Source organism: Pleurodeles waltl, chromosome 8 (assembly GCF_031143425.1).
Source record: "Pleurodeles waltl isolate 20211129_DDA chromosome 8, aPleWal1.hap1.20221129, whole genome shotgun sequence".
NCBI classification, from domain to species: Eukaryota; Metazoa; Chordata; class Amphibia; order Caudata; family Salamandridae; genus Pleurodeles; species Pleurodeles waltl.
The window spans coordinates 1,182,255,197-1,182,543,554 of record NC_090447.1 but is presented as its reverse complement, the minus strand read 5'-3'; the positions used below and the strand labels follow the sequence as shown (position 1 = coordinate 1,182,543,554).

At 44.4% G+C, this 288,358-nt stretch overlaps 1 protein-coding gene across 1 annotated transcript; it reads right to left on the bottom strand.

Moving 5' to 3' along the window:
• Positions 1-103,589: 103,589 nt before the first annotated feature.
• Positions 103,590-248,591, bottom strand: EPSTI1 (epithelial stromal interaction 1). Its single transcript, XM_069205421.1, has 8 exons — positions 248,049-248,591; positions 216,326-216,384; positions 185,278-185,361; positions 174,848-174,921; positions 155,318-155,401; positions 149,962-150,035; positions 113,050-113,161; positions 103,590-105,027 (listed from the first exon to the last, which is right to left on the bottom strand). Exons 1-7 carry the CDS (start codon positions 248,210-248,212, stop codon positions 113,086-113,088), a joined length of 615 nt encoding a protein of 204 aa, XP_069061522.1. The 5' UTR covers positions 248,213-248,591; the 3' UTR covers positions 103,590-105,027; positions 113,050-113,085.
• Between the last annotated feature and the right edge of the window lie 39,767 nt (positions 248,592-288,358).

Genomic DNA, 288,358 nt, shown 5'->3' with positions numbered 1-288,358 from the left:
GCATTACACACTAACGACAACACTCCCATCCCTCTTAGACTGACATTCACACTGCAGAGAGCACTTTCACACCCTTAGAATAACAGACCAACGGTACTGACAGCAGCCACACCACTCACAGACGGTTTCACTCTACTGATAGGCACCCTCACGCGTCTCACACTACAGACACACTCCTCAGTGTCTAGCAGTTTCATGCTGTCACAAGACTGTCGGACACCCCAGAATAGTAGTCGCACACAACTGACCACACTTGCACCTCAAACAAACTAGCAGCGAGAAGCTACGGACAGCACTCTCATGTCCCTCAGAGTAATAGTCAATGTACAGACCCATTCTTACAGACTGCTGGCAGTACTCTCACACCCCTCACACTAGCTGTCTCACACTACTGATAGCATTCACACACTCCTGACAGCTAACCACTTACTCTGCTAACCGCACTCTTACATCCCTCACACTCACACAAAACTGCAAGCTCGCTCACACCTCTCACAGACTAGCACCAAAACCAATAGGTTCTGATTATTACTGAATGTGCCTCTTAACTGTTTGGTGTGTTTCTGTGTGTTTCATTGTCGATAAGTAAGTGGGTGAATATAAGAATGAGTCGATGAAGAGATGCATGAGTGCAAGAATAAATGACTGCACGGATAGTGAGTGACTGAGTGCATGGACATTGGATTATTCACTGAATATCTGGAAGCATTCCAGCACCTTCAGTTATAAGCCTAGTCTCTTGGCTTTGCCAATGGCCCAACAGTTTCCCCAACAATAAAGATGGAAAAAAAGACATAACAAAACAAGCATTGACAAGCAAAAAAGGCTGGAGGCCAAGACCTGACCTATTGACATTGCCAATGCTTGTTTAATAAAGTCATATGTTTGCATTTTTGATTTAGTGTTCTTTTGCACACAAAAATCATTTTATTAAAAGTAACACCTGACAAATATAGCGCAGACTTATTTGGATCAACTTTCAGGTAATTGTTTATCACTTAGAATGTTTTGCTTTCAGTGGGGGAAGCCCCACTTTGAATACCTATGCCATTTCCCAAATAGTCCCTACAAGCTACTGCTGCTCCTGGTGACAATGCCCCTTATACATTGCAATGGACGCAGCCTCTAGGTATGGAATAATACACTAAGGGACAGATGTAGCAAAGGTTTTTACCCATTCTGTGTCTATGGGAAAAAGTGTTCCTACATATGGCCCTAAATAGCCTATTGTATCACGTGCGAGAAAAAATCTCCTTTGTGCTTTACCAAAAAGTGAAGAATAATGTCTTAGAATAATGAATGAAGTGAACAGGTTCACAGGAACTAACAGCTGAAGAGAACTGACCTAAAGGTCACTCTCTGTGTATTAGTTCACAACAAAATGGTATTAGCTGTGCCAGTCCTACGGCTTTGTGAAGGACTGTAAAACAATTGGAGGGCATGTTTCTAGTGCATTTATTTTGCTACAGGGCAAAAGGTGTCTAGAATACAAATGTTTCAAACGAATGAGAAGGCCTGTAAGGACTTGTATTATCAAGCTTCATCCAAACTGGGTAATTGCCTGAAGTGAAGGATAGCAGAGGGTACATATTTATACGTGGTGGACTTGCCAGGGGGTGCAGGACTTCTAAGAAGAGGTGATCACCACACTAAGTGCCCTGACTCGGATTCCATTGCAGCTGACGATACAGTTGTGCCTGTTGGGATATGTATCCTGCCCTGAGCACACAAACCTAATGAGCAAAGTGGCGGAATTAGAATTGGCAGTGGCCAAACTTGTATTGCATTGAAGTGGATAGTTAGTCGACTACAGGGCGGTGGACCAGGGAATTTACCTGGTGGGTACGGGCTGAATGTGGACTGTGGCATTGGTTTACAAACACTGGGGGCGGACAGGCAGGATTCATGGAATGGAACATGATAACAATTCAACTACACCAAACAGAAGAAGAAGCATCCCAAAGAGAAAACCTGCAAAATGATATTGAGCAGCCTGAGTGAGAGGTGGATGGGGATTCCGATGTTTATTGAGCTGATGTGATGTTATTTGTGATAATGTACAGCAGTGTTGTGTCAAACCAGTGGTCTTATTTTATGAGCATAAAAAGTGATGTGAGTTCTTCCATCGGGACATTCGGGGGGGGGGCATTTCAGGGATTGGTTTAGAATCAATAAAGAAATGTAAAATAAATCAAGCTTTAGCTAGCTTGACAATGTGAGTGAACTCTGTGACAGAGAACATCACTTAAGAGATTTTTTAAAGGAACTGGAACAATACCTCCTTAGTTTCTCCTTGTATGTTTGTCATGTGCATTAATGCCTTGGTGGAAGAAATTCAGGGGCTTAACAAAGACCACACCTCAGGCCCTGCAGTGTGTGAGGGTGGAACCCCAGTCTCAGTTGGTGCATGTTTTGAATACTTGCTTCATTTTGTGTAGGAGCATAAGCTGCTCCAAATTTCAGTGGTTGACTGAAGCTACCTGGAGGAGTGAGTTGGTGGGGTAGACCCCCTGTTTAAGAGAGACTATTCCCTACTTAAAGTGTGGAAGAGATTATACAGCCTACCGGGCACATTAAGAATCATGAGGAACACTACATGTACCAAACAATACTACTTTTTTCAAGTATTGCAACAATAAAGTGTGATAGATTATTTGCAATTTTCCTTTGTGAACCATTTTCCTCTTATTCCTAATAATGTGAAATTCACACTGTATACCCTTATCCACGCTCTAAAGAGAGAAGGATCTTTTTTAAGCCGGGGCACCCACCCAGTCAGTAGAGACACCCTCTCCCACCTCTCGAGGCAGCTTCATTAACATTCTAGTTGCAAACTGAACGCTTTTAGTCTGGGTGCAAGGTGAATATGAATTTTAAGTGCACTGCTGAGATTTGTATGCAAACTGTAGACTGCAGGACATACTTCTAACAGGACCAACTAAAGCTTTCACCATTCATGTTCGACAAAAGTGGTAGCTTTGTATTGGGAACCTTTTAAAGCTATCTCAGGCTCTGAAAAGACCTGCGTTTCAGACCTTCAATTTCCCCTAGATGTCCTTTTAAATTTCTTAAGGAGTAACCACATTCAGCCACCTCAGCCTTCAACAATAAAAAGTATTCTAACAGTAGAAGGCTGAAAAAGGTATAGTTTGTGCAATAAGTTGGAACAGATTCAAATTCACAGCCAAACATTTTGTGCATAATAGATAAAATTGTATTTATTGACTGAAGAAGTTGTAGAACAATAAAGCATATGCTTAGTAAATTCTTTGCCAATATGACCAACATCACAATACAGTAAGAGGGAAATACCCCATCACTGTGGAAAATGATAGCAGAGAGAAGGGCCATTTAGAAAATAAAAAATCTACTTAGAACACAACCCAAGTACCCAACTCTCCCTCCTGGAGAACAGACATTCTCTGAGCACTTAACACCCTCAGCATTCAACAACCCCCAAGAATAAGCCAGATCATTCAATAACCTAGAAGGCACTGCTCTGCATATTGAAAATTATTGATGAACACTTTAGTGACCTCTACCTGCCTAGAGAAACATTTCTTGCCATGAACGTCCACTCTCAACCTGGCCAGGAAGGTGAAAGAGGGAAGAATGTCTGTCTCGCTTCAATCTCTTTTTGTAAAATCAAGTCTTTCTTGCCCTGAATGAAAAGTGCATTCCGGACATGAAAACACACAATCTTTTGTTTGACATGGCTCCTCTCAGCCATGTCAGCCATCAGGTCCGCCCATCTCAGGGCCACCATCACCATGCCACCCATCGCTGCACCAGAATCTCATGTATGGGCATATTTACACATATTTCATGAAACACAGGACAGCAAGCAAAGTTGCTGGGCTGCGTTAAAGGGCAGAAATGCTCCATGTTTACAAAGATATGGAGCATTTCTGTTCCTCCTTGGGCTTACACAATGTGTGCTGCCTAGCACCAAGGCAGGAACTCTTGCACTATAGAGTAAGGGTGCATGCAAACCTGACAGGATCATTTTTGTGCAGGAAAAGACACCTTCCTGCACAAAAACAATCCTAGGAAGCAATTTCCTTTTTCTGCACATGTTGAAGAATGCAGCATGCATAGAAAGAGGAAATAATGAGTAGAATTAAATATATTTCTCCTTGTTTTTACGTCTCACTTGAAAAGGCACAACATTATGACACAAACCAGGTTTTCAAGCTTTATTAAATCTTGGAATGCTTCAAAATCCAGGGGTGAATGCATGAAAATGCCCATGCTACACACATAGAATGCTTACCAAGTTGAAATGTAATATAATACAGCACAAGCAGGTATGCTGTGGTACGTTTCCTTACAAAGCCACGTAAGGCCATACAAATCAGGCCTTGTGTTGCTTTGTAAATCTCAAATAGGCCTTTGCATAGTCCTGTATTGCCTTGCACGGTGCAAGGGTGACGCAAAGTCTTAGTAAATCTAGGCCCTAGTCCATACACTTGTTTTTTCAAGAAAGAATCTGATTGTCACTCAGAGGCTGATCAGCCTGATGGAGGTCATTTCGCAGGTAGGGTGGGATCCCCAGAATCGTCTCTGTGTTCTTTTATGCTTCTCATGGAGGAAAGAACTTGGAAAAAGTTATTTTTTCTTTTGCCATTTCTCATGGGTACCAGAAACAAGAAACGGAATGGGGGAATCAGACTCCCAGGCTTGCTGCCAGATTAGGGTTCACCAAGAGGATTCAGCAGTGGGACCACAAGGAGTAGCAATGTAGCTTTCCTGGCCCCATCCAGGCAGTCAAAAGGGTGATACAGCTGTTGATGCTCCATATCCCATCTTCCATGGCTTCCTCCTCAGAACTTCCAGGTCAACTGAAAGGCTCCTGGGCGTGGTCAATAGAGATGACACCACAGTAACAGGCATGGCCTTCCTCCAGACAGCTCCACTCTTGCCAGCGCTAATACTTCTATTTGCAACAGCAAGTTAGTGAGGAGAACAATTGGATCACCACAGACACCGTTCATTAGGCCAAGGAGTAGGTTCACCACAACTCTGTTTGCGTCTCCAGGATATGTAAGTCAGTTAGCCACTTATTGTGAGTGGCTCTGGGTCTAACATGTTTAGCTGCTGGTTCCTGGAGTGCACCAGGGCGTAGGGCACCAAAGGAGGCGGAGGAAGGGAGAAAATCCAGGAGGTCCAGTAACACATGACCATCTTTGGCTCCAGCCAATTATAAAAATCGTAAAGGCCCCCGCCCAAAAAGAGACAACTGAGACGTATGAACAAGTGTTTATTGGTGAGAGAGAGAAACAAAACTTGGGGTGCAATGGTTTCTTCTTCTACGCTCAAAAAACAATAATAAAAGAAACAACAAAGAAATCTCTCTCTCTCTTTCTCCCCTCCACACCCAAACCAATGAAAGGTCTGCAGATCCCTTCACTACCATCTGCCTCAATAAAGAGAAAAAAACAGAGAGCTATTGGTATTCTATCTGATTTGTTCCTCCCCATGAAAGTACACTTCAATTTTGATAGAGTGTGTTGGTGTGAGCTACTACTGACTGAAGCTACTCATAAAAATATGCAAATCAAATAATCTCATTTTTTTCACTCAGTACAGAAAGAACAATTCAGAGGTTCTGAGGGGCACTTTTCAACCCCACCCTCTTTACATCTCCAGTACTCTAGTGGTTGCAAGTTTGGAGAGTAGAGAGAGAGAAGTTAGAAGAGAAAGGGAGAATGGGTGACAAACTTACCTAGTTATCATGTAAAGATATTTTTCCAAACATGAAGGTGCTGTTACCGTAAAGCCAACAGCGTAATGAATGCTATAGGTCAGTGTTTCTAAAACTGTTGGTCACAAGCCAAATTTGGGTGGTCCCGAAAGTTCAAGCGATGAATGAAAATTCCTTTAAATTCTATATTTATATTTCAACATTTACAGCGTTTCACAGACAGAAGTCAAATGTTGGGCTGTACCTTCTGATAAATTGCTCCTTATATTTCTAACATGGGGATCGGTGCTTACAAACTCCTCACTTTTCAATCTGAGAATGAAAACTAAAGTGGCTTAGTGACAATCCTGCTGGGGTACAGAGAGTGTGAAAGGAAAGGCTGTAGGATATCATTTTTGTAACACATAACAAAATGCAAACAGGTGTAAATGAATTGCACAAAATAAGCAGTTAGACAAGCAGAAATGGAGCACCTTTTTTCTAACTCTGCAGTATGATAAAGCAAAGATTATAATACGATCAAAACAAATCAAGACATTTTAATTGGTGATGCACAAATGTCAATATTCACTGAAATCTCATTTCCACACGTTATCGCTTGTGTGCAATATAGTTTTATCAGCAAACCTGTACGTCTGTGCAAATTTAGTGGCTATTTAATTGGAAAATATGCTACAGGAGAGTCACACTAAATTACATTACAGTTACATTAAGAAAATCGCCTGTCTCAAGCTCATTAAAGCTAGGAGGCTTGCAAAAGTTGGTTGTTCTAAAAATTGGGTCCTGGTTCTAGAAAGTTTGGGAACCACTGCTCTAGGCATTTACAGGCCTGTTTCCATAATGTGAGACAAAGTAACCACCTGCTGTACCTTACAAGGATATTGCACAACACGGAGAAGTTTTGTGACAATAGAGAAGAGCAAAGTTGAATGCCAATTCCTTTACAAGGTTGCAGAACTCCTTAGGGAATCGCAATATTGTTTGCATGTTCATTATGGCACATTTTTCCCTTATAATACATTGTTACACACACTATCACTTTAACGAAATATATTTTAAGTTTGTGTTCTTTAGAAATAAAACTTCTAATTGCTGGTATGCAGAATAAATATCTAAATTGTACTGCTAAATTAAACATACTAATAAGTAGATTAAAGCAAGGTAACTTAAGAAACAACTGTTCTGTTAGACTGTGCGGTAAACTGCTGTGCAAAAAATAATATATATATATATATCTCCTTATGGCTGATGAGAGTAGATCTACATAGGAAAGACGTTTAGATCAAATGAAGCCATAAAGCTAGTTCTCCCTTTGATTGTTTAAGAAGTCTGGTCTGTGATGTTCCCTTCACACTATCTGCAGACTCTGGTAAAAACAATAATAAACGTTACAGCTCAGCTATAATACGTTATTAGAGTAGGGTAGCAATATAATTTTCTTATTATACTTGGCACACAAAATGTGATGGAAAAATGCTTGCAAACAGCCCAAATCACTGCCTGTCAATCTGGGTAACAGTCAAACCAATCATGTTTTTACCCATAGAGCATTTCTAGACAGTGGTCTGCCTTACACAGATCACTACTGTCCCTTGCCCTCATGGGAACAGTCAATCCTGCAAGGAACACAAGGAACCCCAGAGAAGTTTCTGCCTTGTTAGCCCTCAATAGTCAGCTAAAGTATCAGGGGATCCTGCAGCACAGTGGTATTGGTATTGTCAAAACTAGGCTTAAAAATGAAAAATAGGCACAGAATTTTCTCATTATTGCAGGATTTGAAGGGTATCATTGTGCAGGAAATGGAACCATGTAGATTTCAGGCCAGTGAGTGCAGCTTTCAGTGTGGTAAATCTTTAGATTTTTTACTCACATACCTGAATATAGATACTGTTCCCATCCATACATTGTGGGGTAAAACAATGTTATCCCCAGGAAAAAGAATCATTTAGTTACTCAACCAGAGCTTGATATAGTAAATTTATGCCCCATGCATTACAGTAGCATACTTATGTGGTATGTGCAGAAAGCTTTGTGAAGTGTGAAGCAGGTTAGGTTTTTTTAACATCATTTTTAAAGCCCTTCCTTCTATAAGAAACTAGCTCTGCTGACGTCAGCGCTGCTGATGGACTTCGTCAATCTCCAGTTGTCCGCCACCCCCACTGCTCCAACCCACTACTGCAGGCAAAGACTACAGTACCCTGCCTACCCTCTGAGGCCCAGCCTCTCAAACTGTCTACGGCACTGGATCCCCTGTTTTCTGCAGTGTTTGCATCTCTGTGGATGTCATACCTGGCTAACGGGGTTTGCAGCCATGATTTCCTGCTGCAGAATATTGCCATCTGTAGTGTGATATGTTGGTTAAACTTGACTTCTGGTGAAGTTGGTAAATTCTATTAAACAAAAAGTTTCCAGAGTTTGTCGATCTTGTATGTAAAGTATAAAAGTTTGTCCTCCCCTAAAGGTAATTCAGTACTCAGGATGATAAAGCTTTGGTTATTTCCCCACTCCAGCTAAAAAAGGCCTTCTTAACTTAAGCATAGTGGTATTTACCAGAAATAGGTTTAACTGAGGAAGTAAACAAAACTGACACATGGAATGGCTTTGTGGGGAGTAAATCACAGAGGATACAGGTTTTAGTTACGCTGATATATTTTTAAGGTTATTGTTATACCTGATATCCTTGGTGTGTTCTTCCCCTAAACATTTTGACTTCACCCCTCCTGATTTGTTTTTGTTGGCCTTCATAATGTGTGCACTTTTGCTGCAAGTGCTTGGCTCTTTCCCTAAAACAAGGTACAGTTGGCTTACACCTTATTGGCACGTTTAATTTACTTACAGGTCACTACTATATGGTAATACCTGTTCCCAGGGCCTGTAATTTAAATGCTATCAATGGGCCTGAAGCACTCATTGTGGCACCCACTACAGTTGACTTTAAAACGTGTATCAAGCCTGCCATTGCCATTTTGGCCTGGAACAAAACCTTTTGCCAGGTCTACAACTTTCCATTTTAATACATATATGTCACTCATGAAGCAGGTCTTGAAAGCCCGCAGGGCAGGGTGCATTGTATTTACAAAGCAGGATATGTATTCTTAAGTTTTACATGTCCTGGTGGTGAAATGGTAGTGAAAAGCCCTAAATTATTTTTTTAGTAGTCGGTTCTATCTCTTCTATTGGATAATATTAGGTTACTTTATTACATTTAATAAGGGCTAACTTTTTATTGAGAGCAAGTAGACATGTCATGTTCAGACTCAAATGAGTTGTATTTTAAAATCCTCTTTAAAGGTAAAGTCAGATTTTAAGTCACAATTCAGAAAGTGCCAGTTTTAGAAAGTGGGCATTTTCTTGTCCTAACCATTTGTACCTCTGCCACTGTCCAGGCTCACATGACTGTGAATGGCTCTGCTGTTTGGCTTTGTGTATCCCTCCCAGTCAATGAAACAAAAGAGGACTAGGTGATGGAAGGAGCTGTTCCCTGCCCCACTTATACTTCAAAGGGTTTGCCTCCAGATCACACAAACAAACCTGACACTAGTCTTTTGTCACCCCAGACATCTTGGAGCCTTGGCAGAGGAAAGGAAAACCTTCCAGTACCAGATGTGGGGTGGTATAGGGAAGCCACTCACTTCAAAGACTGGCACAGGTATAAATATTGGACCTCAGAACACCTTCTCAGTACACTCCTGGACCTATGGAAGACTTCAGAAGTACAGCCTCGACCCGTAGAGGACTGCCCTGCTGCTACTAGAGGACTGCCCTGCAGCTTGAAGGCCTGTCTTGCTGCTTGAAAGAGAACTGGACCCTTTCCTTGAATCTGGACCACCAGAAGTGACTCCATGGGCTAGTTGACTGGCCTTCGGTGTTAGCTACAGGGACATCAAGCTCCCAAGACCTCGAACCCTGCACTTGGACTCTGTTGGAGTGAGTCCTAACACCCCAAGTGGTTCCTGGACCTGGTGCCCAGGTCCTGGACCCTTGGAAGTAGTGTTAGAGGTGCTGCTCCTGCCTAACCCCAAAACATGGGACTTAGAAACATTTTCATCAGAAAGGGCAAAAAGTACCTACCTGTCAGCCAATTTGCCCAATATGCATCACCAGTTGGCTTAACTTCGGAGTAGCTCCAGCTAAGTTCCTCCCCCCAGCAGCAAATACTGTTCAGTTGGACTTCTCAGCTACGGTATCTGGCCTTGTTTAGCCCTCTTGGACTAATGCCTGCAGCTTCATCCAGCTGGAGGTTTTCCACTTCAAACAAGTTGTCTAAGGTGAAAATCTTCATTGGGCTTGACTGCGACTGACTCCCTGTCAATGACAACAACCTCGTCGGCGTGGAAATCTGTCTTTTCCCACCATTGTCGATGGCTTTACCAAGACCTCGTCCAGTGGCTCCCTGATGACAAATCCTTGAACAGCTTTCGACCTTGCCTACCTTCTTCTGGACTTCTCTTCAAGAAATGTTCTAAGTCTGAAGGTAGGCTGAGACTGGGCCTAATCCACCTCATGTATCTGCTCGCATGTCAAGGCAGTCAACATTAACTTTTGACCTTGCCCCGGCTCCGTGCAACCAGATACCTACAGGTATTCCTTCCATTTTACTCAATATTTCTAAATTGGTTCAGGAATTCTTTTTTGTGTTATACTTTCACCATATTACTGTTTGTGTGCTGCAAAAACTAACCTCCAAGTCAGCCATGGCCCGTCCATTGGAGCGGAGGGGCCACGCCTCCCCAACCTTTTGCCCCTCAAGAAGTGTGTCTGTCAGGATGAGCAAAGGTCAGCCTGACAGACACTCTTCATCTTTAGGTCAGGCAGCCAGGAGCGAGACGTGCACGATTTGCTCAGGCTCCCGGCTGCCTGAGCTGAACTTTAATGGGTTGAAAAGGTGATAGCTCCTATGGGTGTGAGCTCCTCAGCTCAGCAAAGGTGCCTCGAGACTCTCCCCCTCAGTGAAGAGGGGAAGCTCACCGACTGACTCCGACCTGGACGCTTTAGGTTTAAGCCCTGAAGCGCACAGGCTGAGTGTCAATTAGTGACACCTCATCACAGAGTGGGGTGGGGCCAGAGGTCTCACTGACCCCATCCCACTCTGACAAAGTTGGGAATGCTGCATTCCCTCACTGGCTGACCGTAGTCAGGCAGCAGTCACAACCCACCTGGGACCTCAGAGGCAGAGCTGAAGGTAGGTGTGTGTGCTTTTTAAAATGAATGTTTGGTGCATGCGTGTGATGACGCAGAAAAGAAGGACCAACATATATTCATATATCATGTAACCAAAATCATATAATGTAGTGTGATTTTAGTAAAGAAAATAATGTACGAGAGAAATTGTGCCCTCGGAGTAGTTCGCCAATATTATAAACGGGCTTAATTAATCATGAAGAATTGACAAATGTAGTAATCCGTCATAATTGCAAATGTGTTCTATGATTTTCCTGTTGAAACTGTTTTATGCTTAGCTTAAATTTAGTAGAGGCTTTGGCCTAGTCGCTTGACCTCAAATTCAACTGCGTGTTTTTTTTTTACTTTTAAAAGAACATTATTCTGTATTTTTCCAGTAGAGATGACTAATACACTTATCTCCAAGGTTTCGTGCTATGCCGGTTTCATCCCCTTTGATACAAGGTCAGTTTTTGCAGGTGCGGACAATAAAGTACTGATACCGAAATAATTGGCAAACTTTGTTGCAACTTGTGTTCCAAGGCTCCAAGGACAATGTATGCACAAATGAGTACTAGGAGAAAGACACTATTCATTGGTCAAATTGAAGCCACCCTATGAACCCTCCAATGGAAGACCCTGCTGAATTTGGAATGTTTCTTACTTAAACCCACTGGACAAAGAGAAATCAGCCATTTTCCTTGATGCCATCTTTGAAGCCAAATGCCAGACGCCATCTTGGACGACATCTTGATGCCTTTTTCTCTATTATAGAGAAAGAGACTTTAAGAATTCTCACCCTAGAGACTTTAACTTTAATTTGCCCCGTCTTGCCCATGCAGTAACTTTGCCCCTTTCTCCTTGCTGCTGCAAGGAAACTTGCCCTTAACTTTGCCCCATTAAATCTGCCCCATGCTGATCGAACCAGTACCTGAAGGACGAAGACTTTCTTGAATGCTGATTGTAATTGGTAATTATGAAAGGATAATTGTATTATGCATTGTGTTTTTCCTTTTAGGTACCAACTGCTATTTTGATATGTCCCAAGCTAGAAGTTTTTCCAAATTTGTGTTGACTAAATTCGTTTTGCATGAAGCCCCACATGCCAATGCCAATTAGAGGCTAGTCAATGTATTCATCTGATGCACCCTGATAAATTGATATCTTGTTATGCTGACAGATGTATGAAATTAGTCAAATTCAGTTGCTTATATTAGTGATTTGTATTGCTATAACTGAGTGCATTATAATTCAGATTTTGCGTAGATTGCGTTTCTTCCGCCGCTATGGACAGCTAGTAATGTTCGTCTACATATATCATTTGGTTTTGAGACTTATATACATTGTGCTAGCTTTGTCAATATAGGGAAATAAATTCACTAACTTTTAATAAACTGGTGTGGTTATTCATGACTGAAAGGTCATGGTGCATCGAAATACCAACTGTTATTGATTACTAATGTGTTATTTTGATCTATTAATTGAGTATTGGCTATCAATTACAATAGTCATTGATTATTGATTTAAGCGATCCGACTATTCTAGGATGAGGAGAGCCCAACTCGGCTAAAAGGTTCACCGACCTCCAACGTGTCCAGGTACAGGGAAATTTATAAGGGCTGGACGCGTTATCAGTAGATGGTAGCAGAGATTGATGGTTTGGCCCTTTGGGACCCCATCCGAACAAAAGACGGAGTTAAGTTAGAATTTTCTTTGATAAAACAAGTTGGAGAGATGATGATGCCCTAAATCCCCAATGACTTTCCCGGAATCTTGGAGCTTGCGAATGGAGGAAATGGAGGTGTGAAAATGTTTCCGGCGTTTCTAGTGACGGTATGAGAGAAGTTAGGGTTTTGCGCTTGCACAGCTTATTGCCGCAGGTTAATTGAGAAGTTTGTGAGGATTTTAGGGGGTTACGAACTCCAATTAAGAGATTTTAGAGGAGTGTTACTCCAAAGTGTGAGAGTAGGGAAGTCGTCGAACTTCACATGTGTGTAGCGCTTTGTGCAGGAAAAATTGTCCACGTGGTTGTTGATGTTGAGACGGGCCCTGCGAGGTCAAGAGACTCCGGAGTATGTTGAAAAGTGTATGAGACACTTGATTGATGTTGTAATCTGTTCGGTTTAATAGGTTGATCGGGCGTGGTCAACAAGTCGGTATGAATATTGAGGAATGAAAGAAAATTTTCGACTTTGAGATTTGACGAATTCTAAGGTGCACTAGAATAGTTCATTGATCAGTTGAGAGTAAAGTTTGCAGGTCAAATTTTGCTTGCGAAAGCGGGAAACCGAGAAAGATGGAATAACTGCTGAGGCTAGTGAAAAATCCCTAAGGTTTCTGAAGCGATTGTATTACCCTTCCTGTAGTAAACTGACAGATTTGTTTTCTTCTTTTTGGTTAGTGCTGGCGATATATTGCGGAAATTAGTTTTGAGTGAAGTTGAATGAAGGAGGACAAGCCGCGAGACTTTGTCAGCCGCAGTGTGTGAGTGTGACGTCACTAGGAGCCGCGCTGGGATAGGTTGGTTGGTGAGAAGGGTCGCGCACGGATTGGACGCAGTCCGTGAAGCGCAATTGGTGGGGAAAGGCAAGCGAAGAGTATTCCGGGAATTAAAGTCACTTATTGATTACACATTTTAGAAAAATAAAAGACGGAAAGATGAAATTTTTCAACGCATTTAAGAGTGCCATGAGGGGAGATGCATACATTAAAGCAAATGTAGGAGAAGAGACACCGCCTGAGGGTACACCAGCTTATATCGTGATTGAAGAAAAGGGTGTCGCACCATGTCTTTGGTTAAAGCAATGGTGCAAATTAACAGAGAAGCATGGAAGCGTAGCGTTCCCTATCCATGGGTCGTTTAATCTAAGAGTTTTAGAGAATCTAAGATTCGCGCTATACGACATGAAAGTACCTCCAGGACCAGCACAGTTTGAGGCATTGGTAATTTGGGAGCTAATAGCTAGGAACCAACAACAAAAGAAATTTGAGACAAGAATAAGAAAAGTAGAAAAGACACTAGCGGATGCTAGATGGGATAGTACACAAAAGGTTTGGAGATCAGACGTATTGCAGGGAATTAAATTGTTTCCAGCAATCACTGATGAAGCAGAGACGGAAGGAAGGAAAGCTACCTATAAAACAAATAGGAGTCAGTCCAGAGATAGAGAGAACAACAGAAATACGAAAAGATCAGACAAGTCAGACGATGAGGAGTTCATTATACAATTGCTAAATGATCGCCCGCCACCATATGTGGAAAGCGAAAAAGGCTCAAGCATTAGTACTGCCCCTCCAGAACCAATACAAGGTAATATGACACTGAACTTGAGAATATCACAGAGGCAGAGCAGTTCCGATATGCCCTTTGCACCACAAATACCACAAATTCAGAGAATATATCCTGACATGCCTAAATTGAATCCTGTCAATAATTATCAGCCGCAGGTTCAAAGGAGCTGCTGTGATGAGCATAATCTGGGAATTACTTCTGATTTAATGGCGCAGGGAGGACAGAATTATCAGAGACCGACATTGATTCAAGCCGAATCAACACAAATGTTGATGCCTCAAAAGCAGGTACAAGAAGTGCCGAGGTACACTTGAGTAACAGAGAGCCAGTTAGGTATGCCAGCAATGATGAACCATAATGTGGGGATTAACATGCCACAGAATTCGGGGAACAGACAGAATCCAGGTGCAATATCTCTGCCCATCACTGTAGGTCCGCCAGTACCATTGTATATACAGGCAAACCCAAACGTGTGCGATCAAGGGGTAATGACACAAAATGAGACAGGGAGAAGATGCATAGAAAACACTCCAGAAATGACTCCGGTAGGAACACTGCCAAATGGATCTGGGTCTTTGTCAGAATTTAGCCCAATTCCAATTTGTGCTCCGTCAACTGTGGTAAGGTCAAATCCACCACTAATAGTACAGTTAACTTAAAAAACGGAAACGTTGCAGCAACCATCAGTAGCAGTTGATGTAAGTGCTACACTGATGGGACTGAACGCACAACAGCTAACACAATGGTTCAACAGTCTGAACTCCCCACAGAGTACATCCAGCGGGAAAGGAGAAGAATACCTGAATAAAATAAGATTGGGCATGGAAGCAGATGAACTAGTAGAGGGAACGATGGGTCTAAACAGGTTAGAATCATACACAGAAGAAGAGCTGAGATACATTTGCCCTAGGATTACAAGAGAAGTGAGCAACATACATAAGAAGTTACAAGAAATTGCCGACAGAAACAACATAGATATAGGTAAGACTAAACACTTGAGCAGAAGTCACAGGCTAGACTTTGAGACAAAAGACTTTGAACACATGAGATCTGCAGGGATGAAAACACACCTTAAGGAGATACTGCAGAGCGCGCAGGTCTGGAGATGTTTAGACAAGTGGGAAAGTAGATGGGTTAAGAAAAAGGACAAAAAGAAAGAAAGTACCCCAGATCGGAATGAAAAGGCACAACAGAATGAGACCTGATAACCATGTTGCCGATGAGAGAAACAGCAGGGGGAAACATTGTACATGTACCGTGGCACAGGTGCGATATTCAATCCTTTACGGATGATTTCCCTAAACTAAGAGAGAAACCGATCGAATGGTATCAACGAACAGATAGATTTGTGAAACTCGCAAAATGTCTTTGGGAAGACCTGAATACCTTATTCGAAATTGTGGTTCCGGCAGATTTAGGGGAAGATTGTAAAAGGGCCGTGGGTTGGCCAACAAGTGAACCAGAAAAAGATAGGGACCCAGGAGCACCATCACCTACGGTAATGAGTTTATACCATAAGGTGATCGAGCACTTGAAAACAAAGGTTGCATCGTAAAATGTGGATTGGCAGAGGATTGACAGAACAGCACAAAGGTTAAAGAGTCGATACATGCGTACTATGAGAGATTGCTGAAAGCGTTTAAAAATTACAGTGGTACGGAAACGATTGAGGCAAAGGACATGCTCCATTTCGTGTTCAGATTTGTGGAAGGGTTGAGACCCGAGATCAGTCAGATGATTAAAATGCATTTGATTTGTTGGCAGTCAAAATCGATCGACGAAGTGTTGAACTATGCAAAATACTGCAGTGATGAGACTGAGACAAAGCAGAAAAGGTTGAAAGAAAAAGTGATGATGATGCAGCTTAGAGCAGCTCAGACAGGTTTGCAAGGTTTACAAGGTTTTCAACAACAGTTGCCGCAGCTGCAACAGCATGGAAATGCTATTTTCAGCCACAAATGAGAGGCAGAGGCCGAGGAGGTTTTGTGAATAATGGTCCTAATTTAAATACTGTTATGATTCCAAATGGTATACAGGCAATGAAGAAGGTGATGCCATGTCACACGTGCGGAATCGTCGGGCATTGGAAACAGGAGTGCCCAATGATGGTGCAGGAAGGTGTAGGTCAGCAAAACAATGATGTCAATGCATTTCAGAATATGAGAGGACCGAAATTGAGAGGTCCAAATCCAAATTTTCTAAATAATGTAAATCAGATGCAGGGTTTACAACCCATACAACCGCAGCAAGTGCAAATGCCCCGTGCACAAATGGCACAGTTGCAGCCAATGCAACAGCAGTTTCTTATGGTACCTAATCAGCAAATGCAAATACCCTTAGCACCAATGAATCAGCAACAAGTAATGCTTCCTCAACAGGTCGCGGGTCAAGGAATGAACCAAAATGACACAGTACACCAATTCCCGTTACACAGTGAGAATGGAATAAACGATGTATGGGAGAGTGAAAGTTCAGATGAGGAGGGAAATTGTATGCTTGCAGCATCCTTGGAAGTTGATCAAAAGGGTCCGTATATGGAAGGAAGAGTTATGGGTCACCGTGTTTCGTTCTTGGTTGACACCGGAGCTACACGCTCTACAGTCAGAAGCATCGAAGTACCACATTTGCCACTTTCAGGGAGAACGGTCCAAGTAGTGGGAGTAGCCAATAGGTACCTGACAAACCCAATCACAGATCCAGTGCAGGTCAGAATTGGTAACTATCAAGGGTCACATAAATTTGTGGTGTGTGACTCAAGCCCGATATCACTATTAGGGAGAGATTTATTGTGTAAATTGGGATGCTCGATTATGTGTTCAAATTATGGGATTAAAATTCAGACAAACAGTGATGGGGAAGAAGAGGACAGTTTAGGAGGGGACGAAGTGGAAACTGTCGATGAAGAGTATCCCCTGATTACTCTTTATCCAATGCTCACTGAAGCAGATATTCCTGCTGAGTTACAGGAAACAGTTGGAAAAGAAGTATGGGATATGACAGGGAAAGAAGTAGGATTGGTCAAAGGAGTAGAACCGGTGAGAGTGACTGTAAAACCCAATGTAAATTTTCCCCAGACCCCACAATACCATATGGCGCAAGACACCCTCATGAAAGTCGCCCAACTCATTGATGAGTTTGTAAAACAGGGAGTATTGAAAGAAGTGCTAAGTAGTCCATGTAATTCACTAATCATGGGACTGATAAAACCGAGTGGAAAGGTCCGGATTGTTCAGGATTTGAGGAAGATAAATGACATAACAGTCAAATGTTGTCCCGTAGTACCAAATCCAGCTGTGATAATGTTTCAAGTTCCCTGTGATGCTGAGTGGTTCTCAGTCATCGACTTATCACAAGCATTCTTTTCTGTGCCTCTTCATGAGGACAGCCAAGTTCTCTTTTGTTTCAAATTCCTAGACAGAGTCTATAGTTGGTGTCGAATTCCCCAAGGGTTTTCGGAGTCACCATCAATTTTCAATCAGATTCTAAAGAAAGATTTGGAATCATTGGAATTACCATTTGAATCAACCTTGGTGCAGTACATTGACGATTTTCTGATCGCATCTAAGACAGAAAATGACTGTACAGCTGACACCATTGCCCTATTGAACCATTTGGGAAGGAACGGACACAAAGTGTCCCCTTCAAAATTACAGTTCTGCCAGAAGAAAGTGAAATATTTGGGCCACCAAATAGAGAAAGGGTCGAGAAGAATTATGAAAGAGAGAATAACAAGCGTACTTCAAATGAGTCCACCGAAGACGAGGAGAGAGGTGAGAAAGTTTCTGGGAATGGTGAGCCACTGTCGCCAATGGATTCCCAATTTCTCAACTCTAGCAAAACCATTACTGAAACTGACCCAGAAAGATGCTCTGGATGAAATAGTACTGAAAAGAGATGAGATGGATGCTTTTATTGAATTGAAGGAATGCATGTGCAGGGCTCCAGCTTTAGGTATGCCTGATTACACAAAGCCTTTTACATTGTCCTGTCATGAACATGATGCATGTTCCTTGTCTGTCTTGACTCAAGCCCATGGTGGCGTAAACAGACCAGTAGCATATTTTTCAGCTACTTTGGATCCGGTTGCAGCAGCACTGCCAGGGTGCTTGCGTGCCGTAGCAGCAGTTGGTATCAGCCTAAATCAGAGTGAAGGAATAGTGATGGGACATCCTTTAACAGTCATGGTCCTTCACTCAGTCGAGATACTTTTGACACGTTCCCGAACACAGCACATGACCGGTGCTAGGCTTACAAGGTACGAAACAATAATTTTGGGTTCACCCAATGTGCAGCTAAAAAGGTGCACTACGTTGAATCCAGCAACCTTGTTTCCCAGTGAAAATGTCGAAATTGAGAACGCTGAAGACATCGAGCACGACTGTCTTCAGGTGACTGAATTTTGTACAAAACCAAGACCTGATATCAAAGACACCTGATTGGAAGAAAACGATCAAGTTATTTTTGTTGATGGTTCATGTTTAAGAGATGCATTAGGAATATTGAAAGCAGGATATGCTGTATACAATAACAGGTGTTCTGGAAGCATCTTGGCTTCAAGGAGTTTACTCTGCACAAGTAGCGGAACTGGTAGCACTTACTAGAGCTTGCCAACTTTCCACATTAATGAAAGTCACCATTTACACTGACAGTCAGTACGAATTTGGAATAGTGCATGACTTTGGACAGTTGTGGTCACAAAGAGGCTTCATGACCTCTTCAGGATCACCTTGTGAAAAATGGTGAAAGAATAAGAGAATTTTTATATGCCATCCAGTTACCAGGAGAAGTAGCAGTGGTAAAATGCAGTGCACACTCGAAATCACAAGACTATGGGGGTTATTACAACTTTGGAGGAGGTGTTAATCCGTCCCAAAAGTGACGGTAAAGTGACAGATATACCACCAGCCATATTACGAGTCCATTATATCCTATTAAGCCCCACATGCCAATACTAATTAGAGGCTAGTCAAGGTATTCATCTGATGCACTGTGATAAATTGATATCTTGTTAGGCTGACCGATGTATGAAATTAGTCAAATTCAGTTGCTTATATTAGTGATTTGTATTGCTATAACTGAGTGCATTATAATTCAGATTTTGCGTAGATTGCGTTTCTTCCGCCGCTATGGACAGCTAGTAATGTTCGTATACATATATAATTTGGTTTTGAGACTTATATACATTGTGCTAGCTTTGTTAATATAGGGAAATAAATTCACTAACTTTTAATAAACTGGTGTGGTTATTCATGACTGAAAGGTCATGGTGCGTGGAAATACCAACTGTTATTGATTCCTAATGTGTTATTTTGATCTATTAATTGAGTATTGGCTATCAATTACAATAGTCATTGATTATTGATTTAAGCGATCCGACTATTCTAGGATGAGGAGAGTCCAACTCGTCTAAAAGGTTCACCGACCTCCAACGTGTCCAGGTACAGGAAAATTTATAAGGGCTGGACGCGTTATCACGTGTATGTTTGCAGTATTTTATAATGAGTGCTGTGAATGGATGTGTGTACGCGTGTGTGTGTGTGTGCGTGGATGCGTGCGTGAATAAATGAGTGAGCGTGCATGGGTGTCCTCCTAAATTTACCGGCCGCCACTGCTCCAAGTTAAGCCAGACGGCTTTTGTGCCAAGTTGCCAGTTGTGTCTCATTCAGGCACGTTGTATGTCCTTCCTAAACCACCTTAATGCACATGAAAGTCATCTACGGACTCTTTGTCCTGCTGGCTGGTGCAGTGCAGGCTGAAACGTTTAAAGTCTGTGCCGGCGTGCAGCTTGAAACAGGTGATAAAAGTCGGATTTATTGCATCTTAGTCACCATCACCACCAGGGACTACTTGGTAGCTGCATCTGTTTCTCTAGTTGGTGTGAAATGGCGTTCTAGCCCATCACTTCACACGCTGTGCTTCATTCTTGTCGAAAGACTGGCACACCGCTGTAGGCATGTCAGGAGTGTGGAAGGATGCAGCTTGGGTGATGGCTGCACCTTCACCTCGTGATGCATCATTTACTGTATCATGACGTAGCTAAAGCATTTGAGAGTCCTGCATTGCCGGTGTTAACTCTTGTGACAACTGAGGCCCAGTGGCATGCATTTTTGTTGACGTTTAAAGGACACAGTACTTTCAGTTCTCTTCTGCTCTGTGCTTAGGCTTTGCAAAGCACCAGCCGGTATTATTATTGTCTCTCCAAAAAGGCATGTCATCACTGAGGACAGGACCAGAGCTCCCCTTAAAGGCAGAGGGATAGGGTGGATGCGGATGGCCAAAATAGCGTAGGAGTGATATGATACACAGTACCTTATATTGGGTTAACATAGCTAGAGGTCTACCTAATCGGAGTTAATTATTAAAAGCGGCAAAAATATACAGAATGAAAATAAAATACCATTTAACTTCTGGCCTGTAGTAGCAGGATGGATATTTAGGCCGGATGTAACTGAGACAAATGGAGTCATCACAGTTATCTTGTCTCTAATCTAGAGCCCTAAACAACACTAAACCACAAGGTGAGGCGAAGTGGAAACCTGAGATAATACTCCATCTACATTGTTGACTTTCATCTTTGAAATGTCTTGAAATGTAATACTTATGACGCTTGTGGTTTCATTTACCATACTGTTAAATGCCTAACCCGGTCAAAACCACAGAACAAACTATTTTGCCAAGCTGATGAGAACCAGAAGCAAACCGTTTTTGAAGTTTCGTACTTCTGGCTCGCTTGCTACTGTTTTTGTTCCTGATGTGTGCTCCTTGCAGCTTGAATGTTCATTGTATTTACTGGATGTCCTAATTTTCCATTCTGTAACATATTGGTAAAAATGACTTTTGCCTAGCTCTCCTCATTTATAATGATGGTTCTCCGAGACTGAAATGCTGGTTTAATTTCTACTGCTTTAGCTGTATGTATGTCAGTGTGTAGAACTTGTACAGCACAAACCGAGCTAGGTGTTATATTGACTCCGAAAGTTAACCAGAGGTGCAAGCGTTCAGAGGGAGATAGAGCACTTATTATGCTGTCAGGCAGCACTTTTCAGAACTCTGCACTTAGCCCAATGCTAAGCATCCTAATGGGCTAGACTGGGTTGGCTTTATGCTGAGGCTTTTTGTGACATGATTATTTGCTAAGCTGATTATGGCTGTCTTATAAGTGATTCATCCAGTTGTAAAGATGTCGCAGGCATAGCTGGGGCAGATTTTGTTGTTTCTTTAGGGTTTGGGTTACCTGGTTGAACTTCTTTAAGTTGTTGACAGAATATGCTCAAAGATGTAGAAGGCCATGCAATGCAGTCACTGTGGACTCTGGGAATCCACAGAGCAGAGCATTGCTTCTGTCCAGTTGAGAGAGGACTAAAATAAAGAATGTTGTCCTCATTTCAAACTCTGACAGAAAGAGTTTCACTTTCTTAATCTGTTTTCATTTCCTTGGTTGATGTCAAAGGAGAATCTAAGTGTTTTTGATTTTAGTGTCAGCGAGGGGTTGAATCAATCCACTCAATTTTGGGAAACCTGGTTAGAATTTGTCATTGTATGCTGCTATTAATGAAAATGAGTCATTCTTTCTTGGTTAGGTCGAGTTTAGGTAGGTCGTGGGCATTCAATTCTGAATGAGTACAATGCTGATCTTTAGTTGATAAATATAGTGGCCAGTGGACATTTTTAGGTATAATTGCACATCATTGGTGTTTTGATGGGTCTTGATGTCATTATAGATCAGTATGGTCTCTTGGTGTTACATCTAAACATTCAAATTGATTTGGGACAGGATGGAGCCCTGGGGTACTCCGCAGGAAATTGTTAGTTTCTGGGATCTTGAGGTTTCCGTATGGTTAATTTGTTGGTGGTTAGTTGGTTGAACGTGAACAACTGCAGTTCTGGTCTGAGAAGTCCATGCTAGTCTCAAATGTGTATCTTAATGTATGCTGGTCAACTGTGTTAAAAGCTGCAGAGAGGTCAAGCACAATTTGGAGGCATTAAATTTGTGCTTGTCGGTGATTATGAGACCTCATCAAGTCCCAGACAGCACGTGGTCTCTGTACTGCATATATTCTGAAGCCTGATTGGTATTTGTAGGAAACGGCTTTCTAAGTGATTTGTTTGATGAATTAAAGATGGGACAACAGTTGACGAGATAGTTGGTTCAGGGCAGGCTTCTTTGGCAGAGGGAGGCATATTCATGTCTTTAAATCATCCAGAAATATTTCCTAATGGAAAGAGGTGCTAGTGATGTTTCAAATGGGTGTGAAGACATCTCCTTGAAGGGTTTCACAATAGAGGAGGGTATGGTAGGATGTTGTTTATGCAGGTAGTAGCCTGGACTAGATGAATAATTTGGAGGGTTGCATACTAAATGGGGAATTTAGTAATACTTCTTCTAAATGAGTATAACATGGAAATTATGCTTGTTCATATAGATTATGCTTAAAACTTACATTTTGTGCTTGGAAGATAATCTTCTACTGATTCGCTGAAAATAATTTATCCGTATAAGTTTAAGTTTTGAAAGAGTATCCTTTAATTATCAAACACACAAAAGATGATGAAGGAATGCTTGCAGTTTGTCTAACCACTGTAAATCGTTAGGGGTAGCAACCAAACCTATGAGGAGCAAGGTCAAGGCTGCTTTGTATATGGCTGGGTCCAAACAGAGGTGGCATGGTGAGCAAAAGAGCAATGGGTTGGGGTGCTATTCGGTGTGATTGCCAGAGGTTATACAAATTGCAAGCATTCCTCCCATCACCTTTTGTGTGTTTAATGTACTGCCCAGACGTGGCTACCAAGCTCACTGTATGTCTGGAACCAAGCTATTCTTGGTTGATGAGCACTTTTCAGGGTATTCTAGTAGTACTTAATTGCTTGTGTTCCAGTTTGGTGAGGACCTGGCCTGGCAGTTCAAGCTTGACTGTTTCCTTGAGGGCAGGGGCAAGGCAGATTTGCTTATGGATGGGTCCAAACTGAGGTGGCTTGGTGAGCAAAAGAACGATGGCCAACGATTACCAGTGATTAGGCAAATTGCGAGCATACCTCCCATTACCTTTTGTGTATTTGTTTTGTGTGTGATTAATTTATGACATATGCTTTAACTTGCTGAAAAAATATTTTAGGAGCCTGGTCTTCAGATTTTAAAAATAGAATCTCATAATTTATGCACCCAATCTTTTTTCCACCACTGCCACTATGATTTCTTAAGGTCAATGGTTGGCAATACATTTTATGATTATAATGTACTTGCTAAAAGTATTGCATTCTATTGTAGAATACGAGTACATTGTCTTGTGTTTAATCATTTTTAGGTCAAGCGTAAACGTTTGACCTCGTTTATACTTTTAGTATACTTCTTATGGCTTAATGTGATTTCATTTGTTGGTTGCAGTGTCCTTTAAAAATTCTTGCTTGCTTGTGGTTAGTTCTGCCTTTTTCTGTTTCAGAGCAGTGACCAACTACTGTATTATTCCACTTTTGTTTCTTTATCTGTTGCTGTGACAGACTACTTTAGTCATTTCTTGGTTGCTCACTTTTCACTGTAGGTGTTTTAGGCTGGTAGCTGCCTGCGTTTTATTGCAGCATTCCATTCCTCCCACCTCCTCCTATGTCACTGACATTTGTTTCGCTGCCTGCGTTTTATTGCACATTCCAGTGCTGTCCTCGTTTAACTCTGGCTTCTAAAATAAGCTTATTTTGCAAAAGAAACACCCTTTGCCTAAGCATTTAGCTCACTTCTCACGAAAGCCACAATATGCCCTTTTTGGTAGAATCTAACTAAACCTAGAATCAAACTTGCAGAGCTTCATCTGGAGTCTCTCTCCAGGCCCCCTTTCTGCCAGCCCTCAGAAACATCTGCACATAGGGCATTGCTTATCTCCTTTATTGGAGCCATAAATCTTCCCACACTGCTCTACTATTGTTAACTTCATTAGAGCTTTGTTGAAATGTGAGGCAAAAATGCTTACAAGACTTTTCAATCTGTTAAGAGTAATGGCCAGTGACCACCAAAACAAGGCAGAAAAAGACAAAATTATGAGGCAAGGTGGAGCAATTTACATGGCAAGAAAAGTCCAGTTCTGAATTTGCAATGCCAGTAGCTTTAACTCAAGAAAATGCAAGACCTATTGCATTGCAAATGCTTGTTAGCTTATGCAGGAACTGCGAGGTTTAAACTCCAATTTGAGCAAAAATTACCAGGAAAAACATAACTCATGCACAGATATAGACATTCAAAATTCCAGATAAGTTCTAAATCATGTCAGGGTCCATTTTAGATAATATTTTATGTTCGCTGCCCACAGTGGTGGATCAGGGGGTGGGCATGGAGGGGCTGGCCATGGCCCCGACTTCAGTTTCAGTTCCCAAGCATGCCCATTGAAGACGAGAGGGCATTGCAAGTCAGGAAATTATGATTGTTTTTCTGCAGCTCAACTATGACCACATGCTGTCTGTGCCTGGATGGACTCATGAGGGTACTATGCAGAGAAAGCACGGATATTTGATACTTTTTTATTTCTGGGCCCACTGTAGGCTACTCCGATGTAGCCAATCCTAAAGCAGCACTGCCAAAAAAAACATAGCTTACGACCCAAGCCCATCCCGCACAAAGGTGACTCATTTTACCATTGACAATAAAATAGTACCCTGCAGTCTCTGTAAACTACTCCATACACCTCCACTTTACAAAAGTGCACCCTACTCTCAGTACCCCATCAAAAGAGTGAGTTGCAAGGATAGTGAAAAAAACAACACATCTAAGTAAACCCAGGACCACAGCACGCTAGATAAGAGGTGAAACTAGTTCTCCGGTGCCTGTCATTACAACCCTTTTCCTGCCCTGAACTAACCTATCCTGTACACTCCTGCAACTGGGCTGAGCCACTGTTAGACCGGTCAGCCTTAGGGTCGTCTTCCCCAAACTTTTTGGCTTACTCCTCCATTTTCACTGACCTCGTTCTTGGTGGCCTTAGGACTCTGTGCACTTTACCACTGCTAACGAGGTCTACAGTACATGTGCTCCCTCCTCTACACATGGTAATATTGGCTTATCCCCTATTGGCATAGACACTCATTTGAAAATCATGGGCAGAGACATTTTTGGGACTCCTCTACCCCTGGATACCCTCAGAACACGAAATGTCACAGAAAAATCAGGACAGCCAACAGACAGAAAAAATGCTTTAATAGGGCGGGTAAAAAGATATTTTACTAACAAAATTTCACATCATCAATTGATAACTCTGCATTACTAATAAATCAAACATTCCTACTCTTTCACCTCCAACAAACCTAACTCCTCTTTTTAATAACAAATTATGTTACACAATAGCACTTCTTCAATGCCAGCACATGCCTCACCAGTCCACCAACCGTCCAGAACCCAGACCATCTGTTGTCTTCCATGTACCACACCTTCTCCGAAAGGGATTATTGCCTCCTCTCCCTCCTGTATGTCCTTAGTTGCACCCCCACCATTTCCTAGCTGCAAACATCCACCACGCAAGACCTCAGCCTTTGCGACTAGTGCATCATGCCTGCGATTTCCGCCCCCAAGGAAAAACCTGCATAGGTGTTTTTCCTGCCCCCCTCCCCACCTTTCACTGGAAAACAGGAGGTTGTAATTTAAACAGCCTCCATTACCCTCTTACCCAGGGAGACCTTCACACCACAACTTAACTGCCAACTTGTTGGCCAAAAGCTACCATAGGCACAATAAATAGTACTCATTCATGGAAAGTGAACTCCATCTGGCTGGTCGAAACAAACTAAAATTCTTGTGCTGATTCACACTTATCCCTTTCTCTCCCAAAAAATGCAGCATTTCTCTAGTCACATTCCTTCTCGATGTCTCTACTGCACTGTGCTTCATAATCCCCCGCCTTACTCTCGCTGCTACACCAGTTCAGTACACACCATATGTGTACAGGACCACAAATCCCATATCCTATCCAAATCAAGCTTCATTCTCCTTAACATTGCTAAACCCAACAACTGAACCAGATCATTTTCACCTAAGTGAATTCACAACAAATATGGGCATATTCTGGAAAACGCTAGCCCCATCCCATGCGACTCTTACCCAACCATTCAACCCTTACGCCACCTGTTCTTGAGCCAAGTGATTGGCCAGAGGGGTACTTTTCCACTTGTCTTGTGGCACACCAAACAAAGGAATGCCCAGTGGTCCACATGGTCACCTACCGCTGGCCATTGTCCACCACACTACCTGAAGAACAAGTTACTTACCTTCGGTAACAAATTATCTGGTAGAGACTCTATCTAGCTGCAGATTCCTTACCTTAGAATTCCCTGGCGTCAGCTTCAAATCCGGAATTTTTCTGCTGAGCAGTACTCTGCGTGCACCGTCGGGTGGCGTTGTTCAGATATGCATGCGTCATCCAGCTCCACGTGGCGTCATCAGCGTTGTTGGAGCCGTCTGTGACATCATGGTTGTCTATATAGACGCCATCTCGGCGCGTGTGCGTCAGTCCTTTTCCACAACTTTCCAAGCCAGAAGCGCAGAATCATGGAAGAACCAACAGCATTTAGTTTTTTCACTTGATTGTTTGAAGAAAAAGACATGCCCATAAAAAAGGCAAAAACACTAAAATATATATATATATATATATATATATATATATATATATATATATATATATATCTGCAGAGATGGGAAGCTTGGGTGGATGTAAGGAATCTGCAGCTAGATAGAGTCTCTACCAGATCATTTGTTACCGAAGGTAAGTGACTTGTTCATCTGATAGAGACTTCTAGCTGCAGATTCCTTACCTTAGAATAGATACCCAAGCTATAACTCCTGGTGGTGGGTCTTGAGGATGTATTTCATACCAGGAAGTCCTGCAGGACAGAGCGGGCAAAATGCCCCTCTCTCCTCACCTGGTTATCCAGGCAGTAGTGTCTTGCAAACGTGTGCAACAAAGCCCACATTGCCGCTTGGCAGATGTCAAGTACTGGCACGCCACGAGCTAATGCAGTGGTAGCAGCTTTTCCCCTGGTAGAGTGAGCCCTCAATCCCTCAGGACGCTGCTTCTTAGCCAAAGCGTAGCAAATCTTTATACAGAGAGCAACCCAGCGTGAAATGGACTGTTTCTGTACTGCCCGAGCCTTCTTTGCACCAACGTATCCCACAAGGAGTTGGTCGTCCACCCGGAACTCTTTTGTGCGGTCAAGGTAGAACGATAATGCTCTTTTTGGGTCCAGCCGATGTAGACGCTCCTCTTCCTTAATGGGATGCAGTGGCGCGAAGAAGGTGGGCAGGGTGATATCTTGACCCAGATGGAAAGGGGTCACCACCTTGGGGAGGAAAGAGGCACGAGTTCTGAGGACTACTTTATCAGGATATATTGTGAGATACAGCAGTTTTGATGATAAAGCCTGCAGCAACTCACTCTCCTGGCGATGTAATTGCCACCAAAAGGGCTGTTTTGATGGTAAGCAGCCGGAGAGGACAGTTATGTAAAGGCTCAAAAGGAGCACACATTAGGAAAGTAAGAACAAGATTAAGATCCCACTGGGGCATGACAAAAGGCACAGGTGGAAACATATGCACAAGCCTTTTCAAAAATCTTTGTACGATGGGAGACTTGAACAAAGATGGTTGGTCGGGCAAGCCTAGAAAAGCCGATAAGACAGCAAGATAGCCCTTGAGAGTCCCTAAGGAGGAACCCTGTTGGGTGAGAGATAGAATAAACAAAAGGATATTAGATAGAGAAGAAGAACGAGGATCAATAGACCTCTCTGTACAATATGAAACAAAACATTTCCACTAGCAGGAGTAAATCGTCTTAGTAGACGCCTGGCTGCCAGATTGACATCACAAACTTCGGAAGGGAGGTCATAACCCATCAACTGTCGCCGCCCAACCTCCATGTATGAAGTCGTAAAGTTGACAGGTTCGGGTGGAGAACCTTCCCCTGCTGCTGCAACAGAAGATCCTCCCGAAGAGGCAACCTGATTGGAGGACTGATGCTCATTTTGAGAAGCTCTGGATACCAAACTCTATGTGCCCAAGCCAGAGCCAATAGGATTACTTGGACCCGGTCATTCTTGATTTCCTTGAGAACTCTGGGCAGAAGTGGTATGGGCGGAAAGGCGTACAGGAGGCCTGAACTCCTCTCAAGACGAAAATCGTCACCTAGTGATAGCACCCTTGGAAACTCCAACGCGCAATACTGCTGACATGCGCGTTCTGTACAGAGGCGAACAAATCTAACCAAGGCTCTCCCCACTGCCAAAAGGGTCCTTGCGCCACCTCCGGATGGAGATACCATTTGTGATCCGTTAAGCATCGATGGCTGAGTTCGTCCGCCCTGGCGTTCAGAGAACCTGCCAGGTGTTGAACCACCAAGGTTATGCCCTGCTGTTCCCACCATGTCCAGAGATGCAGAGCCTCTTGACAAAGGGTCCATGACCCCACACTGCCCTGCTTGTTGCAGTACCACATCGCGGTGGTGTTGTCCGTGCACACCCGCACTATCTTCCCTTTCACCACAGGAAGAAATGCCTTTAATGCTAGTCAGACTGCCCGAAGCTCCAACAAGTTGATATGGAGCCTGGATTACGCCAGAGACCAGAGACCTTGGATCTCCACCTACCAGATGGCAGCCCCATCCCAGAAGTGACGCATCAGTCACTCCAGTGAGATCTGGTTGGGGAAGGGAGAGGAGTCTGCCTCTGACCCAATCGCAGTTCACTAACCACCACTGGAGATCCTTTGCAGTCCCCTCTGAGATCTGAACCACGTCTGTAACATTTCCTTGATGCTGTGCCCATTGGAACTTCAGGTCCCACTGCGGAGCCCTCATATGCCATCTGGCATGCTTGACTAACAGGATGCAGGAAGCCATGAGTCCCAACAGCCTCAGAGTCTGTCTCACCGAAATCCAGGATAGAGGCCGAAACATTGGTATCATAACCTGAATATCCTGGACTCGCTGCTCAGGAGGATAGGCCCGATACTGCACTGTGTCGGGCCTATCGGATCCCAACCGAAACAAGAAAAACAGTAACCCAGGCCATCGTCAGCAGCAGACTCGACTACGGCAACGTCCTCTACGCCGGCATCCCATCCAAACACCTACAACGCCTCCAACACATCCAAAACGCCTCCACCCGACTCATCCTCAACATCCTTCGCCACAGCCACATCACCCCCCACCTACGAGACCTTCACTGGCTCCCCGTCGACAAGAAGATCACCTTCAAGCTCCTCACCCACGCACACAAAGCCCTCCACAACACCGGACCGACCTACCTGAACAGCAGACTCAGCTTCTACACCCCCGCCCGGAATCTCCGCTCCGCCGACCTCGCCCTCACCTCGATCCCCCGCATCCGGCGCAGATCCTCTGGCAGCAGATCGTTCTCTTACCTCGCCGCCAAGACCTGTAACACCCTCCCGTCTGACCTGAGACGGACCCAGGACCTGCTTTCCTTCAGAAGACTCCTCAAGACCTGGCTCTTCGAGGAGTAGCATCACCCCCCCCAGCGCCTTGAAACCCTCATGGGTTGGTATGTAGCGCGCTTTACAAATAGAATGATTGATTGATTGATTGATTGTGTCCAGAACAGCTCCGATGAAAGTGAGCTTCTAAGAGGGAGTCAGGTGTGACTTCGTCACATTGATAGTGAACCCCAGCAAATGCAGGACGACGACACCCGCGCAAGGTGCTGCTCAGCAGAAAAATTCCAGATTAGAAACTGACGCCAGGGAATTCTAAGGTAAGGAGTCTGTCCCCCAGCCTTCCTTGGGGCCTAGAAGGGGCTATATCGGCCGCATCGTGCACTAAAGTACTGGATGCTCCCACAGCGCGTAATTCACTTTGTTTGGTCGTCCCTGCCCTCACTGACTTCCATCATTACCAGCCACAGCTGTGGTGGGACTATGTCCCCCAGCTTTCCTTGGGCCTAAGAAGGGCCACATCAGCCGCATTGTGCACTAAAGTGCCGGACGCTCCTGCAGCGCTGGATTTACTTTGTTTGGCTGTCCCTGCCCACACTGACTTCCATCATTACTGGCCACGGTTGGGGTGGGACTGTGGACCCCAGCCTTTCCTTGGGGCTTAGGAGGGGCCACATGGGCTGCATCGCGCACTAAAGTGATGGTTGCTCCCACAGTGCAGGATTCAGTTACCTTGGATGTCCCTGCCCACAGTGACTACCATCCTTACCGGCCACGGCTGGGGTGGGACTACGTCCCCCAGCCTCCCTTGGGGCATAGGAGGGTGCCACATCGGCCACATTGCAAGTGACGGACACTTCCACAGCACGGGAAGTGCCCGGGCACATGCCAGTTGAGGACCGGGTCTGCACCCGCCCACGATTGGCCGAGGCTGGGCCAACCCACTTGGCTCCTTTGTTTTGTGCTCCCGACCTCAACTAGCTCCTGATATTGGTGAAACCATCTACTTTGGAAGATAAGGCACAGGATAAAGGGTAAAGGAATTCTGTAATGTTGTCCTCTAATGACTGTTAGTGAACGGCTACTATCACAAGTTTAATCACAACTGTGATGGAAGCGCTTAATAGCAAAATTGAGTGTGGAGAGGGGAGACTGGGGGACCACTCCTGGTGAATTCCAACACATTATCCCATGCTGCCAGCAATGAAGCCATTGCAGAAAACTCAAATCCATGTGACCGTAATGAGAATCTTAGCCCTCCCCCACCAAAAAAATCTAACGTTAAGAATACATTTTCTGCTATAAGATCCAAAAAAGCTAGCAAGTACCAATAAAGCTCCTACTGTAACAGGGGCCACTGTGGTCCCACTGGATGGCTGTGGGAATGATTCCCATGGGGGTGAGCCCTCATATGCTATTTTTACTAATACCCTTGATACAGCCCTGAAAAAAGTATTTAATACGATAATGGTTATCCTTAAGAATATCGATTGATCACTGAAATCTTTGATTGATCAAGGACGTACCAATATGGCTGACAAGAACACATGCCCTATCTCGGGTTGCTGGAACTCCCAATGATGGGACTAATGTGGAGCGAGGGGGTGGCCATCAGGGCAATAAAGAACATCTGAGATTTTCCAACTTAGACCCGATGTTGGAGGATGCGACAAGTACAAATATAAAAACATCTACTAACTCCATAGTGAATTATCCGAGATTTGCTCGTTGTCCAGCTGATATAGACCAAACTAGGATAGACATAGATGGGTACTAAAAACGGACACAGATTTGAAAAAGGTTTTGCAGCTACCACCTGAAGCCACTCCGTTGGTAACAGTTTAAAAAATGTCCCAACCCTAAATTCTGAAGAGGTTGAGGATAACCACCAGTTAAAAAACAAGGTAGTACACTGGCTGGCAAAATCTAGAGATTTGTATAGCTGTGATACCTTTTTTTAAATCATATTTAATGTGCAGCGTATTTCCTGGGTTGGACTACACCTGAAAGAAGGACCGGAGGACTGTACTATTATCAACTTTAGGAATTAACTTGTTGGGTCTCTGCTGGAAAGGTTTGCCTTAGCCAGTTTTACCACCGGAGGTATGATGGCAGTACCTCTGGGCTATTTCTACAAAACAGCTGCCTCAAGGACATTTAAATTCCCTGCCTATAAGGCCCATGTCTATAAACCATATAAGATGCCAACTTGTAACTGTTTTACGCCCCTCGAAGTTGACTGAGTGCCCCATTCAGGAATATTACCAGTTTATAGCTTTACAAGCCGAGCAACCTGAGGGCATGATCTCCAGTCGCATCAGTGAAGAATGGCGATCTTATGGGCCCATAGAAAGAGATGTAACTATATTTCCTTTAAATACTTGTGCTTGTACTCACAAATAGAGTCCCTGAAAAAAGCGACGGTGAGTACAGCCTCACTTGTGGCCAAACAATTATAGATCATTAGTAACACCATTTCTATTGATACTCTTTGTACTGATTCAATGCCAGATGTTGCGGTATCACGGGGAGTTTTTAAACATGATGTAGTGCCAGATGTTGTTGTACATCCTGTTGAACCTAAATATCATTTTACATGTATGTTCTGGAATGTGGCTTACCTCCTTAATAAGGTGAAAAATGTTGATTGGATTGAATTAATCAAGGATTTTAATATCTGTCTACAGGAGCCCTGAGCTTGTGAAATATTACATATAGACAGGTCCATGTCTATCCATACCCCGGCGGCATATTCAAGAGGAGGGCATCATACAGGAGCTTTGTTAACTTTAATCTCAACCACTCTAGACAAAAAAGATTATCGAAACACACCTTGACTATCCCCATTTTCAAATCATTAACCTTATGCATAAAGCCAATGAAATTCTTGTCATTGTTAATTTTCATCACAACACTTTTATTCTTAGCAACATAGACACAGCTGTTTCCCTTGAACAGACCTTTAGTAAAGTTCTAAGTGATCTCACCATGAAGTTTATTGTGATCGGGGGTGGGGGCGGAAGCAGTAAGGAGGATTTTAACTGCAGACTGTGTCCATTTTCTGAAACATCTGTCTGTAGGAAGTGACACTGAGGATTACTCACATTTTGAACATAACACCTGTTAGGACATATTTAATTCCATTTTGAATGAGTATTCTCTTTTCCTTACTATCGATCTTACAGCCAACCCTGTACCAGAACATATTTCCTATAGGGGAGAAGGAAGGACAAGGTAGTATTATTGATTTCATTGCACTTTCCCAATACTATAAGCCTAAGGCTATTGATTTTTGTATCTTGCCGAACTGCATGAGTGACCATTAGCCCTTAAGCATCTCCTTTGACATGGGCAATGAGATACAGCCCAGCACATCTACCATCATGCCAATAATATTTGAAAAGAACAAGGGCATCTTACACAAGTGGGCTATGGTGGACTCAGGAGCTGTGTTGGAGGAACTAGAAGAGAGAAGTAGGGAGCATGTATTGGCTTGCCTGGATAGTGAATTCGGACCTAAACGCATGTTGCAGGCATATGATGAAATCTGCCATACGGTCACTGACATCTTGACAAGTGATAGAAAGGCCAGCGAGTCTATGGGATGGTTTGAAAGCAATTCTTCAAAGACTCATAGAAATCTTATTTGAGCCCTGAAACAGGTGCCATGGGATAGCGAGCTGGTGAGACTATGCATAAAGAATAAAAAACAACCTATCCTGCATAGGAAGGTGGCTGTTAGAAATGGGGTTTTTGGTTGGCAGTCAGGTTACCCCCTGTCCAAGCAAGGACCCTCAACCTAGTCAGGGCAATAGAGAAAAACACTTAGATAACCCCTGCTTACCCCCTTGGTAGCTTGGCACAAGCAGTCAGGCTTATTTCAGAAGCAATGTGCAAAGTATTTGTACCAACAAACACAGTAATTCAGTGAAAAACATTACAAAATGGACACCACACCAGTTTAGAAAAATATGCAATATTTATCTAAATCAAACAAGACAAAAACGACAAAAATCCAACATACACAAGTTAAAATATGAATTTTCAAAAGAATAAGAGTCCTACTCCATAGAAACAATGCAAACGATGATTTTGCACAAAGTACCTGGTTAGCATTAAACATAAAGCTGCACGGGCGAGCGTGCGTCAGAAAAGGCAGCAATGCGTCAATTCCTTCCTCGCAAGGGAGGCTGTGCATAATTTTTTCTCAGGTCGGGTGGGCAATGCATAATTTTTCTCCCTTGCAAGAAAGAGATGCGTAGATTTCTGGACGGGGCACCTAGGATTCGCGCAGTTGGGTTGACTTTGATGCCCAGGAACGATGCATGGAAAATCATGTTGCACCGTGTTAGAAAACCGCGCTGCGTGGGCTTTGCGTCGTTACCAGCAACCACAAGCGGGTGTTGCACATCATTTCCCCAGCCGCGATGTGTCGATCTCCCAGCCACGATGCAGATGGAGCGTCGATTTTAGGCGCAAAGCTGGCAGTGCGTTGTTTATCAGCTGTGTTGCAGATGGGCTGTCGAAAATTTCCCCGCATGCCATTCTGTGCATGGATTTTTAGCTCTTGTCTGCCGACTTCACCTTTCAAGTGCCCAGGGACTGGATAGGACACCATTTGGCAGGGCAGGAGTCTCAGCAGAGAGTCCAGATGTTAGCAAAGGAAGTCTTTGAGCCCTGAGACTTCAAAACAGGAGGCAAGCTCAGCTCAAGCCCTTGGAGATTCTTCACAAGCAGGAATACACCACAAAGTCCAGTCTTTGTCCCCTTTCACAGGCAGAAGCAGCAACTGAAGGATAGCCCAACAAAGCACAGTCACAGGCAGCACTTCTCCTCAGCTCTTCTCCTTGGCAGAAGTTCCTCATGGTTCCAGAAGTGATCTGATTTTTAGGGGTTTTGGATCCAATACTTATACTCTTTTCTGCCTTTGAAGTAGGCCTACTTCAAAGGAAAGCCTCTGTTGTTCACCAGATCCTGCCTTGCCCAGGCCAGGCCCCAGACACACACCAGGGGGTTGGAGACTGCATTGTGAGAGGGCAGGCACAGCCCATTCAGGTGTAAGTGACCACTCCTCCCTCCACTGTAGCACAGATGGCTCATCAAGATTTGAAGGCTACACCCAAGCTCCCTTTGTCTCACTGTCTAGAGGTGATTCACAAACAGCCCAACTGTCAAACTGACCCAGACAAGCAATCTACAAACAGGCAGAGTCACAGAACGGTTTAAGCAAGAAAGTGGCATTTACAAACTAACAATCTAAAAACCAACTTCACTAAAGATGTAGTTTTTAATTGTGTGTTTGGTTCAGAGACCCCAAACTCCAAATCTCTAACTGCTCTCAAAGGGAATCTGCACTTGAATAATATTTAAAGGCAGCCCCCCATCTTAACCTATGAGAGAGATAGGCCTTGCAACAGTGAAGACTGAATTTAGCAGTATTTTACTGTTAGGATATGTAAAACACATCGGTACATGTCCCACCTTTAACATACACTGCACCCTGCCCATGGGGCACCCTGTCCATGGGGCTACCAATGGCTTACCTTAGGGGTGCCTTACATGTATGAAAAGGGGAGGTTTAGCCCTGGCAAGTGAGTACACTTGCCAAGCTGAATTTCACAAACTGACACTGCAGTGGCAGGTCTGAGCCATGTTTACAGGACTACTAATGCGGGAGGCACAACCAGTTCTGCAGGCCCACAAGTAGCATTTGAGTTAAAGGCCCTGGGCACCTCTAGTTCACTTTACTAGGGACTTACTAGTGAATCAGATATGCCAATCATGGATAAACCAACCCACAATACAATTTACACAGAGAGCATATGCACTTTAGCACCCGGTTAGCAAAAGTAAAGTCCCCAGAGTCCAAAAGCCAACAAAACAGGTCATAAAAAAATAGGAGGAAGGAGGAAAATAATTTAGGGATGACCCTGCAAAAAGGGCCATTGCCAACAGCGGCCATTAGGCAGCAAGCCTGGGAAAAAACTACATAATCCTAGTGTAAGGAATGATTCCTGTCTATTCTGGTAAACATTTAATGCTCCCTACTTGGAGATCATCACACCACACCCACTGATGTCACTGTTCCACTACACAGTTGGGATGATCATTTTTCCAGAATATATGGTAGTCATCCTGAATCTGACAGTATCCCTGAGACAGCAGTAAATAAATCAAATGGGGATGGTAGGAAGTTAGCACTACCCAATTACAGGAGATCATATACGCACAGGAAGAGAGTTCCCGAAACAAGGCCCCAGGTCGGAGATCAGATATGCACAGGAACAGAGTTTCAGAAACTAGGCCCTGGGTCCCAGTGGGGTGGCAGCTGATTTCTTTTTGTACATTCTTGACCTTTGGGCACCATTACTCATGCATACCTTGGGGGGATGGGGGGGAGTACAGTTATTGATGACCCACTAAAATCTTGGTCAAACTCAATCATAGTCCTCATATTTAAAAAGGGCAATAGAGAGGATCCCTGATGCTATGACCCGATTTCCCTAATTAATACAATAAGTACATTATTGGTCAGGATTCTACTTAATCAGTTAGAGGCATGGGTGGCAAAAAAAAAATCTGATGTGCAATACGGATTCAGGCATTTCCTTGGCACTGTGGAACAGTGTCTCAATCGTCACCTGGCTATAAGCAAATATACAGTGGTAAAGAGCAGTAGACTCCATTTAGGTTTCATGGATCTAACTGCAGCTTTTAACTAGGTGGATAGAAGGAAACTGTGGTCCAAAATGCTAGAAATGGGCATAGATGATGCACTGGTTCATTTTTTGGCTCAACTGCATATAGAAGTAACAGAACACATAAGGTATGAGATATATGGAGAATGCACTGACCCAATCAATAGGAAGCGAGGAGTGAGGCAAGGGTGTGTATTGGCACCATGTTTATTCTGACTTTATATCATTGATCTCAAGAGTTGCCTCAACATGGGGGTGGCAGACACACTAGGAGTGGGCTCTAGGAAGCTCTGTGCCTTACTTAACGTGGGTGACTGTGTCTTAATGTCCTGAATTTGGTGCGGGCTTACAAACATTGTTAAAGGTTTGTCTTATTTATGAACGATTTAGGCGTAAAGATGAATACTGCCAAAATGCACATTATGGTAGTAGGGAACACCTGTGATAAACTTTTTCATGTTCAAAATTCGACTTATTTAGGTGTTACGTTAAACCAAAAAGGTACATGGTCACACTTACACAGGGTCAGGAAACTAAGATTTGATCCAAATATTGAGGCCCTTTATAGATTTGCAGGGAAGCTGGGCTCTAAATCCTTGGATGCTATGATTAACATTTATACTCCACGCTGCTGCCCTATTGTTATGTATGGAGCCAGGGTGTGGAGATACTGTGATGTCTACAGCCTACAGGTTGACAAAAAACATTTTTTTGAGAAGGCTTTTGTCTGTGCCCAACAGCCTTCCAAAGCACCTTTGCCATATGGAGTTAGGTGTAGCGACTCTAAAAGACTATTATACTAGCACCTCTTATGTTATAGTGTGCAATCTGTGCTAAACATGAAACACTCCTTAATCAATATATAGTTAATTACTGTTTGTGTCCTGATAATCTTGCAGCATCCCATGGCTCAGATATGTAAAGGAGCAACTTCTCATGCCAGGGAGAGCTGATTGTTTTTACAATCCACATGATATTGTAGCCATTTCGAAGCAGCAGTTGAAACAAGACTTCTTAGCTGCGTGCAAAAAGCAGAGAGAACATTTAAAGATGGGAAAGAAGAGGGTGAATGATTAGCTCCCTTTAGTAACTACAGATCTAATTGATCACTACCTTTTGTTCCCATTTCAGCATTCATAAAGAATTTATCTGATATGGTTCATGGGATTCTTCCCTTGATCCTTGTCCATGTGATTCATGCCCAAGTCAGGGAATGTTGCATTTTTTGATTTTTTTGTAAACAATATTCTACACCTAGGAAATAATTTTAATACCATTATTGAGGTCTTTGAATATCAGAAGATGTAGGCCAGGTGTACTATCTGCACCTTCTACAGACAGAGTTAATACAACCGGCTGCTTAAATGAACTCACCATATACCACACTTAAGATTTTAACTAAGAGATGGGCTGGTTCGTTTGAGCCTGGGATATATCTGACCAATACGCGGCATGGAATTTGAGCAAACCTGTTACATGGTAATGTGCACACATGCACAAGGCACTTCAGGATTTGAAGAATTGGGCTGGTTTGTATAAACCAGGGATATCCTTGAGTAATATTTGGCAGGGAATTTGAGCAGACCTGTTATACAAAAATGTACATGTACATGTATGCACAAGGCACTTTAGGCCCAAATTTATACTTTTTTAGTGCCGCATTTGCGCCTCTTTTTGACGCAAAAGCGGTGCAAACTTACAAAATACAATTGTATTTTGTAAATTTGCACCTCTTTTGCGTCAAAAACTGACGCAAATGCGGCACTAAAAAGTATAAATATGGGCCTTAGTATTTTAATCAAAGAAACGGTTTGCTCATTGGAGTCTACATTACATCATACCTGAGATTTTATTTAAAGAGTTGGGCTGGTATGAATGAGCCTGTGATATCTGTTGAATACCTTGATTATGTTTACATGCAGCACTTTCTGCTTAACAATATTAAGAAAGGCCAGTAGGGCTGAGGGAATTGCTGAATTATGGAAGTGAGGACTCGGTGCTAGACCTGCTGAATGTACTTATTATTTTAACAGTATATAACTGATGTGATGTCATGTCATATTGATTTTATCTGAATTTTTATGTACATCTTTTATGGTTTGATCCAAATAAAGATGAATTGATGATGATGTCTGACACAACACAGTCATGTTTTCAAATTTGACTTTACCCATATGGAAATCCTAATCCTGTTGTGGGACAATTGGGCTCTGATATGGCAATAACAAGCCTCCTACAAAAAGCCTTCCCTGCGCTTATCACCCCATGTACAAAGTTCAGATGGCTCACAAGTTTTGAGCATCCTGTCAGTCCATCTTCCCTGCTGTGACTGCCCTCTCCAATAGGCAAACAATTCCTGCTCCTTTGCCCATGGACACCTCACTTCCATTGCTACTGTATCAAACTTGATCTCTAAAACAACCAAGGTGTTGTCCAGGCCCTTATTTTTCTCAGGAACCAACAGAGCCCCGAACCCTTCCATCAGATCCTTAACTGTGCTAGTGTTTCTCCACATGCTCCTGAACCCCCTCCCTCCATGAAACAATTAATCAAAATGTGTGGTCCCCTCATAACCCAAACTGACCACAACGCAGCATTGTAAGAATATGCTATCAGTTTCAAACAATATGCAAGATACCACACAACCCATGGGAAGAACCTGGTCAACAAATATCTGGCTCTCAATCAATATGTAATCCCAGAAGGGGACGTCCACTGGGTGAACAGGCATAATGCTGGCGCTTGCTCAAGGGTAGCATATGATGCACCCCTATTCCATTCAATGGTAAAACATGAACATATATAGAAGAGTCAACAAATGTATGACAGTAGGACCTGTGAATATCTGATTGAAGTGCAATATTGAGGTTTGCAAACTAAATGGGTATTAACAAAAATAGAAAGCCAGCGTTTAGTGAAAAGATGATAAAAAAGAGCATGCTTTTTATCATGGTATTTGAGCGCATTTCTCACAAAATACAAAAGCTTCTACTTGATTACAAAATGTGCATTTTTTTCAGAAGCAGACAAGTTGATGATCTGATGTATTGGAGTATCCACAGGAACCATTGTTACTGAAGGTAAGTAACTTGTTCTTCTGATGGATACTTCTAACCTCAGATTCCTCACCTTGTGAATAAATACCAAAGAAGTATCTCTTCAGGGGATAAATCAGTGGAATAGCTTAAATCACAAAATCCTGAAGGACTGAACAGGCAAAGGACCCGTCCAGTGGCACCTGGCAATCAAGGTTGTAGTGCTTTGTGAAAGTGTGAAGTGATGTACATGTTACCACCTGACAGATCTCTAGGACAGACACTGGCAATGGTAGCCTCCTTGACTCGGTTGAACAAGCTCTCAGACCTTCTAGAATTTGCTTCTTGGCCAGAGCACAGCAAATCTTTATATAGAGGATGATCTATCTTGATATTGTCCTTTTCTGCACTGCCTTTCCCTTTGTCGCTTCCTAAAGTAAGTTTCACAAAGAGCTGAGTGTCCATCCAATGGTCTTTGGTACGAGTGATGTAAACACTCAAAGCTCTTTTGGGATCTAAGAGGTGGAGTATATCCTCTTTCAAGGGACGAGACGCAACAAAAGAATGCCAGAAGGGTGATGCGTGTCCAACATGAAAGGGTGTTACATTTGACAAAACATGCCTCTCTAGTCCACAACATTAATTTGTCTGGAAAAATGGTGGTGCATGGTGGGTGAACAGAGCCTTTAACTCACTTACACAACAAGCTGAGGTTATCCTAATGAGGAAGGCTGTTTTGAGAGTCAGGGGAAGCAAGGGGTAACTGTTCATCACCTCAAATGGAGTATAAATCAGGAAAGTGAAGACAAGAATAAAGTCCTTCTGTGGCATTAAAAAAAGTTTGGTCAGAAACTTATGGACCTGATTTTTCACAAAGAGTGATTTTAAACATGGACCGCTGGTCCAGTAAATGCAAAAAAGACAAAAAAGACAACAAGTGACCTTTACTGTACCCATGCACATCCTTGCTGAAAGCACAAAAAGGAGAACATCTGATACCTTTGTTTGTAATGGGTCTGTGTGGCGGGAATTGCACAAGGCCACAAACGTATTCCAGTGTTCAGCGTAAAGAGATTTCATAGAAGGAAGACTTCTGCCAGAATGACTTCCATTACATTGGAAGGGAGATCGAAAGCACTCAAATGTTGCCGCTGAATCTATACTCATAGAGGTGTAGATTGTGCAGGCCTGAAAACAGAAGCCTGCCCTGCTGTTGCGACAGAAGATCCCCTTGAAGTGACAATCTGATAGAAGGGCAGATGCTCACGCCCAGAAGTTCCTGGTACTAGACAATCCTGGCCCTATCCCCAGCCACTAGAATGACCTGGGCCCAGTTTTCCTGATCTTATCTGGAACTTAGGACAGGAGAGGCAGCAGCAGGAAGGAATACTAGACCTCTGACCTCCACCCTAAGTGGAATGCATTTTAGAGAAAGATCCAGATTGGGAACTCCAACATACAAAAGTGTTGACACTGTGCATTCTTGGTAGTGGCAAAAAGATCTAGCCGGGCTCTCAAAATTTTTGGAAGATAACCTGCACCGCCTTTACTTGTACTTGATATTTAGGATCTGTGAGGAACTGCCAACTGAGTGAGTCTACCTTGGTGTTTTAAGATCCCACCAGGTGGTTAAAGTCCTGGGAGATGCTCCGCCAACTCACCCTGTTGCAGAGATGCATGCCTCTTGGCACAGGATCGGGACCCCACTCCACCAAGCTTTTTGCAGTACCACATGGCGGTGGTGTTGTCCATGAGCTCCTGGATTGGACTCTCTTTGATGGAGGGTAAGAAGCCCTTTAGTGACAAGCAAATACAAACAAATGGTCCACAACTTAAACAGACTGATGTGGAGGCAGGTCTCCTTTGGAGGCTAGATTCCTCTGATCTCCACTTTTCCCAAATGACCTCCCCAACTCAGCAGCAATACATCTGTCATCACCATCAACTCTGGGTGAGGGGGTGAAGTAGAGAGAATTGTTTGTCCCAATCCAACTGCAGCTGAGCAGGTTTTTTTGCTGCTACTTCCGTACCCTAAATGGAATTGGTCAGGTTCTCTAGGTGCTGAGTATACAAGCTAGGGGGAGCAAATCTAACAAGAAATGACTAAATCATCATTACAAATTATTTCATTCACAATCCAATACTAAAAACAACTTTAAGAATAAGATCTGTTCATTCCTTTTATGACATTTTCATTTCTATTTGTTCTCTCCAAAATTATGTTCCAATAACATGAACAGATCCACCACATTAACTTCATAGTCCATACAGTTTATTACATTTCACAATTCATTTCAGGTCAGAGAATAAAAAATTCACAGACTTTAATCCATAATAAAATAGAAAAGGTGAAAGTATGAATCCAATTAAAAAGATATAATTTGAGTATGAACCAGGGAGATTATAAAGAAGATGATGTACAGTCCAAACGAGATTGTAAAGTAGATCCAATTGAAGAACAATTCTTTCTTTCCGAGACAACCAAAATCAAGCATTGGCAAAGCCAAACAATGGGTAGTGATTCAACTGTTGGTCTCAATCTATTAATGGGGCTAGTCTTTGGTTATATAGCTACATATGGTCTTTTTTGATTTTATAATATTTTATTATAAATATGGCAGGATCAAATTTCTTGTTTACTCTTTTTAATTGGATCTTTGTTGTTGTACCTTAAATTTTTATACTCTTTAATGCGTTGCCACATATCTTTTCATTGGTTTATTACCAATTTCCATGTAATGCATTCTTATATTTTAAATGTGTTTTATTAATTTTTCATGGCATTAAGTGCCATCATTTTAACAGTTAGTCATACGGGCATCGTACAATATCCTTACATAACATAGCGTGTGCAACAAGAAGTCTGCATATCCTTGCATTGGCCATCTTCCTTGTAAAACCAGTAAATAAAACAAACATGCTTAACAAACTGGGGGGGGGGTGCAGGGATGGCTTCCTGTGTACGTGAGGACAGTTATCCAGAAAGGGGCAGGTACCTTGGTGGCCAGAGTGGTTTCAGGTGCACCAGTTGATTGCCCTTGAGCTCGTCGGTGGGTAGATTGAGGTGGTGTTCCTCGGGGTATGTTGCCCCGCAGACCGCCATGTGATCTCAGTACTGTGGCAGTGTACATCTCAATGACGTGCGTGTGGTGTAGTCCATGGCAATAGAGAGATATGTTTCATGGTGGGTGTGTATAATTTTTCGCTTCGGTGGTAGGAATCCCAGCATTTCCCGCTAGTGCTCGATTTTCTTCTTGCCCATAGTAGCTTAAAAGTGTTCACTTCTGCATGTGTCCATATTAACACCACGGCTAGTCAGCACTAGAGATCTGGAGAAGGGGGCGCATTCCATGACATCGCTATCTGTCTCTGAAATAGGATGAAAGTGAGGTCTATGAACCTGTGAAGCTGTTTATCACTCCAGGCCCTGGTTCAGAGCCCCAGCAAGCAAGAATCAGGTGTGGGTGCTGCCAGATGATCTGCCAGGTCTGCAACAATAATTGCATCCTCCCACCAGACTGCTTGTAAAAGTGAGCAATTCCACACCATGGACACTCAGGATTCAAGGTCAGGAACATGGGTTGTATGCACTGCAGTGACAGGCAGCCATACTTCAGGTAGTTGAAGTGGGTAAAACAAAATTTTGAGTTGTGAGATACCACTTTCACCTGTTGGAGTGCCTTGGCCCAAGCTCTGGCTGAGTGGTTGTGGCAGGACTCCTTCCCATCTGGTGTTTGCTCCCTCAGCATAACCTGGTGACCAGGAATTGAGGGATGTGTAGAGCTTGGTGATCGCATACCGCCTGCCATCATGAGACAAAAGTTTATGTATTGTGGGGTAGAGGGATTGCTCCTTATCTGCTGAGTCCTATGTGGCACGCAGTGCATGATGTATGGTGTGGAATATCACAAAAGACTGGGACCTATGCCGTAGGGGTCCATGATGTCCCAGTTGCGGTAGGACATCATTGTGTTGAGGCAAGGTAGGTTCCAGATCACAATTGTTGGGGAGTACGGGATGTAGGGGCCTTTACCATCTACACATCTGCGCCAACATGTGCGGGCCATCTGTCATTTTGCACTGTGGACACGGGTATCTTACACTGTTAGTTACATGTAAATACTCAAGTTACCCGGTATCCTGCCAACACATGCATATTCAAGGCTTGCATGGACATGTAGCCAGGACATAGGGCATTGTAGTTGCACCGCTGTGAAATACAGCTCAAAGTTGGGCATGCCGAGACCAACTTCGATTAGGTGGCTCTAAAGAGTGGTGAGAGCCACTCGTCGAGGTTCATCACTCCAAATTAATTCAAGCAGGATGCCATGTAGCTCCCAAAAAAACCTCTTGGTAGGACTATTGGGAGTGCCGCGAAGAAATACAGCAAGCATGGGAGGATCAACATTTTGGACACCACTACGTGGTCCAATGGGGACAAGACTAGCGAGCGCCAAAAGAGCAGGAAATGCCAAATGGATCTCAGCGCTGTGTCCATGTTGCCCTCTTTCATGTTCCTTTCAGGTGATATATCTGGATATCTAGATATTTGTAGGTGTCATAGCACCACCACAACCTATGTTGCCCATGGGGCAGTTCTGTGCAGTCTGGGGATTGGCACCAGGGGGAATAGGCAAGATTTGGGTTGCAGTGAATCCTAGTTCGTTTTAATGGGATAACAGGAGTTAGCTTAGCCTCCGGCTTGCAGACTCGTGCCCCCGTCACCTAGTGACTTTTAACCTACTTAGCTTGCTCTGTCTTAGCCCATTTAATTATTTAATTCTTCTAAAATGGCTGCCTTGTTTATAGTTAGGCCACTTGTTATGAGATTACATTATCAGTGTCACCGCGCTAAGGCGTCAAGATCAAGCAACAAAGACAAACAAACAGTAGGTGTTCACACTTAGGGATTTTACCTCTCTATACTTTTGAGGGATTGTTTATATTAATTGCCGTCCCAAGCATGACTGTTATCTATTGTTTGGGAACACACCTACGTCAGGGGTCCTTGTAGATCTGTATAAATATATCACACTTTAAACATAATCAGAGGGATTCCGACCAGAGGGCATCGCCACCATCGCTGATATCGATGCTGCAGTCGCCTTGCCGCTGACCCAGTCTTCGTGTCCCTGCAGAGTCTGAGATAGAGACCTCATTCCAAGGTAACGAGGATTGGGGGCTCCTCTCATGGACATGGCCTTGGCAGATTAGGTTTAACAAACCCAGCTCTCCTTTAGGTAGGAGGTTAGGCCTTTCACATTAGGGTATTAGGGCATGTTACATCTCATATGTCTCTTCTATGCATTGGAAGATGGTGGGGGTCTTTGTAATAATGACTCTCGTCTTCACAATTCTGTTTCTTGCATTTTATATTATCCTAATCATTGCAGCCCATGCAACTTATCGCAAATTGCAGTTATGTTAAATAAAAACTATTGAAACTTTACTGCATCTTTGTCATTGCCTGTGTTTGTATGAGACATGATATATCTGTGAGAAAGGGGTTATCAGTTTAACCACGACACTCCCTGAGATGTCTTATTCTCGAGTCCATGCGTAAAGGCTGCCACAAATTACCTTTTACTATTGTGTTTCTGGTGAGGTGCTGCTAGTGAGCCGGTAAGGTTGGGACAACAGTTACGACTTGTTGTAGGAAAGGCGTAGTCGCCTACAAGCAAAAGTACTGTCATCCTTTAACCAGCAGTCTTGCCCAGAGCAAGAGTCCAAACTACAACAGGGTCAAATCCCTTGCAGCCCTGATAGATCCCCAAACTCATCTAACAGCCGCATCAAGCCCAGTAGGGAGGTCCCCATGTCCTAAAGGAAGACTAAGGTGTCATCTACCTACTAATTGAGAAATTATGTGATATGCATCAAAGTCAGGGTTCCCCTATTGCTGTGCTCATTGGGGTAGGTGGCAGGCAAGTGCTTCCATTGCGAGAGTGAAGATCAGCGGGGAGACTGGGCAGCCTTGTCTGATGCCTGTATGGTGAAGCTTTCGGATAATAGCTGCCCCGTTTTGACCAGTGCTGTTGAGTTGCTCTACAGTGCGAAGATCCATCCCAGATACCCTGGGCCGAACCCCATATGCTTAAAAAGTCAATAGTAGGAAGTTCCAGCTCAGGGTATCGAAGGCCTGTGTATGAGGGTAAAGAAGCGACAGACAGCAGTAAAAGTATTTTGCCCAGGTATGAACCCTGCTTGATCCACATGCACAAGCGTGGCTCCCCTCTGAGTGTAGCATTGTCACACACCGCTTACAATCGTGTTTGAGTAGACATGCTTCAGCTTCATTACGTTGCTGTCGTACCTGTTACAGCTGTTCAACTGGCGCTATGCAATCAGCCACCCCTCCAGAGGTCACAGCTCATGTTCAAGTGCATGTAATGCATTCTTCATATCTAAACGATAGACTATATTTGATGTGATTATTATGAATGAATATATTATCTGTGTATTACAATGTTGGTCTATGTTATATTCTGTTACAGCCTTGAAACGGAGACAGGAGTCACAAAACACATGTTGGCTGCCTTGGCATGAAAAATTGATGTTGCTACATTCAAATCGTTTTTTTCAACATCCATTGAGAACTCGTATTGTCAAATTGATGTTATGTATTATTTGACTTATGCACATTTGGGTTTTCTATTGGTTAAAACCAACTGATTTAGGAATTTATGTTTGAAAGAAACTAGGATAGTTTCTACAAACAAATGAATTTTAAATCTAAAGTGATTGCATTTTGAAATTCAGTTCAGGTGCCTCCTTCACTTATGCATCTCTGAAACGTACATTGTAGTAGCACATGGGTAGAAATACTGGCTGTTCGCAATAGCCGCCCCCAAAAGTAGATGATTTTTGGTGCGTCCCTGGTATTACTAAGCCACCAGCGTGTCTGGGACTGGACCAGGGAGGTCTGGAATGCAAACAGCTGACCGAGGAGAGCCATTTATGTTCTCTCCATCAGGATGCTGCTGTCTCCTACCAGTGTCAAATGGTAGGTACATGCGTGAGTGGGCACAACTGCAGGAGGTTTGGAGGCACGTCAGTCTAAGGAGAAAGGGCTTGACAACAGAAAAGAAAAGAAAAAATGAGAAACATGCAGTGCGCGACCATTTCCACTTCTTTAAGGTGAAAGCTGAATTATCACAACTAATGTATATTAGACAGTGCTCACTTGTGGCACAGGCAAGATCATGATTATTGTGGTACGAAAACAAAAAAACAAGCATGCAACAGGTTAAAAAAAAATCCCCCCCAAAAAATCAACTTTGCTAAAACTGTTTAAAAAAAAAGTGGTCCAGCAGCCCAGGCACAGGTGGCCTGGAATCAAAGTGAACTCCTTTTCAGACAGCCAGCTGTGCACCTGATTAGACAAATTACAGCTATTCAAAGTGCAAGGGAGCCAATGGACGAAGTAGGCTGAATCCTTGCCCTGTGCTGTATACTGTGGTGGGTAGAAGCAAAATGTGCAAGACACCTGAAGAGACCAGCCGAGGACGCTAGACTGAAAACCCTCTACGTATGTATATATCTACATATTTTTGAAAACACAAGGCTGACGAGACAGCTAAAGCAGTCCCTAGGTCGCACCTAAAAAGGAGCCACCTGGAAACAAGCTAAAAAGGAGCTATTGGAAACCGAACCAACATGTTTTGTGGCGTTCTGTCGCTACCTCAGGGCTCTTTCAAATATCTAATATGAAAAAAATGTAATTACATTCACCTTCATAAAATTCGTTCACATCTACAACAGTAAAAATAATCATGTATAGTTTCATAACCAATGAATATTCAGTCTCTCTGGGTGTCAGCAGACACCCTCACAATCAAATAATACATTTTAATTAAAAAAACAAATACACAGTTTAGCACATATCTTTTCCTACTGATACTAGAGAAATCCTCAAATTATAAAAGGCGCAGTGAATTACAAGTATATGAAAAAACCCACCATACAAATGCGGCAGCATATAAATGTTCAATACAATAGATAAATTAATTCCTTGTCCTTAGTACCTAATGTAATACATTTCTCATCAAGGGAAGTTGTTATAATATCCTCCTTCATGATTATCCAAGAATTGCTCAAACTCTGCACAGTGTTAAGTCTGGCCACCCTTACACAAGTTCTGTTACCTACATTACTAACCATTCCTCACTGAGACCCAGAACTGGGACTGAAACAACAGGATCATAGCCCAACTGTCCTGGACCCATTGATCTGGAGGGAAGGCTACAAATTGCACTGTATTCAGAATGTCTTTGATGAACAGAAACTTCTATGAAGAAATCAGGTGTCACTCAGGCACACTGATTGAAAATCCTTAGGAGGTTCTATTACTGACTGACTGGTGAGCCCGCCTTCAAAAGCCAGTCTTCAAAGTAGGGGGAAACTGATTTCCCCAACCTCTAAAGGTGTGTTACTGCAACTGCCTTCACTTTTGTGAACTCCCAAGGGGCACTGGCAAGACCAAAAGGAAGAATGGAGAACATAAAATGCTCCTGACCCACCTTTAACCTCAGATAATGCCTGTGGAGCTGCAGGAAGGGAATGTGAAAGTTCAGTGTTAGCAGCCAGTCTCCTGCATCCAGGGCAGACAGAACTTAGGCAAATCGGAGCATCTTGAATGTATCCTTTTTCGTGAAGAAAATGAGGTATAAAGATCTAAAATAGGACAAAGGCCTCCATCCCTCGGCACCAGTAAATAGTGGGAATACGATGCTGTTCCTAGTTTCGTTGCTGGGACCCTCCAAATGGCTCTTTTCTCTAAAAGAGGCTGGACTTCTTGGTGTAACATGAACCGATGGTCCTCCAACAGCCACGCTTGTGCAGGCGGAATATGTGGCAGGGTGGGAAGAAGTGGCAGGGTATATTCTTGCTAGAATATCTGAAGCACCCATCTGTCTGATGTAATGATCTGCCGCCCGTGGAAGTAATACCTTATGCTGCCTCCAACAGGATGGCACTATGCCACCAAGGCAAGTTAAAGTGGCTTGGTGGCAATGGCAGGGAGGGAGGTTGGGACTGAGCAGTATATAACCCTCAGGGCTTGGATGTTGTTGGCTCGATCACAGACCATGTCCTTGAAAGGACTGGGTTCCTCTAAGCTCTGCATGTGCTTGCAGACTACATGCAGAGATTAAAGGAACTGAGTAAGTGGATTCAGGTGGAGTCCCTTGACCAATGTGTGGCTCCAGAATCCGCCAGGCTCTAAGACTCTATGGGACACGGAAAATCATAAATACAATGTGCTGAGGGAATTCCTCAGTTTAATTTGGATGTACTGCATGTTTGGTTGAGTGTAATGCATTGTTAGGATTTACTGCACAAATAGTGTAACAATACTAAGTAGTGTATGATCTGGTACTTCTGAAGGTATATAAAGTTTGTGTTCTGTGGTAGCCAATAGACCACTGAATCACAGATATTTGGCTGAAACATGTGCATCCAACAGATGTCAGAGTCTAACTAATTACTCCTATGACATCACCAAGTGGTTTCAACCTTGCCAGACTTCTCAGGAAGAGTCTGTAACCATGCCAGATTTGCCTAAACCAGTACAAGGCACTACGTGGACTAGGGTAGACTCTGACAAGGCAGTGGCCGAGGCATTCACCACCCCCTCTCCAGGCAGAGAGAATGAGATAACTGAAGCACCAGCTATTGGAGTCTCAGTCACTGCCAAAGCCGCATGGGTTGTTAGCTACTGGAGGACCTGCCCCAAAGAAATTCTGCAAGGCACAAGTTCAGTGCCCTATACTTGTAGGATTTCAGAAGAAATCCAGGAGAGCATAATTGATGGAAAGCATTATGTTGGCTATGAGGATGGATTGCTTTACAAAGAGCTTGTGAACCATGCAGGTGCTACCAAGAGGCTAGTGGTTCCACAAACACATAGGAGGTGCCTGTTGACACTGGACCATAAAGTGCTTTGGCAGGACACTTGGGCATTAGAAAGACTCAGGATAGATTGGCTCCTCTGATCTACTGGCCATGCATAGGCAGAGACACAGAGGTTCTGTAGAAACTGTCCCAATTGTCTTTTGAGTGGCAAATGAGGAGGTAAGACCAAAGCACCATTTGTGCTTCTGCCAGTTGAAGGTGTTCTATATGAGCAGATGGGAATAGACATTCTTAGCCATATGACCACTGCCCAGCATCAGGCAACAAGTATATCTTGATTGTGGTAGATCGTACTACCGGATATCCAAAGGCAGTTACACAGAGAAGCATGACTACTAAGGTGGTAGTTATGGCTCTCTAAGGGATCACTTCTAGGGTTGGATTTCCAAAGACTGATTTTCTGACTGGGAAACCAACTTATCTCCTCATACATGAGAAACATGTGCGAGCAATTTGGTGCGATCTACTACTTCTCATCACCATACAAACCAATGAGTTGGTGAAAGGTTCAATAGAACCCCCTAAGATCATGACTATTCTGCCCAAGGATCTCAGGAGGAAATGGGATCTTCTCCTGTCATGTATCTTATTCTCCTACAGGCAAATTGCATAGAAGGGTGTGGGTTTCAGTCCCTTTGAATTTCTGTTTTTGCACCCAGTGTGTGGCCCATGCACCTTCATCAGAGACAGGTGGGAAGGAACTTCTGGGTCACCTAAGAAGAATGTGGTGAACTATGCAATTGGCCTTAGGAATCTGAAGGAGCTTTTGAGGCATTTTAGAAGAATGTGGTTGACTATGTGATAGGAAGGAGCGTATGAGGTGTTTAAGAAGACAGTGGTGGACTATGTGATTGGCATTAGAAGGTTGATGGCACAATACATGGGTCAAATGAAGAAAAAAAGTTCAGTCATGCCAAGATGTGATATAGGAGAGATATAACCAGAAAAACACTGTGCACCATGAGGGTCAATAGGTGATGGTGCTGAATACAATTTGCCCCGGAGCTTCAAAGGAAAAGCGATGTGGACAACAAAAGAGTAGAAGGTACTTGGTTGGCCCAGTTTCACAGCCAAAGTAGGGCTGACCCCAGGACAAGAGCAGCAAGTGATCTCAACCCCATGGATGGATACCGGTAGCCCATGCTTACCCTGTGGCCTCTCTCCTCCCACTCCCCTGTCAAACATGGTCTGCCAAGTTCTGACTGGAGTTATACATGCACTGTGTGAGCAAATCTGCATACCTCTGCTATCTATCCTCCAAGATTTTAAGTTTGTAACGTTTAATTTTTGTGCGCTGCCTATCCAAATGTATTATTAGTCGTAAAATATAACAATTTAGTTTTTAAGGGGTAGCTTGAAAACAACGATTCGAACTTAAGAACATGTATGATATAAAAAAAATTGTTAAACTGATACACCACCTGCATGACCAGATTTGTTTGAATGCTGTCAATACATATGGCTGTCTTGCAAATATTCAGGGTTCACTTGGCTTCCCTAATAGCCAGCTTTAGCCTTAAGAACTTATAGTTATAGAGGTAGATATTATGTGCTTCCAAGAAACATGGACAGCAGAACCTCTGACCATAGAGGGCTTTACAACATTTCAGTCGCCTGCCCACAAAAAAAACTTGTTTGGAAGACTCATTGGAGGTCTTGCTACATATGTTAAGTTAAACTTAAGTTTACGAACATCCAGGTCATGAATGTGCATTGGCAGGTGATTTTAACATTCGCCAGCTTGGTCAGGAATGGGGCTCTGTCGAGACGAAGTAAGATTAGTCATAGAAAGTTTCCTTAATGAGCATGATCTCAAAACGACAGATTGCAGCAGCTTAGTAGCAGGCACATGCATTTCCACTTTCAGAAATATATCCACAATACATTATATCTTTCTAAGCCCAGCACTTCTGTGCAGGTGCTTAAGCCACAAGGTGGTTCATAGAACTGAAAGTGAGCATAATCCGGTGGTCATAGAAGTTGATCTGGGGGCATTTAGACATGATCTGTATAAAGTTAGTGGCCGCCAATTCACTGCAGGCCCATTAACAAAACGTATTAAATGGACTGCAGCCTGCAAAACAAAATATGAGGCATGGAAGCAGGCAAACAGCCCAATAAAATTCCACCATAGGGCACGCCAAATAACTGATCAATGGGGGCATGTGCTCAAGAACCTCCAAGCTTACATTGGCAACAGAGCACAGGCTGGTCAGACTGGGGGTAAAAAACAAAGGGTGGATAAGCAGCCAGCAACCAATGAATGGACACAGCATAAAAGGAGATGCCGGCAGGGAGAAAGGTGCTACAAGAGGAACAACACTCCTGCTAAGGATGCTCTAAGGAGGCTGGCACGGAAAGAGTATAAAAGAGCATTATGGTCACTGAAGGTAAAAGAGACGGAAGAATGCTGGAAACGCCTGGTTGCTCTGCTGCCGCCTAACCAAAGCAGAGACTTTTGGGACTACATTAGCACATTACTCTATATATCTGAAACCAGTACTAACTTGATCTCTGCCAGTGTTTGGGAAAGGCTTGTGGGAGATCTTTATGTGGACCCAAAATATGCAGAGGCTCAAGAACCCGCTGCCGGTTTCTACGAAATAGATTGGCTAGATGACAAAACAGTACCTGTCACCATTGAAACTGTGCAAACGATCCTTGGCAAAATGAGGCGGGATGGGGCTCCTGGTCCTAACGGCCTTTCAGGGAGCATATTTAGAGATGATCAAGCATATTGGGATGAACCTCTGACCGCTCTATTTAATGACTGTTTACACTTTTCGGTGGTTCCAGAGGCCTGGAAGCGCTCAATACTTCAACACATTTATAAAAAAGAGGGTACCACCTCCCCTGAAAATTATAGGCTGATAGCCTTATTGGATGTAGTTGGCAAAGCCTATGCAAGGGTGTTGCTTCAAGAGCTAGAAGATTGGATCTCAGCAAATGACATCATCCCCTCATATCAAACAGGCTCTAGACCCAGCTATTCTACATTAGACAATATCCTGGCACTTTCATGTCTTGGGCAACAAGCATTGAAACCAACATCTCCCCCGCTCTTTGCATGTTTTATTGATTATAGCGCGGCTTTCGATGGGGTGGTGCGCCACATTATTTGGAAGAAACTAGGGACCTGGGGAATACCAAGGAAACTACTCGCATCAATAATGGCTTTATATTCTGACACTTGGGTGAGAATAAAAATTACAAGAACAAGTGTGACCAGGAAGATTTTTACCAACAAAGGCCTAAAACAGGACTGTGTCATCGCCTCTACCCTCTTTCACTTATGCAGAGCTGATCTGGGTGCTGAGTTGCTCAGAGGAAACACGTTCCCTCCAATGGTTGGGGCAATCGATGCTCCCCATAATTCAATATGCGGACGAGTTGGTCTTGCTTGCCCAAACTTGGACTGAGCTTAAAAGGGGTCTTGACATACTGCATGGTTACAATGAAAAAATGCCTTAAAAGCAAATGCAGCAAAAACCAAAGTCCTGGTTTTCAGCCATCAGACAAAAAATCTGCATAGAATATGGAAACTTGGACCATTAAGCATAGAGATGGAAGATAAATATCACTAGCTGGGAGTTTGGTTATCAAATATGGGGAGAATGACACACCAGGCAGCGGCACTGACTTCTAAAGCAGTGAAAATCTCTTATGCATTAGCAAAACTCCATCAACGGCTTAAGACAACAACATTAGAGCCATTAAGGAGGGTGATGAGGGTAAAATTACTACCTGCAATTACCTATGGCCATTTAGCATTCCCGGGTAGATTGACAATCCCATTAGAGAATGCCCAGATGAGGGCTTACAAAAGGATCCTCAAGATCCCCAGACTAACAAGGCATGCAGGAATATGTCTGGAATTAGACATAATAAGCATGGACATAATGTGCAAAATGGATATGATAAAGCTCTATCAGAGTGTCTGCAAGGCGGAGGCATGTAGCCTCAGTGGGGACTCGAAAGCAATCTTCAAAGATAAAACAAGTAGTTGGGCCATCTTTCTGACACCGGCTGAGGAACTGTTCAACCTTGCCCCCTTCTATACCACAGACCCCGCTATTACGAAAGTTGTACTGAAGAAAAAACAAATTAAAGAGCTTGGTGTACAAGCCTCCAGAGACAAAGATATCTCAATAGTCAGGGATATCAGTGGAGCCAATGGCTTGCTTGTATCCTATGCAACCACCAAAGGTCAGCCCTATTTAAAAGGGCCCTTAGGAGAGCAAGTGTTCCACAACATACTGCAGATGCGCCTCTTAACCCTACCTGCCTGGGATTATCGACGTAAGTGGAAGATGCCACAGGGGCACGTGCATGAATGCACGCTGTGTAATTAGCATATTGAATCTATAAAACACCTTTTATGCTGCTGCCCATGTTTGGCTTCAGAAAGACAACTTTTAAAACCTCTGTTCTTGAAACATGGGGTGAGAACATGTAATGAAGCTTTAAGACTCATATTTACTGCAGTGGTCCCCACGGAACTATCCTACATCTGGAAATTCCTTTACAAGCCGAGTGTGACCTTACCTAAGGCTGGGGGCCAAATTAATGTGGGTAAATACAGAAGTGGGGAGGTCTATAAAGAAACAGCTCTGACGAAATGGCCCCTACCATTTAAGCTATCCCACAATTCTACTTAATGGCTCTGGATGACGAGGTGTAAGAGGCAATCTATGCATAGCAGCTTTGGGCTCATGGTCGTAGGCTTCTGCACTCCTTCAGTACGATCTAAGCAGCCCAGTGGAGTCTGCTTTGTTTCCTATATTAGTTTGATATAGCTCATCGACCTGAGAATTTAGTAGCTCTTTGGCAGGCTCCATTGAGTCAGGCAAGGCTCAGTGGTATGTATGTAGGGCCCATCAAATGTATTTTTTTGTACTTCTGTCTCTAAAAGATGAGCCAACCAGAGGGCCACTGGGAACCTTTGAAATGGTATTGGGTGAATGATTGAACGATTAGTTGGTGCTCGTACAGGGAGGAACAATGGACGCTTACTTTGTGCAATAGTTTGATTTTCATGGATTCCATGAATATTCTTTTGTTGGTATTTTATTGTATTCAGTTTGGTTTTATGATTATGCACCCTTAAAGGTCCTAGGGTGTTTTTCTTTTTTTTTCTTGTTTTCTTTTTCTCTTTTATTGTAACTTGTTGCAACGATTTTAATTATTCATGCAATAAAGATTCATTAATTCAAAATGTTCAGGGTTCTTACACTGGACACCCACTGAAGGTGTCCGAACTTGCTTGGTACACAATTTTAAGTATATGACTATTTCATGAGTGCCCCTTCAGCAACTAGGACTTTAAAAGCATGCTCTAAAATAGACCATTTTAACTCATTATTACAATATTTTCTTGGGGGGGGGTGGATAATCTTGACAAGCCACACTTAGGCAACTTGTCTGCACTGAACTTCGTTTGGGACAGGTATCTGCGGTACTCCACGATCATATTTCAGCAGCCACCATTGTTAACAGCAACGCTTTCAGTTCCTCTATTTAGATAGTTCAACAGCCACTACTGACCACAGTGCCCCTTGAAGGAGCCTTTAGCCTGCCCTGCCACTGAGAGCACAGTCTCACATGTTTTATCTCTTGGTGACCCTTTTGTCCGTGGTAGATAGTCTGTTTTTTTAAATCAGCCTCTGAGTTAACTAGAGTTGTCTATTTGCTCACCAGGGCCAACAATGTTCACACTGGATACAGAGCTAATATTTTCTTCGCATTCCCTCTCTTTCTACTATACCAAAAAGTAAAGACGATTTCGCCACTTTCGTAGCTGTGCCAAATGTTAACATGTAGAGTGAAACAAAATGTTGCAGTGACATCTTCTGGACAAATATTATAATTTGGAATGTCAATAGTAAATTCAGTGAAGTGTACAATTTCTATCTCAGATCCTTTAAGGCTTAATGGTACATTATTGATTTGTACAGTACGCGTTATACCTTTAGAATGTCGCCCGTCTAGAGGATCCCATCACAGACCCAAGTTTGATTTTCATTACATTGAATTTGTACAAGTCTTCTTTCGTGTGTGTTTGTGTATATTACATGCCATTGAAAGGTGAGTATCTGCACTTACCAGCTTCAAGAATGCGTCGGTATCTTCCTTCAACTAGAGTAACTGTGGGGTGTAGTAGGTTTAGTGTTAATTATCAGAGGGTAAAACAGTGTCAACATTATATGCCTCAGTATGACCGCTATTAAAATATACCACAGGAGGGGAATGAGGGCAGGAAGAGATGCCCACAAACCTATTGGCTAACAATGGAAAACCGGGAGTAGCCACATTGCCTTCCTTCACTAGCTGTTACAGTAGCCTGCTGCACCTTCTCACCCCCAGCAGCAGCACAGGAACAGGCTGCCAGTCTGCCTGGAAGCACAAAGCCAGGGCGCTCAGGCCAATACTGATGCTGCTCTCATGCTGCCAGCAGCATGAGAGCAGCGTCAGGATTTACCGCAGTGCAGGTTGGGAGCCTGTGCCTGCCTGCAGTGCAGCAGAGAGCAGAAGAGGTACTTTTTTTTATATTGCTTTTGTTTTGTCCCGTAACTCCCCCACTCCTTCTCCCCTTCCCCACCCCTTTGCCTCGTCACCAGCCACGACTGGCTACCACACTGGCAGTGGCGTAACGAAAAGTGAAGGACCCCCGCTGCAAAGTATGTGGAGGCCCCCCCCCCCATGACTTACTCAGGAGCTCTCAGGCCTGGGTACTGTGCTGAGAAGACCCCCTGGAGCTCAGGTGCCTCCCAGCTCCGCGGGGCTGCAGGTGTCTTTGTTACACCACTACACAGTGGGCGAGGGAAGCACAGGTTCTTTAGGGTGAAGATGTTAGCTGTCTCTAGGTAAGTTTTAGCTGTCTCACCAACCTCATATAGTCAATAAAATTTATGAATAAAAATGCATATATTTACACAGGTTCATAGATGGCTTATGGTCAGTCCTTTTCTTCTATTGGTCAGATAAATTATTCTTTATATGTTGCTTACACTCACCACTGTATACAGCATGGGGCAATGGGTCAGTCTGCATCAGTATTGGCTCGTGCACTGAGTGAGGTGTACACGTGAGGAGGCATTTTCACTCATCACAAAGACACATTTTCATAAAGGTAGATACACCCTTGCTAAGGCTGGACTTATTTGGTTTTGCTCAACTTTCTCTCATTGATATTTTGATAGCTCACAATTCTTTTTTTTATTTTCTCACTTCCTCAACGGAAACTTAATGTTTGATAAGGGTGGCATTGACGGCAATACGCCATCTATTTCTCCTGTAGAAAATAATATTTTCTAAATGATTAAGCAAGGATATACTGCAGAACAATACTTAATTTTAATTTCGTATTTGTACCGTTTGCTCTGCTTGGATAACTAGTGACGCAACAAAGGTTCATGTATCCCAGCCACCGCAAACGTAGTGTGTTATCAAAGAAGAAAGGCCCTTTTCTTCGTCACAGAAATGTAAAATGCACATTGCTGTTACTCTTTTGTAAAACACAACACGTCTCACAGCCGTGTGGCACTTAATGAGAGCCGTCCAACATATTTTGCTGAAAGTGTTATGAGAACAAGTAATTTCTTTCTACTCACGCTTAATGAGGCTTATTTTTCAAATATTCCAAGGGAAATGACAAACGTCTCCAGGGCACAAAAGTGGTATACTATATTTTTTATTAGCAAGGAAATTCATTCTGTTGCAGAATACGCTCTGGTATCGATAAAATATTTTCGTTTCATTAATGCTGCTGGTTCTATCGAAGGAGCAAAATGGAAAAATTGATTGCGCATATTGCAATGCATCAAGGAAACCAAACAGAAACAATCAAAAACGTATAAAGCGGAGATTCTTAGGAATGGTCCATGATCAGGGGATTGCAGTTGAAATTAGACACCCACCAGTTCAATGGCTAACGCAAACAGAAGTGGCGACAGTGGGCACTCCTGTATGGTGCCTCTATAAATCTTGTATTGGGAGGACACCTCCAGGGCAGTTTTAACTCTGGCGACAAGGCGCTCATACAACAACCAGAACCAGTTCACCCATGCGTCACTAAGGGCCAGATGTATGAAATATTTTTGCACTCGCAAACGGTGCGAATCGGTAAATTCGGCCGTTTCCGAGTGCAAAAACGTGGTCTGCGATGCATGAAAGGCATTCGCAGACCAAAAATAGGAAATCGCAAAATATGCGAATTTTTGCGGTACGACCTGGTTTTGTGAGTCGCATTTTGCGATTCGGTATTTCCAGTAGGAAATTGCGAGGTGCAAAATGCGAATCGCAAAATCCAAATCGCAAATAGATGCATCAAAAAATCACAAATAGCGATTTTTCGCAGAATGGCATTTTGCACATGCAAAATACCACTAAGTGAAAGCAGGTGGTAACCAGGTGCAACCTATATAAAGAGGCTCAGAATTCCTCAAACTCTGTTCCACAATGGCTGCACTCTACGTCATGGCGAGGAGGATGAGGATCCTGGCAGGTTTGAGGAGAGGGAGGAGGAGACAGGAGCGCATTTTCAGAGTGCGCATTACACTTTTTGACCTGACAAAGGAGGAAATATATGAGAGGTATAGGTTGAACTCAGCCATGATACTTGATCTGATAGCTGAGCTACAACCTGTACTGCAGCGCAGAACACTAAGGACACATAGTATCCCCACCCATGTGCAGGTATTATGCTCCTTACACCTACTCGCCTCAGGGAGCTATCAAGGGGTCATAGCAGTGGCTGGGGGAGTGTCACAGAGCACCCTCTCCAGATTTTTCAATGCATTTACCAACGCCATGCTAAGCAAACTCCAACAGTACATCAGATTCCCCCACACCCCACAGGAAATACAGCAGACAAAAATTGAGTTTTATCAGATAGCACAGTTCCCCCACGTCCTAGGTGCCATAGATGACACACATGTGGCAATATGTCCACTATCAGTCACAGAGTATGTGTACCGCAACCGTAAACACCAACATTCCATGAATATACAGGTGATATGCAATGCCTCCTATATCATAACTGATCTCGTGGCCAGGTACCCAGGGAGCACACATGATTCATACATCTTTCGTCACAGCGGCATTCACACAAGACTGCTAGCTGGGGAGTTTGGAGAAGGATATCTACTAGGTACTGTCACTCTTTACACTGGTGCATAGATAACAAACCCATGTCAGATGGCTGAGTTACTCATCACACCTTCTGTCCCTTCCAGGAGACAGTGCCTACGCAGTGCGCACCTACATGATGACGCCCTACCTCAATCCCACAACACCAGCAGAACGGAGATACAATGCAGCACACAGGGCAACCCGCAACGTGGTGGAGCGCACATTTGGCCTCCTGAAGAGTCGCTTCCGTTGCCTCCACAAGAGTTGAGGGGCACTACAGTACAGTCCAGAAACCACATGTAGAATAGTGGCTACTTGTGCAATCTTGCACAATATAGCTACAACCAGGGGCATACCTATAGAAATCAGTGACACTGAATCAGATGAGGATGACGATCCCATACCACCTCTACAGCCAGCAGACAGGACCAGTGCAGCAGAGGGAAGGCAAAGGCGTGCTGACATCACACACAACCATTTCAGACGTGAGTATGAATGACAAAACTCCACGGACAACTGTACCTGTAATGATAGAAATTTATTACCTTACATCAGGTAATGAATGGTGAAAAATGAAGTAAACAGGTGATGGCAAAAACTAAAATTAACAAAAGAACTGAGTCACGCACTATTACATCATAGTGGGAACACCAGTGTCAATGCGGCAAGAGTCACTTCCTCCTCCCACGCACACCACTCGGGTGCCCAGTTGACTCACTGGCACCCTGAATGTCACCCTCAGTGGCAGTGCTGCGCCTGGCACTGCGCCGTCTGGTGTCTGATGCAGGTACTGCCACACTACTAAGGCTCGAACTGTCCTCAGTGTCCCCCAAAGCTACCTCACTGGGAGTGGCAGATCTCTGTCCCATGACTAGTTCAATCACATTAGTGATTTGTACAAGGCCCTGGACCACATCCCTGCTGGTGTGTGCAGCCTCCACTTGGGCCGCCACAGCGCGATGGGCGATGAGTGCTGTGGAGTTTGCCATCCTGTTTGAGGACCTGCAGTAGTTTGCAAACATTGTCCTGAAGCGGTGTTCATGTCTGCGTCGGCTCACCATTTCGTGGCACAGCTCCTCACAGAGGTCACGCACTGCACTAGTAAGCTCCCTAGTGTCCTCAGAGGCCTGCTCCTGTCCCTCACGCAGCTGGGTGATGTTGCTGTTCAGTGTGTCAAGTTGCTGATGCAGGCCCATCATATGTCTATTGTGGACTCTCAGGTTCCGGTCCAAACTCAATATTCTCCTGTTCTGCAGGTGCTGTTGCTGCAACATAGCAGCCTCAGGTCCCCGAACAAGGATGGACCCTCACCTGCCTCATGTGGTTGCTGCTGGGACACTGTGGCACTCCTGCATTGTGCTGCATGACCCCTGTCCTCCGGTATCTGGCTGCGCCTGTCTGATGCAGACGGTGTGCTTGGCCCCTCCTGCTGCACATCCAAGTCGCCACTGAGGTCTGGCAGTGGTAGTGGCCTGGGCCTGCGGCGCACAGTGGAGATGTTGAGGGACCCACTGGTGTTGGTGTCAGAGGGCTGCTGGGTGTCCGTCTCCCCTACACAAGGACTGTGTGTGGCTGTTGGGCCAGGCCCACCTGCAACAACAATATGCAGCATGTCAGTTCTGTATGTTACATTATCTGTCCGAAAATGTAAAGGTACAGGTACTGCTCTACATGGTGTTGTGTGTGTTGTGTTACCTTGGGTGTCACTATGCTTCCTTACATTGTCATGCTACTGTCTGTACTAGTTTGCGGACGGCAACTCCCATAATGCATTGTTGTGCTGCTTCTCAGATGTGGACTGGACTACTTCACACACTACTTCACATTACATGCTAATTCCTAAGGGGCTTTTATGCATGCACATATTGGGTTCACCCAACAACATTGCACTTACCTTGGCTGGTACTCGGTTGAGCGGAGGTGTCGATATCTGTGACCCCTGTCACTGCTTCAGGGAGGAGTGTGGATTCCACCAGGTCCTCCAGTGGTGTGGCAGGTGGTTCGGTTGGTGGTCCGCCACCTGTGCCCCTGGTGTCTGCAAGTCTCCTTGCCACCCTCTCCTTTGCCCGGGACCGCAGGTCGTACCACCTTTTCTTAATCTCATCAATGGAGCGCTGTGCCACTCCAATGGCGCAGATTTTACCCTGGATGTCAAGCCATAGCCTTCTTTTCTCGCTCTCAGGAACCTGGAGTGATGATTTACCAAACAGGCGGTCATGGCTCCTCACAACCTCTTCTGTCAGTACCTCCAGCTCCTGTTCACTGAACTTGAGTTTGCGCTTCCTCTCCTGCTTCTCCTGTGAAGTACCTTGGGGCTCCATTCTGGCTCAGGGGTTGCTGCTCCTTCAGAGTGCTGCTCTATGTGGCTGGGCTGCTCTCACTCAGGATGCTGGTTTGGGTGTGGCACCTGAAACTGCCTGGGATGACTCATTTCCTGCTGGTGATGTCATCAGGCTCCTCCAGGTGTGCATTCTCGAACTTTCTCGCATTTTGCGATTTTTTACCGAATCGCAAAAAAATCGCAAATTGCGAGAATGCAAATTGCGATTCAGTAAATGGGCCTCGCTAAGCACAAATAGCGATTTTTAAGAAATCGCTAATTCTGAATCTCAATTTTATTACATAGCCAATTGCGACTCGGAAATAGCGATTTCTTAATAATCGCATTTTGCGATACGCAGACCCCAGTTTTCATACATATGGCCCCAAATCCCATCTGTGTCATAACAGCAAATAAGAAGTCCTAGTCAATGAAATCAAATGCTTTTTCAAGATCAATCAACATCATTGCAGCACCTGGGTTGCAGGTCAGTTCCAAGTGATACATGACATGAAATAACCTACAGAGATTCATGGAAGTGTTTCTCATCTGGATAAACCTGTTCTGGTCTGGGTGCACCAACATGTGCATGTGTGGCACCAGTCGTGTGGCACCAGTCGCGTGGCAAGTACCTTACTCAGGATCTTAGAATCAATGATCAACATGGATAAGGGGCAAAACGCCGATGCTGGAGTGCCCAGCTCAGAGGACTTGGGAAGTGGTATCACCAGGGCTTCCCTCGGAGTCTGGCAATGTCCCCTGCCAAAATGAGTCTGCAGATAATGTCTGTAGTTTGTGGGCCAGTTTGGAGAAGGCAGCATAGAACTCCAGCAGCAATCCATCTGGGCCTGGTGTTTTCCTATAGTAATCTCCTTAATGGCTGCTTGAATTTTATGGACCGTCACCTTGGCTCCTAGGGCCTCCCTAGTCTTGCAGTGAATTGAGTGTAATGGAATGGGAGATAAAAAAAATTCTAGAAGCAACATTTCTGGCTGCCTTCCAAGACTGAAATAGAGTTTCTCGTAATACCTATGAAATGTGGCATTAATATCCATCGGGAAGTAGGCTACAAGCCCCTGTTCCACCTGAATTTGTATGATGGAGCACCTTCTGTTTGGTGAATAAACTAGCCATGCTAATAATTTTCCCGTTTTCCCTTCCTCTTCATGAACTCTAGTTATGTAATCACTTTAATCCAGACACCGTAGTCTTTCTAATGCCCTGTGGAATCCTCCCTGGTTTTACTATTTGTGGTATCCGTCATGTCCCCTCGCCCCAGCTTATTATTATTATTCAGGTTATATAGCCTGTCCTCCAGAGTTCTGAGTTTTTCCTCCAAAACCCTCCTGATCCCCACCTTCCGTCCTATACAGTGTCCCTGGACCATCACCTTAAATGCATCTAATTCAATCAGAGAATTGAAGGGAGTTCCCTAGTAATTCTGGAAGTAGTCCCCAATGGTTTTTTGTAGGGAGTTCAAAAAGGAGCATCCTCTAGCAGTAAAGGGCTGAGCTTCCACAGCGGTATAACTGATTTTTTCAGTATGGGGTAGTAATTTAACAGTACCAGGCTGTGGTCAGACAGTGTTCACCCCAGTTATTCTGAGTGTAACATTTGGCCACCCATTGGTGTGGAGCATAAAAACATGTGGAACCTTGTGTGCAACACATATACTGGAAAGTATATATGTTGCACACAGCAGCTGGTCATGCTGTATCCTCCAGATTTCCTTTAGGTCCCAATGTGTGAGCCATATCTTCAAGCCCTCTGACAACTTACGAGCAGGGACACCCAGAAGTGGTGGGGTAGATCTATCCATGTCAGTATTCACCTCACAATAAAAATCCCCTCCCAAGAGGATGTTACCAAGTCCCATGGAGGCCAGTGGTGTGGACAACTCATAAAGGTAAGTGAACTGATCCTGATTCAGGGCATAAACACTCCCCAGTGTTATATCCTTACCCACCAATCCAGCTTTTTACCAGTACATAGCAGCCCTTTTTATCAGTTAATGTGTGTATGTGTTCAAAGGGGGTGTTAGATCTGGCATCCTTGATGTGGTTTCCCCTGTCGTTTTGCCCCTGCTTCCTGTGTTTTGACTGTGTGCTGGACATTGTTTTTGCTGGTTTTGGTACTCTGGGCACTTTACCACTGCTGACCAGTGCTAAAGTGGAGGTACTCTCTGTGTAAACTGTATGTGCAATTGGCTTTTCCATGATTGGCATATTTGATTTACTAGCAAGTCCCTAGTAAAGTGCACTAAAGGTGTCCAGGGCCTGTAAATCAAATGCTACTAGTGGGCCTCCATCACTGATTCTGCCACCCACATGAGTAGACCTGTAAACATATCTCAGACCTGCCATTGCAGTGTCTATGTGTGCAGTTTTAAACTACCAATTTGACCTGGCCAGTGTGCCTACCTGCTAAGCCCAAACCTACCCTTTTTGTACATGTAAGGCACCCCTAAGGTAGCTCCATGGGCAGGGTGCAGCGTATGTTAAGGTTAGGACATGTACTGATGTGTTTTACATGTCCCGACAGTGAAATACTGCCAAATGCGTTTTTCACTGTTGCAAGGCCTATCTCTCTCATAGGTTAACATGGGTACTGTCTTTAAATATCTTTTAAGTTCAGTTCCCCATTGGGAGCAGATAGAGATCTGAAGTTTGGGGTCTCTGAACTCACAATCTAAAAATACATCTTTTGGTAAAGTAGGTTTTTAGATTGTCAGTTTGAAAATGCCACTTTTAGGAAGTGGGCATTTTCTTGCTCAAACCATTCTGTTCCTCTGCCTGCTTGTGTATTCCACGTCTGGGTCAGATTGACAGTTGGACTGTTTGCGAATCCCCTCTAGACAGTGAGACAAAGGGAGCTGGGATGTAGCCTGCATATCCTGATGAGCCATCTGTGCTAGAGTGGAGGGTCACTAACACCTGAATGGCCTGTGCCTGCACTCACACAACGCAGTCTCCAACCTCCTAATGTGTGTCCGGGGCCAGGCCTGGGCAAGGCAGGATCTTGTGAACAAAACAAACTACTTCAAAAGGCCGAAAGGAATATAAGTATTGGACCCAAAACCCCAGACTGTTACATTACATCTGGATCAAGAGGAACCTCTGCCAAGGAGAAGAACTGAAGAGCTGGAGGAGGAGTACTTCCCCTTTGCCTGTGTGTGTGCCTTGCTGAGTTGGCCTGCAGTTGCTGCTTCTGCCTTTGAAACAGCAAAGATTGAACTTTGCTGTGTTTTCCAGCTTGTGAAGTGTCTCCAAGGGATTGGACTGAGCTTGCTCCCTCTTCTGAAGGATGAGGGCCATCAAAGACTTCTCAGCTAGCATCTGGAATCTTGCAGAGAATCCTACCTGCCAAGTTGTGACCAATCCAGTCCCTGGGCCCTTGAAAGGAGAAGCTTGTGGAACCAAGACTGAAATCCACACACATGAGCTGTGTGGGATAAAAATCGACACAGCATCTACTTCGCGGCTACAAAATCGATGCACCACCTGCATCGTGGCTAGGAAATCGACGCAACGTCCATGTGCGGCTGTCAAAATCGGCGCATCACCCATGCAGCGTGGCTCTTCACTACCCTGCGCCAGGATTTCGCATGCATCTTTGCGGGGTGTCAAAACCACAGTAAACCTGTGTGGACCCGACGTTGCCCCTCCGGAAATCGATGCAGCGCTCTTCTGCAAGAGAGAAATGACATCACCTACCCAACCGGAGAAGAAAGGACGCACAGCCTCACTTTTGATTCAGGAATCGACGCATCGCATACTTTTTTGATGCACTCTCGCCCGTGTGGCTTCACGCAAACCAGGTACTCCGTGTAAAAACAAAGCATCCATTGATTTCTATGGATTAAGACTCTTCTTACTTTAAAAATTCATAATTTTGCATGTGTATGTTGGATTTTTGTTGTTTTGGTCTTGTTTGATTTACATAAATATAGGCTATTTTTCAAAAATGGTGTTATGTCACTTTTGTGGTGTTTTCTCTGTGTTACTGTGTGCGTTGGTACAAATACTTTACAAATTGCTTCTGAGATAAGCCTGACTGCTTGTGCCAAGTAATCAAGGGGGTGAGCAGGGGTTATCCTAGGTGTGTATCTCCCTCATCCTGACTAGAGTGAGAGTAACTGCTTGGACAGAGTGTAAACTGACTACCAACCAAAGACCCAATTTTTAACATTAGTGATCAGCGGTTGGGATAGAATTTGTATGTGTACTTGAAGTACAGTGATTGGTGTACATTATTGTTTTCAGTGCAGACCATTACGCAACTACATACTACTTGTTTTTCACTGTAGATTTTTTCTTCTTTCTTTTTGTTCTTTTTTTCCCTGGGATCTCTCTGTCTTTTTGAAACTCTTGCATCTTTATTGAACCTCACCCACAAGCATGTCTCAATCAAGGGATGCACCAGCTGTTGCTACAAAAGTTGTGTTTAAGTTAGAGAAACTGGAGGAGTATTCAGTGCACAGCTTAAACAATTTTGCAAAGAACTTTCCTGCCCAATCCACTAGGACATAGGAGCTGCAAAAGGCGCGGAGGGCCTGGTTGGTAGGTAAGGAGGTGGGGGAACACAGAGGAGGAGGAGAATGTGGATGACAAGGTGCAGAGCATCCATGATGTGTTGAGTAACCCTGACCGTCCTCGGGAGAGGACCTTCAACGCAGGCAGTAGTGTTTCTTCTAGAGGTCTGACCCCTGAGGAGTTGCAGGACAGTCAAGCAGAGAGAATGCACCAATTTGAGTTAGAAAAGCTTAAGATGGAAATGGAAGAGAAAAAAATAGCCATGGAACAGAAAAATATGCTTTTGGCTCATGAGTTAAGTTTGAGGGAGCTGGACCAAAGGAGCCAGTCCAGCAGAGATGGTGGCAGCAATACCACAGTGCAGCCTGAAAGGAGGGTACACATCACAAAATATTTAGTGAAGGATTACAAAAGAGAGGATGACATATACCTGTGGTTTAAGGAGTACGAGTCAGCGCTTCACATGAACATGGACCCTGAGATACACTGGGGGGGGGGAATCAGGGAAATATGGGTGGAAGAACTTTGACGCAGAGGAGAGTGATACCCTGACATTCTTAGGGGATCCTCAGGGACTCACTTATTCTATCATGAAGGTCGCCCTACTCACTAGATATGGTCTCATCCCTGAGCAGTACAAAGAGAAGTGTAGGTCTTATTCGAAAAATGAATCCCAAATTTGGTTGTTATGTGTAGATTCTTTCTGCAGGTCACTGGAAGGTTGGGTGAAGGGCAGTAAGGTAACAACTTATGAGCGGTTGTACAATTTGATTGCATGGAGCACTTTTATAGTCTTTGTTTTCCAGAGCTGCGCCAGTACCTAATTGACAGCAAGCTGACTGACCCCAGGAAGCTTGCCCAGGAAGCAGACCGGTGGGAGAGCACCAGGGTCCAAAAGAGGTATGGGGACAATCCGCCAGGGGCAGGGTCCCCATCAGAAGAAGTTGAGGGGGTAAGGGTAAACAGGGGGAGTTCTCTGAAGGGCCCCAACCTTGTTCCCAGGGTAAGGATTCCCAGCCCCATGTGGGAAGAAAGCAAGGGTCTCAACTGAGAAACCTGCAGAGAAGGTTCCCCGCAAGTATTTTGCATGTGATCAGGTGGGTCACAGAGGGGGAACACCAAATGTCCCAAGTGGACACTGGCACCCACTGGTGCTCAGTCACAGTATTTGGCCAGTTTAGCACTTGGGAGGAGTTGGTTCTAGGAAAAGGGTGGGAGCCAGCTGAGATGACCCTTGTCTCAGTAGAGGACAGTGAGATGGTCCAGAAGACCCTCATGCCTGAGAACACTAAGAAGTACAGGCAGTGGGTGACCATCAATGGATGGAGGGTGGACGCTCTGAGAGACACAAGAGCCAGTGTGACTACTGTGAGGTGTCACCTTGTGTCTGAAGAGCAGGCAGTTCCCCATGTACTTCACCAAGTAGTTGCAGTAGACAAATCAGAGTGCCCGTGTAAGGTAGCACATGTTCCCTTTGAGTGGGGGGAGGGTGGGGGGGGGGTCTCAGGTGCCTTGAGAGTAGCTGTGAGCCCAACCATGCCTGTTGATTGTCTGCTAGGCAATGACCTGGAGGATTCCCCTTGGAGTGAGATGGAACGCCGGTCACACTTGGAGATGTTGGGTCTGCCTGAGTGGGCGTCTGTGATCAGAAGGCCCTGGAGCCCGAAATAGTGGCCCAGGTGCCTGCCACGAAGAGGAAGGGTAAGGGGTATAGGAAACGTGTCCCAGATGCTCCTACAGTCCAGGAGGGGGCTGAACCAGAGGGAGACGCCCCAGAGCCTACAGGGGAACAAGTGGCTGAACTGGGGGAGGTGCCCAAGCTGACCCATTGGCAGCATGAAGGGAATCCCACCAGGGAGGAATTCTGTGAGCCACAGAAGTCACGTCTTACCCTTGAGGGTCTGTGGCGGCAGGCTACAGACCAGGCATCTGGATCACACTAGTTCTTTGGAAGGATGGCCTCCTGTATAGCAAGCCTAAGGTTGCTGAGCCTGGGGCAGCACATGTGCTGGTGGTACCCCAGCGCTTCAGCGCCTTCCTTCTGGGTCTGGCTCATGATGTGCCTTTAGCATTACATTTGGGACAGGTCAAGATCTTTGAAAGTCTTGTCACCCAGTTTTTCTGGCCTCAAATGTGCAGGCACTCTGACGCACATTGCAGGTTTTACCAAACTTGTCAGCCAAGTGGCAAGAGTGGGAGGAAGTGCAAGACCCCCCTCCAACCATTCCCTGCTGTCAGCACACCTTTTGAGTGGTTGGGCATGGACATTGTGGGGCCTCTGGATCCCAAGACAGCCATGGGCAACAGGTTTATCCTGGTCTTGTTGGATCATGCCACCCGTTACCAAGAAGCCATCACTCTGAGGTGGATGGCAGCCCCTGTGGTGGGTCAGGCATTGATGGGGATTATCCCCACATGGGGTTCCCCAAGAAGGTGGTACCTGACAGGAGTACCAACTTCATATCTACATACATGAAGTCTCTGTGGCAGGAGTGTGGGATAACCTACAAGTTCACCACTCCTTACCACCCCCAAGGAAAAGGGATGGTTGAAAGGTTCAACCGCACCCTGAAGGGCATGATTATGGGTCTGTCAGAGCCCCTGAGGCGTAAGTTGGACGTCCTCTTGCCATACCTACTCTTTGCCTACAGGGAGGTACCGCATAAGGGACTTGGTTGGTTTTAGCCTCTTTGAGCTGCTGATGGCCACTCTGTGAGGGGACCTCTGAGTCTGGTAAAGGAGGGCACTCATCTCATCTGTGATGTGCTGTAACCGCAGCTCGATGCGTCAACCCAGAGCCCTGCATTTCTGATGGTGGTGGTCAGAATTCTTCCCCTCCACTTCTGCGCCTTTTAAATGTGCACTTACCTCAATTCTACCTCAGGGACCCGGGCCTTAGGCACGCATTCAGTGCTTCATTTGCCGGCTGGTTCCAGGCGGAGAGATGAAGGTTGCTGCCTCAGCAGCCTAGCTGCCCCCTCTCAGTGGAACCTAAAGGAGGTCTGCCCGGTGATCCCAGCAGCCGCGGCCCATCGCTGTTTATCCTTTGCGCAGTTACTGCTTTTGTAGAATGTGGTAACTGCAGCCCGAGGCACGGCTGCAGCACCCCACACACGCCACTGGCTGCAGGTGAGGTTCCCTGTTGGCCCTCTCTCTGCTGATGCGTTTTTAGGAAAGCACACTCACCGTCTCTAAGCCACCTCAGAGGTCTAGATCTGAAATACGATTGCGGCATTCAATATATCCGATGGCTACAGTTGGGCACCCAGGCGCTGCCACCCTAAAGTCTGTGCGGCCTGCACCTGGCAGGAGACTAGCGCAATCCGCCTGGCGGTCACCCCACCACAGCCCAGGCATCAGCTGTTGCACCTTGCGCCACTGATGATTATAGTCGGGGCTCTACCTTGGCTTTTCTCTGTGCGAGCGTTTCTTCTTGTTGCTCACGCTCAGCAGTGGCCAAGGACAGTCCAACCGGTAGTCCCAACCACCGCGGTCCACCCCGCTCCACTGGCCTCACAGTGCGAGTCAGAGAGGCTCGCCTAGGCAACTGGTTGTCGCTAGGGTGTTATTTCATATCATTGGCGTAGGGGCTCCATCTCAGACCAACCCAATACTGTCTCTCCAAAAGTCGGTTTTCCTGGTGGATTAGTTAGGATTAGTGCAAGGCCAGAGCACAGCGCTGGATTCATGCATCTGACATCTTCGGCGCCTTAGCCATGCCCCCCCCAATGGGGCTTGCTTTAAATGATTAATAGCATTTGGGCATGCAGAGATTATAAACATAACCTGTGACTACCTCTATTCACATGCTTTGACACATTAAAGCCAGACCTATTGACTCTGTCAATGCTTGTTTCATGGTTTAGTGTGTTAAGCAGTATAACTGCAAATTAGCTGTCAACGCTGCCTACTGAAAGACTGTGGCCCTCATTACAACCCTGGCGGTAAATCTCACTTTCCGCCATGCAGAAGACCGCCAACATACCGTTGCGGCAGCGGAATTCTGCTACAGGTATTACGACTCACAGTTCGGAATCCACCACAATACAGACACGCACACAAGTCCACCACACCAAAGGTCAGGGATAAACTGGCGATGCCAAAACCTAATCCGTCACGCCAACAGGCATACACCCACAGTATCACGACCCATGAACCAACGCGGCGGTCTTTCAACCGCGATAATCCATTGGCGGTACACACCGCTGCGCTCAAAATACACACACACATTTACAAAACACCCCCGCATTGGACAATTCAAAATACACACACCTGACACACATCACACACCACACACACACACACCCAATCCAATATACATCACACGCCCACATCACCCACAGACCCTTACAACCAAAATTTTGAAAGGCCAGAGAGAGAGAGATTACCTAACACAACACCAGCATCCACAGACACACAACACCATCACTTATACAACATCCACGCACCTCAAACAACACACACCAACACATCCCCCCACACATTACAACAGACAGCACCTCACACATCACCCACACCACATCATGGCACCTCAAAGACACCCAAGGTTCTCTGAGGAGGAGCTCAGGGTCATGGTGGAGGAAATCATCCGGGTAGAGCCACAGCTTTTCGGATCACAGGTGCAGCATACCTCCATTGCAAGGAAGATGGAGCTATGGCAGAGAATTGTCAACAGGGTCAACGCAGTGGGACAGCATCCAAGAACATGAGATGACATCAGGAAGAGGTGGAACGACCTACGGGGGAAGGTACGTTCTGTGGTATACAGACACCAGATTGCTGTACAGAGGACTGGCGGTGGACCACCCCACCAACCTCCCCCACTACTACCAACACGGGAGGAGCAAGCCTTGGCAATAATGCATCCTGAGGGCCTTTGCAGGAGTAGCAGGAGGACTGGACTCTGGTAAGGCAAATCTTTACTACTTTATCCCCCCCACCCCACCTGCATGCCATCACATACTCCCACCCTCACCCCCATCACCCCAACAACCCACAGATACCCCACTAACACAACCCACACATCCCAAAATCAAGCCCTGCATGTAACACCAATGCATGGACACCCATCACCAAAGCATGTCCAGTAGAGAGACTCACTCATGCCCAAAATCACCAGTCACACAAGGGCCACAGCAATAATGCAAGCACAGGAGTAGAGGGTAACTCACCCATTGCACAAGATGGCACACACACAGATACTAACATTATGCATTCACACCCCACCAGGACCCCTACCTAACGTCACTGGACAGTAGGTGCCAGACATATCCGGTTCCCCCACAGAAGAGGCCCACAGTGGTGACAGCACCTCTGCACGCCTGCATCAAGATGACCAGCCCAGCCCATCAGGGACCTCGGGACAGTCGGTTCCCCTGACACAGTCACAAACCACCACTGAACCTCTCCCCTCAGGAAACAGCACCACAGCATCCACCCAGCGGGCCCATCCCTCTGTCCCCAGGACACGTCAATCAGCAGTGTGTCCACCACTACTGAGAACCAAGGCAACCCCACTAACACAGGACGATCAGGGAGCTGGGGGCAGTGGCAGTGGGCACATGGTTCAGGGGACAGAGGCACAGGATAACAGGGAAGCTGGGAGGTCTGCTGTGTGACAGGGGGAGGACAGGCCCAGGGAACCCACTCTCCAACATCATGGGAGCTTACCACCATTCCCAGGAGACCATGGGCACGGTACTAGCCAGGTTTCAGGAGACCCAGCGGCTGCAGGAGGAACACTGCCTGGGATCAGGGAGGACTTGAAGTCCATCAACACCACCCTGGTCACCATTCCAGGGGTACTGGCAGACCTTGTCAACACCAGGAGGGACACAGTGGCACACCAATGGGCCCCTGACACTAGCCTGGATGATGAACAGCCCTCCACCTCCGCCGGCGATAGTGGACAGGAGGTGACGCCACAGGAACAACAGGACACCAGCACCCCACCCCCTGCAGAAGGAGAACCACCCCGCAAACGGTCCCTAAGATACAGGAACAAGACAGAGAACATTGCCAAGACCCCCGCCAGGAAATAAGACCCCCCTGAATGTCACCCTTCTGTCCCACTTTGTCACCCTGTCCACCTTAAACTGCCATTGCTCCACTTCATATGCCCCATTGGACAATGCACCTGTGAAACAAATATACTGGATTCAGCCATGGACATTCCTCCACCATCACCCCAGCCCATTTCACACCCCCTCCACTTATTTCCACAGAAATAAACACACTTAAATCACAAAAAAATCTGGAGTCTGTCTGTGCTTTCACTAATGTGTAATTGCAAAACCTCTGGAATATAGCAATGTCAATGTACTTGTTCACATACCAATGTAACACAGCTGAAGGCTAGCAGTAAACATAGCAGAGGGCACAAAGTGGGACCCAGATCTGTGAAATGGAAACGCAAAGTAACAAGTCGGGGTCCATACACTGAGGGAAAATGACAGACTTATGCTAGCTCCAACAATAGTATGAGATGTGGGAAGCAGTTACATCTTCTTACCTGTGTCTCACTGGAAGTATTGCATGATGATGTTGTATCGGTTGTCGACATCTTCTTCTTCTGCCTCCTCTTCTTCACTGTCCACAGGCTCCACAGCTGCCACAAGACCACCATCTGGCCCATCCTCCTGCAGAAAAGGCACCTGGCGTTGCAAAGCCAGGTTGTGCAGCATACAGCAGGCCACGATTATCTGGCACACCTTCTTCTGTGAGTAGTATAGGGGGCCACCTGTAAGATGGAGGCACCGGAATAAGGCCTTCCGGAGGCCGAAGGTGCATTCTATAAACCTCCTAGTTCACCCATGTGCCTCATTGTAGCGTTCCTCTGCCCTTGTCCTGGGATTCCTCACTGGGGTCAGTAGCCCTGACAGGTTTCAGTAACCAGAGTCACCTGCAAATGTCGAGGGACAACTGTTAGACAAACACGAACCCTTAGGAACAACCCCATACCCAGACACCTATGTCAACTGTGTTGGGACCTTGGCCTTACCTATTAGCCACACACAGTGACTCAGGAGTTACCCCATAACATAAGGGATGCTGCTATTCCTCAATATGTAAGCGTCATGCACAGATCCAGGATACTTGGCATTCACATGGGAGATGTACTGGTCTGCCAAACACACCATCTGCACATTCATGGAATGGTAGCTTTTCCGGTTTATGAACACCTGTTCATTCCTGTGGGGGGGGGCATGGGGTTGGGGGACAAATGCCACATGTGTACCATCAATGGCACCAATGATGTTGGGGATATGTCCCAGGGCATAGAAGTCAGCTTTCACTGTGGGCAAATTCTCCACCTGAGGGAAAACGATGTAGCTGCGCATGTGTTTCAGCAGGGCAGCAGATAACACTCTGGACAACACGTTAGAGAACATTGGCTGGGACATCCCTGATGCCATGGCCACTGTTGTTTGAAAAGACCCACTGGCCAGGATATGGAGTACAGACAGAACCTGCACTAGAGAGGGGATTCCTGTGGGATGGCGGATAGCTGAAATCAGGTCTGGCTCCAACTGGGCGCACAGTTCCAGGATTGTTGCACGATTAAGTCTGTATGTGATAATGATGTGTCTCGCTTCCATTGTCAACAGGTCCACCAGGGGTCTGTACACTGGAGGATGCCGACCCAGCAGACGTGCTCTATGGAGGAGAACAGCGAGCAGAGGGTCATCCAACACTTAGGTATCACAATGTGTTATTTGGTAAAACATTGGAAAATCGCAATGTGCCGGAATCTGTCTGTATTCCAGGCCTAAATAGGTGTGATGCAATTTTTCCCAATCCCATGTGGCCCCCTGAAATGGCGGATGCCTGACCTGTAAGGTGAGAGAAGGGGAAATGAGGTAACTGCACTGGCGTTGTACACCATCGCGGTGGGTGGACGAAGACCTGGTGAGTGTCTGGGGCCTGGCCTGGGCAAGGCAGGATTTCACATTCACAAGAGACTTTACTTTGAATTAGGCCTTCTTCAAAGCAGAAATTGGGTATAAGAAGGGCACCCAAAACCACAGACTTTGGAACACTTCTGGAAACAAGAGGAACCTCTGCCTGGAGAAGAGCTGAAGAGCTGAGAAGAAGTGCTGCCCTGCCTGTGACTGTGCTTTGTGGAGCTATCCTGCAGTTGCTGCTTCTGCCAGAGTAAGAGGGCAAAGACTGGACTTTGTGTGCCTTCCATCTTGTGAAGAAATCTCCAAGGGCTTGATTTAGAGCTTGCCTCCTGTTGTTTGAAGTCTCAGGGACAGCAAAGACTTCTCTCTGCCAGCGCCTTGAGTCTCTGGAGAGACTCCTGCTCTGACAAGTGGTGCCCTATTCAGTCCCTGGGCCCTTGAAAGGAAAGCTGGTAGAAATCCAAGCAAATCGACTTCGGACCCACACCGCTGCTGAATCCGGTGACGCCGTCTGCAACCGACTCCGTGGTCTTCGCTGGAACGCGACGACCTTCGCAGGCCGGACACCACTGCAGCCCCGATGAAGTCTGTGACTCTTGGAAGTCGCCGCACCACGTCGTGACCGACGCGCTCGAAGTGCGCAGATTCAACGTTTCGCACAGACGCCGCGTTCCCAGACTTCGCGCATCGACTTGTTTTCACTCTTCACCAAAGGTACTGTACTTCGGGGTCTACGCGACTCCGTGTCCGGCGCCGCTGGTGTCGGCTTGTTGGGAACAACTCCATCACGACACCGTGTTAACACCTCATCGAAGCATTTTTTGTTTCTAAGCGCTACTTTTGAGTTTAATCTTTAAAAATTCATAACTTGACTTGTGTATGTCGTTTTTTTGTTGTTTTGGTCTTTCTAAACTGGTGTTGTGTCATTTGTAGTGTTTTCATTAAGTTAATTTGTGTGTTGGTACAAATACTTTACACCTAGCACTCTGAAGTTAAGCCTACTGCTCTGCCAAGCTACCAAAGGAGGTAAGCAGGGATTAGCTGAGGGTGATTCTCTTTTACCCTGACTAGAGTGAGTGTCCTTGCTTGAACAGGGGGTAATCTGACTGTCAACCAAAGACCCCATTTCTAACAGCCGTCATTTTCTTACTGTTCACTCACTTGATACCTGACCTTCAACAGGAGAGAACCTACACTGCAAGTGCTGCTGTGACCTGTGTCTGGAAGCGACGATGGCTACAGTGTCTGGGGAAAGGGTCCCTGCCTTCACTTCGGAGGAGTTGGAGAAACTGGTGGATGGGGTCCTCCCCCAGTACACGCAACTGTACGGTCCTCCAGACAAACAGGTGAGTACACTGTGAGCATGGTGGATGGCACCTGAGTGTATGGAGTGTCGTGGATGGAAGAGGGTGCGGAGAGGGACAGGCCAGCATGTCAGGATTGTGTGTGTATGTATGGCTGGGCCAGGGTGGGAGGTGTTTGGCAATGCGTGAGATGAAATGTACGGGCTAGAAACATCCATTTTTACTTCACTTTTCCTCTAGGTCAGTTCCCACCAGAAGAAGGGTATTTGGTGTGCCATCGCCAGGGACATCCAGACCCTGGGGGTCTACCATAGACGGAGCACCCACTGCCGTAAAAGATGGGAGAACCTGCGCCGCTGGAGCAAGAAGACGGCAGAGGCCCAGCTGGGGATGGCCTCCCAATGTGGAAGGGGTGCACGTCGCACCATGACCCCCCTGATGTACCGGATCCTGGCGGTGGCCTATCCGGAGTTGGATGGGTGCTTGAGGGCATCACAACAGCCACAAGGGGGTGAGTACACTCTCATTCAGCTTACTGCGTGCTTTACGAGGTGTCTGGGTGGTCGAAGTGGGCTGTGGGTTCCCCTAGGCCAGGGCGAACTTGGTAGGCTAGGTCCCTTGTTAGGCAGGCTCTGTGGCACCCCAACCCACTACTCGCAATAGCCATCTACACCTAGTCAGGCTCCTGTGACTTCCAGGCGTGCAGCAATTGGGCTTAGGCCTCGTCCTCATGGGCATGTGAATTTGCTAGGAACTGTTAGTGCATGGCTTAGTGCAGAGGGCTGCTCCCTGTGTGTTTTGTCCACCAACGGAAGTGGTGTTGCATGCACTGAACATGTGTTTCTTCTGTCTTCCCCCACCCCTTTTGTTATGTTTCCCTGTTCTTGTGTGCAATAGCATCATCTGGCGGAGGAGCAGTGGCACCAGAGCAGGAGGGAGCTGCAACCCACATGGCCCTGGAGGGTGAAGCAACAGAGTCTGAAGACACCAGTGGGATGGAGGGCGAGGGGAGCTCCACAACGGGGACAGGAGCATACACCAGCGACAGCGACTCCTCCTCTGATGGGGCTCCCTTGCAGTGGTAGGCACCTCTGTGCCCACTGCATCAACAGGTACAGCCGCCACCCCCCTACCAGCACCGCCCTCCCAGCAGCCCCTGAGCGTGTGTCCCGTGCCCGCTCGCCCAGGAGGGTGGGCATCTCCTTCGCCCCAGGCACCTCCGGCCCTGCCCCATTCAGTCCTGCTGCCCTCAGTGAGGAGGCTATTGACCTCCTGAGATCCCTCACTGTTGAGCAATCTACCATTTTCAATGCAATCCAGGATGTTGAGAGGCATTTGCAACAAACACATGCATACCTGGAGGGCATTCATTCTGGGCAGGCAGCCAACAGAGCATTTCAGGCTCTGGCCTCAGCAATGATGGCAGCCATTGTCCCCGTGTCCAGCCTCCCCCCTCCAACTTCCTCCACCCAGACCAATCCCCTGTAACTCAGACTATCCCAAGCACACCATCAGACCAGCATGCACACTCATCAACAGACAAAAGTGGACATGGCAAACATAAGCACCACACATCGCACAAGCATTCACACAAGCACCATCCCCATGCAGACACAGCAACATCCAGTGCCTCCACTGTGTCCCCCTCCACCCTCCCTGTCTCATCTCCACTCACCTGCATGCACTACATCCTCAGCCACTACCTCCATCACCAGCACGCCCATCATCACACACCGCTCATGTGCAATCACCACCCCCACTACCATGCACACATCCCCAGTGTCCTCTCCCAGTGTGTCTGTGAGCCCTCGCCATCCACCTCACAACAGCCTCCGGCTCATGCACCTTCACCCAAATTAAGCAAACGTACACCTCCTACAACCACTACCTCTTCCTCCACTCCCAAACCCCCTCCATCTTCCCGTCCCAGTGTGTCTAAGAAGCTTTTCCTGGCTAACATTGACCACCCCGTCCTTCCCAAGGGCCAGGCGGGGTCATCGAGTGCGCCACCCATCAGGGCTGCCAGTGTGCCACCTGCGAGGCTAAGGACATTCCGCCACCTGCCAAGGTGAAGATGGTGCCCACATCCCAGAGGGAGAAGCCGCCCCTACCAGCCACTAAGGGCTCCTCCAAAACAAAAGGGGACAGTAGCAAGACATCTGCGGCACCATCAAAGGTGGGGAAGGGACAAAAGCAGAAGAGCAGGACAGGGCACGGTGGAATCGACTGAGGGACTAGTGTCACCCCTTCTGTCAATGACTACACCAACCTGTACGGCGGCGAACACCGCAACCTGCACCGCCACCTGCACGTGGGCAGCCTCAGCAACAGTCCCCAGCAGCTTCCCCAATGGGCAGCCGTCCGAGGCTGCAGGAGACGTCCTGCTGTGTCCCTCAACAGGTGCTGACACATGCCCCACCGCCAGCACCGCTGCCAGCAAGCATTGCCACCAGCCCGCGACGTGCTCGGACAGTTCCACCACAGCTGACATGGCTACCATCCCCAGTGGGCAGCCGTCCGAGGCTAGAGGAGACTTTCTGGACCCTGCCCAGCTTCCATGAGGCATGACTCTCATCACTGTTTGCACCTGGTGGAAGGCGAAGCCGCAGCAGGGTGGGGTATGTCTCTGCCTCCATGGCGTATCATGCTACCTGTTTCTAGGCAATCTCGTGGCACACACACCCAAGTGAGGGAATGGGACCTGCCACACTGCATGTGGAGCACTCTGGGCACCAAGCCCCCTCCAGAAACCACTACAGAATCACATCCACTACCTCAGTCCTTGGGAGGATGAAGCACTCTGGGTACAAGGCCCCCTCCAGAACCAGTGGAGAATCACATCCACTCCCTCAGTCCTTGGCAGGATGAAGCACTCTGGGCACCAAGCCCCCTCCAGAACCAGTGGAGACTGTTATCCACTTGAGAGACTGTGGCTTTGCACTCCCCAGGATAAAGCAGTGGGCAAACCACCCACTGGAAAGACTTGAGACTGTGGCTTTGTATTCCCCAGGATAAAGTAGTGGGCAAACCACCCCCTGGAAAGACTTGAGAGACTGTGGCTTTGCACTCCCCAGGATACAGCAATGGGCATGGAGCCCCCTAGAGGAGCAATGGTGTTGTGCGTTCATCCAGCAGAGGTGCCCCCCTCCACTTCCCCCTGAGGTGCCTGTTTATTTTCGATCTCATGCCCCGGCAGTGTTCTCTCAGTTTCGAGTCAGGTATCTTGTGTGGGCTTCGCCCATGCATTTTGGGACCACTGGTCCACGGACAATGATTGGTACACTATCCGGACTTGTGTAGTTAGTGTACATATTTGTATATACTGATTTTTGAACTTTCACTATCTGATTTTTCATGATTACAATTGTTACAATCATTTAATTTTGTCCTTGCGTTCATCCAGGGGGTTAGGGGGTGTATATGTAATGTTGCTGCATGTATTTGTGTGTATGGTGTTGTGTGTGTGGTGTTGTGGGTGGGGTTATTGCGTGTTGCGTGTGTGTGTCACTCTCTTTTCCTTCCCCCCTCCCCTGTGTTGTAGGTGCAGTACTCACCATGGTCGTCAACGGCATCTGTCCTGCTCTTGATACAGCAGGAGGAAGACCAGCATGGGCAGTACGTGTAACTCAGGCTCCATGGCGTCCTGGTTCCTCGTTGGGTGTCGAGAGGTGAGTGGTTTCTCTTCTGTGTACTGTTTCTGCCATGCTTTTGATAGCATTGGTGCAGCCCCGGAAAAGGTGGCGGATAGGCGTGTTGAAATACAGTGGGCGGTACTTTGTCCTCCGCCTGTCAGTTGGCGGTTACCGCTGCGTTGTTTGTTTCTACCGCTGTGGCGGTCGGAGTGTTAAAGTTACTGCTTATGTTGGCGGTTTCCGCCATAATCGTGATTCCATTTTTTTTTCTGCCGGCATGTTGGCGGTTTTACCGCTGCTTTAACACCGTCTGCCAGGGTTGTAATGAGGGCCTCTGTGTGCGCTTTATGAAGTCATTTCTTTTGTACGAAGCACGTGGAAAATAAATTAACCAATTCTTAAACTACAAAATAAATGAAGCACACCACCAAAGCGCAAAGTGCTCACAAAATCGAGCGCAATATCGGTATTCTGAGATTCACTACTTTTGGTCTTGCTCCTTCAAAATGTCATTCTTCTATTCTCAGTGGGACCATAGAAACTCGCTGGGTGAAGGTAATTTCCTTTTCACAGATCACCATGAGGTTTTGTACGATGAGGAGTTTGTCTTTAAATGTATAAATTGTGCTAATTTGTAATTTATTTGATCTATTCAAATATGTTACTCAATCCTGATTTTGATATTCTACCGGTACATAGTGTCTCAAAATGTAGGCATTAATGTAACTCTTCGCACAGAGTACTTAAATAAGTAGGTCAAGTAAGACGAAATCGTGTAACAAAGTAAAAAGACGCAGTCATTGAATTTAGATCACAAAAGTATGATCAGCTAGATAATGAACGGTAACAGTTGCCTCAAGCAGTGTACTCCTGCGTTCTTTCCTAGATCATCCACGGCTGAAAACTATGATTTACCACTTGTCTTGGATTACGACCAGAATCAAGCAACAACACGGATAGATCAAAATTAACTGCTGGCACCTGTGGATGGACAGGCAATTTAATCACCATCACCGCCTCGAAATGGATACGATCCTTCCTCTCAGATTGACAGCAATGGATTGCAACTGCAGGTTCTTCAACCGTAAAGAGAGGGACATGGCTCGTTCAGGTCACTGTCATCGTTCAGCATTTACAAGCTTCCACTTACACAAGTACAGGATAAGTATTTCCTAATATACTAGCCAATACTCAGTGTCTCGATGTGCTGCCCAGCAATCCTTCCACACTGGGAAGAGCATCTACACCTCGAGTCCTCAATATTTCCGCAGCGCGAAGCACATCTCTACTTTGTGTCCTTGGTGACTCCCCACCTCATGTGCCTGGGAGCTCCGCTGCTGGCCACATGCTGCAAAGTCATTTCACCAGAAGCTCAAAAACTGAAAGCGATCGACCCGCCTTCAACAGTCTACCGGCAGTGCTGGATCCCGGTCCAAGAGGTTCACACCCAACGCTGCACAACAGAAAAAACTAATGGGTATCTCTCTGTCAGCCTCAACAATATCTGATCCCGTGTGTTTGGGAAGTGGTGGCAGAGGGTGTATGAGACAGCTGGCACCCAAGCCATTTTGGCCATTATAGCAAATTACCAGAGAACAGGATCCACGAGGCCACAAATAGACACGCTGGTCCGGGGGGCCACCATGTGAGGCCGATACATCAAGGAGGAGAAGAGTGGAGCAACATCTTAAACAAGCATTTACAATGCAACGGGTCTCGCGTTTGCTCATGTTAGAGCTGATCGCGTTGTAAACTCCTAACCCGACTTTTCACCTATCGGGCAAAAGTGCATTTATGTACGTAACCTGAAAAAGTGAAATTAACTATGTAAAGCGCTCGACTTCTGCCAAGCGAGATCGCGCTCGTAAATTAGAGAAAAAGAAGTCCACAAGCCTGATGGAAAACAGCGAGCCTCGCATGTTTTCTGTACTTGGTCGCTGCGCTCGAGGAGGGCTAGCCACCGGAAAAGGCATGACGTATGCGTGCCTTTGACTAATGAAAGCAAGCAGATTTTATTAGGCAAGCCCACGAACCAATAAAAAACACTGACGTGAAGTTGACTGGGCTACGAGCCCTTTTCTATATACTAAAGCGTCTCGCTGCGATACGCATGCGCGAGCACATGCAACGCAGGCTCGACCCTAAAAAGGAGGCACTAGAGGCTGTCCTACACAGGAAGCCACCAATAAACACGGAAATCAATTCCAACTGGCTACATACTATTTTACAATTGACTAATAGGAATCCTTAGACAGGATGGCTTATACACTGCTATCCATCTTTATCCTGAGACAGTGGGAAGATCCAGGATCATAAAAACGATGTGGGACTTCAGAACTATAAATTATTTAGGTAGGACAGTATTTAGTGATTATGTAACCTGTGTTCATAATCTTAAAATCTAAAACTTGTCCACACCATTAAACATGGTGGATGGGCTTGACCAAAAGTGTGACATGCAGATTAATAAAGCATAGATAACAACTGGTTATTTATTACCAAATGCCTTAACCACAAAGAACAATTAGCTGAAAGAAAATGTCCTTTGGTTGTACAGGCCCAAAGCTAAGAATTATTAGCATCATCACTCACTTCTGAAAAAGTCAATAAAATGGGGATAATCATGAGGTGAATGGAGGCACTGGGGGTGGTAACAGGAGTTACGATCCAACACAGCGAGGAGCACAGGATAGCAGTGCTCAACTGGGAGTGACAATGGTGGTCCAACACACCAGTAGTTCCTTCAAGCCCCAAGTGATAGCATGCACCAAAGCCGTGCAGGAGATCGCCACTAGGACTTTGCTGCGCAACATATCCCTGGAGTGCATATGGGGTGGCAGGAGGGCCGGGTAGAAGGAAGCTGCTGGGACGACCCAGCACAGGAGCGCCTGGATGAGGTTCATCACAGCTCACCGGCAGCTGGCCCTGCTCTGCTGCTAACAGAACAGGCCCTTCCCTGTGGCTGCCTTTGACCCTGCTCGGCTTGGTACCCTCATGGACACTGCACCCACTCCACTGCTGAGCTGCCGAGGCCCAGCCCTAGCAGCCGCTCCTATGTTTAGCTTCCCTCTTTGTTTCTGTAACCAGGCAGTGGCCATATCACCTGTTCCTGGATCATTGCAACTTGGGGGGCACCCACCCGTATAGCAACCATCCAGATTGTGACTGTGGGGATTCCACCAGACAACACAGACTGCATCGATCCTAGCCAGGTTAACACCACTCCATTCCAGTCAGGGAACTGTAGAGATATTGGGCTGCCTTGAGGACCAGGATCCCTGCCCTCTCCTGTCCTTCCCACACTGCCATCTGCCAGGCAGGAGAGATAGAGAGCCCTCAAACTCCACACAGAGGAAAACTGACAAATAGCCACAGTGGTCCGGGTGGTGTATCTCATCGGGGTCCCATGCTACTCTCACCTACAAGTGACCAAACCTCTACCTCAAAAATCTCACAGGCCATCACTGACTTGAAAACGTCCTCAAGGCCAGGATTGGGAGGTCCAAGTTGATGACTCTTGGCTCCGGCAAGAGTTGGATCTTTGTGGCGCTGTTGAAAGAGTAACAGAGGTGGAGGGGAAAGTATCTGAACTAGAGGATACAGCCAGGGTGCCAAAGGATACAGTGGCCTGGCTATTGACTGAATCCCGTACCCTCTACTTGCAGATGGCGGACACAGAAGGTTGCTCCTACCGGAAGAACCTGAGATTTGTGGGCTTCCTAGAGGGGGCTGAGGGATCGGATCCTGCCTGCTTCCTGATGACCTGGATAGAGACCTTCACACCTGCACAAGACCCATCTCAATGGTTTGTACAAGAGCATGTACATCAGGCCCTGGGGCCAAAGCCTACCCTGGGAGTCCCTAACATGCTTATTATCACAAGATTCCTGAGTTTTTGAAACAGAGTCCTGGACCTTTGTCCTGTAAGGACAAAGGGTAATGTCCAACATGATGTCCACACTATAATGGTCTTCCTAGACTCAACAAGAGATTTACAAAGGCAAAGGAAAACCTTCAACTCTGAAAAACAAGAGAGAAACATAAGAGTGCTATATGTTGCTCTTCCCTGCAAAGCTTGAGGTGATTTATCAATCCTGCTCCTTTTTTAACCCACCAGAGCTGGGTTGGCAAAGGGTGGAGATATGCCCTTTTAATGAGGGATCGAGTTGCTACTTCGGAAACAGACTCCTCAGTTGTGATGCACAACTCTAATGTCTGCTGGCGGAGAATGCCCAGACTTTGTGGGAGACGGTTGAGGGGGATCCCTGAGTCTCTCACTTACACCAAGGCCTACAATGGGAGAGGGAAGCAAAATTAATTGACTGGTTCCCCCAGCGGGATAGAAATCTCCTCTGCAAGAGCTTGCTCAACTGCCACCACACCTGGATTCAGATCTGGATACTGACCACACTTAACCTCAACAAGATCACTGCCACCACTACTGGACTGACTTCCCCAGTGGGCACACAGATGGCACAAGAGAATTCTGCTTCCGCTACATGCTCAGGCTTGCCCAGGAGAAGGCATGCATGGCTTCCTCTTTAATCATCGATTGTGAATTACATTCAAACAATCTATCATTGTGCCGTACCCGAGATCATATGGGTGCTGGCAATGTAGCCCTACAGCCCACTCATCATGTTCAATCAGTTTTTTTTTTTTTTTGTAAATGTATTATGTTGTTTCTTTATTGTTTGATTGTGGCATTTCCAGCAGTGTAAGGGGAGCACCTGACTTAGTTATATACAACAGTCAGTTCACTGTTCGAAGGATGAGGAGGAGTGAGATAGTTATCTATATTGTTGTATTCACTTGTGTACACAATGGGACAATCTGACCATACTCAGACCTAATCCAATTTGGTGACACCTGACCTCTCCACCAGACATGACCCCTCAAAAATGCTGATCTCCGGCTACATTGCCTTGTGTAGAATGTCAACAGCCTCCTCAGTAAGATTAAATAAGGAGCTATCCTTAGATGGGACAGACATCTGGGGGAAGATATATTCCTCCTCCAGGAGATGCACCATGCAGGCAACCATTAGCGCTGCCTACAGCCACAGCTTTAATGCGGTATACCACGCTGGTTTCCATTGAGGCTTCAGGGGTGTAGCTGTTCTCATGCACGCCCTCCTTACCTTCCTGGTAGACTGTGTGTACCTCAATGACTTTGGGCGATTTCTACGGGTTGCGGGCTCACTGTGGTGGTTTTTCTATCATTTTGTGTTCTGATATGCCCTTCTCACTTTCACGCAATCACTTCTTGCATACCTTAGCAAGGCTGTCCTCTGAGGCCCCAGGGACTTAAAACCATTGGTGGCGACTTTAACAGCTTAATGGATCCGGCCCTTGATCAGCCCGGCTGCTGCTGCGCAGTCATCCCTCATCTCATTTACCAGGATCGTTTGCTGAGGCGCTCAGTCTTGTGTCGTGCCTCTACAACTGCAGCACAGAAGGCTACACTTTTCTATCTAGAGTATATGGTAATCTTGCCCACTTGTAATATTCTGTGGTGCCCGCTGCCTACTTGCTCTCGATATCCAACATTCTTTTACACATTCAAGCTCTTTATGACCACGCTCCCTTAGAGCTGCTCGTACATTGAGGCCACCCACTCCCTATGTCTCCTTGGGGCCTGGTGACTGACTCAGACCTTCTGAGAAGCCCCAACGCAGGGATTGACCCAAATCTTCCAAGAAAATGCAGGGTCGGTAGACTCTGCTGAAATTCTAGGGGGGGAGGGGCATATGGTGCCGTGACACGGAGAGAGGTAATGTAGAAAAGGACCCATAAGAAAACACACAGCATGACCATGCAGAGCGAGCTTCAGAGGAAGCCCTTCACAACCTTACATGACCTACTCAAGCAAATTCAAATTGATGAACCAGAAAACTCTGCCAGGCCTCCTAATGATGCATCATTGAGCACGGTTGCAAAATAGGGAAGCTACTACATTGGCTGAGCCAAAACTCAGACAGACACAGGCACACAACACAAATCGAGGATGAATCGGGCACAATACGCACAACCCAGGAGGAGACTGAGAGCATATTTGCTATGTACTACGCCTCACTCTATGCACAGACTCTTACCTGCCCAGCAGCAGAGACTGACATGTGTCTTGGCCATCCAAGTGCCAAGGATGACATGACCAGAGACACATCTTTGAAGAACCAGTCACTGTTGGCAAGATCACACAGCCATCTCTCATCTATCCAGAGGGAAAAGCCCAGGCCCCAATGGCCTTCCTATCGAATTATTTTGTTGCCAATCCAACGTCCTCATACAACCTCTCTTTAACCTATACATAGAGACACAATGGACAGTCCATCTTCCCAGAGACCAAGAGGAATCACACATCATCATGATCTTGCCAACATCTCTGCTCGTTAAAAAGGGTGATATCTCTGATTAACAGCAAAACTAAAATACTTCCCAAAACACTTGCGACACAGCTCACTATGGGTATAGCTGGCATGGTCCATAGAGATCAGAGTAGCTTAATGCCATGCAGATCACCATGTCGCGACATCCGCTGTTTGCATAACTCACTTGCAGCTGCTGACCTATGCGGGCCCTGGAGGTGATGCTCAGACTTTGAGAAGGCTTTTGACTGTTGTGGGCCTTTTTATTTACTACTGCGAGGCCTCAGCTACGGCCTACATTATTTGTCTTCTTAAATGACTATATGACAAACCACATGCCAGAGTGAGAGCTGGGGGTGCTGTGTCTGCACCTTTCACTCTTAAACGAGGTACATGACAGGATGCACTTTACCGCCCTCATTGCTTGCTCTGGCAGTAAAGCCTCTCTCCCACTCTCTCCAACGCTCTCCATACAGACCCATGCTTACAGACCTTTAAATGGTCTGACACATGAGGACTGTATCCCTTTCTACACTGATGACCTGCTAATCTATCTTGGAGATCCCCATATGTCGTGCTCGATCATTATAGTCAGCCTTTATACCTTTGGGCACTACCCCGGACTCTGGGTCAACTGGGGCAAAAGAAGGCTATTTCTCAGATGACCACCAGAGTGTACTGGGCAAATCAGATGGCTATGACAGTGAGAACTGTCTGTTTCCGCTACTTGAGTGTTCACGTTCGAGTCACTGCGATGCAGACAAACACTGACAATCTTATCTCTCTGCTCGCAGCCACGCGATCTGCCCTAAAAAGGTAGTCCTGGTTGCCATTATCCCTTCTGATGCACAGAAGTCAAAGGACTCACCATTGGAGACACAGGGAACAACCACGCCGCCATAGAGCCTGAACGTCAGATCTTCCCAATGATTTTCCACGTCCTGCTCCACCACGAACACCAATGATGGCGAAGACGACCACAGTGAGTACAGCCACCTAGCACACAGGGGAGGGAGGGAGGAAAACGAGAGTGACACACACACGCAACACCCCCTCCAACACCATACACACAATCAGATACAATAAGAAAACATATTTACCCCGTACCCCTCAGGAATAATGCAAGGACCACAGGAATAGATGAAAGTGAGTGTAATAATATAAATACAGTAGAAATACGTACATCCAATTTAAAAGTATATACATATGTACAAATCAAGGGACACTGCCCAGTCCTCAATGTGCGTGGGCCATAGGGCCACATTACAAAGTCCAAGCCCCCACTTGTCTCCTGCAACAATATGGAGAAAACACTGCAGGGGCATCATTTCGAAAATAGGCAGGCACCTCGGGGGGATGGGGAAGGGGGGGGGGCACTCAGCCTGCAGATGGAACACCACCACTGGTCCTGAAGGGGCAACATGCCAACTGCTTTGTCCTGGGGAGTGCAAGGCCACAGTCTCTCAAGTGGGTGATTTGCTCACTGCTTTGTCCTGGGGAGTGCAAGGCCACAGTCTCTCAGTGGGTGATTTGCCCAAGGCTTTGTCCTGGGGAGTGCAAGGCCACAGTCTCTCAAGTGGGTGCCATACACACCGATTCTGGAGGGGGCATCGTGCCCTGTGATCTCCATCCTGGGGAGGATGGGGTGAGTGGGTGTCTTCCCCACCGGTTCTGGAGGGGGCATTGAGCCCTGTGATGCAGATCTTGGGGAGTGCAAGTTCACAGTCTCTCAGGTGGGTGTCATACCCACAGGATTTGCAGGGGGCAGGCCGCACAATAGCCCATAGTCACAGGGTTACAGACTGTCCACCGGCGGTGATAGGTGCTCAGTGGTGGTGCTGCTGATGCTGCCGCTGGTGGTGGGGGGAGGCTCCAGCCCATCCCCTGCAGCCTCGGACAGCTGCCCACTGGTGCTGCTGCTGGTGGTGGAGGTGGTGCTGCTACTGCCTATCCCCTGCAGCCTCGGACAGCTTCCCACTGGTGCTGCTGCAGCTGGTGGAGGTGAGGGTGGAAGCTCCTGCCCATCCCCTGTAGCCTCAGATGGCTGCCCACTGGTGCTGCTGCTGCTGCTGGTGGTGGGAGGCTCCAGACCATCCCCTGCAGCCTCGGACGGCTGCCCACTGGTGCTGCTGGTGGCGGTGGAGGTGGTGCTGCTACTGCCTATCCCCTGCAGCCTCGGACGGCTTCCCACTGGTGCTGCTGCAGCTGGTGGTGGTGAGGGTGGACGCTCCTGCCCATCCCCTGTAGCCTCAGATGGCTGCCCACTGGTGCTACTGCTGGTGGTGGTGGGAGGCTCCAGCCCATCCCCTGCAGCCTCGGACAGCTGCCCACTGGTGCTGCTGCTGGTGGTGGAGGTGGTGCTGCTACTGCCTATCCCGTGCATCCTCGGACGGCTTCCCACTGGTGCTGCTGCAGCTGGTGGTGGTGGTGGTGGTGAGGGTGGAAGCTCCTGCCCATCCCCTGTAGCCTCAGATGGCTGCCCACTGGTGCTGCTGCTGCTGCTGGTGGGAGGCTCCAGACCATCCCCTGCAGCCTCGGACGGCTGCCCACTGGTGCTGCTGGTGGCGGTGGTGGTGCTGGTGCTGCTGGTTGGCGGTGGTGGTGGTGGGGGGGAAGCTCCTACCCATCCCCTGCAGCCTCAGACGGCGGCACCACCATGGTTGGTGGTGGGGGCTCTGACTGAGTCCCAGCACCAGGCCCCTTGTCCTTTCTGCCTGCTGGTGCAGGCCCGTTGCCCTTCCTGGCAGCAGCTGGTGTAGGCTCCTTGCCCTTCCAGGCAGCAGCTGGGGATGGCTCCTTGCTCTTCCTGGCTGCAGCTGGTGTAGGCTCCTTGCCCTACCTGGCAGCAGCTGGGGGTGGCACCTTGCCCTTCAGGGCAGGAGCTAGGGATGGCTCTTTGCCCTTCCGGGCAGCACTTGGGGCAGGCACCCTTTCCGTGAAGCTGCCTGGTGCCAGAGATCCTTTTCCACCACAAGTTGCTGTGGACACTACTGGGCCCGTGGACTGGGTGGCTGAGGTGCTTGCCTGAGTTTTAGCCACCCTGGCCAGAAGTGAAGGCCGATGGGGGTGTGGGGGGGAGGAGGGGGAGGGGGAGGGAAGAGGTCAATGGTGGAGAGGAAAAGCTGCTTAGGGACATTGGGGCAGGAAGCGGGAGAAGGTTTAGGAGTGGAGGAAGAGGGAGTGGTTGTAGGAGGTGTCTGTCTGCTGTGTTTGGGTGCAGGTGCATGGGCTGGATGCTGTTGCGAGGTGGACGGCTGTTGGGTGTCTGAGTGCTTGCATTTGTGTACCTTGGGTGGGGGGGCACAGGCACAGTGGGAGAGGACACAGGGGACGTGTGCATGGCTGTTGGGGTGGTGTCTGCCAGTAAGGAGTGTATTCTGATGGGTGTGCTGGTGATGGCGGTAGTGGATGAGGATGTAGTGCATGCAGGTGTGAGTGTAGACGCAACTGGGAGGGAGGTGGAGGAGGAGGAGGAGGAGGAGGAGGGGGACACAGTGGAGGCAGTGGATGTTGGTATGTTTGCATCTGGATGGTGTTTGTGTGAGTGCCTGTGGGATGAAGTGTGGTGCTTGTGTTTGCCTGTGCTACTCTTGTGTGTTGTTGTGTGTGCATGCTGGTCTGCCTGTGTGCTTGAGATAGGTTGGGGTTGAAGGGAATGGGTTTGGGTAGAGGAAGTTGGAGGGGGAGGGTGGAAACAGGGACAATGGCTGCCATCAGAGAGGAGGCCAGAGCCTGGATTGATCTCTGTTGGGCCGCCAAGTCGGTGTGAATGACCTCCAGAAATGCATTGGTCTGTTGCATTTGGGTTGCCAGACCCTGGATGGCATTCGCAATAGTTCACTGCCCAACAGAGATGGATCTCAGGAGGTCCATAGCCTCCTCACTCAGGACAGCAGGGCTCACTGGGGCAGGGCCTGAGGTGCCTGGGGCGAAGGAGATGCCCACCCTCCTGGGTGAGCAGACACGGGCAACTCGCTGAGGGGCTGCTGGAATAACAGTCCTGGTACAGGGGGAGGCGTCTGTAGCTGGGGTGGGCACAGAGGTGTCCGCCACCACCAGGGAGCTTCCATCGGAGGAGGTATCTGTGTCCGAAATGTCCCCTCCAGTCTGCGCTGTGGTGCTCCCCTCACCCTCTGTCCCACTGGTGCCCTTCAGCATCGGTGGATCCTGTGGGATGCAGCTCCCTCCATTGCCCGTGCCTCTGCTCCTCCACCAGATGATGCTAATGCACATAAGGACAGGATGACAAAACAAAAAAGGAGGGGGGTGAGGAGAGACAAAGGATACACTTGGTCAATGAGTGCACCAACACAACCGTTGGTGTACACAGCACACTCACACACAGGGAACAGCCCTACGCACTATGCAATGCACTACCAGTAACAATGCTAGTCACCAGGGCATGGGGAGGGACACATACCGCCAACTGCAGCATACCTGGGACCCACACAGCCCTGCCCAGTAGTGGATGCCTACCAGCTACGTTAGAGGAATATCACATCAGAACCCTGCCCAACATGGGACCTACTCAGCAATGTCAGGCCTGGCCTAGGGGCACCCACAGACAGACATCCCCCGCCCGGATACCACCCCACCAGGCGTAAGTAGTAATGATGGGCACTGCACTCACCCCCTTGTGGCTGCTGTGAGGCTCTCAAGCACCCATCCAGCACCAGATAGGCCACCGCCAGTATGCGGCCCATCAGGAGGGTCAGGGTTCTACAGGCACCCATCCCTCGTTGGGAGGCAATCCCCAGCTGGGCCTCTGCCGTCTTCCATCCCAGTGTCTCAGGTCCTCCCACCGTTTCCAACAGTGGGTGCTCTGCCTTCCGTAGACCCCCAGGGTTCGCACGTCCCTGGCGATGGTACACCATATACCCTTCTTTTGATGGGCGCTGATCTGCAAATGGAAATTCACACAGGGAAAGATATTAGTCAGACCGTCATGCCTGTTACACCCATGACCCACCATACCCCTTCCCATCCCCATTTGCACAGACATGGCCCAGCACACAAGCTGCATGCCGCCGAGGGCACATCCACCAACCCCCCCTACAAGAGGCCTTCACACACACCACTCCATGCATTCATGCCCCATGCGTCATGCTCACAGTGTACTCACCTGTTGGTCTGGAGGCCCATACAGCAGTTGGTACAGGGGTAGACCCCATCCACTAGTCTCTCCAACTCCGCCGAGGTGAAGGTAGGGGCCCTTTCCTCAGTCAGACGGGCCATGGTAGGTTCCAGACACAGGTCACAGCAGCACATGCAGTGTAGGTCCTCTCCTGTTTAAGGTCAGGTAGCAAGTGAGTGAACAGATAGAAAATGGCTGTGAGGTCCGCAGTGGTGCATACCGTCACCGCCGGCGTACTTCACCATTGGCCACTGTACCCCATAGGGGCCAATGTTAACCAATGAGGAGTTGCACGGCGGTTCCCGACCACCTCCGGCAACGGCGCACAACGTCAGCAAAATTACCTCACTTCCACCTGTCCCTCCATACAGGACAGGCGGACGCCATTTCAAGGGGGGGAGGGGCAGGCCCCGGATTATAACTGCATCACAGTTCACAATTCTACATACAGGACAAATGCAACTTATACATTTCAAATTAACATCATGCATTGTACTGTAGTGGCTACAATGTGCAGTTTATGACCAGCTCCTTCCTCTTTAGCCCCATAGATTGCAACCGCTGTGGATGAATAGGAGATGGAGACATACCCCCGTATACAGACCACTGGTAGACTTGGCAACAATGGAGGACAGGCACATTATCCTCACCTACAGACTTGACAGGGCCACAATCACGAAGCTGTGTGCCCAATTGGAGCCTGACCTGATATCTGCTACCCGTCACCCCACTGGGATCCCCCTCTTGAGCAAGTCCTATCTGTGCTCCATTTCCTGGCAACTGGTTCTTTCCAAGTGACAGTGGGCTTGGCAGCAGGAATGTCACAGCCAATGTTCTCAATTGTGCTGACAAGAATGTTGTCTGCCCTGATTAAACACGTGCAGTGTTTTCCCCCAGGTGGAGGATTTGGCCACAGTGAAGGCTGACTTCTATGCAATGGGACATATCCCCAACATCACTGGGGCGATTGATGGAACACATATTACATCTCCCCCCCCCCCCCCCCCCCCCTTGGAGAAATGAACAGGTCTTCAGAAATCGAAAAGGTTTTCACTCAATAAATGTCCAGATGGTGTGCCTGGCAGACCAGTACATTTCCCATGTCAATGCTAAGTATCCTGGGTCTGTGCACGATGCCTTTATCCTGAGGAATAGCAGCATCCCAAATGTGATGGCTCAACTACAGAGGCACAGGGTGTGCCTAATAGGTCAGCCCTGGTTCCCACCCAGTGGTTGTTGGTGTATGGGTATGGTGTGGGCCATATAGGATAGTGTGTGTCTAAATGTTGTCCCTCAATATTTGCAGGTGACTCTGGTTACCCCAACCTATCACATCTGCTGACCCCTGTGAGGAATGCCAGGACAAGGGCAGAGGAACATTACAATGAGGCACACGGGCGAACAAGAAGGATCATTGAACGTACCTTTGGCCTCCTGAAGGCCAGGTTTCGGTGCCTCCATCAAACAGGTGGATCACTGTGCTACTTACCCAAGAAGGTCTGCCAGATCATCATGGCATGCTGCATGTTGCATAACCTTGCCTTAAGACGCCATGTGCCTTTTCTGCAGGAGGAGGAGGCTGGATATGGCTGTGTGGCAGCAGTGGACCCTGTGGACAGTGAAGATGAGGAGGCAGAGGATGAGGATGAAGACAACAGAACTGCAGTGATTAGACAATGCTTCCAATGACACACAGGTAAGGCAGTGTAACTGCACATTTCTTTGTCATTTTTTTGTTTAACATTGTAACTGGCAGGCTATTTCCCACTTCAATGCCCACTCACTGTACCCTTTGGCAACTCTTTTTGCAGATGTCGGTGCCCCACTATCGCTCCTGGTGTGTTCACTGCAGCCAACTACAGGTCTATCCTATGTGCACATTATTGTACAGTTGATTTGCAATGTTTGAACCTTGTTAAAAAAATACATAAAGTCACTTGACATACTCCATACTTGTATTTTTTCAAAGTGTGTTTATTGCAGCGCTAAGAAGAAAAGGGAGATGTGCAAGGGGATGGGGTGATGATGGAGGAAAGTCCAGGGTACTGTTCCAGTCTATTTGTAGCACAGGTTCATTGTCCAAGGGGACATAGGAAGGGGAGCAATGGCAGTTCAAGGTGGACAGGGTGACAGAGTGGGACACAAGGGTGACAATCAGGAGAGTCTAATTTCCTGGCGGGGGTCTTGGCAATAGTCTCTGGCTTCTGCCTGGATCGCAGGGAACGTTTGCGGGGTGGTTCTCCTTCTGCGGGGGAGGGGGCTGGTGGCCTGTTGGTCCTGTGGCGGGGCCTCCTGTCCACTAGCGGCAGCGGAGGTGGAGGACAGTTCAGTAGTCTGGCTAGTGGCAGGGGCCCGCTGTTGTACGACAGCCTCCCTCATAATGTTGGCCATGTCTGCCCCTGCAATAGAGACCAGGGTGTTGTTAATGGCCTTCAAGTCCTCCCTGATCCCCTGGTATTGTCCCTCCTGCAGCCGCCTGTTCTCCTGCATGTTGTCCAGGATCTGGCCCAGCGTATCCTGGGGATGTTGGTATGCCCAGGATCTCAGTGAGTGCCTCCTGGAGAGTTGGTTCCCTGGGCATGTTCTCCCCCTGGCACACAGCAGTCCTCCCAGCTTCCCGGCTGTCCTGTGCCTCTGTCCCCTGAACGGTGTACCCACTGCCACTGACCCCAGGTCCCTGATTGTCTTGGGTATGAGGTGTGCCCTGGGATCCCTGTAGAGGTGGACACACTGCTGATTGACATGTCCTGGGGGCAGAGGTATGGGTACGCTGGGTGGGTGCTGTGGTGGTGTTTCCTGATGGGGGAGGCTCTGTGGTAGTGTGTGACTGTGCCTGGATAACCGACTGTCCGGAGGTCCCTGATGGGCCAGGTTGGTCATCCAGATCCAGGCGAGCAGAGTCAGTCATCCCTGTGGGCCTCTTCTGTGGGGGGGGGGGGGTGGAATGGATAGTGCTGGCACCTCTTCTCCGGTGACATTGGCTTGGATACCTGTGGGAATGTAATTGCAGTGTCATTGTTTGTGTGTATGACATATTGTACATGGATGTGTTGCCCCCTATGGTTGTAATTGCCCTGGCAGCTTTCCCTTGTGTGAGTTTGTATATGGTGGCCTAGCTGATTCTCTTTAGTGTGCATGCTTTAGTGATAGGTGTCCATGCAGGTCTGTGAGTGGTGTCCATGCATTGGTATGGCATGCAGGGCTTGACATTGGGATGGGTGAGATGTGATGGTGGGGTGTGAGGGAGGTGGTGGAGTGATGGTAAGGGTATGTGATGGCATGCAGGTAGTGGGGTGATAATAGTATAGAGTTGACTTACCAGAGTCCAGTCCTCCTGCTAGGCCCTCAGGATGCATGATTGCCAAGACTTGCTCCTCCCATGTTGTAAGTTGTGGGGGAGGAGGTGGTGGTCCACCGCTAGTCCTCTGCACTGCGAGCTGGTGTCTTGCTGCAATGGAACATACCTTCCCCCGGAGGTCGTTCCACCTCTTCCTGATGTCACCCCTGGTTCTTGGGTGTTGTCCCACAGCGTTGACCCTGTCCACGATCCTCTGCCATATCTCCATCTTCCTAGCAATGGATATCTGCTGCACCTGTGCTCCAAATAGCTGTGGCTCTACCAGGATGATTTCCTCCACCATGATGCTTAGCTCCCCCTCAGAGAATCTGGGGTGTCATTTTGGTGCCATGGGTGTTGTGTGAGTAGTGTGGGTGAGGGTGTGTAGGGTGATGTGTTGGGGTGTGTGTTGTGAGGTGCGTGGGTGGTGTACAGGTGAAGGTGGTGTGTGTCTCTGGTCTTGTCTGTGGTCGTGGTGTCAATCTCATGGCTATTGTTTGTAATGGTAAAGGGTTGTGAGTACTGTGGGTGTGTGGGTGTGGTGTCTGTATTTGTGTCAGGTGTGTGTAATTTGAATTGTCCAATGTGGTGGTGTTTTGTATGTGTGTGTGTATTTTGAGCACGGTGGTGTGTACCGCCAATGGTTTACCACCATTGAATGTCTGCCGTGGTGATTTGTGGGTCATAATGTTGTGGACATTGTTCTGTTGGCGTAACAGTGTGGGTTTTGATATCACTAGTTTATCACTGACCTTTGGTGTGGCGGATTCGTGTCTGTGGCTGAACAGTGAGGGATTGGTGTGTGTGTCATAATATGGTGAACAGATATCCGCGGTGGCGGTATGAATGCGGCAGTCAGCACGGCGGTAAGTGGGATTTACCGCCTATGTCATGAGGGCCATAGTGATTCCTTAAGTTTGATTTTGGAACTGCTAACATTTTCACATGCATAGGGATGAACGTATGAGGAGAATAAAACCAGATTTCCCTACCCCGTATACAGAATGTGAAATAAGATCTTGCACACCTCAATCTGGCTATCACTGACACATTTGCTAACAGGGAAACTTGCAAAAATAAATAAATGTTTGTGGACATGCTACTTGCAGAAACCAAAATACGCACCTAAAAAAAAAGGACGTTTTCAGGGACCGATATGTGTTCCTCATCAACATTGTGCACAAAAACAGGATTCTCAACCTAAAACTATGGCTTCCATTGTATGGTTTGCTCAAAGCCAACAGGGTCATCTCAGGAAGCACTAAAACATGGGCATTATACTTGCATACCCAAGGGACTGTGCAAAGCGCTCCTTAAATTCTTGGGGAGTAAGAAAAGGCACATGCACCATGTATGTACAGCAAGCTAAATCATCCCAGTGAGAAATTGGGTTGTTGGTTTAAGAGGGTGGGGTGACCCCTATTTAAACAACAGCTACAAATCCCAGTCAGGTTGAACCACGAGATACACTAAATTATCCTGTGTTTAACCCTTTGGTTGGTTAGAACAAAAGCAGCCAGGCTTAACTTAGAGGCAATGTGTAAAGTATTAAACAGTAATAAAAGTGACAACAGAAGAAAAATCCCACAGCAATTTTTAAAACATAGGGTACATTTTCATAAATAATTTGACACCAGAACAACAAAAATCCAATCAGTAGAACCGGAGAAATGAATTTTTAAGGTTGGCAGTAAAAGATCAAAGTGCCAACCGTTGACATCTAGTCAGGTGAGACTGAGTCAAAGTAAAAAAATATAGCCAACCATGATGGAGTGCAAGCCGAACACAAAGCAGATTGGGCCCAGTCAGTGCTTGCCTTCAAACATAGAAGAACATTTAAATAAAAAGTTCTGAGAAGGTAAGGTTCAGCAGGGAAGACAGAGGGATTGTCAGTGTCCGGGAACCACTGGACGAAGCAGTGAAGATTTCTACGTTCGAACTTGGGGCCTCTTTACGACTTTGGGGTTCGTAAAGACCCGAACGCCAAAGCTGCGGGGAGGAGGCGGCTATCATATCCCCGCTCCTCTCCAGTCGTATTATGATGTTTCCACCAGGCTGACCTGCGGAACCATCGAATTACAACATTTCGGCTGGTCAGGCCACACAGACAGTGCACATTCTGAAAGTTCTGGAGAGGGTGTGGGGGTGCCTGCACTGCTCATGCCCCCTTCTGGCTCCCAGTACTGACTTTCCGCCAGCCTTTTCATGGAGCACGAAACGGCTGGTGGAAACTGCACTTCTGATCAGCACGGCGGTGCTGAACTCAGCAACGCCATGGCTGACCAAAACTTTGACCACTGCCATCCTGTCAGTCAGACTGCCATGGTCGTAAAGTGGAAGTTGGACCGCTTGACGTGCGGCAGTCCAACTGCCACCACAAGTCTTGTGGTATAAAGGCCACCAGCCTCGAAATGAGGCCGTTACACTCTTTTTTTGAAGTTGAAAATCTACAGCAGGGTGAGGAAGGAGGCTGCAGCCAACGAGAGTTCCAGGAAACAGAATATCCCTTTGGTGAAGGACCGCTGAACAGGATTTGCTGCTGCGCAGAAGTAGGAGGAGCTACCATGAAGCCAGGCCAACTGATGATCCATCAGTCCCAGACTTCCCTCGATTCCCAGAGCAGTTTTTAGCTAAAAAAATATCCCATGTTTTGGAGTTTGGCTATCTGGGTGCCTCTAACGCCACAACCAAGGGTCCAGGACTGGAGAGGCACCACTTAAGGGGTTAGGACTCACTCAGGCTGGGTCCAGATGCTGGTTCACGGTGGTGGGAGCCTGTTATGTCCCAGTGGCTCTGAGCAGGCAGCCAGCAAACTAGCCCTTGGAGACACTCTGGTGTTCCTGGGTTCAGGTGACAAAGCAGGGCTCAAGCACCAGGGCAGGCCACTGAGGGTTCAAGGCTGCAAAGCAGTCCTTCCAGGTGCAGCAGAGCAGTCTTGGGGTGGACACAGCATGCCATACAAGTGGACAGCCCTCTGAGAGTCCTTCTGCTGGTCCAGAAAGTGAACTGAAGACTGGGTCTGAGGGTCCTATTTTTATATCTGGTGCCTTCTGTTTAAGTTTCTAAAGGTTTCTCTTTAAAGTGCTTGGAATTTCCCAATTCCCCAGCCCTGGTAGCATGAACAATGCAGTAGTGACAAGCCCTTTGCATGTATGCAAAGCCTTTTGAGTTGCAAGTTGGATTGGGCCCAGCTCCGCCCCCCACCATCCTACTAGCAGATGCCTCATTGAGGCATACCAAATGCCTCTATTGTGCTACTACCCGGGAGGAATTAACAAAGTCTTACTTCAACTACACCCAGTCATGTGACCTAGGACAGGCTCCAGGCACCAAATGGCAATGGCTGGAAAACGCCAATTTTCTAAATGTGGTATTTTTAAAATAGTATTTTAAAATACGACTTTACCATTAAAGAGGGTTTTTTAATTACAATTTCATGGATTCCAAAAATTAAATGCTCACATGATCATAATCAAATGTTATCACTTACTAAATGTAATAATGTAACCCTAAGGAACAGGTAGGCTTCACAGTAGTAAAAAACGAATTTGGGAGTTTTTCACTACTAGGACATGAAAAACTTAAACGTACATGCCCAACCTTTTATGTACAATGCACCCTGCCCTTTGGGCTACCGGGGCCTACATTAGGGGTGACTCTTAGGCAGTAAAAGGTGAGTTTAACGCTTGGCAAAAGGGTTATATTGGCAAGCTGAATTGATAGTTTCAAACTTCATTCAAGTTACAATGGCAGACCTGGATATGCTTTGGAGGGGCGGGTGCTTAAGCAGGCAGTAGAACGAGTGCTTCAGGCCAAGTGCAGCATTTTTTTACAATTCCCTTGTTGATAGTGGGTGTGAACTGAAATAAAAACCAATAGGTCTGATTTTATTGTACTATCGCAAGCGAGCATGCATGCTTGCCTATGTATGGATTACATCATTAGCCATACTGGCTTTGCTAATGCTGGTTTCTTTGTTTTTATTTTAGGAAACGTAACTGGTGAGGAAGTGAAGCTCTGTCCTTAAAGTGCAAATTTCAAAATGAAACTATATTAAGCACACATTTCACTAAAATAGTTCACCACCAACTGACCAGGAGTGGCTGCACTCTATAAAGCATATTCCTTTTCACATTCCAAAGCAAAGCTCTAAACCTACTTCACAACATATCTCCTCCCCTCTACATGACACTGAGCAATCTAACTTTGAACACTGACATATAACATGGGAAAGGGTTAGGAACAATGCAAAGATAACCAAACATATAAAACAATAAAACAACATACATCACCCACACACCACACAAAATAATCATATCATCCAATCCTCGTCATCCATTGTTAAACATGCCAATTTGCACACACAAGTTATGAATTCCAAGATAAAGCTTTAATAACCAAACCTCACACTAGAGCAATCCATCTACAACCATATTCTAATTTTATGTCAGGACTGGAGGCGAGGATTATGCCTTTCTCTCTTCGCTTTATTAAATAGCAGCCAAGCAGAGATGTATAAACTACATTTCCCCTAGGTACCTGGGAAAAGAAACAGTAAAAACAGTCAACATTCCAACATCTTCAGCCAATGAGCAGTCCATCCACCCCACAAAGTCCATCTTCACTGTCTACATCTCCTCTTTCGTCGATGCTCCGCAGGCAAGCTAAGTGCCTGGGGGTCTCTGTGACTCCTTTTTCTTTCTTATTTACTTCTTTGTCTTTGGTTTTACTTTTTTTTTATTCTAGGTAGCTTCCACGGCAATGACAGATGCGCTCCTCCGCGGCCGGTCCTAATATTGTTTTCACGCCTCAGCGCGATCAGGGCAGATGTGGTGAGGTGCTCCGACCTCCAGAGGGCACTGCGTTGATTGCACAACTCGCGTTGCTCTTAGAGCTTTGGCTGATTGTGGCGTGGTTGGAATCACGTTTTCAAACCTGCGCACCGATCCGGCAGCAGATTCCTGGCTCGCTCCCCCACGTGCCTGGAGCACGACGCCCTGCTCGTGGGGTATGTATTCCGCCAGTAGTGCGGTGCTCTCCATGCACACCGTGCCTGGGTAGTGAAGTGCCGTAACAGATCACAAAGGGCGACCGGTATTGCAGGCTCACACCCGGTCATCGGCCATTAATGGCCCCATAACAGGCTGGGAAACCCCCACCCGAGAAATTCCCTCTGTAGTGTCCTGGTAACCCCAGGCTAACACTACCGAGAATTCCCTCTGTAGCGTCCTAGTAACCCCAGGCTAACACTACCCAGTGAGAACCTAGTGAGTGAGACAACCTACCTTGTCCTAATCCTCTCCGGGCATCCAGGGTACCCCAGTGCCCCAGATACATTTAATATTAATATGAGCGAGGGGGAGACCTTCACGGAGAACGAACAGGTGACATACCTCCCCGTGGATGAAAACTTCTGCAGAATCAGACGCCTCCATTTGGTTGGCAGTCCAACAGGCGGAGGCCCCCCTGGAGCCGAAACTTAAGCAATATGCGCAGTCCCCCCTCCCCTGGGGTAGGAAGAACTTCTAGGGCTAACGACCCTATTACCTCCAGGTTCCGCCATCCCTGCCAACCCCCCCCTAAAAGCAAGAGGGAGGATACAGGTGCAGACACGGATGCATTTGCGCACCTAAAGAGGGACTTCAGGGCTTGTTCCCTTCCCGCAGATGAGACAACCCCCAGGTCCCTCTAGGTCCCACCCCTCTTGACCATTCCAGGCCCAGATTCCCCTGGGACGGAAAGCCGGTAATCAGGGTCACACCCGCGGCACCCTTCCCCACAATCCCACTCCGTTGAACCTTCGGAGGGTCGTACCCAGGGCCCATCCGACATGCTGGACCCAGACCTCCTCCTGCACCCATGCTCGGCCGAATGGACCCCAGAAGACAAGGTGGCAACCTATGTCGCTGGCTGGCTCCATAAGCCTCTCAACAAGTAGGTCCGCAATCGCTTACGTGCAGAATGCCTCCGTCCTTCCCTAAGCAATAAGGTAGCTCAGACCCCCCAGGTCGACGAACGCATGGCCACCGTCCTGGGAAAGTTCATGCGGTGGGCATACCAGGACAAGCTCCTGATGTGGCCGGACCGCTTACCCACATTCTAGATATGGCAGAGGATGCCAAGGCCTCAGGTACTATGGTATCCCTGGAAGTTCTGCCAGGCTGGGCCCAGAGGGCTCTCATCTTTCTGGGGAATGCAAACTGCACCATCTCAATGGAGAGGCGCCGTTTGCTCCTCATCAAGATAAACCCAAAACTGGAGGACCTCGCCACCTCGGAGGCTGGCTCCTTTGCCCAGGGAGGCCTCTTTGGGGACCCATTTGTCTAAGAACTGGGCAAATTCATCCAGATGTTTATTTCTTTGGACAAAGCCCAGATGTCTGTCAAACGTTTAACCCCTCGGGTTTTCACAGGGGGTGGCCGTGGCAGGGGGCCTTTGGCTGGCCGATCACAGTCACAAGCCCCTGGCGGCAGCAACGCTTCCAAGAGAGGGCAATACCAGGATGCCTCCAAATTCGGAACCTTTTATGCAACCAGGCCTTATCCCAGACACAGAGGATCGTGTGGAGGTCACAGAGGCAGTGGCACAATGCTTCCCAAGGTGAGTGTCCAGTTATCCTTCCACCACAGGGTTGGGGGCAGGGTTTGAATATTTCTTTCCAATTGGGTATTCCTCACCTCCAATGCATGGGTCCTCAAAACGGTGCAGTGCTTCCACATAGAGTTTTTTGGTTCTCCAGTCCAGCAAAAGGCACCCCCGCCTTTGTTTTTTTTCTCCTGCAGGTATGGAAATGGTGGACTTCGAGGTCTCAGATCTGTTGCACAAAAGTGCGATTGTGGAAACCTGGCCTCATCCATCAGGGTTCCGCAGCAATATCTTCCTAGTGGACAAACGAGATGGTGGTCAAAGGCCCGTAATCAACTTGAAAGAGTTCAACGATTGGTTGGTCTGCTGCCACTTCAAGATGGAAGGGATCCATCTTCTCCGGAACATCCTTCAACCCGACTGGATGGTGCATCTGGATCTGAAGGATGCCTACCTTACAGTCCTGGTATTCAGCCCCTATCGTTGCTTCTTGCAATTCCAATGGAGGGGGCAGACATTCGATTTCATAACACTCCATTTCGGTCCCTCATCTGCACCTGGTGGTAATGAGACCAGTAGTGGAATTCCTCAGAACGCAAGGGGTGCACCTCACCATCTATCTAGATGACCTCCTTCTCATGGGTCAATGTCCCACCCTCCTACGGTCCCACCTCCAAATGGTGGTTGCCCTCTTGGAGTCTCTAGGCTTCATCATCAACGCTCAGAATACAGTCCTCGTGCCAACTTAATCCTTGGTGTTCCTCAGTTTTGTGGTGGACTCTGTTTGAGCCACCCTCAGCCTGCCTTTGCCAAAGGTCACCAAGATCTGGCATGAACTGCGCAGGATGGCAGCTAGATCTTCCACCTCCCTCCAGCAGGTAGCCAGGCTTGTGTGCCTACTCTCATCCTCTATTCAAGCCATATTTTCAGGCCCTGTTCACTACCAGGCCCTCCAACGCTTCAAAACCATGCGCTTCCGCAAAGGACTCACTTATTTGCAAATGGTTCCACTTTTGTAGGAAGTACGGGAGGAAATTCACTGGTGGCTAACTCACATGGAGGCCTGGAAGGGACGGGCAATCTTCGGTCCCACCCTGGGCTTAATTATAGAGTCCGATGCCAGCGGCATATGCGGGGCCGCCACCTGTGGTCCATTTTCCACCCGAGGAAGGTGATCATCTCAAGAAAAGGCCGTGCATATCAACTGCCTCGAGCTCCTGGCATTCGAGGTCATGTGCTGGACTAAGCCTCAGGCAAAGTGTTGTGACCTCCTGAAAATGGACAACATAGCAGCAGTACGTTACATAAACCATTTGGGGGGGCACTCGTTCCAGGGCACTGGCAGACCTAGCAAGGTCATTCTGGGAATATGTCTGGTGAATCAGATCTCAGTAACGACGGAGCATCGTCCGGGTCAGTCCAATTAGGTGGTCGACTGGCACTCCTGACACCTGAAGGATACCAGTCTTTGGCAACTACTTCCACGTCTCTTCAATGAGATTCAGAGCCAATGGGGTCCCTTCCCGGTGGATCTCTTTGCTTCCAGGTTCGTCCATCATATTCCCAGGTATTTCAGCTGGAGGCCGGACCATGGGGTGGCCACCGCAGATGTGTTTCTACAGGACAGGCAGGCGGTACAGGCCTACGCTTTTCCCATATTTGCCAAAATAACCAGGCTCTCAGCGCAAGTGAGGAGACAGCAAGCGGATCTGGTACTGATAACGCCAGTTTGGTGGTCGCAAGTATGGTTACCAGTTCTTCTGGAACTTTCCTGGGATTTTCCAAACCCTCTACCCCAGTGTCAGGATCTCCCCAGGGATCCCAATGGGAATCCACACCCTCTGGTGGTACAAGGCCCTCTGAGGCTTATGGCATGGAGGATTTCCGAGAACGATGGAAAGTCCCTGGCATTTCATCACAAGCTGCTTCTCTCTTGTCCAAAGCATGTGCAGATAACACCATCAAATGTTACCGTTCAACATGGTCTCGATGGTTGGGCTGGTGTCCTAGCAGACACGTGGTTCCAGTGGAGGCCGACATTGTCCACGTCCTGAATTTACTCGCTCACCTGGCCTCGTAGGGCCCGGCCTATAGGACAATAAATGCCTTTAGGTCCTCTATTTCAGTCAGGCACGTGCCCGTGGGGGACCACCCAGTAGGGGAGCACCCCTTGGTGAGGAAATGCGGGGAATCTGCTTATAGCTTCCACCAGAACCCAGATACTCGGCACTCTGGGATGTTAGCAAGGATCTGAACCTCTTCCTATCCTGGCAGGCCAATAAGTACCTTTCTCAGAAGAAGCTGTCCGCCAAACTGGCCACTCTCCTGTGCTTGGTGTCATGTAGACGAGTCTCTGACATACGAGCCTTGTATTACAGGTAGAGTATTCAACCCTGACGGGGTGACTTTTTACATATCTAGATGAACCAAATGCAATTCTCATGTGGTTTTTTTTACCCTTCCTTTCGAGATTCCCTGAAACTATGTGTAGTGTGTTGTATTAAGAGCTATGAGGCTATGACAGCAGACATTCATCCCCACAGGGAGAATCATTTACTGATCGCACTCAGAAAAGCCTTTCGGGCAGTGTCCTCCCCCACCATGGCAAGATGGGTGATGCACAAAGCAGGCATCGACACAAACATTTTTGGGGCCCATTCGGTTAGAGGGGCCATGGCCTCGTAAGCATTTTCATTAGGGGTGCTTAGAGGACATTCTTAATGCAGCTGATTGGTCCTCGGACTCGACATTTAAGAGGTTTTACTTCAAACTTATTCCCCATCTGGCATCATTGGTGGTGGGGAAGCTTTAAACTAGTGTAATCCTCTCCTCCGGTCCTGACATAGAATGAAAAATGTCCTAGCTTTCGTAACGGAAAGTTTCAATTCTTTTAAGGACATGGAGGCGAAGATTAACCTTCCCAGGAATGACATTCAGATCCCCCCCGATTATTCATCGTAAAGGTGAGCATTCTTTGTTTTGGTAATAGTAATGCTCTGATTGTTTATTTGTTGAGATGTTTTCTATTAACACCTTGTTGAATTTATGGTCTGAAATTGGTCAGTAAGTTAAGGATTATAGATCCAGGATTCCTGTTGTCTGATTTCTCACAGGATTGGAGGGGTTCAAACAAGACTGAAGAAGAATTCCGCTGTGTTAAGTCGCAGGAAGAAAGAGGAGATGCAGACAGTGAAGACGGACTTTGTGGGGTGGGTGGACTGCTGTTTGGCTGAAGCGGTTATTGGAATGTTGACTGTTTTTACAGTTTCTTTTCCCAAGTGCCTATGGGATATGTAGTTTATACATCTCTGCTTGGCTGCTGTTTAATAAAGCGAAGAGAGAAAAGCGTAATCCTCGCCTCTGTGTCCTTAACAGAATTTAAACTTTCTGTTGCAAAAGCTAGGAAATTTTTCATTCCACATTCCTAGACTAATCTCTATATTAATATTATAACACAAACTTAATTAAGGTTATTAAATGTGGGGTGAAAACAACCAAATGCATTGACTTGTGCACCATGAAACAATGTAGAAGTCAAAATAACAATAATGGTGCTTTATCTGCCTCCTTCTATATTTCATATGATGTTTCTAAAAGAAATATAAAACCACTGCATGAATTTTGTCATAGTTAACTTACATACAGGATGTTCTTCACATTACTCCGATGTTCTATCCATAGTCTTTAAAATTTCTAAGTACTGTTTGTTTCAGCAGAAGAATAGTTTTCACTTCTGTGTCATCTGATTCTAACAACTCAAAAGTGTAAGTACTAAATAATGCAACACTTTGTCATTCATGAATCAGTGTGACACTTTAAATCACTAAGTAGGAGTTATTTTACCATGTTCATATCAGCAATGGGACAATCACCTAATTGTATTATAGTTTTTGAATCACACACAGCATAACATTTTCTCTGCTTTGTCATTAAGATGCAGAATCACAGTTTAATAATATCAGTCTTTTGGCTTTCGACTTCAAAGAATGAATTATCATGCAACAGGTTGAAAAACCTGGTAGAGAGTCATGACAGAATGGCCCGCAACAGTTAACGTTTCATGCATCATTGATTACATAACAAATTGCCAACAGTGCAAATGAAGGACGCAGTCAAGCAGATAATTTATTGACAGTAAAGCATATTTACATGTTCAGGATTTATCTTTTTTTAAAAGAATATAATTTTGTACGATTTGCCTATAGGTAAAGCAATAACGTATATATATCTATTTAAAAGTAAAATTCATCTTCAAAATATACACTTTATAGCATTTTACAGAGACGTAATTACACATACTGATATACAGACATTTAAAAAGACACAATATAAATTGTACAGTTAATTCAAAACAAACATTTAACAGAACTCTGTATAGAGTGGCTACATTGTATCTTTATCTATTCAGATATTCTATACATAGCTCTAGAAAGCCAGATATATATATATATATATATATATATATATATATGTATTTTTAAGATAGGTGTATTCAAGATTTTAATTAGGATTGGTTTTCCTTTACTGACAGTCATTATTTAGAATGATTTGCAAAATACTGTACACGCACTAAATTAACTCCAAGGAGGAGACCACTACTCAAGAGTTGTAGGAAATAATGCTTGAAAAGACAATATGTAGTTATGGTCCTCACGGCACGAGAACGAAGGTCCATCTGCCATAGCAAATGTATTCCCTCTGTGTGTAGTAAGACTGAAATGTCTGAGAGTGCACAAGCATGACCCACACAAATGCACAATTAGAGAAACTGGACATTGTAGGAGGCTGACATTAAGCTTGTAATGTGCACAACACCCACAATGGTTTAGGTGTTGGGATGGTAAAATGGATTGCCACATTTTGTTAAAAACTTTAAAAGGTTTGTAATGTGACATTAAAAGTGCCACGTGAAAAATACAATTTGATAGGCCCAAAATGAAAAATTTGCACAGAACCATCTTTAAAAAGATACCACAGTGTTAAGTGTCAAAAGCTGAGCTTTTAGTCTCATAATGGTAATGCTGTTAATTCCGTATACAAACAGTACTTTTTTTCTCTTTAACAAATGAATTAATAAATGTATTTAAGTTTTATTATGAAGGTACCACTGTGAACAATAGCAACTATCAGATAGAACATAGGTTTTAATGGTATTTATATTACTATTTAAACATTTTTTCCATTATTGTACTCATACTAGTTGGCTAATGCGATTCTGACTGATAAAAAAAACGTTAATCGCTTTTTACAAATCACTTAAGGAAGATACAGATTTCAATTGTTGCCTTGGGACTGAAAAAAACGGTTTTACAAAAAAGGACATGTCTATCACTATAAAGACAGCATTTTGAGAGAAGTGAAACGATGGAATAAATCACGGAGCGTTACCAGCGACGGAGATTAAACTTAGTTAAGAAAATGTACGGCCGCACAAAGACGTGAAGTTCTATGTAATCATTCCTGGAACTGTCCAGAGTGAGCTGACAAAAGTTGACACAACGCAATCATCTTTTACTCCGGAATAAATAAGCCATAAAATTCGATGTGGAAAGGCAGGTTACACATTTCTGAAAAACAAAATCACAAACGTTTGAGGAAGCAGCAGTTAAGAAAAATGCCTCTTTGCTTAAACTTGGGGGCTCGCGTTGCAAAATATATATATACATTTCTTTCCACCAACTGAGTATAAAAAGGTACAAGAACAAGTGAGATGGATAACAAACATCTGTTAATCAGCGGCAAAATACCCCATGTCATGTTATGTTGCTTGTCTGGCCATGGGGGTGGTAAAAAGGTTCTCTCCATTACCCAGCCCAATACTGCCAATGCTCCATATTGTCAGGCCGAAAATACACCACTCAAAAAAAAAAAAGCATTGTGGTGCGTCATCATCCCATGCATTCCTCTGCGGTAGTTTGTCTCCATGACCCATTGCTCGGGGAACATAGTGGTATACAGCTGCCTAAATACTGATCAAACTTTTGGGCAGTAGAAAAAGTTGCTTACCTTTGGTAACCACCTTTTTGTTAGATACTTCACCTGCAAATTCCTCACTGATTTGAATATCCCCAGGCACAAACGTTGCAATAGATCTTCCTCACCGGTATGTGGTGCTGGCTCCACCCAGAGGCCAGAAACCGCACAGATGTGATGTTCCTGGCGCAATAAAGTGCCACCCAGGGTCCTCATCCATTTTTCTGAACCCTTGGCGGCAGAGACATCATATCAAACAACAATAGGTCGAAATGGATGAGTAGTGCAACAGAACAAAGTAAGTTGTAAACTTACTTATTTTCAGGAACCTAGGACAATCCTTCAGAACGGGGAAGGTAGCACGATCAAGGAGTAAGCTGCAGGTAGATAGAGTATCCAAAAAACAAAAACAAAATTTAAAAAAAAACTTTCCAAAAGTAAGTACCCTTTTTCTTCTACCTGCAGATTCCTGACCTTCAGAATAGATATCACATCAGTACTTTTTCCCAGGTGGTGGGTCTGAAGGAGTGGTCAGACAAGGAAATCCTAAAGCACTAATGAGTGAAATGGCAATCCATCATCAATTCTCAGTCCAAGCAATTGTGCTTTGCAAAAGTGTGATGTGAAGCCCATCTTGATGCCCAACAAATCTCTACCACAGGAGCATCCCTGGCAAATACCAATGTTGAATCCTCCACAGGTGGAATGAGCATGGATTCCCTCTGGTTCCTTCTTAGCAAAGGCACCATGACTATGTCCTCTTCTGGACCGCCTTGCCATTGTCAGAACTAATCTCTTTTGTCCAGTCGATTTAATAACTGACAACTCTGAGGAAGGTCAAGCAGATGTCAACTTTTATTGCTCTTTGGTGTTATGACTATTTGTAAGTGTACATCTCACCTGGGAGGGGATGCAGGCACTAGAAAGAAAGGACTCATTTTTTAGGTCCTTGGTTGGTGACTTCGATGACACTCTTCAAGATCATGCGTACAGCAAATAATTTGATGAATTGACTTGCCATTCCCGATTCAAAATTTTGCATTTAAATTAACATTGCTTTGGCACGCTGTGCTTGTCATGGTTGACATTAACATCTCTGTATGTGTTTTAGCAGATTTTTTTTTAATATCTTTTTTAACACATATTAAAGATTTTTCAGCTGATTTTATGCTTTTAGCTTTTTAGTTCCGAGCAATTTTAGCATTTGGGTTCCTGTACCTTCATCATACCTGTTACGGCAATGGGGAGGGTGTAGTGAATCCTAGTTCATTTTTAATGGGATGACAGGAGTTAGCTTAGCCTCTGGCTTGCAGACTCGTGCCCCGTCACCTAGTGACTTTTAACCTACTTAGCTTGCTCTGTCTTAGCTCTTTTAATTATTTAATTCTTCTAAAATGGCTGCCTTGTTTATAGTTAGGCCACTTGTTACAATGAGTTACATTATCAGTGTCACTGCGCTAAGGCGTCAAGATCAAGCACAAAGACAAACAAACAGTGGGTGTTCACACTTAGGGATTTTCCCTCTCTATACTTTCAAGCGATTGTTTATATTAATTGCCCTCTCAAGCATGTCTGTTATCTAGTGTTTGGGAATACACCTACATTATGGGTCCTTGTAGATCTGTACAAATACATCGCACTTTAAACAAATAATCAGAGGGATTCCGACCAGAGGGCATCGCCACCATCGCAGATATCAATGCTGCACGTTGTCTTGACACTGACCCAGTCTTCATGTCCCTGCGGAGTCTGAGATAGAGACCTCATTCCAAGGAAACGAGGGTTGGGGGCTCCTCTCATGGACATGGCATTGGCAGATTAGGTTTAGCAAACCCAGCTCTCCTTCACGTAGGAGGTTAGCCTTTCACATTAGGGTATTAGGGCATATTACATCTCGTATGTCTTTTCTATGCATTGCAAGATGGTAGGGGTCTTTGTAATAATGACTCTCGTCTTCACAGTTCTGTTTCTTGCATTATTAATTATCGTAATCATTGCAGCCCATGCAACTTATCGCAAATTGCAGTTATGTTAAATAAAAACTATTGAAACTTTACTGCATTTTTGTCATTGCCTGTGTTTGTATGAGACATGATATATCTGTGCGAAAGGGGTAATCTCCGTTTAACCATGACATTTCCTGAGATATCTTATTCTCGAGTCCATGCGTAAAGGCTGGCACAAATCACCTTTCACTATTGAGTTCCTGGTGAGGTGCTGCTAGTGAGCCGGTAAGGTTGGGATAACAGTTGCGACTTGTTGTCGGAAAGGCGCAGTCGCCTACAAACAAAAGTACTGTCCTCCTTTAACCAGCAGTCTTGCCCAGAGCAAGAGTCCAAACTACGACAATCTCTGGTAGGGGCCTAATAGAAGAGCCGTTTTTTTTGTGAAATTCAAGGACTGACCCGGCTGTTCTGATGAGCACGGGAGGTTATTCCAGGCTTTCGGTGCCAGGTACAAGGAATGCACCCACAGGCTCTGAATCTTCGGATGCAGGGGACATGGGTGAGCAGTCAATTGGCGAGCAGAGGTTTCTGGTTTGGGTGTGGACACTGAAATTGATGTCGAAATATGTGGGGCACTGATTATGTATCCCTTTGTACGTGTGTGTGTGAGGAGCTTGAAGAGCACACATTTGTGGACTGGGAGCCACTGGAGGTCTTTGAGATGTATGGAGATATGCATCTGTGGGGGGAGTTAGATTATGAGTCCCATGTTGGGATGAGAACAAGGACAAAATTTGGCAGTGGACTGTCCATTATGGAATGAGGTGATCACCTTTGGCCCAAAAGATGTTTTAGTCCTCAGAATTAGCTTGCCTGGGTAGAAAAGGGTGGTTGAAAACACAACGCTTGCAGCTAACTGATGCATCTCGCTGAAGTGATGCCATCAAAAGCTCAAAATTAAGGGTCAACAGTCTTTCGTACACCAACTTTGTAGTGGGTTGACAATCTTAAGGATTATATTGATCACCTTTGCCAGCAGGCACCATGAGCTCAGATGTCCCTGTTTAAACTCCATGAATGAAGGTGGATGCCCAGATGTTTGGGGTGCACATCCTACCTCCTTCCTCAACTGGGAGAGGAGGTCCTCCCAGAGGCAGCTGGAGCAGAGGCCACAAGGAGAGTCCCCGAGAGGCAGATGAAGCAGAGGACACAGGGAGAGTCACAGAAGGTTCACGTACCACAACTTTCCTGGCCAGTCTTGGGCAATAATAATGACTTGGGCCTGGGCTTTGCGCAATTTCCTCTACACCAGGTGGGAAAGAGACAGAAAATTTCACATTAACAAAAACGTATCCACCAAGGCTCTCTACAATGGAAAATGGAGGGCACTTAACTGCGGGCAGTGCACATTCTCACAAGTGACAAAGTGGTCCACCTGAGGAGCCCTCCCACAGGGAGAAGACTGGTCTGGACCACTTCTACATGAAGGCACTACTCCTGTTCAGCAACATGACACTGACTCAAGGTGTTGGCTCTGGTGTCCAGGGAGCCTACCATTTTGATAGTGACAAGCCAGATCCCATGTGCTTGTGCCCAGAGCCTTACAGCAGACAGGCCTCCCTGCGCTTGCTGACATACCACATCACAGTCATAATGTATGTTCAGATATGGACAGATGGACACAAAGAGAAGGCAGGAAAGCTCCCAGAGCCAAGCAAATCACCTACAGCTCAAGCAGGTTGATGTGTAATGCTGGTACCTCCAGAAACCTGAGTTCCCTGATCTCTAACTAATATACCTGTGCACAGTATTACCATTTCTTCGAACGCTGGAATAATGGGAGGTGTCGAAATGGCTGCACCATTTTGTAAAATAACAGAAGATGTATAATTGGAGATATTAAGGGCACAAGAGAAACAGGATATGACAAACCACTCTGAAATTGATTGACTAGCCCTGAAGAAGTCCTATGTTGGAGGACAAAACGCATTGGCTGTTGCTGTTATAAATATTCATATTGTTGGAAAAGAAAAAGAGAATAAAGAGATCTTTATAACCTCACATTAAAGGATTGGACTTAAAAATAAAAATGTATTGGGGGTGGTGCACTACCATCATTCTTAACTATGTTTTTCCCTTTTTCTAAAAGGATTACACCTTGGCAGCAGGTGTTGGTTTGAGTGCCCACAAAGGATAATACATCCTCCTTTGATTTTCTCATACTTGTAGAAACATTGGGGTAGGTGCGCTGATTATGAGCCTGCTGCTGTTCAGTTCTTAGAAGATTAATTATTCTTTTAGCCAATGTTTTTTGGAACATGGGGTTACCCAATTTTAGGGGGCCAAGCAGTAGGAATACATTTGTTAATGTTATTGTTTAAAATAATTTCAGTTTTGTTTGCATTAAGCTTTAAAACATTGCAACCCATCTACTCCCAAATACACCTCACAACAGAATGAAAGTTTCTGTGGGGTTCAAGGGAGTCATCTAATCTAAACAAAAGCTGGGAATCATCCACATAGTTATAAATGTTACAGTCCATCCTATTTAGAGCTCGAATAAGGGGCAGTCCAAAATGGATCCAGTTGGTCTAAAAAAAATTGTACACTCACATCCACATGAAGTCCTGCTACAATGTAAACTTGAAACAAAATGCATCACATGCACACAGTATGTCACTGCAATGGTCTTTGTGTCTCATATAAGCAAAACATTACTAAAGTGGGGCCACTGGATTCCAAACGTCTCCTGAGTCTGTGGAAAAATGTCTGTGCCGTGCTAGAATTATAAACAGTACGCTGCCACCACCACTTAAAGTCGACAACTACGGACATAGACTGAAGTCGATTGGTGCGCCCTCAAGGTCTGAACCAGGATTTGTACCTCTGAGTCAAAGGATAGGCCTCAGCTTCAGCACACGTGCTATTATCATGTGAGCTGAGTCAGAAATAGTCAGAATACCGAATATCACATGCAGTTAGGTCATTAAGGTAAGAGGCACACACCTATTTACCATGCTGGGGACATTCCCATACCCAATACTGTTCTCATGAGATAACTGCTTCTAACAAAGGGTTGGAAAGAGATGAACTAGTTAACTTTTTAATCTATGCTCTCAAGGAAAGAAAAGTTTAGGGGGCACATAAGTTCAAAAGGTTCGTATTGACTGTTTCACCTTCTCCACAAGATCAGAAATCTGGAGGGTTAAGAAGATACACATTGGAAAGTAAAAGTAAAGCAATCGATCAAATGAAATGCCCCGAATTTAAGAAAATAATTTGAAGGAACAAGTAGCACATCAGAACTGTTAAGGAAATACAGTTCTCACGCCCTGGAACGCGGATAAATAAGTAACTGAGAATGTCTAAAATTAGCTGATTAAAAGCATGCAAAGGATATATTTTCTTGGAACCACAACCGCTGCATATATGATCAGGTTTTACAGCCACCTTAATGACACCAAACCTAGATGAGGGTGTTCCCGCATAGGCAAGAGTGTGGAGTTATGGACCTCAACAAGGGGCTCATGTAGGCAACAGCCATTTCTTACTGTTGCTGAAAAAGGTAAAGAAACACAGTTCTGCAAATATTTTTAATATCAACTCTGAATTACATTGAGCTAAAACAATCATCTCAATTGTTCCATAGGAGCATTAGGATCATAGGATTATTAACCAAATAAACACTTCTGGAACAATCGCAGTTAAATGATATTGTCAATAAATGAGATTGAGTGGTATGAAATTAAAAACTGATCGCACATTGGAAAAACTGCAAAGGCATGTGTTCCTGTGCAACAAATGCAGGATATGAAAAGAGAAGGACCCATCCATAAAAAAACAGCTTAACAAGCATCAGGCTGTTGGGAGTGAGCAAGCATCTGGAAAGAAAACCGCGGTCATGCCTGCACAAATATACAGAGCAAACTCGAAATAAACGTGTCTCAATCCTGTTTACAGGGATACATACCCTTTGGGCACAATATTAACTATATAACATGAGCAGGGTAAGACATATGTAAGAACGAACTAGACAAAACAAGACATAAGTGATGGTAATAATGATGACAAAACTTGTAGAGCACAACAGAGCCTCAGGACGGTTGTCGGACTGAGCATGCTACAGGCAATGCATTAGCAGCACTTGCGAAAGCTTGGGGAGGCAGGACCTTTTAAACTACATAGTCTTCGGCATCCTTCTGCAAGAGAAGAAGTTCTGTTGGTGTGGAGAGTGTTCAGACATCTTATCCATGCTTTGAGGGCAAGGTACAAGAAGGTCTTGTCAATGGTGTGTGCTTGGCAGATTGCCAGAGTAGACAGGACAATGGGCAGATGCTGAACTAAGACAACAGGCTGGACAATGCTACTGAAAGCAGGCTTGCAGAAACGGCAGGCTGGATTTGTGGATGGCACTATGACAAACAGAGGCGTTTCTACATCCTTTTCTCTACTGAAAGCCAACACAAACCAGCCACATAATAAGAAACTTGGTAATCAAGAGCTAAACCCACAGTGGGCCTGATGGACGTGTTTTGTATCAGCTGTGGATTAACTACTGATGTGGCAACCCAAATAACAGCAAACTTCGTTAGTCCCGGTGGGAAAAGAGTACCTCCTGAATTAATGCTTAATAGCAATAATATGTGCGAATGGAAGAATTTTGCAGAGGGTTTTAAGGCGTAGCAAGTAGACGGGGAGGGGACTATTGATCAGTCTCTTCAGAAAAAGTTACAATAAAGATAACAGCCAACTGTTAGCCGTCAACCTCCATATCTGTTCAGGTACAAACATACAGCGGCACTTAAAAGAAAATGAGCACGTGTCCAGAATGCGTGCTTGGTAGACACTAACCAATGGTGATATCACTAGTTTTACACACTTAGAAGGACACAAGTGAATACACTGAAATATTATTCACCCTAGCTTTGGTGGAAGACAAAAACCTGGGGTGACCCAAACACACTGAGCAGAGCCCAGCAGTAGTAGGGATAGAACACTGCATTAAATTTGCAAAAACTAGTGTAAAAGGAGCAGTGTGGCAATGTGGAATATTACAGGGGACGATATTATGAAATTATGACCTACCTGACCCCTGAGGGATTAAACTGGTATAAAAACCCAGAAGGGTTCAGAAATGTAAAGATGAGCAAACTCAGAGTAGTGCGTAGCAATGCTGGGAACAAAGAACTACCTGGAATGGCACAGTATAAAATAACAGTGCTGTGCTCGTGTTTTAAATGGTGGAAATGTAATGTAAAACATGAAATGTTCAATATGGTTATACCATGAAAGGTTGAAACAAAAGCAAGAGCACTGAGACCAATACACATGGATAAGGGGGTTGGAGCTGGATCTAATCAAAACGAAAAGATCTAGTTAACCCACTTCCTCCAAGCTGTGTCTCTCACTCCAGCACGAATTCCAAAGTCAAATCTGAATAACAATTATTCCAGTCAACTGGTCATCTCTCCAATAAGTACTGAAAACAATGGAAACCCACTGAAGAATGCCAATGTGGTTTTTGTTTACTGTATTCAGAATAATTATGAACGGTCTTTTATGTGGCAGATATCTTTATTCTAACCATCTATCAAAACTGGCATACACACCAGTGCGCTGGAACTCGTGCACAAAGAATCTTCACAGGCAGCAGAAGCTAGGCGGACTCACCTGGTTTTATCAGCACTAAAATCTGGTCTCTCCATTTTAGAAACGACCAGCCTGGTGTGTGAAATTTGGTTGATGTGCACTTTCCAGTCTGGTCAGAAAAGCATTGTTCACCCTTGAAATGAAAGAAAACAGAATTAATATTTGTTGTTGATGTGTCGTTTATCATGCAGTGCTATATACTAAAGTAACTGTAAATCTTGAAGAAAACAGACATCCAAAACGTTCAATTGTAATGGTTGGGCAGCAGATCTGTTGCTGAACCATGTCACTGGACTTATGAAGCATACACGATTGCTAAAATGCAGCGCTAGTTGACTGGAGAAACCCATACTATAATTTTTTCACATGAACTACCAGCACAAAGAGAGACTGGGTTTTGGGTCAGTCCCTTGCAGCCATTGGCTTTTATATTTTCTTTATGCTTTGCTATTGATTGGATGAGTTGTCTATCAAGGCCATAGAATTGCAGGGATGGTTACGTTGTCCCATTTGTGCTCCTGTTAGGATTTGGTGATGGGATCATTAGTCCTTTTCTATTAGACTGCAGATGTAACATGCCATTAGCTTCTAATTGAGAGCTAGTGTGTTGCTCTGGGTTGACTTAATGACACTATTTTATCGCTTTTTTTTTTTTTTTAACTAAGGACCCGACGTGGATGGCCCAGCAAGTTATAAAGTCACAATGTATTAACTAATTTCTCTGGTACATTGATTAATTTACACTTTACGGTCATAACATGTCGTTCGATTTACAGAATTCTTTCACAAAGTAAAGGCATGCTAACACGTGGCCTTTCTTAAAAATGCATCGAAATTGGTGTTTCATGAAATCACCTACTGTGCAATAGTTTGCTGTGAATTCCCGCAGCATACCTTGCAAACCTCTGACTTCTTTTCATAACACTCCATCAAGGGGGTACAACTTAATTCTGCTCATGCAGCCTGTTCGGCAAAGGGACCCTACTCCCAGCGTCCGCACTGTTGTTGCTTTATACCTTACTTCTTTATGGCATTTTTTCAGGACAGCTGGGGGCAACACAAGGTCAGCCAACTATTACCAAGCCATGCCTCGAGAAATTCCCTGTCCCGTTCACTACAGACGGCAGATTTTTGGCAGGGCGAGAACTCGGAGGTTGCTAGGCCTCTGGGACCAGTATCCCACTGCACTAATGCCAGCGAGCAACAACAGCCATCATGAGCATTAAAGCGCAAGGCTCGGGCGTCTGTAGACAGCCTGTCACTCAAAACTGCACTCCGAATGAAAGCACGCATTCCAGCTAAATAACAATGTGGGATGTGCGCCTGCACGAGCTGTTGCACGGGAGCTGGAGTGTGCCAGTCTATACAGTTTGCGTCCCTTCTATCTGGCTCTGCATGGGCGCTCAACTGCAATTTCCGGCACCTTGCCCCTGCAACCATTTGCCATCATTGCTTCTGTGCGCATCTGGTGACCCCCATGTGTTCCAAAGCATGAAGGCTAGGACTCTGTGTGAACAGCCTTTATTTACTGCACCCTTTCCCACTCCGCCGTTGTTATTTTAAATGCAACGTTGGAGTTTGTAACATGACTTGGGATTCCAGGGCCAGGACTGAGACTGGCAGTCTCGGCTGGGCATCACTAATGCACATGGGAAGGGTTGTGCATGAGTGAACTTTGGGAAATAATAGGTGGTGGATGTGAAGTTTTCAATAGGTACATATTATGAATAGCGGGAGCTGTGTATGACATCAGCTGCACAGCTTCAACTTAGCACTCCTGGCATGACTGGGCTGTGCAGGGTAAGAGGCATGAGTTGTACGGGATGCGACTGTTCAGGAGAGGAGCTGTGCACGAAGCTTAAGCTGGGAGCTATGTACACCTGTGTGCAGCTAAATCTAGACAGGAGGTGGGCAGCATACAGGCATTCTATTATGTAGCTCATGGGCATTTCTACCCGCTGACTAAATGGCTCATGATAGGTCCTGTGAGCGCACTATCAGCATCTGCCAGAATACATTCTCTTGAAGAACAATTTAAGAGGGGACATGGTATGAATTTATTTTTTGTTCATTGCAACTGTCCAGGAGTGTCTCCATTACCATGCCACAATGTAGAACGCTCTGGTAAAATTCCTATCAATAATTGGCCAATTTATGGATCAAGTTAATTACAGTTATTTCAAGAAGATAATTCAACTTACTAGACCTGAAGATCTGGCAACAGATTTAGGTTCTTTGAGGCCTGTATATTTATATTAAATGTTATACTCTTCTATCATATGTGTTAAACATATTCTTATTAGATGTAATAATCAACCCTGTAACCCTGAACACCTATATTTTGGGAAACATTCTGGTACTATATTTTCTTTACGCTGGTTTTATGCACCAATCACTCTTAGGACATACAACCTGGAAACTGTCTATTTAAGCACTTTGTCACTCAAATGGGCAGGAGCGGCTCATCTGCTATGGTGGAGGAGCGTTGCCCCCCAACCCTCTGCCAGGGTCAACTATGTTTATTATGTTTTTAATGTAAAAGGTACGGGGCCACGGGGGTAACAGGCGTGACAGGATCAGAGAGGGAAGTGCACAACACTCCCCCCCTCAGTAAGCATGTATGTTTGGCCAGACCGTCTCGGGCCAGCAAAACATACTTGCGGACTAGACTCTCTCCAACACAGCAACGCAGTGCCGGGTTGAAGAGAGCAGGCATAGGCTCCCTCTCTGCCTTGGCTGAGCGCCACGTCCAATCCTAATGCCAGCAGCATGAAAGCAGCATTAGGATTGGACGCAGGACGGGCTGGGAGCCTTCTGTGCCTGGGCAGTGAAAAAGGTAGGTTTCTTTTATTAATATATATATATTTTTTGTCACCACCTCCCCCACTAAACCTTTTCCCTCCCACGAGCTGCAACTGCAAATGGGTCTGGCCCCCTGTATATAAAACTGGTAATTAATAATCTTAAAACATGAACTGATAGGGTCGGCACAACTACCAATAGGCTATTGTTTTAGTGTAGTTTTTCGATGTGACTTATGCCAAATGTTATCTGCGAGGTCCATGACCACAAACAAAGAAAATTATATAGAATCTATATAAATTAATAAAAATTCTGGTCCTTCTTGAACTGAATGTGGTTAAGTAAATTACAGAGCCTTTATACCCCTGGATGAATACTGTGGTTTAAAAAAAATCCCACGTAACATTTAGCACAGGCGGATATACTTTTACCCATGTCCTGTGGGCATATTGGGTTGACCTTGTTATAGATATAAAGGAATCAGGAAGACACTTCGGTCTCCCTTTTCTTTTTTGTGTGTATTGTAGTCTTCCTCTTACTATGCTTCCCTTACAATCTCCATTTATCTCCCTTCAGTGATTACACCAAACTTTTCCAAGCCCTGTCTCCTTCTCACATCCTTACTGATACCATCTTCACTTATTTACCACTCTGTATGTGCTTTCCTCTCTTCACTCCCACTTTCTCTCCCTGAATATACTTCTCTTTCTTCCTCCACGTATCCATTCTCACCCTCACACTCTGTATCTCAGTCACCTGGTGTCATGGTAGCATTATTGATGGGAGGTTCTTTAGGTCTGGCTTCACAGCGCAGCTGTCCATAAAACGTACTGTTAAAAACTAACATACATTGAGTAGGCTTTGGCTCCTCTCGCGAGTACTATTACCACTCATGCTAATGGGATCTGGTGCATCACTCTGCTTCCAATGGACACCCAAACGCCATTTGCATTGCAATACAGATGAGACTATTTTACAACACAAAAGTACACTCAATAATCACACACTGACTTCTTTATCTAATACATACACTATATAGAGTAAGTTTTTGCAGCAGCAGCAGCTTTTCTTATGCTTTAGTCATAACTCCTGTGTAAGCCTGCTTTTGTCAAGAAATAATGGTTAACAAATTACTTAATGTTTAGTGAACACTCTTTCTGGTGTAGACTCTATATCGCTGTATAGTCCTTAATTTTTAAATTTCATCCATGCACCAGACTTCATCCAGTAATATTTACAGTGATTACTTCCACACTGTGGTAGGTGGCACCAGCGGACTCCGTGTCGGCCTTGTCTTGACGGTAAAATTGATGGCCCAGAGCCCCCCCAGCACACTGGCGTCAATTTAAATTTGAACTCTTCCATGAGACATCAGAAAATAATCTAATTGGTGTCTGTGTGCAGAACCTAAAATGCAACCTTCTTAACTCCGAGACACAAAACAGGGAGAAGGGAAGTGAGTGTAAGGAGCATAGATAAAATATCCACCAGAAAGAGAGTTACTAAAGATTACGTAACTTGTTCTTCTAATGGATACTTCTAACCGCAGATTCCTTAACTTTTGACTAGATGCCAAAGCAATTACTCCCAAAAGGTGGAGCAGACTTCAGTCAACAAACTCCTGCAGAGCTGAGCAGGAAATGGTTAACTCCACAATAGGTTAATCATCCACTAGGTGTTCTTTAATCTGATCAATTTAAAACCTAAGCACTCTCTTGAGTCCAATGGATGAATCATCTACTCCTCCTTAGATTGATGTGACATGGAGAAGAAAGCAGGGAGATTTATTGTCTGCCCACATGTAAAGATAACAGTTTCAGTAAAAAGGAAGCCAGTGTCCAAAGCACCAGCTTATCTGGAAAGGACAAGGTAGACGGATGGCTATACTAAAAGTGCCTGCAGTTCACAGACATGACACCCAGAAGTAATCACAATGAGGAAGACAGGCTTAGGGTCAGCAGCTTTAAAGGACAGCTTTGCATGGGTTCAAAAGGTGTGCACATCAAGAAAGTAAGAACCAAATTAAGTGTCTACTGTAGCATACTAAACAGTGCAGGAAGTAACACATATGTAAGCCCTCGAAAACAAATATCATCTCAAATGTTGACTTAAACAAAGAGGGCTAATCAAGCAAACAATGCCTTCTGCAACCAAACACAGAACAGAAGTGCATCAGAAAGCTTTGCCTGCAGAGAAAGGATCGGACAGTCCTCACACCAGGTCACAAAACGTATTCAACATCCATAATAGATCGACTTTGCGGATAGACGGTGAGGAGCCAAGATGACATCCACCACATTCACAGGCAGGTCAAAACTACTTAACTGGTTGCACTCAACCTCTATTCATAGAGTTGTAGGTTTGAGGATGAAGAACCCTGCCTTACTGCTGGGACAGTAAATCTTCCCAAATGGGAGGACGGTGTGGTGAGCTTTTAGACAGACTAAACAGTAAAAGTACCAGAGTCTCGCTGCCTAATTCAAGGCTATTTATCAGCTTGATCCAAGCCGTGTCCTTCCAGACCTTCAGAATCCAGGAAGGCAGACGCAGAAGTGACAAAAGCAGACTGGAGTCTCACAGAAGGTGAAACACGGAGTATAAAATTCCAGGGTGCTGAATTGTGACAATGAGAATTCTCAGCGGTAGCAAAAAGATTTACCCAAGGCATGCCCCACATGGAAAAGATGCAATGAACTAACTCCAATTGCAGATGACAATTGTGAATGGCTAGGTAATGCCTGCTGGGCTTCTCCGTCCTGGCTTTTAGGAAGCCCAGCAGGAGGTTGACTGTCACGGAACTCCCTTGGAGATTCCCCAATTACCTGAGCTGTAGCACTTGACACAGCCTACAGGACCCCACAATACCCTGCTTTTTGCAGTATCACATGCCAGTAGTGCTGTCCGTAAGCACATAGACAGGCTTGGCTTTGATGGACCACAAAGATGCCTTGAGTGCTAGCCAGTTGGTGTTCAAGTCCAGTAGACTCATTTCCACAGGAGCTTTGAAGCTTCTGATCTTTGGCTCATCTAAGTGCCTCTCATGCCCCACAAATGACATCTGTCAAGTCCGATAAATGGATACTGTCTGAGAGGCATCCCTAGAGCGGAGTCCACTGAAGGTGGAGGAACCACAGCAGAAACAGCATGTGCTAACATGCATGAGGCACCCACCAGCAGAAAGCAAGAAACCAGGAGACCAAAAGGACTCCGGACCATCCAGTTGGAACATATGACTGTGCCCAAAATATCTGGGTCATGTCCTGAATGTCCCAGACTGAATGCAAGAGCAGAAAGGCCTTGAACTCCACTCTATCCAGAACCACCACTTTATAAAGTGAATCTTTGATACTGGGTGAGATTTTAGCTCACTGACAGACTCCCAAGGAGAGAAGCAGACTAAGGATAACTTTGTAACTTCCTGTATTGTTGGTAATATTAGTAGGTTGACTATAACAAGGCTACCGAGGTGCAGGACATTGCATAGTTATCTTTAAACCTAAATCATAGTGGTCCACAAAGAGCTTTCTGCCATTAAATGGCCTATCGACCAGAGATGCCTGAACATCCACAAAATATCCCATAGTGAGGATCCAAGCACGAACACCACAATAGTGCACATAGAGCTGCCAACACAATCTGTGGTGTACAGCCCAGCCTATAAAAAGTATTAGGCAAAATCTTGTCCATCGTGGAACATCTCAGCAAAGGGAAGGCAAAAGTCCTCATGATAGGTAGACAAGATCTCACTCACCATATCACAAAGGTTGTGAATAGTGCGTCCTAGCAAGAAAACGCAATGAGAAAACTTAAAGCTAAGCTGGAGAAGAAAACCCTGCTGCCAAAAGCATCAATGAATTTCAACTCCTTTTTAGGTAGAACAAATTCACTTTCACCTGTCAAAGCCTGAACCACAAGGCTCTCAGGTGTCAGAAAGTCTGTTTCCCAAAGCGCAGGCCTCTGGCACCTTGCACTAGGGCAACCTACTGGAGCATCAAACATTATTTTGCCCATAATCCAGCTAAGTCCTCAGACAAGGCTTTGATTAAGTGCAGAAAAGCCTCTGATATGGAAGGGCCGGCTGCAAAATTTCTGTAAGCAGGTTTGTTTCATTCTCCAGAGTAAGCAACATCAGTACCAACACCCCACCATTGCATAGAGGCACTTTCTTTTGTTTGGCCCCCAATAGGAAGTCCAATTCCATTTGGAAATGTTTTTTAGGTCACTAACATCAGGGATGCATGTTCAAACCTGCATCTCTACAGTATGGAAACAGCAAACTGTCCGCCACCCCACCTTGTCTCCCAGAACAGCAGTCTGTAGGCTAGAAAGACATACAAATCTGAACCAAAAATGTCAAAGCAGACATTAGTGCCAGCATTAACTAAGAAGCAGAATCCTCCTACATCAAGGGTGGAACCTAAATTACCACACAGCAAGATATGAGCCAAGACATAGCTTAGGAAGAGAAACTGGCATTGCGCGTTGGGTCTGAAAGTGGCTGGAACTGACATGGTCTTTGAAAAAGGTATGGGGGTGTGGCCTAGCACAGGCAAAGGGCAGAACCAAGGGCCAACAGGGTCAGTTGGCACCATGACAGGCCCTGCTTGCGAAAGTACGAATGGGGCCCCAACAGAGTCATAGGGCTGGAGGGTGATCCACATGGACCCAGGATCATCTGAAAAAGCTGCAGCAAAGCCCCCTTGATGGCCATGACTTCCCACAGAGTCAGTTATGGCCTGGGAAGTTCAGGGCACATGGCTCCAGATGGGGGAGTAGGGTTGGATGACTGACCTGAAGTTGGGAACATGGTTTGCAGACTGACCGATCCCTCCTTGGAGCAGATGTAGCTGGGGTGGACTACCCCGTGGTTTCCTCGAGCTTGTATTGATTAAAGGGGTAAACACCAGGAGCTAGGTCTCCCTATTATATGGCTGGATTTTCTGAGTACTGTCCCAACTTCCAGTGGGCCAAACCCTAATCCCACATAAAGCAATGTTAAAATTGAGGCAGACAGTTTCCAACAATATAAAGGAGTATTGTACAATCAATTCAAATCTTCAATCAAGCTCATGTAAAAAGATATTACTCAAAATTCAAAAGATCCTAGAAGGCTTCTGATAAGTTCAGAATATGCCTTGGTAAAGTCTGAAAATGCCAACAAGTTTTTCGCCTTCCGATGGCACAAAGACCCAGGGGTTTTTCAAGCTTGAGACATTTGGAAGAACCACAATATTGTAAATTTACCATCCGCAAAAATAAAAGCATTAATTTTTTTGATTCCAACAAGAAAGGGGAATTGAACGTCATTCCCAATTGCTAGAAAGAGACCTGGAGCAGAACCATGAGCAGTGGCAAAAAATTTGATTGGAGAATGTTAGTTTCTGGTTGCCTAGGGTTTGCACGTAAGCCAGGCAGAACACACCACTCTAGTCAGGACAAGTAAGCTACAGACCAAAGATAACCTGTGCTCACCCCCTGGAAGCTTGGAATTGAGCAGTCAGGCTTATCTCCAGAGGCCATGTGTAAAGCATTTGTGCAACACACTCACACCAGTGACACAATAAGTATACCACAAGAGAGACTCCAAACAGATTCTATAAGAAAGATGTTTCTATACTGGAATATATATCATAGACCAAACTGGCATAAATCATAAATATTGTTCATTTGACACAATCACTGTAGTAGAACTCAGTATCATGAAAAATCAAGAATCAACATGAACTGTATCCTACAATAACTGCTTAGGTCATGGAATGCATCAGGCTATGAGTACACAAGGTACATAAATCATCACAGTATTATCATAGACACGCAGGTCACAGCGCACCGGTGCTCCTACTAACCTTTTGATGGTGAGGAGGTCACCTGGAGGGCTTCTGTCCGGGATAAATGCAAACAGAACTGTAAGCTGCCAGAGCACCTGTGCCCCTACTACACGAGGTACAGTAACTTATGTACCCTCATAATTCTGAATGTAGCAAGCGGGGGCCTCCTGCAAGGACTCACCCTGCAAGACTACAGTGGTCCTGGTGCCCCCAAGCATGTGCTAAAAACATAGGAGGGGGCACATGCAGAAGGCAGCCGCTACTAACCTAGAGAAACTCAGCCTCATGTGAGGCGGGCCATCAATGAAGGTGTGCGGCAAAGCCAACTCTTCTGGTCCCCACAGTACCTTTCTGGCTGACCAAAGCAACGGGCTAACGGGCAGACTGTGCTGGGCTACCATTGCATAGCCAAAGCAGTCACAGCCGCCGGGGTCTGGTGATAAACTCCTATGGCAGCGATAGCTCTCCTGGTGCTGCTTAAGGCGTCCTCTGCTTACAAAAGGAGGGGCGAACATTATTGAGGCGTTCCACGTTGTTCAGGCAATGCGCCTCATAGGAATGTTGCTTGGAGCGCTCTACCAGAGGAGTGTGCAGCAGCATTGAGTCCCATGCTCCTTTTGGCAGGCATTCACACGTGCTGCTGCAGAGTATGCAGTACTCCACATGTGCTGAAGCGCTAAGGAGGCGCACCCTATGTGGGAGTGTATAGGGGGCAGTTCCCCACGGCAGCCAAAGGAAACACAAACAGCGCTCCCCATGTGCTTGAAAGAGATAAAGCACTCACAAGGCACTATGACTGCACGGACCAGGAGTGGCCACCAACTCTCACCATGCACTGGGCCCCTGGTAGAACACTTGGGGGCGGTAGGCAGACAACAGTAGGCGGGCAGACCAGTACAGCAACATCAACAATTCCAGTGGTGATCCATCTTGGCAGCACCACAGTGTCTTGGCAGAACAAAGTCAAAGAGCATCTGGCAGCAGGGCAACAAGCAGAAAAGCAATCTAGTGAGCCCTTTTTGCCACCCAGGGGATAGCAGGCAGCAGGGCAACAGCAGAAGAGCAGTCTAGATGAGTCCTTTGTGCAGCATAGCAGTCCTTCTGACAGAAGTTCAGCCCCAGTTCCAAAAGTGCTCCAAAAACATGGGGTCAGAGCCCCTGTACTTATATTAAAAATGTCTTTGATATAAGGGGTGACTTCAAAGGAACCCTTTCACGTGTAACACAAACCCCTTTCTCCGCAGCTCTGGTTCCAGACATCAGCAGGTGCTAAAGAACAAGTTACTTACCTTCGGTAACGCTTTTTCTGGTGGATACACTACATATTGACATGTAAGATGTTAACACCTCTCCCTCTCCCAGCCAAGGAAGAGTATAGGTTATCAGATGGATGCAGATGCCTCTGTCACACCCAGCCCTTCCTGTGTTGTGGCTGCCTGGAAAGTACGTACAAAGTGTAACTGTCACTCTGCCCTAGACGTGGATTAGAGTCAGGCTGCAAATCACACCTTTCTAAAAGTGACATTTCTAAGCTAGTAATGTAAATTAAACTACACCAGTAATCAGGATTTATCACTATCATACCAAACATGCCAACGCTACCCCTTTCAGATAAGAAATTACCACTTAAAAATAAATAAAGGGAATTCCCAATGCTAACCTATAGGAGTAGCAGCCCTCACAGTAGTGAAAAACGAAATAGGTTGTTTGTCAATACTAGAACATGCACAACATAAGGGTACATGTCCTACCTTTTATATACACAATATGAGGTCTATAGGGCTATCTTAGAGGTGACTCAGTTGTAATAAAAGTGGAGTTTAGGCCTTAGCAAGTAGTTTGAAATGCGCAGCCAGGCACTGCAGTGGAAGGCCTGAGACAGGTTTGAAAGGCTACACTTGTGGATGGCGTAATCAGCGCTGCAGGCCCCTCGTAGCATTTGATTTACAGGCTCTGGCTTTATGGTATACCACTTGACAAGGGACTTAAAGGTAAATTAAATGTGCTAAATAGGTGTAAGCCAATCATACCATGTTTTAGTGGAGAGCTCACATGCATTTTAGCACTGATTAGCAGCGGTACAGTGGCCAAAATCCTAAAGTCACGAAAAAGAAGGGCAGAAAAAAGGGAGGAACAAGGGCCATTTCCAAAAGAGAACATAACATTAAAATACAAGTATCCAACAGGATTGATGTAAATGAAAAGAAAATGGAAACAAATTAAAAATGCAAAGGAAAAGAGAAGAGAGAAAAATTAATGAAGAATACAAAGAACAGAAAGGAAAACACTAAACCGACCACAGAGACATTACACGTTCTGGACCATGATTGCTGGATTTATATACTACGCTATGCTAACGGTTTTAAAAACAATTTCTGGTTTGCTTCTTTTTTAAAGTCTAGTAACTTCCAGTTCTCACAGGGTAAGACCTCTAGAGTTATGCCCCATTGTTTTAGACTGCGCAGGCTTTCATCACTTGACTTCCTAATCTAGTTTTATCTCCCACAGATCTCCATTAATATAGACCACTTTGGGTATATTCTACTTTTCACTCTTGGCACATGACTACATGCTTCATATAAGGCAATTACATGATTATTCTAATGCCAAGATGTACTTCCCCCATCCCACCCACACCTCAGTTTGAGGATTCTCATGCTGAATGCTGGCAACAGAGTTTTCAGAATATCTCACAAGCTAGCCATTAAATGTAAAGAATAATTTATCGTCAAGACTTAATGGGGTTGTTGCATGACTATTTGTATGTTACAAGGTGTGTTTCCTCTTCAGGCAGCATAGGGAGTTATGAATCTCATATTGCATGTTATGGTTACAATATCTAAAATAAAGTCATAAGTTAATCAAAAAACTAATCAGCGAATAATTTGATTATGTTAAATTTGGATTACGTACTATGAATACAGTTTTGCTTTTGCGTTTTCATTTGTTCTTTGTATTCTTGTTTATTGTTTTGCTTCTCTTTTCTCTTTCCCTTTTAAATTTGATTCCAAAAAATCTGTTTTCCATTTACATCAATTCCGTTTGATGATTGTATTTTAATGTCACATGTTCTCCAATATCTGTTGATTAATGTTTCACCACTGCTTATGGTTCTGCTCCATGTCTGTCCTTCCCCTTTTTTTTTGGAATCAAACACATGAATGCTTTTAATTTTGCGGAAGGCAGATCTATAATGTTGTGATTCTTCCAAATGTCTCAAGCCTTCAAAAGCCCTAGGCCTGCACGGCATCAGAGGGCATTACACCTATTGGCATACTGGCATTTTCAGGCTTAACCAAGGCGTATTCTGAACTTATCAGAAGCCTTCCAGGACCTTTTGAGCTTGAATGCAATCGCCTTACATGAGACTGGTTGAAGATTTGAATTGATTGAACAATACTCCTTTATATTGTTGGAAACTGCCCACCTCAAATTTCAGCTTCTTGTGCTTGTGCCAAGACTTGTCTTTCTACCTCAGTTTGGCTTACTAGATGGGGCCATCTCACCAAAAGGACCAAGACTTGGAACACAACTGGTCTTGTTTATTGTGCTTGGTGACCTACAGCTTTGCCACACATTTCCTGATGGCACTGGGTGCATGAAGGCACAGTTATCACATGAATTCAAATCATGCCTGGATTCAAGACACCAGTGGTAAATGCTATGTGGGTCAAACTGGCATTTGCTTCCTGAAAGGGTGTCACACAGTCTCAAAGAAAAACTGTTAGGGGGTTAGTAAGTCTTGACAAAGGTTTTGGGAGTGAAGATCCAGATTACAGCCAAAGAGCACAGAACAAAAGAAACCGACATCAACAGATAGAGGTGGCACCTATATAAGTTTCTGGGCAGTCTCTTCTAAAAGCGAGATGAGGCTGCTGCAGCGCCCAATGTCACCACCTACAGGCATGCAAGAGCAATTGATGTTAAAAAAATATATATATTCCGGATCCATTCTAGAGCCTGGAGGAATTCAAAAAGATGAGGAATCTACAGTTAGAAATATTCAGCAGAAAAAGTGGCTTTCACCAGATGTACTTTAACGGAGGACTTGTGATCCTGGCAGAGAAACAAACTAGTCTGTTGAAAGGCCTGCTCCCTGACCCTGCTTCAGGCAGTATGAACAATATCTCTGGTGATGTGGACTCTCTAACAGGTTGAGCCCTTTGTAAATATCTGTTTCTTGCCTGACCTTTCCAGCATGACAATGATCGCCACCTCACACAGTCTGTGAGGATACTCAACTTACCTGCCTTTTCAGATGAACCAGGTGCCAGTAAAATGAGAACAAGGCTAACCAGTGAAGGGAGGGGGGGGGCTCTTGCCCCTCCTTAGCCACCTGTCCACCGGTTCAACTGTCCCCCCCCTCGTCTCTAATTGGTGGTTCAGCAGCACAACAGGATAGCTGTAAACTCCACAGAATGGTCTGAGATGTTCAGTAATTTAAAATATCACACCACACACCAAATCAGTCTTCGTTCACAAGCATTGTCTTCAGCAGTTTTACCTTTCTTGCCTCCGCCCATACATATATCCAGCAATTGTACTTGTCCCAATCTACCTTCTGGCATTGAATGTGCTACTTCAATAGCAGTTAGCAATGGCGTAAACAGGCCAAATCTCATACTAGCAGTGCTTCAAACCCAGTGAGATGCGGCAGACCTCTACGTTTGATCCGAAATATTACACTGTAGGATCATCCCTCGCGGCAAAACAAAATGTTTTCAGTGGTGCAAGTATAATTGCTCATTATAAGTCAAAAATGGAAAATCGCATTCTCTGCTAAAACATTTTTTCTCTTTTTCGGATACCTTTTGTTTCCATAGGCTTTTTATTCCGCCATTAAAAACAAAGCTGAATCAAAATACTCATAACCACTCAAAGTTGTAGTAAAAACTTAAAGGCCTGAATTAGAGTTAAAAGGATGGGATAATCCAGCAAAATGTGGCTTCTGCCACATTTGTGAAGGAGTATCCTGCCCGCCAAACTCTAAATAAGTCAATCTTTTCTTCAGCGGACAGACATCTATTTGAAGCATTGGAGCAATGGGAAAATTCGCAAGTCCACGTTTTGAATATCCATGTCTGCCAAAGGTAGGGGCGACCTCTTCTGGTAGCCCGATGCCGCCGACAATTTAGGTTGAGGTTGTAAAGAAGTCCTGTGGCCCAGCCAGGGGAGTTCAAGCAGTTCCTGGTACTGACAGGAAGAGTTGCTGAAAAGTCCTTGAAGCTGGTGCAGGACCACTGCGGGGGACCACTTAGAAAAGCAATGCACAGGCAGACTTCAAGGTGAGTCCGTGGATCCACTTGGAGTGAAGAGGTTGCAAGAGGTGGGGGACCCTTAGAACATAGCTGTTATTTGGTGTAGGGCCCAGGGAGGCCAGGTGCAGAGCAGATAAGGGAGCCAAAAGCTGTGCGCAGAGGTGCCCTCGGAAGCAGGAGACAGGTCACTTTGAGGGTGGATTGCAGGTCAGCAGGGCCACTCTGGGGGGTGATTTTCATGTGACCTGTGGCCAGTCAACTGGGGCTTGCTCCTGGTCTTTTTAGAGTTCAGAGTGGACTTTTCTTCTGGGTGTCCGACTTTAAGGGTCCAGTACCCTAGGCTATAGCACGGTTCAGCCACTGGACGACGCAGTGCCACCACACTTGGCACACTTGCAGGATTTGTCCTCTGGGGCTACTGGGTACAATTTGGTCCAGCTGCTTTGTCCGCTTTCTTGGTCAGGAGTCGATCAGTGAACTGGACTTCACTGGTCTTTTGCTTCTTTGTTGCAGGGAGTGATGCCTTCACTCGGGTGGAAGATCTTTGGTGATTTTCATAAGGGTGGAGGTCCTCTTGAGTTTTGTAGAGCCCGTTGGATGTCCGTGCAACACCTCAGCAGTGATTGTCGAGTCCTAGGTGCAGGAGGAAGGGTTTGGTGCCTTTTTCTTCGTGTGGCAGGAAAGCAGTTCTCGAGCCTTGGGTCTTTCTTGTTGCAGGCCTTCTTGTGTCCTTGGAATCTGATCAGCAGGTCTAGAGGTGCCCACTAAATACTGCATTTAGTGGGTGTTTAAGGGATTACGTAGTAGTGACAAATGGGTCATGTACCTCAGGGTGGCTACACCCACTGTATGACCATAGTGACCAATGGGTCATGTACCTCAGGGTGGCTACACCCACTATATGACCACTTCCTGTGTGCAGAGATCACTTCCTGATCCCGGATAGGGTATTTTCCTACCATGCAATATGGAGGAAAATGAAATGGAGAGGTCACATCGCATGCAACACCTTCTGGGTGGTGCAGGCTGGGGGGGCCACTCCTCCTGTCCTTGGTGCATTTTCCCACCAAAAGTGGGGTTTTGCAACGGGGGCAGCCTCTACTGCTAGCAGCAGGGCTGGGGGTCAAGTTTCAATGGTGGTAAGCCCTTTTAAGCTCTTAGGCAGGGCTGCGCACATTTCGGGGGAGGAGGTGTAACACCTCTGCCCAGGAAGGGCTTTGTTCTCTGGACCCAGAGAGCACGGGCTCTCACCAGAGGGTTCCAGAATGTCACCTGGTGGTGGTAGGCTGGTTGTGACCAGCCAGCAACCATGCCAGGGTAGTCCCCTTTTGCAGGGGTACCTCTAACGTGGTCCCTGGGTACATTTTGCAATAAATCCAATACTAGTACCAGTTTGGATTTATCATTCTGTGTTGTTTAAATGTCAAACAACCCAGGGTGACCATCATGAAGCTGTGAGACTCGTACTGACAAGTGTCCAGCACATGCATGTTTGGCAGGGACACAGTAGGGGCATATTGCTCATGCATCTATGCCTACACATACAGTATAGTGCACCCTACCTTAGGGCTTGAAGGCCAGCCAGAGAGGTGGCTTACCTGTATTGCATGCAGTGTATAGTGGATAAGTCACACAAGATGTGTGACTTGTCAGTTTTGCAATTTATGATTGCAACAGGACACTCAGCCTGCAATGGCAGTGCTGGGTGCACATGAATGCATGGTCCCTGAGGGTGGCACAAGCGGTGATGCTGCCCTCAGGGGGCTACCCTTGATACCTTATGCCATAGGTCCCTTAGTACCATTTACTAGGGACTTGTAGTGGCACCTAAAAGTGTTTTCTTTTGTGCCAATGCATTACAACAGTTTTGGGAAGGAGATCTGGCCCAGAGAACTTGATTAGCAGGGTCCCCGGGCACTAACAATTTTGAAACCACATCAAATACCAAGCAAAAATTAGGGGCTAACATGTCAAAAGAGGCCCATTCTCACAACTATGTGTGCCCAAGGCCTCTAAATTAAAAGCTACCGGTGGGCCTGCAGCACTGATTGTACCACCCACATGAGTAGCCATGTGAACATGTCTCAGGCCTGCCACTGCAGTGCCTGTGTTTGCAGCTTTAAAATGCCCTGTTGACCTGGAAAGTGCACCCACTTGCCAGACCCAAACCTTCCATTTTACTACATGTATGTCACCCTTAAGGAAGGCCCAAGGCTGCCCGTGGGCAGGGTGCAGTGTATTTAAAAGGTAGGACAAGTACTGGTGTGTTTTACATATGCCGATATGGAAATACTGCCAAATTTGTTTTTCACTATTGCAAGGACTATCTCTCCAATATAGTAACATGGGGATTGCATTGACATATCTTTTAAGTGGAGTCTGGGGTCTCTGAGCTCAATTTAAAAATACATATTTTGATGAAGTTGTCTTTTAAATTGTAGGTTTGAAAATGCCACTTTTAGAAAGTGGCCATTTTCTTGCTTACCCATTTTATGCCTCGGTCTTTGGAATACAAGTCTTGGTCAGGATGACAGTTGGTCTGTTTGTGTATTCACTCTAGACAGTCACACGAAGGGAGCTGAGGTGTGCCCTGCATATCCAGATGGGTTGGCCTGAGCTAGAGTGGTGGGAGGAGCTGGCACTTGCACCTGAAAAGGGCTAGGTCTGTCCTCATACAAAGCAGTCGCCAGCCCAATGGAGTGTGTCTGGGGCCAGGGCAGAGAAAGGACTTCTCTTTGAAGTTTGCCTACTTCAAAGACAGAAATGGGTATAAGTACTGGACCTTTGACACCACATAGCTAGAACACTTCTGGACTGAGGGACAGTCTACAAGGAAGAAGAGCTGGATGCTGTAGGAGGAACTGCCACTCTGCCTGTTGCTTTGCTGTGCTGGCCTGCTGCTTGCTGCTTCTGTCCTGCAAGTGAAAGGACTGGGCTTGGATTTCTACACCCTACTTTCCAAGGTTCTTCAAGGGCTTGAACTGAGCTTGCTTCCTCTTAAGAAGTCTCCGGACCATCAACGACTTCACCTGCCAGAGCCTGGGCTCTCTTGCTGAGAGTCCTGACTTGCCAAGTGGTCACAAATCTGGTTGCTGGGCCCTTGGACATGAGCTCTGGTGCACCCAAGAAGAAACTAAGCACATTGACTCCAGAGTGAGCAAGGAACTGGTGCTGCTCTCTGACTTCGCGACACTTCCTGCATTGGAGCCGTGGTCCCCGCTGAGTGTAACCACCGCGACCTGAAACCCAGGCCAGACGGTGCCACATCACCTTTGAAATCCTGCCACAGCGTGAGTCCCGAGCACCGTGTCACCAATGTCTGTGACACCCGACTCCACCGCAGCACCCGTGGCACCGTGGTGTAACTGTGATACCGCCAAGTCGACACCTCGCATCTTGACCTGCTGGATTCATCGGCCGCCATGTCATAAAGAAAAGACGCCTCGCCACTGATGTAGCATCACCTCCCCTGCAACCGTAAGGAACCACTGCTTACCTTCCTTGCCTAGCAATAAGGAACCAACGCCTCATCTTCCCAGTAGCAGTAAGTAACCGATGTTGCACCGGCTCCAGCGACGCCAGACTTCCGACTCTGTGGAACGTCTGCTACCTTATCTTCCAAGGTACTGTAACCGGGGTCCGTGCTACTTCGTGACCGGCCCGCACTCCCCTGTGAGTGGTGTCAGACTGTTGGAAGCACCAAGACGCTGTGACAGCCCCAGTTGGATCTAATGTGTTTCTCAGCACTATACTAGGTTTTAATCTTTGAAAATGTATATCTTTACTTGCCTATGCTGGATTTTTGTCGTTTTGGTCTTGTTTTACTCAGTTAAATATTAGCTATTTCTCTAAAATGGTGAGGAGTGATTTTGTGGTGTTTTCACTGTGTTACTGTGTGGGTGTTCAAATACCTTACACATTGCCTCTAAGAGAGGCCTGACTGCTCGTGCCCAGCTACCAAGGGGATGAGGAGGGGTTATCCTAGCTGTGTGACTCCCTTACCCTGACTAGAGTGAGGATCCCTACTTGGACAGGTGCAAACCATTGCCAACTAGATTCCCCATTTCTAACACAGTTCTGGTGCTGCTGCTTGTTAGACGCAGAATGACAGAATTAATGACCGAAATAATGTCAAATAATAAAAATAAAAAAACATTGCTGTGTGGGCTTAAGCTTAAGTGCTCAGGGTGCCAGAGAGGACTCCTCGCTCTAACTCCTTCACGACAGTCTAAAGCAGCGCCTCCATGTTCACACCTCGCGTCGTTTACTTCATTCTTAGACGGGGAGCTAAAGCACTCCGGGGATCGCTGACAAACCATCTGCAAGACAAGCAACAAGCAGTGGCAAGACTAATAGATGTGGCGTTATTATTCCAAGGTTTTCAAACACAGGCTTCTTGGAATAGACAGCACTGCAGACTTGGGAAATGTTCATAAAACACAGGTCGCAGTCGTACAAGGCAGCACAACAGTTTATATAAATTTGTCCATGCCTGCGTTCGCACGCTAAAGCCAGACCAAACTGGCTTTGCCAGTGCTTGTTTTATATCTGAAACAGCAGCCGGAACGATAAACACATGATCCATCCAATGTCGCATATACCACAAACTGAGTTTATAATGGCAACAGTAATTTAAGCACAATCACGGCCACAAAGAGCAGCTCTGTAGAAGGTTAACGTTTGTGTCATAAACAAATGCAAATGTGATTCAAAGTACACTACACTCGAACGAGCACGGCAGCCACACAGGCGGCGTGCCATTGCGGTTCGACATAACTCAAGGCATGCGCAATTAAAATTCTGCACATTTCATTAAAACGCCATCTTCATAAAGGCCACCTGGTGTTATCCATCTGTAGGTGCGAGCCTGTTTGTTCTCTGCTAGTTTACCCGGACAGATTAATGTGTCTCATTTCACAACCTCGTAGGTTTTCATTACGAGCCTCTGGATGGCCCCGCTGGGTGTTCTCCGATGCCTCGTTTTATGTCTGTTACCTAAAGCACAGGAGGGGCTCCAAATTATCCCATAGATATTTGCTTAGACAAGATGGATGAAATTACTAACAACATGATACCACAAGAACAGAGACAGACTCATTTGAAAGAAGAAAAAAAAACACTAAAAGCTCGAACCCTTCTGATAAAACGTATCAGGGCTCAAAAGAAAAATAATGTATGGTGTAATTTAATACTTGTTTCTCCTTTGCAAGCTTTCAGGGTGTACATACTCATCTGCTGCTGGTGCAGAACATCACCCATACCCTTTGTTGCGGAACATGCCTTCCCCCCCCATATTGTCAGGAGGGACCACTGATCTAGGTAGCCAATCTGCATTCACTGGGGAATATATAATGCAAGTAAACAGTAGCACTTTTTGATAATGTTTTCCCCTATCCTTAGCTACAGTTCACAAAAGACAGAGTCCTTCCTAGTGTTTTACCATCATGGAAAAAACAACAACTAGTGCTATGGTATCATGTGAAGCGCAGAGATGAAAATTCTAGGAATAGTCGGTGTAAGAAATCAGGTTATTGGTTGAGATGGGGGTAAAAACCCAAGCTACAACCACAATCTTTGTCAGGGTGAATGTAGCAAACTGGGCTTTTTTGCAGATGCCCCCACTTTTTTGCCCCCATTTGAACTCCTAGATGCTGGTTTTTGGACTGTTCGTGCACTGAGGACTGCTAACCAGGCCCCAGTACCAATGCTCTTTACCTTATATTGTAGGTCGAATTGCATAGGCCAATTGGCAGGCACCTTACCCCCCTCGTAAGTTCAAAGTAAATGGTATCCAGGGCAAGGGTGGTAAAGAGGGTACCATGGCTGCACCACTGTTTGTGCCACCCTGAGTACCCCAAATAAAAGAGAGACTGCAGAGCTGCCATGTCAGCCTGCACAAGTAGCCTGCTACTCAAGTGAAACCCTGCCCACACCAGGGGGCAGGGTATACTGTTCCATGAGGGAGGGCATATGTGCAGGAGCCCATATGCCCCAGTGCTGGCATCTAAACTGCAATACCCGTCAGAGTAACAAGCAGTCCACTGGATAACATGTGGCATCTGAACACTGCTCAGATGTCTAGCTCTGCAATGGCTCAGCCGAATCCCATCGTGTTTTGTATCAAACACTGTGCTTTTTAATCCTGAACATGATGCCCATGTTTAGGATTATGAATCAGCTGCCCAGGTGGCACCCTTAGAGGGTGCCCACCAAGTTACTGAGTCCTGTACAGTTTTGTCAGGCTCTCCTGAGTTGCTGCTGCCGCCACAGACAAGAGTCTGACCTCCTGCTGATTATACTAGCACCTTGGCAGGATGTGAGACAAAGGGCCTGAGCAGGAAGGAGGTCACATCCCCTTCCACCCAGGCTGGCTACTGGGAAAAGCATCAGGGCGTTGAGCCTCAAAGGATTCACCCGCCTTTGATGTGTAAGTAGCTATCCCCCCAGTGGAGGATAAAGCCCTTCCCACCCTGCCCGACAAGGCTATGCAGGAGTTGTGCACCCCCATAGGACTTGCACACCTTGAGGGAGGGCTAGGAGGTCTGCACAGCCGAGGGAGGGTCCTGCCATCTTGGCAGATCCCAAGAATAGTGGGTTTCTGGGTAGAGGGTTACGTACTCCTACACAACACAGGAAGTTGTCACTCCAGGGCGGACTAACCACAGGGACTAGTAGCCCATTGGCCACTGTCCCTCACACACTTAAGCACACCCTAAGCCAGGATTTAAGGGGCTCCCCTGGCAAAGAACTTAGATCTTACCTGGAAAAGAAGAGAGAAGCACAAAGACGCCAGCACCAACAACATGACCTGGACTCCAGTGCAAAGAAGAGGACATAGAGTGACCTACGGACACCAGTACTGGAACAGTATGCCCAACATGTGCTCAAGGTGAAGACCCCAGAGGACACCGAAACTCCAAGGAAGACTCCCCTGATGGTGATACCAGTCCCCTCTAAACTACAGGAGTAAGGGTGGGCTGAGGTCAAAGAACTGTGAACCGACATGCTCTGTGTGTCTGAGCCTAAAGAAACTCAGTTTCCAGCAAATTAAGAGTGGGAGTGAGGCCCGTGCGAAGTTTCAAGCCTCTACTCCCTGCCAAACGACCTCCAGCCACCAGAAAGCCATTGGACCATTATTGCAACTACCAAGGCTTGCCTGTTGCCTGCCTGGAAACCGATGGCCACACGACGTTTACCAACTCAAGGGCACCCCCTAGCATAGAGACTGAAGTCCCCAGCGACCCCTTTCCTGTGGGACTGCATCCTGAAGGACGTGACTTTGACTGGAGCAGCAAAGCATGTTTGACACAACCAGCCCAGTGATTGACAGCTAGGAGCTACCCCTGCATTAGGAGCCAATGGATGAGGGGGTGAAGATCCAAGTGTTGATTCCTGGTCTTGGCCCCCCAAAGGCATCTACATCAGAAGGGTAGAGTATGAGGCCACAGCCAAATCCAGTTTTGCAACGGAATGCAAAACACACCAGCCTTGCGGGCCGTTCAGCACCAAGGACAGCCAAGCCACCTCTGCAACCAGACTCCCTGGGCAAGGCAACAAAAGTCTGACTGTTGAATCTTGGTCTAGGTCCCTGCAGAACCTTAAGTTCCTGTGGGTTCATCGGAACACACCCTACAAGTGCCTAAGTGCACACTGCTACATTGACTTCAATGGGAGCCCTTTAAATTGACAAAATACTGTATTTTTCTAAAGATTTAAAAATTCACAATTCCAGTTGAATAAAAGCTACAAAGTTTGTTTTGGTGTCTACATTAAGATTAAAATCTAATCTATTTTTCTAAATTGGTGTCATTTACTTATAGTCCATGTTGGTAATGCGAAATGCTTTACAAATGTTCCTCCAAGTAGCCTGACTGCTCTTTGCCACATTGCCAGGACTGAGCTGAGGTTTGCTGAGAGAGTGAATCCAAGGTCCACTAATGGATATTGTGTTGGTATTCCAAGGTAAGACTACCTGGTCATACCATATAATACTTCACCTTGCTATAGTGAACCACAAAAGTCACTAAATTAAGCTGTGCTTAACCCTCTGGTAGCTTGGCACAAAAGCAGTCATGTTTAACTTAAAGGCACTGCGAAAAATGCCCAAAGAGTAAAGAAAAGCAAAAACGCAACCCAAGAAAAATCTCAAACTAATTTAGAAAAACAACTTACATTTTAATAAATAAATTTGTGCCACCACAATAAAAGTCAAATGAGCAGAACCAAATATATGCAGTTTAAAATGTTTAGATACATATAGTGCCTAAAAGCAAAAAGCACCACTTGCAATCATCTGGCACAAGTTCAGGCCGACTGCGAAGGAGTGCAGGCCAGACATAGGGACCAGATTAGTTCTGCTGAAAAGGTAGCTTCTCAAAGTCCTGCGGGAAAAATCCATACTTCAGGATTTCTCCTTTTCCTTCAAGGAGTGCACTCTGAAACCAGCCAAAGGTCAAGGACCTGGGAAGCACATCTTGAGGATCAGGGAATCACTCTAACAGAGGCCAACACTGCTGGAGTAGGTCCAGTTTCAGGTCCGGTTGCAGAGGTTCAGCTGGGCAGTTACGGGGAGGCGTCTGGAGCTTGTTGTGTCCCTGTAGCTCAGAACAGGACGCCAGCCAAATAACATGTGAAGTCACTCAGCTGGCTGGCCTGGGATGAAGCAATTAGTCATCAAGCAGAAGGGTAGTCATCTGGGGAACAAGTTAGGCCTAGATCAGAAGGACAGCCCTTTGGGAAACAAGGCATGCCTCAAGCAGAAGGGCAGTTCTCTGGGAAACAATGAAGTCCTTCATCAATAATGTCCTCAGGTCTAGGAGTGTACTGAAAACTTATTCTGAAGGTCCAATATTTATACATGGCACAACTCTTTGACTTATGAGAAATGTCTAGCCTATTCCTTCACCTGTTTTTGGTAATTTCCTTCCTTCCCCTGCCAGGGTCCAAGAGGTCTAGGTTGACAAAAGGCTGGTGTCAAGTTCCTTTGTGAGTGTACCGGATGCAGCTCTTTTAAATGCAAGTGGGACAGGGAACAGTTTTACCCCTCCCATCCTACCAGGATGGCCCATCCTGCAAATACTTAGCCCCCCTTTGTCTCCTTGTCTAGGAGAAATACACAAAGGGCAACTGCCAACTATTCACAGTCATATGACCAAGGAGACAGATTGCAGGCACTATCTGGTTAGGACAGGAAAATGTCAACATACTAAGTGTAGAATTCAGAATATGAACTTAACATCCAAATTTACCATTAAAGAGGGTTTTAAATTATAAATCTTTTTGGACCACACATGACATTCGTGCCTGCTCCCGATTGAAAGTTATCACTCATTAAATGCAATAAGACAACACAATGTTATGCTATGGAAGAGGCATGCCTTGCAGTAGTAAAACAAATGTAAGAGTTTTTCACTACCGGGACATGTAAAGGTTAAAAGTACATGGCTTACTTTGTTAAATACAATACACTTTACCCTGTGGTCCGTTTAGGGCCAACCTTAGAGGGTGACATTTTTATTAAAATGGAGAGTTAGGAATTGGCAGTTTAAAAGTGCACTTTAGGCTGCAATGGCAGGCCTGATACATGCTATAAAGTGCTACTTGAGTGGGTGGCACAATGAGTGCTGCAGGTCCACTAACAACATTCAATTTAAAGCCCCTGGGTATGTGTAGTACCCTATAGCAGGGGCTTACAAGTAATTCCAGTGTGCTAATCAGGTCTAGGTGAATTTTACCAAGTTTTAGTTTTAGTGAGACAACATAAGCACTTTAGCACTGGTTAGTAGTGCTAAAGTGCACGACTCCTAATGCCAACAAAGTTGAAAACAGGAAGAGTAAAGGCAAAAAGTTTGAGGGTGACTCTGCAGAGGAGGCCAAGTCCAACACAACCCTTTCACCCCCCATCAGCCAAAAGCTAGGGTAGACTAATCAATGCCTTGATGGGCTTCCCTGCTTAGGTGATAAAACATGAACAATGGGTCTCTTCCTCAGGGGCACTGGTCACTTCTGTGCCCCTCTGAACCGAGTTGGATCCCTCTGACACTACTGTATTCAGCCACTGAGCTGACACATGGGTAACCCTTCTCCTCACTTGCGGATCCCATTTCTGTAGCTCCTAACCTTAATTTGCTCACAGATGCCTCCCAGTAGGCAGACACTCCCACTATGGCCAACAAATGAGACCAAAAAAAAAACCCCTATTAATAGAACTGGAGATTTTAGGTAGGTGTAGTGCCTAAAATCTCCAAGTGCCACTCAAAGTCATCTGGTCATTGTACACCAGGGGAACACCACAAGTTCAGGTTGGGCGCAATGGAGTGCTGGCAGGACACAGTAACTAGGTTACTCTTGCTGAAAAAGATACAGTCTCAAAGTCTGGCATGAAGAAGAGTCCAGAACTTCAGGATTTCTCCTTTTTTGTAGTGGAGTACATTTTGATCCCAGTCAAAGGACTTCCAGAGGCACCTTTTGGGGATTCCCGCTGGCCTCTATCAGAGGCAAGCAGGTGTCAGGCAGGTCCAATTGCAGGTCAGCTGTATTCAGGCCTCTGGAGCCTGTGGTGTCCCTATAGTTCTTAAAGGAACTATACACGGCGACACACACTCTAGTGGTGACTTAATTTCAAACAGATAACTAATAAAGTGAGTTGAAGGGGCATCAGGGGGTGGATTGATCTCTTTAGCACTGCTTTTGAGAACAAAACGAATATCATTTTACTGTGGTGGAAGAGGCAGCTACACTCAATCCTAGCACTGAGAACGGTAGGACAAGGAGGTTAACTCTTACCCTGGGGAGTCAAAAGACACACCAAAGGGGTGGAAGGAAAGGCCTTACTCACATCTGAGGAACAAGTCTTGAATGTGGAGAGATCAAGAAGTTCGACCTGAATATAAATTGCTACATCCTAAGAAGATAGGATGGTGTGCTTTTTAAAGCTAATCCTTCAAATTCATTTAAATAATGTTTTTCAATTGTTCGCAGTTTTGAAAATCAGATCATCCATGCTAATTTCTGTAACACGCAAATTTAATGAGATGAATTCCCATCTAGTTGGGTTTCTGGTCACGTCACTCATCAGCAACTGCCATACCAAACGTCGTCACCACTGCCTACCTAAATAACCCTTTATTCCATCATAATGCTTTATGATCAGTTTGTTGTATGTGGAACTAGCAACTATTGTGTCCAATCATCTTCCATTAACTACATAAGCATCAAACACTTAGCTAACAAATGGCTATACTCCTATCTGTGACCTATCTATTTCAGTTGTTTTGGATGTCCCTCGACCACCTGTTCTAGTTGCAATCCATTAAGGCTCATTAGTTGGTCCTCTCCTTTTCTCTTTCTACTCCAAGTGTATTGGGTCATATTCTCCTAATTTATGTTCTAGAAATAATTCTTATGAAGACACTCAAATCTTTTTCAGATCTTCTACATCCTCACCCTTCATCCAATCATGCTATCTAACGGTTTCACTGCCATCTGACCTTTGGTGGCTCTACAGTCTCTCAAATTCATCTTCCCAAAACGTAAGGTTCTAAATTTCTTTTCCGCACTATGAGTTTAATCCATTGTTTTTTGCCCACCACACCAATCTAGTCATATGCAAATCAGTCTTCACCCTGTTCCTCATGGGAAAAGTCCAGCCTGAGCTGCCAAGCCAGGATCTCCCTGGACTGGAAACAAGTATCATGGGACTGGTTTTGGGGCATCACCCCTCAGGAGCCAGGCTAGCTTGAGTCCAGTGGGGCAGTGAGCACGGGACCCACATCTGGGCATACCCTTCCCACTTAGTGCGACAAAAGGAAAAAGAACAGAAGATGGCCAGAATGCTGAACAATGCAAACATTCACCCCCAGTCACAAAGATCTGTGTTTAATCCATCGTTCTTTTGCCCACCATGCCACTGGACTCTTCTCATGGGGAACAGGGTCAAGACTGATTGTCATTTGGCTGGGTCCAAACTGGGGTGACATGGTGAGCAAAAGAACGATGAATTAAACCCAGATCCGTGACTGGGGGTGAGTGTTTGAAAAGTTTCAGCACTCCATCCATTATCCTTTTGTGTTGCTAAAGTTGCCTCTAATGATAGTGGCATGTACTGTTGCTGAGCAATTCCTCCACTTCATTTGAGACATTTTTACTTCCACTAACATTTATGTTTGCTTCAAACGATTTGCAATATGAACTGTTCCTATCACCGTTCAAATATTACTGTTGCCCATTGATTCATTTGTAACACTAATAATGTCAAAGCACTAATTTTTAATCATGATAAACAATATTTTAGGTATAAATTGGAATACCTATTTTAATAACATGGAACATTTTTCAGTTTTTCTTTTTTTACTTGAACTGTTCAAACGTGTGATATTCAGATTTTCTAATTTCAATAATAAGTATTGTATTTTTATAATATTATGCAGCTACGCAAATTGCTCATTGTATAAAACCAAAAGATCTTTGTATTCATTAAGGTCAGTACATGATGCCAGCCTAATACTCCAATTATGTTCTTTCTGATATATATAATTATATTTCTATCTCCTCCTCTGATTAACTGTGGAATGCAAGCCATAATTTGAAATCTAATTTGCATCACAGAATGTGGATCTTCATTGAAATGCCATGAAGCAGTCTACGTCATATTTTTCATTCTGATGGTTGTTTTATACTTATTTTATATGGCCTTTGCAGGCAAGGGCTGTTCTTAGTTTAAATCTTGGAAAAAAAAGCATCATAAGCTGTGGGAAAGCAATGACATCATTTCAGATTGTTCAGGGATCTTCCTGACAAATTAACAGCCAGAAACATTTATAAGTATATTGTCCTCATCACCTTTGATCTTGTAGTAGTACCTTCCTTTGTCTCCTTAGTTGTTCATTCTTCCTAAAAACAAGAGACTGATTGATTTGAAGTCATGTACCTGATGCTTAAGTCAGTTAGTCCTCTTGGCCTAAACACTGTTTGGCAAGTACAAAAGCAATTCTTTTTATAATTATAAGTCATCTATATTCACAAAGCTTATGTTGCTACATTTGTTGATTTGTTGTAATGTTTCTATTTTCTCAGTAGCTAGGTATATTTGTAATTAATCTTTCAACAAATTAATAACCCTTAACTAGTCCAAAAATTTGTTGAGGTTAACGGCTAGACTAATCAGATACTGAGAGGATTTATAAGTGTACTATACTCTACATATTTGTTTTAAAATTCATCACATGGTGATTCACTTGCTCTCTGGATTCTTTCAGATTTAGAGTACTAAATGCCAAAGTAAATGCAAGAAGTTTGTCGAATTTCTATTTTATATTAATAGTTACATTTTCTCATAACTTTGTCCATTGTTGGTTTGATGTTATTTTGTGATGTCTCAAAATCCTTTTCACTTCATCCCTTCAAAACGCTACACTATCCACACTTAACTGTAATTTTAAATAGTTCTGCTAAGGTTTCTCTTAGGTCATTTGGTGTGCACTGCTGTGAAAATGAAATTTAACTATGAATTATCTGCCCTTTATGGCACTCAATTTTAGTTAATCTTCAAAACATTTTTTTGGTTTGGTGTTTGAGTAAATACTTCATTCACATTTGACAAAGCTGCTATTTCTTCTTCAGCCAGGGTATACAACCCAATTGAATGGAGTGATAATTTATCACTCTGGAGTGCTCAATTGTCTTAAGCCCTAAAAAGTTCATTATTTTGCTTCATCTAAGTTAAAGATGCCTTATAAGAAGTACTTTATTGACCTTTAATTATTGTTTCTTCAAAGGTCTTTAGGTTTCTAAACATCAGTTTTCAGCTTAAGGAAAAAAAAACATTTCAACAATGTGATCAATGCATTTCAGAGATTATTATTCTCATTGTTCGCAATCCTTCTACTCTTCTAGGGTAAAGTTCTCTCACAAACGCTGGTGAACCTTAGGGAGAACCGATAAGGATACTAGTGTGAGAAACTTGTGGGATACCTTTAAAACATCAATTCATTCTACAATTATCTCAACTGGTACATAAGAGAACAAAGAACATAAAACATAGAGCAATAATTGTGAATCTCTAATAAAAGATGCTCAACTAAAGCATTAATCAGGAAACCAAATCAAGGCTTGATTAGAAGTGTGTGTGTTTTTTTCAATACAATGGTAAAATTGCAAAAACTATGATTACTGGGCTTGGAGTATAACACGTAATTTTCATTTTATTCCATGCTTATACTGATCACGTAATGTTTTCCCATGAGAGACTTGGTCGGTGTGTTAAATGACATGTGGGAATTGTGAAACTAGGTAAGTGCCTTAGTTGCATGTGCTGTCTCAAGACTAACTGTAAACAAAGGCTTACAAACCTAGTTAATTACTCTAAAAGTAAGCGGTTAAAAAGTCCAAATGACTGGCATTGAATGAAAAAATTGTCTAACTGACATCTATCTTAAAGAAAGAACAGCACAAGTCCATTAACTATACAAGAGTCTAAACAAAACATTCTGCACTCACTTTATTTCCAAAAAAATAAAGCTTTAACTGCTAGACTGCAATATTACTCAACAATCAATGATTAGTAACTGGTGGCCAGATGTACAAAGCATATTTAAGGTTGCTAGTGACCTGAATCGCAGAATCAGGGTATTTACAAATGCAAAAATGCTTCTTTTTAAACATTTTAATGTACAAACTCCAAACTGTGATCTACAGAATCCCAATTTGGGTTTGCGATTCGGTATCTGGAAGGGGCATGATTAGGGTGTCCCTTCCAAATATTGTATCACAGTGTATGTATTAATGCTTTGCAACTGATTTCAGGTCACAAACCATAAATATTTTACCACCAATTCAAAATTGGTGGTAACCCATTTGCAAATTGGGAGGGGTGCCCGAATGTTAAAAAATATTTTTGAAAAGCAGGCGGTGGTCCCACAGTGCACTGCCTAACCTTAAAAAATGAAAGCCAAACGCTACATTTTTATTTTTGTTTTTTTAAATGCATCTGGCTTTTCTTTAAGGAACAGGCTGAATTTAATAAAATAAAATAAAAAAAAGATTGTTTTCATTCCTAATGCAACCCATCTCAATAATATTCATGAGGGTGGTCGGTTTGCGACCCGCTGGGAATCAGCAATTAAAATATAAAAGTTTCGTACACAAGGAAGAGCGATTTCCTAATTGCGATTCAGAGAAAATTGCAACATTGAAATTGCTATTCCCAATCCTAATACTTCTGGCCCGTAGAACCTCCAATTACAAAGAAGACATTCTAAACAAGGTGAAATGTTATGTTGAGAGGAACTCTGGGAGAAATGTCTTCCTGACCAAAATTACCAAGACATTCACATATACAACCTCACCACAATTTTTAAAACCATTCAAAGAATTTGAAGAAAGATGTGGACTTTGGTGACATTTCTACCACAACAAGGTAAGGATCCAATGTAAGGACACAAAATTACAGAGATACGGCCCTAATGAATCACCTCTGTAAACTATTTTCAAAAACCTTAGCAACAAAGCTGCTCAAAATAAATTAACCATAGGATTAGCCTAAAGCTAGAAGGATTTTACAAGTGCCATGCTTTTATATCAGCATGAGGTTACTCTTGCAAGTTATATATGTAGCCAGGTCAGCAGAATCACATTTTTGGTTGTTGCAGCAAAAAGACATACTTCAAGAAGACCAATCTGTCCAAAATTCATAGGCATGGATAAACACCTATAATAAGCCCCTAAACCCTGTAATCGTTATTTAGAGTGCCTTGCCTAAAAAGAAGTCACCAAATCCTTAGAGGAGCATCCCCGGGTTACTATAAATCACTGCCCTACATCAACGAGGTCATCCTCTAAGTCTCAAATCCTGCCACGCCCCTTCCAAATCTAATGAGAATAATAGTGTAATATTCTCAGTTTACATCTTAACTAAAGCAAAGTGTGAATTTATGCTGCTGAAAGGCTAGACAACACAGGAAAACTGGGTACTTCTGGTATCTATTGGCAAACAGCATCAGTAAAGAACATTGTCAAACCACTGCAAATTATATTTTCAAGATAATTGGAACCACCTATCTTGGTGGGGGAAGAAAGATGTATTTAATCTTTTTTTGATCCAAAACACTGTTTTATACTTGAGCAGAAGTGACCAAGATCCATTATATCAATACAATTAGCCATGCCAAGTTTTCCAAGCCTAGGTGTTATAGCTGCCCTGGGGTTTTCTTTGCATCCTAGGACTTTTAGTCGTGTTTATCCCACTGTAAATCTCGGACTACAAGTAACAGAAAGCAAAGGAAAAAATCTGGCCTGAAGCACAAATGGACCGGGAAAAGTTGGTAACCATGCTCACTGCTTTTAATTCACAATGCCACGAGTACCTCACAAAGACTAGCAAGACTTTCTCCCTGCAACACTACCCAAGGGGCAGTTACCCTCTCTCCCAAGTTTAAAAAAACAAAACCAATCATGCCACATTGTACATAAAGCAGTATTTCAGCACTGCTAAACAGAGGCCGAAAGTTAACTTTGCACAACGCGAGCAGATAAAAAATGTGCTGTCTTAGCTATTTGCTCATGCATTCTGTGGAGAAAAATGAAATCTCTTCTTTGATGTTGTTACTGTCTTTGCATTCTTCATGCTTTCATTCTTTGGGATAACTTGGTACAGTTGCAAAGTAATTTTCAGTAAACATCTGATTAAGCATAGCCTATATTTAAAATCTGTTTTTTTATAAGGTGCAATCAGTAGGTGTATGTGAAAGTATCCTACAAACACTTATCACGTATTGGTTTGTTAATGCACCCGACTGTAAGCACTGGTTACAAATTCAAGCACAAAGAATGGGGCATTTATGAGAAGGTGAAGCTCAAGCACTTTACAGACTGTTATATCTGTAGAATATATAATAGACGTCTTCCCCACACCACCCAGCATCAGCAGGACCACTCCACCAGACCACTTACAAAATCTACGATCTTAAATTGATTGAGATGAGCTATGAAGGACCAGACCTCAGTAGGTATGGCTTTAGCCAAGCCCTTCTGATTTTACTAAAATTATACCTAAATTATAAGTTTAATAATACGCTTACTTAAAAGGGGTTTCACACAGTTCTCTTCATCCACTGGTCTGTTGTGCCATTCTCCTTCCTCCCACTACAACACTCGGCAGTGTGTCGGCCTACTTCAGCCACTGGATAACTGCACTTTGAGTGACTGCATTTTGCTCTTTCACAAGAAGCACATCTACACACAAGGTAGCTCCCTTCAGGGCCAAGCCTTTTGTTTTTACTTTATTGTTCAGTTTTGCCTTAGTCTTGCAGCCTGTGACAGCAGGACACTTTTTACTAGTTGGGAGCACTGTGCACACCCCAGCTTTATTAGTATGTGGCTCCTGCTAATGCAGTTTTAAATTCCTTCTAGTGACCTTTGTTTATCTGAACTCCAATGTTTCACAGCATACCAGATTGTGTCCATTTGAAAATGTTATTAAAAAAGTTATGTTCTTTTCACTATGCAGATATTTACAACTGCATTCCTGTAGGTCATGCTAGTATTTATTTCAATTGAGACTACTGTTATACTTGCAAATCAGTTTAATCTGTATGTCCTGCTTCTTTGATTTTATACTTTGCTGTCAGTGCTCTAATTAAAGGTGGGTCACTTAATTTCATATCTTTGCAACTCTGCCTATCTGTCTATCTTACCTGCCTTCCTATCTACCGGCTGGTCTACCTACCTGTCAGCCTGTTTACCCACCTGTCTACCTACTGCTATCTTTGCAACACTATTTATTTATATCTATTTGTGTAACCCTCTCTAACTACCTGCCTGTCTATCTTTCTATGAACCTGTGAATGAACCAGTGGAACTAGCTATCTACTTGTCTATCTACCGGTTGGCCTGTTGCAACTACCAGTATGTCTGTATAGCTATCCATCTATCTATGTAACTATCTCTGTCTGTAAATCTATGCATCCCTATGTATTTGCAACTCTATTCATCTATCTATATCTATCTTAGCAAGACTGTCTATATCTATCTTAGTAACCCTATCCACTATAGCTATCATTGCAAGCCCATTTGTCTCTTTGCAGATCTATCTGTATCTGTATATGCAAGCCTCTGTGAAGAAAGATTTACAAAAACACTACAAAATTCATTAGCAAAGGAAATAGGCTGGCAGCCAACACCAGCAGATTGGCTTAGCCAATGTCTTGGTGTTACTACATTGTACTAAAATTATGTGTATATATAGTTACAAAGTTTTTCAGTCAGTCGTCCTTCATTAATCTTTTGTTATGTCATTCACATTTTGTTTCCATCCACTCAAGTATGCATATAGAGGCAATGGGTTAGCCCATTGGCTAACCTCACTGAGTAAAGGCATGCTTCCCATTCACAGGGATCACATCCACACACAAAGTAGTTCCCCTCAGTGCCAGAGACTACTTTGGTAGTGTGTACTTTTTCGAGACCAAAATATGTTTTTACCTGTAGCCAATGTTTTCTTATTGTAGACTGAGGAGGACCCGACAGCCTCCCCAGCAATAAAGTTTTGCAAAAATCATGAGGGAACAGAATGAGAATTGTCAAACAGCTGGCAGCCAATGCCATACATTTTGGCTTTGCCACTCCTTGCTTTGAGTACCACAGTCATTTTAAATCCCACTAAATTCAATGGACTTTTTGTGATCCAGTGTATATATGGCCATCTTATTTAACTACAACATATCTACTAAAACTATTCTGTGAGAGAGTATTATTTCGTAGGCTTCAGCGCTCTTAAATGAGTAACCCTGTAGGGGTACATAAGACTTACTTCCTCAGTTTGAGGATTGGTAACTGATCAATGAGAATCACACAGTAAGGCATGCACCGTTAACATTGCTGAGGCCTGCGTGTGAGTGTATATTTATACTAGCCCTTTAGCTCAGTAGCACTTGCCCTCTCCATCAAATAAATCAACAACCACAATAGCTATAAGGTGTGGAGAAGCTGAGCCTCTGCTGCTAAGCTGTCACATCAGTACCAATAGGCCAGGAGAGCTGTCCGGGGTCAAGACATTGGGGAGGCCACATAGACACATAAGAGGTGGAGCACAGCCTCCTGGGATAATGAGCAGTCACACTCGAGGGAAGAGGAATGTATTTTATGATTAGGAAGAATTTATGATTGTTGTGATGCCATGCATCTAATCAACCACAAAACAACAACCTCTTACAGTACTGTATTTCACGAGTATGGTTTTTCACAGTGGCTTAGGGAAACAACTTTGGTAAAGCAAGGTGTCTTGCGTTTGCTGGAGCTAGAGCTATTAGCTTTCTAAATTCCTAATTGGACTTTTCTTGCCACATAAATTGAAAATGAAAAGTAAAACAGTTGACATAAGTGAGTCAATTCAAAGCGTCACAGCAGCCATGAGTGTGAGCGCGATGGAGAGACACAAAAGGAAAAAGAAGTTAGTTTGCAGTCAAACATATCAGCAATTGTGTAATTATCCATGTAACAGGTCGATGTCCAAGGTGGTAACAAAACTGCCCCAAGGAGGGACAAACGTAAAGCGTTTACCAATAAGAACAAAGGATTTTCAAAAGGCAAGCTCATGAACGAGTGATTGTGAAGGGCATGCCGTGGGTGTGGTTAAAAGCCCACATAGATATCAACACGTCAGAAAAGCAGCGCTTGAGCGCTGCTATGCTCAACCCAAAAAAACAGGTGAGGGGAGGCCAAGTGAACAGGGGCAAAGAAGCACAAGGGCAAAACAGATTATATATATATTTTTTAAAGTGTAGGGGTGGGGGAAGCAACACAGATCAAAGGAGATGCAAGGAAAAAGAAGAGGAAAGCAGCACACTGAGAATAGGCCAAGAAAATACATGCACTCCTATGGACTGCTGAAACTAAAAGAAAAAAGTAGTTATCGGAACGTAAGCAATGATAAATGTGAAAGGATACAAGTCAGCCATTCAGAACACTGAGACCGAAACCCTCCTCGGTGGGACAAAAATGAATAAGGGAAGCATCAATCAAATCAGAAGCATGGAATGAGCTAGACAAACAAACCCATGCAATCATGGGCACTGGGCTGACCCAAGGCTCAAACACACACTATCATTAGCAGACGCCTAAAAATGGCAAAAGAGATGGGAATCATGACTCAAATATCACAACACCTTTGAGGTTAGACAGGGTGCTATGAGCTTCTCTCTCCAACCCCAACAAACCCTGCTGAAGCCCATTACAATTTCAAGGATGAAAACCAAAAGGAATCTACAATCAGAACACTAACCACGAAGAACAAATCAAAGGCGACCCTGAACCCAGAACAATAGTAATCTCATAATGGCCGAATACAGTTTGACATTAGGATCAGAAAAGACGTATGTGTACATCAGATTAACACGTAGTTCTCTGATTATGTTAAGTTCTTATTATCTATCTACTGCAAACTGATCTTATTCAGGGGGGTAGTGTTTGGGGAAAATGTGATCTAATGGCCATGTTGCTGACTTTGAAGCCTGGAAACTTGCTTTCTAATCATGATGTCACCTCTTGACTGAATATCCTGCCATCCATTTAACGTACCAGTGTCTAAAAATTGTAAATATGTGAAATGTAATGTTATTATGTAACTCCAAATATGTAAATTCCTGACTCGACTGATAAAAAGACGAAAAAATGCAGCAGCTTCACAATTGTATATATGTGTTAACAATTAGGTTTCTGGTATGGTATGCAACCTGTCCAACCAGGAACCACAATCCTAGTCAGGGTAAGTGCCAAACACCTTAGATTAACCTGTGCTCACCCTCCTGTAGCTTGTCACAGAGCAGTCAGGCTTAACTTAAGAGGCAATGTGTTAAAGTATTTGTGTAACTCTTCAAACAGTAAAACAGTGAAAACACCACACAAAATGATACTACACCTGGTTAGAAAAACAGAGCTTAGTTTAAGCTTAATTTAATAAATAAAACAAGACCAAAATGACAATCCAATACGTAGAACATGAGTTATGATTTTTTTTTTTTAACTGTAGAAAAGTGCTCAGAGGCAAGTAGCGCCAATCAGGGATTTCTGGTAGCACCGGACCAGGACAAAGTCCAGAGTTCAGGCTGGCCGCGATAAAGTTCGGGTTGGATACAGGGACCCACTTAGACCCATGGAACAAAAGTACCTTGATTCTGGTTGAGTTGAGGAAGATGCGAGGTGCAACCAAGGTGATGCGCTGGTTCCGATCCTGCAATAGAAGGAGATGTGCCTGTTTTCTTCACACAAACTTAATGACACAGTGGTTCTGAGGAAGATGTCCTGGTTCCGAAAATGAAACCTGCCTCGGTTCTGCTCCTGTAGCAGAGAATGTGTCAATTCCGAGGGTGATGCGCTGCTTCCAAAGACTATGCTCCGGGGCCACTCCGCACAGCGATGAGGATTCACCAGTTCCGATGTATGCAACAGTGAAGATGTGCTGGTTCCGATGAGGTTGTGTGGGTTGACTGAGGAAGAACCTTAGGCCTCATTTCCAAGGGTCCAGAACAGGGGGGGGGGGTTGGGGAACGTGGCGGGGTAGACTCATAGCTGGCAGAGTCCAGGTGTAGATGCAGGTAAGTTGGGGTGGAGAAATATAGGTCTCACTCCTAGGCAAGAGGCAGTAGGTCAGCAAAGCAGAAATCAAGCAGAGTGGCAGTCTAACAGACTAGTAGTCCTGGTATTAGCACAGCAGACCTTGTTCCTGGCAGAGTATCGACAGGCCAAGAAATGTACTGAGTTAGTAGTGTCTGATGTCCAGTACTTACACCCAGGTGTGCCTTTGAAGTGTGGGAGACGTCAAAGAAATGCCTTTGAAGTGCATCGAGTCCTGGCCCTTCATATCCTGGCTCCAGACTGACTACAGGAAGAGTATGCAGCCCTTTGTGTAGGGGCAGGACACAGCCTATTCAGGTGTATCAGCCCCTCCCCCCATCCTGCTCAGGATGACCCATTTACATGCAGGATGGCCCATCAGTCACACCTAAGCCCCCATTGTGTGCGGCTGTCTTGGGGGAATGCACAAAGCCCAGCTGTCACCCACCCTATACGTGTATTTAGAGACAAACAGAAGGCATCAATGGCAAACGTAAGAAATCTGCAACTTTCTAAAAGTGGCATTTCCAGAAATACAACTTAAAATACAACTTCACAATGAGTTTTGATTTTAAATTGTGATTCCAGAGACAATACACTTCGGGGTCCTATCCCTTCCCAATTGAAGAATATACTTATAAAATGTAATGAGGTAATCACAATGTTATCCTATGAGAGAGATAGGCCTTGCAGTAGTGAAAAACAGACTTAAGAGTTTTTCCACTATTAGATCATGTAGAACATTACAATACATGTCACACTTTTTAAATACACTGCACCCTGCCCTTGGACTGTCCAGGGCCTACCTTAGGGATGACATATGTATTCAAAAGGAAGGTTAGGGCCTGGAGTTGACTTACCTGGTCACCATGATTTTTTAAACCTGCACACACAGGCTCTGCGATGGCAGGTCTGAGGCATGCTGAAGGGCTACTCAATTGAGCAGCACAATCAGTGCTGCAGGCCACTAGTAGCATTTTATTCACCGGCCTTGGGCACAGGTAATGCGCTTTATTAAGAACTTATACGTAAATTACATATAAAGCCAACAAAAACGAATTCACCAATAAGGAAAGGAAGAAGGCAAAAAGCTTGGGATGATCCTGCAGACGGAAGGCAGGTATATAACAATACATATAATATTTAATATATAAAACAATACATTGGAAACAAAGAAAGGAAGGGATTTTATACCCAGGAAATGATGCCCTAGTGTTAATAAGGCTGGATTGATGGAGCTTGTGCACATTATATGTGTTGAGGGTTTACATATTGATATGTCTTTTGCAATGTTCTCTGTAGCAGCATAGGAAGTGCCTACATCTTGAAACCATAAGGTCCTACCCTTGCAATCTGTATGAAATCCAACTAGCAATGACGCTTTCACTTTATCACATTATTAAATATTATTTTTCTTTAAAACAATTAAAGTCACTTACTGATATCGGTCTTCTTCAAACGTTCCCCTTCTCTGTATCTCCTGTTGCCTTCTTTTTTGCTCTAGCATATTTGCCTGCATCAAGTGGCAGAACATACATTTATTTACAAGTGATACAAATACAGAAGAACTGATTTATTAAGCTTTGTTATTGGTCACAGTTAGATCTAGCTAAAGCGGTCACTGTGCACCTAAGAGTTTTTGTGCCAGAATGATAAAGACCTTTGAAATTGTACTTCTCTTACATATCCAATATATCGGAGTTCAAAATGACAACTATTGATAAGATCTTTAAAGTAACTTTAAATTTCAAGTACTCATTTGAGGACATCTCACAGACTCAAAGTACTCTAGAATCATCTTCTATACATTTCTGTATACCACTATCCTTATAGGATGGATGATCCGGAAGGTACGTAGTATTTTGCCCAAAAAGCAGAGTACCAAATACATAGATCACTACCGTCTGGCTGAAAGCACTGGCTTTCACATATAGCACATTCAGGATACAGAAGTAAAAGTTACTTGTAATCCTATTTCTGCACTGTAGGTAACTTCAACAAAGTCATATGTAGAATATTCCCATCTGGTGTGGGGGTCCTGGACCACTTCATCACCAAACTGAATACTTGCATTTATAAGACGTGAAAAGCTAGATTGCCCAAATGCAAGAAAAGACCCCCAGCCTTAACTGGCAAGATTTTTTTCAGAATCTTTTCTTTTACTTTCAATAATACATAAGGCAACATTGCAGCATGAGCCATCAAAACTGCTGCAAACAAAGGAACAAAAACTTCAAACTCAGGTGAAGGAAAGCACATGAAGAAAAAAAAACTGCCCGGTATGCCCTAGTCACTGAGAAGTGAACATATGCAGTCCGTTTAAGGAACTAGGAGCTTCCCCATCACAATATACCTTGTACTGGCAGTTGCTTCAAGGGCTCACTTCTTTTTGATGAACCATGCAGATTTTTAAATCAACTGAATACGAGTTGCTGTTCACAAATTGCAGAATTAGGACTGCAAGTAGCATTCCCTTCTGCATCATTAGGTCTTCACTGATAGTCCTAAATGTAGAATAGAATTGGAAGCTCATGCCGAAAAAACAGCTATCTCCGTGCTCTGAATGGTAAGACAATCAAGAAAAGGTGGAACTTAAAAAAACAACCTCACTGAAAGAGATTTGTTAGCGGAACCTGACCAAGCACTGCACCTACTCTAGAATCAGCATCCAGCAAAACACATTTACAAGCAAACCTACGGCAAAGGAGGTGTGGGGGACAACAAGAGAAAAGCAGCACAGTCAGAAGAGAGGAACAAAGCACATATACTCCTATGGACTGCCGAAACGAAAAGAAAAAAGTAGTTAACTGAATGTAAACAATGTTAGATGTGGACGGATACAAGTCAACCATACAGTTCCAATGCAGATAGAGCTCGAAGCTACGTGATGATGCAACTGCTACTAAGTATGCAACATTCCAAGTGAGATGAAGCAACTACACCTTCTGTTTAGGCTCAAGGGAGAAGACATCCATTTTGACTGAGCGCCAAATAAAGGAAAAGGCTGTTGCATTTGAGAAAAAGTTATTTAATCCCTCCCAAAACTCTGACATGTTTTGTGAAAAAAACTTTTTAAGCAGGACATTTCCTGCAAGCAGTAATAGCAGGCAAATATGCTTTGACTGAGGCAAACTGCAGAACAGACTGGGCCAGATGATGCATGTATGGAATAATCACTTCCTCTTAGCAGGACACCGCGTCATAGTTATGGCACAGACACCAAAGATAGAACTTTTTCCATGTAAAGGTTTCAAGCATGCGTGGTCTTATCACCCTTTTTAGGATGTGCATACATTCTTGAGGGAGATTTAGCAGTCTATACTACACAATATCAGGAGCAATGCGGACACATTGAAGGGCCTCGCTTTGGGATGTTATACCTGTGCACGCATCCTAGTCAGCAAATTTGGTGTACATGGCAGCCTCCTGTCTAGACTTCAAGGCAGGTCAATCAAGCTCTGGAAAATAACCTAGTCTCTGCTACTCCGGGGCAATGAGAATCCCCTTAGCGTTGCATACCTCAACTTCACTAGGAACAGTGGAATTAGTGAGATATGTGGAAAACCGTTCAGAGTTTGCCTTGTGCTCTTTAGAAGGGAATATCGCGTCTCGTACTGATAGACTGTATTTTTTGAGTCTTTGTTTACAACAATCTTGGTTATACCAGGAGAGACATTTTTCCCCACCAGCTCTTCAAACTCAGGAGTAAATAGTGGAACATATCTAGTAGCAAAGAGAGATTGTAGTGCCGCCTTTATAATGGAGAACGAAGTCTGTGTGACTTCAACTGGAATATTTAATTCAACTGTCCCCCCAGCAAAGACTCCTGGAAAGTCATATCATCTAGAGAACCTGTTGGTTAAGTAGGTGTATAGGATGAATATTCTGAACTCGAAACTAAAAAATAAATAAAAGAAATTAGAGAAATTGAGGTAAACCCTTTCTCTTGTGTATCTGAGGGTGCTCTGTAGGTGGCAACTATTTGATATTGTTACAGAGGGGAGATATGGATCATCCAGTGGTGGTGATATTATCCCGATGCGTTTCTTGAATGGCTCTTTGAAGCATGCTCAGGTTTGGAGCAAAGTGCTAAAGAAACATACAGTGGCTCTTCTGCCAGTATTTTCATCATTAGAGGCACTAATGGCAATGGAGTTTCAGTTTTAGTTGATTTACTTGTTTTATTTTTCTACACAGCCCAGCAAAAACACATTCTATAATCTGACACAACTACTGTATGTCAGAGCTCTACTACAGAATCTCAACGTTGGAGCTGATTCACATAAGGTAAGTAAGGGTATGTAAAGGAGCACTCCACAGCACTGCTTACTGAACTCAATTGTGAACAGACCCCCTAAAGTGGAACAAAATAGGAATATCAATGGAGCGTTCGAAAACAACTGGGACAAATAGAAAGTCCTCTTTACACCTTTACTAATAGGAAAGGATTTGGACGTTTCAGAGCAGATTCACAATGGCACATATGACTAAGTAAAATATTACTGCAGTAGTAATACTTCCTGTACTCAAATGCTTTTTTGAATTGGAAACTGTACTAGGGTGACCAGATGTTCTGAGCAAAAAACCGGGGCAGCCATTGACATAGAAATAGGACTAAATGTTGACACTGCACTGATCAGTGCCAACATGTAGTCCTATTTCTATGTCAGTTGCTTTAAATATACATATAGCAGGACAGCCATATGGAACACACCACACACACACCTCTGTAGCATGAAAATTAAAGAGTCCCTCGACCATGCTCCAGTGTTTTGCAATGGGAGCTTTGTTATTCTGGCCTCGGGCGATGGGCTCCGCATGGGTTTATTTGCCCCTCATTAAATCCTGCTGTGCAGCGTGAATTAAGCCAGTTAGCAAATCAGGAGAGTTTTAAAAAAAATACTCTGTTAGTGGTGTCTGGAGAGGGCCTGTGTGAACACAGTGCACAGTGATAAATGTGCGTGCTTACCCGACCCTCTCCCAAAACCGGGCCACTTGTGTATTTTTTAAACAAGTGTCGGGACACTGAGACAGTCATCGGAAAACCGTGATTGTCCGGGCAAATCCGTGACGTCTGGTTACTCTAAACTGTACGTTTTCCTTTTAGTTGGTATATACAATGGCCCGTATGGCACATTTCCTGTACATAACCAGACACTTTTGTCAGTCTACTGTTCTTCCATTCAGTTCAATACCAAGAGGTTTGTGTCAAGTGCATAATTTCATCATGGACCACTGAGTACTTTCCTTGGGTTCAGCCACCTGGCCATCATTCTCAGAAGCCAGCGTCAAAGTAAATCACATTCGTTTTTATTAAAGCTTACAGGTGAAATGTAATAATATAGCAGGCAGTACTCATTCTCAGACATTAAAAAGTAATGAAGTGTTAGTTTCTGTTCAATAGTAAATTATCTTCAGATTTAGTGGCCCAAATTTTGCATAAAAACTCAATGTCAGAACCATATAACGTTCTACTTTTAATTTCCATTTCACTTTACAGTATACAGCTTTAGACTATAAGGAACATCTTTACAATGAGTCGCATGGGCTAACATTTGAGGGAAACTGGGTAAATATAAGTAGGCTTTCAACTTGTGGACAGTGGTGCAAAGGGCAGTTGCAATTACGGATCAAATGAACCTGTATCGACTCACAAGTCTTAATTGAATAAAAAAAAAGAACTTCTATGACGTAGTGTCATAAAGATGTGCGTGTTGAACATATCAAATGCGGAACTCATTGCTGGTCCTAATAAATACACTATTCGATTTAGTAAAAGAGTGAGCATACAGATGGTTAGAAGGAGAAGTTGGCTATTTCTTTGAAAATCATTTTCTCAATATTAATCCACGGTTGGGTAATGTTGTTTAATGCACTATAAAATGAACATTAAGTGTGTAAAATGCAGTTTATTTTATACAATAATGAACATAGCCCACAGTTGCATCTAAATTGAGAGACATACTTTTGGAACTCCAGAGATATTAAGACACAGTGACGCCATCTTTAGTCAAATTTCATTAAAGACTGATATTTTAAGTTACTTCAGCACTCCACTAATCCCCAACACCCGATTTATGCATTATTCTGCAATGGAAGGAAATAAAGGTAACATTGTAAGTACACTGAGTGGTGTGGGTCAGCATTACATTGCTTTCTACAGAATGTTTTCAAACGTCCGTGTGGACCTTCAGAGTTTTAGGTAAGGAATGTGGGACGATTGTTGCCTCTATCAAGAATTAATGATGTGATACCAAGTCTGCATGAGACCCCGTGTTTTTCAAGATTAGGCCAGTAGACTACACATCAGGTAGTATTATTGGAAATGATTGTCACTCCAGGAGACATTACACTTTTGCCATGTACCCTCCTGCCTACCTTCATTTGCATAAATTTTTCAGTGATGCTCCTGATGCGTTGCATTGGAGTGGGATACTTTTGTTTTTGACAATTTTGTTGAGCAGAATTTGGAAAAGATAAATTAGTTTGTCGGTATGGAGGAGAGCTGGAGAACTTCAAGCGTGCTTACCTGAGAGAGACTTAAACTTAGCCCTAGCTCAACGGAATTCTTTGTATTGGCTCATTTACCACGCAGCTGGGATAGATTCGCATCTTTTTGGGACCTACACAATTTGAATTAATTGAGTGTTTAGCACCTTTCATCAAAGAGAGTGTAGCACAGGGATGGATGCAAGAGGAAGAAAGATGTATTTTGATTACATTAAGTTCATGTGCCACTTCAGAGCAGCACGGTCTCAAATTAAGAAGGCAATCTGCGGGGGAAAAAAAACATACCTTTTCTCTCTGGATGGCTTTCATTTTTTGGATTTCAGCTTCTTCTGCCTCCTTTTGCTTTTTTTTGTAGTCCTCTCTCTTCAACTAGAAGAAGAAACAAAAAATACAGATAAAATGTTGTACTTCATATTGAATAGCAGTAGTATTGTTCTCAAGAAACGTCTAAAATTGATTCAAACACTTTACCTGCTGCCGCTGGGTCACTATGAAGGACACAGACACATCAAGTTTCAAACTTTTAATGACAAAGGCAAAACATAGATACACCAATTGTAAAAGAATGCTCGTCGTGTACTATGTGGATTCATATGGAGAATGTAAGGGGAAAGCCAAATGCACTTTGTAACTATATAGGCACTTAAATACAAAAAGGTATCCAGCCAAAGTGTATATCAAAAAAGGTAACCAAGCCAACACCTCAACCTCGCAGAGCTCCACAAACAAACATGCAGAGTTGTGAAATTCCTATTACCCGAGACCTAAGACATAATGTTTGGGACAAGGACAATAAGATTTTATATTTATTTTATCAGCTGCACAAGTAGGCCCGACTCCATGACGCACAAGCCGTTTGGCTGATAGGTTGCAGTATTACACACATAAGAGGAAAAAGAAGAATGTCTGCTACTAAGGCACGATTTGTATTCATATGTTTAAAACTGTATATAAGATTCATTAATTAAAAAACTTTAGTATTAGGGCGAGGACTAAAAGGAAATGGAGGGAGCTTGTGTTACTGACACAATTGCAATGTAAAAAGAGTACATATGTTGCAAAATGTAACAATTTGAGGCTATTTACAATGCTCACAGAATGTTTCCTGGTTATATGCAAATACACACAGTAGCATGAAAGCTTGGCAAAACCCTTTCCCCCACACACACACCCTTTTCTCACCCTGGAAAACGCTTTACTCCTGCCTCGACAGGAGTACATTTCCAACATTTTCTACTGTCGAAAGAGATCAGAGAGGAGTTGGTGAATACCCTTAAGCATCCTCGTATGGGAGTGTGTACAAACTCACAGTCATTCCAGCCTTTGAACTACCTCATCTCGTCTACGTCCAGCCCCATCCAAACTTCGATACAATACGAGCTTTGGCATAATCAGACAGGCTACTGTCAGAGCTCTGAGATAGTGAAAACACTGTCATAATATGTTGCTTCACTGAATGGCACCAAAAATGACATGTGGATTTTTTTTACAGGACTAGTATATTTCGGAAGCATCCAGTTCCATCTACAAGTAGAATACCCCTGAACATGATATTGGTACAACACTAAACAATAGGAACAGACAACATCCAAAACGGCCATTTCTGCCCAGTCCAAACACACACTACAGTAAATGGATGAACAATAATGATGATGATGATGTGGGCTCCTGACCATCTCTGGTTGAAGAAAAACAAATTAAATTATGTTCTTGTAGAAACTGCAACAATCAACAGCCAAGCCCATAAAACTTAGACAATCCTGCTAGATGGCATAAACCATGTTGGGCAATGACGAAATACTTTCATTAAAAAGGTGATCTTCTATTTAGGAAAAACAACTTAGGAGTGATGTTCACCTGCATATGCCTATAGACTTCATTTTGGGGGCTGGGGTGTGGGGGCGTGAGCCAGAAGAGAAAATACAGAGGGAAGCTTGGGATAATAAATTAAAGGCATTAGTTTGGGCTGATGATGATGTCTGGACTTAGTTAAGTGAGTAAAATTCAATCAGCAGCCATCAACATCAGTACGGTCTTAAGACTAGAGGAAGTGTAATTTGGGACATGTAGGATGCTCAGCTGTAGCTTTGCTCCAGTTGATATCCACAGTAGACTTTCAATATTAATTTCTGGGAAAAATATGAAGTTGCAAAACGTTTTGGGTAACCAAGCTCCCTACAGGATCGCCAGCAACAATAAACCAGAGATACCAGGTGGCCCCCACTGCAGTGGTTCCCAACCTGTGGTACGTGGACCCCCGGAATCCGTGACACATTACCTGGAAGCCACTTCTCCATGGGAGTCCTCTCACTAGGTGTTTTATATTATTACTTCATTTGTGCAGCAGTTTCAAAAGCATGACAAAGTTTCATGTACATCCAGCAGCTTGCGGAAAAATAAAAGTGTCAAGATAACTCTGATGATTAATGTACTTGCTGGAAAGAGATGAGAGTTTTGCCTCACCTAAGTTAGCGCAGATGGTTAATATGCCTGCTGCAAAGAACACCTATCACGAAAAAACAGTATTTTATGTGCATAGCACAGTCGGTTACTGCTTTTGTCAGAGAATCTTTGGTAGCTGTGCAGTTCATAAGTTGCAACCGTAATCTAGCAAAGTGAGCTATGGACTACCATACAACTGTAGGCAAACTGAATGGCACAAATTATAAAGTTGGGCTTTTTTCCCCAGCCTTTCAGTTTCCTTATTCTGCTAAAAAGGTTAGCATGCATAGAAATACGTTCTGTTAGAAATGGGGCCCTTTTGTGGCAGTCAGGTTACCCCCTGTCCAAGCAAGGACCCTCACTCTAGTCAGGGTAAGCCACACACAATCCAAATTATCCTGTGCCCACCCTCTGGTAGCTTGGTACTGAGCAGTCAGGCTTAACCTAGAAGGCAATGTGTAAAGTATTTGTGCAATAAATCATCTAATAACACAGTATAGCACCACACAGTGTTTTCTAAAAATATATAATATTTATCTGATAAGATACAGGTCAAAACGATAAAAAATGCAATAAGTATATGTTGAGATATCACTGTAAAAGTGATAGAAAAGTGTCTTAAAGTGTTTTAAAAGCAATAAATGTCTCTTTCAAGCACAAAGTACCTGGTTTGCGTGCAAAATCTCCGCAAAGAACCTCAGAGGAGGAGATGCGTGGAAACAAAGGGGTGTGTCAATTTTCGGGCCGCACACAGCGATGCATCGTTTAGTTTTCACGCAGGGAAGGCTGTGCATCGATTTCCGGCGCTCGGCCATGGATCCTCTTCGGGTTGCGGGGGTTTTCAGATGCCTGGGAATGGTGCGTGGATTTCCTGCGAAGTCACAGGAGCTGCGTTGATTCAGTGGCCATTGCGTCTAATTTTCTACTGCACGGCAGGCGCTGCGACGATTCCTCTCTGGAAGTTGGGCTGAGTCATTCCGGTTTGGCGAACAGTGAATTTTTCAACGCAGTGCAGGCTGCACATCGTTTCTGGCAGGCTTTCGTCGAATTTCACCGCACAAGGAGTCCTTCTTGAAGAGATGAAGTATTTTTGGTCCTGAGACTTCAGGGAACAGGAGGCAAGCTCTATCCAAGCCCTTGGAGAGCACATCCTCACCTCAGTCAGAGAGCAGCAAGGCAGCAGGACAACAGCAAGGCAGCAGCCCTTCACAGAAAGCAGACAGGCAAGTTCTGTGGGCAGCCAGGCAGTTCTTCTTGGCAGCATGCAGGTTCTGGTTCAAGTTTCTTTTCCAGGAAGTGTCTGAGTTGGAAGGGGCAGAGGCCCTGTTTAAATATTCAAATGTACCTTTGAAGTGGGGGAGACTTCAAATGGTGGCTTAGAAGTGCACAAGGTCCCCTTTCAGTTCAATCCTGTGTGCCAGGGTCCCAGTAGGGGGTGTGGCAGTCCTTTGTGTGAGGGCAGACTACTGTCCTTTGACATGCAATTGTTAGGCCCTCCCAGCCCAGGAAGACCCATTCAAAATGCAGATGTAAGGCTGAGGCAAGTGAGGCTGAGTATCCTGTGTTTGGGGTGTGTCCGAGTGAATGCACAAGGGAGCTGTCAGCTAAACCCAGCCAGGCGTGGACTGTAAGGCACAGAAGGTTTTAAGTGCAGAGAAATGCTCACTTTCTAAAAGTAGCATTTCTAAAATAGTAATATTAAATCCAACTTCACCAGTCAGCAGGATTTTGTATTACCATACTAAATTTGACCTTCCTACTCCTTTCAGATCAGCAGCTACCACCCAAACAATATATGAGGGCAGCCCCAATGTTAGCCTGTGAAGGGAGCAGGCCTCACAGCAGTGTAAAAACGAATTTAGGAGTTTTACACTACCAGCACATGTAAACTACATAGGTACATTTCCTGCCTTTTGCCTATACAGCACCCTGATTCAGTGGGGGTCCACAAGAGTCAGAAGTTTGGGAACCACTGCCCTACTGCTTCCATAGACAAATGCTATACAGTGTGATGCAAATGGTTCCACCCCAGGACACAGGGAAGTAGCTCCATCCTTCAGCTCAACTGACATGGCATAATTAAGACAGAAAACATATGTCAGAGAATGCGTATTTTCTGGTGTGGAGAGCGGATTGCTGGTGTACAAGAGGAACAGAAGCATTAGAAGGAGGTATCCCTGCCCATTTTAAATGTCCTAGCTTGTTGCCCATGTTTGCACTAAGGAATTTGCTGTGTGTGAGGTGGTTTCTCCTCCAAAGTCCTCCCCCATTTTACTGAGAATAAAGTGAACTATATTAATATAATGTACCGATATTTTCCAGTGCCATATAAAAACGGTTATTTGAGTCTAAAATGTAAACTAAAACATTTAAAAAGAAATTAAGGAACATGCGAAAGAAACATCCATTATGATCCCGATGTTTCTAGATCAAGCAGATAGAATACAAGGATATCAAGTATTTTACTTCATCAGCCCTGAAGCATGAAATCAGTTCGATTCCCCCTTCCATCAACATCACACATAATGCATACATGCAGCACTAACATTCCCGGGACTATAAAGGTGCATGAGGCAGATCATCACCCACGGAATTAATTACGCACTATTTGCGGTGGAAATGTAGGAACCTCCAAAGGATGGATGGGGTAAGCCAGCAGAGACAATGATGGTGCAGCACAAGCAGCACTGCCACCATCCCAGCACCACAGCCCCTAACACAAGAGAAGAACACTTGAAACTTAAGGGAGGGATTGCCAAGAAGAAGGAAAGTGGAAGGCAGTTTTAAAAAATGAAGTAAGACAGTCCAATGCTAGCCCACCCTTTTGCTAGGGAGACTGATGGGTTTGGCTACTGAAGGGGAGAAAGCCTGGAAAGTGAAAAAATGCCCAAATGTATGGCAAAAGAAAGAATGTTATTATTGGCATTACAGAGAGAAGAAGCAGTGTATTGTGTGTGTGTGTGTGTAGGGGAGGGGGGGAGAGGGGTATCAGAGCTGATAAGATGGCTGACCAGTAGCACAGCCCAAGAGCTCCTCGGCACCTATACCAAAATCCTGCATCCTGGTTTAGCCGTTCCCATCTGTGAACACTGCCCACGATCATGCGTCCTGGATGTCCCTGCTGCATTGAGGGGGGAGGTGGGGGGCTTGTGAGAAGGCACCATCATTGTGTCATAAAACAAGAACAGATGAATGGCACTGGTGCTTCAGCAGACGAAAGAGACGGCGGCTGCTGATGTTTGGCCTCCTTGCATTATCTGGAGTGAGTTCCCGCTCCCCACAAGGAGGATGGAGATGGTATTTTGTGGGAGGAGTGGTGGCAGCAGAAGTAACTTTCGCCAGTGGCAGCGCACCAGTACGAATGCCTGCGGGGCAAGGCAGTGAGTTAGGTGGGGGCAGAGCCGTGCTTTGAAGTTTGTGGGGCAGGACAGCTGGCTCCGTGGGGAAGGCCAACATGCTCAGAGCCCCTCTGCATCCTATGAATGGTATTGGGGCCACTAGCTAGCACAGCAGCTTTATTAGGAAGACACCAGGCCTGGTCACTGCCCACTGCGATCTAGAATCCCTGAGGCTGGCACACTGTGCCCCTGTGAATCTGTGGGATGCCATTAGGTGTTAGGAGCCTCCCAAGCATAGTGTTGGCAGAACAGTAGCATCTGGGAGTACATCACCATAAGTGGTCTCTGTGGAGGAGCACCAAAACCCAGCTCCACTTGGCAGCTGGGTCTAGAGTGCTGCCAAACTGCTGAAAGAGTGCTGAATCGATGTGAAAGAAATAACCAAAAGGAGCCCAGAACTGTTCACAGCACCAGAGACACACCACAAGCAAGGATATGGCAGAAGCGGGTCAGAGCACTAATAAGGAGCCGACCTCTGTAGCTCCATTAGTGGCCATAAGGGAATTGAGAATCACCCTCGAACAGCAAAGCTGACAAAGTGACACAAGCTAAAACTAACCCACGCTGATTTTAGGGAGGTGGTCAAATGGACCAAGGCTCCTGAACATGCTGTGAGCACTCTTTTTCTAACATGAAGGATATGTAAACAACAGTTTTTGAGCTCCAGAAGATTACTCGGAGACTGTCCAGTAAATTTGAAGATGCAGAAGGGAGGTCGAGGCAGAGTAACTTAAGTTTTGTAGTGTAAACTAAGTTCGACATTTTATAAAGCATTTGTAAGCTGCCATGAGTAGCCCACAGCCATTTTGCATGGCCACATTACACTAACGTGCTTGAGTTCTCTTGCCTTTTACGTACACTGCCGTGTCTCCAGGCATGGCAATGAAAAAATAATTTTCAATTAATCTAGCTCATCGTCTAATTTTTCCACCGCTGTATCTTCCTTGAAGGTCCTTTTTAGTTCTTCTCATGAGAAACTGAGGCACCTGTTAGTACTATTGTCCAAAGTTTCAATTCCTTTAAAGTGTGTGCTGCTTCAACTACGTGCGTGCATCAAGCGTATGAAAGCAAAGCTCTGTCTCTCTAGGCTGATATATCACTATTATTTTTGCTTAATTAATGCGTAATAAATATGTTTTAGTTTTCAGGTGCCCTGGAAGCAATTTTTGTTCTTTCACAAAACATTCTGCCTTGGGCTGAGATCTACCAACTCTTAGTCTGAGGTGGGAAGAGAGCTGGACCAGACTGCCCACCTCAACCTTGGGAAAGGAAGGTGTGCAAGACTTTTTTCCAGGGGAACTGGAGTGAAACCTGGCGAGCACCTGACTTATTGATCAGGTTGGACAGAGCTTGTGCAGCTAAATCAAATGTTGAAGCCTATACATGCTTAATTTTCTGCTGCTTTGATTGTTCATTTGGGCATTAAAAAAAGACACATGCTTGTTATCTGGGTATTAGATGGCCAGCCTAGACTGGGTGGGTAGCCAGGTGTTGGAGGAGGCCTGGAATACAAAAAGGAGTGTTTAAACATACCATGATAAAGAGTATGAGGGTTCTAAAAGTAGTTTACAAATGGGAAGGACCAGGACCCCAGCACAGACCTTATGAGAATGAATATGTGTGCGAAAGAGGCTCACTGAGTTACCCACCTCTGCTAGCCTTAAGGCATTAACCACACATCAGCCAAAAGCAAAGGGGGGAGAGACGGGGTCAATGTGCGTGAGCAAACAATACTTTTCTACATCGCTCCATGAGATCAGTTAGAAGAAAATAACTATGGTTCCCTCCTTTCTCATGTTTCAATTTCCCTCCCTCCTTCCAGGGGTTCAGCTGCAGCGTAAGATTTGCAGACTTCATTATGTCTTCCTGCATGCGAGTGTGGAACAGAATGGAGAGTAAGAAAGTCACCAGTATGGAAAAAACACATGCAGATATTTGGATGGTACCTTGAATCTAGAACCCTTAAGCACTTTGAGAAAACAAATGAAATATCCCAGACATAATATCAGTACAGAACAATAGACAGCATTTTTGAATTGGTATGAAGAAGCTAACATGGGAAGCATGCAATTCACATCCATGGAATGAAGCAGGCATACAAGAGACTCCAAGTAAGTCACTTGAAGAACATGGTTGAGACTAGTGTCCCCACTGATGCCCCTCCTCCTATTTCCCCAAATCACTGTACAACCTCAAAAAGATACAGAAAACAAAGAGGTGGTAGAGTTGTGGGTGTTCTCAATTTCTCCATTCTAACAGGAAGTGGGACACACCTGCGGCTGTACCTGGAAAGATGGCAGTGCAGACACCACAGCCGGCAGGAGAAGAACAAAGAAACAATGCAACTGTGGGTGTGACGAGACAAGCAGTAGACAGGGAAGCACGAGGATGATGTGGAATGTGTAAGAGATGCAGCTAGTTTCCAACTCCCCCACCCCCCCCCCCACACTGCTGTAGCCCTTCTGCTAGGTGCAGGAGGGACTGGGCCCGCAGCACAACCATTATCGTCTGAGAATTAGAAACGAACATGATGATCAGCGCACTTCACTTTCAAGTGATACAATGATAAGGAAGCCCCTTTGAACTCTCACTGATCCCCCCTTAAGAGACAAGGCTGCATGGGCAGAGTCCAGGTCTCTTGGTCCCCTTCTGACGTGTTTAATATGAAGAAACAGCTCCCAACCATGCATGACAATCCCACAAATGTCTGAGGAAATGCAAATGGTTTTTGAAGTGTGTAAGCCAAATTGGGCAGATGTGACTAGTTATTGAAACTGTTTGCGCCAAGTAAGTGAGAGACTGGTTGGCAGAAGAGAGAGACTGGTTGCAACAGGTCCCTGAGGTCGAGGCAGCCTTAGCAAGAGCAAGGGGTGGATTGTTGAATGATGGACGTGTACCTAGTCAAGGCTGACTGAAAGAAAATTTCAGACTGTAAATCGATCAAAGGAGACTCGCCAGCAGATTTAGATATGCTAAACAAGGAATGATACTCGGCCATAGCCGTCCTAAAGAACAAGCTCAGGAAGGTGTTGTTGCTGCCTTTGAACAGGGATCATTAACCAATATCTAGATTCAGCTGCCCACGATCTGTACTGGGTGGCAAGCTAAGAATTTAGACCAGCTGTTCTCAGTGGTCATGCACTGTGTGACCATATAGGAAAATGAAACGAAGTTAAGCAAATTTAAATTTATATATTTGCAATTGACAGCATTTTAACACACAGTGTAAGGGGAGTAGCCAGAGAGGAATGGGGAAGACAGAGAGGCGGACAGGCAGGACAAAATAATGGAAGAGAGAGAGGCAGCAAGCCTACTTGGTATGTCAGCTTAAAAGCGGTATGGAGTTTGACACCGGCGCGCTATTTTTGCCGACCGGAGTCGAATTTAGGCTCCAATACACGATATTTCGTAACTTATGTTCAACGCCAGGTGAGCCATGGATCTAGGGTGTATTGCGGTTTCGTTTTAACTGTATTGTTAGGCTATTATATGTTAGTCTCCCCCATAACTCTTGTCTTTCGTTTCTCTTTCTTTTTTCAGACAAGGAGGTGTATACATACACCCCTTAAGATTGTTTACGATCTTTACATATTTCTACTTGATTGGTAGGTTTTTGGTTGTACAGGCATTTTAATTGTATTGGAGTCGCCATTTGAATAAGGTTTTTATCTTACCAGTATCCATATCGTATTTTTTTCACAGACTGTTATTCTTCTGAGACTACACAGCAGCTTTTTCAGCTTACCGGTTTCTATACATTTTATTTAATTATCGTAAGGAGGTATGTTCCTCGTCTCTAGAGTTTGCCTTGGTATTGCACTATTTTCAGCATTTTGGTTTTCACTTTTACATCGTAATTTTGTAGTAGCATGATGGGAATGCACACTTCTTTCTCCATTTTCTTATGGTTCCCTTGTTCACGCTGGTGTCATTACTTTCGTGTCATTTCCAATTTGCAATAAATAATGGAATGCTTTATTGAAATTTGTATATAGGTAGTGAATTTGTATTGATCTATTTTGTGGCTTCTCTACTTCTTGATTCATACGAGTGGTCACGGGTCCACTTTTTGGGGGTGCTGATTGGTTTATTCTCACAAGGTTTTGATGTATTGAATCCTTTCATAAAGAACAGATTTTTTTTTTCTTAATTTTATTTCTTTACATGAAATATAGCTTATTTTGTATTCTGAGCTATAATTGTATCTCTTGCAGCCATGATGAAGTCACGGGTATCATTGTCTCCTGCGACGAAACATGTGTTGGCTGTTCTAACAATTGAATATTTCATCCTAAAGAATAAATTGGAACCATGCTAACCTCTCACGGTCTTCTTTGATCCGGAATGCTTGGAAGAGGATTTGATTTTTTTGTACACATGGGCTACTGACCCAATGATCTTTTATTCACGAGTGCCTTGACTTCTGCATTGACAGACAAGCCCAAGCAACATATTGACGGGAACTGTGAGGCTTTAAAGGCTGATGGAATGATGCCAGTGTCAATAAGGCATGAAGGAGGCTTTACCATCAGTCGTGTATATTTACTTTTTACTTAGGGATCCTTTAGATCAACGGAGATTAGGGTATTGATAGTCTTGCTAGCACCTCTTGGGCTGTCCTAGTAACCTGGATACTGATCTGTGTTACCTCTGTAAACTCCGCAGCATTGGATTGGAAAGGAATACCTTCGGTTGGGACAGTCTCTATTCTAAAGTGCTAATTGGAGGAGGCGGGAGGTCCTCTTGCCAGGAGCACCGTGCCTTAGATTATGTGTTTAGTTTATTAGTCTGGAACTATTTGTGAGCGCTTTGTCCTTTCATCTTCTTCCCACTGTTGTTTCTTTTTCTTTACATTGTCTGTCAATGCAATTGACAACTCAAATGAATGAGGTCCCCCTCCACATCACTGATCCCGTTTGTTACTCGGAGTCCCATCACCAACAGACATGCGTCCTCGCTGAGTCCTACTGGCCTGCAAATCTATTGGGTAGAGCCTTGCTGTGTAAACTGAACTATATTGTGTTTTGTAGATGCGATGTGGCGTTTTTAAACATTCCACAAGCAAAAAAATGCTAGGTAATGTGAATCAGATAATCAAAATGTTTTTTTGAAATGCCAGAAAATTCAACAGAGCTCCTTGCACAAGCTCTCTTTGCTTTGCAGTCTGCCGATGTTAATGATGTGGGATGCATTCTCTCTTTTCATCCAGTTAATGAAGTAGTCACCCCACATACAACACTGTCCTTCACGTCTCTAAGCAGGAGCTAGAATTGACCCATTACTGTCAATCTCATCAAAGAAGATGCCCTAGGGGTGTGCACAGTGAGCAAATATAATAATCCTACTCTTTCCATAAAAGAAAACGGGAAAGACCATTGTGCACCACTTCGCCCAAGATGCCGAGTTTGGTGATTCCCAGCTTCCCTATTGTGCCCAACCCTGCAACCCTCCTTTCTTGTATCCCAGTCACTGCCTGGCGGCTTACTGTAGTGGATCTGGGTTCCGCTTTCTTCTCCATACCCATACATGAACAGACTATTTCTCTTTGCCTTCTCATCCGTTTTTTTCTCAAGGAGCTGTTTCTCAAAACACTAAATTCTGGGTATTCTGTAGATGAAGTAACACTCTAGACTGGTCTCCATAGCCACAGTGCTGAAGCCTGGGACACCACTTCATGCTATTATACATTTTCTAAATTTCGGCTATAGGGACATGGTGCTACAATTTACACGTAACTGGAACACTGCACAGTATGAAGGGGTGCCTATCAAGATCAGGGAATAGTATTACTGGCATTGCTGCTGCAATGGGAAAAAGAGAGAACCAGTCTTCAAGTTACCAGAGGTCAGAGACATGCTACAAGTCACTCAGGAATTGGTCAAAATGGTGGTGAATGGCTATTCAAAGTCTCTTTATGGCCAGCAACGGGAAGCAATGTGCACTCTGATAGACTGCATATGCAATGCTCGGTTACCTAGGTTAAACACAGAGAAAAGGGATGAGCATGAAGAACAGCAGGCATGGGCCGGCCTATTAGAGGCTTTGGAGTGAATGCAAAGAGGTAAAATGCCAGGTTTGGATGGACCTCCAGCCGAGTTTTACAGGTTCACCTGTGATCTACTGTTATATAATGGAGGAGGCTAAGGAGGGAGGCACACACCCAGCTACTATGTGCAAGGTGAATATAGAACTAGTTTTGAAAAACAAGATAAAACTTACAGAACTGCAGATGTTACAGACCCCAGTCCATTATCAATGCAGATATTACAATGATCAGCAAGACAATTGAGACCTTCTTCCTTGTCTCTGTGTTTAACCTACATAACCCAGCATATCACGGGCAGTCTGAGTGCAGTTTGCTCCACGTTGCTGGCCATAAAGAGACTTTTAATAGGTTAGGGAGGGTCATGGTACAGTTGGTCTCTAGTGACAAATCTTGCTCTTACCTGGAAGGAGGACATTCATCAACCTATGCAGACTGGCAAATGTGCAATCTTCTCTCAAGATGAGCGAGTCAGACTGCGTAGTGCCCTATCTTGATACAGAAAAGTTATCCGACTACTAGATAGGACTTCCTGTTCGGTGCACCTGAAGAATATAATTTTGGCACGTACTTCATTGGCTAGAGCAACTGTTGTATGTGCAGGTCTCTGCAAGGGGGAAGCTAACAGGACCATCTTGGAAAGCTGAAATCTTGACTGGGTCTAAGAAGCAATGGTACCCCCTGCCCCCACTGTCTGCATTGCTATAGAGCCTCTGGCAAGCACATTGAGGAGGGCAAAACTGTTTGAGCAGAGCATTCAAGTAGTTTACCTGAGTAAGCAACATTACACATGTAGTTTCTATATATGCAGATGACACATTTGTGTACCTTACAGACCCTGCTACATTTGTCCTGAGATTGTTGGAAAAATTAGATTACTTTTTTGCCTCAGCATAAATTAGTTTAAATATTGATGGTTTCCACTGGGAGGCCTAGATCAAGAGGAGGAAGGAGCACTCCTGGAACTAGGTATGGTACAGTAGACACGAGCTATCAAATACTTAGGGGCCCACATTACACATAAGCAGGATGAGAAGAGCACTCTGAACAAGGACAGAGTAACCTATGGCATACACACATTCACAGTCTTCTGGGCTGTGTAGCCAATGTCACATATGGGCCAGATAGCACTGGTCAAGACAGTGCTATTGCCTCGCTGTCTGGGGAGATGTTCTTGGCCTGGGGAGATGTCTCGAGACCTAGAATTAAGCTGGCAATACTTAAACAAGCCTGTGAACAAGTCAGGCTGATGCTAATGTTGTGGTCTGGGTCAAACCTAAATCTCTGCAAGGAACATCTTGGGAGAAAAAAGTTTGGAAAAGCCAATTTAATTTTGGAAGTCACTCAATTACCATCTGGAATGTTCCATGCTGCCTTCTCTGCCCCATAGTTATCCAAAACAAGATCGACCTATACCATCTCATTTCCAATCCAAGATGAGGGCCACAATGGGTTCCTATAGCTGCTTCCCAACCAAAGATGGCTTCTGTACCTCCTATCATTTGGTTTCTGTTCAGAGGCAAGCCCCCCTTGTGTTCTACCAGCATGTAAAACAGCTTCTGATAAGGACACCCGTGCATCACAACTCTCCTAGCTTGCATCTGCTGTTAGAGTTGTTGATCTTGCCTGCTCCAAGCCCCTGCCCTACTTCAGCTCTACCTTGAACTCTGCTTGAGTCCTGGTTTTCCAACCTTAATCCAACTCTTCTCCAGGCCTGATCATATTTCAGCTCTGTTCCTGTCCAGGTCTTACTGCAGTCCTGGTCTTACCCAGATCCAAAACTTCAGCCTTGCAAGAACTGTCCTACTATTGTGACTGAGCACTTTGGAGGTCTTTTTTGTGCCTTTGGGCTTTTTCCTGCTTTTGCTGCCAGGGCACTGCCTCTCTAACTCATGTTCTACCTGGGTCAGGTTGTGCTGTTTCCAGTAGGGTCGCCCATTCCTCAGACTCTCTAAGTAAGAAAAGAACATCTGATTCCTACATCCAGCCCTTGATAGGCAACCCCTGTGTCCACTTGTTGACAGCTATGGGATATGGAATGCCATCATGTAGCAGTACAATTACACTTTCCCATGAACTGGCGGAACATATAGCACACTAACGAAAGGCACTGTTCGTGGGCTGCCCAGAATATGTACACCTGGCATACTCATGTATGTCCCTACTTGGGAGTCCCCCACAAACCCCCATAGGCCACAATTAATACAGCTGATGTCCCAAGTATGGGGAGAACAACACAGAAGGTAACAAAATGCTCTGCTTCCTACATAGACAGGAGCTTTGGGGCTACCCTGCCTTGCAGCACCGAAACCAGACAGAGTACCTGAGGAGTGGATGAGGGGCAGCTGCAGATGCATGAAAGACCTGATTGTAGAACACAGGTTTTAGATATCTGAGGAGGCAAAGGATATGTTTGAATTTGTCAAACACAATTCCTTAAATACTCTTCCCTGGCATGACCAGCAGGGTGACGTGGACTGGATTCCTGAATAGGCCACACTAAAGCAATTATATCTGATACAGGGAAAAGGACGCCTTTGAACATGCTTTACAAGGCACAGTGTTGGGATAGGCTTGATAGAGAGTTGAAGATTAAGGGAATATTGGAGAGAGGTGTGGAAGAACAATCAAGTGAAGCACCATGCTGTAGAATAATGGCACATCCAATGGGCTATCAGCAGGGACATTGCCTTGATAATTAAACACTGCTTTCTACGGTTGTACTCCTAGCTTAAGAAAAAAAAGATATAGAATATTTGCATTAGGTTTCAAGTAAGGAGACATATGGCCATACACTGGATGCAAACTACTGGCACATCATGTAAGGGATGGTGCAATGATATAGCTGAATAGATACTGCTGAAGAAATGTATACGTGATAAGGTATTGCAATTATTCAGACTGGAGGGAGATGTACGATAATTTGGGTGTGGTCAGATGTAGTGGTTGAGCCAGGGACCAAAAACCTGCACTAGCACAGGAGGCAAAGTATACAGAGATGCTTAGACTGAAGGCCGCTGTGATGGTAAAGTTATATCAAGGCTGCGCTGGGGTTTAATATGTTGGCAACCTGCTGGGGGAATTTGTGATGAGGAACAAGTGTAACATGCCTGTATCGCTTATAAAATAAATAAAAGCTTGAAGGAACAAAGGTCGTGTGTTTACCTACAGAGAGGGAGAGAGACACAGTGAATGTTCTTGTGTGAGTGTATCTGCATGTGGCAATAGGCATATTGAATAAACTCAGAATTCTAACATGTAACTGCAGGTTGTGGGAGAATGAGGCAACTATTGTCATGGTATAGCTGAAAGATGCAGGATATTTCACACTTTCTGTCTGCAAGAAACCATAATGTACTTTTGCAACAAAGGCAAAACCTAGTCCTGAAAAGTCAGTAATGTCTTGCTGAAGGAGCTTCAAAAGCCCTACAAAATACTATACCATAAGATCCCTCAAGCAAATTATATGTAATTCCCCCTGAAATGCAAATGCAGGCCTTAACTAGTGTTTAAAAAGAAAAAAAGAAAAAAAAAAATCACAAATTGCATAGAAAGGAGCAGGTGTTAATCAGCATTGTTATGAGATTAAAAGTGAGAAATAAGAGGGGAACAGGACCTTTTATAAAGGTCGTAAGAAGAATAGGTGACACCAATGGTTACTGTGTGAAATAAGGGGAGGCACAAGAATGTCAAAATTGAAAAAACAAGTCTTAACCCCTTAGCTGTTGAGATGTCATCACCCCAGCACTGACCCTTTTTTTTTGTTGACAATTTGGGGTAGTTGACACTTACCCCCACCACAATTGTTTTCCAACAAGGTATCCATGCTATATTTGCACCCACTGTCCCCCCAACATCATGGAGATTATAAAGATACCAAGGGTTTGTCGACCCCTAAGGAGAGGACTGAGAAAATATCAAAAATTACACAAAATTTAGTTTTTTGTGGAAAAATGGGAAAAGGTGCTCTGCAAAAAGTGTCTGTTTTCCTAGAAGTGGCATCAATGAAAGGTTTACTCTGCTGAAATCACCATCTTCCCAGCTTTCATGAACATGCAAAGCTGTATGGGGAGAAAGGATTTACTACAGTTTTGCCATTTTTCAATAGGTGGCTCATTTTTCAGAATGTTGGTACTTTCAAAATACTTCCAGTTTGCAGCAGAACAGGTGTGAAACCCATGGGTGATGGTGAAAAGCTATACATTTCTAAAAAGTAGACAAAATTGAAGAAGGTAGATTTTTCAGTGGTACTAACCTGGTCCCTGTATCCGGCCCTCACTCTATCACAGCCTGAACTTGTGACTTTTCCCTGGTCTAGCAAGACCAGATGACATTTGTGGTGCTTTACGCATCTAAAACTTTGAAACTGCATATCTTCGGTTCTACTGATTCGATTTTTGTTGTTTTAGTGTCAAATAATTTATGAATATGTACTCTGTTTTTTCTAAATTGGTGTAGGATTTTTTTGTGCTGTTTTCACTTTGTGTGCTGTGCAAATACTTAACAGATTGCGTCCAAGTTAAGCCTGACTGTGTTTGTGACAAGCAGGGGTTAATTTAGTGACTTTTGTGTTTCATCTTGACAGGGATTGTGGTTGTTGCTTGAGAAGGGTCTTGACCCCCTCAATCAAAAAAACAATTTGTTACACAGATACATAGCTTAAACTATATTAGTCTCAGTTTGGGGTCACTAAACCCACCTTGGTTGGCCATTTTTCTGCCTGTTGTAATCTTATAAACAGAGGTGGGGGGAGAGAGAGAGAGAGAGAGAACATATATTATATATTATATATATATATATATATATAAATATACACACACATACATATACACACACACACTGGGGGGACCCATCTGTTCTGTCCATTTTCCTATAATCGCCTGTTCTGTCTTTGCTTTTGCCATTTGATAACATAATAGAAGAAGCTTGCCAGGATCTCTGTGCTGAGAGTGTGGCCATCGCTCATTGCTATTTCCGCCCTTTCAGAGCATTGCAGGCTTGCTGAGCCGTCACCATTTAGAAAGTATCCACTCAGCAAACTTCTTGTATTGAGAAAATAAACTCTCAAATCTGGAATTTGTTTTCTCAGTACAAAGCACATATGCCCTTAAGCGCTGGAAGCTTTCTCCGTGTGTGGGGGCCATTCTATATTTTTCCCGCCTGTATCCACCATGCTTCGGACAGGGAAAATGAGTGATGGCAGCCCCACCCTTCACAGAGTTGAACGGCTAATCATTGTGACTTGGTAGCCCATGGCAGATGGGCTGTCAGGTCAGAGGTTTTGACCAGCAGAGGCGGCACAGGCAGCACAGGCTCCACCAGTGTAAACACAGACCTTCCCCCATTCTTGAATAATGAAGGAGGACGGGTGACTCTGGAGGGGTGGTAGCAATGTAAAGTTAAGGCGGTGCCCCTGCTCTGCCAAACTCTAAATGAAGCCCTTAGTTTTCACCTCCGTCTTTGCTCCTGGAACCTTAAAGCTGCCAACATGGTGTATAAAAACACAAAACATTATCAGATAAACAGCAAAGCATCATGCTTTAGAGAGTAGGACAGGCTAGAGGCAGTTCAATCAATCAATCAATCAATCACTACATTTCTAAAGCGCGCTACATACCCGTGAGTGTCTCAAGGCACTGCGGGGGGTGGGGGGTGGTGCTACTGATAGAAGAGCCAGGTCTTGAGAAGTTTTCTGAAGGCCAGCAGGTCCTGGGTCTGTCGTAGGATGGTGGGGAGAGTGTTCCAGGTCTTGGCGGCGAGGTAGGAGAAGGATCTGCCGCCAGTAGTGGTTTCCCAGATACGGGGAATTGAGGCGAGGGTGAGGTTGGCTGAGCGGAGGCTTCGGGTGGGGGTGTGGAAGCTGAGTCGGTTGTTGAGGTATGTAGGTCCGATGTTGTGTAGTGCTTTGTGTGCATGGGTGAGGAGTTTGAAGGTGATCCTCTTGTAGACGGGGAGCCAGTGCAGGCCTCTTAGGTGGAGTGTGATGTGGCTGCGTCGGGGAACGTCGAGGATTAGTCGTGCCGAGGCGTTCTGGATTCGTTGTAGTCGTCTCAGGAGCTTGGTTGTTGTTCCTGAGTAGAGGGCATTCACGTAGACGAGTCTGCTGGTGATGAGGGCCTGGGTGACGGTTTTCCTCGTGTCAGGGGGAATCCATTTGAAGATCCTGCGGAGCATCCGCAGGGTGTTGAAGCAGGACGCGGAGACGGCGTTGACTTGCCTGGTCATGGAGAGGGTGGAGTCAAGGATGACCATCAGGTTGCGAGCGTGGTCTGTGGGATCCGGGGCTGTGAACATTCCGTTTAAGTCAACAAAAGAGAAATAGGCCTGCAACCCTTCAATCTTTTTAATGTAACCCATAAAGAGTTTTACATTTAGCAAAACTCAAACTTATAAGAACCCACACATGCACATAAAGGCTTTGGAAAAAAAACACATAAATATCAACAACTTCAGCATTACAAATGGTCTCTTACTGCTACTAAAACCTCTTTTATTTCACATTATATTTCTCAAGCGATCAGGTCTTCGAGGGCTCTTTTCCAGGCAATGACCAACCTCAAGAACTTTGCCAGAGTCAAAATAAGTATTCCCCCTCCTGAGTGGTTTATGACAATTTGCCTCATTTTATTAAGAGAAGATCAAGGGCACTCAGGACTGTATTGCCTAGCTTTTGTTTTCCTCCTAATATGTGCACCACGTTTACAAGCTTTCACCCTTTTTTCCTACTCCTCTTACACCTCTCCCACTGGTTAAGGAGAGGTTTCCCCCTTTCTTACCATCCTAAAGACAAGCTCCTGAGATGATGTAAGTCCAGTTAGGACTTTAAAATCATTATCCGCACTCATTACACCTGCTTTTACTTAACCCTTAACACTTGTTTGTATTTAGCCCAGTCCCTAACGAATGGAGGAAAGGGGTCGTCAAAGCTACTGCAAAGAAGTCAAACCTAGACCCCAAGGCAGAAGCTAGCTACAGATAAATTTTTCTTTTGCCAGCAGTCACTAAAATCGGTGACACTTTCTGGCTCAACAACTTTCTAATAATCTTCAAGAGCTCCAGTTACAAGATGGAGTTACGAGATTGCCCCTGTGACGGTACTGAATCCTGTCAGACAAACTTACTATGATGGCATTTCCACCGGCCTCATCCTGCTGTTCAACGTGCGTCATCCTGTTACCTCCAAAAGGGGAACCTGAGGCAAAACTCACTTAATTTTGGGCCACATAAAATCTAATGCTTTTTTTGCTACTATCATTTCTATATTCAACTATGACTCAGGAAGGCCAATGTAGTAAGCATTTCCAGCTATTTACGAGCTTCAAAGCGTTCAGAATATGGCAGCGTGACTGATCATGAATTTCAGAAAAATTTATACGTTCTACGTGGTTCACCATACAGTGCACGTTTAGGTTGTCAAAATACTTAGTGGGTGCCCACAGACAGTAAACGCTGAGCTTGTAGCAAGTTTAGAAGAAATCAAGCAGAAATGATGGGTTTTGGCTCTTTTCCTTTGGTGATTGTTATCTGAATGATAGCTCAGTTGTATGGCGCCTTCCCAAAGGATAGACTGAGAGATAGCTCACCTAGGTGAAACTTGAAAATATGTGTGTCTAACCAGAGGCATACCTCTGCCACCGAAAGCAAACGGATATATTATCAGTCTTTCAGAGTGCATTTTAAGATAGATGCAGAATTTGCTTTAACATGTGCCTTGTGTGTTTTTCCACCAGGATCGCATCTATGCACAGGCAATAGACCAGCACTTGCCTTGTGTAGGCATTGTATGGTTGTGTCCTGCCTCGGTCATATGACAACTGCTTAATGTAGGGGGTACAACAATGCTTTATTTTGATTCAGGACAGCACAGATTTCTGGCAGAGTAATTAACAGATGGTAATACGGACGACTGCACCAAACCACACATATTCTTACCTGTTGCTGGTATTTAGACTGGCGGAGACCTATTTGCTGTTGTTGCCTTGCTTCATACTCTGAAACATTTCCACCTAAATAAAACAAAACAAATTACAAACTAATAGAGAAAAAGTTAGAGAAGGAGATAATCAAGTTAAATTAAAATCAATTGGAGCTATTAAGCAACTGTTTGGATATGTGCTGGTACATAATTAAGAGGTGGAGTTCATTATCATGTAAAGTGGGGCCTATTTTACTTCAATTTTTAAGAAACCTTGTTTTTATTGCATTGTATGAATTATATTTCAGCCAGGGTTTAATCACTACAAATCATATACATTGTCTCACTAAACCAATACATCGAAAAAGAGGTATGAAAAGGATCATCACTACCCAGTGCTGGCCATGTCACGTGTGCACGTCATACAGCATCATCCAACCCTATCGGAAGCCAATGGACAAACCTGGACGGTGCCCTTCAGATAAACAGTAGGTTTCCTGTGCAGGTCCAAGACACCCAAGGTGAAGTGAAGCAAGCACTGGCAAGAAGACTTTCCAGTGCCAATATATTCTAAATGGTCACATGGCACAGTGAAAGAGGAGGTGCCTCTGTTTTTTCACTGTGGTGCTATCATACATTGTGCCACTCCCAGACTCTGCCATATCAGGGTGCAGTCTGCCCCTCCTAAAAACATTACTTTTAGATGGTCTCAAGCCAAACAGTTCCACCCTGGGAGCCACTTGTTTATGATAGCCCGGCACTTTTCTTACCACTTCAAGAATTTCACCACAGACAGGCACGAGTACTGGAAAATATACCAAATGCACAATCTGTTGCTTTTTTAATCCACATCTCCTCCAACACTAATCCCGGTAAATGTATGATGCATCTTATCAGGGTATAGTACCGTTGTATATTAGTTGTAGTGTACCTCTCTGCACTACAAAGAGTGCACACTAATCACATAAAAGTGTTTCCCAGACCTTGTTGCAAACCTCACAATCTAAACTTTTCTCCTATCTGCACTTAAAAGAGCCCTAGCATGTGGGCTTGGACTAATAGGATCTAACGCAGGTTACAAATTAACCCCTTCGTTTTCAGAAATGTAGAGAAGAATGTCAAAAAAGGCTGTTTTTCTTTGTTGCTACTTCCCTTATTGTCGGGTGCATCACCCAATGTTGTACCTACTGGGACGGTGAAGGCACTCCGATTCGTTAATACCAAACTCAAACTAGCATGGTTTGACGGCTTCAATCGTATTGTAATTGAATCTATATAGGATTACTCTACAACCGCCTTCCCTCCATCTGTCAATGCACTGCACAAAGACCAGGAGAGAATTCTGGGGTAGAGTGTGATCATGTGAATGATCTTCAGAAGGAGGTTATATTCTATATTGTGTCATACTTTCACATTTCAGCAGTGTGGTGCGAATTAAAGTGCTGATAGATTACTACACAAGCCTTTACCACACATGGAATACCAAGCAGTGACCTCTGCAACACGTGGCTTTACACTGTGGACCTTTAGTACCCATTTGTAGGGATATGGAGATAGAATGTTTCAAAGTGGAAGTGGCCTGGGCGAGAGAGATAATGTGAATAATAGTGGCCGTCTCATGCAGATGTCACTGCATCTGGCTGGAATCAAACACAAATTGTTAGACGTCGAATGGCTGGCTTACATTGAGGAGTGTGACATTTGCATATTTCAAGAAATATGGGCTACAGAGAAAATATATTTAAATAGCTACACCTCATATAGCATAGAGGCTAAGCCATCAGAGAAATCTGGAAGAGCTAGTGGGGGTTTGCTAACCCTATTGAGGAATGATTTACCTAGTTCCCGTAAGATCATGCAAATAGGTTTGCCTGATGTATTGGGTATTGTTATAACATCCCCCTCTGGAGTCCGCATTGCTTTTATTATTAATATATATGTACGACTGGTTGCGGCAAGCAAAGATTCCCCAACTCAGTTTTCCCTGGAGAAGGCACTAGAAACAGCTCATTCTGATGTAAAAGTAATCACAGCAGCTGATTTTAACAGTTCATTTGAACCTTCCCAACTTTTGATTGAGGTCACTGATCTAGAGGACGAGCTATGGAATATTCCTTCTGTAGTGGGAAAATCTTGCCATTAAGATTGTGTCCTTGATGGTTAGTATGGGGCTTAAGAGCTTGCAATGGCTACACACTATCTGGTTCTGGGAGGGCTATCAACTTTAACAGGGGAAGTCACTCTAGTTTTATCGATTACATCTTACTAGATGTGAGACTGTGGGCTCCCCTAGGCAATATGAAAGTCGAGAACCGCGTGGATAGCCACCGCAATCCTTTCATTTTACTCTTATTTGGGGAAGTGCTAAGAAAGGAGAATAGCACCTGTGTGGCGCTGGCCCCTGAACTAATTGTGTCCAATAATCGCTGTTATCTGTCATGGCCGGCAGTGATGTCTAACCAAAACCTGTATTCTAAGATTTACAGCCTTTTTGCACTTTATTTGTCTAGGCATGCTGGTTATTCTCCCATACATATCCCCATCCTAGATGTACACAGTCATCTATTCAAAGGATTGCAGGAACTGTTCTGTAAGTAAAATCAAGGTAAGGTGGGAATGAGTAAAATAGTCAGATGGTTTGACGCAGGCTCTAAAGAAATTCCATTAAGGAGGGAAATAGAGAGGGAATAGTAGTAGTTTGGCGGAATTATAACAGAGCTCTTAGTAGTGCAAAAATAAAATGGGAGGACTCGATTTGGAGGGATATGTTTGTGACAGCTGCTAGGAGGGATACATTTTGGAAGTTGGTGGCCATAGCAGGGCCTGTTAGTGGAGGCACCTATCCTTATCATATTATCTCCCATTTTACTAGTTTGTACCCCCCTGAGGATTCATATGGGCTTGTATGCAGTGAAGACGAGGCATTTACTGAGGATTTTGTATCTGATCAAGGGGGAGGGGACATGGAAGGTCCTGTGTCTTTTAGTCTTCATGATACAGCTAGGGCAATTGAAGCACTGACAGGTGGTAAGGCACCCAGACCGGATAAAATCCCAGGAGACCTGAACAAGTCAAAGCCATTAGTCTGGACTAGCTACATAAATCTGTTATCCAATGCTACCTCAAAGGGAGGGGATATACCTGAGACATGCAGGGGGGGCTGTGAATATTTCGATCTATGAAAAAGGGGATGCCACTGATCCTTCCAACTATAGACCTATAAGCCTTATCGATAACCTCCAGAAAATCTTTGATAGGCAAGTTTTAGATAAATGGCTATTGTGGGCAGAAGAAGAAAAAATGTTGTCCCCCTTACAGGCGGGCTTCCATCCGACCAGTACTGTTGGCCAGGTTTCCAGGTTAGTTGTTCTTTATTGGAAATATGTACTGTTAGCAAAAAAAAGGCTTTATGAGGTAGCCATTGTAGATCTTAAGACTGGGTTTGATCTTATCCCACCTAATACCTTGTAGCATGTACTAGCGAACATGGGGGTTCCCTCAAACTTGCTTGGATTGATTACTAAGCTCTATTTGAAGAACTATGTGCGTTGGGGCAGTCAGTGAGAACTAACAGATAGGATTGTTATTAGACGTGGTGTGCATCAAGGATGCATGCTTGCGTCTGCATTATTCACACTCTAGATGAACGGTGTGGTGAAGAAACTTCTTGACTGCAAAAACGACTCTCACACTGTCAATAATGCAAAGGTTCCTATTTACTTTTTACAGATGATTCATTACTCATATCCAAAACACCAAAGGGGCTGCAGGCTCTTATTGACAGATTTATGAATTTGTGTAGGTCCAGAGGACTGGAGTTGAATGCAAGAAAGATTAAATATAAGGTCTTTGGCCAGAAGGGATTTAGGAGTATGCCAATTCAAGTGGGCGGTGAAATACTGGAAAGGGTTAACTGTTTTGATTGTCTAGGGGTTAAATTAACCAGCAACCTTAAATGGCTGCCTCAGCTAACTAAGTCCTCTCTAACTGTAAAGCATAAATCTAATGCCATTATTAGGGTATATAAGAACACCAACTGCTGTTCTGTTTCTCCAGCCCTAGTAGTCTATCAAGCCAAGGCACACAACGCTGCTTTATTTGGCGCAGAGAACTGGAGCCATTGTAACATGGGTTGTTTAGCTGCTGCAGAAAATACATTTGTAAGTTGGTATTACCTGCGAGCAACCCACTGACCTTACTTTATTTAGAACTTGACTTGCGTAGAATTGTTGATCTGGCTGCTTTAAAGCCTCTGGTCTATTGGGTTTGCCTGTGGTCCACAAATGAACTTAGCCATTATAGGGATTCCCTAAGAGATTTGATAATTATGGCAAATGTTAAACGTATTCCTTGGGCGAAATCAGTGCATGACTGGTTATGTGGACTGTGTCTAGGGAAGTTTAGGGATGAGACAGATTAGCTCCATAAAGCTGATCTTAACATGCTCAAGAATTGTTATTGGGAATTTATTAATGAGCAGAATGCTTTGGTTGATGACTACGGTTCCCTGACATACAAATTCCTGGAAATCAAGCTTTTCCCAAGCTTTGAATCATTTCTTCATAAGATTACTCCTGCTCTTGTCAGAAGTTTGTATATCCGTCTTAGGCTTCGCTGATTATCACGGATGTCTCTTTACCTCTACCCAGCCACCGAACCCTAGAGTTACCATTACCTACCTTTACCTCTAGCCATCCCTGAACCCTAAAATCATCCTCACTACCCTTTACTTCTACCCACACATAAAAATTAAATAAAAATGATGGTATTAAAAAAAGAAATGTAACTGCGTGGCAAGGGTATACATTTTTACCTGTGTGGTAAAGGTCATACGTTTTAAAGGATCCATGTTAAAGGCTGTGTCCCTAAGATATACATTAACAGAATGTTATGCCATTGGAATATAGGCCACATCCAAGGGGATTCTCCCTGTCAGTGATTTTACCATACAAGGCCAGATTTTATCCGTTTCAGAACTAGACTAATATCCTCAGATGTGTCACCTGATAATAGATGAAGATATCATTCACAGCTAGACCTCCCTTTAATTTAGGAAACAACAGTTTCACTGGAATTCTATGGTGGTCTCCATGCATATAAATTGCCAGACAGTGGTTTGTAGAGAAGCAAGAAAGGAGGCTCCAACCTAACCAGCAAAGCCTGGAAGAGCAGGGGCACCCTTGACAATTTTTACATTTTATTACATGAAAATGACCCATCCAGTAAACTTGGGACAAGGAGAGTCATCTTCTCAAGTTCCTATGGACTAAACAAGCATTTAGGTCTGCTACTAGAGCGGTTATTTCATTCAGTGCAGTGTACAGTCAACTGAAAATTGTATTATTTATTCACGTCCCTTGGCATCCTTCAGTCTCCACCCATTTGTGTGAGTTTCACTGGTTAACTGTTGAAAAACGAGTCAAGTTCAAAGCATTGTGCTTTATGTATAAGGCTGTGGCTCAGAAGACCCCTGATTATATGAGCAACCTAGTCATCCTGTAGGCCACACTCTTGTAGCTCGAGCCTCACGGTAATTCCCAGAGTGAAAATGGCGCGGCAGGGAGGTCGCTCCTTCAAATATTTTGGCCCTAAACTTCGGAACTCACTGCCCCTTGGAGTTAGAACTGCAACTTCCCTCGCAATCGTTCAGCAGAAGGTGAAGACTTGGCTCAGTTAGTGGGTTTTAGGTGCTCTCTCAATTCTTTCTGACCTGGAGCTGGGAAGCCCCGCGGGCAGTCATGCACTTTACAAATGTAAAATAAATGGAGGGACCTAACATGCACCGGAGGGAGCGTGAAATTTATTATTTCAGATGTTCCCATGATAATTGCGTATCCGGCAAGACACTGCAAAGTTTGTAGGTTTTCAGTCAGTGGCGGAAGGATCAGGTCTCCAAACGTTAGCAAGCACATCATTTGCAAAGAGGAACAATTCATACATGTCAGAACGAAATGATATGCTGCTAAGGGTCTGGAAAATGATGCATGTGGCATGCAAGTGGTTCATTTAGAAGTATACATAAGGAGCATTTCTGACTCACAACCAAATCCGTATTATTCTAGAAATGGAGCCATTAGATTTTATCCTGCCAGGGTGACTCTTTGCCCTATCAGAGTCGGTTTCCTTTCTCTCTAGATGCTGGAAGCAAACGGAGCCATACGACTCGGGCTCCCTAGACCTGAGAGGGCAAAACCAACTGCAGCTTTGTAACTGCAGGGGTCGCACCTCACGCTTTCTCCGAAGGGTGAATGTGGGCAGGTTCCCAAGCATGGTCTGTCAGCCTGCCCACGGGCACCCCTTAGCCTCCTATTGCCAGGCTGCTTACACCCAGCCATCCCTTCTTCAGAGGACACTTTCTCAATAAGGACCACAAGGCTCTGCTGCTGCACTTGAAAAGTTGAGGCTCAGCAAGCCCAGCAGGGAGGCTGTGACTCAGAGCAAAGGTCTTTGCTCCAGATGACTGTTCATAGCCCCTGGGGAGTCCAAAGAGTAGGGTTCAGCCCTCACTGCTGCATATTGGTTTGTCCACTTATGTGCCACTTTCTATCTTGCTGCTAAGCATCTTGTCCACTGCTCCAGAACAGAATGTATCAGCAATGACAGAGCTTCTACTGCGAATGGCCAGCTTCCTCTCAATTTTTGTTTCCAGTTGAGGCACTGCAGGATCCACATAGATGATGCAACCCAAGCCGCACACGTCACTATGAGACACTTGCAAGGCAATTCCTGATTACACAACCATGCTGTTTGTAGCGAAATGGAAGTCTACCAAATGTTGTGTCCCAGCCTCTTTCTTTATTTGCGATGGACTGACTGTAGGGATGCTGACTCTAAAAAAGGTGATGTTGGATTCACAAGCCGGCAGAGAATCTTCACATTGGCAATATAACTTTATGGGCCAGCTGTAGTTGGGGACCGCAAAAAGTAATTGCCTAGTGTTCGCTTTGTGATTCTGCTTGTAACGCACTTCTGCTCTTACCATCTCCTCCTTTCAGCATGGCCAGAAGGATACTCTGCCTTAGTTTCAGGACATTTCCCATGCTTTTCACCCATATCCTGGTGTCAGGAGATAAATGTTAATGGTAGCACAGCTCCTATAATGTGAAGATTCACCAATCTCCTGAAAAGAGCCTCAATCTTGCAAATGCTGTTCTTAAAAGTTTGATATCAGCTACCACTAGTACCAATGACAGATGCACCCGCCATATCCGCTTACAATATGCATTTTTCTTATATTCACAATGGATTTTGACATCATAAAGTTCACAAACATTACATTTACTAAAAAAAAACAACAACAACAACAAAAAAAAAACTATAAGTTCAAAGGGAAGCTTTTGGCCACAAGCTCTCTGAATGCATTTACAGAGGGAAGATAGTAAGCAATTATGCACCTCGAAAACATAAATAAGCTGCCTCAGGAAATGGCTGCCAGAACATGAGGCAAGGAGGACAACTCCCTTGAGAATGGATGTATGGGTTAAGAGGACCTACTCCATGTAATCACATCAGAACAAGGCTGTCTGTGGTGAGGGGAGTCCTGGGGGGGTGGGAGGGCGTTTAAGGATGAAGAGCCACACAAGCTCCGACAATACAGAAAAACTGGGAAACAACAGTGAACAGAAATTTTTTTGCATGGCAAAGAAGCTGTACTGGTCCCTGTGCTTCATCCATACAGCATCCATCACCCAGACAGCTCTAGCAAAGTAGTACACAGCCCTATATATAAAATAAAAACTAGATTGGTGAACAATGCGATAAAAGTGAGGTTCTGGTTTTAACATGTCAAGCCTTGGATACAAAATACTGGCAGTTAGTTCAAACATGTAGCGATTAAAACCCATTAAAGAATAATCGTGCAACATGCCAGTTCTTAAAATGCAGCCCTTGGAGGAATCCAAGTATACTGTATTGGGTAAAAAAATGCCCAACTAAAATTAGTGTAATTCCTAATGAAGCACTTTCATGTGCTACTTTGGAAACTATTGTTTCCAAACTTTGGAAGCTATTGTTTTGTGCGAGTTAGATCAAAAAGCACTTTGAGTATATTACTCTTATAAATATTGAAAAGGAATTGAAATACGCTCTTTATGAAAACTCGTATCCCCTTCTAGGCTACATGGTAATCGTTTTCTATGTGCAGTACATAATGGAAGAGGTAGAATGATCTCTTTCTGGCCATTGGCAAAGGGGTTGCACTATAGACTCCTAATGATCACTGCACCATGTGCGAAGGACATTGAATGGGCCACATTTACGCTCACCCTAGCTGCAAATACGACACTGGGTGACCCACCCAATTGTTCAACTGCATGCACACCACCCCATGACACCTTTCGGAAAAAAACAGCTTTTCACCAAATCCAATGGCATGCACCCAGTTTCTGATCTGGATAAAATTCTCCAGAACGTTGCCCCTATACTACGGACCGCAGCACAAAAAAGGTGAGAGCAACAGCGCGTACTCTCAAATGGGGAATGGGCTGAGATTTTCAACTGTACGTGCTCTGCTGCAACCTCTGTAGTGGACAAAGAGGCGATGGTTAAGATCCTTCAGTACTGCTACTACACTTCAGATCGCATACACTCTTTTTCTCTCACTATATCCCCCACATGGTGGAGGTAATGTGGTCTAAAGGACACAGTCATACATTTCCTCTGGCACGCCCCAAGCTACGATACTGGGACAGAGGTCCCCCACAGCATCAATGAGATGTTTCATACTGATATCCCCCCAGTTCTTGGCAAACACTATCTTGGGCCTACCCAATGCACTCGCATACCTGCTACACTCTCCCCGGGGGAAGGGCATCACATTAGCCTTCTGCACGGCCAAGCAGGCCATTACGGCGTTGTGGGAAACGGACACAGCCCCGGAATATGGAGCATTGCTCTATAGGTTGTGAATTATCCTAGGGATGGAGCGGTGCACCGCCACCATAGAGGTGAGAGAAACGAAATTTGAGAAGACCTGGGTTCCATGCATTACCTTCTTAGCACAGGCATTTAGGGAACTTTCATGGCCCGTAACTATGGGTACTCGTCCAATGGGGCCCACCATCCTGCTGCTAAACCCTAGCTGTGTAATACTGACATGAACGCGAGATTTGGGGTATTCCCATAGGGACTGTTCACTCTACTTACATGGAGTGCTCTTCACTACGCATGTTGGAGGAGGGGGTGGGAGGGAGGTTATTGGTGGAGTTAATGTTTACATTTATTTGTGGGGTGGGGGCGGGGGGAGGGTCTTGTTATCTGTGGTTCGATGTTTCGATGCGCTGAGATCACCAGCCTCTAGATGTAGGTGGTGCAATTGTTTGTAAATCCACAAATAGATTTCAACCTTAAAGTGCCACGTTCAGTGTCCCATGTTATCTAAAATACCATGTACCTGGCATTGCATGCGAAGTATCCTTACCAGAATTACCACAAGGAAATGCACAATTTTAATTCAGGTGCAATGGGGAGAGGCACAAAAACAGACAACAACTGTAGCTCCTTTATTCCGTATCTGGTTTCCTTTTAAATATCGAGGCACACGGTGGATCCTGCGGGCTTCATAGTTAGGTAATGGTGAAAACTTGTCTGTGCAATTATCTGATAACAGCAGAGTAAAACTCAATGTTAAAATATTTTGATGCGAGAAGCATCATCAGATGAAACTTAAAGACTTTGGAAACGTTTTGGGTTATGCGACTTTAAGGTGTGAAAGCAACTTCTATTAGTAAGTCAATGCTGTGAACACCATTTGAAGAGTTTACAATGCTAGTCATATTAAAGTGCTTGCAGTTAATATCCAGCACATAATATTGTGTCGTGCGCGGATGCCAATTCAACTTTTTATTGGATGCGCATACACATAGCAACTATGTAAAAACAAAGTGTGAAGAAAAGAAAATGCAAATGTTACACCAAATGTGGTTTCCTATTCTGGCAGTGCCACAATGTGCGCCTGCTACCTCAATTTAGTGACCAGACCACTTTCTACGGGGTAAACTCCCTTGAGATCCTGCCCTATGTTAACTCAATGTTTACATTCTGGAATGATGTGCTAGAAAATAAAGTGACATAAAAAAAAAATCATAAATGCTCCCTTTTTACACTCTGTGCAGGCAATCGACCAATACCATTCAAAAGGGATATGGATGGCATCTCAACGAAGTTGAGTTTAACGACACTGACGTGGGTGCGGTCGTTATGAAAATACTTTTCTGCCGAGGAAGAGTATACAGTACTGTGTGCAAAAGTTTAAAGTCCATTTTAAGAAATCTTATCGAGCCACGTGGACCAACATTCCATGTGACCCTGCACCACTCCAAAGAGCATTTTTTAGATGGTGCATGGAGCCACTCCAAACACAGTCAGCAATATTAAAAGCTCTTTAAAAGGATTCTCATATTTGTGCTGTCCAATGCTACAGACTTCAATATTGCATTTTAAATATTACCCAGTCTCCTCGGAGCCAGATTAATAGGTCCTGGTCTATGTGCTTCCCTGTATCTCTCCAAGGCCTCCATCTCCGTTCTTGCAACTGAAAAGAAAAAAAGACAGCAACAAGTACGTTTAGCAAGACCTAAAATAAACATAGGGAAGGACTTGAAACTGAGAGATAATACGGAGAAGAATTAATCTGAAGAACAATTCCTAAGTACTGGGTGACAAGGTAACCACACATGAGAATAACTTGTGACAAATTGGTGATGGCTTGCTAGCACATTTAAATATGTACATTTGATAAAGACGCTAATCATTGCATTGGAATCCCTCCCTACCTTCCCCGTACGGTAGACTAGATCACACCAAAAACCACAAGCCTGCGTCAGCCCGGGCTTAAGATGAACAAATGCAAACTAGATATCAGAGCCCTCTGTGGGTCCAATGTGCCCTATCAACGCTCAACATTGGGCGCATAAGTAGATTCAAAGTGAGCATATAAAGAGGGATCCAGAAAACACTGTCGACATGCTTCATATCGTCCCTCTTTACATGTCGCTTTAATCCGCGTGGACTGATTACAAGTGTTGCTAGATGCAAACAAGCACTGGAAAAGTCAATAGCTTTCTGCCATGAAACCTATCCACTTTGCCAAAGCCCTTTTGCTCCTACATTGGCGCTGCACATGCACGTGCATTCGAGATCTACACCTTTTCATGTTTTCCTCGTATCTGAAGAAACCCATTTCAATGTTGGTCACCACGGATGAACAAAAATCTGTGGCAGCCATCCATAAATGCATACGATAAAAAATAGGAAACAATTACAATGGTTGGGCCCCTTATTACGGGCGATAACACTGTACAATGATCACGTCTAATAGGTATAATTGATGTTGACTTTGATTTGTATGTCTGTGCTGTGGACTGTTTGCTGAAATGACAATAATAACATTTAAAAAAAAGATAATACATAGGAAAATAAGAGGCTCAGCTTAATGCCAGAGCAAGATGGCAGCCTGAATACACAGACTCTGCCATTTCAGCTGGGTCCAACAGAACCCATGGCCAAAGAGATGCAATCCATTGAGTACACATAAAGATAACAACAAAGGATAATCTGGTGGTCTGATAGCTGTGATGTTGTTCAGGCTGGACTCACTGCGGGGCAGATGGAAGGGAGACATGCAGCTAGTGGCAAGGCTTCTGCAAATTAATACACTTGGTGATTACTCCATCACAGTTTAGGAGGTCTTAACTAACCCCACCTGTCTGCTCAGGAAAATTTATTATCTTTGTCCCACGTGGTACGGGTCTGCACCACGCCACAGAGTAAAGGGGTATACCGGTGCACACCCTTTGCAAGATGGGTGTGTCCCATCGGTCCTACCAGTTACGTCAATGGTTGGACATTATGATATCCACTACCAATAAGGATCACAAGTATACTTAAAGCATTAATTTGTAAGGGCGTTTGTCTAGAAGATGTTTCATACTGCATCTCTACATCTCAGGACTAATGTTGCTCAGGGAGTGAGGGGAGAGTTGCCTTACCTTAAGAAATGGGTGATTTCTAAGAATGAATGTTTGTGATGATGTTTCTTCTAATATGCCCAAATTGAGCTAACCATGATCATGCCATGCTGAATCTACAGTTTACTTCACAATACATGCTTTCTAAACAATGGTACAATTGACATCACACCTGCCATGCCTGCAGAAACTGTAAGGAGAGAAAGTCTGCAGCAGGGCTCTGATTGGGAGGGGGAACAAGCAGGAGCAAGGTAAGAGAAAGCAGCCTCCATTTCTAATCAAATATTGTCTCACTCAAAAATGACGTGACTAAATTTTGTTTGGATACATTTCTGAACTATATTTCTCTGTCGTTTAAAGTGCAATGTCATCAGTGCACTTGTACGACTATATGCAACTTAAAAATTAATGATTCACACAAATAATTTGTCATGCAGATTTGTACATTTAAACACTTCTACAGCTTCACAAGCACTCTAGCTGAACCACTCAACATATTATCAGGCCACAGAGGAAGGACAAATACCTCAAAATCTATGCACAGCCATAATAATACTTACCCACATGCAACGTAAGGCTCCAGGTGAATGCTCTTTGTACAAATCAATCAACTCGCTGAATGTGGAGATTAAAACTTAGCAAAGGTCCTTGCCAAGCACTTGTATACGATCGTAGATAAGTTTATCCACTCGGATCAGTCACCGTTTATGCCATACAAAGCTACCCAACACGATGTATGGGGCCTATTTGGTTACCCGCTAAAGACAAACAAGAAACAAGAACCAGCAGCACTTCAGTAGTTAGAAGGCGAAAAGGCATTCAATTCACTGGAGTGGCTGTTCCTTCCTGCAATATTACGATGTATGGCATTTGGCACCAAGTTTTCAGGGATCTCCCTTCTTCATACAAAAACAATAACCAGAGGTTGGGCGAAGAGTATAAGATCCCATGGAGAGAGGTATGAGGCAGGGTGGACCCCTCTCACTGCTTTTATTAGCCTTGCCCAAAAACCTTTGGCAAGGCGGATAAGGAAGGACAGTATCTTTTTTGGTAGTAACTTATTTCATTTTGCCAATTCTTTTTTCTGCATGACCCTCGACTGACCTTGCTGGGCAGACTGCTGATCAGTGCTTCCTCTTCTCATCTGTGCCGGCTTATAAAAAGATGCTAGCACTGCAGCCACTGTAACATACCACTACAGATTACTGGAATAGTGTAGCTGTCACTTATCTGCCCTTTGTTCATTTCCTTGTCGCAGAGACTACCTCTGCCTAAGGGGTGCCTGACCCTTCCAAAACCTGTTTTGTTAGCTTGGTTTTATCTGGCCTTACCTTGGCTTCCCTTCTAGGTTATCTACAAGTTTGTGTGGCCTTGTTTTTGCATTTATTTTATCTTCCTTATGTTACTTCTTTCATTTTACGGTATCTTTTTTTAACACCATTACATTTCTCAGTCTGACCCCTGTTTAGCCTTGCTGGGCAGACTGCTGGTCAGTGCTTCCTGTCCTGCGCCTGTATTTAACATGGTACTAGCAGTGCAGATGCACAGTGGGTGCGCAGCCAGCATCCCAAAAGCACACCAAAGACAAGTCTGGCTGCACCTGTCTGACGCCACAGCCTCTACTCCTCCTCCCACGGCACGGAGAGTTCGAGTTTGTGAAGCCGGGAGGAAGAATAATTCAATCAGCCTATTAGCTATGGCTGCTGCTCCGCCTCCCCAGATTTTGCTAAGTGCCCTTTTTTCTGTTGAAACTGTCATTTCTCCTATCAGGTATCTCCCATTGGCTCTTCCACCCCCTGGTGCCACCCTACTACCCACCTTCCTCCTACCAACACAACCCCAGGTAGCTTCTCCAACGCCAACCCCCTCCTAGGACTCCCACAGCTCGGAGGACACCGACGACCGCACAGACATCATAGACCTCGCTTAATAAGGACTGTAACCCAGAAGTAGAGGCTGCACTCCCCTGGTTCTAAAATATTGAGTGGGCAGATGATCAAAGAAAGGAGAAGACACTACTGTTCCTGTTCACCCATACATCAAAGGCTCCATTTTGAATTCTGGAAACTTCGACTGGTTAGAGTATGTGACTTTTAGCCTCCCCCATTTATGATTCGCCTTCTAATCTATAGATCCTGAGGCACAAAATAACACCCCTACTCATCTAAGCATGAGAATTTCCTTCTCTTAGGGAATTTCAGTTTTTGCCTTGATTAAAATTAAAACACGGTTTCTAAAATTCTGCTAGATTACCTGTCTGTGGCTGACTCACCTCTGAAGCTGGACACATACTGGACCTAATTTTCATGAACATTAACAACCTAGAGATGCACTCCTCTCTCTGTAACTTGGAGGGAGCATTTCTCATTCACTTCACTATTCCCTTACATCTTTCTCCACCTTTTTGACCTCCCTTCCCATCAAACACAATCTAGGAAAAGGATTAGCAAAACTAGCTTAGAGGACTGCTTTCAACAAATTTCTCCTCACTGACACAAACGTCAAGAATTTCTATAAACAATTTAGAGTGACCCTAAACTACTGCCCCATTAAAAGTCCACACCTTGACCTGCAGATCCCCTTCGGCCAAATGGCATACTCAAGATCTGAGTGATTTTAACCGTCACTGCAAGCACCTTGAGTGTGCTTTGAGGTGCTCTTTGGACTAACTAACAAGGACCCATACAAGTCCCCCCTTAGAATCTATCACAAGAAGATATGTTTTACTGGTCAGACCTTTCTAATCGATCACACTATTCTAATGGTAACATTTCCAGAGAAATCTTCTCGATAGTAAAATAATTTTCTCAGCCTGACGTGTTCACAATCCCTGTCTACATCCCAAACCCTCTGTTTTGCTCTCTGTTTTTTCGACCAGACAAAATCATTAACCCCCATGCTAATTTTGCTACCGAGACCCAATTGGGCACTCTTACAGTTCTTTACCAGGCCAAGGTCAAATACAAGTTTATTCGGATTCACAAAATCCATAAAAACAATGATCATCATAAAACATTTCTCAAACACAGAATAAAAATCAGTCTTGCATAGTTCAAATATCATAGACAAAACAATTAACTTGAACACAAATATCAGCAGCACTTATAAATTACATGGGCAAGCCACAAATTAATCTTTATCTTGCAGCAGGTAATACAGCCATTAAAAGCTTTTATAAATAAAAACAAACCTTTTCTGTGGCTAACAGTTGCAGGTACAAAAAAGCAGGCCTTACCGGAGTAAATTGCTCAGTTAAAAATAGGGGGTTTATCAGTACTACATGCATGGTGTCATTGATGGAGACCATACTGCAAGAGCACCCTGGGACATCAGAAACTTTACACCAAGGCCTTACTGGGGCAATCAGCTGATGGAATAGGCCAGCCTAAAATAAGTAAGTAATCTGCGTAGACGACTGGGCATATAAATAGTAAGATCGGGTTCAATACCAGGGACAGTTTTTAACATAACAAATATCCAAAAAGATACCTTTTGTAGGGCAGAAGCTTCCCTCTCTGCAGCCACATACTTAAGGAAAGCTTCCCTCAGCCAGGCAGTATCCTTCTTAGTAATGCCCCGAGGATTTAAAAAAACCTCAGGCTTCCCCAAAGCTTTAAAGGGGTCCTTAACATATATCAACCATGGTATATTTGCCATGCCATCTAGATGCATGCAATCCTCAACAATAGCCTTATTAAGACTTAATTCTGCCTTCCCCCAGATGGGAACAAAAAGAGAAGACACATGCAGATATAACTCTTCGTGAAGAATCTCTGACGCAGTGCCTTCCCAATGCCCAAAAGGTCCCTTAAAAATGTATTTACTGTGACCCCCAAGGCATCTATGTTCACATATCCCCAAATATCACAACCAAAATTGTAAATGTATAGACATTTGGCATTATAGATCTCCAGCACAGCTCTCACTGGTTTGTGACCGAATTGCAGAGAGAAATCATAAACAGCAGCACATGCCCCTACCATTTTACCCACGTTTTTCTTGATCAAAGGCTGCCAGTTAAGTTTTGAGTCCAATAAGACCCCCATATAGGTAAAAGTTTCCACTTTACTTATAACTTGACATTGAACGCAGAAAGTCGTACTTTCAGTATTTTTTGGCCCCAAGACCATCACGTATGACTTTGTAAAATTATTTATGAGATGCAAGCCAGCTATAAAATTCACAAAAGTGTCCACAAGCTTTTGCAGGCCCTTGGCAGTGCAAGCAATTAAAACAGCACTGTCTGCATATAAAAGCACTGGAAGGGGTCTGCCCCCTACTTTTGGCACGTTCAGGCCCGCCTCCAAAAGTGCACTCTCCAGACAATCAACATACAAGATAAAGAGAAAGGGGGCCAGGATACATTCATGCAGAAAAAAGTGCTTAGTACATTACCCATTAGTCCCATAATGGACGGAGGCCGTCAGGCCTTGATCAAGGTCCCTCAGGAAATTTATCAGAGTCACTTCCACCCCCATGGAATCCAGCTCTGCCCAAAGATTCTCTCTGTCCACTTTATCAAAATCAGACCTGAGGTTCATGAAGGCAAGATGCAATGAACCCCTCTTTGCCCTAATGTACTTATTATCAATAAGATGAAGATTCATATTCTGTTCGGCTGTTCCCCGGCTTGGGTGAAAACCGTATTGAATAGCAGATAGAATATTATTCTCTTCCTCCCATTGGATTAATCTATTCAACACAACCGTTCCAATGATCTTTATCTCAACATCTATTAGGAAAATGGGTTAATAACTCAAGGGTCACTTCTATTGCCCTTTGAAAAATTGGTACAATAATAGAAAGACACCACGAAGGGGGAACAGCACAACTAATGGCCGCATTAAGATAAAGAGTGAGTAAGGGGCCCATAATCAAATAAGTGTCTCAAACAAGTCTCTAGGAACATACATTTCTCAACCAACTATCAACGTCTAACATTGGTTGTTCCCTTCCGGTGTTTGCCCAGGTTGATACTAATCTTACGGACCATGTACCCCATAAAAATAGTAATCCCCTGAAGACCCTGTCCTCACTTCATCTGCTCTGAACTCTTCTGCCCCACCTTAACTGAGCTCTAGAAGGAGTTTCTTAGTTCTGCGATCATACCGGATATATGGAAACACGCAAATGTTTTACACTTTTGATTAAAGAGCAAAAAAAAAGCTTTGGCCGACCCACTGCTGCTCAGCACCAGAAAATCCCATCAGCTCCCAACTCACAGAGTATCTTGAATCCATTTGTTTCCTTAATAGTTTCCAGTCTGCCTCCTGAGCAGCCATAGTATAGAGACAACACTCCTATCTGCTACCTCCGGAATCAAGGTAAATCAGCAGCGCTCATTCTTCTCGACATCAAGGCGGCTTTCAGTTCTTTACCTCATGCCATTCTTCTCAGTTGCATGCATAATCATCTTTGCCAAAGCTCTGGTTTCAATTATTCTTTCCAACAGAACCCATATTATTAGTCTAGCTGCCTTTTCCTCTGAAATCACCAGAATATTTGCAGAGTCCCTTAAGGATTCTACCCAATTCCACCCCTCTAATATTTATGTGATCCCTTTGGCTAACATCATCAAATCTTACAACTCCAATACTGTTTCCTACAACAATGATACCAAGCTCATTGCTTCCATTACCAAAAAGTTCTACAGTGGTGTGGAATTTAATAAAATATCTACCTGTCCATGTGACAAGTAGCTTCATAAATCTACTTGTCCTTTAAAAAAATCTACTTGTCCCTTTAGTACTGTGATAAATTATGGCAGCAATCTCTTTATATAAGAGCTCTAATAATAGCCTCTGTGATTATGCCAGGCTAATGCTATAGTAGGACTTGAATATTAGCAATTGTCTTATTTTGCCATCTTTCTGCAGATCTACGTACTGGGGTTGGAAGTAGCGGTAGGCAGTAGTTCAAGGTTGGAATGCCCTTTTGAGTCTCTGCCAACATACTAACTTGCAAGTTTTAAGGGCTTCACCAACTCTTCGCTAATCTTTTCCCATACTGAGAAAGGTTGGAAATTTACTTCTGACAAGGGCAGAAATAAAACTTCTTCCAAGGTTGGGAAAAAAGGTGGTTGGAGGGAAAGTGAACTTGTAAACGATCAACAGATTTTCACATGACCAAATCTACACATGCATATTTGCTCGTGCTAAAATACAGTTCACAGATATTTTCTACAACTACAATTTCCTAGTCTACTTTTGTAAGTTCTTATGAATTCATGAAAAATGTAAATCTGCACTAATGCAAAGACACTTTTGAGATTTTCTTTAGGAATTTCGCCCTCTAATTAGGTCTGGTGTTAACCAATACTTTTTTGTTTTTATTAAAATTCTACCTCCCTCTCTATCAATCTGTCGACTGCCTTCACTGTGAGCAATGGCAATCAGCTCTTTCACAAGGACCATCTTGGCACACAAGTAGTTTTGTTCAGTGGCAGGAACTACTGTGGCAATATGTGCTTTTTGAGACCAACAATTATTTTTGTTTTTTGTCAATGTTTGTTACAAAGGTGAGGACCCAGAAGCACCACAACAATAAAGTTTTATAAAGGCCATGTCAAAATAAGATATGCATTAACAAAACCAAAAGACTGACCACCAATGTCAGACCTATTGGCTTTGCCAATACTTGGTTATTTTCATGTTTCCCCATAATCATCTTGTAATGATACACTGGTTTTTCATTATGATCATACTCTCAAAATAATAGCATACATCAACACATTTTACTAAATGATGCTTCAAAGAAATGGCACCTAACATTTCACAGTAATTTAGCAAAACATTTTTCTCCTAGTTGCATTTTTGTAAACATTTCATTTTGAAAGCAATCTTGCTTTCAAGCTTCTGCAAATATCTGCATCTAATCAGAAAGCACTTTAGGAGCACTATATGTAGCCTCATAATGTTAAACCTAAAAACATATATACCCTTTTATTTATTTTACACTGGAACTGCTCTCAGTAGTCCAGTCCAAGCTTACAACATTTATTTAGACAGATCATCCTAATAATAAAGGTTTTCCATTAAGGAACCATAAATACAAGCTCGGACAGCTTTAACAAATGGATATAAATATGACATCAACTGCAAGCAATTCCCTTCCCTTCTCCATACTGTGGTAATGTAAACTGGCAGCCAAAGGGTTTGTGCTGCAGTGGGTTGGGCCTACTTGTCTCAGGACAAAATAAAAATGAAAACTTGTTTTTCTTGACCCCAATATATCCTGGGATTTGGGCTATATGAATTCCACACACCTGGTTCTGGACAGCAATCTTTCCAGGGGAGATCAAATCAAGCCTTTCTCCTCCATTTGCTTTCACACCCTCAGAATACTTCATAAGGTATTGAAGGCGATCTCTATATGTACCCCTGGAATACTGTCACCCAAGCCCTGATAACTAGCAGTCTTGACTATAGCAATGTCTAATGTGCAAGTATTCCAGAGTATCTCACGAGAAGATTGCAAGGTGTTCAGAATGCAGCTGCTCATCGGGTTCTCAACAACCTTGTAGACATCTTCATGTCCTAATCTCATGACCTTGCACTGGTTACCTATTCTCAAGTGTGCCATCTAAACATGACTGTGCCATACACACAAAGAGCTTCATGGTACCAGCCCTCTCTGTCTGCATAGCAAGATCTCTCTGAACAAGCCCAATAGAGTACTACACCTTTCATCTTGTGCATGTCCTCATTCACTGTATGAGAAATGGCAGGAGGTCATTCTTCTTTCTGGTGGACCATGATTGAAACCTCCTTCCCCTCATCCTTCGTCCGATAGAAAATGTTCTCACCTTTAGATCTAGACTAAAGAACTGGCTGTTCTAACTACTTAGTTGTATAACTTACCAACACTCTCTGTAGTGATCTAAAGTGCCTGGATCCTTGAGGTGCGAGTTGGGGGAGTCATGAGGAGTACAGCAAGAGCAGTTCTAATGCCAGAGGTCCTTGATGGAAAGTCAAAGGCAAACCCTGTATGTGAAAAATGAGTGGAGGTATGGAGGACGGGGAAAGAGATGAGGAAGAATAGGGAGCCTATGGTGCATGAAGTTATTGAGGATGTGCATGCAGGGAAGACATTAGTCCGGAAAGTAAGTTTTAACAGTATTGATGGCTGAATGTGACTGCACATAAGGCTTGTTTGTAGCTTTCAAGATATTTAGTTGTTAGGGGGTTGTGCCACTCATAAAGCAGTTTGGGCTGTATGGAGGCCACAGACTGAAAAGCAGTAGTGATTCAGGATTGTGATCCAGAATGGTGGTGGTGGGGATGGGTTGAATATACAGAGAAGGTAGAGTGAGTAAAACACTGTTCCCACAACGTCAGTGAACTGGTCAAATCAAGTGGAATTTGAAATAGGTGTAAAATCATTCTGCCCATATTCATCAACTATCTCACAGGTTTTATAACACACAATACACTACACAATTTTAAGATGTTGCTGTGCAAGTGCTGTAACCAAATAAGCTAGGACTCTCAAATCAAGGTATATACTTTGTGTTGCTTTAGCGTGCAACCCTCTGAATCAGGGAAGATCACTGAACCTATGACTTTACCAGTCTCCATGACCACCCTCCAAAACCCAAGACTCTCTCTGCACCCATGGCAAAAGTCAAAAACTACTACGGAATCAGCCAGTATGGTTGGTGGGACTCTGGGAAGCCAGTGGATGAGTATGTGTAAAACAGAGGATTAAAAGAGAAAGTGCTGCACGTTTCTTAATACTCCAAAATCAATGGGAAGATTCAATATAATCTGGTACTTAGACAGGAACAGGCAGGTAACAAACAGGAAAGGAGGATTCTCAGTGTTTCTGGACAAAGCTGAGAATCCAATCTAGAGCATGCATCCAAGCTTCTCAATGCACCTTTTACCTAAACAGAATTACAAGGATTAAATCTGGTTTTGGAATTGGGGATTTACTTGGAGAACCACATTGTACATGCATTTATGAGCACTTTAGGCAGAAACATTCCTCCTCAAGATTACTACTGGCACGATTTATAGCCGAAATACTACTAACCATTCCTGCCATATTAGGCTAGCTAGGAAAGAAGATGTTGCATTGGTATAAAAACATTCTTCACACTAGCAGGTACAACAGAGCAAGTTAATTTGTAGTTAGAGGTTACATACAAGGTTCAAGTACTTGGATAACACAAACCCCACCAATTATTGAAGTTTTCGGCTCACCCCCCAAGGTCCCCTCTAAACCTTGCAACAAACACTAGTGGAATAAAGGAAAGGAAACACTGTACAAAGAGACGAACTTCATGGATTCACTGGTGCCACCTGCATCATGCAACCCCAACCAGCATCTCAGCCCTCATTGCAGGACTCTTCCCCAGTCTACTCTTCTCTACAAACTCATAGCAGCATTGAAGGTTCTAGACACTGTTGGCAAAGTTGGATACCACTTTCTTCTGCAAGGCTGCCAGACGGTTAGACACTGGGCTTTCTTTCCTTATTTTTCTTGTCCAACTTATTTTTTCCCCTCAATTTTGGTTTCTTTAGTTCCTTGCTGCATTACTCAGCAACGAGTTAGGCTGGATTTTGGAAAGTAAAGAGCTTTTGGAGCTTCAAGTAAATCCACGAACTTAACAAGATGTACTACAGGAAGAAGACAAAAAAACAACAGAAAGGTGACAGTATCAGTCCCAAAGCAACATATGCCTGCCAGAGAAGGACACTGTTGTGGTTTGTATAACAAGAGATGTAATCTAGTGAGGCTGTCCAGCTTGCAGAGTTATTAAGAAATTAGAACAGCAGCTATGGCGAGAGGAGAACATGGCTGTTTATGAAAATGTTTTACAAGTGACACATAAGAAGAAAGAGGGTGATGCTGGTTTGGGTTTCAATATTGTGTATGTGTTGTGAATTACAGTGTAGAACGTTTTTCTACCCCAACGTTTACCCAGGGTGCCTTCTCTGGCACATCAGGTAGAGGCGAGCCTCTACGCACTAGGGGAGGTAAATGAAACGCAGACTCAACCTGCAGCAGCAACCTCTGAATGGGCAGAGTATTATTCTGCATTTGTCAGCAGCTGTCTTGTGGTGAAGTAGAAGTTTTCCCTGCAGCATGCTGATTAAGGCAGACATTGTACGGTATCTATTTGGGTATGAAACTCAAAAGGTGTGTTCTCGCAGTTTGTAATAATAATATTTTACAACTGTTTTCTGAAGAGCCTTGAAGAGTTATTCTTTTATTTTTTTTCCTCAAGGACCCTATGTGTGTTTTCTTGACCAGATGTCCTGGTCAAATGAGCTGTTAGTGAGTACTACTGCAGCGGCATAAGCACTTATTCAGACTGGTGTTTGAATTATTGTACTGAGTATGTGCTCTGGCTATGCAGGAGCTTGCTCCAGTGTGCAAGATACTCTTTACTGGAGAGTTGCCACATGGGTAATTCCAGTGTCTGCTGTAGAGTTAAAGTTAGCATGATTTCAGTTCTGCATACCGTGGCATGCATTTGAGTGAGTACATGCCATGTTGTGAGGCCTGAAGAAGGACAAAGCGAACTAGGCAGGTGAGCTTTGTAGCCTTTTTTGCTATTGCAAATGCTGTCATGTACAGAGCAAGCAGATCCCCATTCTGCCCTTGTGGGCCCCAGAGCAGTGTGTGTGTTTTCAATCCAGCTCTTCTTTTCCACAACTTCTCTCCCCTTCCTCAGTGTCCTGAGGTTGTGACCATCTCTCTCTTGCAGGGTCCTCATATCGCCCTTGCTTTGTCCCTCCATGACATGCAATATCCCCCTTTTCTAACAGATGAGAATAAGAGGAAGGCAAATGCCTGAAACGAGAGAGGCAAACAAGAAAGAAAAAAAAGAACAGATATGTAGATACAACACCTGACAAAGATACTGTAATTTTCGTTTTCTGCACTGGATCATATTTCTTCAATCAATCACTTGGGTTTTGCGAGTCCCGGGCGCTGCAGTTACCATGGTGCCTTTGACTCTAGTACCAGTTAGTGGTTCAGTCAGAAAACTAAGTTCAGACTTTTAGATTTGCCATTGTTGCACCAACACTAGGTCTCTTGCAGACGTGAAAGCTTTGCAGGCATCATTTTCGCTTTGGACTCTTGATCTTGAGGTGCTATGACTTCAGGATCAGGTGGGGCCGTGTTTGCTTGTTGTGGAACTCTAGTCCGGCTTCTTTTCTCCAGCACGAGTTCCGAGGGGCACTTCTCTGTGGAGCTGTGAGATGTGCTGAAGCAGCCTTGTAGAAGTTGGCGTAGGGCTTGGCAGACTGCCTTTGGTGTCACCCTGGCCCTTTGCACCACCTTCTTAATGGTGGCTATGAATCTTTCGGCCGTTCCATTGGCGTGGGGCCAAAGCAGTGTTATATTCAAGTGACGTATCCCCAAATACTCATTTGTGCTTTAGACTATTGATTGTAGGCTGCTATGACTTCATGATCTGGTGTGGCCTGGTTTTCTTTTGTGGAACTTATGTCCGATTCCTTTTCCCTAGTATAAGTTTCAATAGTCACGTAAAACTTGCATGGGGTTTGTTGAATTGTAATGAATCTTGCAGCCATTCCATGGGCCTAGGGCGACAGCAGTGTTATTTTCCGGTGATGTGTCCCCAAAAATGCCATGAATTTTATTTTTTAACTCTTCATCTAAGAAAGGGGGGTCAATTTTTGGAGTGCAAGAGGGACACTACAGGATACAAACATTTCATTCAGGATGAGGGAGGTGGAAGACATTGGTATTTATGGCACTTGAGGTACCACAGGAAAACGAGAATATTCATTAAATGACAACCAAGAGATATTCCCCCAGTGTCCAGAGGTCCACAGAAGTTAGCAGCCAGTGTTGTCTACTGTGCACCCAGGGGTGTGAAATTCTTATAGCCTGACACCCAGGACATACTGTTTGGGGTTAAGGACAGCACGTTTTCAGATTTACTTTGTCCTTGGGACAAGTAGGCCCAACCCAGTGAGGCAAACCCCATTTGGTTGCCAATATACAGTACCTCATTATGGGGAAGGGAACTGTCTGCATCTGAGGAGTTTTTGGGTCCATAAGTAAATGCTGTTTGAACTTGTATTTATGGTTCATTAATGCAAACGCTTTATTATGATGAGTGCTCTAAATAAGCGTTGTAAGCTAGGACTGCACTACTGACAGTGGTTCCAGTAAAAAAAAAAAAAAAGAAAGATAATAATAATAATACATAAATGTACACACACTGGCAAAGCTTAAAAATATAACACTGCATATAATTCTCCCAGAATGCTCTCTGATTAGATGCAAATATTTGCAGAAGCTTGAAATCAAGAATGATTATTTGATTTCAAAATAAAATGTTCACTCAAAAAAATGCAACTAGGAAAATAAACGTGTTGCTAAACACCTGTATTATTGTAGGTACTATTACTTTGAAGCATCATGTTGAAAAATAGGTTGATGCATGCTAGTATTGCAAACAAATATGGAAAGTCAGTGTAAGTAGTTTTAACAAGATTATGGGAAACATGATTATAAACAAGCATTGGCAAAGTCAATAGGTCCGGCATTGGTTGCAGGTCTTTTGCTTTTGTCAGTGCACTCCTTGTTTTGACATGGCTTTTGAAAAAAACTATATTTTTGTGGGAGCTGCTGGGTTGTCACCATTGTAACAAATATTAGCGAAAAGCAAAAATATTTTTGGGTCGTAAAAAGCACACATTGCCACAGTAGTTCCTGGCACTGTACAATACAGCTGTGTGCCAATATGTTCCTTGTGAAAGAGCAGATTGTAGTCATTGTAATGAAATGTAATGTGGATTTGTGTAGTGTGAAACTTGTCACCATGAAGGCATCCAGGTGAGGAGTAGGAGCGAGTTCTGCAAGTAGGATCAGTCACAGTGATGAAGCCAGTTGATAGATGGAGAAATTTAATTTTAGTAAAACTAAAAGCTCTTGGTTAACTACAGACCCAATTCTTAAGGAAAGTCACAAAAGTGCACCCATTGATTATGTGTTTGCATTAGTGCAGATTTACTTATTTCATGAATTCACAAGAATTTACAGAAATAGATCAGGAAATCATACTCCTAGAAAATATTTTGAACTGTATTTTAGCACGAGCAAATAAGCATGTAAAGATTGGCTCGTGCAAAAATCTGTTGAGCGTTTACAAGTCCACTCTCCGTTTAACCATTTTGTTTCCTTCTGACCCTTGTCAGGAGTAAAGTTCAAATCTTTCTCAGTATGGGAAACGGTTAGAGAAGATCTGGTGAAAACCCTTAAAACATGCAATTTAGTAGGTTTGCACAGACTCAAAAAGCCACTCCATCCATGGAACTATTGCTTATCGCTCCCTCTAGCCCCACTATGTAGATCTTGGGAAAGGTGGCGAAATATGGAAATTGCTAGCATTCAAGCATTACTATAGTATTTGCCTTGCCATAATAAGAGAGGCTGTAATCAGAGCTCTTCTATGATGATTGCTGCCATGATTTGATACCATACTACATGGCACTAAAGGGACAAGTAGATGTTTTTACAGGACAAGTAGATTCATGAAGATACTTGTTCGATCCACAAGTAGATATTTTATTAAATTCCACACCCCTTTGCACCCTGAAGGTCTGACATTCGAAGCTGCTCGAGTCTTGAGGGTTTCCCCTATGCTTTTACACAGATGACATACTGGATTCATTTCTTCCACCAGACGATCTGGGCCCAGGAACCACACCTTTTATTAGTTTTTTATAGTTGCTACAATGCTTTGGTGACTCATGTGCGAGGTAGACAGCATATGGGCTATAGTATAACTATCCTGGAACCATAAAGTAGGATTTTTTGTTAGGGTTGTAACAGCTCTTCCTGCACATTCTTGAATGCAAGTATCTCTACTTTGTTGATCCTGCTATTGTATTGACTGTTGTCATTGGTGTGTCCCCATCATTGTTTTCTCATGATGTTTCAAACTTCTTCCCTTGTGATGATGTTGAGCAACTCTTGTAAAAGTTCTTCTAGCATGATCTGAGCTGGGGTGCTCTGCCTCAGTACAAAGTTGAAGTAGTCCACTGCCAGCAGTGAGTGGTGTGGGGCTCGGAGGTGGGTGTCTATAGACATAGTCTGCAGGGTTGTGTTATCTACTCAGTTAGTGCACTTTCTTGAAGTCATAGCCCATTAGGTGTGCTCCCCACCTTTCTATACATGGTGGGATCTTTGCCTTTGTGTTGCTGTAGGTAGTCACTGGGTTTGATAGTCTATTAGAATTGCAAATGGCTTTTCATATAAGAACAAGTGGTGGTGTTCACATGGACACACAATGGCCAGACTTTCTGTTAGGCTCCTGCTTACATATGCAATGATTTTTTACCTGGTAGAATCCCAGCCGGGCTTTTGATGTACTGGGATGACTCCTTGTCTTATAGGATAACATGACCCCGGTCAGTTCGGTCCATGAGGATGCACCGCAATAAGTTAGATGACCCTCTGACACTACTATCTCTGATATTCTTTCTTGAAGGCTTTCTCACATTCCATGGTCCATGTGAACGGTTTGCCTTGTTGGTTAAATGGTGAAGTGGTGTGCTTACTGTGGCAAAGTACATTATGTAGCAGGTGCAGTACATTTCTAGGTCCAGGAATTATCTTACCTTTGTTACAAAAGCTGGCACCCTTTATTGTCCAGTGTTTGAACATTGACAAAGGAAGGAGTGCAACTAAATCCAGCCAGAGAAAATGTGCCTAAAGAAGATGAGCTCATCCTTATCCTCACCTTTTCCTTTGTTCAGGGTCATACATCCCTTAGCGCTTCGTCATGTTCCTCTATCATGCAGCCAAACACTACAATGTCATTGCTGTAGTTTAAACAGTGTTTTTGCCGGCCTTATGACTCTTCTCACCATTTTTAAAAATATCTTAGCAGCAGAGGCCACGCTGAAACGGACGCTGTTGTATCCGATTAACCCAGGTTTAAGGAGAATGCTGTGATATAGTGTGACTGTGGATCCACTTCTGGTTTGTAGTATTCTTTGAAGAGATCTAGCTTGGAGAATATGTAGGCCCCATTGAGTCCCTCCCTTTCTACCACTGTGTGGAAGGCACTTGTCTATACCAATGCACATGTTCTATGTATTCTGTATTGGTGCAGCTAGACTGGGAGACACCCACAGAGTTGATCTGTGGAACGGTTCACTGATGTTATGATCTATATTTCTTCCACCACTTGGGGTTATAGATGCAGTGGTACACATTGGTGGTTGTGAGCTACTGGTGTGATTGCTTTATTGATTTGTGCCCCCCTTCAGTTTTCCAAGGCCTTTGAACAGTGCTGGGTGCTCCTTCATGATGACTCAGTAGGAAAACCCACAATACATATGGCAGTGAGTCCCATAAGTTTTGCAGTCACGTTGCTGAGAATAATTAGCGTAAGCACCTCATCTCTTAAAGACATGTACTTGATCTCGTAGTGAGATTTTGTCATTGGTTAGCGTTTCAGCATGTTTCAGAGAATTTGCCTAAATTAGCCACTGGGCAATGAAACACACCCACACTGGACAGTGACACTTTGGATCTGTTTTCCATCTTGTCATATTCAGATGCACACATTATGTTGCATTAGGCTACTCTGTCCAAAACCAATATTGCTTCATGTTTTCACACTTGTAACTGCACCATTGCAGTTTTATTTTGATCGTCTTTTTCTTCAGCATCTGGATATGTTCTGGCTGTCTTTCTGTTACTGGCGATTCTGTCATGAGGTACACGTGCTCACCCATTCCTCGCTCTAGGGAGGAGTCTTGAGGAGCTTCGATTGTGTGCCTACATTTGTCTTGCGTGGCAGCTTGAATTTATCCCTGGCCTTTTGGATCAGTCTCTCTCTCCATTAAGCCATCTTGCCTTGCAGACATTTGTGAAATGACTGTCTTTTTTTGTACTTCCCACACTTTTGTTCCATGGTGGGGCAGACAGCAGCATGTGGTGTGCTAGTCTACATCACTAGCATGATTAGTCATTCTTGGTTGATGGCAAAAACTGTTTGTCTGTTTGCTGCTTCCTGGCATTCAGTGTAGTTGTTCTAAGGGACTTGTCCACCTAATTTTTATGTTTACGGCATGTGCCGTGGGTCTGGCATTAGTCCTTGCCATGGTTAGTATTTGTTTCCAGGGTGTACGTCTCATTTAGGATGCTGGTGCAAAATGTTGTTGAGAAGGACCCTTTGATGATTTGCAATCATACCGCTTCATTGTTATATTTTTCAAACTTGCAGTATGTTACCAGCTCCCGCACTCTCACTGCAAAGTCGTCTAGCAATTTATCAGCCCCTTGACATGCTGTGTTGAACGTGTAGTGTTCATAGTTAGCATTTTGCTGTGGGGCAAAGCTCTCTGTGAGGCATTTGATCAAACCTTTGCATGCGGGGATGGTTTCAGGTGAAAATGTCACAAGTTAATCTTCCTCAATTTAATCGGAGACTATGTAGAACAATCTCTATTTTGCTGCTCATCATTGCAGTTCTTGCTTTTGGCTTGCAGGTAGTGCTTGTAAAGCTTAATACATTTTTCCCCAAATGCCTCCTTTACTCTGGGAGTCTGTGAAGTCAAATGGTTCAGGATATTGGAAGGCTGAGCTGGGCATGCCCTGTTCAGCCATTTGGTGCTTCCGGTAGGATGGTATTGGCTGTGACTGTTGATTCGGGGCTAGTGATAAATAATTCTTTACATTTGATTCTGTGATCTACTTTTTAGGTGCTCAAAAGATCACTTTTCATGAGTTTCCCAACTTTAAATCGGTCACCAACTTTGATCTGTATGGGATTGATGGAGCTTTTAGCATGCCTGACCCGATGATGGTGGGCACCATTAGTTTCTATGGAGGCTTGTCTGACCCCAAGATGGTGTCATTGTCTTGCAAGATCCTGGGTTCTGTGCACCTCAATGCCTTCTGGGGTGCTCATTTGAGGAAAATGGTTGCGCTTGAGCACCAAGAGACCACAGGAGTTTCTGGCGTGCATTACTTGGCAGGTAATGCACACACTCAAATCACTGCCTCTGGAATTGTTTTTCTGCACTCTCTCGTGATGCTGAGGAGCTTTGGGCACTTCCATGTGCCAATAGCCTTCATTTCAGACTGTGGGGCTGTGTGGCACTATGCTGTGACACGCAAGGACAGCATCTGTCTCATGGCTTACTCACATCACCAGGTCATTAGGAAGGTCGCAGACCGAACTCTGCCCACCTTCTCTCACCAGATATTGTAATGCCTGAAAACAGACATGCAGAGCAAGACAGGTGAGCTTTGTAGCCTTTATGGCTATTGCAGCTGCTGTCATGTACAGAGCTGGCCGATCCACCATCTTGCCTCATGGTCCCTTGGGCAGTGTCTTTATTCCAACCTATCCTCTTCTGGTTTCCCACTACCACTTCCATCTGTGTTTCTATAGGTGCTGACCAGCCCCTTCTTCCAAGGTCCTAGTGCCCTTGCCTTGTCACTTTATGACATGTGATAGTGTAAGCAGTCATGCCCTGATAGGTGGAGTATGCATTTTTTAAATGAGGCACATATTCCAAGCGTTACTGGACAGCAAAAAAAGAGAGATTAAATAAAGGATTCATTTCAAGCTGTTTTGAGATGGCTGGTCCATGTTGCCCAAGATCTGGCAAGTTATGGGGCATCAAAATGGAAGGAGAACTATGCTTGGAGGGTCTTCTGAGTGAACAGACTGCTCTCATGGCACTGATAATTTGTACAAGACTTTGAAATTGAAGAGCAGCGAGAACAGTACAATCATCTGTCATCTCTGAGTTTGGAGTACGTAAGCTGTATTTGAGCTGTCCAGTCGTCAAATTCCAAGTAGTAAATAGAAAAATAATCTGCAGTTGATGTTTAGCTTGAGATTGAAGCTCCCATGATGCTTGGGCTGCATGGACCTGTTTAATGACTTCTGCAGTTGGAGGATTGTGTGATCAGGCAACTTAGAAGGGAGGGCGAGGTATTAATGTGACATGATAAGCTCAGTACTTAGAATGAGTGAATGAACTGGTTTGAATGAAGCGTATCATCCTTAGGTTGTGCAGAACCTCTTTTTTGTATGTACTGGTGTGAAGTGTTGCTGTGTGAATGAAGCATGCATGAATAGGCAGAGTGGGCAATCGAGTGTGTGCTGTAATGTGTTTTGTGTGTGCACGCATTCTGACAGGAGTCAATTAGGAAGCAAATTATGATGAAGGCAGAGATGCATTATGACCTAGCTCCTGGTTGAGTTTTTGTATGTATGCAAATTACTTAAAATTGTACCTAAACTTGTTCATAGTTAAATAAACTTACTGAAATGAGCCTTCCTGTGTGAGGACACAACATACAGTAATGCATGTGAACCAATGAACACGAAAAAAATGATAATTACATGATGGAAAACCAGCATGTGTTTCTGTCTCGAGATACACTTTCTTCTAACATCATTCAGAATTAGTATTTTCCCCATAATAACCTAGACGTAACAGGTCAATTCTTCATAAAACAGATATTACACACTGGTTAGTGGCAAGAGGAGCGAAATATTATCTCTTACTGCTAAGAAAGGAGGATGCTGACTGCAGAAGTGAATGGAACGTGGGAAGACATTGAAGACTAACAGGAAGCAGACCTAATGGGGGTTTAGCACATATCCAAGAAGTCGAACATTCAAACCTCATAGGACCATTTGGGAGCAAGGTGACTCGAGACATATCCTTTTCTCTTCCATAAAGGATCAAACAGCTGGCATTAAAACATTAAAAGCACAGGTTGAAGGCTTACAACTAAAATGTGTTGCTAGTGGAACTTGATTCTTTACCAATCCATGAAGCAAAATGATTGACTAGCTTCAAGGAAACAAATCCACATTCTGGGAAAGTGCATATAGTCATGTAGTCCAAATTCATGTTAGTAACCAATTTTTTATGGATTCAGCATAGTACCTGCTTTTTGCCTTCCAGCCACATCACAGTGTTGGGTATGATTTGTTTTGGACTTGTCGCAGTGTAACTTATCCAAGTGGACAGATTTGAACATCTCTCACATCGATATTCATAAGAATGTTCCACAATTTGGATAAGGTTCAATCACTCAGTCACTTGTAAGTAGGTACTGGGGAGCACTGGACTCATTGGTATTCCTGTGTGTGGTAAGGAACGTATTAAGAAGTGGGAGAGGGCTGGCTATGGTCCCAGGGCATCAGTCCACCCACTAAACGCTAACTTGTACAGGTTTGATATTGTAAACACCACCAGCCTGCGAGTTCCAAAATACTGTCAGATGAACAGCAAACAATTAGATGTTCCCAGGGTCCTGTATATACACATTTCAGAGATGGTAACAACACCGGTGTCTTTATGTCTCAAAGAGCCAAGCCTTATAGAAAACATATATTATTGGAATTAATTTTGTCCTCTTTTGACGTAATTTGCTAAACTGAGATAAGGATATAATTCAGATTTCGTAAAGCTTTATGTAGATTGGTCAGAAAGGGAGGAAGCTACATTTTAGTGGTGATGGCAGAGAAAACGTTTGTATTTTCTTTAAATTCCTCCATGATTTTTTTATATCTGTTACACCAAGAACCATGGAGCAGAGTTGCACAAAACAATGCATAAAAACCGTGGACCAACTACAATCCTTTGATTGATTTGGTGTAAATTTGTTCAGGAAAAAGAAATCAGTATAAATAATCGGATTATCTGATCATTATAGCCCCAGCAGACGCTACACAATTAATATGTCTGCTCCCAAACATCATTATTTTTTTTTAGGTTCCGGCTATGTTGGAGGAAGGTTTACTAAAAGGACTAGAGTCAATTGAAGGACTTAACCCCCTTCCAAGAAAGGGACCTTTTCCAGGGAAGTATTCAAAACTACTTTAAAATTAGGCAGAGGGTTAAATATGCAGTTCTGAAAAGGTAAAATCAAGCATTCTTTCAAAGTCCAGATATCCGCTGGAATAAGTTGAAGGAGGCACGCCAGTGCAGTCCTGAAAGAGCAAAATAGTCCCTTTGAGTCAGATTGCCCTCTACTGGCAGGAACTATGCAAGCAATGCTTTTGACAACTGCACATATATCCAAAAACAGGATGATGTATGTATACTGTATTAAAAGGGCATGATAAAAAGGAGGAAGAAGTCTAATTACATAACTCATGATTCTGCAAAAGTAAATACTGAAAAATTTGTTCAATGTGGGACTTAATAAAAGTACAGAATGGTATTGAAATTCTATAAGATCACTTGAGACCCAAGTACGAACTATGTGTTTAATAGATAGAAAAACTAGCCGTAGTGAAGAAAATCATTTCATACATGCATTAATAAAAATGCAAAAGGACACCTGTGACTCCTCAGAAGTGATGAATTATTGGCAGCTCCTAATACCAATTGTTGTTTGGTCCTTATATTTGGCACATTAAGATCACAGAGTGTTTACAAATACGGTTGGGATGTTAGCACAGAAAATGATTTAGGGCCACAATGAAATACAACATGCAGAGCTATTTGAATTAAGAGTGGGCTTGAATTCACACAGCAAAAAAGACGCCTTTGCAGTGCATTGGTCTCCGGCTAAAATACAGAAATTGTCCTTGTTGTAAGATTAAAGCTATTAGGTTTGTGGCAAGCATCAAGCGTTATGTTTTTTTTTTTTTTTTTAATGTGGAGCTACCGGAGAACACTGTACTGGTGTTTTGTATATATATGGTGTAGTTAGCAGGGGCATCTTGAGTAGAACCCTTTTGCTAACAATTGTTGATCTTCTTAACACAGAACTGTGTTTGGAAAACACTCAACAGAAATGGTGACACCATTCACATCTGGTAGAACAAAAAATAAAATATGCAAAAACATTACAAAATAAACAAACATTCATTTAAAAAAAAAAAAAAAAAAAACTGCCTTGCCGCCGCTCCTCTTTCCTGGTCACTGGAGGCACAGGCTTCCAGCCTGCCCTGCAGCCAATCCTAACGCTGCATAAATGCTGCATTAACATAAGGATTTGCTGGAACGCCCTGGCTGGGTGCTCCCAGGCAAACTGGAAGCCTGTGCCTACTTTTTCCACCCACGATGCGCATGTGTGTTTGGCCGGCCCAATACAGCAGGCCAAACATACATGTGCACTCGGGGTGCTCTCCCTCCCCCCTTGACCCTGTCATCCCCATTGCCCCACCGCTTTAACCATAAACCGATAATAAACACAGTTTATTATTGTTTTATTGCTAAAGGCTTGTAGAGGCTGCTTCTCGCGGGGAGGCGATGCTCCTCCGCTATAGTGGAGGAGCCACAGCTGAATATACCTATAGCTTTAATCAAACTGAAGACTGTGGACGGTTTCCTTCACTAAAATATTCTGGCTGAGACTTAGCAACCCAGGGGCATCCACAACCTTCCGAGATTGTTCAGGACACAGATGCAAGCATGATCAGATACTATGGGCAATACTGAAGACAGCGCAATCTATTAACTCAAAGTGGTGCGTGGTATGGTCGAAAATTGTATCACCATCTCAAAGCATCACTGGTGAGACTGAAATATTACATTTCTTTTGCTGTTAAGTTTTGCGAGTCTCACACACACTTGCTGCTCCCACCTTGACTCATAGCATGTGCTATCTGCAAGTAATGCACAAGCGTATAAGCATATGTGTAAACAAGTCACTAACCTTCACTGGAATGCAAAGACAGCACAGGAGGCTAGTACGTCTGATGAAATGCATATGAACGCATATGTTTTATTGCAGCCTAGAGACACAATGCATGCGTTCTGCATGACACATGGATGCCATCTTAGACTTGAAATATAGTAAAAAGAGCTCCAAAAGTAATGAACTGTTATCTAAGCAACACAATTCTTCAACGTAAGCGGAGGTATTCTATCTTCTCACCTTCATCGGCATGTGTGCTGTGATGAGCACACCTACTCCTGGAGGACTTGCATTTGATTTTCAAACCTGTGCATACACGATGATGTGACCACCTAGTGCTAACCAAATAACTAAAACCAAGGTTACAGACACACACATCAACCTATGAGACAATGTCTCGAAACACTGTGTTTATTGGGGGTAATTAGTTAGTTATTACCTATTATTTCAACATTTCTTTCTGCAAGCAATTGTTCCTGCATTGTTCCTTTCATAACTGGGACTACCACCCATTGAGTGGGAATGTTTGAGAACTATATTGAAGCAACAGATGGGCAAGATTTCTGTCCTTCAAGGAAAAAAGCATCACTGTTAAGCGCTCTTGGCAAAAAAGGTCAACACGTTTTCAAGTATTTGCCAGTAGTACTAGAACCTAATGGTCAACCAATTCAGGTTGACTATAATGAAGAAAAAAAGGATCGAAATTAGGTTAACAAAAGAATTACATTTGGTGATGGCTAGATATGACTTCTACACTCAAACACAGAATGAGAATAAACCTTTTCATTAGTTCATTGCCAGACTGAAAGAATTAACTATGAAAGCAATATTTATATGTGGAATATGAGGTCTATATGAAAGAAATGGCAAAAAAGGAGACATTGAGTAATGAGGTGTCACCCACAGGAATGGCAGATGCCAACAGTCCAGATGTAGGAGTTTAATAAGGTCCAGTATTAGGCCTTTCAGGAATAAACAGAACACCAGGTGTTGTTATAGATGCAGTAGAATCTACTATGGCTCAGAACCTAAGGCATTTGATGACATTAATAAAGAGTGCAGTAAATGTGGGGGCAGACGCCATTTTGCACGTGTATGCAAACAAAGTAATAGGAGCAGGTTAGAAGCTGTATGGGATGAAAGTTTGGTAGGTTTACTCACAAATAAAATATTAAGTGTAGATAATGATCTTGAGGATAAAGGAGGAAGTGCAGACCAAAAATATAATTTGGAATCAATGGCAGAGAACTCATAGTGGACTTTGGTACAGGAGGAAAGGTCCACTGCTTCAATATTATCCAAGAACATTTCCCACAGACGTTTTCAAGGTGAGATCATGGACACTGTAGGTTATGTGCATGCCACCATTTAGTTCGAGCAACGGGAGATTGAAGGGAAGGCATATATGGAGGAGGATGGTCCTCCCGTTTTTTAGATGGATGCATCAGTAGGATTTGCATATTGTTATAAATTCAAGGACACCAATCAAATAATGGCTGTGGAAGATGTGACTGTTGCAGACATCTTAAAAAGGAGTGAAAAATGTAGTGAGGTCAATTTTAGGGTATTTGAAACTGTATGTATGGTCCTCAAACCAGATGCCTTACCTATACAAGACGAGGAGGGTCCCCATCGTTGTACTGGGTGAAGCTAAGAAAATATTGGAAGAAATGATCAGTGACGTATAATTGGGCCTATGTAAACCTATAGATCGATTTCACCGGTGGTCATAACTCAAAAGACTGATGGTCATTTCCAAGTTTATGGCAACCTTGGGTCATTAAATGAAAACATGGTTATGGAGATTTACCCCTTGCCTAATATTAATGAACTGGTTTCTCGTTAATAGATAGTAAGTATTTTTCAAAGCTTGATTTGAAAATGTGTATCATCATGTCAGACTGGATAATGATTGAAAAAACCTCAAAGCTTTCAGCATGGAAGGTACATTTCAGTTTACTTGCATGCCTTTTGGCTTAACTTTAGCAGGGAGTGAGTTCCAAAGGGTGGCGGCTGAAGCTTTTTAGAGAAATGCATAACATTTAGTATCTTCAAACTGATATCAATATTTGTGGAGATCACTGAACAACACAAATTGGCCCCAAGACAAGCATTATGCAGAGTGTCAGAGGTGGGCATCAAAAATAAGACTAGACAGATTGAATAAGTAGGTTACACCATATCTGCTGAGGAAGTTAAACCAAAAGCAATTTGGTGAGTGCCATCAGGTTAGCCCCTCCACTTAGAGACTAGGACCAGTTCTGACCTTTCATGGGTCTCATAGAATAATATTAAAAATGTGTAGAGTGGTTTCTAGACAAGACGGAGTGCTTCTGAACCCTGATGTGGAAAGGTTGCGCTATTATATGGGGATTGATAACCAGAAATGTTTTGATTCACTCAACAATGAGATCTGCAACACAGGTATCTTAGTTCTGTCTTATACGAGGATTAAATAAATACTTACTGTTGATGCCAGTGCTACAAGCGTTAGTGCAGTTATGCATCAACTTCATGGGAAAAAAGAAAACACTGCTGCATTTGCCTCAAAGACTATGACTAACTCTGAACAGAACTAATCCGTCATTGATCGGGAGGCTCTGGCACCAGCATGGGGTGTGCAGTATTTTCATACTTACTTGTAAAGTCGAAAAAAGTTGGACAAAGTATTACTTCAAGTACTACTTCCGAGTGGTGCTTGCAAGGGATCAACAAGACTTAGCAGATTAACAGTCAGGCTACAAAAATATAGCTATATTTTAAAAGACATCTCAGTGTGGAAGAATTCTCAAGCTGACTGCCTTTCCTGTTTGTCTGTTGACTGACGATTGGTTAATGGACCTGCAGTGATTGCAAAGGAGAGTGAGGGTATAGTAGCCTCCATACAGGATGCTGTAACTTGGGGTGCTGGTGCTTTTATAGTTGAGGAGTGTGTGGGTGAAATGGACTCTGATGCTGCATTTAAGAAGGTTAAGTGTCTTCTCTCATTGGGTAGTAGGGAGGGAATGCTGTGTCAACATTGTTGAGACCCTACATTAAAAGTTTAGATAAAATGACAGTATGTGGAAAGAGAATATCGAGAAGGGGCAAAAGATTTGTGTCACTGGTTGGTTTACACTCAAGTTGACATATCTAGTGCACGAAGGACATCTGGGGCAGACTTTAACTAAGAAACAACTTAAATCTGAATTCTGGTGGCCTGGGTTGGATTACTTTGGTGGAATATAGCAGACTGCAAAGAGAATGAGAAAATACTGAAAGTGGGTGCACAGTCCGACTTTGTGGCAAGGTTTACTCTGATCATCAATCTGGACCCTGTGTGCATGGATTTCACTGGGTTGTTGAAAGGAATTTAAAGTGGTTTACGGTTTACATTGTTTGTGATTGATGTCCATTGTTGAAAACAGGGTTTCTAGTTGGTAGAAGTATGCACCATGTCAAAGCAGAAACTACAAACGTACCCTAACTTAACTTGTGCTCATCCTCCGGTAGCTTGGCACAGAGCAGTCAGGCCTAACTTAAGAGGTAATGTGGAAAGTATTTGTGCAACACATCAAACAGTAAAACAGTGAAAACACCACACTAAAAGATTACACACCATGTTAGAGAAATTGCTCTTAATTTAATGAATAAAACAAGACCAAAACGACAATAAGTAGAAGCTGAGATATGAATTTTTAAAGAATAAATGCAACAATAGCAATTAGAAGTAATAAGTGAATATTTGGGACATCTAGTTGTGCTGGACGGGGACAAAGTCAAACGTTCAGGCCAATGCCGATGGAGTGCAGGCCAGATACAGGAACCCAGCAAGGCCCGTTGAACAAAAGCAACTTAATTCTTGCCGCAACAGAGAAGATGCAGCGGGCACCCGAGTGATGCCTTGGTGTCGGTCCCACAGTCAAGTTGATGCGTCGATTTTCTCCATGCAACGATGCCGATGTGCAGGGTATCTGCATGCAGTCGGGACAATGCACTGGTTCAGAGGGTGATGCACCACGATTGATATGAACTGGTGAGGTGATGTGTCAACTCTGATCCAAGCAAGGGGGCCGATGCACCAGTTCCAATCCTAGCAACACTGGCAATGCCCTGGGTCTGAGATCCGCATCGATGGCGATGCATGGGTTCTGGTAGTTGCAGCACTTTATATCCACTTCCAAAGATTCCAGGACTGGATTGGCACCACCTAGCAGTGCAGGACTTGCCGCAAGCAAAGTCCAGGTGCTGTTGCAGGTTGATGAGAAGTCTTTGATGCTCTGGAGTCTTTGAACAGGGGCCAAGTCAACACGCCCTTGGAGTGAATCTGAGTTCAAGTGAGATGGGTCCAGTCCTTCCTCAGCAGGGCACAGGGTAGCAGGCAGCAGGGCAGCACGGCAGAAAAGCAGTTTTTCCAGAGCAGCAGTCCAGAGAGGTAGTCCTTGTAGAAGCACAGCAGACCTTCCTCCTGGCAGAGCTCTATACAGGCTCAGTAGTGTTCCGCATGTGTAGGGTCAGAAGTCCAGTACTCATACCCAGTTGTGCCTTTGAAGTGGGAGTGACTCAAAGAAGGCTCTCTGAAGTGCACAGGGGTCCTTCCTTCCTTCCCTGGCTCCAGACTCACTACAGAGGGGAATGCAGCCCTTTGTGTGTGGTCAGGATACAGCCCTTTCAGATGCAAGTGTGAGACTGTGTCCAGCTCCTCGCTCCCCTTCGCCCAAAAAGATGCATGAAGTCACACCTGGTTTTCCTTTGTGGGTGGCTATCTAGGGGGAATACACAAAGTGAAAGGTCATCCCACCCAGGCAGTAATCGGTGACAGACAGCAGACACCAAATGGCTAAGAGCAGAAAAATGCCTAACCTTGTGTAAGTGGCATTTTCAAAATAGTAATCACAAATCTAACTTTACCATTAAAAAGGATATCATATTACCATGTAAACATGACAGATCTACCTTCTCTCTATTAGGAATTACAGCATATTAAATGTAATAAGGAATCCCCAGTGTTAACCTACAAGAGGGGTAGGCCTCTCAGTAGTGAAAAGCACATTTTGAGTTTTTCCACTAACAGGACATGTAAAACTTAAAAGTACATTTCCTCATTTTTATTTACATGGCACTCCACCCTATGGGCTACCTAGGATCCACCCTAGGGGTGACATATGTAATAAAAGGGGAGTTTTAGGCTTGGCAAGGGGTTTTAAATGTCATATTGACCTAGCAGCATAAACTGCACACACACAGGCTCTTCAGTGGCAGGCCTGAGATGTTTAAGGGCTACTTGAGTGGGTGGCTACTTGAGGCCTTGCTCTGCCACGGTGAGCAGAGTCAAGACTGATTTGCTGTGTCCAAACTTGAACGCCGTGGTTAGCAAAAAAATGATGGATTTAGCCCCAGACCTCTGACTGGGGGTGAATGTTTCACATTGTTCATCATTCTGTCCATCATCTGTTCTTTTGCCATTTGTGGCCATAAGTGGGAAGGGTGTGCCCAGACACAGGTCTCGTACTCGCCATCCCACAGGATTCAAGCTAGCCTGGCTGAAGTGGGGTGATACGCCAACATCCATCCCAGGATGCTTGTTTCCGGGCAAGGGAGGGCCTGGTCTGGCAGCTGAGATGGGACTGTTCCCATGGGGAGCAGGGCCAAGACTGATCTGCATATGGCTGGGTACAAACTGGAACTGTGTGGTGAGCAACAAAAGATGGATTTAGGGCCAAATCTCTGACTTTAGGGTGAATGTTTTACACTGTTTAGTATTCTGTCCATCATCTGTTCTTTTTGCATTTGTTGCCCCAAGTGGGAAGGGTATGCCCAGACATGGGTCCTGTGCTCGCCACGCCACATGATTCATGGTAGCCTGGCTGATGAGGGGTCTACCCTGAAACCGGTCAGAGGATGCTTGTTTCAGGTCCAGGGTGGCCATGGGCTGGTTGTTCAGGCTGGACTGTTCCCATGGTGAGCAGGGTCAATACTGATTTGCATATGGCCATGTCCAAACTGGAATGGAGTGGTATGCACAAAAACAATGGATTTAGGCCCAGATCTCTGGCTGGGTTTGAAAGTTTGACATTGTTGAGCATTCCGTCCATCCTCTGTTCTTTTTGCACCCCCCTAAAATCATTTAATTTATAGGCCCTGGGCACAGGAAGTGCACTCTCCAATGAACTTACAGGGAAACTAAATGTGCCAATTGTGGATACATCAATTAAACCATATTTTAGGGGAAAGAGCACATGCACTTTAGCACTGGTTGGCAGTGGTAGAGTGCTGAGTCCTAAGGCCAAAAAAATTAATTAAAAAAAACAAAAAAACAATCAGCAAAAATTTGACTCAAGCAGGCAAAAAGTTTGGGGAAGGCCCCCCTAAGGTTGTCAGTTCTAGCATCCATTTTAAATGGTCAATTGAGAGGTTCATGAGTGAGATCACTATGAGGGTGACCAAGCGGAATATTAGGTCAACGTTTTCAGAAAAATTACTTTCATCTATAGCTATAACAGAGAATGGAACTTAACTTACCTCAGGAGAATTGCAGACCTTTCTATGGCCTTGTGGCATTAGGCACTAACGCACATCACTTTACAACCCATTATTCAAAGAACCAACAGAATGGCCAAAGAGTCTATACGAATAGCATATGCAGAAGGCCAAAAAGTTGTGAAGTTGATTTCAAATATGATTTGGGTGCACTGCACTAAAGTAAATGGTGATACTCAAAAGCCCCTTTTTAAGTTGATGCGTGGTAGAGCTGAGGTACAAAGCTAGTTCCTGCATGGTTGAAAGAGTGAGTGAAAGAGTGGGTGTTAAAGGGAGGCATGATATAGAAGGCATTAGATAAGTGGGACAGCAAGATGAAAGTTGGTGATTGGGAATGGTCAGGTCGTGTGAAAGGTGGTTTATATAAGTTCAGGAGTCCTTTCAAGATCAAAGAAATTCATTGTTTCTCTGTCATTCTTGAGAACAATGAAACATGGAACCGCAGAAGGGTTGCATTGTTATCAAGTGGGGAGACGATAGAGGAAGGAAGTGTTTTCATGTTGATGATGGGCGATGAGTTGTGTAAGCCAAGACGTATGGTGCAGAATTCTTCTGTGGTAGGTGATGGAGCTTCTGCCTTAAGACAACATGCAAAATTCCAATCTTGGAGAGGTGACAGCAAGGCAAGGTAGGGATCGCAAACCACCTATGTATTTACACAATCATGTGAGTGAAAAAAAATTGGGAGCTAAAAACATATTTTTGTTTGACTCTCATTCCAAGTATTTTCCTCACACTTTAAAAGTTATTATATTATCTTTTCTTTGATGTGTTAAGAGAAGATGACATGTTATAAGTGGCTTGACTATTAAATGTAGGAATGTTTACTAAAGGTCCATGTTCCATCTGAGTGGCGGCATTCTAAATTGAGTCAGTTAACTCCTGGCTGGCTTGAGATCACCACACTCTTGTTGTTGTTTCAAATAAATCTCAATCTTTAATCAAACTGAAGTCTGTGGACAACAGTACAAGGTACCAATGGAACGCTAAATGAGACAATATGAAGCCTACTGATATTTATTCAAAGGTCTTAGTTACTATGTCACTTTATTTCTAGTAGACTTGAACTTTTTTGCAATTTACAATTGTTGCCCCTGTTTAGGTATATTTTGTCTTTGTAATAATAAACTTTATTAAACCGTATTTAAAAGGAACGTTGGTTAAGGGCATTCATGGTGCAATGCATTGTGTAATCAGGTTGGATGTTTAGCAACAAAAAAAATGCAAGACATCTCAAATCAGGGTCCAAACAAAGGCACATAAACCATCTTATGTGTCAAGTAAATCTGTGTTTGCTTTAAGCATCTTTGTCAAAATAATAAAACAGGTTAGGTGAATGAAACAGAATAGTGTAGACTGTAGACAAATCAAACTCAATATTGAATTTACCTGCCTGAACCCTATTTCGTCGATCTTCATTGGGATGTATTACATGATAACCACTTGCCCTGTAAGAAAAAGAAAACAAAACCTTGAATGACTAGCATAAATCACTTAACTAGTCATTTTCTATATTAAAGTACCCATATATAGTTCTCCAACACTACAAAGACAGAAGCATAGCAACAGAAGGGTGCAGATAAAAATGTTCACTATTCACACTACTCTGCAAGGACAGGTCCTGGACAACACTGGATAAATCACAAGAGCTAGCCGAACATGAATACAAATCATGCACAGTGATCAGGGTGTTTGGTAAACAGAATCTTTGACTTTGTTCTATTGGGTTTGTTTTCACACCCACAGGTGACACAAGTAAACTTAATTAAACGCTTGAATATGAAAGACTGTTTTTTATAGCCATGCAGAACCCCACCCTCTACATAGCTTGAGTGGCGTCAATGCTTTTGGTCTACTAACAGTCCCTAAACAGAAATCCAAGGACACTGTGGTGATTAGAAACAAACTTTTTTGTTCTCTTCAATAAAACACACACCCACACACAAATGGCACCAAGAAATAGACAATTTAAATAAAAAGAGTGTTTATTTCAACAGGTGGACTCGGTTGCTCAGCATATCTAAAATAACCATGCCACACAGAAAATGACTAAAACAGTACAAATGCAGGTTGTGAACAACAAAAAGAATAAAATGAACTTTTCCACCATGGTTAAAATGTCATCCAAAAACTTAACATCCTAAAGCCTACTTCTACACGCTATGCAGGGAGAGCATGGAACAGCATAACTTGCATCTACAGTTCCTTATGGAGAACGAGCGCACTCCACACCTGTACAGAGCCAAACGCTGTAATGATCAGTAGTGAGGGAGGCCATGTTCCCTGCAAGAGGTAAATACATTTTGCATCAGCATCAGCTACTCCTGGACTCTGGCTCAATATCAGCTTTCAGTAGAAAGTGTGATACAGCAGAATCCCTGGAAGGCAGTATCTTCTGTGGCAATATCGTGTGCAATAATCTGGGGTGAATGGCTGCTCCTGACAAGTTGTCAAGTGGGAGTCCTTTTATACTATATGTTATCTAAGACGGAATTTTCAACATCACCATAGGAATGTCTGGTACAACCAATGAGCATCAAGATAATAGTCTAAGACACATTCTTTAGAACAAACAAAGTAAAAATATGACAATTCAGATTACATTGTTTTGGCTATTGTTCTTGAAATTCATATAACAAGGCACTTGTCCCAGACTGATGTTAAATCAAGTATCTTGCTAATCTCTATAGCGGAGTGATGCAACACTTTCACAGGTTCTTTGAAAAATAAAGATAGATGACTGAGTCAGTGGCAGACATGTTGACGATTCTGAAAAAATATAGAAAATTGAGCCTCTGCCAACTTAAAATGGATTCAGGCTTTATGATATTTTACGTCAAGGGGCAGTAGAAGACCCAGTAGACTGGTGATAGAGTAGCAAAACTATGGAGATCTACAACTGATAAGCAACTATCAGCGTGATAAGATTTTTTGGTGCCCTTCAATACCCCTATCTAAACAGGCCCAGTCTTAGTTGTGGTATCCAATATCTATCTGCCCAGCACAAAAACATTTTTTGCTGCAAATTATTTATTAGTGTTTTAATAGTAGAATCAAATAGACATATCTTGCATCATAACAGATCACAGAAAGTTAACAGTAGAATATTTATACAAAATAATTTCATTGCAAAAATGTTGCACCAGACAACTGTTCACTTACACGTAACTATGTGGTATCCACTTTAAGAAAGAGCCTCGCAATGACAATAGGATAATTCTCTGTATAATGAAGAATTATTCTGCGAAAATGCAAGCTTTTCCACCAGTATAGTACTGTCCAGTCATCTATTAAAATGTCTCCCTTCTTTTGTGTGTACTTCCATCAACAAATGGTACTTTTGGATCAGCCTTTAAGTACATCACTTCCTTCAGTCGAATAACATTTAGGCGAGTTAAACAGAAGTACAGAGGTCAGCACAGGAAACCCAGAAGAATGCTAAAACTAGTTCTAAACTATATGCTGATCATAACAGAAATCCAAACGTAGTGCCCATAGAAGTTTCTCAAATCTGATGAATCATCCAGTCTTCAAACTGAAAGAAGACTACATACATCCCATTGTACAACACACTTCAGCTTTCCTGAAAGACACCAAGGATATTTTGATTCTCATTGATCAGATCAATTCTCATTGGACCTAGAGATCTTCTAATAAGCTTGGATGTAGAAGCCCTTTATACTAATATATACCTCAGCATGCTACATTGGCTGTTGTTGAGGAAATGCTACAATTAGAACATTGTGATTCCTGTACTCCTAGTGTTACACAAAACTGGTGTGGAGGGACACATTGTTTCATATGGCCACTCCCAATTTGCGAGTGACCTAATGATTTACCGTAATCCTAGAAATGGTGCTGTGTCACTTGGCTAGCAGAGGTATTCATCCTTATGGAACAGGTGATCTCATACACTTAATCGTGTCATGCTTCATCACTGACCACCTCTCCTCACCCTGGCAGGACAGTGCCACCAGGGTGGACTCAACCTCTTGGTCTATTTGTACCAAAGGGAGTTCTCAGATAAAGGCTACTGGATACTACTGGGAGCCAGAACAGTTAAAAACACCTCACAGACTATCAGTAAATTTCACCTTTAATGTGGTGTCCGTGGGTATGAAGACGGATTGAGTCATTGCACTTACGTTTGCTGCCAATATGTGTTTTTAACCATACCCCCAGTCACCACCATTAAAGGTACAATTTACCGGTAGTCGGTGAGGTGTTTTAACGGTTCTGGATCCCAGTGCTATCCAGTAGCCTTTATCTAAGAACTCCCTCTGGTACAGATAGACCTGGCTGCATTGTCCCACCAGGGTGGGGAGAGGTGGTCAATGATAATGCGTGACATGATTAAGTGTGTGAAACTAGCTCTTCCAAAAGGAGAAATCCCTCTGCTAGCCCAGTGACACAGCAATATTTCTAGGATTACAGTAAATCCTTAGATCACCGTCAAATTGGGAGTGGCCATATGACATAACTTGTCCTCCACACCTATTTTGTGTAACACGGTCGGTATCGGGAGGATGTGTGGGGTGAATTCCTCTCGTCTCTCTCTTTGTGTAGCATTCCTCTACTCCTAGTCACTTTGTGGTTGAATGTGCCACTTTAACTCAAAAAGAAAATTATTTTCAGTTTGAAGACCAGATGTTCTATCAGATCCGAGGGACTTCTACGGGCAGGACATTTGCTCCATCTTTGCCCTGCCTATACATGTACATATTAAAATCTTTGTCTCTGTTACACTTTTAAATTACAAAAAATACTTCCCTAATTGCTGATATATTGTGAAATATATGTACTGTTCATTTAAAAGCGGTTCAGAAAAAAAAACCTGACATCCGACAGTCTTTCCTTTTACACTTCCTGTTCCCCAGCACAGCTGTCAGATAGTTAACTTTACAAAATCCTCTAACTTTGCAGTCAGGGAAAAGAAAACTCGAATTTCCAGGATAAAACAAGCAGCCATTTGTACAAAGACAAAAGCTGACAGTTGACCTCTGTCTTTGAACACACAGAAAATGTGACAAGATAAAAACAAGATTTAAAGGTAACTTTATTGCTCCTTCACTTTCTAAATGAACCGAACACCCTGTCTTTGCCAGCTCAACATATCTCACCAGAATAGGCAGTAGGCCCTAAAAATAAGTCATCATGATAAAACTGACTTGCCATAGCGTGTGGATATGTAGATTTATCAATGCCTGTCCACATCTGATGTGTGACTTCTGTGTGAGGCACTTGAGCTCTGCCTTTGCAGGGGCCACTGGCAGGATGCAGGCTCAGTGGCATGGATTACCACTGGCTAGGCAACGAGAGTGGGGCATTATGCTGCAAACCCAGCCTCGCAATAAATAAATTTCATGAGCGGCACTGCTTAACATAAGCTTTGCATTTGTAGAGCCTCCACTATAATGCCAGTGGAAAACGTATTACATTTTTCAGATGCTCCTGAAAACTCACAAGAGTGGGAGATGGCTTACTTTGAGTTTGCTGAATTATTATTATTTTTTTTTGATTTAGAGAATTATTATGGAATGCAAAAGAAGTGGAAGGCTAACTTTAAACTATTTTGAGTTAGATTATTAGTAAAAGACTTTAGAACTACTTCATTTCTTTCCAGTTTGAATCATTTGTGAAGTGTTGGACCTGGCCCTTTTTGCAGGGTTATAAGCACACTTTTTACCTTCCTCCTCCTGTTTTTCTATCCCTCTTTTGTGTTGGCGTTAGGACTCTGGGCACTTTATCACTGCTCATCAGTGCTAAAGTGCATGTGCTCTCTCCTTTAAACTTGTAAGATTGGCTTACACCTGTTTGGCACTTTAATGTACTTATAGGTCACTTGTACAGTGATATCTCATATACCCAGGGCCTGTAAACCTAATGCTACTAGTGGCCCTGCAGCGCAGTTTGCGCCACCCACAGAAGTATCCTTTCAAAACTGTCTCAGGTCTGCCACTGCAAGGCCTGCGTGCGCAGTTTACTTCCACAGTGACTTGGCATTTAAAGTTACTTGCCAAGCCTGAAATTTCCCTTTTTTGCATATTGGTCACCCCTAAGGTAGTTCCATAGGTAGCCCTGTGGGCAGGGTGTTGTGTAGGTAAAAGGTAGGACATGTGTCTTCATTGTGTGGCATGTCCTCGTAGTGACAAACCGCCTATTTGGTTTCTCACTGCTGAGAGGCAAACTCCTCTCATAGGCTAGCATTAGGAATTCCCTTAAAGGTACTTAAGTGGTCATTTCTGATCTGTGAGGAGTAGCGTGGGCATGTTTGGTATTTTTGGAATGATAGTGAGAAATCCTGTCTATTGCTGTAGGTGGATTTTTTATTACTATTGTGGAAATGCCACTTTTAGAAAGTGGGTATTTCACTGTGCTTATGACTCTTGTGCTTTGCAGCCTGACTCCAATCCACTTCTATGGTAGAGTGGTAGCTGGGCTTTGTGCATACTTCCCAGACAGCCATCACACAGGAAGGATACTGAAGGGTGTTCCTGGGCTGGGTGAGAGGGAGGAGGGCGCACTTACATTTGTATACTCTGCATTCTGCCCTCACACAAGGAGCCTGTTTATGCCCTACTGATGTCTAGAGCCAGGGATGGGGTTGAAATGGGGTGTTGTGCACTTCTAACAGTATTTTAAAGTGTCCCCTAGATCAAAGACATTTTGAGTAGAAGTACAGGGGTTGTAGCCCCATGCTTTTTAGAAACTATGTGGACTTGTAGTCAGGTGCTGTGTCTCTACAAACTGGACCAGAGGACTGTTGTGCTCCCCACCACTTGAACTTTGCTTTGTTGACCTGCTTGGTGCTGGTGATAATGCCACTTTGTTGAAGACACCTGAGTGTTGGCCTTCTGCCTGCCTCTCTGCTGTTGTGCTCACCAGTTGTTTCCAGGGACGGGGTGTGATGTGCCCCCGCTGTGTTCTACATTCCAGTACGTAGGGAAGCACTGCAACAGCACCGGAGAAGCGCTGGAGATTGCCTAGCATGGTGCAGACAGAACACTCCCCCTCAATAAAATGCGCTTTGTTTTTCTTCTTCTGGGCTGGAGCTTGCGGAGTGCTTTATCTGCAGCGCAGGAGGAGCACGAGTGTCCAGTGGAGCCGTAACCCTCCGGGAGGAGGGGAACTCTGACCAGGAAAGATGGGCGCAACAGAAGAGCCACTCCATACTGAGCGCATCCGGCATGTGTGGCGGACTTCTCGCACCATTGACAAAGCCCTGGCCTGGTGCCCGACTCGGCAAGGGCACCCGCAGTTGGCAACCACCGCCGTGTCAGGAGTGCCTTTGCATAAGAATCGTCCCTGCTTAGTGCGAGTGTGTGTTGGGAGTGCTGCATCCCCCCCCCCCAGCAACTCACCGGTCTCAAGAGAACTTGAGTGAGTCGGAGTACTGGGCTTCGCCCCAGGCAATGCCCCGTAGCCAGGAGGTTTACTGGGAGTATTGTACCTCCCTGAGAGGGACGGTCCGCAGTATCCCCAGCTGCCTTTGAGGATTTCATATGCGGGGTGGGGGAGGGACCTAGCAAGGTCTCCCCACCAGCATGGGTGGCATGTGTGCCCCCACCCATGCTTACACATACCTTTGGGGCATGTAGTAATTGCTAGCAGGACAGGGTGGCAATCCTTGACTGAGGTCCCGTTTCTGTTAGTTCTGCTTGAAATTACCCTATTACTTGTGGCAGGCACGCAGGGGCTCTGGTGTCCTACAGTTTCCCTGAAATGACTGTATTCACTGTAGTAGGTTTGCAGGTGTTCCTGTAATCTACGGTTGGTGCTCACATTACCGCTTAACACATAATAGAGGTGCACTTTATGGGGGGATGTTTGGTGATTTATGTGTTTTCTCTCCCTAGCCTAACTTCTGCGTGTCATGAACTGATAACATTTCCGCCTGGTCAGGATAGTGAGCATCTTTCAGGATCTGTCTTGTATGCACAGGGAGGGTCTTTTTCATAATGGGTGCAACTTATAAGTTGTATCTTATTGCACTAACTGTGATGGTTTGATAATTGCCTAGTTGGCAGAGTAATCACCGATGTGTGATGTTCTGGTCTATGGTTAATGCATAATACATTTTATATATCCTTGTGTGGAGACTCTTTGTGTGGTGTATTTATTGTTTCACTGGAGTGTGTGTTGTGCATACGCTTTACATATTGCCTCTGGGATCAGCATGACTGCTCTGGCCAAGCTACCAAGGGGGTGAGCAAGGGTTATCTTGGGTGTGTAGCTCTCTTGCCCTGACTAGAGTGGTGGGTTCTGCCTGGCTTAGGTGCATACCCTAGTTCACCTGAAACCCCATTTCTAGCATTAAGGAACAGAGGAAGTCTAATGTTGAGCATCATTGGTTAGGATATGTACATATAATGTGAATTTAAGTTAGAAAACGCATTTGGGAGGTGATGTATGTGTGCTTAGAGTAGGGAACACAGATATTCAAGGAAAGTTAGTTATTTTCCAGGTGCACCAAAGTCAAATCAAAACCAAAATCTATCAATATCAGCTACATTTCAATCTCATGAAAATCAGTTCCTATCAAGAATGCAGAAAGTTGGATACAGAAAGATAACTTCAAGACATAACTTCACTGTCACTGTGAGAACGTAATACTGAACATTAATTGCAGATTACTAAGCATCTCTTATTTGGCTTTAGATATTCATTCAAACCGGCAGATGTTGGCGCCCAGTGGAGTGGCTTATCAGGGTGGGTGATATCCGATGTCTAAATGTTCCTACTTATCTCATTTCCTTTCCCCACTTATACTATTTGTCTCACATACCGTACTGGTTGTGGTCAGTAGTAGATGTGGTGAGAGAAAGGGTGCATTGCTCCCAGTGGATCTAGAGTTCCAAATTAGTGTTTTCTGACAGGCACTAAACAAACACTGGCAAAGGCAATACAGCTCACCTTTATAATAAGTGTGCCAATGTATTGGCATTACCAATGCTCTCGTTTGTAAAGCATTGTTAAAAAAAACAGAAGAAAAACATATCAAAAGACTAGAGAAAAATCAAACTTATATACTAGTATCCAAAAAACAAATACTAAATTCAATATTTTCAAATTTGTATAGGAGGCATGGTTTATTTTTCAAATTTCACATAGGAAACAGAATTTTTAAAATTCTTCGGCACGCGATACCGCTCAAAACTAACACAGAGGACTAGTTGCACGAACTTTAAATGATGTAACAGCTGTATGAGGAAGTATCTGTGTTTAAAGGAAAATGCTGCCATTTACTTTCCAAACCACTAGGAACTGGAACAAGTGTTTGTTTGTTTGTTTGTTTTATTTGCTCTTTATTGGACTTACTCATATGCATAGAATCATGCAACAAAACAATGACATACGTTGATAATGTCCATGGAGGAGAGCCATTATATGGAGAAAGGAAAGCTAGTATAATAAACAAGGTGGCGTTTAGGGGGCTAGCGTGTCCTTTTATACATAAGTTGGTAGGGCTACCTATGTAGGAAGCATGATGCGGATTGCTAAATTGCTAGGTAAGTAGCGTGCTGCATTAGCAAGCTATGCGCCATTGGCACAACAGCCTTATCAAGATTCCCCATCCTTAACATCAGGGAAGAGGCTTTATATGTGTAGCAGTGGTTTCTCCGTCCTCGAATGCCTCATGCTCATGTTGTTTTCACGGACGTGATGACTCCATAGAGGCATTCGAGAACGGGATGCGATCGACGGTTAGCCCGTTGGCTGGCTCTGTGCATTGTCGTATTTTGGACTCTTGCTCTGAGCAAGATTGCTGGTCTCAGGATGACAGTACTTTCATTTGTAGGTGACTAAGTTTCTTCCTACAACTAGTTGTAACTGTTGTCCAAACATTACCGGCTTACTAGCAGTACCTCACCAGAAACACAATAGTAAAAGGTGATTTGTAGCAGTCGCTTACGCATGGACTCAAAGTAAGATCTCTCAGGGTTGTCGTGGTTAAACGGAAATTATCCTTTTCTCACAGATTTTTTATGTTTCATACAAACAAATGCAATAACACAGATGCAGTGAAGTTATAATAGTTTTTATTCAACATAACTGCAATTTGTGATAAGTTGCATGAACTGCAATGATTAGGATAATGAATTTACCAAGCAACAGTATTGTGAAGAAGAGAGTCATTGTTATAAAGACCCCCACCATTGGGCAATATATGAAAGAAATATATGTATATGTATAAAATGGAATAAGCCCTAATGCCCTAAGGAGAATAGGTCTAACCTCCTACCTAAAAAGAGAGCTGGGTTTGTTAAACCTAATCTGCCAAAGCCGTGTCCATGAGAGGAGCCCCCAACCCTCGTAACCTTGGAATGAGGTCTCTATCTCAGACTCCGGAGGGACACGAAGACTGGGTCAGCGTCAAGATGACTGCAGCATTGGTATCAGCGATGGTGGCGATGCCCTCTGGTCGGAATCCCTCTGATTATCTGTCTAAAAGTGTGTTGTATTTATACAGATCTACAAGGTCCCCTGACATAAGTGTTATTCATAACAATAGATAACAGGCATGCTTGGGAAGGCAATTAATATCAACAATCCCTCAAAAGTATAGAGAAGGAAAATCCCTAAGTGTGAATGCCTACTGTATGTTTGTCTTTCGTGCTTGACCTTGACGCCTTGGCGCAGTGACACTGATAATAGAACCCAAAACAAGTGGCCTAACTATAAACAAGGCCGCCATCTTAACGGAAATAAATAATTAAATGGACTAAGACAGAGCAAGCTAAGTAGGCTAAAAGTCACTGGGTGACGGGGGCACAAGTTTACAAGCCTACGGCTAAGCTAACTCCTGTTATCCCGTTAAAACAAACTAGGATTCACTACACCCTCCCCATTGCTGTAACAGGTATGATGAAGGTAAAGAAACCCAATCGCTAAAAAAGCTGCTACTGAACTAAAAGCCAAAAAACAAAAACGAAAACTCAAGCTAAAAAATTGTACTTAATGACAAACATAAATGGTGTGTGTTAAAATTAGTTTAAAAAACATTCAGAGATGTTAATATCAACCATGACAAGTATAGCAAACTTTTAGTATAATCGCTAGTTTTTAGAACCAGGAACTGGCAAGCAAATTCATCAAATTATGTGCTATATGCAGGATCTTGAAGAATGTCATCGAAGTCACAATTCAAGGATCTTAAAAACGAGTCAACATCATCTGAAGTGAAATCGAGAGCTGGACGGACAAACGGATCCACAGAGCAGAAGTGAGCCACATTCATCGGTGTATCGTCACTCGCTGCAGCGTCCTCATCCACGTTAGATCGTATAACAGAAGGCTCATAGGTGGCCTTGCGGAGCAACCTCAGTCTCGAGGGGCATGACCGTGTATGAACCCTCATCGGGGACATCAGCAGTTCGTGGTCCACAGGAGATGTTGGTGCAACAGCAAGGCAGACCATAGGCAGATGTTCAAAGAGACACCATATGCAGCGGAACACCAGTTGTACACACCAGAGTAGAGGCCAGAATGACAATGACCAGTCAAACTCCAGTTCCACCAGCAAAGGTGTACCGAAGATCCGAACCATGCGTTCACGGCACAGCGGGGTTGACGGGAGCGGCTCCATTGCTCTGTGTCGCTGGAAAAAAACAACCACTGCGAATCAGAAAATATAGCAGTAGCAGTCCGCCAATTAAATCCAAAATAATTGGAAAGCCACCAAACACACTGGAAAAGAGAGAATGGATGGCTGATGGGATGACTCCGAAGACAGTCTGGAAGATGGACACGAAACCAGACCCGACAGCCTTAAAGAAATGAACAATCCCAGTTGTGCTTGAAGCATTGAATATTCTGGATACCAACTCTCCAAAGTGTTTGGGGAAATCAGTATTTAAAAGGGATTGTATCTCGGCTGAAGATCGCGCAATCTGGAGAGCATACGTCTCTTTTGCGGATGTCAAGGCGACCTGTTTTTGAAACAATAGCGCCTTTAGTCTCCTCAAATTGTCAAAGTTCACATTAATAGTATCAATGTGGGGCCACATTTCAGATACTTGTATCTCTCGTGTGGGGGGAAACAAAACATGGCCACAACACGTAACGACCTTCGTGACTGAGATTGCGTAGGCAATTCCAGGTCGCAAGCCGCAACAGCTGTCATCGCTCAGTAGAACATAACTCCCATTAGAAAGTACATGAAACACTGAACGAATCAAGGCAACGGGAGTACCCTTCAGAAAACAGGCCAAATTCGCAACCCCCGCATTGCAAAGACCGTGAAGAGACACCTGTTTGCATATCATGGAATGACGAACAGTATTCTCACATTCACTTCCGCTAAGAAAGACCTCCTGTTCACCGTTCAGACATCGATACTCAAAGGGCAACTCCCACTCTTCCTTAATAAAGCTATCTCCTAGCCGTTCATATCGTCCCACTGCAAGATGTTTCAGGCAGCTCGAGAAACAAAACGTCGAAAACTGTAAATTAATAATGCCGTGTAAGAGCCAGATAGTTGAAGGACTCTCTGCTACCGTGAAGGGCAACTTATCTAATTTCTCTACTTGAAACAAGGTGAAACGAGCCTCCCTTTTAGCCATTGTCTCTTGTTCCCTGGAAAAATTAAAATCAGCGAATAGTTCACTCCCATTAATGTATTTCCATGGAATGTGGCCACTTCTCAGTGTCTGCAATGCCCAACCCAGCTGCATGATGGGACGTAGCTGTGTTTGTCCATGATATAACCGGGACAAATCAGTCTGAGTGATATCAATAGCAGATGACACTATATTCGACAGTGAATAAATCCTGTTGGATAGCGTGTTCATGCCATTGTCGACAACACCCAATGTTTTTTCCAAATTCTCCTTATCAAGTTGCCTTAAACGTGCAGCAGCCTCAATTTGAGAAAGCTTCCAAATTTCATTATACATTGCATATAAAAACCGTTTCGAGCGTTGTTTCCTAGGACCTAATAGGAAATCTTTTAAGTCTATACTGTCAGAAAGAGTGTTCAGGTGTTGTTTAACCGCTGTTAAAGTGTTTGTCTGCACCCATTGCTGGCACAGCTTACCCACACTGTATGTTGTAATTATACCAGTATGTTGACCTGATAGAAAGCGAGGGTCTGGCCTATGAATGGAAAAAAACCCTGAAGAGTTCAAAAAACGCCTCTGACACTCATCAGTGTCGGTGGGCCATACCAACCATCCCCCAGGACGGGAAAGTGAAGAATTATAAGCACCAGCCTTAACCATTGCATCTAGCCTGTCCTCTGAAACATTAAGAAAGTGTTGCCAATCTCTAAATTTTGTCGGTGTAGGGATATTGGGCGTGTTTAGATCATTAAATTTTTGCTAACCCCAGACATGATGTCTGCTCAACAGTGTCATTCAAAAAAATCATTTGCACAGGAATTAAGCAAGCTCGAAACGAAGCCTCCCTACCCTGTATTTGCCAATCTTGTGTTCCCCATACACTCTTCAAATCGATAGTGTTCTTCCAATATTCGTAACCCTCAATCAAGAGTCAGGAAACAAAGGGATCTGAATAAATCAGTTTTGTATCTGTTAGCAAAAGTTTTCTAAATTGTGCTGTAGGTAATTTAAAATAATATGATTCAGCTTTCTTTGTATCATGCCCAGAAAAGTATGTGAATGTGTCACTGTAATACTTTGGACTCCCACCTGTGGTGTTGAACAGTGTTCCCATTGTGTGTAGTTAAAGAGAGGCCTATATCTAGTTGCACGGTGCAGGTAGTGATGTCCCCAATTGATATAGCAGAACATTTCCCCATAATTCATTGCATAATCATATACATCATCACTTCCAAAAGCGGAGTAGTCCTTCATTTCAGTTAGCATTGAATCAACTGTTTGGACATCCCAATCATCAGAGACAACATTAGGTGTAATAACATCAGACATTGAAATTTTGAACACGTATGGTATTTGAATTATCTCTGTAGGCCCGTATATATCGAACTGAACTTTGTCCCATACAATCCCATCAGGAATCGGAATAGCTGTAATATTGACAGGGGACAAATCACGTCGGACCTTATGTGATGAATGATGTGGTGTTAAAATTACATCAACAGGCGCCACAGAGGAGCGATCAGCGATATATTGACCATTAATTAGTAAAAAGAAAACAGTCACAAAACCAATCCATAAAAACAATACAATAAATGTCAAACAGAACCAGAGATAGTTTCATGGATATATCAAATAGTTCTTCTTAAGCCATGGATAGAATTTGCTACCTCTCGAAAGTTTGTCAGTCTCAGTTGAGGATGAATCTGAAGAAAAATCGTCAATGTCTACAAAATAGCCAGAGGAAGTCTCCGCAAACACAGGACCCATCAAATTCTCATCCACTGCTCGTGGAAGTTCTTGATAGACAACGTTATTAGTCGTGGAAGTGTTCGTGTAAAATACAGTCAAATCCTGAAGCGGGGGGTTCTCCGAAGTTGTTACTGGAACCAACAAAAGTTCATTTTCCGCCCTCCCCATGGTCGAGGAAGTGTCCGGAACAGAAGTCGACATAGTTGCATAGTCAGTAGTAGTGATATTCATCCTACTATGTAGATGGATGTCCTGTTGGGTAGTGAGAGGGGATCGGGAACTACCCAAGGGACCTCCTGGTCTACTGTGAAGAATCGGCCACATGGTGTAATTTGATGTCATCAATGGAGATGAATCTGTTTGATTTGGAACCAGACAACGGTGGAAGGATGACAGTCCTGGTGCCTTTTATCCCCAAGACCGGTACAGGTGCTCTGTATGATGGACCAAACTCTTTTTTCACAGCGATCTTCTCACGAACCAGATCCCCAACGTTAGGAATCCAGCCAGTCGAAGTTTTCGCCAATTCCCTTATTCCCAAGGTGGCAGCACTTGCAGATGATTTATCATCACGGAATTTTTGAAGCTCCTGTAAAACAGCGAGACGTTCTTTTATGTCAAATGGTGTTTCTGCTGCCACCATACCAGGGGCATCAAGATCGGGGACATACATAGTTGTCCCAAAGAGAACCTCATATGGAGACTTTCCCCCCAAGGACCGTCTTGGCAGATTATTCAGTGCTCTCTGGACCCCATACAGGTGATGTAACCAACTGCGGCCTGAACCTAATACTCGAGCTGTTAAGGACTGCTTTAGATCACAATTCCGCCTCTCCACGACCGAATTTCCCTCGGGATGGTATGGTGAGGAGTAATGGAGTTCAACACCCATCGTTCTCATGGTGTCCCTGAAAGCTTTAGAGGCAAATGCAGGGCCCTTGTCTGAATGGAATGCTGCAACCACATGTGTACCGATAAAGATCAGCAAATCTTTTATAACAGTCCGGGCGTCAGCTGACCGCTGTGGCCATACCCACAGGAATCTAGAACAGGAATCTACAGCCACTAAAATGTATTTATATGCACCATCAGGCTGCAAGGGACCACAATGGTCCAGGTACACACAATGGAGTGGCTTGTCTGACACTAAGAGAGATGTCTGCGGAGGGCGTTTGATATTTGAGCCCTTAATCTGCTGACAAATGTCACAGCAAAGGACATACTGTTTAGTCCGTCTGCATAGACCAGGCCACCAGTACCGTTGTTGTAGAATGGTGATAGTGGCCTGTATAGCAGCATGTGCAGAAGCGACACCCTCATGTGCAGCTGTAATCAGCCCTAATCTTTGGTCTTCATTTGGGATCACTCGATCACCTACCTCAGGAATCGTTGCAAAAGCAACATTCTGTGCATTGATATGATAAGTATAGTTCGTAGGGTATCCTTTTGGAAGCGTTTCGCCTGCAGCCGAAGCTTTAATGGCAATCAGTATTTCATTATCCAACCTCGTCCGAGAACGAGTCACTGCAGCCACAGAAGCCGTAGCTACTGATGCTTTGGCTGCTTCATCAGCCAATGTATTGCCGGCAACGTGTATTCCTACACGTTGGTGCCCTAATGTATGAACTACATGGACACATGGTAGCTTATCCTTAAGATCAGCCACCCTTCCCCACAACATTTTGTGTTTAATGGTGTTCCCTTTAGAATCTCTAAACCCGTTCAGTTTGCAATGATTGAGATATTCATTGTATGACTGGACGCAGTAATATGAATCACAGACGATCAAAGTCTGTGTTCCTGGCTCCAAATGTTTGAGCGCTAGAAGAAGAGCCGTAAGCTCGGCCAACTGGGTTGTGCAGTCCCCTAAGGTCTGAGTGTAGGTATTGTGAGGATGGAAAACTCCGTCTTCCATTACCCCGCACACGGCTGCGCAAGCTGCAGAGTATTGATGTTTAGTACCTACAGCCGGTTGTGCCGATCCATCAGTATAAATGATGGTATCATAACTGTCTATTGGCAATATGTGTAGAGGAGCGGGGTACTCCTGTTCATACTGGAGAAATTCTTGCGTCTGAAGTCTTGGGTCAAACACATAATCAACATCAGCGGCGGTCAGAGACGTTGCCCATTGAATCCAGCGTGGATTTAATGCCTTAGCGTTTGGAACACTCGCTTTAGTGACAGCCTCTAAGGCCAGCACCGGGGAGACAACAATAAAGCGCTTCCCCTGGGCAAGTGGCCTCTCCTTTATGACGGCCATCTGAACTGCTGTCAGAATTTTTTCAGTAGGAGCAAAACGTTTCTCTGCATTGGAGTACAAATGTGATTTGTATGCTATTGGCACTGTGTGACCCTCATTAAAGGTGACATAGGTAAATCCAAGGGCACCAGCTATTATTCTGATGACCAAATTTGTTTTATTGTCACATGTGTACAAGTGTCTAGCTTCCAGCATGTCCCGTTGTATGTCCCTAAGGATGTGTGTGTGTTCAATCGTCCATCGCATGCTAGAAAAATTGGGCTGAATTAAGTCATAAAGTGGTTTGATGCGTTCAGCATAATCTGGAATGTATGTTCTTCCAAAATTAAAGAAACCCAGTAATGACTGTAATTTCTAAAGCGTGTTTGGAGGCTGTAGCTGAGCACACTTTTCTAGGAAGTGCGGGGCCAGGCTCTTTCCCTCGTTTGATAGTTCAAATCCTAGGAACAATACACTAAGAAAGGCTATCTTGCTTTTCTTAAAATTAAATTTATAGCCGAAGGCTGCAAATCCCAAAATTATCCGATCGACCCTTGCAAGATGAATGTTGAGGGTGTCGTCAGTGAGATAGATGTCATCCACATAGGATAATGCATCGGAATCAAGCTCGTGCAAGATTGATGTTACACAGGCCGAAAACAGTCCTGGGCTGTTTTCTATAGCCTTGGGGTAAACGACAAATGCGTTTCTGAGAGCCAAAGGAAAATGCACTTAGGTTCCTACTTTCATGTGCTAAATTCTGGCAGAAAAACCCATTAGATATATCCAATGTAGTTTTATATTTTTTACGCACTATATTATTGATCAGCGCTGTGCTGTGTGAATTTTGTATAGCATATGTGCGTGTATGACTATTCAAGTGTCTATAATCAACCACTATTCTATATGAATGATCAGGTTTCGCAACGGGAAATAGCGGATTATTCATTGCCGATGTACAGGGCTCAATTACTCCCTGGTATTCAAGTTGTGACAGTATCTCCATCACTGGAGCTTTCGCTTCATGTTTAACAGGGTATTGTGGCTGCGGGTGTGGTGTAGACCGAATGGGAATAACATGACAAAGAGAGTCCTTGTCCCAACCTACATGATTACGGTATAATGTAGGTGCCTGCGCTAAAGACCATTCAGCAGCATAGGTTTTTTTGTCTGCCTCTGTACTGCCATTTGATGGAGTTTGTTTGACCAATGACTTTGTGTTTCACCACTGCGCATATTAGTTGCTCAATGTTCACCAGTAGCACATGGTATGTTTTGTTCAGTTGAGCTGCCTATTGGCTTTGCATGGCATTAGCCATTACATTCTGTATTCTGCCTATTGGCTTTGACATGCTGTATCCAGTCTAGCCGCCTATTGGCTTTGACATTGCATTCCTATTGGCTTTGACATGATGTATTCAATTTAGCTGCCTATTGACTTTGACATGCTATTAGATATTCTGCCTATTGGCTTTGACATGATATTATATATTGCATTTGTATTCAGCTTAACTGCCTATTGGCTTTGACATGATATTATACATTACATTTTGTATTCAGCTCCGCTGCCTATTGGCTTTGACATGATATTATACATTGCATTTTGTATTCAGCTCAGCTGCCTATTGGCTTTGACATGATATTATACATTGCATTTTATATTCAGCTCAGCTGCCTATGGGCTTTGACATGATATTATACATTGCATTTTATATTCAGCTTAGCTGCCTATTGCCTTTAACATGACATTGCATTTGATATTTAGGTTAGCTGCCCATTGCCTTTAACGTGGAGTTAGACATTGCAGTTGAGAATCCAAGCTGTATTTTTCCAAGCTGTGTTTTTGAACCAAGATGTTTTTCTCACAGTAGACTAGACCTGATAAGAGAGGGTACATGGTGTTGTTCTCTCTGCTTGAGCTTGGGAACAGGAGTAGTCTTGGAGACCTGGCCAGTCTCCAAAAGGCTTGCTCAGTTTCCCGGGTCTGAGAGGAGGGGGCACACCTTTGTAACGAATGTAACAGGCTGCAGAGGGTCAGATTCGAATCTGCCGGACCTCGTGCTGGAGCTTGGCGCCAGCTGCCAGCAATCCCGTGTGGGTAGATGAATCTCTTTCTCGCGGCTGACAGGGGTCATCAGCTTGCAGACCTTAGAAAGATGAAGCTGTAGATAGTTCCCACACGGTGAAGTATTTGTTTTGCTTTGCATTCATTATCTTATAAATATAACCTGCTGTGTATATTGCAAACTGATATATTTTGTTTGATTAACGCGGACTTGAAAGCTACTAATTCGTCATTCATAAATATTGTGGTTGGGGAAGAATTAAAAACAATAAAAGTCTTCTTTGACCTCAGAAGTGTATTTCTGTTGTGTTATATTAGTGCTTAGAAACTAGATAAGAGGAAAGCACTACAGCCTCCGGAACAAGATCGGAGAAAGAAGGCAAAATGACATTTTCCCCATGTGGGAGCTTGCGGACATGTTCAGATGGCCAGTCTCTCTCGGCCAACAGGAAATCACTAGTAAGTTCATCCCAAAATATTACACTAATAATGCGTTCCACGTCTCCCTCTATCTGAATTGTTAAATCATAAACCCGATCAGGTGGGAGAACGCGGCCATCCGCCGTCTCAACCGCGATGTAATCGCTAGTTGCTGTCGCATCCAGATGATCTTTCAGACTCTGGCGACATATCGTGACCTCTGCCGCACTGTCCAACAGAGTCACTGCCCACCTCTTGTTCCTCAACAGTGTTCTCAATACTACTGGCATTTTTTAAACGGTCAGTGCTGCCACTTTCTTCTTTTTAAATTGTGGCTTTTGTTGAGGAGTCTTTTCTTCTTTTGTACTGGTAGAATGCGGCGAGTCTTTCTTTTCTTTCACGTATTCCGGACGTCGATCTTGACGGCACCCTCTCTCGCTACGTTTATCCGGTGCGTCCTGAAAGGAACGAGAGGGACGTGAATCAGTATATCTGTCTGGAGTTCTGTTATCCCTATTCCTGAGTTTATACCTCCTTTCGGAGTACTCCGGATGTGGAGAATCGGCTCTTTTATTTCTCCTGTCTTTGAAATCTTTTTGTTTGTCCCAGCGCTTTTTAGAGCCCTCTTGTGCTTGCTTCGTACCTTCCTTATGGGTGGTACTCGGTATGTCCAATTTTTTAGGTTTGGCTCCCAACCCATCCCGTCCTATACTAGTATAGGTATCGGAGATTATTTTCGGTAGCTGTCTCTCTTGTTCCACATTTGGAGTTTCCTGGAGACGCTGGCGTATTGCCAGTGCCACCGCTTCCCCTTTAATATTACTTAGTATTATCGAGGAGATGGCGTCAAAGTTACGCATCAATTTCATCCCCAGATCAAGGGCCGGTGCAGCCCCATGCTCATTTTGTATTTGTTTTAACACTTCCGGTAAATTGGCAGGTGTAGGGGTACCATGTGTGGTAGTATAAACGGCAGCGAAGACTGTACCCCAAGTGGCACATTCATCCACCGAGGGAACCATCCCGAATGGCAAGCACATAGTGAGCAATCTATGTTTCTCCTGTGGCCCCGTATGGGGGAACACAGTTTCCAGCTGATTTGTTTTCTGTGCAATCCAGAACGGTATTTTTTCTCGTTCCGTCTGCACTTTGCCCATAATAGTATGCACTGTTTGTGGATTAATCCCAGTAGCCAATTGATATCCACCAGCTACTGGTGGTGCTGGACGCGCTGGTGTAGTGTTCAATGTTCGCAATACGAACGGAACCAATCGTCTATATAATGCCACTAATTCATTATATAATATTCTTAAATCTACGATCAGCATAGTCTGTATGCCTGGGTGAGGTGTATATGTGGCAAACATGGGACATGTAGACCCTTCATTACTTAAAGGACCTAGCCTCACCCGTCGTAGTACATGTGGTAGGGCGCCTTCAAACCAGTTCTGATGCTCTTGATATGTGAGCGATATTTCATGATACTGGTATGCTTTGTATCTTATGGGTACGTCCGCAATGTCATAAGTGTGAAATGTGTGCGTTCGTTGGTCAGCCTAAGGAAAGGCAACCCAACAGTAAAATGTTTCTGTTTGGTAGGCTTCAGTCGCTTCTATAATCAGAGTAACATCCCCGCCCTCTTCCGTAAGGCCATGCGCTAATAAATGTTGTGTAAGTGCATGTCTAGCATTTGCAGGAATGTCTATGGTATTAGCCATAGTTGTTTAGAGAAACAGAACACCAAAATAGGGGAAGTTTTTCCTTTTGTGAGTTCGAGCTCGAACAACCTACAGCCTAATTAGGTGTTACCTGTTTGGCTGAGGAGGATTCTCCCAAAGACCACGGACGTCTCCGTATAATGGTACTGAGGGTACCTGTTGTCTGTGAGACAGTGATAGTCAGGGTATCAGTAAATTAGTGCCTAAACACCATCGTTGGTGGCGCCATGTCGTAGTTTGGACTCTTGCTCTGAGCAAGAATGCTGGTCTCAGGATGACAAAACTTTTGTTTGTAGGTGACCAAGGGCCATATGTACAAACACTTTTTCCCATAGACACAGAATGGGTAAAAACCTTTGCTACATCTGGCCCTAAGTTTCTTCCTACAACTAGTTGTAACTATTGTCCAAACCTTACCGGCTTACTAGCAGTACCTCACCAGAAACACAATAGTAAAAGGTGATTTGTAGCAGTCGCTTATGCATGGACTCAAAGTAAGATCTCTCAGGGTTGTTGTGGTTAAACGGAAATTACCCTTTTCTCACAGATTTATTATGTCTCATACAAACAAAGGCAATAACACAGATGCAGTGAAGTTATAATAGTTTTTATTCAACATAACTGCAATTTGTGATAAGTTGCAAGAACTGCAATGATTAGGATAATGAATATACAAAGCAACAGTATTGTGAAGAAGAGAGTCATTGTTATAAAGAGCCCCACCATTGTGCAATTTATGAAAGAAATATATGTATATGTATAAGATGGAATAAGCCCTAATACCCTAAGGAGAATAGGTCTAACCTCCTACCTAAAAGGAGAGCTCGGTTCATTAAACCTAATCTGCCAAAGCCGTGTCCATGAGAGGAGCCCCCAACCCTCGTTACCTTGGAATGAGGTCTCTATCTCAGACTCCGCAGGGACCACGAAGACTGGGTCAGCGTCAAGATGACTGCAGCATCGGTATCAGCGATGGTGGCGATGCCCTCTGGTCGGAATCCCTCTGATTATCTGTCTAAAAGTGTGTTGTATTTATACAGATCTACAAGGTCCCCTGACATAAGTGTTATTCATAACAATAGATAACAGGCATGCTTGAGACGGCAATTAATATCAACAATCCCTCGAAAGTATAGAGACGGAAAATCCCTAAGTGTGATTGCCTACTGTATGTTTGTCTTTCGTGCTTGATCTTGACGCCTTGGCGCAGTGACACGGATAATAGAACCCATAACAAGTGGCCTAACTATAAACAAGGCCGCCATCTTAACGGAAATAAATAATTAAATGGACTAAGACAGAGCAAGCTAAGTAGGCTAAAAGTCACTGGGTGACGGGGGCACTAGTTTACAAGCCTACGGCTAAGCTAACTCCTGTTATCTCGTTAAAACAAACTAAGATTCACTACAGCATCTCCTTATGGATATGAAGTTATTAATAAAATAAGCAGCTGAAACTTCTGTGTGTCAATGCCGCATCTTTACAGAATTGGCGACGAGCTTCGAAGTCACCGGTGGTGATAGAGGAACTGCAGTAATATACAACTTCCTCTTGAGGTCAAGCAAAACACTGCTCGAGGTTTAACGGAAGACTCAGGCTGGTGGCGAGTCCCATTCTAGTCCTTGGGTATGCCCTCGGGAATTGGCAACTGTTTTTCGGTAAATGCTGGCTGTCTGCGTTTCAAAGACAACTAGCGGAAACACGTCATTCCGACGTGCTACATAACGCCATTTTGGATCAGGTCATGAAGCACAGCAAGTTCAGGAAACATGTCATTCCGACATGTTAAAACATCATTTTGGATTGGATTTTCAGCGTTTTAAAAGACACTTCCTTTTTAAATTGGGAACTGTACTTATACAAGTACAATGTACTGTGGACTTCTGACCATTTCTCTACACTGTGGCATATGGTGGTGTTATTGTTACAAACACGTTTATGAACTAAAAAAAAAAAATCTTTATATATATTGAAGAAGTACAACATATAGTAATTAAATAAAATGATACTTTAACAATTAATCCATTTGCAATATATTTTATTAAGGAGACTGTGCAGTGACGACATGGCTTCGGGCAATCCTTGGAATTTAACACCTCCCCAAGCATTTGTATCTGTTTCTGGCACACCTGTTTTGAAATGGGAGGAGTGGTGCGAGTACTTCAAAAATGATATTTCGGCTACTGACGACGAAGAACTTTCTGCAGAGAAAAAGTATAAGATTCTTCTACATTGTTTAGGGCCGGAGGTCTGAAGGTTTTCAAAAATATTAATAAGAAACCAAGACAAGAGTGTCAAGGAGACTTGTATATTAATGCGCTTGAAGATCTGGACAATTATTACAGACCCAGGGACTGTGTGGCGGTGGATCGCTTTAAATTCTTTCACCGTAAGCAAGGGAAGGATGAACCTGTAGAGGATTATGTATCTGCCTTAAAGAATTTAGTGTTCAATTGCAGATTTGGTGATTTGCATGGCGAGCTCATACGAGATCAGATTGTTATGCAATCATTTAACTCGAATATTCAAGACAATTTATGGGCCAAAGGAGAGAGCTAGTTGCAAGAAGTTATTGATATTGTGAAAAGGACAGAACGGGAAGGTGTGCCAAGGAGGTTTTAAGCTAAAGTAAGAGTGATGAGAATATTGTTGCAAGAGTGAAGGGGAAAAAAGCCTATAAAGGGCATAAAAAGAAGTGGTTGGGAAAACCAGAAGTTGACAGAAAAATGATAGACTGGATGATAAAAGAAAATGTTACAGATGTGGCAGTTATGACCACTTGGCAAATGACAAGTTGTGCCCAGCTAAGAAGCAGAAGTGTTTGAAATGTGGTGTTATAGGGCATTTTCAAAGAGCATGTCAGAAGAAAATGGGAAGAAGCAGCAAGGTGTTGGAGCAGGAAGACACTAACTCATCTGATGATGAGGATTTAAATATGTGTGTTTTATGTGTGGACACTGCTTATGAACACACGGATGGACACACCATTTTGTACACAGGGAAAGAAGACAAGAAAAGGAAAAAGAAAACAAGTTGAGAAATAAGTTTGGGTGGGGTGACCTTATGTATTGTTGTAGATTCGGGGTCTCCTTATACCATTGTTAATCGGAATGTGTGAGAAAAGAATTTCAAACATATTGGGGGTGAGGCGTTATGTGTGCCAGGCATAACAGTTAAGACATTTACTGGTGAAGTCATTTAATTATTAGGTTTCAAGAAGTTGAAATTCCATACAAAGATAGGGAGACAATAGGAAAATTGTATGTGGCTGTGATGGGTCCCTCTGTTTTGGGCTGGACTGATCAAGGTAAATAAGGGATTGTCTTAGATCCTAACAACCCAGAACCAGTATTAACTGTGCAAACGGAATTAGATATTGGCAAGTTCGTTTTGCAAACATTTCCAAAACTATTTTTGGCCAGATTGGTAAAATGAAGGGGTTTGTGCATCTCATTCATTTAAAAGATAAGGCTGAACCACAGGAGCACAAAGTAAGAAACATTCCTATTCCCTGAAAAGAGAGTGTTAAAGTGCAGTTGGATAAACTGCAGGAGGAAAAAAATATAGAACCAATAGAATCGTCAGAGTGGGTTGCCCCATTAGTGGTAGTGAAAAAGGCTAATGGGAATTTACGACTATGTATTGACTTGAGGGATCTCAACAAGAACATACTAGTAGATCAATTTCCATTACCTCATATTAATGAAATGCTATCTCACACACGGGGCATGACATGGTTTTCTTCTATTGATTTGAAAGCAGCCTATCATCAGGTACGATAGCATCCAGATAGTAGGAATTTGACTGCTTTTGTTACACCCTTTGGGTGTTATAGGTTCAGACAGGTGCTGTTTGGTTTGGCGTCAGCTGCAGCCATGTTCCAAAAATTAATGAACTAAATTTTAGAAGGGATTGATAATGTCATTGTCTTTAAAGATGATATTCTCATAATGTGAAAATCAAAAGAAGATCATGATCAAACGCTATTACGAGTACTAAATGTTTTAAATGAGAAGGGTTTGACAGCAGAATTCAGCAAGTGCAGGTTTGCATGTGACCATGTTAACTATTTGGGGCATGTAGTGTCTGCTGATGGCATCAAACCAAAGTAGGAGTTATTGTCAGCAATAAGTAAGGCACCCAATCCTCAAAACAGGGATGAGGTTTGTGCTTTTCTGGGGTTAGTAGAGTTCTACTCAAAATGTGTTAAAAGATTTTCCGCGAAGACGTATTGTTTGAGACAGTTGCTCAAAGTAAGGAACAGATTTGAGTGGACAGAAATGTGTCAGAATGTCTTTGATGCGTTAAAAAATTATATTTGCAAGGCACCACCAGTACAAGGTTTTTGATATGAACCTTAAGTGTATTATCACTACAGATGCCAGTTGTAAATGTATTGGGGCAGTCCTGACACAGGTAAACATGGAGGGCAATGAAGATACTGTTGCTTTCGCTTCACATTCATTGACTCCGACTGAAGAGAAGTATTCAGTTATTGAGCGTGAAGCACTTGCATATGTGTGGGCGTTAGAACATTTCAGACAGTATGTGTGGGGCACTACTGTCACTTTGAGGTGTGATCATAAGCCGTTAGTGAAGGCCTTAACTACGAAAGGGTTGTATAAAGCTTCTCTTAGGTTGGCAAGGATGTCTGTTTGAATATAATTATATTGTGCAATATTGCCTGGTGTTAAAAACATTATTGCAGATTTCTTAAGTTGACTTTACCAACCAAAAATAAGAAAGAAGAGATGAAGGAAGGTGTGTGTCGAGGCATTACACGCGATGAATGGAAAATAGAACAAGATGGTGATGTGATGCTAAGAAATGTAAGCATTGTAATTGCGAAGGGATGGCCATTAAAAAAGATGGTTAAAGAAGCCTTGTTGCCTTTTTGGGAAGTGAGGAATGAGTTGTCTATTGAAGATGGTTTGGTTCTTAGGAGTGGGAAAGTGATACCTCCTGTTACATTAAGAAAGTAAATTCTCAAAATCTGTCATGAAGGCCATCTTGGCATAGGGAAAACAAAGAATAGAGTAAAGTTTTGGTACTGGTGGCCTGGCTTAGATAAAGATGTAGAGAGGATTGTTAGAAACTGCCTTGCATGTGAGAATGCGGATAAAACGCAAGTATCATGGAGACTGCCTTTACACCCCATTCCTTGTCCCAATATGGCTTGGGAAAAAGTAGGTATTGATGTCATGGGACCCATTGGTGAGGATGACAGGTTCCTACTTGTGCTGGTGGATCATTTTTCCAAATGGCCGGAGGTGGGAGATCGTACAAAAAGCTGACGCAAATAGTATCATTAAATTTATGGATAACATATTTGTGAGAGAAGGCCTACCAAAATGTATTGTGTCTGACAATGGTTCGCAATTCTTGTCATCAGCTTTCCAAGATTATGTAAGAAGGAGTGGTATTCAGCAAACAACTACCTCGAAATATCACCCTGCTGGTAATGGTGCTGTGGAAAGATTTAACTGTGTACTTAAAGGAATGATTCAATTACCTAGTTGTAATCATTTAGTGTGGGAAACAGAATTATGGAAAACTCTATGGGCGTTTAGGGTTACCAGATGTGTTAGTACTAATGCTAGCCCATTTGAACTCATGAGGGGAAGGACATCTATGTCAAAAGACAATGTAGGTTGGCTCAAGGCTGCTAAAAGAGGTGAGTGGAGTCCTGAAGAAGTGAAGAAGAATATTGAAAGGGCTCAGGATAAATACAAAAAATACTTTGATGACGTCCACAAGAGCAAAGAAATCAAATTATGTATGGGTGATGTAGTGAGAGTTAAAGACGGTAAGTACACTGGTAAATGTCAAAGTAGATTTTCCTCTCCCCTGAGAGTGGAGGCGGTGTATAAAGATTCTGTAAGATTAATTGATGGCAAAGTACGGCACATGGCTGCATTGTCGTTGTGTAAGAGGACGTGTTAACATGAGAAAGGAGAATAGTGTTCTGGAAGGTCGGAATTGTAAAGAATGGTTGGAAGATAAAGATGAGAGGAGTGAGCATGAATGTTTGAGTCAACATAGGATTGTTTCTAGTGGTTCTAGTAATGCAGACAACATGCCGGCAACAATTTCTTCTAGTAAAGCCAGTGGCCCACAGGGGGTTCTTAGTAGGAATGAGAAGTGGAGTAGTTCTGGCAGGAGAATTGTTAGACCGAAAAGGTTGGAAGACTATTGCTCTTAAGATAATTTATATTAAAAATGTCCTGTTTAACTTTTTGAAGTGATGTATTTTTATGTGCATTATAGGTGTTGTTCCTTCCCTCTTACATTATAAAGAGGGAAGATATGTAGCAATGGTTTCTCCATTCTCAAATGCCTCACACTCGTGTTGTCTTCACGGACGTGATGATTACATAGAGGCATTCGAGAACGGGATGCGATCTGCGGTTAGCCCATTGGCTGGCTCTGCGCGTCTCCTTATGGATATTAAGTTATTAATAAAATAAGCAGCTGAAACTCCTGTGTGTCAACGATGCATCTTTACAATATGCTCGGCTTCACAGGCAGGCCAGCAATGCCTTTGTCACAAAGCATTTGAGTGCAAATGTCCAGTGAGGGGAATGTACAAGATTTGTTCTTATTGACTATCAAGCCAGAAACTTTGCTGAAAGTTATGAGAGCTTTCCGTGTCTGCCCCAGGCCCGTGGTTATGTCAGCTAGATATATAAATACATCATCAGCATATAGCAAGATGACAAGCATTTCCGACCGACTGAGTCATAATCGTGGCTCTGACCCGGTTGACGGATGCTAATAGCTAACAGCTCCATTCTGGAAGATAAGATAAGTGGGAGAAGAGGGAAGCCTTTTCCTAGTGCCCCTCCGGATCTGCCAGGAATCAGAAAACTCAATTGTGGTCAGTGGGTGTATTTGACCGTTTTGCATGACAATTTAACATCCCCTGAGCGCATGCCACCTAACAGTCAGCAAGTATTCCCAGAACAGGCCGTCAAACTTTTTTTTCCATGTCAACAGATGGTGCTACCATGTGGCGCTTGTCTGCCGATATTCCGTCAAGGACATGGAACAAACTGCAAATGCTAGAGAACGAGCTTCTACCTGGAACAAATCAATTTTGGTCTTGATGAATCAAGTGCCAGGGTATGCTGAATTCAGTTTACGATCATCTCCCCCAAGATCTTACAGTCGAGGTTCAAGAGGTATATGGACGAAATGAATTGCACTCAAGCAGATCACTGACGGGCTTTAAGCAGCATGACATAAGTGCTTCCCAAGATGACAGTTGGGGCCCGCCCTCCGCTCTGGATATCTCAGACTTGAAAAGGGTGCTTCACCAATTCAGTTTGGCAGGTTTTCAAAAATTCAAGTGGGAGACCACCGCTGCCAGGGGACTTTCCCATCGTGAGCTGTCCAATCAGAGCAGCTGTTCAGGTTCTATAACAGGCCCTTCCATTTCATGCACTTGATCTCCTGTAAGGTTCTGCAACCAAGCTGACTCCAAGAAGTGGCCTCTTTACGCAGCGTCTATTGCAATTGGCTAGGAGTACAACTACTGATAGTACTAGATGAACACTGTATTCATATCTGCTTGCGTGTGCAGATGATGTCCATCTGGGGGTCGGAAAGCGGTTATGGGCATTTTGCGCATCTGAGCTTGAAGCAGGCCGGCTAATAGGAGGCCAAATGTATTCCCTTCCAGGTGTTTGAAGGCAATGCATAATAAGGTCAGTGTGCTGCTTACTATTATGTATGAGGTAGAGCCTTGCAGATTTTGACACGATTGCCTCTAACTCAAGACACCATAAAGTATTGCACTCACACCGGTGGAGGTCTTGATTGAGACGCCTCCTATATACACCTTGAAGATCTTTCATTTGATCAAAGGGTTGGCAACCGACCCAACATTAGTGTCAAAGTTATGTTTAATCTCAATTGCAAGTGTGTCCCAGAACCTTGCAACACTGATACTTGTAAGCATCATGTGGGGTTCGTGGCCCTCTTAGGGCCTTATTGTAAAGTTATTAACAGTGGGTTGTGGTCTAGGAATGCCAGTGCTAAATATACTGCTGTCTGTATACTTTCCCTAAAGTGATGTGAAGTACCATGTATAGTGCATGGGGATGGGAAGTAGTGTGAGTATTCTTTATCTTCAGAGTGGGATGCTCTCCACCTTGAACAAATGTTCCACCCATTTGGTGCTCTCCAGCTGTCTGAGGAGCGTATTTGTAATCTACTGAAAAGAGTAATTGTTCCAGTCACTTTAAGTACACCCTCTGCCTCAAAGGCAGATAGAGTGCAGCAGTCTGCCTCTTTCTGGCACCATAATTTTTTGCTTTTGTGTGCCAAGACCTGGGCTTTTGCGCAATATGAAAATGAGAAATGAAGGAGATGAAAGAAAACCAAGATGAAGTCTGCTCTTTAGTCAAACTTGGCAAAAATAGAACTGTTGCTGTGTGCTTTTATGAAAGAGCTGAGAGGCATGGGGACAAAAAGGAGCACGGGATGTGAGAGAGGAAGCAGCACATGGGGAAAGAGGAAGAAAAAAAGACATACACTTTCATGAGGTGTTCAAAGAAAAAATACTTTCTTGACGTGAGCTGTGAAAGCATGCAAGTCATCCAATCAAAAGGATGCTAGGGAAGATATGCTCAATGTGATGGACAAACAGAAAGATGAAGGAAAACCATCAAATCAGAAGCAAGCAAATAAGTGACAAGTAAACAAATAACCAATGGGCTGAACCAATGTCTACTGTTATTATTGGTATTGTACACAAAAGGGCTTCAACAACAGCCAGGTAAAAGCTGTGTCTAGGCAGATCTAGAAACATCCCATCAACTAAGGCTCAGGGGCACCAGCTGTGTCATCTGATCCCAAACAGGATCTCCCAATAGCCGTGAAACCAGTGGGCCTTCCCAAGGGACCAAAAGTACAAGAATTTATAATTTGAAAATAAACTTTCTAACCTGAGGACCAGTCCTCTCACTGGCCTGGGGAGCCCCTGGGCTTGCCTGCAGTCACACATGAGGGGAGCAGTTCCCCAGGCACTGACAAGCTGCCTCCCACCTTCCTTCCATAATTGGAATCCGGCAGCTTGAGGGCCTAAGGCAGACGGGAGGATCATGGAAGTCATTTAAGGCTCCCCAGTGGTCTCAGCTGCAACCCCTGGCTTGCCCCTTAAGACCCTTTGACACTGCATTTGCCCCCTGGCCTCAAAGGAGGGGGGCAACATCAGGGCAAAGAACACACAAGGGCTCTGCATTCCTTATTGTTTATCAGTTTTTCGTTATACTAATAGTGAATAATATTGTATTGTTCACTATTAAAGTAGCAAAAAATGGTCCACACATAGGATCTATGGTTGCAGCTGAGGTAAGTAAAAATTGTTTTAAATGCATGTTGTATACGTGCTTGCAGTTGAGATCGTCCTTACGTGAGAGAGAGTGTATGCGTGAGAAAATGTTTCTGTATGCGCACGCATGTGTTTGTAAGTGAAAGTTTGAAAGAGTCAAGTGACAGTGAGACTGTGTGAGATTGAGGCCCAGAATTGTTATTCTTTGGGGCAAGGCAATGCTGCACCAGTGTTGCTGTGTTTCTTGCATCAAAATAGAAGAGAAAACAAATATGCCAAATCTAATACGATATTGCATATTTTTTCTCTCCCAGTGAGTGGCACACTTTTAGCAGCCATGTGCCAAAGCACATTCCCTTGTGCCAAAATGCAAAGTGTGTGAGTTCTCTGAAGCATAAGTTCTGTACTGGAAGGAGTCTCTTCAGTACAAAAACTGTACTTCAAGGCTTTTCCCACTTTGTATGTGTGCTGTACAATGCAGCAGACATGCAAAGTAGGGAAAACGAGAAGCAGTAAGAAAAGTCTCCTCATTATGCCAGCTTTGAGGAGGCATAAGAGTTTGGTGCAAATTCAGGTCTATCAATGTTTGGAGACAGGGATTTGCGTCAAAAATCAATGGGTGGCTGCATGGGAGCGCCCATTCACCAACTATGGAGCACCCCTTGAAACAAAATAATACAATGAACAATACAGTGCAACTTTGTGATAACATCCCAACAATTGAGGATTTGCATTGGATAGTAAGTCATGCGACATGCCTTCCTAGAAAAAAAAAAAAATCAGGGTCAGGGGGCCATACAATGTCACTTCCTGTCATGTAATTAATGTCAAGGGGTATATGATGTCCCTCCGCTACCCCCAGCATTTCGGTGAATGACACCAATAGGGAGGGCATGGAAATGCTAGCTCCCTCATCTGCACCTACAGGAAAGTTCCAGGCAGGTGGGGAGAGGTGCCAGAACACATGGGCTCTGCAGCTCAAAGTTGTTTATTTGGAGGGCGCAGCCCTTGGGTATCAGGTTATAGAAGCTCGGGGTACCTGGGCCCCACAAATAATTTAGGACTAGGATCTATACTCCGGTCCAGAACTTCAAGGTTTATCCTGAGTGGACTTGACTGTCAGTGGAAGTAGACATGTCTTCCCGTGGTGGTGAACAGCAGAGTGAATGGGGATGTTAAACAATGCAGGAGACGGTTTTCAGAAAAAACTAGGTCTTCGAGCGATCCAAATATGCAAAGGCTGCTGGAGGTGGGGGGTCAGAGACACACACATAGCTCCTAAGTCATTGTCAGAGAGCTACCCTAAGTACCACAGAACGTTTGTTTTTTGCTTTCAAAAACATCCCTTTTAATATATTCAAAAAAGGGCCAGGTAAGTCATGTCTCTTCAGTGGACCTGTTCATATGACCAGGGCAGGGTCCCACCAACAATTGGAGAACCAAGCGCACATGGTTCTGCCCTCAACTTTATATTTCCAGCTACAACCTTCCAAAAATAGTTTTCCAGTTCATTCACTTCAACAAAGTTCTAGGTGGGCCAGCATATCAAAGTCTGAGGATTTACTTTGGAACGTTTCCAGCAGGCAGTTCATTTCAATAGACTTAGGAGATGTTACTGGTGTTTGCCAAATATTATTGTGTGCAGCAAAAAAAGGACAGGAGGGGTAAAGCGCCAGTTAATGCACAACTATTGGTATGGCCTGAAGACGGATAAAATATACACTTAAGTAAGTTAATCGTATGTGTATTTCTAAAGGGCACTACCATCACCAAGGCGGTATCCTGGCGCTCAGCAGGTGTGCTCCTTAGAGGCGATAAATAAGCATTTGCAATGCAACTGGTCTCACATTTCTCAGAGTTAGAGCTATTAGCAGTTGTATACTCCCAACCGGACTTTTTTTGCCTCATTAACTGGAAAAAAAAACAAGCGCGATCGCGCTGCTAAAAAAATGAAATGGAAACAGTCTCAGGGTCGATGTCATGCAAAGCGCTCAACTTCTGCCAAGCGAGATCGTGCTGTGAAAAAAGAGAAAAAATAGTCCACAAACCAGACGGAAAACAGCGAGCCTCGTATGTTTTCAGTACTTGGTCACTGCGCTCGAGGAGGGCTAACCACCGGAAAAGGTATGACGTATGCATGCCTTCCACTAATGAAAGCAAGCAGATTTTAAAAGGCAAGCCCAAGAACCAATGAAAGACACTGACATGATATGGGCGGGGCTCCGAGCCCATATTGTCAGCGAGCGCAAAAAGCGTCGGTCCATTCTGTAATCTCTCTTTGGGCTTCAAACCATGCCTGTGTCATGTCAGTCACTTACATAGGTTCGTGGGCTTGCCTTTTAAAATCCGCTTGCTTTCATTTGTGAAAGGCATACATACGTCATGCCTTTTCCGGGGTTTAGCTCACTAACACGGCACCGGTAAACTACTAAAAACATACGAGGCTCGATGTTTTCAACCTGGGGTCCGTGATACTTTATCAGCGTCTCGCAAGCCATACGAATGCGCTAGCGCATGCTATCGCAGGCTTGACACTTAAAAGGGTTGGCGAAGGAGGATGAGAAGTGAAAGTGATGAGTGAAGAGCCACACAGTAAACGAAACTAACCACGCACCCTTCTCAGCAAGAGAACTTGCATCTTAGAATCTGGCAAGGAAAGAGGTGCCGCATACCTCTCCTTTGAAACCAGCAGTGCACCTTTATTTTGATTTATTTTATTGCACTTTTTTTAAAGAGCGCATACGCTAGAAGCAAAGGGTGTTACATATTTTTTGAGTTTTTAAAAACAATTTTTTAGGATACAGGCAGATTACACGATTTGTGCAAAATCACAGGATGTTGCCCAGGACAATAGTTGAACCTATGCCAAGGTGTGCCGCTTCTGACCACTAAACCAAATCTCCCGAACGTCTCCTTTTTAAGAGACGAGTGTCCGTTCCCAGATTAAACAGGTGGGTTTCGCCAGACAAGCTTTAGTAACTTCACAAGGAAGATAACTGCCACAACAGAATGTGCTGAACTCACCCCACATGCTGCTCTCGTTGCTGGAGGGGCTCGGGGGATCCCTGCTGGCTGGGCAGTGCACCTTGGTGCGCGGCGGCTCCTTGTTCTGGGTAATTCCTTACCCCTGGTGCTGTCCCCTGCTGTGTTGCACGGCCGCGCGTTGTCATTGAGCGAGTGGCAGACATCTGTACAGCTCTGGTCTTGTTACCAGGAAGCAGTGCCCGAGCCAGAAAGCGCAGCGCCCGCCGTCCGTTCCGTGTGTTTGTGTTCGAAAACTCCAAAATCGCTCAATCCTGGGGTTAATTAGAGGATTTTCAGTCGAACACTGGGAACCGCCAAGTATCCGGGCCAGTCTCTCTTCTTAAATTCCTCTGCTCACCCTTCACTTCCACTAGAATTGCCGACTAGGGGATAACAGCTAGAACACTAGCCTTCTCAGTGCTGATAAGTTTCGATTTTGATTTTTTAGAATTCTTGTTCCTGGAGCTTCCCAGAACGTCAGACGCCGCTCTAAGCTACTATTCGCCTCAGGCAGCAGCAGCTGAGGGAGTTTCCACGGGCGTGGGCGTCCCTTGATACAGATGGGAGGCGGACGCGGCCGCTTTCATGAATTTACCGCGTCATGAAATTAAGGTACTTACCCCCAAATGGGGTATGAAAACACTAAATCTCCCCCAACTAAACTACCAGTGTTTAACCACATTCATCAACATAATCATTCAATGAATCAGAATATTCATAGAGTATATTTAGCTGCACAGAAGCAGCAAACACAAGAGGAAGAGGACTGTTGTCACGGGGTTATTTGTTCTGATATGATTCTTTGCTATTGTGACTTCCTTTGGTCCTATAAGTCTTTAAAGGCGCTGCACAGAATTGAATAAAAGGGTTATGCCTATTGCTAGCCTTTTCGTCTTTAATAAAATCCAGATTCTCTATGCAGTAAACCTCTGAGAATCAGAAATTAGAAAGATTTGCTTGCCAGAGTCTGTGTTTTGTCTTCTCTACACTTGCTGGTAGCTATGGTGACCAAACAAACGAAAACAAATCAGCACGATCCAGGAATGCAGGTTGACATATTGCTGATACTTTGAGAGCAACCTTGAATGGTTAGCATTACTTTAAAAACCTTACTAATAAATAAGCTTCTTATTGGTGTGAGAGAGCGTAGTTTAAATAATACATATACTAAAGTGAAATGCTTATATCAATGCTTAACAATGCTGCATAGAAAACAACAATAATTAGTGATTTGCTTAATGTGCATTTGAATTATGATTATGATATGTGGAGCTACCAATGTATACGCAAACTAATAATAATGAGTAGAATTGTTTGCGTTATGATTAATAAAGCTTATATTAGCATTTACGATATTGCATTGAAAATCCTATAGGCCTTAAGTTAGCGTGAGCTGTGGGGTTTTAGCTGCCTGGCTCTCATATTAAAAGCATTTTTCTGTTTTTCAGTGTGCTGACTCGCAAAGGGCCATGACCCTGCAAATATTCCTTTTCTTCATTTCCAATGTATCAGTACGAACTCTGGTCTCATCCGCATGCTTGCTGCTTTAGTATGAGTTTATATACAAAGTTGAAACAAAAGTAGATTAATGTAATGTACAAGGACGTTTAAACCATGGACAAAGGAACTCATGACCCGAGAAGACGTGCCAAACGGTGAAGTAACCCCTGGATGTGCCACCTCCGAAGGCGTCAATTATGAAGACCAATCAAAAGGTTATGAATTATCGTGGGGTGACAATTGGAATTACCTAATGTATAATTTGATAGGTTAAAGATAGTGGGGTATAGTGAATGTCCAATAGAATTTTGGGGGAAGGTATTACGAAAAAGGGATAAAAACCCATGTCACAGAAGGGTCGTTAGAACTAGGTAGGGAATGCTATTGATTTTATCCAGAAACTTTGTCACTCTGTTTGGTGACTCTGAGACTTATTAAACCATCCTCGCCCATAGACTGCCCCTATACAGTTCACCTCCTTATGAGGGAAGTGTCCCCTGTCCTTTAGACGAGTTTAGACTGATGGCGTTTTGACTGATGTCCTGAAGACGAAGACTGATCCTGTGTGCTGCCTAATCCTTGTAGGGTAATTATGACAATGCAATTTGTAATTTGTCTGTTTGCTTTTCCTTTCTAGGTACCAACTGCTCATTTTGATAGAGACCATAGCTAGATGTTTTCTAAATTGATGTTCTAAATTGTTTTGCATGAAGTCCAACATGCTGATGCTAATTAGCGGTTAGGATAGGAGTTCACTCTGACTGACGCAAATAGACAAATGACTGACGTTACGCTTTGCTGAACTGAGACGTATATGACATTTGCTGTATTCTGATCTATGTTCGCGCCGTGCTATGTTCTTATGTTTGTGATTCTTGCGTTAATTAAATCTTATCACAGTTTCCATATTGTGACTATGCTCTTATGCTTCTTGGTATTGAGATTAACTCTTCTGCTCGTAGATTGTAATCAATAGGGATTAAATTCATAAAATTCTATCAAAAGGCGTGGTTATTCATGGCTGAAAGGTCATGGTTGCGTCGACAATTTGAATAATGTCTTTATCCAAAGTAAAGTGCATTGTGGTGGTAAATATTGATGACATTATTGATATATTGCTTGGCATATTGATCAGTTACCTCGTCCTACGGTGTCTCTCCACTGGGTCACAAGATTCATTGGCTTAAAACGAGTCCTAATGTGTAATAAATTAACATAGAAGGACGTGTTATCAGGTGTACACAGACAATTTTTCCAGAGGGGGTGACTGTCCACGGCATCCTGGACTTTTTTTGGTAGGGGCCACAGACGTACCAGTGTGAGGGTGTCAGACCTTATTTAGTTTAATATTATTATGATAAGGTGACACGTATAAGGTAAGTCATCTATTACCCTCTGAGGTCGACTCGGACCTTTTGACTAAGACAGGAGTGTGAAATCGACTAATTAGACACTGTGAACTAATATCATCAAATACAACATCAAATAATCAATTGGAGTCAGTAATTTAAATACACCATGACCTGTGTGGCCAGGAATCACCACACCAGTTTAGTAAAGGTTAAACATTTATTGCACTACGCTAAGTTCACCTAATTAAAGCATTAAGCATAAGACATTTCAAAAGAATAATGCAGACCAACAAGCTCAAGTGAAAAATAGAAATGGCATACATTTAGTTAGGGCGAATGAATCAAATCACAATCAATTAGTGTACATTCAAAATTAGATTTAGGTCAGGCGTCCCTAACCAACACTCTAATTCGAAAAGAATGTGTGGGCTTCATGCAAAAAAGAAAAATTAGCCAAAAATTAATTTGAAAAACATCTAACTAGAGCGCTAAATAAAATAAGCGGTTGGATTTTCGAAGGGTGAAAAACCTGCAAGAAAAACATGTGTACATTGATTATACCTCTCCTAAATGGATCAGCAAGCAGCAGCCACTTCGTCAGCAGTGCACAGGAACATCAGGTCTCCAGGAAACAACATCAGGACACAAAGAGAAACAGTTCAGGAAGTTAGGTCCAATGTGACTGAACTGTTAGAATAATAGGCAAAGACTAAGCAGCATCTTGTAGCTTGGAAAATGAACTAGCAAGAACTGAAGATAAATGGATTCTGACAGAACTGGCATGATGCTTAGAAAATGGGGAACTGACTTACATCACCTAAAACATGGCTATATTAAAGTCCCAAAAGTTACTAACTAAGCTTCTATTGGACATGACTTTGGGGTGTTTTAGTTTGGAACCAATGAACTTCATATGTGCATCAGATGTATCTCTTCACTTTTTCTGCAGCAACAATTAGATTAACACTGTCACTCCTCTCTCCTCTCCAGACACTAGCTTCCATGATTAATTACATTTAAAACTACATGAAACATAAAATGTGCTTTCTGACAAAATGAAACTCAAACAAAAAATAAATGTTACATGAAAAACACGACATTGAGCACTGATGCCTAATTGTTTAGTTTGTACGTCATTATCTCATCTCAGGAAGGAATACTGTTACAACTAAATAACATAACTTTTCCACAGTGTGCAAGTCACACAGGATGCTCGAAGAAACATTAGCTGGCATTACTTTTTAAAACAATGTGCCTCTGGGAAATTACTAAAACGTGAGGCCTTTAAACTAGTGCTAAGCATGAAATATAACATTTTCAATTACATTGAAACTATTAACCTTTTAGTACAACATTAATGATAACCATGTCAATTTATTTAAACACGATTTAGATAGAATATATTTTCATTAGTCTCTATATAATTTAATTCTAAGTACATTGTGGCTGACACCAGAGTAAGCACATTTCAAAGTGCACAGTTTTCAGTTAGGCCTTTAAACACACATTAGGCCTATTATTTCATTATATGGTTTAGTGACACATTTTTATTAATACTGTTTACACTCTAACACTAGTGCAGGCAGCATAACTCTGCAGCAGCCATAGTGATACGCTGTACTGTGAGCCTGCATACCAGGCTGTACCTAAATATCTGGGGGAAGGGGCTTGCCCAACACCCACCTACTTGCCCCCCATGCGGACGCCCATGAATCCTTTTTTCTGCTTTATTCAGGAAAGATTAGCCAGAATAACTGGAAACCTAGCCCCCCTTTTCATTATTTTAACAGCAGTGGCATTTCTGTGAAGTTATCTACTTGCTGTTCACACTGTCTGCTGGCAGTGGTAGCAGGAAGTATGGCATCACAAACAATCTGTAATAATGAATACTTTTGTCATTACCAATTAATCTTGACGTTTTAACTAGACTGTCATAGTAAAGTTAGAGATTGTTTTTATATATATATTACAGACGTTCACATATTATTTGTAGGTGCAGTACAAACCAAACAAGGTGTTACACAGATTGCGAGGTCTCACTCTCCAAACACCTTAACTACTTTATATGGTCAACCCCTAAACTGCCTTTACATCATACAATGCATATAAACTCTGGCAGTGAAAGGTTCACCTATACACAATGCTATTAACAACATACACCCATTTTTTAAACATATTAACATACCTTTTCCATGATCAGTAGCGATGCAAGAAAATTTTGTGCATGAATTGTTCACTTTACATTTGGAATACAAATGCAGTCTCTTAATTAGTCCCATCTATCTCAAACAGATGAGAATTCAGTTCTACTCACGGTGGGCCACATTGGACACACTTAATAAACACAGGTGGCCTGAAAGCAACCACTGTTACATTTTAACTGTCAATAGAAACCTGAAACTGGTAAGAGATACCTGAATTCTTAGTGTCCAAAGCTGGTTAACACTTTACAGAGGCTAACCAGCAAACAAGTGGTTATCCGCTTCCATGTACTATTTGTGTGTCAATGAAAAGATGCAGCCATCCTACAGCTATTTAAAATCATACCCCTAACCCACCCATATATACCCCATAAAGACAGCAAACTTTTTACTTACATTTTTTTCTCTGCATAGCCTTTAGAGATAATTGAAGAGTTAGGACGAATACTTACGGTGTTTGTTGAAGGACAAAAGGATAAGGCTGTTTCAGTTATGTGGGCTAGGGATTTTAATATTACAAAATGCACGCACCTGGCAGCTCCAGTCTGTGGATTCATTGATATACATGGAACTCCTGTTACCCATTTTGCTCACTCAGCTTATGGCGAAGCATTAAATCAATTGATCCTATCGCATAATTTAAGTTATGCATCTGAGGCCCAAGGGCAATCTAATCATGAGCTTCCAACCTTTACCGGCAGGGGTAAGGGTTGCACAATAGATTTTGTAATCCTTTTGTTGTATAACTATTTTAGCCATATTTTAGACATGTTATTTTAGTGAACTAGGCCTGCTGTTGTGCACTTTCGCCAAGATACATTTTATTCAGCATCACTTTATTTTTCTAGCATTAGCCACATTTGCGGTGTGTTTTTATTTTCGCTGTTTGTTCTTTCGCCTAGGAAAGCATTACGTTCTTAGCAGAACATTCATTTCACTTTGTGCTTTCCTCAAGGTTGCAGTTAGATAGGGTTGACGGCAAAGGTGTCTCCAACACTCATAGAAACATACATGCTCCTATGTGGGGACTCTTTCTTAGAATGTCAACTGTTTTATAATAAAAACACTCTTTTATCCCATACACGTTAGAGAGAGAGTCCAGCCAACCTCGACTGTATGCTGATTGCCTTCGCTACAGCTGCTTGATTAGACTGCCAAACCCCTGGCCTACATGGGGACTGTGTCTCTCTAAGACTACAGGCTTCCCTGCTCAGGTATGGGGGATGATGTCTTCCCAGGGGGGAAAACCTGAAGGGCAGATTAGGCTTATCACGCTGTGCTCCAACATAGCTTAGGTAGGAAAGATATATATCACTCACAGTGACAGTATGGTGGGACCGTTTTTGCGTTTCACTCTCCTTGTCACAATTTTGCTTCTATTGTGTTTTATCATCCTAGTTATTGCAATACATGACATTTCATCTAAGATGCAGTTACTTCAATAAACCCTTATTGAACTATATTCTGCCTCTGTTTGTCTTTGCCTGTGTGCAACTATTGTAACTGAAAGAAAGGGATGAGATCTGTTCGACCACGATTCCCCTTGAGGAGTCTTTTTTTGTCATGCGCCCGGTTGCCACAATCATCCCTGCTCTTGAGTGGAGATGAGGCGCTGCTAGTTAGCCGCAAAACCCGGATTAGGCCGACAGGCGTCACATGGTGTGGAATTGTACTCAGTACCCCACAAATCAGGTGATTCCGTTTCCCAAATCCAGTAGCCTTATTAGGATAACGAGAACCTATACGACACGTCACCGCCAACGTTTGGTCAAGCACTAATTTTCGGATCCTCCTAAGTATCTCTGTCTCGCTAAAGACACTTCAATAGTATATACGGAGACGTCAGTGGTATTGAGGAATTCCTCCTCAACCAAGTAGGTACTACGTATCTAAAGCTGTAGGTTGTTCAAGCTTGAACCTTAAAGGGATCAATATCCGGTTGGTGTCCTTATCTCTGAACAAATACTTTACCATTAACATGGCGAACCCGCAACGGGTAGTAATTGCAGTAAGTATGCGACCGCCCCTCACTGCACACTTGTTGGCAAATGGCCTAACGTCCCAGGGGGTCAAGTCACATTTGTTGTTGAGTCTCACCCAGCCTACAGAACAGACACATTTTATTCTTGGGTCACCTTTCCAGCAGTAGATGGGAACACAAACACAATTCATCATTATACAACTGCAAACATACCTGCACAATACAGAGCATATGCATATTTAGAAATACCTTTACCTTATCAAGAACATAACAATTGGCTTGATGGCGCCCTACCACATACAATATTACACATTAGGTTAGTTCCTATGAGCAACGATGGCCTGACATGGCCTTTATTGGCCACAAATACACCCCACCTTGATGCAGCAAACTTAGCGGTAGCTGAGGTTCGCCACTTATATATAGAGCTCACTGGAATATACAGACTGTTATTACAGTTTGTAATGCAAACACAAGATGCTAATCCAGCACATGCTGCCCCAGCGCACCTGCATGCAGTTACGCCAGGCATTAACCCCGCAACTGTACATTCGATCATGGGTAAAGCACCTGCCAAGCAAGGTAAGTCCGTTTTGGTTAGTTCAAAAAATAAATGTACTGGAAGCAGTCTTTCCCCATACGGGTCCTCAGGACAAACATAGAATCCTCACTATGTGCTTGCCATTTGGGATAGTTCCCACAGTAGATAACTGCAACACATGGGGCACGGTATTTGCCACGCTCTATACTAATGCACACGGTACACCAACACTTGCCAATCTTCCGGAGGTGTTAAAACAAATTCAAGATGAATATGGGGCTGCCCCGGCCCTGGATTTAGGGATGCAATTAATGAGCAATTTTGCCACCATGTCTTCAATCATATTAAGTAACCTTAAAGGAGAAGCAGTCGCACTAGCAGTGCGCATGCAGCTCCGGGACATTCCCATACAGGATCAAGAACGTGAGCTGCCAAAGATTATCACTGAGACCTACTCTACTATTGGTCGAGATAGTTTGAGAGCGAGACCAATTAAACCACAATTACAAGGTGGATCTAATTAAGATTCTACTAAGCAAGTAGCTGAAGGTTCCAAAATGTGCTGGGATAAAAAACAACAAACACCTAAAAAAAAGGGGAGAGTGTCCACATTCAGAGACCCTTCAAAATAACTATAATCTTAGAAATAGACAACATAAAAACACCTGACAGATATCAATATACTGATACACGCCAATCTCGTTCCTTTCAGGGCTCACCAGAAAAACGCATTGAGAGGTGGGCGGCCAGAGCAGTGAACATAGTATGTGAAACCGAGAATGGACTCACAACGCTCGTCTGAAGTTTCTGTTAAGAAAGAAGAGAAACTTTCCCAACAAAAACCCCAGTTCAAAAAGAAAAAGGTGGCAGCAGTCGCAATATGACATGCCACTCAGGAAAAGGGCTTTACTGAAGAACAGGAAGTAGGCACTGGAACTGCTAGACAGTGCAGCAGAGGTCACAATAGTTTGCCAGGATCTTCAAGAGCATCTGGAGGTGAAAGCAACTGATGTCTTCCTACAAGTTGAGACTGCAGACATGTGTGTATCTACGCCCGACAGGGTGTACAAAGTAACTATACAGTTAGAGGAAGACATTGAATGCACAATCAATGCTATCTTTTGGGACCGCGTCGCCACCATTTATATTTTACTGGCTGAAAAAGATTGGCCACGAGAATTTGTCCGTGATCTCCCTTAAGGAGAACAGATTACTGAAAAATCCTTCTCACCCCTTCTTCCAGAAAGTTCATAGAAATACACGCCATTGATTGGACAGTGGCGCAGGCACCTGCGTTATACTGCAACCACATAGGGTGGGATAAAGGTTTCCCCTATCATGTAATACCAGTTAAAACTCATCCTCAACCCCAATATCCAATAAAGCATAAAGCTAAACCACCCATTAGGGAAATCCTCAAACAATTAGAATACCAGGGCGTAATTGAACCCTGATTTTCACCAATGAACAATCCATTGTTCCCTGTTGCTAAACCTGACCATTCATATAGAATAGTCTTAGACTACAGATTAAACAGTCATACACGCACATTTGCTATACAAAATGCACACAGCACAACACTTATGAACAATATAGTGCACAAAAAATACAAAACGACCCTGGATATTTCCAACAGGTTCCTCTGCCAAAATATAGCGCCTGAAAGTAGAGACTTAACAAGTTTCATCGCTTGAGGCTCTCAGAAAATTCTGCCGACTCCCACAAGGGTACAAGAACAGTCCAGGACTGTTCTCAGCTTGTGTTACATCTATTATACACGACATTGACCCTGAGGCGTTGTCATACGTGGATGACATCTACCTTATGGACGACGACCTCATGCAAAATTTAAGAAGGGTTGTAGGATTTTTTCGAATTCGGCTACAAATTCAATAAAAAAAAAAATTGCCTTCTTAGGTGTCCTGTTTTCGGGATACGAACTGTTGGATGAAGGCAAGAGCCCTGTGCTCCAATTTTTAGAAAAATGCACACAAGTACAACCACCAAACACAATAAAAAAGCTCCAGTCCTTATTGAGCTTTTAAAATTTTGGCAGAACATACATTCCAGATTATGCACAACGCATTAAACCATTATATTACTTAATATGTCCTGACTTTACCAGCAAATACTGGACAGTCAAACACACACGCATTCTAAGAGCATTACAAAAATACATGCTTGAAGTAAAACACCTAAATACAAAGGACAACAAAAAACACTTGGTCATCAGAGTCATTGCTCGTGCCATTGGTTCCACCTACATAACAAATAAACGAGGGGGAGATCGTCTCAATGGCATACAAATCATATTTGAACTCTACAGCTCAACAATGCTTTGCTCCCACTGAGAAAATTCTCACTGCTGTTCAGATGGCAATCATCAAAGAGAGACCACTGGCCCAGGGGTAACGCATCATTGTCGTATCCCCTATTCCAGTCCTTGAGGCTGTTACCAAAACTAGCATTCCTAACACTAAAGCGTGACATCCACGTTGGATCCAATGGGCAACATCTCTGACGGCCACTGATGTTGACTATATTTTTGACGCAAAATTACAAACACAATAGCTTTTGCAATATGAACTTGAATATCCAGTTCCAGCAAACACATTGCCTATTGAACAATATCAGACAATTTTGTATACCAACCAGCTATGGGCACCAAACATCAATATTCTGTCGCTTGCGCAGTTGTGAGTGGAGACATGAAAGATGGCAAGCTCCATCCACAAAATACTTACACACAGACCTGCACTGCGCATCTTGCAGAGCTCAAGGCTCTGGTGATGGCACTGGAGCATATCGATCCTGAGCAGATGACACTGGTCGTATGTGGTTCGTATTATTGTGTCCAGCCCTTCAATAAATATCTGCATAACTGGCACCAGAATGGGTTCAGAGATTCAAAAGGCAACACCATTAAACACAGATTTCTGTGGGGGAAAGTATCGGATCTGAAAGAAACGCTACCCAACGTCCATGTTGTACATACACTGGGACACCAGCGTGTTAGAATACATGTTGCAGGCAACACATTGGCTGATGAAACAGCCAAATTGCAATAGCTACAGCTTCTGTTGCTGCAGTAACTCGTTCTAGAATGAAATTGGTTGATGACACACTGGTAGCTGTGAAAGCTTCGGCTAACAGCACGCCCTTACCAAAAGCATATCCTGCTAAATATTCCTACTGCATATCATGCCTTAATAGAGTCCTAGCAGTTACACCAGGGGTGGGTAATCATGTGATTCCCAATAAAGACCAAAGAACAGAATTGATCAAAGCAGCACATGAGGGAGATGTTTCTGCGACAATTTCACTGTTAGAAGCACGTTACTGGTGGCCAGGTCTCTACAAACAGACCAAGCAGTATGCCCTTTGTTGTGACATTTGCCAGCAAATAAAAGGATCCACCGTCAAACACCCACCACAGACACCCCTCCTAATATCCAACAGACCATTACAATGTGTGTACTTGGACCACTGTGGTCCCCTCACACCAGATAGTGCTTACAAATACATTTTAGTCGCTGCTGACTCACGCTCCAGATTTCTATGGGTTTTGCCACAACGCTCGGCTGAGGCTCGAACTGTTATTAAAGGTTTGCAAGTCTTTATCGGCACATATGCTATTGCGGCTTTCCAGTTGGACCAGGGCCCTGCTTTTGCCTCAATGGCTTTCAGGGACGCCATGGCTTCATTAGAGGTCCAACTGCATTACTCGTCACCACATCCCGAGGGAAATAGTGTCATGGAGCGACGAAACCGAGGTTTAAAGCAGTCCTTAACAGAAAGAGTATTAGGCATGGATCATAGTTGGCTTACCCACCTGTGTGGAGTCCAGACAGCACTTAACAATCTGCCCAGAAGGTCCCTGGAAGCGCGTACTTCATATGAATGCCTGTTCGGAACACAAATGTATGTTCCAGATCTTGATGGTACTGGCGTGGAGGTGGCACATAAACCTTTTGACATAAATGAACGTGTCAGTGTCTTGCAGGACTTACAACAGTTCCATGATGACAACACATCTGCCAATGCTGCCTCCTTGGGAATAAGGGATGTATCAGTAACATCTACTGGCTGGATTCCAAAAGTTGGGGATCTAGTGCGTGAACAGATTGCTGTGAAAAAGGAGTTTGGTCCTTCTTATCGTGCACTGGTTCCAGTCCTGGGAATACATGGTACCAGAACTGTCATTCTACCACCGCTGCCTGGTTTTAAAGATAATCGCTTTGTCTCCATCGACAATGTCAAACTACACCATATGGGCGATCCTTCACAGCAGACCTAGGTGACCTAGGTGACTCCCTCTCACTACAGACCAGGATGTTCCTCTGCAGGTTTTCAGCAGCAACGCTGACACCTCTCCGAGCTTGGGGAGAGTGGAAAATGAGCTTTCCTTGGTTCCACTATCCTCTGCTACTACAAATAACACCAATAATATTGATCGATTTTATTCAAATTCTACACAAATGGATGGCCTAATCTACTATGAACCACTGAGGGAGTCTTCTGCAAGTTCTCCTCTTCCAAACACGGCTCCAGTTTTTGCACAAACTGCTTCTACATATTTTGCCGATATCAATGACACTCACTTACTCATATGCCTCTACTGCAACAGAACTATCAAGAGCACGTAAGCTGATAATTTGGCTCAAAATTAACTATTTTATTGTTCCACTGAACTATCTATGTCTCTTACTAGCTGCACTTGCCTTTGTCCTTTGGATTGGGTTTGTCATTGTTCACTTTTTAATTATACATGGTCATTACCTTCCTGAACGCTCTACAGTTGAACTGGTGGATGAGGTCTTAAAACCAAATTTTTCACTGCCCAAAGTACACAGAGACTTGTCCCTAGTGAACATTCTTGCCATACCAATTCCTGATGGGATTGTTTGGGAAGAAGTGTTATTTGATGTAAACGCCCAACGGGGGTCAGTCAAATTCCTTATGTATTCAAACGTTCTATAAACGATCTAATCATACCCGGAGTAGTTTCTGAGGATTGGGATGTAAAAACAGTTGATTCTATGATGTCTGATTTACAGTATTATAGAGTATTTGAAAATGAAGATGTGTTGGACCTGGCCCTTATGGCAGGTTCATCCCCTGACCTTTTTGCCTCCTTCCTCATATTTTGTCTGACCTCTTGCTGTTGGCTCTTGGACTCTGAGCACTTTATCACTGCTGATCAGTGCTAAAGTGCCGGCTGCTCTCCCTTCTAAAGTTGTTATAATTGGCTTATACCTAAATGGCATAATTAATTTACCTGTAAGTCCCTTGTACAGTGGTATCTCTATACTCAGGGCCTGTAAATTAAATGCTACTAGTGGACTTGCAGCGCTGCTTGCGCCACCCACTTAAATAGCCTTTCAAACCTGTCTCAGGCCTGCTAGCCCAGCGCCTACGTGCGCAGTTTTCTGCCACAGGGACCTGGCATCTAAATTTACTTGCCAGGCCCAGAACTTCACTTTTACTACATATAAGTCACCCCTAAGGTAGGCCCTAGCTAACCCCATGGTCAGGGTGCTATGGATGTAGAAGGCAGGACATGTGCCTAGTAGCGTGGCCTGTCCTGGTAGTGACAAACAGCCTATTTGGTTTCTTACTGCTGTGGGTGCTGCCTTCTCATAGGATTGTATTGGAAATGCCCTACCTTATGTCTAGGGGGTATTGTCTGATTTATGAGGGGTAGCGTAGCCATGTTTAGCATGGTTGTAATGGCAGTGAGAAATGCTGCTTACTGGTGTAAGTGGATTTTTTTATTACTGTTACATAAATGCCACTTCTAGAAAGTGAGTATTTATCTGTGCTTATGACTCTGGTGTTTTACAGTTTGACTCCAATCCACGTCTGGACAGAGTGACAGTTGGGCTTTGTGCATACTTTTCAGACAGCGTGTACACAGGGAGGGTGGAGGTGTCACAGAGGTGCATCTACATACTGAATAGTCTTCCTGGCCTGAGAGGAGGGAGAGGCGGGGCACACAAGCATTCGTAAAGGCTGTGCCCTGGCCTCACACAAAAGGGTCGTTTACCCCCAACTGATGTTTGGAGCCCGTGCTGGGGGAGAGAGGGGGCACTCCAGAACCAGTTCTAACTGGTTGGAACCTCCTTTCCCCTTTCTTTGTAAACCCAATGTAGAACTGAGTATAAGTACAGGGGAATTTTCCCCACAATTGGGAGACACCTTGGAACTTACTTGGAACTGGACACAGAATGCTGGAGGGACTCACAAGGAACCACCATGGACTGCTGCTGCTGCCCTGTGACCTGCAGGGTCACTGGAGAGACTGCCATCTGCTTACATCCCCCTTGCGCTGGCCTGCTGCTGGGCGCTACTATCTGTGCACCTTTTTCCTTGACTGTTGTTCCCCAGGGGCTGGGTGCGTGGCCCTGGAACCCTGCAACAAGTCCATAGCGCCTGGAGAGCGCTTTGCCATCTTTCCCTGAAGCACTTTGAAAGTGCCTCCTTTGTGGTGCATTGTGCACTTGAAAGCGCATCCTTGGTGGTGCCTTTGCACTTGGTAAAGCGCCTTCTTGAAGCCCGACATCACTGCTGCGACCCAGGCGTTGCGCTTGGCAAGCGTGTGTTTTGATGTCCTAAAAGCTTCACCGCTGCGACCTGGGCTGTTTTATGTAAGCGCGAGTGACGCACTGTTCCTGGGACCCCAGGAGCATCATCGAGGAAGGAAGAGGAGTGAGCGCGCTCCTACCGGGCCCTCAGGGCGAAGCGCGCTCTGAGGTGCGCCCCAGGGCACAAGCAGGCACACACTCTGGTGCCTGCTGTCTTCTACAGCCCGGATAGGCCGCAACCTGCATTTGGGAGCCGTACGTGCGAAGGAAGCCTCATCAGAGGCTTCCCCGCCCCACCGGAGCCCCCTTTGGTGTTGCCAGATCAGGCAGGTGGGAATGAAGCCTCATCGGAGGCTCCCCCTCCCCCAGCGGAGCCCTGAGCCATCTCCAGGGGACGCGAGTGGGGTGGAAGCCTCGCCGGAGGTGCCCCACTCCACGTGCTCCTCCCTTATGTTTTCTGGACCCCTGCGAGAGGCGGGAGGCCCCCCACAGTGGCCCCTAGTTCTTTTGGGGCATTTTGCCCCCCCCCTTGTTGGAGGGCCCCCAGCGATCACGGCCCTTATTAAAACTGGAGGGGGTGCGTGTCGCCCACTCCTTCCCCAATCTTCGGAGTGGCCCTCAGAGTGAGCGCACGGAGCACCGGGGGCCCCCCTTTCTGTTTCTTGGCACTGGAGTGCCTCGTCTTCTTCATACAGATACTTTTAAAGAGACACACATTTTTCTAAATGTTCCTAGTATGGACACTATGGATTTATATGTTAACCCGCCTAATTCTATGATGTGCTACATGTATGTTTGCTAATGTGCCTTTTATGGGCATGAGATGCTGATATGTTTTCTTGACTTGCCATGTGTTTTATAATGCTCTTGGTATAGGTATTCATGATACTTTAATGACAAGTGCATTTCTTGTGTAATATGATTCCTGACTACTGCTTACGTTGCAGAATAATAAGTAACCTGTGTGTTATATGTGACAACTGCTGGTTCTGCAGAGTAACTAATGTGTAACGTTCTGACAACTGCTTGGGTAGCAGGATATTACTGATGTGTTTGGTTTAATAATTGCGTTGTGTATAATACAGTTTATTTTTATATAACTTGGAGTTGTGTTTCCTTTGTGGGGCAATAGTGTGTCACGTGTGTTGTGCAAACGCTTTACACATTGACCCTGTGATAGGCCTCACTGCTCGTGCCAAGCTACCAAGGGGGTGAGCAGGGGTTATCTTGGACGTGTAACTCCCTTGCCCTGACTAGAGTGGGTGGGTTCTGCCTGGCTTAGGTGCATACCCTAGCCAACCAGAAACCCCATTTCTAACACTGGTTGTCAGCGGTGAGGATAGGACTTGCGCTTGCACAATACCATTGTGACTCATTATTGCACCACAAATATTGGGTTTAGACCATCACATGTTGTGCTTCTCCTAACTTTCTCTCATTGGTCACTTTTCCTGTTTTCACTCCTTACGCTTGGGTATTTGTACTGTCACACTTGTGTTTACTTTACCTTGTCAAAATAGGGCCAACCTTTAATTTAGAGGACCTGCCATTTTACACGCCAGAGGGTTCTGTAGAGAGAGAGGGCTGGCAGTAGAAGGAGACCTCAGGAGATCTCTCAATTATTTTGAAAGGTTTGTGACATATGCCCAGGGGAAGAGTGTGCTAAGGGGGTACTCGGAGGATCCTGAGTATAGTGAGGATTCCCAATGGGAGGGCTCCCAGACCTCAACCCTAGAGAGCGGTGGAGAGACTGAACTGGAGGATGAGAATGACCGGGCAGGGAGGCCAGTGGACAGGGAAGGCTCCAGTGATAGGGAGTCCTTTGCTGGGTCCAGTAAAAGAAACAGGGCTGCGTCTCATTCCTTGACGCCTGATGGGCTAAGAGATAGGAAGGAAGAGAGAGACCTGAAGTTGCAGTTAGCGCACCTAGCTGTGGAGGAGATAAGGGCCGAGGTGGAGAAGGCCTTAGTACAGTAGAGGATGGCAGAGAGGGCCTTTGCCAGAGAGAGATTCGCTGTTTGCGCAGTCTGAAGGTTCTGGACTCACCAGCGCTGCAGGTGGAGTCCAGTGGTAGCAGCACTGTAGAGTGCTGTAGCAAAGATGTTCCTCACATACCCATAGATCTGGTACCTAGGTTCCAAGAGGGGTTGACATACCGTTAAATGAATATGAAAGGGCTCTGGTAGAGTGCAGGATCCCTGAGAAGGATTGGGGGACTGGCCTAGGGAGCTATATTCCTGAGAAGGGGAGGGATACCCTACTGACTCTGGAAGAGAGTGACCGGAAGGGGTACTCCACTATGAAGAACCCACTGATTGTGAAGTATGGATATTCCCCTGAGGAACACAGAAAGAGGTTCAAGGGCTGTAAGAAACTGTCCCACCAGCCTTGGGAGGAGTTTGTGGAGGTTTGCCGCATCACACTAGATGGATGGGTGAAGGGTAGCACAGTAAACAATTTTGAAGGGCTGTTTAATCTGATTGTTAGAGAGCACCTGCTTCATTGTTGTTTTTCAGGATTACGCCAACACTTGTCAGTGTGTGAGCTCTCTGACCCCAGGGAGCTTGCAAAGGGTGCATACTTTAGCCAACCAGAAACCCCATTTCTAACAAGATGTATATCAGTCCAAAGAAAATTATGGAGCTATGATCTGTTATAATTATTATGGACATCATTTCATTTACAGAGCAAGTACCCCAAAGACTATTTTTAATTATACACAGTGGGAACACTGTCCCACTCCACCAGTGGGGAGTTCCAAAACGTATGCATATTTCTCTGGGCACAATGTTAAAAATGCTGAGTCGTATTATTTTAAATTGCCAGTGATGGAAAGTCAACATGTTCTGACCAATACAAAATTAATTTATTCTGATTCCTTTGTTTCCCGGTTGGCTATTGAAGGCTATGGTTACTGGTTGGAGTCAGACTTAAAAAGTGTGTGGGGAACAAAAAATTGGCAAATAAGGGAAAAGGAAGCTTTATTTAGAACATGCCTGATACCTGTTCAAATGATATTTTTGAATGAAACTGTACAACAAACAAGTTGTTTAGGCTTAGCAAAAATTAAGGAACTGAATGCTCCCAGTATTCTTGCCCCTTCAAAATTTCACAAATGGCAAAAGTATATAAATGCATCTGAAGATCAGCTCGATGATTGGGTCCAGAATGGAACATTTAACACATCACTTTCACGTCCAGGTGGGTGGTTATTGTGGCATGTAGACACCAATGGGTGCCATACTCATTTTGTAGACTCCATGGGGGGTTTTAGAACAAATAGGCTGACCCTTGTTATATGTCCTCAGGACACTCGGGTATATTGACAACATAAATTATGCCGGGAATGGTTGAAAAGTTCCTCACTAGATGCTGTTAAAGAACACCTCAGTCTCCTGTCTAATGAAACAGATTTACAGGATTTCCTGTTAGGCCCCAGAAGAGAACGCAGAAAATGATTCTTATATGCAGTATATAATGACATTTGGAAACTTTCCCAACAAGAAGTGGCTGCCCAGTTAACGTAAATTGATCAGGAAAATTTACAGAAAGCATTAGCCGTTGTAGATAATGGGATTAAAACCTTGTCCGACTGGATATACACTTTAAATAACATTGGTGGTCATTACGACATTGGCGGTGAGTGATAAAGTGGTGGAAATACTGCCAACAGGCTGGCGATAATTACCGCCAAATTAAGACCATGGCAGTGAGAACTCTCATTGACAGCCAATGTACCACACCATCCGCCAGGGCGTAAACACCACTCACCACGGCAGTAGCCATCAACAGGCAGGTGGAGTACAAGGTACCGCCCACCATATCATGACAATGCAATACGCCACGATTTCTGGGGCGGAACCAACGCCATCAAAAGCCTGGCAGAAACACTGCACAGAATACCAAAGACTCAGCATCAGAGTCACAGAGAAGACCAACGCCGCCATGGAACCGGAACTGCAAGTCTTCCACATGCTCTTCTACGCCATGCTCCACCTGGAACACCAATGCCGACAAAGATGACAATGGTGAGTACAGCTGCCTAGCACACAAGGGAGGGAGGAAAAGGAGAGTGACACACAGACACACACACACCATACACACAACAAGCTGCAGACGTAAACCAATGGCACACGACACACGGCATAATAATACAAGGACTAGAGTTTGGAAGTACTGGATGTGTATTAGCAAGACAAAAGCCACCACATGAACCAATTGAAAAACAAAGAGATATGTACAATTGTCCACAAAGGACCAATGCCCAGTCCAAAGTACTAAGGACTCACATGGCCACAGGGCACAGTCCAAGGCCCAACTCGTTTCCTGACAACATCCTCACAGAACTGTGAAGGGGCATCATTATTGAAGTGGGCAGGCACCTCAGGGGGAAGAGGTGTGGGGGGAACCTCAGCCGAAGTCGGGAACTTGCCCACTGCTTCTGGAGGGGGCTCCATGCCCATTTCCCAATGCTGGGGAGTGCAAGGTCACAGTATCTAAGGTGGGGGACTTGCTCACTGCTTCTGGAGGGGGCTCCATGCTCATTTCCCAATGCTGCGGAGTGCAAGGGCACAGTCTCTGAGGTGGGGGACTTGCCCACTGCTTCTGGAGGGGGCTCCTTGTACAGAAGTCCATGGAGGGTGGCCTACATGTCCGCTGCTGGGGGAGAGGGCTGCACCGTCTCAGCTGGAGGTGAGGGCTCCGTGACCACTGGTGGTGGTGGTACCCTGCCAGCCTCTGTTGGAGGTGAGGGCTGCTATGTCTCAGCTGGGGAAGGTGCCTCCTGGGTAGGCTCCATTGGAGGTGAGGGCTGCTGTGTCTCAGCTGTGGAAGGTGCCTCCTGGGCAGCCTCCGTTGGAGGCGAGGGCTGCTGTGTCTCAGCTGTGGAAGGTGCCTCTTGGGCAGCCTCTGTTGGAGGTGAGGGCTGCTGTGTCTCAGCTGGAGGTGAGGGCTTCTTCCCTTTCGTGGTAGAAGGTGAGGGCTTCTTCCCTTTCCTGGCTGGAGGTTAGGATTCCTTCCCCTTCCTGGCTGTTGGAGTGGGATCCTTCCCCTTCCTGGCTGGTGGAGTGGGATCCTTCACTGTCTTGTCTCCACGACCAGGAGGTCCCTCCACTGTCCCCATGGACTGATTGGCTGAGGTGCTGGGTCGTTTGGACAGGACGGGGGTGGAGGGGGATGGAAGCGGTCAAGTTGGGATGGGAGTAGAGGTTGAGGGTGTGGTTGTTGGAGGAGTACGTCTGCTGGACTTGGGTGCAGGTGCATGGGTAGTGAGCTGATGTGAGGTGGATGGCAGTTGGGTGTCTGAGTGCCTGCGTTTGTGTCCTTTAGGAGGTGGGTGACAGACCGGGTGGGAGAGGACACAGGGGACGCATGGATAGATGTTGTAGAGGGTCTGCTAGTGAGGTGTGTGCTGCTTGGTGTGGTGATGCTGGTGGTGGCTGTTGAAGCAGTGCATGCAGGTGTGAGTGTGGACATGTCAGTGAGTGAGGTGGAGGAGGGGGACACAGTGGAGGCAGTGGATGTGGTTGTGTGTGCAACTATCTGGTGTTTGCGTGAGTGCTTGTGGGCTGAAGTGGTGCATGTGTTTGACTGTGCCACTTTTGTGTGATGTCTTGTGTACATGCTCGTCTGTATGTGTGCATGGGATGGGTTGGGGTTGAGGAGACTGGGACTGGGACTGGTAAGTGGTAGTTGGAGGGGGGACGGCAGGAACAGGGACAATGGCTGCCATCAGAGAGGAGGCCAGAGCCTGAATCGATCTCTGTTGGACCTTCAATCCACCGTGAATACCCTCCAGGAATGCAATGCATTGCTGCATCTAGAATGCCAGCCCCTGGATGGCATTCACAATGGTTGACATCCCTACAGAGATGGATCTCAGGAGGTCAATAGCCTCCTCACTCAGGGCAGCAGGGCTCACTGGGGCAGGGCCTGAGGTGCATGGGGCGACAGAGAGTCCCACCCTCCTGGGTGAGCGGACACAGGCAACTCGCTGAGGGGAGACTGGGAGAGCTGTGCTGGTATGGGGGTGGCAGCTGTACCTGCAGCTGGGGTGGTCACAGAGGCGTCCACCACCACCAGGGTGCTTCCATCGGAGGAGGTAGCTGAGTCAGTGTTGTCACCTCATGCCTCCACCGTGGTGCTCCCCTCGCCTTCCGTCCCACTGGTTCCCTCAGTGTCAGTGGACTCTGCCTCCTGGGTCCTGTGGGATGCAGCTCCCTCTGTTGCCGGTGCCCCTCCCCCTGCAGATGATGCTAATGCACACATGGACAGGATGACAGAAGAAAAAAGGGGGGGAGAGAGAGAAAAGGAACACTGGGTCAACACTGTACCAACACCACAGTTGACATACACAGCACCGTCACACACAGGGATCAGGATTGAGCACTATGCATTGCACTGGCATTGCTTTGGCTAGATGCCACAGCAAAATGAGGGCCAAACACCGCCAACTGCACACCTCCTGGGACCCACAAAGCCCTGACTGACATGGAATGCAAACAAGCTAGGTTACCTGCATTTGTCATACACCCTTTATCCTTGAGCTGGATCAAGCTGAAATGTCTGGCCTGCCATTAAAGGGAATCCACTAATTCCCACGCAGCACCCGGATACCATGCCACCTACCAATTATTGTAGTAACGCCCACTGTACTCACCCCCTTGTGGCAGCTGTGATGCCCTCAAGCGCCCATTCAGCTCTGGCTAGGCCACTGCCAGTATGCGGGTCATCAGGGGGGGTCAGGGTCCGATGGGCAACCCTTCCTCATTTGGAGGCCATCCCCAGTTGGGCCTCTGCGGTCTTCCATGCCCAGCGTCTCAGGTCCTCCCACTGTTTCCTGTAGTGGGTGCTCCGTCTGCTGTAGACCCCCAGGGTCCTCATGTCCTTGGAGATGGCACACCACAATCCCTTCTTTTGATAGGGGCTGACCTGTAGATGGAATGAAGACAGGAGGACACCATTACACATACAATTCAGCCTGTCACACATATGGCCCACCAATCCCATTTTCATTACCATTGGCACACACATCGTCCGGTGCCCACCATGTACACTTCCACCAGACACCCCCCCATGACACGATGCTTGTCCACACAACTCCATGCGTTCTTCCCCACATACATCGTGCCCAGGGTGTACTCACCTGTTGGTCTGAAGGCCCATACAGAAGTCCATACTGGGGTAGGACCCCATCCACCAGTCGCTCCAACTCCTCCCAAATGAAGGCGGGGGCCCTTTCTCCGATCACACGGGCCATGGTAGGTTCGAGACACAGGTCACAGCAGCACATGCGATGTAGGTGTTGTCCTGTGGAAAGTCAGGAAACAAGTGAGGATTTAGATAGAAAATGGCGGTCACGCCCCCAGCAGCGGTGTACACCGTCACCGCTGGTGCTGATCCCCATTGGCCACTGTACTCCTTAGAGCCCCATATAAGCCAATGTGGAAGTGCACAGCAGTGCAAGACCGCCTTCCGCCACGACGCCCAATGTCGGCGCAGTTACCTCACTTCCACTGTCCCAAGATACAGGACAGACGGTCACAATTTCAAGGTGGTGGACAACGATCAGATAAACCATAGAAGCGTCATTGCCTAAAATTGCACATACATTGCCATTCCCACTGTCCCATCACATTGATGCTGTATGTACACTGAGGTGGTGGTTCCATTGTTCAAATTGTGACAGCCTACCCACTCTTGTGTCCCTTAGATACCTACCGCTGCGGATGAATAGGAGGAGGAGACAAACCCCTGTGCACAGACCGCTTGTGGACTTGGCTATGCTGGAGGACACGCACCTTATACTCACCTATAGACTGGACAGGGCCACAATCACAGAGCTGTGTGCCCATTTGGAGCCTGACCTGATATCAGCCATCCGTCATCCCACTGGGATCCCCCCTCTTGTGCAAGTGCTATCAGTGCTCCATTTCCTGGCAACTGGTTCTTTCCAAGTGACAGTGGGCTTGGCAACAGGAATGTCACAGACAATGTTCTCAATCGTGCTGGCAAGGGTTTTGTCTGCCCTGGTGAAGCACATGTGCAGCTACATTGTTTTCGCCCAGGTGGAAGATTTGGCCACTGTTAAGGCAGGATTCTATGCAATGGGGCATATCCCCAATATTATTTGGGCGATTGACTGTACACATATTGCGTTCATCTCCCCCGCCAGAATGAACAGGTGTTCAGGAATCAGAAGAGTTTCCACTCAATGAATGTGCAAATGGTGTGCCTGGCGGACCAGTACATCTCCCACGTCACTGCCAAGTATCCTGGGTCGGTGCATGACACCTTTGTCCTGAAGAATGGCAGCATCCAAACTGTGATGGCCCAACTACAAAGGCACAGGGTGTGGCTAATAAGTGATCCAGAGTCCCCACCCACTGTATAGCCGTGTATGCCTTCAGGTGTTATCCCCATAGCATTGTGTTAGGCTAATGTTTGTCCCTCAATACTTGTAGGTGAATCTGGCTACCCAAACCTATTGTGGCTCCTGACCCCTGTGAGAAATGCCAGGACAGGGGCTGAGAACCGTTATAATGAGGCACATGGGCAAACCAGAAGAATAATCGAAAGGACCTTCGTCCTCCTGAAGGCCAGGTTCAGGTGCTTCCATCTGACAGGTGGATACTTGTGCTACTCACCAGGGAAGGTCTGCCAGATAGTAGTGGCATGCTACATGTTGCACTGCCTGGTCCTCAGACGACATGTGCCTTTTCTGCAGGAAGAGGAGACTGGAGATGCCACTGTGGCAGCAGTGGACCCTGAGAACAGTGAGAATGAGGAGGCAGAGGATGAGGATGTGGACAACAGAACATCAGTTATACGTCAATACTTCCAATAACACACAGGTGAGACAGTCGAACTGAACATTGCTCTGAATATTGATTTAATCTGTGTGTCTGTGGCATGATGGCACCCGCTTCCTTTGCATCTCAACTTGCTGTCACCTATGGCTTGTCATTTTAAAGATGTTGGTGATATGACAACAGTGTCCTGGTGTGATTACTACAGATAGTTACAGGTCATTAATCGAATGCTATCACAGTGTTCATATCATTTGCACTAGACGTGACTGTTCTCCTGAATGCCCATTCTCAACACATAAAATACTATCAGTCAAGTTGTGTTCAAGGGTGTTTATTGTAGTGCTTTAAAATTGAGGGTAAAGTGCAATGGAACGGGGTGATGGTAGAGGAAAGTCCAGGATATTGTTCCAGTCTGTTTGTAGCACTGGTGCAGTGCCCAAGAGGGCATAGGAAGGGGAGCAAAGGCAGTTCAAAGTGGACAAGGTGACAGGGTAGGACACAAGGGGGACAATCAGGAAAGTCTAATTTCCTGGCGGTGGTCTTGGTCTTGGCAAGTGTCTCTGGCTTCTGTCTGGGTCACAGGGAACATTTGAGGGGTGGTTCACCTTCTGCAGGGGGAGGGGTGCTGGTGGTCTGTGGGTCCTGTGGCAGGGCCTCCTGCCCACTAGCTGCAGCAGAGGTGGGGGGCTGGTCAATAGACTGGCTAGTGGTAGGGGCCCACTGGTGTGCTGTTGATTCCCTCATGGTGTAGGCCATGTCTGCCAGCACCCCTGCTATGGAGATCATGGTGGTGTTGAGAGCCTGCAAGTCCTCCCTGATCTCCAGATGGTGTTCCTCCTGCAGCCGCTTGTTCTCCTGCATGTTATCAAGGATCTGGCCCATTGTGTCCTGGGATTGTTGGTAGGCACCCAGGATCTTGGTGAGTGCCTCCCGGAGAGTCGGTTCCCTGGGCCTGCCCTCCACATGGCGGACAGCGGTCCTCCCAGTGTCCCTGTTCCCCTGTCCCTCTGTCCCCTGAACGGTGTGCCCACTGCCACTGACCCCAGGTCCCTGATTGTCTTAGGTGTGAGGCATGGACTGGGGTCCCTGTACAGGTGGGCACACTGCTGATTGATGTGTCCTGGGGACAGAGGTGTGGGGACTCTAGGTGGGTGCTGTGGTGTTGGATACCTATGGTGGAGGCTCTGTGGTGGACTATGAGTGGGCTGGGGTGACCGACTGTCCAGTGGTCCCTGATAGGCCAGGATGTTGATCCAGATCCTGAAATCCAGAGTTACTGTCATCACTGGGGGCATCTTCTGTTGGAGGACTGGTTTGTTGTGGCACCTCCTCTCTGCTGACATTGGCTGGGGCACCTGCGGGGATGTAAGTGATGTATTATGCTTAATGCCTGTGACATACTGTACATCCCTAGCTTCCCCTCTATCGTTGCTGTTGCCCTGCCACCTTGGTTTGTGTATATTGACGTATTGTGGGATTGTTAGTTCCCCTATGCTGTGCATGCTTTAGTGATGGGTGTCCATGCAGGGCTGGGAGGGCTGTCCATGCATTGGTATTGCATGCAGGGCTGGGCATTGGGGTTAGTCATATGTGTAGGTGTAGTGTGTGGGATGGAGTGGAATGATGGGAGTGAGGGTGAGGGTGTGAGATGGCATGCAGGTTTGGGGGGTGATAAGTAATAAATGTTGACTCATCAGTGTCCAGTCCTCCGGCAACTCCAGTGAGTCCCTCAGGATGCAGTATTGCCAAGACTTGCTCCTCCCATGCTGTGAGCTGAGGGGGCGAGCTGGTGCCTTGCTGCTATGGAACGTACCTTCCCCCGTAGGTTGTTCCACCTCTTCCTGATGTCGTCCCTTGTTCTTGGATGCTGTACCATGGCGTTCACCCTGTCCACGATTCTCCGCCATGGCTCCATCTTCCTGACAATGGATATTTGCTGTACCTATGCTCCAAACAGCTGTGGCTCTACCCTGACTATTTCCTCCACCATGACCCTCAACTCCTCATCTGTGAAACGGGTGTGCCTTTGTGGGGACATGGGTGTTGTGTGGTGTGTGTAAGTGTGTGGTTATTGGGTACTGTGGTTGGGTGTGCATAGTGGGGTGTGTGAGGGATGTATGGGTATATGTGGTGTGTGTGTCTAGTTGTCGCAGTGGTCTTGGTGTCAGTCTGGTGGCCATAATTTGTATTCGTAAAGGGTTGTGGGTGATGTGTGTGTGTGTTTTATAGTGCTGTGGGTGGGTGAATGTGGTGTGTGTATGAGTGTCAGGTGTCTGTTTTTGGTATTGGCCATTGTTGTGCAGTTTAGTACTTGGGTGTCTATTCTGAGCGCGCCGGTGTGTACGGCCAATGGTTTACCGCCGTTAAATGTCCGCTGTGGTGATTCGCGGGTCATGATGTTGTGGGCGTTGTTTTGTTGGCGTAACGGTATGGGTGTTGGTACCGACACTTTAGCACTGACCCTTGGGCTGGAGGATTTGTGTATGTGGCAGTATTCTGTCGGATTGGTGTGTGTGTATTGCAATATGGCGAACTGATATTTGCCACCGCAGCGGCATGTTGGCAGCCGTCACAGTGGCGGTAAGCAGAATTTACCGCCAATGTCATAATGAGGGCCATTGTATCCTCTGCAATAGATATAGTACAGAGTGATATGTCATCCTTACACCATGGACAGAGTCAGCTAAGGTCCATTATGCAGTTAGGTTGGATACAACAAACACTGAAAGCAGGTTGCATTCCCTGGTAAAACGTTAGCGCAAGGGACATACTTTCAACATTTAATTTAATGTGACAACAACAAATAATGGCTAAGAAGGAAGCGACTTACATCATGCTAAACATTGAGAAATTAGAAAAGTTTCATTTTACTGTGGCTGAAATACGGCAGCTGAATGGCTAATACACAGGGTTATTAATCTGCCCATTTCAGCACTTCAATTCAAATCCTGCATGAAACACATTTCAGTGGCAGACATGAAAAGCTGGGAGGTACATACACAAGGTGTGGGAGCTTCTCTTTTCATGCAAATGTTTCAATGGTACGAAAGAGGTCTTCCTCAGCGGTAGTGAATGCAAGACTTCTGTGAGGCATTCAGTTGTTTGTAAACAGCTGTCCTTGCACAGGGCATGTAATGCCTTTGGCGGCAAACTTGGCTTGTTATCTGAAGGGAGTTCCAGTCCCCTTGATCAGACCTGGGTTCCAGGTGCTCTCAAATGGCAGCTATGTGCTTCTTAACCGTGAAAGCTTTTGTGGAATGCGAGCCCGAACTGCTTATGTCATTTCGGTCTCCCAAATTGTCACATGTTGAAGGAATGTCCTCTTTCCCCCTACACAACTAGGAGGAGTAGCAGACATTTGGCCTCATATTGCTACTTCTGATGTGAATTTTGACAAGTTGAGCAGACTCAAGGCTTTATTGTTTCAAAAACGTGTGGCGCTTACATCTGCGCTCAAGACCTATGTGCTTCAAGTTGCGAGGTCATCGACAGAGAAACAGTCCCTTTGAAGCACAAATTTTCTGAGACACTTTGGTGAACTCATGAGATGAATATTCAACGCGTCCAGTACTACTGGAATGGCGCATTTCTTTAAGGCTGTTGGTTTTAGTTTTGTTCACACCTTCTCCTCTATATTTTGCTTAATACCTTCATCCATACACTCAATATTTTCAGGTGTTTTCGGGGGATTTCTGATTACTCTGGCTATAATAGGTGGCGTCTTGCTGTTGCTATTTTTTATGCGCAATGGCTGCCCCTTCACAGCAAGGAGGACTGAAAGTGCTTCCACCATCGCAAATGTGTTGTGAACGCATGATGCAGTATTTTGGAGCACCACTCCTGGAACAACTGGAGTGCGACTGGTCTCTATCATTCTAACCAGTGTTGGATAGTGCGCAGCTGTGTTTCGATGCCTTTGGTGCCTTTTCAAATGTGCACTGAAAGTTTGTCTTTATACGCAGCACTTACTTTCATTGGACGCTGATCTGTTGATGTTCTCGATCAGGGCTCATTACCAGACATGCGGGTTGAGGGTGCGTTTGCTACGGGGAGCTGTCTATGAGTTGCCCTTTGTGGGTAATGCAACATTGGGCACAACATGGAATGCTGCTGCCTCAGCTGGAGCTCAGGCTTTGGAACATGAGTGCTCTACAGTTTTCCTTGGAAACGATTTGGATATTTTACCACCTGCCAAAGTGGAAGATTTCCTGGCTTAAATTGTCCCGGATATAATTGTCGATTTAAAAAATGACACTGATTTTTTATTTGGTTTTATTGGTGCCACCACTGAAGTTTTAAATTGTCCTTTTTTGCACCATGCTCAAGTATCTTTTAACTTGTCATTATTGACATTTATGTGTATATGCTTTATACATAGATTTGATTGGACTTTAGTTTAATTTAGACTTTAAACCATCTTTGAACCTGCAAGGGGAGGGTGTTGTATAGCTATTTTAGCCATATTTTAGACACGTCATTTTAGTGAACTAGGCCTGCCATTGTGCACTTTAGCCCAGCATCACTTTATTTTTCTAGCATTAGCCATATTTGCGGTGTTGTTTTATTTCCTCTATCTATTTGTTCTTTCATCTAGGAAAGCATTAAGTTCTTAGCGGAACATTCATTTCACTTTCTGCTTTCCTCAAGGCTGCAGTTAGATAGGGCTGCCGGCAAAAGAGGTACGCTTTGTCTCTAACATTCACGCTCCCACGTGAAGACCCTTCCTTAGAATGTCAACTGTTTTATTATAAAAACACTCTTTTGTCCCATACACATAAGAGGGAGATTCCAGCCAGACAACCACAACTGTATGCTGATTGCTGATTGCCTTCACTACAGCTGCTTGCTTAGACTGCCGAAACCCTGGCCTACATGGGACGGTGTCTCTCTAGGACTACAGGCTTCCCTGCTCAGGTATGGGGGATGATGTCTTCCCGGGGGCGGGGAGGAATCTGAAGGGCGGATTAGGCTTATCACGCTGTGCTCTAACATAGCTTAGATAGGAAATATATATATTATTCCTAGTGACAGTATGGTAGGACTGTATGGTGTTTCACTCTCCTTGTCACAATTTTGCTTCTGTTGTGTTTATCATCATAGTTATTGCAATACATGCCATTTTATCTAAGTTGCAGTTACTTCAATAAACCCTTATTGAACTATATTCTGCCTCAGTTTGTCTTTGCCTGTGTGCGACTATTGTAACTGAGAGAAAGGGATGAGATCTGATCGGCCATGATTCCCCTGCAGAGTCTTTTTTATCATGCATCCGGTTGCCACAGTCAACCCTGCTCTTGGGTGGAGATGAGGCTCTGCTAGTCAGACAGAAAACCCAGATTAGGCCAACAGGTGTCACGTGGTCTGGCATTGTACTCAGTACCCAACAATCCAGGTGATTCTGCCACCCAAATCCAGTAGCCTCATTAGGATAATGAGAACCTACACAACACTTTTATCTGATCTCTTGGGCAACATAGTATACTATGATGTGCCCTCCCCTCCCTTTCAGTGATCATGCTCCCATTAATTTGTGTTTTTCTTTTGACGTAAATCATGAAGCAGCTGATACAGTAGAAGTGCCTCTCTATCATTCTGAAAATAGGGGTGTACGGTTAAAGTGGAGTATTGATCCAGTAAAACATTTTTTAAGATTTCATAAGTGGAACTATTAATTATGTCATATGGTGCCTTTCAATAGATAGTCCCTCTAATGATGTTATATAGAGTTTTACTAAAATTGCCAGCCTGGCAGCAAGGCAATTCTCCAAAACCATATCAAAGAGAAAGTCCCTGGATAATGCATGGTTTAGCCCAGAATGTACAGCTGCACTTAAAACTTTAAAAAAGGTGGCTACAAAATCCCTATCATAATCATATAGAAGAGGTAAGGGAAGCAAGGAAAGCCTATAAGCAGACCCTAGGGAACAGGAAACAGGAAATTAGAAGGAAGGCTTGGGAGAATTTGGAAAAAGCTGCCCAGTTAAAAGATAACAAGCTTTTCTGGGAAATTGTAAAGCATCCAATTTTTTCCTGATAAACAAACATCTGGCATTGAATGTCACAATAGTGAACAGGATTGAATAGAACACTTTACTTACATTTTTCACCCAGATAGCTAGGTGGGCGACCAAAGAACACCCCCCAGTATACACCCCAAGGAGATAAGTGAGGAGTGGTTAGTCGATTTGATCGACCTCCTATCCGTTGCCACGGCCATTCAGTGTGCAACTAATAGCAAGGCTCCAGGCCCAGATGGTGTCCCGGTGGACCTATTTGAAGATAATGTTGACTTCTGGGCCCCTCTTTTGACTAACGTTTTAAGGGTGGCAGTTAAGGGTAGCCGTTTGGACTCGTGGAAAAGGGTCATTATAGTCCCTATATTCAAAAAGGGTGATCGGAACCTGCCCTCATGCAATCGCCCAATTTCGCTACTAGATTCCACTGTACAAATCCTTGGATGAGTAATCCTAGGCAAGCTGGAGGAATGGGCAGAGGCCACATCCTTTTTTTCACCAGACCAATATGGTTTTAGACCGGGCTTAGGGACAGTAAAGCAGGCCCTTAACCTAACACTTATTTGGGGGAAGTATGTCAAGGCCAGAAGAGATGACCTCCACATTGCTTTTATGAACCTCTCCTGTGCCTTTGACTTAGTGGATAGGGAAACTCTCTGGCATCTAATGTGTCAGGCAGGTATTGACCAGCCTCTACTGGATTTATTAAAAAAGTTTACATCAAGATACAACTACTATAGTTTGTTATACTCCTGATGGGGGGGGTATACCACACCAATCAGAGTTTCCAGAGGTGTAAGGCAGGGCTTTATTCTAGCTCTATTTTTATTTTTATTGTATATACATTTTCTAGGAACCTTTTTACAGACATACAGCAAAGGTGTCCCCCGAATTGGGTCTAAGGCGGTCCCCATACTTTTATATGCAGATGATGCTATTCTTTCAGCTTTAACAGCAAACGGCCTTCATGGTCTTTTAAATGGATTTAATGATTTCATGATAAAGTTCAAACTTAAGGTTGACCAACAAAAGTCATTTGTAATGACGTGCAGCCCCGTGGTACAAAATCTAAGCGTTTTTATATTGGGAGGACCATGATTGAGAAAGTTCAATTTTTTTATATTTAGGTGTACAGCTTGATGCTAGTGGGTCTTGGGAGAGGTTAATCAAGCAGAGAGTTCAAAAAATGGGAGCCTCGTGTGATATGGTATTTAGATTTGCTTCAAGGATTGGCCTGAAGCCAATCACGGAGATGATCCAGCTCTATAGGAGTAAATGTTTACCCATGGGAATTTATGGGGCAGGAGTATGGGGTTGTGCCACGCCAACAGGCGCTAGGATAGATCTTTCTTCACCTTGTCCCTTTTTTCTCAAACGACAGAGCATTTTATGTTATTTTGTCAATTGTTTTGCCCATTTAGAGCTCCGTTTCTGTGCCCGATTTTATTGAATAAGCACTTTACCGGATACAAAGGTCTTAGATACCGTCTGTCTTTAGCTACGCCAGAAATTTGCTCTTCTGTACTTAGTTATGTAATTGCTACAGTTATATTGAGGAAATTGCATGCCTCCTAAATTGTATCTATGATTGCACTGTAGGATCTGCATGCATTTTGGCTGCATTTTTTGAATTTTGTTTAGGATTTTTAATATTTTGCTTTGTAAATATGTGTATGGATTCATTGTGCGTTTATGGTCGGAAAATTTTGACCGAATAAAGATTGATGATGATGAACTAGACTGTCATAGTAAAGTTAGCGATTTGTTTTATATATTTCAGACGTCCACATATTATTTGTATGTAAAGTACAAACCAAACAAGGTGTTACACAGAATGCGGGGTCCCACTCTCCAAATACCTTAACTACTTTATATGGTTAACCCCTAAACTGCCTTTACGTCATGCAATGCATATAAACTCTGGCAGTGAAAGGTTCATCTACACATAATGCTATTTACAGCACACACCCAATTTTTAACATATTAACATACCTTTTCCATGATCACCAGTGATTCAAGAACATTTTTTGTAAGAATTGTTCACTTTGGATTTGGAATACGAATTCAGGGGCAGATGTAGGTAGCGTTTTGCATGGCGCAAACTGTGAAAATCGCAGTTTGCACCATGCAAAACGCGCATCACAATGCTCATTCACATTTTGCGAGTCGGCACCGACACGCAAAATGTAAATGCGACTCGCAAATAGGAAGGGGTGTCCCCTTCCTATTTGCGACTCGCACCGCAATGCTAAATTGCTTTGTGACCGCGAACGCGGTCGCAAAGCAATTCGCAGTTACCACCAGTGTCACACTGGTGGTAACCCATTCACAAAGGGGATGGGGTCCCCATGTGACCTCTTCCCCTTTGTGAATGTTGCCAGAAATGTTTTTTCAGAGCAGGCAGTGGTCCAATGGACCACTGCCTACTCTGAAAAAGCGAAACCAAATGGTTTTGTTATTTTTTTTGTATTGCAACTCGTTTTCCTTTAAGGAAAACGGGCTGCAATACAAAAAAAAACTGCTTAATTAAAAAAGCAGTCACAGACATGGAGGTCTACTATCTCCAGCAGGCCACCATCCCTGTAAGTGCAGGGAATCGCTATGGGGTCGCAAAATGCGACCCACCTCATTAATTTTAATGAGGTGTGTCTTTGCGACCCCATCGCGAATCGCAGACGGTGTCTGAGACACCGTTCTGCATCCGATATTGCGACTTGGAAATTGCGAGTCGCACCGACTCGCAATTTCCGATTCGCAATATCTGACATTGCTACAACTGGCCCTCAGTCTCTTAATTAGTCCCATCTATCTCAAACAGATGAGAATTCAGTTCTACTCACGGTGGGCCACATTGGACACACTTAATAAACACATGTGGCCTGAAAGAAACCACTGTTACATTTTAACTGGCAATAGAAACCTGAAACTGGTAAGATACCTGAATTCTTAGTGTCCAAAGATGGTTAACACTTTCCAGAAGTTAATCAGTAAACAAGTGGTTATCCGCTTCCATGTACTATTTGTGTGTCAATGAAAAGATGCAGCCTTCCTACAGCTATGTAAAATGATACCCCTAACCCACCCATATACACCCCCTGCAAAAAGGCTCTAAAGACAGGGAGAGAATGATAAGTTTTTGTATTAGGACAAATTATTTTGTATTTGAGCTTATCTCACAGGGAGAGGTATTCTGGCGTTTCTAAAGGTCAAAGACTTTTCAGGGAAATTTACATCCAAGTAGAACTTATGTGTGTTTAAGTGTGTTATTCGTGTTTAAGTTTGCATAACCAGGTCTCAAGTCCTCTGGCATTTCTAAAGGTCGAAGTCGCTTCTGTGACATTTACGCCCAATTATAACTACAAGGTAGGCGAAGCTAATGGAAGAAAATAAATAATTAAAATATTGTCTTTATGCACAAATGCTGGAGCTAAAATAAGGGAAGAGGAAACTCTTGTTCATCTTGATAGCATTCTCCCTATGTAGATTGCACTTTCTTAACTGAAAGATGTATACAAGTGAATACCTAAACCAGTGGTTCCCAAACTGTGGTTTGGGCACCGGGGGGTCCGCGAAACCTCCTCAGGGGGTCCGAGACTGCTTCCAAAGTTAAATAAAATTAAATGATATTAACAGATAGAGTGGCTAAAGGTACAACTGAAATTTTTAAAACGTACTGTAAATGTTTAGGAATTCGAAAAACGGAGGCAAAAAATTAAATTAGTATTGTCGGATTCGCTCATGGGAACAGTGCAGGTGCATCAAACAGAATATAGTATTTAGAAAAGCTCCAACATTCCTATTAAAATTACATTTTTTTTTTTTTTTACTTATATTTGTTTGTATATTAAATAAAATGTGTTATCATTTGGGTATGTGTTTGATGATTGCTTGTTTCAGTAATTTTTGTGTATTGTTTTGCGTAGGCCTGGGTCCACGGCTTTCAGTATTGACTCATTGAGGGGGTCCCCGGAATCCAATATTGATTCAGTGGGGGTCCTCAGGTTCCAGTGATGATAAAGTGGGGGTCCACAGAAGTCAAAAGGGTGGGAACCACTGACCTAAACCAAGGAATCTCCTGCAAAGTGAATAAGTGGCTGAGAAAAATAGGCCGACAATCGAAGCAAGAAGATTTTGGCCCTCATTATGACCCTGGCGGTCGTCGGTAATATGGTGGAAAGTACTGCCAACAGGCTGGAAGTACTTTCCACCATATTATGACATTGGCGGTTTGGCTGAAGCCAAACCGCCACTGTACCACACCAACTGCCACGGCGGTAACGGCCACCGGGCTGGAGATATCAATCTCCAGCCCGGCGGCCGTCACTGTGCCGCCTGCGGGATTATGACCCCACCTACCTCCATTATGTCTGTGGCTCCCTTACTGCCATGAAAACCATGGTGGTAGGCACTATCAGTGACAGGGAATACCTTCCCTGTCACTGATAGAAGTCTTCCCCGCCCCACCCCCATCCCCAGATTCAACGCCCACCCCCTCCTCTCCAAACCCCCTACATTCTCACCCCCTTCACACACACACACGCATACACACACCCATTCCCATCCAACGGATGTCTGCATCCACGCATGCAGACATCCATTCACACACACATCCACACACTTTCATACATACATGCAGACACGCATTCACAGAACACTACATACATGCACTCACACCTCCATACATACACACACATTCAACACGTAACACACACCCACATACACACACACGCACATTCACCCCCCCGCATATACACAACCCCCCCATCCCAGTCGGAGCACCCACTTACCTGTGTTTAGGGGGTCCTCCCTCAGGAGACGGGACGGGGCGCTTCTGCCACCATCAGCGTCGCTAAGTTCTTACTTTCTTTTTTAGGCTTTGGGGCAGGCCTCATAGAGGCTGGCCACCACAGGTTATTCCACACATTGTTGGCCCTCTCAAATAACAGAATCTCTGTCTTCTTCCCATTGAACTTTAGGCAGTGAGCCTGCATCCAGTCCGCTACTTCTGTGAGACAACTCCTGAGATTTCCTCTTGTCACTCAAATGCTCTCATCAATGGAGAAGATTAACTGGGTGTCATCTGCATTTGAAATAATGTTGAAACCCCATGCTCTGACAGTCCCAGTTAGAGGAGTCAGATGGATACTAAACAATGTAGGACTCAGCGATGAACCCCAGGGGACACTGCAGTTATGTTATGTTATGTTAGGGGTATTTATAGAGCACATGGTTACTCCAGTTCCAGTGGAAGAGCCAGGTCTCTAGCTTTTTGCGGAAGACAGGCTCCAGTTTTTCCTGCCTGAGATCAAGCGGCAAAAGGGGTGCCCGCCAGGCTAGAAATCTGTTTATCAAGCTAAGGTTGGCATCAAAACAGATGCCCAGGTTTTTCACTGATTGTTTTGGAACCTGAGCTGATCCCAGAACATCCGGCCACCAGTTTGAGAACCAGATCGAGGGCTGATTCCCCACTACCATGATTTCAGTTTTCTAAGCGTTCAGCATGAGAGAGCTCTGTTTCATCCATTTGGCTAAGCCAGCCAGGCTAGATGTAAAGCGGTCAGCAGATGAATCCTGGTCCTGGGTGAGGGTGATGATCAGTTGAGTATCATCAGCATAAGACACAATTTATAGCCACAACTCTCAATCACCTCAGCCAGAGGGTGCATGTATAGATTAAACAGCGTGGGACTTGGGCAGAGCCCTGTGGCACCCCCTGTTTCAGTGGGAAAATCTCAGAGAAGCAAGACTGTTGGACTACCTGAAAGGTGTGGTTCTGAAGAAAGAAGGCTATCTATCTCAGAGAGGATCCACCAACACAATAGGGCCACAATCGTTCTAGCAGGAAGCTGTGAGACCCAGTATCAAAAGCTGCACTAAGATCCAGCATTAACAAGGCAGCGGTATTTCCTTCATTCGCAATGTGTCTGATGGACTTGCAGTAGATCAGATTCAGCCCTGTAATGAGGACTAAAGCTCGATTGGGTCTCGTGCAGCAAATCATTGGATTCAATTAAATACGTAAGCTGCTGATTCACATATTTCTCAGCTATTTTGGCAACAGAGGAGAGCACGGAGATGGGCCTGTGATTTAACCTTGGCTATGACCCGCTACAAGACTGCCAACGACAGAGTTTCAAACTTGGTAAGACCTTCTCAGGACTTAGCGAGGGTAAACCAAGATTTGTGGCATCCTGCTTCCCTGAACACCTGAGGAAAAGTGTCATAGATCTAAGCTACTTTGTCGGAGAAGAATTGTGCGATCTGATTACAATTATCAGTTGAGGGCACAGACAGAGCAGAGACGCACTCTAAAGAAGATAACGATTTCACTATTGTGAAGTTCTGAGCCAACTCGATTCTCTGAGCATAAAATTGACTGCAAGTAGCTTTGATCTGCTTGTGGTAGTCTTTCAGAGCTTTTAGATAAATAACTCTATCAGTCACACTATAATTCCTACGCCATTGATGTTTGAGCTGCTTACAAATTTTTTTTTGAGTTTAAAACTCTTCATTAAACCACTCCGCCCAGGGTTTTGAGTGAGCAGTTGTGTGCAAGCATACTGGTGCCAAATCATCCAAGGCTTTGCTAATTCAGTTTCCAACCAGTGAGTTTGAGGAGCTTACACAGTCGCCAATGGTGAGACACAAGGGGGGTCATTCTGACCCCGGCGGTCTAAGACCGCCGGGGCCAGGGTCGGCGGGAGCACCGCCGACAGGCCGGCGGTGCTCCCAAGGGCATTCCGACCGCGGCGGTAAAGCCGCGGTCGGACCGGCAACACTGGCGGTCTCCCGCCATTGTACCGCCGCCCTTTGGAATCCTCCAAGGCGGCGCAGCTCGCTGCCGAGGGGATTCCGACCCCCCCTACCGCCATCCAGTTCCCGGCGGTCCGCCCGCCGGGAACTGGATGGCGGTAGGGGGGGTCGCGGGGCCCCTGGGGGACCCTGCAGTGCCCATGCCACTGGCATGGGCACTGCAGGGGCCCCCGTAAGAGGGCCCCTACAAGTATTTCACTGTCTGCTTGGCAGACAGTGAAATACGCGACGGGTGCAACAGCACCCGTCGCACCTTCCCACTCCGCCGGCTCGATTACGAGCCGGCATCCTCGTGGGAAGGGAGTTTTTCCCTGGGCTGGCGGGCGGTCTTTTGGCGACCGCCCGCCAGCCCAGGGAAAAACTTAGAATACCCTCCGCGGTCTACTGACCGCGGTGCGGTATTTCGGAGGGGGGAACTCTGGCGGGCGGCCTCCGCCGCCCGCCAGAGTTAGAATGATCCCCAAGGTCTTTAATGCCTGCGTAAAGGAATCAGATTTAACTTTGGCCTACTTACGCGCTAGTTGTTGTCGTCCTGTGGGAGACGGGGTGAAAGGGACCACCTTGATCCAAAACGGGAGGACAAAATGGTCTGACCAAACAATGGGTATTGGGGCAGTGGAACTCACCTTAGGAAAGTTAGTAAAAATAGGGTCTAAGGTGTGTCCCAGCCTATGAGGCTGGGAGTGCACCAGTTGGGAGAAGTGACAGGCTGCTAGATCATCTACTAAAGTGGCAAAATAGTTTGATCTAGAAGGACATAGCTGGACTGACTGTGACCAATTGCTCAAAAAAAGAGCAAAACTATTTCAAAGTAACAGAGTGTAGACCGATCTTGTGAAGTCTTTCAATGATAAATAGTGGGAAACTGTATCAAAAGCAGCAGAATATCCAGGAGGACGAGGGCCAACTATGATTATGCTTGCCAAAGTTCAGTATGTGCCAATGTTTTTTTGCTTTCTTCATGTAGTTTGAGGCAGAAGAAAAACTAGCCAAGCACCTTATCCTGGATGTTGTGGTTTTGAGAGTAGCCTACACACCTGCTTCTCTATTGTTACTGCCTGCTTTCTTCTTAGCGTCTTGTTTAACTCTAGTAGGATATTGTTTTTCTTTTGGTGTCTACAATAATGTGATGGTTTGTTCTTCCTATACGATAGTGGATGAACAATTACGTCTTAATCAAAGCAACTGCCCAAGGGAATAATTTACTTTCAAAGGCCTAGAGTGTTGGCTTTCAAAACGCAGGAGGGTTTTGCAATTGGTGAGTTTTGTGTATACTTCTGTGATGAGTTTTCACATCAAATCACGGTCCAAAAAAGGAAAGACTTTCTTCGTCAATGGTTCTCATGAAACACAAATCTGGATTTAAGTTATTAATGCGCCCACATAATTCTGTGATGATGCCAGTGTCTGCCAAATCACCAGGTTGTCTTCAATATATTGTTTTGACAACTGGATGAGTTCACTATATGATTTGTCTGTTTGGAAAATATATTCAGTTTCAAAATTCTGCATAAACAGTTTTTCTTTAAACTAAAAATAATTATATTTCATGGCCACAGTGGCACATTTCACGAAGAAGATAATAGGTGTCATCAGATGCCAGTTGCTGTTTCTTAAGATCTCTTCGATTGTTGGTTGTGATCTGCAAGTGTACACAACCTCTTCACGAAGAGTAAGGAGTGTATCTGTGAATTTGTCAAAAGTTAGGTTTTCCAGCAGGATGAGCACAGCCTTAGTATTCTTTAGATATGAGGACTTGTGTTCAACGCATCGATGTATGAAAAGAGTCATACAACTTTGACAAACATTCTAGAATGGAGACAACTCCCGGGATGTGGAATTTAACAAAATATGTACTAGTCCATGGGACAGGTTTCTTCATAAATCTACTTGTCCTTTAAACAAAATCTACTTGTCCCTTTGGTGCCATGTAGTGCAGCGACAATTTTTGGCAGAGCTCTGATAATAGCCTGATTATGCCACAGCTAATACTATAGTAGGGCTTGAATACTAGCAATTTAAAGCCCTACTATAACAATTTCCTTATTTTGCCACCTTTCCGCACATCTACGTACTGGGGCTGGAGGAAATAGTAAGCACTAGTTCCAGGTGTGGAATACCTTTGAGTCTGCGCAAACCTACTAACTTACATGTTTTAAGGATTTTCACCAGTTCTGCTCTAATCTTTTCCCATACTGAGAAAGGTTGGCAATTTACTTCCGACAATGACAGAACTAGACATTCTTCTAGGGTTAGGAATAAAGTAGTTGGCGGGAAAGTGAATTTGTAAACACAATAAATTTTTGCATGATCAAATCTACACATGCGTATTTACTCATGCTAAAATACAGTTCACAAGTATTTTCTAGGAGTATGATTTCCTGATCTACTTCTGTAAATTCTTGTGAATTCATGAAACCCATGGGTGCACTTTTATGACTTTCTTTAAGAATTGGGCCCCTAATTAGGTCTAGTGTTAACCAAGACATATTTTTATTATTTGTTTGAAATGGGGTCTTTGGTTGGCAGTCAGGTTACCCCCTGTCCAAGCAAGGACACTCACCCTAGTCAGGGTAAAAGAGAATCACCCTCAGCTAATCCCTGCTTACCCCCTTGGTAGCTTGGCACGAGCAGTAGGCTTAACTTCAGAGTGCTAGGTGTAAAGTATTTGTACCAACACACACAGTAACTCAGTAAAAACACTACAAAATGACACAACACACAGGTTTAGAAAAATAGGAAATATTTATCTAAACAAAACAAGACCAAATCGACAAAAATCCCCAATACACAAGTCATCAATTAAAATGTAAAAAGAGTCTTCACATAGTTTTAAACCAAACGCTAGCACTGCTAGCGTGAAAATGTACCTGGTGTGCATCAAAAATAACCCTGCACGGGCGTGTGTGCGTCAAAAAGGGCTTGCGATGCGTCGATTTCACTCACGAGCGAGACCTTGCGTCATTTCTCCTTCAGTCGAGTCGGCGTACGTAATTTCTTCTCTCCGCAGGAGAGCGATGCGTCAATCCGGTCCGCAGTCTCGGGTCCGGGCAGGCCTTATGTCGTTTTTGCACGCCCAGCAATGGTTTGCGTCAGAAATTCAGCAGCATAATAGTCCGAAAACCACGCAGCATGGGTTGCAATCTCGCAGCCTCCATCAGCGATGCTGCGTGTCGTTTCTCCAGCCGCCTGCGAAGCTGGCGGTGCGTTGATTTTTCAGCTGCAGATCGGAGCTGCATCGGTATTTTCCCTGCACGGGAGTCTGTGCGTGGATTTCTCACTCTTGGGCTGGCAGCTTCTCTTCTCAGGGTCCGAGGAAGCGGACAGGCACCACTTGGCAGAGTAGGAGTCTCTCCAGAGACTCCAGGTGCTGGCAGAGAGAAGTCTTTGCTGTCCCTGAGACTTCAAACAACAGGAGGCAAGCTCTAAATCAAGCCCTTGGAGATCTTCACAAGAAAGAAGGCAACACAAAGTCCAGTCTTTGTCCCCTAGCATAGGAAGAAGCAGCAACCGCAGGTTAGCTCCACAAAGCACAGTCACAGGCAGGGCAGCTTTCCTTCCTCAGCTCTTCAGCTCTTCTCCAGGCAGAGGTTCCTCTTGGTTTCCAGAAGTGTTCTAAAGTCTGTGCCCTTCTTATACCCATTTTGCCCTTTGAAGTAGGCTTACTTCAAAGAAAAGTCTCTCTTGTTTTTGAAATCCTGCCTTGTCCAGGCCAGGCCCCAGACACACACCACGGTGTTGGAGACTGCATTGTGTGAGGGCAAGCACAGCCCTTTCAGGTGTAAGTGACCACTCCTCCCCTCCCTCCTAGCACAGACGGCTCATCAGGATATGCAGGCTACACCCCAGCTCCCTTTGTGTCACTGTCTAGAGAGAGGTGCAAACAGCTCAACTGTCAAACTGACCCAGACAGGGAATACACAAACAGGGCAGAGTCAGAGAATGGTTTAAGCAAGAAAATGCTCAGTTTCTAAAAGTGGCATTTTCAAACACACAATCTTAAAATCAACTTTACTAAAAGATGTATTTTTAAATGTTGAGCTCAGAGACCCCCCAAACTCCACATGTCCATCTACTCCCAAAGGGAAGTTACACTTTAATCATATTTAAAGGTAGCCCCCATGTTAACCTATGACAGAGACAGGCCTTGCAACAATAAAAAATGAATTTAGCAGTATTTCACTGTCAGGACATATAAAACACATTACTATGGCCCTCATTACAACCCTGGCGGTCGGTGTTAAAGTGTTGGTAATACTGCAAACAGGCTGGCGGAAAAAAAATAGGATTACAACCGTGGTGGAAACCGCCAACATAGACAGCCAATTTAACACTCCGACCGCCACGGCGGTAGAAACAAACAGCGCGGCGGTCACCGCCAACAGACATGCGGGAGACAAAGTACAGCCCACCCTATTACAAGAGGCCTATCCGCCACCTTTTCCAGGGCAGAACAAATGCTATCAAAAGCATGGCGGAAACAGTACACAGAAGGGAAAATACTCACCTCTCGA

What these genes read in the sequence shown, in the direction of transcription:
- EPSTI1 (XM_069205421.1), bottom strand. Translation starts at nt 248,212, where the DNA reads ATGTCTGCCACTCGCTCAATGACAACGCGCGGCCGTGCAACACAGCAG. An exon ending in TCTGGCTCCGAGGAGACTGG is followed by an intron (nt 174,922 to 185,277) that starts GTAATATTTAAA and finishes TGTTTTATTTAG; the next exon opens with GTGGAAATGTTTCAGAGTAT. An exon ending in AGTCTAAATACCAGCAACAG is followed by an intron (nt 155,402 to 174,847) that starts GTAAGAATATGT and finishes TTCTTCTTCTAG; the next exon opens with TTGAAGAGAGAGGACTACAA.